The sequence below is a fragment of the Calliphora vicina genome, chromosome 4 (assembly GCF_958450345.1).
Source record: "Calliphora vicina chromosome 4, idCalVici1.1, whole genome shotgun sequence".
Classification (NCBI taxonomy): Eukaryota; Metazoa; Arthropoda; class Insecta; order Diptera; family Calliphoridae; genus Calliphora; species Calliphora vicina.
In genome coordinates, this window is record NC_088783.1 from 121,750,315 (window position 1) to 122,038,672 (window position 288,358).

General features: G+C 29.2%; 13 protein-coding genes across 16 annotated transcripts; 6 read left to right on the forward strand and 7 right to left on the reverse strand.

The window, feature by feature from the left end:
* The first annotated feature begins 7,660 nt into the window (after window positions 1–7,660).
* LOC135957819 (uncharacterized) lies at window positions 7,661–70,310 on the forward strand. Its single transcript, XM_065508623.1, is given in 9 exon segments — window positions 7,661–8,122; window positions 41,960–42,137; window positions 45,440–45,534; window positions 57,846–58,073; window positions 58,155–58,406; window positions 59,128–59,246; window positions 59,386–59,661; window positions 59,735–59,947; window positions 66,553–70,310. Coding segments are annotated over 9 exon segments (4,035 nt in total). The 5' UTR covers window positions 7,661–8,011; the 3' UTR covers window positions 69,116–70,310.
* Window positions 70,311–75,209: 4,899 nt separating this feature from the next.
* On the reverse strand, window positions 75,210–76,776 carry LOC135956315 (protein SMG9). Its single transcript, XM_065506765.1, has 2 exons — window positions 76,631–76,776; window positions 75,210–76,571 (listed from the first exon to the last, which is right to left on the reverse strand). Exons 1-2 carry the CDS (start codon window positions 76,664–76,666, stop codon window positions 75,237–75,239), a joined length of 1,371 nt encoding a protein of 456 aa, XP_065362837.1. The 5' UTR covers window positions 76,667–76,776; the 3' UTR covers window positions 75,210–75,236.
* Window positions 76,777–76,872: 96 nt separating this feature from the next.
* Window positions 76,873–78,177, forward strand: LOC135956317 (protein KTI12 homolog). Its single transcript, XM_065506769.1, has 3 exons — window positions 76,873–77,191; window positions 77,262–77,611; window positions 77,669–78,177. The coding sequence occupies exons 1-3, from the start codon at window positions 76,927–76,929 to the stop codon at window positions 77,951–77,953; spliced, it is 900 nt and encodes a 299-aa protein (XP_065362841.1). The 5' UTR covers window positions 76,873–76,926; the 3' UTR covers window positions 77,954–78,177.
* LOC135956316 (carnosine N-methyltransferase) lies at window positions 77,980–80,562 on the reverse strand. Of its 2 annotated transcripts, none has more exons than XM_065506767.1 (5): window positions 80,204–80,562; window positions 79,849–80,089; window positions 79,447–79,565; window positions 78,741–79,044; window positions 77,980–78,679 (listed from the first exon to the last, which is right to left on the reverse strand). In XM_065506767.1, the coding sequence occupies exons 1-5, from the start codon at window positions 80,389–80,391 to the stop codon at window positions 78,248–78,250; spliced, it is 1,284 nt and encodes a 427-aa protein (XP_065362839.1). In that variant the 5' UTR covers window positions 80,392–80,562; the 3' UTR covers window positions 77,980–78,247. The 2 variants fall into 2 exon arrangements, with proteins under 2 accessions (XP_065362839.1, XP_065362838.1); XM_065506766.1 differs by having other exon boundaries at window positions 79,447–79,601.
* Window positions 80,563–81,176: 614 nt separating this feature from the next.
* On the forward strand, window positions 81,177–83,268 carry pon (partner of numb). Its single transcript, XM_065509650.1, has 2 exons — window positions 81,177–81,605; window positions 81,669–83,268. Exons 1-2 carry the CDS (start codon window positions 81,177–81,179, stop codon window positions 83,049–83,051), a joined length of 1,812 nt encoding a protein of 603 aa, XP_065365722.1. The 3' UTR covers window positions 83,052–83,268.
* On the reverse strand, window positions 83,196–90,261 carry LOC135957899 (uncharacterized). Its single transcript, XM_065508733.1, has 4 exons — window positions 90,128–90,261; window positions 86,019–86,155; window positions 85,683–85,962; window positions 83,196–84,850 (listed from the first exon to the last, which is right to left on the reverse strand). The coding sequence occupies exons 1-4, from the start codon at window positions 90,152–90,154 to the stop codon at window positions 83,285–83,287; spliced, it is 2,010 nt and encodes a 669-aa protein (XP_065364805.1). The 5' UTR covers window positions 90,155–90,261; the 3' UTR covers window positions 83,196–83,284.
* Window positions 90,262–91,586: 1,325 nt separating this feature from the next.
* On the reverse strand, window positions 91,587–92,089 carry HLH4C (Helix loop helix protein 4C). The gene has a single exon (XM_065509685.1). It carries the CDS (start codon window positions 92,067–92,069, stop codon window positions 91,587–91,589), a length of 483 nt encoding a protein of 160 aa, XP_065365757.1. The 5' UTR covers window positions 92,070–92,089.
* A 1,603-nt stretch (window positions 92,090–93,692) lies between these two features.
* mRpL30 (mitochondrial ribosomal protein L30) lies at window positions 93,693–94,482 on the forward strand. Its single transcript, XM_065508061.1, has 2 exons — window positions 93,693–93,889; window positions 93,956–94,482. Exons 1-2 carry the CDS (start codon window positions 93,759–93,761, stop codon window positions 94,368–94,370), a joined length of 546 nt encoding a protein of 181 aa, XP_065364133.1. The 5' UTR covers window positions 93,693–93,758; the 3' UTR covers window positions 94,371–94,482.
* On the reverse strand, window positions 94,382–95,649 carry Torsin (torsin). Its single transcript, XM_065508060.1, has 2 exons — window positions 94,718–95,649; window positions 94,382–94,658 (listed from the first exon to the last, which is right to left on the reverse strand). The coding sequence occupies exons 1-2, from the start codon at window positions 95,632–95,634 to the stop codon at window positions 94,550–94,552; spliced, it is 1,026 nt and encodes a 341-aa protein (XP_065364132.1). The 5' UTR covers window positions 95,635–95,649; the 3' UTR covers window positions 94,382–94,549.
* A 1,158-nt stretch (window positions 95,650–96,807) lies between these two features.
* On the reverse strand, window positions 96,808–100,161 carry Smyd3 (SET and MYND domain containing, class 3). 3 transcript variants are annotated; one of them, XM_065508998.1, is made up of 8 exons: window positions 100,024–100,161; window positions 99,724–99,924; window positions 99,417–99,658; window positions 99,221–99,351; window positions 97,785–97,961; window positions 97,440–97,725; window positions 97,204–97,366; window positions 96,808–97,135 (listed from the first exon to the last, which is right to left on the reverse strand). In XM_065508998.1, exons 2-8 carry the CDS (start codon window positions 99,840–99,842, stop codon window positions 96,925–96,927), a joined length of 1,329 nt encoding a protein of 442 aa, XP_065365070.1. In that variant the 5' UTR covers window positions 99,843–99,924; window positions 100,024–100,161; the 3' UTR covers window positions 96,808–96,924. The 3 variants fall into 3 exon arrangements, with proteins under 3 accessions (XP_065365070.1, XP_065365069.1, XP_065365067.1); XM_065508997.1 differs by having other exon boundaries at window positions 99,724–99,866; window positions 100,024–100,157; XM_065508995.1 differs by lacking the exon at window positions 100,024–100,161 and having other exon boundaries at window positions 99,724–99,999.
* An 849-nt stretch (window positions 100,162–101,010) lies between these two features.
* Window positions 101,011–199,620, forward strand: LOC135958926 (two pore potassium channel protein sup-9-like). The gene is made up of 6 exons (XM_065509878.1): window positions 101,011–102,590; window positions 146,729–147,319; window positions 148,409–148,565; window positions 169,052–169,148; window positions 169,526–169,652; window positions 198,890–199,620. Exons 2-6 carry the CDS (start codon window positions 147,094–147,096, stop codon window positions 199,618–199,620), a joined length of 1,338 nt encoding a protein of 445 aa, XP_065365950.1. The 5' UTR covers window positions 101,011–102,590; window positions 146,729–147,093.
* A 51-nt stretch (window positions 199,621–199,671) lies between these two features.
* On the forward strand, window positions 199,672–200,432 carry LOC135958928 (uncharacterized). The gene has a single exon (XM_065509879.1). The coding sequence runs from the start codon at window positions 199,672–199,674 to the stop codon at window positions 200,182–200,184; it is 513 nt and encodes a 170-aa protein (XP_065365951.1). The 3' UTR covers window positions 200,185–200,432.
* Window positions 200,433–273,455: 73,023 nt separating this feature from the next.
* Window positions 273,456–274,292, reverse strand: LOC135958756 (A-kinase anchor protein 14). Its single transcript, XM_065509651.1, is given in 2 exon segments — window positions 273,456–273,579; window positions 273,581–274,292. Coding segments are annotated over 2 exon segments (825 nt in total). The 5' UTR covers window positions 274,282–274,292.
* Between the last annotated feature and the right edge of the window lie 14,066 nt (window positions 274,293–288,358).

A 288,358-nucleotide genomic window follows, 5' to 3' on the forward strand; every position in this document is an offset into this window, starting at 1 on the left:
AAAAACGCCTATTTCAGGTGTAAACAGAGTGGCATTCCACTTTTATGCGAATTCGCCCCGTTTAGTGTTGCATTAACTTGATGCCAAGGCGAATTCATATAAGGTGTCCTCATTAGCCCAGCTGATCATCAGCTGTTTTATCCGAACTGTCAAAATTTATGTTTGTGTTGGTGCGCGCCATATATATGTGTGTGTTTGTATGTGTGTGTTTTTAATGCGTCCACTTTTTTCTGTTGTTTTTGAATTGAAAATTGAATATATTTCTTCTGTTTCTCCACGCGTTTGAACTCATCATCGAACATTTTAACATCCTCCACATGAAATGAAGCAATAAAAATATATATTACACTAGTTTTTTGTTAAATTCCACTTTAATATTGAATTCGCCTTACTTGTGTTTTTTGACAGATTGGGTAAAAAGCAAAAACAAAATGTATGTTGTTTTTGTATTGTTGTACTTGTTGTAGGGATGCATACACCTTATATGAATTCGCCTTGCTTGATGCCTTTGTTACTAAATCAGTATCACAGCAACTGTCGCCGCGGACGCACGAATAACGGGAAACGATTAAACTGCGCTAAATTTTAAAACGAAAACAAACAAATTCAATTAAAACTACAAAAATTTAAACAAAAAGTGTTAAAGTAATAAAAGAAAACTCTAAAATTTTACAGAAATAAATGTTTAAAACATAAAAAGCAAATACGCTAAAAGAGTGGGTGTAAATGAAGAAAAAACAAGCTGTTTTTACGGCAAATTAAAGTGAAAAAAAATACAAAAAGTGAGTAAATAAAAAAGCAAATTGAAAAAAAAAGAACAAAAACAATAAAGTGATGGTAAATTTTGTGAAAAATCTTTGTTTGTATAGGTGTATCTATCTGTGAGTAATGAAGTTCTTTTTTTTTGAGTTTGTTTGGGAAGCACATAGTAGTATTGGTAATATTGTAATGTTTTCATTCAGACAATAAAAATAAAAAAACAACAACCTTTTGGTGTATAGAATACAAAAGCCAAGAAGAAGAAAAAGCAAGCAATAAAGAAAAACATGAATTTTAAGTCGGAAAAAATCAAAGAATATTGTTTATTGTATGCAAGCGCAAGCTTAATTAAAAAATAGATTCTATTCAATAAAGAAAACTTATTAAACATTAATTTCACAACCGGATGAAAGATACTTATTTAATCAAGCCGACAGGATTTGAACAACAACAACAAAAAATCCATCATTAATTGTTTAATTCTAAAAGAAGCATAAGAAGTTTGGTTTAGTGGGGAGTTTTATGGCAAAAAAGTGTTGCCAATTTCTAAGTAACAAAAAACAAAGCAAAATTTTAAAACTAAGATTTAAAATGTTGTCCAAAATTTTAATAACTGTAATTAAAATTTTTGCGAATTTGGAAACTTGAGTTGTTTATTTGTCTGTTGCTGTTTTGATTTTGGCTGGTAGTGAGTGGTTGGTCATTGCATTTAGTTTTATTTTTAATTTTGGTTTCACCTTTAGGGGTTTCATATTACCGTTTGTAGCTAAAAAAAAACAAATAAAGGTGTAAATAATTTATTTTTAATTTTTTTTGTTTTCATTTTGTTTGTTTAAGCATACCTATCAAATTACACATAATTTTTTTTTATCAGAATTGCAGTTTGCATTGAGTAATCGTCTTGTTATTTTTTTTTTATAACTTAAACTTTTTTTATTTGTTTCTCTATAAATAACCCTGTCCATAAAATAGCTTTTTTCAATTTTTTTTTATAGTTATTGCGATTTTAGTATTTTTTGTTGTCATTCTTATTACACACTCACACACATAATGAAAAACTAGTTTGAAATTCAATTATTGATATTAAAATAGTTTAGTTTTTGTACTGAACAATGGAGGTTATTAGTTTTCTTTAAGATTTTACAATATTATTGCTTAGTTAGAGGAAAAAGTTATTTTCCAATAGATTTTTCATCTGGATATTTAGTTGTTATTAGGAGAAATCATATTTAAATAGGAATGTCTTAATTCATATTCGAGTAATTTATTATTAAGTATTATGTACTGCTCAATAAAATTGTGGTTTTGTCATTATGTATTTTGCATTTTAAATTAAATCTCCTAGAATATTATTAATTTTTATAATTTTATTTAATACAGTACTCTATTTAAACATTTTAACCGCATTTTTATAGGGGAGTATATATATTTATTTTAGTCATTTTCGAACCCATAAAACATGCCAACAATCCCCATAACTTACATAAATGACTCAAACATCAATTTATCGGTTATAGTCCCAGTTAGATTGCTATATAAATCGAGAAAATCGACCCACAAATTGCTGAGATATAAGCAAAATACCACGACTACCACGATTTTTATCTATATCTGGATGCCTACCTTAATATGTACAGACAATATGGATATCTAACAAGTAAGAGAGCTATATTTTAAATATTTTTAGGTAATCAAAATTTATTTATTTTTCTAAATTTGTTTTTTTAATTTTTTGGAAAAAAAAATTTTTCCATTGTTATTTTAAATTTTAAAATATTTAAAAAATAAAATATTTTTTTTTTTATTTTTTTTTTCGATTTTGACCCATTGTAGGTCCAACTTAATATGATCTTATATACGTCGTTGCAAAGGTCTTTGAAATATCTATTAATAGATATCCATGTTGTATATATTAATGACTTAGTAATCCAGATATATGTAGTAGGGTATTCAATTAATCGGGGTTCTGGTTTAATCGGTTAATCGAGCAAATAATTAATCGGGGTTTAGATTTATTCGGTTAATAATCGGTTAATTTAAAATTATTCGATTAACCGAATAATGTCTATTTTAATTTTAAATTTAAAATAAAACCACAAATTTTGTGTACAAAAACAAACAAAACATAAAAATTCAACCAAAAAATAATAGCAAATATGGTATTTGAGATCCCTTTTGTAAACACATTTGATTTTTTTATGATTTTAGTGAGATCTTCTGAAATAATCATTTAAAAAAAGAATATAATTTATTTTTTTCTTTTTAAACGATTTTTTTCTTTAGATTTAATAAAACTACTTGGAAAAAACTCTCTCGCTGATTGTAGATGTTGGAGAAATCGAAAGCATGATAAAGAATATCCAATATCTCAGTTTTTTTAGTTTTTTCTATGATTATCAAGTCTTTCGTTATACCATTGGTGTCCTTTGGATTGTTTTAGATATTGAATACTTTTGATATTTTCGTTTAGTTTCGTTAAGTTCTGTACATGTAAATGCAAACAAAGTTTCAAATATATTCTCACTAAAATTTTTTTTTGGATGTTCGAAAAAATATAAAATTTTAATTTGAAATTTGTATTTGAATTGAAATGGAAAAATAAATCCAAAAAATATGTTAAAGTCCAAAAAAAAGGAATTTCGGTTAATCGGTTAACCGACACAAATTAATCGGTTTATTTGTTATTTGAAAATCGGCAATTTTAAATTATTCGAACAGTTAACCGTCAAAAATTAATCGGTTAACCGATTAACGGTTAATCGATTGAATACCCTAATATGTAGGTCAAAAATCGAGGTTGTCCTCATATCTCAGCCATTTGGTGACCGATTTCGCTGATTTTAAATAGGAAGATTTGGATCCCGAAGATATCTGGGGTCTTCAGAAAATTGATTTCAACAGACGGACAGAAAGACAGACAGACAGACAGGAGGACATGGCTTCTACATTGTAAATAACGCCTTAGTAATTTGGACCTACAATGGGTCAAAATGGGGAAAATTTTTTTTTAATCCGAATTTTTTATCACCAACAAAATTTTTTGTTATACAATTTTTTTTACTAATAAATTTAACAGAAAAAAATTTTAAAATTAAAAAAGAAATTTTAAAATTTTTTTGCCTAATAAATTAAAAAATTTTGAAAAAAATTTTAATTTAAAAAAAAAAAAAATTAGAAAAAAAAATTAAGAAAAAAAATTTTTTTTCCAAATTTTTAAATTTAAAATTTCATTTTATAAATTAGTAAATTGATTATGAATAATGGTATTTTTTATAATTTAAAGTACTTATCATCAGCTTAGAGTGCAAATGCTTTCAGTCACGTTATAAAAAATTTGCAAGAGGGATAAAATATATTTCACAATTTTATGTTCTCAGTAAATATTATTTAAATGACACGTTTTTCTTTATTTATTAAGGTTTTTAATAAAAAAATAATTACAATTTGTGACACATTTACTATTAATTGAATTAAATTTTATTAATATTTTAATCTTACAGTTCGGTTTAAAGTCTGTATTGTCGCAGTTTATCTCAAACATTGTATTGATATCAGTTTGCATTGCATTTATACTCCTTACACGGCCAAATAATGTCTACAGCTGTTTCAACCGAAAGTTTTTTCCCCCAGGATATAACTTTCGGCAACAGTGAAACTATTACATTTACAATAACAATATATCTGTATATATCAGTGCAAATTGAACTGGATATTTTTGTCCATAGAAAGACTGATGTTGGTTACTTGACGTTATAGATCAGAAGCTATCAAGTGAAGATCGGTGTTTTTTTTTTGATAAAATCACATATTAAAGAGTCATAACAAGACTAGATCGAAATGAAAAGAGTAACCATTATTCAACCTGAGACATTAAAGTTTTGAAAAGGTCACTCAGTTTAGTTATTCCGCCTGCTAAATAGTTCGTATATTAATACATAATGATCATAACATTAGCAGATTATTCTACTTTTTATGATATAAATACTCGAATGTTTACCAACAATCCAATGATCCTTGTTTCGAAATATCTTGTATAGGTACTCAAATAATCTTTTGTTATCAGTACTCTGCGATCGTTATAATAAATCAATATTGAATGGCTTTAACTTGAACAGTTACTGCATCTAAAAATCAAACTAAACATTTTATTTTGATATTTAAAGTGTCACCTTCGCTATAGTAATTGAGTCTGGCATAATTCAAGATCATGACACCAGCTGGTATTTAATAAATATGTTTGGTGTTTATTTCCCCCTAATTATAAGCATAAAAACGTTAAAAATTGTGTGTCTGCTCTCTCTTAGTTTAGGAGTTATAGGACTTTAAAGCCTTTATATAATAATAAATATTTCCTATTATTAATAAACTATCTGAATAATATAGTTGCTTAAAAATACCTTTCATCTAATGTGAATCAAAAAATAAATTTAGAATCTATATAACGGAACTTCAAACTATTAAAAAGTATCTATAGCATTCGATATACCCTAGAGTAGAGAGTCCCTGTACCTATATATGAAATAATATAATAAATTCGAATTAACTTGACTAATCAGTATTACAAACATGACGAAAAAATATGTCGCATGACAAATCATACTAAAGGTTCTAAAAAAAACCAATGCAAACATTTCAAAACGATAACTTTTAATTGATAGCCACATTCTATTTCCAATTAGCTTATTTTTGCTTTTTTCTAAAGGCATTCGAAAGCGAGTTCTTTTTTTGTCTCGTTCGGGATACTATGGTTATTGCTAATATATTGTAAACAACTTATCGAAAAGGACTATATTTTGCACTAAACATAATGCTACAAAAATGCTATCGAAAAATATTAATTAGATTTATTTAATTATTTCACTTCAAAGAAGTACTAATGTCGCGTTCGGGATCATGAAAATAATAATATTTGTCATTAATAAACCAAACAAATCACTGTTGTGCATTAAATGCCGAGTAGTGAAACATTTCTGCACAGGTTCTACTTATTATAATTCCATGACATCTTGAAATAACTCTAAATTTAGTTTTGCCCCCCATCAATTTAAAATACTAAACAAATTTATTCTCTTTTTTCTCTTTTACAGTAAATAATAAACAAAACCACTACTTGGCAATCCTTAATACTACAAATTCGCCTTGAACACACACATACCAACAAACAACATTATCCTTCGTTAAACGGGATATATGAGAAAGTGCTTCTAAATTCAACACAAAAAGCAAAGATACACCACAATGATTGTCAAAAAACTATGTTGAATTTCACAAAATGCTCTATCATATGCGGGCTAACTCTCTTTGCCCTCTCGCACTCTCGGTGATTCTCCATCAGCCATCATCACTGCAATGAATATTACAGTTTGAGTGAAATGTAAGCAAAACGCACGTATACGCGAAAGAAAGAACATCGTGCACGGTTAAACGCGAGTGTAGTTTGGAAGGAAATAAAAGGAAACAAATTAAAATACAAAAAAATATTGCAAAAAAAGGAAAATATTAATCAAAAGAAGAAAATAATAGAATAAAAAAAAAATCGATAAAAAATGCAATTTAATAATCATACTTTATGTATTGTACAAAAATTCACAATATAAATTAAATGATTGAAAATTAAAATCGAAATAAAAGAAAAGAAAAATTTCAACGAAATAGTGCGTGTAAAAGAGTTTTGTGTTTTTAGTTGTAAATGTGTGTATGTATGTCGGTCGGTCGGTCGCACGGTCGGTCGTTTGCTCGAGAGCTACGAGCTTAACAATAATGTATGTTGTATAAGTACATATTTTTGGGTGTGAAAACGAAAGTGAAAATCTAGCACAGCTACGAGGACCAAAAAACAACGAGGACGAAACAGTAAGAAGGCAAAAACAGGCAGTTAGTCAGTCAGGCAGGCAGTCAGGCATTCTTTGTACTACTTGCAAACAAACTACATACGATATACTGCCATATGCAAGTGTATGTTGTAGTTGTAGTGGCAGTAGTATTCATAGTTCCCTGATCTGATATCCTTTTTTTAAAATTCTCCTTACCAACACCGAAATCATCAACGCCATCGTCATCACCACCAACCCATTACACCAACATCATCTTCTTCATCTCCATCTCATACTCATCTCACACTCATCTTTAGGGTGGATTAAATGTTACATAAAAAAACAAGGTGTAAATAAAGTGTATGTGCGGCTTCGTGTATCTCTGTGTGTTGTAACAACAAAAACAAAAAATACCAACAACATGTAGAAGAAATTAAAGCATACAACCAAAAAGAAAAAAAGTGCATTATTAAAGAAAACAAAAGTGAATATTAAACAAATAAAAATAATTACAAGAAAAGCAAAAAAAACTACGAAAACATTTTGCCAGTTAATTAATATTTAATAAACGTTTGAAGAGCAAAAACTGTGTGTATACAACAGCAACAACAAATTAATGAACGAACAAAAAAAAAGAAAACATCACACAGAAGAATTTAAAAGAAAACAGCAGATAAAGGACGAACGTACGAGCAGCATATACACATGAAAAGGGAAAATAGAATAGAATAAAAAAATAAAATCAATTCTTAAAGGACATGACTGACTGGCTGGCTGGCAGCCTGGCTCTGTGTGCTGTAAATATTGTGCTCTTTTAAGTTAGTGCTAGCCTGTGTATGTGACGTCAAAAGTCGTAATTATTGTTGTTATACAAAGAGAGATATTATTAACGTTTATAAATTTATTTGTTGTTGATAATTTCGTTGCTGCTGCTCGTATCCAAACGCCACCACCTACAACGCTTTGCTATCTGTCAAACGCTCCTAAATAATCTAAGCTTCTATTTACAGTTACAACACATCCAAAACAAATGCCCGATAAACCACAGAAAAAAGGAATGAAATTAGGAAAATGCCAAGAACATAAAATAAAGAAGAAAACTTAAAATAAGAACAAAAAAATAACAAAAATAAAACAAGTGAGAGCAAGTGTGCTTGTGTATTAGATAGAGTTTTTTGAGTGAGTTTTATTTTTAATAGAAATACAAACACACACACACTTACACAAACACATACAAGTACTAGGCAAAGTACTTTTTGAAACAACCCAGCAACCAACCCCCCAACAGGAATCATACTTAACCTCTTTGTTCACCTTGTTCCAAGCCAAATAGCAACAACAACAACAACTAAAACAACTAGACAAAAATTCAAGAAGGAAAAGTGAAATAACATAAAAATAACAAAAATATTAAAGAAAAGATATAATAAAATATCATAATGGAGCAGCCCAGCATACTTGTTAGAATTTTACACTCGATACCGCATGTGAACTACACATTTCAACGGGTTAATGACACCTTCAATCCGGACAGCGATGTTTATCTAGAGGTGAGTTGTTGTTATTATTCTTTATGTTTTTTGCCATAAATTAGGACACATTTTGGAGACACCTAATTAATTTAAGCTTTTTTTTCGTTTGGCTTGGCTCCTGCAGAGTTTTGTTTGTTTAAAATTAAAGCTGATTTAGCAGAAATTTTACATTTCTTTTTTCTAAAAAAAGTTTTTATCTTGCAATTTTTTTCTTTCTTTATTTTTGTTAAACTGCATAGTGTCTGCTGTTTTTTTTTTGTTTGTCTCTCGTTTTTTTTTTTTCTTAAATATCAAACAATTGTCTACAATATTGTTTTTGTTTCTCTTGCTGTTGTGATAAGAATTTGAAAAGTTTTGCACAAAGCAGAAACTAAAGTTTTATGTATCAACATTCAAGTGTTTGGATTCACATGCCCACATCTTTCTAACAAAACTAAAATGCTACAGCAACAAAAAGTCTTGCAAAATATATGAAGGTATAACCCAGTGAATTTTGGAAGTCGGAAAATAAAAATTTGTTCAAAGTTTTAAATCGAATTGACATGAAAATGTTTATAATTTTATCTTAAACTTTCTCACTATATTGTTGTGTACTCGTCCTTCTGGAAATATAATTAAAATTTTCAGAATTTCAATGTTCAAGATCAGCTGGGAGAAAAGCTCATGGCAAATTGTAGAGGAATCCATAACATTTATCTTACATTTACCAGAGTTCCTTGAGTCATATTTATTTCTATTTGACATCCTTTCGATGAGATCAGTTGGAAGAACCTATTGCAAATTGCAGAGAAAGCAATAAAATGTATCTTAAATTAAATCAAATTTATTTCTATTTGACATACTTTCGATGAGATCAGTCAAGATCAGTTGGAAGAACCTATTGCAAAATGCAGAGAAAACAATAAAATGCAAATTTTTAAATTTCTGGAGATCCATGAATTATACTTATTTGTGATTTCTCAGTTGCTCAGACAGTCGAGATCATCTGGGAGAACTCATGGTAAATTTCATAAGAATCGATACAATTCATCTTAAATTTTGGAGATCCTGGAATCGACCTTTCTCAGATACGTTTTCACCAAACGTTGTTCAGAGAGTCAAGATCAGTTGGGAGAACCCATTGCAAAATGCAGAGGAATCAATAGAATTCCATCTTAGCGGTATCATGTATGCCGCTTGAAAAGTGGACATCCGCTTCCTTCATATTTTCAGAATCTAATGAACATTCTTTCAGAATCTAATGATATTCCATATTGAGTATCAAACATGTGTTGCCAATTCATTAAAAGTCTATGGCTATATTTGAAAGGATACAAATGGAAAATGTTCGCTATCCTTTACAAAATAGTGTCTAGGGTTAGAAGTTTAACTTACAAGATCATGCAGAATAATATGAAATAGAGTTGGAGAATAGGCGGAACCTTTGTAGATCTACAAAATAGTTTAAGATAAAGAAACCTGGTACCTTTCCAACCTTTGAATTCATCTTGAATTCGTTTGGTGAAATCGTATCTGAGAAAAGTCGATATGAATGGAGAGGTGTTATTGTTGTGTTAGGTCTGCTGTTGTCGAAAATAATTTCCGGTTTACCAGAGCTGATATATCATTAGTCCAGTGCAGACAAACCATTCCAGATCCAATAATCTATAGTAAATCTTATGATAGCGAAATTTGTGAATAAGAAGCGCAGTTTTTTATTTTCCCATGAAATATCCATTTCCCTCAAAGGGAAAATTTCTATTGTGATATTCCCCTGAACTTTTCATTCACAATAGTTAATTTAGTTCGTAACAGCTGTTTATTGTTTACAAAATTCCATCTAAAAATTTCCCAACATGGAGAATTTTTTCACGTGAATAAATTTTATGAATGAAAAATGGGAAAAGGGAACAATTTCATGTGAAATATTGTATCGAGATAAGGTTGTATATTTGAATTCATTGTGATGTATCAGTTTGTAACAAAATTTCATAAAATTATTCTGAAAGTTCTGAACAAATAGCCAGTCAATAGCTCAAACACAAATCTGTAAACAATTATTTTTTCCAAATGTTAAGCATTATCATGTTAGCGCAATTATTTGAATTTAATGTGTAAATAACAGTTTTGAATAAAATTGGAAAAAGTCCAAAAATTATTCTAAAATTTCTAAAGACATTTTACCAGATTATAGCCCATACAAACATTTATAAACAAAGATGTTTTCAAATGTTTGGCATTATTAAATTTTATGCAATTACTTCAAATATTTGGCTATTTTTCTTAAACAAAAAACAAAAAAGGTGAAAGTTTAGACACTTTTCTAGCTGTAAATAGCATATAGCGTGTTAAATGTTAACAAACATTGTTATCTGGGCTATTTATAAGTAATGACCCGACATTCAGTAAAAAAAACAAAATGTTACTACAACAGATATTTTATAAGAAGAAACTATTTCTTTTGTTGACAATTTGATAAAACTTTTCAAGTATGTAGAAAGAAGATACATTTACTTTTGCAACTGTAAATAAGTATATAGTTTTATTTTTTTTTTTTTTTCAAAAAAAGTAAACATTAGCAATGATAAAATTAAAAGAAAATAATTACATTTTAGAGTAAATATTTTTTGATTTAAGTGATAGAATTTAGCCTTGAATTTTAAAGGAAAATAATTTATATTTCTAAGTAACAACCAGGGTATTTATTTGTTTTGTCTATGTATTGGATATACTTCAGTTAAGGGTTCTTATTTTCTTAACATAGAGTACTACCTGCTGTGATGATTTATGATTTATGAAGTGAAGTATTTCAAATTTATGACGTTAGGTTTATTTAGTTTATTTGTTATAGCTAATATATATTTTTCCTTGTGTCTTTAGTTTTCAAAATGACAAATTCATTTGCATTTGTTTTTATTTTTATTTTCAACACATCTTGCAACTATAAGACAAGTTGTAAAATATCCTTTAGAAGTACAGTGCACTCGCGATAATATGAACACCCCAAAATATGAACACTTTTTACTTCCATAGGGTACTCTAAAATATGAACTTAGTGAACTAAACTGTTCATATTTTAAAGCCTTTTAAATATGTCTAGATTTTTTTTAACGTATTTTATCTACACAGAGTTGAAATCTAAATCACCAAGGAAGTGGCTAAATTCTAATTCAACAGCATTTTTGGACTTCCTTAGCTTTAGATGGGAATTAGATGTCATTCGCAAAAATGAACAATCTTGCAAGAGTGAACTGGCCTGGTTTTAATTAGTTCATATTATCGAGAGTGCACTGTAAATATAAAATAGCAACAATATAACAGTTATTATTCTATAAAAAGCCACTGGATATATTTTGTATTTCCTACAAACTAGTGACAAATACAAACGTGTAAATATATGATGCTTTCTATTTCTCAAGTGCCTCTGTGACTTCCCTTTGCTATTTAGACATGTCCTCACCGGCTGAAATGCAACAACAATAATAATATCTATCTAGCTATGTGTGTGACAATTGTTTGTCATTTAAAAACAAGTCCTTGAATTGCGTTATAAATCACACCTCAATCATAAGTGACAACAAAGACAACAAAAAACACTCAAGACACTAGGTATAAAAATGCAAATAATGACAGGTACACTACTAGCTAGCAGCAGTGTTCTAGGTTAACAAGTACTTTTCTACATTATCCTTAAATTAGGTAGAAATAAATATGGCACAGATTTCTTTATTTTGATTTAAATTTATGTAAAAACATACATATTTAGTTCAATTAAAATGAATAAATTTTATTGATTGTGCAAAATTGCTTTATTTATTGTATTTACTATGAAAATACTCTTCAATTACTTAGGTCGTTAGTCATTTATGTTAGTTGTTTCCATATGCACTCAATTAGCGACACCACACCACATCATACCACGCCTTTACTTACTTTTCCTTAATTTAAGTGCAGGCCGAGTGTTATACATTTCTTTGATTGTGACGTAAAAGCCATAAATGTAGCCGTAGTAGAACTTTAGTTGTCTGAACTGCATTGAAAAGTGTAGCAAACGGAAAAAGTAAAAGCAAAAATCATACATTTTGTTTTTTTTTCTTTTTTTTATTAAAAAACGTCAGAGACATCCTTGCCATTGATTGTCCTAGTTTTTGCACTAAATTGCACGTCATTGGCTTGAATGCGAAAATGAAACTAACAGCAACAACAGAAATACTCAACAGCAACAATAACAACAACCAAAAAACACAAAAATATTTCAACATTTCCATTATTGCCGTTTTTAATCGTGTTGTTGTTGTTTTTATATTATGTATGCTGGTAATCCTGCAAAACCAAAATGAATGAACCTTGTTGTGTGTGTGTTGTACAACACTCACTCTCCCTCTCTTGGCTTTAACTGTAATATCAACAAATGACTTAAATGTAAAAAACGTCATCAAGAGTTGTAGCTGTATGTATGTAGTTGTAGTACGAGTAGTTTTTAGAAGGATAAATGAGTAACAAAAGAAAACAAGTAATAACAACAACAAAACAAATATATAAACTGTAATACATACATATTTATTACATTCTCTACAATAATTTTTGTTGTTGACCAAAGTGATGAGTGTTCACACAACAACATGTACTTACGTACGTACGTACGTACTAGCAACAACATTACAAAATTGATAACTTTTCCATGATGACGAGGATGCTGATGTGTAATGAACATATACAGATACTGTATACATGTATGTATGTATGTGTTTTTTTTAGTAAGCCAAGGCTTTTAAAGTTATATAGTCAATATTCAATAAACTACTTTTTTAGTATACTAAATATATATTTGAGCTATTAAAGAGGACACAAACGTATGGTTAGTTTTTCAGGTCATTTGTAACAATTTGTAAAATTATCCTACCAACAATTGCTCGTATCTTAAATATTTTTGATTCGCTTAAACTGGTTTTCAGTAAGGATTTACTTTAGACTATGAGAAGCATAAAGTTAAAAAATTACAGGAGTAAATTTGATTTAAACATTCTCCCAATAAGCATTTTAACAGGAATTCAAGTTGAAAGCAAGTGTAATTCAAGCCTTGAATTATAGTGAATCAATTGAATTACAGTCGCATTACACTTTATTTCAATAGCATTATACAGTAAAAAGGAAACATAAATTCAAGCCATATGTTTTTGTGTGGGAAATTTTAATTTTTTGAAATTCAAGTCAAATTCCAACAAAAGGTTGAAGTGCTTGAATTTTTGGGGCTTCGGTCTTAAAGCCGAAAATCGTTTGTATGGGAGAAACCTACCAATAAAGAATATAACCAATTTATGATTTTATGTTTTTTTATACATATATGTATATCATGTCATTCATGTAACACATCCTCTCAATCTAATGTTGCAAGACCTTGATGATAGTTTTTGTCTTCATCTCACAAATGTCCGGTATAATAGTAGCCTTAAGGTTGCGGATTATTACTAAATTATCCGCATACCTTCGAGTCACAAAATATAGGCCACAGCTACAACATACTCCTCGTAGAAAGACGAGGTATACCGAAGATTAGATGTTGTACACTAGCAAGCCAGTCTTAAGAATTTTGTGCACAAACTATACTCTAGATGGCTCAAAAATACAGACCTTACTTTGGAAATATGTCCACAATAGTTCTCTAGGGCCTTCAAGTATAAATATTTTTCATGAGAGGTAGCACATTGTCAAAATACCACATGGTTCGAATGATAACTATATATAAAACATCTTGAGTTTTATATTTTTAATGATATTGATGTAATTATTAAATAAATTTAACAACCTGTTCCTATTCTACGTTATTGTGACACTCCTTAAATTTTCAAAATCATTTTGGAAACTCAAAAATTCATCTGAGAAACTATAATTGAAATTCCTAATTAAGACTAATATAAATTGTTTCTCCAAGATTTAGTAAATTGTTTCCATTGAAAATCACTAGAGAATTTTATGCAATAATGCAGCTTCAAATTATTAAGAATACCAAGCAAAAAAGTGTACTACAGCTGAATGCCATCAAATTTGCAACTTATGTATGTAGTTCACTTAAAGTAACAAACTTCTTTGTTGATTACGTTGACAATGTTGCTGATGCTGTTTGTGCTCTTGCAATTCACTAGTTTCTTTTTTTTTTGCTGCTTCTTCGCCGCATACTCTTCACACAATGCCAGTTGTACATATTTGCGGCTTTTTTTTGTTGCTAACATGTGTCCTCTGGAGACCATCCAATTTAAACCACCACCCATTTCCCTCTCAGCGCATTTCAGCATCTCAATCATTATGATTTTGTGTACTAGAAACTATAGATAAATACAGTATTTACGTATGTAGGTATGCATGTATGTGTGAGTTAGTGCATCTTTATATTTGTGTATGTATGTTTGTGTTTGTTTGTATGTATTGTAGATGGTTGACCTAGTTGCATGACCTGAATGTTTATATAAAATATGCGAAAATCTTTTCAATATGCCAGTTTTTTTTGTATTTCTTCTTCTATTATGTCAATTTACATAATTTGAACTAAGGGATTTACAAATAACTACAAATATGTTATATTTATGTTTATTAATGTATTTTTACAATACATTACATTACATACAACATACAACCATTTATCGAACTGAACTACATAAAACATATTCAGAAATACATCAATACCATAATCGGATTTTACACAAATTAATTCATGGAAAATATTGCTCTGGCATTAGTTATTATTGTTTATTGGAGAAAAAAAAACTAGGCGTTTTTATTTATTACATGAGTTTAATGGAAATGTAGTTACATCTTTAGAATAATTTTTGAATAAGACTTCTTTTAGTATTGGCAAACTTAAAGCTGTTTTGTTGCATTTAATGAGGCCACTTAATTTTGAAATACATTCTCCGCCATATTTTTTTTTTGTTAACATAAAAATGATATATCTTAGATTTTAAATATTTGTTTATATTTGCTTTTTAATTTAAAAAAATTTAAATTTTTTCAATTTCTCTTTCTCAAATTTGCAAAATGTAAAACTTAACAAAATTGACTTCCCCGCCAATTTTGGTTTTTGCAAAATTTAAAAATCCTTATTTTGGTTTCTAAATACATTTTTTTAAAATTTCCTTTTGATTATGAATCATAGAAATTACTACTATAATTTTATAAATAAATTTTAATTGAAAATGCATATTGTAAAAATAGCCAAAAATGACTTCCCCGCCAATTTCGTTTTTTTGAAAATTGAACAATCCATATTTTGATTTTTAAATAAAAGCTTTTTAAATTTCTTTTTAATTATGAATCATATAAAATACTTCTTTAATTTTATAAGCAAATTTTAATTAAAAAAAAAAATAATTCAAAAAAGTAAATTTTAAAATTTATATTTTTTTTAGGTAAATTTAAATAAATTTTATTATAATTTTTTTATTATAATTAAGTATTTTAAAATGAAAACAACTACAATTTTTTTTTTTTCAAAAATTAAATAAGCCCTCAGGTGTCAAAATATTTTGTTAATAAACAGTCTTACTTTGCCAACTGCCAGAAAATATGAAGAGGAGTGTTTGACTTAAGTAGGTGGTGCATATTGTTGTGATTAATTAATAATTTATATGCATGTTATTGTTAAAAATTATACTTATTAATGTTCAATTTTATCACAAACATCCCAAGAGTAAAAGAATAAACTTTCACTTTTATGAAAATTATAAATTCGAAATTTTCTTTAAAGTTTTTCATATCAATTTTTCATACACCCACTTATGTTTTGAAGTGGTTACAAACCAATCAAACAACATATTGTTAATAGCAAAACCGGTATTTTACAATTGGATTGGGTTGGTTTTTTGAGAGCTCTTTGAATGAATACAAACAGTTTTGTCATGGAATTTGTTTGCAGTTCCTTCAGAAATTTATATGCAAGTATTAAGAAAATATGGTTAGATAACAACGCCTTACATATGCATTTATGTATCTCAAATGTTTTTCATTTATTAATTCATATTTTTGTTGCTTTAACTGGGGTTTTGTCTTGATGTTTTGTGTTTTTTATAAATGCCGCCACCGCCCTATATTAAGATACACTATGGACTCGTTTAAACTTTCGTTAATGGAGAACAAAACAACAACAAAAAACATAAGAAATAAAAAATAATAATTTTTCAATTCTTTGTATTCTTTTATATAAATAACAAACAAATATTAAACCACACTAAATGGAATGAGTAAGGAATGTATAAAGAATGACTGATATGCTGGTTAGATAAAGTATCTATATGTATGCTTACTACAAATACACAAACATAACATAAATAAATACATACATATGTACAAATATTGTATGTATATTTGTTTAATATTTTGTATTGAATTCCTTTTTCATATATTTATGATTATTTTCTTTGTTTGAACTTATTTTGTCTTGTATTTTTGCCTCTCTGTTTCTGTTTAAAGTTCTAAATCTTATAACCATCATCATCCTCACAATTGTGCTGCACTGTACTGCACTCTGGTGAGAATGTTTAAGTTGTAATCACTCAAAAGAAAACATATGCACTTCCCTGACACATTGTTTTTCATATTTATTGTACGTAATTTACTGATAAATACACTTAAACGATAGTGACATTATTTTTTATCACTTTTAGGTACATTTAATTTCTGTTCTGTTTTTTTTTTTTTTGTTCGTCAGTTGTCATATTTAACGAATTACATGCCGATAATGGAAAGTGCATGTATGTTTGTATGTAAGCGAAGAGTGATTTGTTTCTAATGGTTATTTTTGATATTAATTTTTAAATAGATATTAAGTGCTGGCAGATTGTTAAAGAATGAATTCACCGTTTTCACAGGAATAATTAACATTTAGAAGTTCTTTGATAAAGCAAAAAAGCTTATTTCAACAATAAGCTTTTCAAAGAAAGCTTTTCCCCCAAAAAAAAGTATTTTACTAAAAAAACCTTTTTTTACTGAAAAGCTTAGCTATTACAGCCCCCTAAAACTTAATATCACCAAAAAGCTTTTCCAAATAAAGATTTTTTTTTACCAAAAAGCTTTTTAAATTTTCTTACAAAATCTTTATTATACTATTTATACTGTAAAAAAGGTCCCATGAAAAGCTTTTTTTTTAGAAAGCTAATTTCACTAAAAAGCTTTTTATGAAGAGCCTATATCATCTTTTTTCTCAAAAAAGATTATTTTACTAAAAAAAGCTTTCCAACATTTCATTCTTATTTCACTATTTATACTCTCACTAAAAAGCTTCTTTGTTAAAAAGCATATTTTATTAAAAAAAGCTTTTTAGTATTTTTAACAAAAAATCAAAGTTTATATACCACCATAAATAGCTTAAATCATGAAAAAGCTTTTTTTCAAAAAGCATATTTACAAAAAGCTTTAAATTTTTTTTTAGAAAAAAATTTATTTACCAAATAGCTTGTTTTTAATTTCACAAAAAGCTTTGTTGACAAATAAAACTTATTTTACTAAAAAAAACATTTTCAATTTTATTTTTAGAAAAAAGTATTTATGTAATTTGAAAATGCCCCCCCACTGACTAGTATTAAGTGTTGTTGTCTATCAATGTGGGTGTTACAGGTTGAGTTTCTCTCTGAGATTCAAGTTCGTTTTCCAAACAAGAGATATGTATGGGACTTCTTTACAAGTGGGAATATAATTTGTAATTGTATTACAATATTAAAATAACTACAAAGGGAAAAAACCTTTAAATAAAATTACTCAGCATTTAAAGACACACACACACATTTTAAAACCATCTTGAGCATCTGCGCCGGCGCACAAAAATAACACTGCAATGCAATGCAGACAACAGCTGAATTTGCTCAACTAAGAGATTAGAGTGTGGATGAGATGAAGCGTAAAATTAACAGCAATTAAGACAAAAGGAATGTTGAAAACATTTTATTTTTAGACCGACGCACAGTGACTCATATAGACATGACAATAAGGATCATTTGAGTTGGTCGTTCAGGCTTGAAACAGTGACATTTAGTCACATTTGCTGGTTTCCCATTAAAAATATTTTAGGAAATGAGAGTATACACAAAATCGTAGCCAAAAGAAGGGAAATGAGTAACTATAGGTAGAATAATACAGAGAACTCGAAAACATGTAACGAGTACAATGGATAATATCAGGAATTGTTCAAAGTAGCAATACGATTCTCATTATAGAGAAATACACATAGAAAAAAACTGAAAAGAACTGAAAAGAATTGCTCAAAAAAGTTTTTGACAACTGAGTTAGGTTTTTGATAGGAGAATTTCCGATGTAAAAGAATTACTCAAAAAAAGTTGTTGACAACTGAGTTAGGTTTTTGACAGGAGAATTTCCGATGTATGTGTATTCTATGATTATCGTTATTAAATTGTCGTTGATAATTTACTCTTTCTTGATAAACTAATCATAGCCCTTTAATTACATTTATTTTATTTTAGAACTTATTTTATTGAAATATTTAAATCCTTAAAAACATATTTTCTGACCTATTGTTAAATTTCATGGAACAAATATGTTTGTATCTAATTATTGCTTAGTATTTTCTGCATTTTAAACTAAATCTAGTTTATTCAATGAACATTTATGACCATTTGCCAGCAAATTACTAACACTAAATGCATGACTCAGGGAAACCCCAAAAGTGTCGAAACACACTTATCATTTGTTTCAAATAGTTGGTTACAAATCGTCTAATCGGCTTATTTTTATTTGCCATACAATGAGAGGGAGGTGTGAAATTTAAAACTTTATTTTGTGTTTTGTTTTGCAGCCAAATTGCATAAAAATTTTATATCCACTAAATCTAAGCCAAATAAGCCCTCAACAAATGAGTGCATAGCAATATATTGTACATTTAAACATGAAACAAATAAAAAAAAATAAATTGGGGTTTGCAAATGTGTGTAAATAACTGAAATTGACACTTGAAATCTGTATTTATGTTGAAAATTTCACTAATTAAAAGCATGTCTGTTAGGATCAAGTTTTTTTCGTAATACTGGTCACACTGCAATGTAGCACACGATTTTATGAAATTTGAAAGGCTGACTAAAACACGCACATGTTTTAAGGCGAAACTTAAGCTTTTTAATAGACAAATTAAAAATAGTTTAATAAAAAAAATGCTTTAATCAGATAAGAAATAATTACAGGCAAATAATACGAGTTTAAGCTGTTTAATTTTACAATTTTTTTAAGTAAAAATTTAGTAATAAAATTATAAAATGTCATAGAATTTAAAACTAAAGTACATATAAAAGTACATAAAAAAAATATATGTTTTTCTTTAAACTGGAGAATTTTGTTTTAATAAGTATTTTCTTTTGCTTATTAAGACATTTAGAGTAATAATGTGTGCTTAGATATTGCTTTAATCAAATTAACCCCTACAATGCACTTCATTCAATATGCTGTCCTAATCACCAGCATGTTTTGAAAACAATAGAGGACTTTGGTCATGTTATATCTTGCATAAATGAACCAATAGTCTTTGTACCCTACACCACATATATGGATATATTTTATGCTCGAATCTTTAGAAAAATGCTTTTCAAATGAGGGTGGTTTAAGTGTCATACAATAAACCCCTAGCGATTAGTCATGAAAGTGAATACCTACATTTAAGATTTTGGTATAATCACTGAATGCCAAAGTCTTAAATCTATTGAGAATTAATCAAATGTTGGACAGTTGTAAAGTCACTCTTAGTGAAAAATTATCACAGCCTTAAAAGAAAAACAAATTTGGCTTCAATCGTAGGTCTTTAAATTGTAGATCTTTATACATTGCAAGCTTAATAGAATATCTTTATACATTTCAAGCTTCAATAGAAGATCTTTATATAGTCCAAACTTTAATTGAAGATCTTTATATAATCAAAGCTTTAATTGAAGATCTTCAGAGTAGCTTCCATTGAAAATCTTCACATAGTCCAAGTTTCAATCGTAGATCTTTATATAGTCAAAGCTTCAATTGAAGATCTTCAGAGTAGGACTTTATATAGTTCAAGCTTCAGTCGTAGATCTTTATATATTTCATACTTCAATCATAGGTCTTTATTTAGTCCAAGCTTTAATCGTTGGTCTTTTTATAGTCCAACCTTCAATCATAGTTCTTAATATGACTTCAATCATAGGTATTTATGTAATGCAAGCTTCTGTAGTAGATCTCTGTGTAGTCCACACTTTAATCGTAGGTATTTATATAGTCCAAGATTCAATCGTAGATCTTTACATAATACAATCTTTAATCGTAAGTCTTTATATAGTCCAAGATTCAATCCAAGCTTCAAAAGTATTTTTTTACTTCAAAATTTTGTGAAAAGTCAAGTGGTCCTATAAGTTTCGGCTATGCCTGAATATAGCTCTCGAGTTTGGAAGTGGTACAGTTTTTAAGTTATTTTTTATTTTGCAAAACAATAAAATCTTATTCCTAGAATTTTTTTTGGAGTTTTTTCGCTGTTTTTTGAAAAGAGTTTTTCCGTTATTTTTTATTTTGTAAAACACAAAAATCTTATTCCTAGAATTTAAAAATTTAATAATACAAAAAAACTCGCAGCAATCACAGCTTCATTGAGTCCTAAAATCATATACCATTAACTCGTTGTATATTTACTCATTGTCATATACTGTCTCTCATTCTCATACTCTGTTGTTTTGTTCTGTCGTTGGTTGTTGTTATTGGTGCTCATTCTCACTCATTCTTTTTGCAAATAAATACTCAACGATCAGAAGTGTTGTGCAGCTCTTTAGTATAGAATGAGAGACAATGAGTAAATGAGATTTCAGGTCTCAATAAAGCTGTGATTGCGAGTTTTTTTTTGTATTATTAAATGATCGTGAGTATGAAAGTTTCTAAATTCTAGGAATAAGATTTTTGTGTTCTACAAAATAAAAAATAACGGAAAAACTCTTCCACTTTCAAAAAAACTAAAAAAAAAATTCTAGGAATAAGATTTTATTGTTTTGCAAAATAAAAAATTACGTAAAAACTGTACCGCTTCCAAAATCGAGAGCTATACTCAGGCATAGCCGAAACTAATAGGGCCACTTGACTTTTAAAATTTTTTTTTTGTAGTAAAAAAATCATTTTGAAGCTTGGATTGAATCTTGGACTATATAAAGACCTACGATTAAAGTGTGGACTATAAAAAGACCAACGATTGAAGCTTGGACTAAATAAAGACCTATAATTGAAGTATGAAATATATAAAGATCTTCAATTAAAGCTTTGATTATATAAAGATCTACGATTAAATCCACTCAAAGCACTCGTTCGCTATTGACAAGCAGCATATACATAAATGTTCGTGAGTATGGGAGTTTCTAAATTCTAGGAATAAGATTTTATTGTTTTATAAAATAAAAAATAACGTAAAAACTGTAGCAATTACAAAAACCCGGCAAAGAAACCAAAAAAAAATTCTAGGAATAAGAAAAAACACAAGAATTCATTCCTGGAAACAAAAATAATTCGAATGATTCGAATAATTCTTAAAACGGTGCATAGAAACGTTGTATCATATCATTGACAGTGCAAAAACATTCGTTTTATTTTTGTTGCGCACAATACTCATTACTTCTCAATGTGTATATGATCCCAGCAGTTCTAGGAGACAGTCCCGAACTAGTGATTTTACCCATAATTTAGGGTGGCAACTAGTTACTTCAATAGGTACGTGACTAGATTTTTTACCCTTTTTTATTACAATGAGACTTTCCAAAGTAGTCAGCGCCTTGGATTCACATACCGGTTACATAGCGTCAGTTACTTTACTTGATACCTAACTGGTTACTTGATCACCTACATATCTAAATATTTTAACATGTACGGGTGCTAATTGACAACAAATATTCAGTTAAAAACACAACTCATAGACAGTCCAATGAATGATTGTAAATAAACCTTCTCTGACAATTCTCCAATAAACAAACCTTCCTCCGCCAACTCTCCAATAGATTGCTTTTGGTGGCTAAAATAACTACTTTCTGAAGTGCAGTATAAAATAAACCTTTAAAGTGACTACATTATAGGCTACTAAGGGACACTAAAGTGACTATTGACTTTACGCTATGTTTAAGCAAAAATAAAAATAAACTATGAGAATTATATCAACACAATATGTATAAAACCAGTTTGTACGAATTACTCACAAAACGTTAAAAGTAACTACACTCTAGATTACTTAGAGACACATTAGTGGCAATTGTCTTCACGCTAGATTACCTGGGATGTGTAAAGTAACCAATTGTCTTCTGTCTGCACTACAAAGAGCACATACGTGTCAAAGAACCCAAAATATATATTGGAGTTAGCCAAGTGATAAGCCAAGTGATAGTGATAATTACTGTCACTAGGAATACATTGACTACTTGCTTAACTGCTGGCATGTGATTCAGTGAAGACAACAAAATGAATGTGCTTGTGCAGCCCCCTACTGTAGGTATTCTCCACATTATAAAACTGACAAATAGCTGGAAATCTAATTTAATTTGATTTAATAAATATAGTAAACGAATAGAGCCTCGTTAAATATAAATGAACTAAATTGAATTAAATTTTTGATTTCATAAAAATAGAAATCTACATGACACTACTACGACTACTACTGACTGACATCATGTACATGTGGCGAACGTCGCAAGAGACTAGACTGCATGCAAAGTTTTTCTTAAATATATTGTTCTTACATACATATATATTTTTAAATTGATTAATAATGTTTAGGAAAAAAAACATAATAAAATATAGAATTTATGGTGTTATTGCCATTTAAGACTGTAGTTTTAAATTTAATGGAGACGACCAGACCAATATTCTAGTTTCTTTCTTATTTTTTTTCCTGAAAAACAACTAAAGCCACTTTTTGTATATAAAGATGTTGTTAAACAATTTACTATGTAGGTGAGAGATAGACAGGCCAGACATGTTTTCATGAGTCAAGACAAAAAATTTATATGAAAAAGGAAAACATTTTATACTTTTTTTTTTTGGTATAGATTTTAACGCCCACCTTGTCCAGCATAGAACTATTTTACTAAAAGTATTTATAACAATTTGAAAATGTTTTTGAACTTGAACTTTTTTATTTTCAACAATAGCATAGAGAGAGAGTGTGCCAGTGTTTGTTGAAATTCTTAAGTTTTTGTATAAGAAATTTTTTTAAAAAAAGAAAGCAACTTGTCAAAGATTAATGGCTTAATTTTTATTAAATCAATGATAAATTAATGGTTTAGTTATCAAGGCTTTTAAAATATATATTTCAAATTAAACTAAAGGTTATTGGAAGCCATAAAGTATTCAGTCATTCACATTACAAACTTAATTTTATGAGCTATAATAAATGTTGTTGAATTATTTTAAAATGAAAATCGAATAAAATTTCAAATAGTTTATTTTTGTTATACCCAAAGGCTTTGCCTTAACTATCACACAATGCAACTTGCCATAATAATGTTTTCCACAACTGTCAGCTATAATTTTATTACATTGCTATGAACATACATATGTAAGAGGTGTATAGAGAGTTTGTAAAAATTCTGCCCTTATCACTATGTAAATGTATACTTTTATAGCTTTTTTTTTTGGGTTTGGTTTGTAAAATGTCAATATCAGCTGTTCATTGACATTTTATAATGTCAAAAGTGTCATTGATATTAGATAGAAAAACCCAAAACCAAAATACCCCAAAAATCTAAAAATACACACACTCAAAATAAAATAAAACAAATAATTACTCAATCTCTATGTAAAACAAACACACTACAAAACATCTGCTGTTGTAATCAAACTCTCAAATGTATTTGAGAAATTTTGTTGTTTTTGTTAATTTGAAAACTACCTAAAACCAGCAAAATTATTTAGGCACTTACTTTGTTAAATAAATATTTGCATTTATGTACATATGCATTATATGCATTTTAAAATAATTTATATGCCTACATTTCCGTTTTATATAAAATCTTTGTTTTAATCAATTTCCTTTTGATGTTATTTGTGCCTTGTATTCGTGCTATTTTAACTGCATTTATCCAAACGTCCGTCTCTCCCTCCGTCCGTCCGTCCATACGACTCTATGTCATTCAGTATATTTTATAGTTACTGGTGTCTAAATACAACTTGCAACTTCAAGAGTGCGTATAAAATTATTGAAATGATATTTTATTTTATTTATTGTAGACATAATAAGGAATGTAGACAGAAGACTTTATATTGTATATGCATTAAAACAGATAGATAAATAAATAATAATTTTCCATATTTAATTATGGCATTCAACACTTTGCTATTTATATTGTATGCACCAACTGGAGTCATACACTCATAAGCTATTGGATGAGGGTGAAAAGAAATTTCGAATTTAATTTAACAAAATTGTGTGTGCAAAAAACTGTAACTAGATGAATAGTAAATAAAAACTCACAGCAAAATCTTGGCATTACTGATTTATATACCTTTTAATGGTTATTACATGTCATATGGATTACTTGGAAGTAGTTTAGTAATGACTGGTTTATAATTGAATATATATAAGTGCTTAGTTATTAGAGATCTTCATGCACACATGAATAATTGTAACGTTTTATACAAAGAGTCCAAACAATCAAAGAACAAATTTTTGTTTTAAGATAAACAAATTTTAAAATTCCGGCTAAAACTAAGTTTTTTTTAGTCCAGTCAACTGTAATAAAAAAGCTCCCTAAAGTATGCAGTACATATTTTGATATTTTATTTGCAAATAAATAAGAACAGGCAGGTGTATGTGGGTTGGAGAAACTTGAAGAACTAACATTAGTAAATGCTACCGGGCGAAGCCGGGCGGGTCAACTAGTAACTCATATAATTCAAGGCCGTCTTAACTCAAAATTTAGATATTATCGATGTGTCTACTAAAATTTAATATTCCTACTCAATACTTTTGCTTATATGTATTGCATTCTTTGTTAAAGTTCGAGTGTTCTTCTCCCCATAGATCGAAAAGGGATTATATTCAATTCGTTCGCGAGTTTCCTTTCGTTCAGAATGTTTTCGATAATGTAATTATTACCCAGTAAACTTTGGAGTTGAATTTTTGTTTCGACAGCATTATATTGGTACACAATTTGTTGGAGAGTCGTTATATTGTAATTACTGCAATGTAGTGGTATAGAATATTGGTAAGAATCGAAATTACTGCCTTCGCATTTAGTATTTTTAATGTTGTGGCAGTCTTGCACTAAATTAGCTTTAAATATACATTCATTCAACAGTTTTGCTTGCTGTAAAATCGTCAATAAGTATTTATGTGCAATTATTATTGCCATTAAATGCAAACGTTTGTGCATAAATAACAACAACACAAAAAAGAGAATTATTAAACATTTACCAATATTCTGTCAAAATAAGCTAAATGATAAATAAATATGTATGTACTTGCATCCATTCATACATATTTATGAATGTGCCCAGCAGTTAAGCTAGTAGTCAATGTATCCCTTATAGACTGAAATTGTCACTAATGTCTTACCGCTTGGCTGACTCCAATTTATATATTTTGGGTCATTTGATACATATGTGCTTTTTGTAGTGCAGAGAGAAGTCAATTGGTTACCTTATTTGTCCCAGGTAATCTACCGTGAAGTCAATTGTCACTTAAGTGTATCTAAGTAATCTAGAGTGTAGTCACTCTAAACGATAGTTAAAATCACTAGTTCGGGACAGTCTCCTAGAACTGCTAGGTACTATGTGAATGTATGAAGGAATGCTTGCTTATACACAATTTTTATTATTTATATTATTTTCTGCCATAAGTGTATAATCAACAAAAAAAAACAAACGCTTGAGCGAGTGAACGTATAAATGAAACGATCTTAAATTGGTATATGCACAAAAAAAAAACAAACAAACGAAAAAAAAAATTCCAAAATAAAAAGTATTATATAAACTACCATGAATGTAAATATTTTTCAATTTCGTACTTCTCTCTCAATTTCCAATTGTGATTCAATTTTTTTTTTGGTTTATGGTTTTTTATGTTTTATTTCAGCAACGTGATTTGCATGTAAAAATTTATGTATATATGGATTTTAGTTATTCTTTTGTACGCGTGACTCTCTGTATGACTAAAGTAATGAAATTTGTTCTTTTTTTTTTGTAAAGGAAAAGCTTAACACAAAGATTGTAAGTTACAAAATAACAGACATTTATGTAAGAAACATACATATTTCTGAATACTTTTAATAAAGAAAGATTTGTGAACAAATAAAACCGTTTACATATTGTTATGACAGCTATGTATGTGTTATAAGTTTTCATTTCCGTTTCTGTTTCTTTGCATTTATTCTTGGGCTATTGTTCAAAATGACCTAACGTTCAAATGCATTCTTGTAGGTAGTTTGTCATTTAGTAGAAAACACTTACATTTTTAAGTACTTAAATGTATCTAAGAAAATTTTAAGTATCCGGGATTTTTTTGCTGTCTCTTGATGTTTTTTTGTTACTTAAATGCCAAGAATTCAAATTGGCAAAATTTACCTTTTTTTGTTTGTTTATTTTTAATAGAACTTCTGTCTTGATGAACATGATAATGATGATCGTTATGGTTTGCATTGTTTAGTGTCATTTTTAGTTTATTATATGGTTTTTAGGTAGTTTATCTACAACACGTGCTTGCCATATGGGAATTTTATCAATTCATAAGGGATATTTTTTAAACACTAAATAGCGTATTCTATTCGCTAACAACTCCTCCCCATCATATACTTATATTTGGGAATTTATTTTCAAATTTCCATTACCAGTCTAAAATACTTTTGCTGTGTGTGTGTGCAATAAATAATATTTAATATTTGCATTTTTTCTTTAAAAATTTTGGTTTTAGAATTCATAATAAATATGGGATTTAAAAAAAACAAATCGTTACCAAAACAGTAATAAATAAATCAAATAATTCCGTATTGCTTTTACATTTTCGAAGTACATACTATTTACTTTTCACATATACATTTCGTTTGTTATGCATCTGCTTTAATGGCGAATCGGCTGGTATTGAAACATAAAAGATAAACAAACAAGTTAGAAAGCTATACACGGCTGTAGCGAATCTTTAATTGCCCTGCAGCTAAAACTATTTTCATAATTTGATAGAGACAATGTAGACAATTATTTGCTTTAATGACTAATTACATATATTTGTGGCTTATTTGAGAGAGAAAGCTTTATTCTACTTTATATATCTTAGGTAATCTATCATAAAGTCAATTGTCACTTTAGTGTTCCTTAGTAATCAATAGTGTAGTTAGTGTGGGCAGTTACTCAGACACTTTTATTGAATAAATTGCAAAACTATCAAAACTACAGAATGCTTGCTTTACATACTTATTAAAATCATACACACATTATTACAACAACAAGCCTTGCTACAGTAATTTTTGGTAAAAATAATTTTCCTTGAAAAAAGTGTTTGAGATGGTCTCACATTTTGTTTCATAACTTTGGTTCCATTAAAGCAATTTTGCTGATTTTCAATAGCAAACTGCTTAGGACAATAATAAAGATTTTACTTGAAGTTCATTACTCTCGGTTACAAATTTAAAACATGAGAGTGATTTACACTAACGGTAAAGGCTGAAATGACCTGTTAAATATTAAACAAACAACCTATATCAGCCCTTATTCACTGCTAAATCTGTAGGTGTAGGGCATAACAAATAAAACCCGCAATACAGCAAAAGGTATGTAAGTTTGTCTCATATTTTCTTATAGAACTTTAGTTCCACTAAAGCAATTTATCTGATATTCAATAGCAAATTTCCTAGGACAATGGCGAACTTTATACATGAATCATAATAATTTCTGTTTTATACTTAAAACGAGAGAGTGTTTTACACTAACGACAAGGACTAAAATTATTTGTTACACAAGAAACGTTCCATTTTTAGCCGCCAAATAAATCAAATAAATTTTTTTTCATAACTTTGGTTCCAATGAAGCAATTTAGCTGATTTTCAATAGCAAACTTCCTAGGACAATGACGAACTATCTACCAGAATCTCATTAATTTAGGTTCCATATTTAAAACGAGAGAGTGATTTACACTAACGCCAAGGAATAAAATGTCTTGTTACGCCCTTATTCAAGCTGGTGGTGTAGGGCTTAACAAATAAAACCCGCAAAACAGCATAAAGGTTTTGAGATGGTCTCACATTTTGTTTCATAACTTTGGTTCCATTAAAGCAATCTAGCTGATTTTCAATAGCAAACTGCTTAGGACAATGATAAACATTTTAAATTGCAATTCATTACTCTAGGTTTAAAATTTCAAACCTGAGAGTGTTTTACACACACTAAAAAAGTTAATTTAAGAAAAACTACCAGCTTATATCTAGTGGTGTAGGGCATAACAAATAAAATCCGCAATACAGCTAAACAAATAAACAAACACAGAAACGTTAAAAGGAAATCCCTTTAAAACAAAAGTGAAAAAATCCATTACTCCCAGCGAACTTTGCATACATTTCGTTAGTTACTGCCTTATGGGGGATTTGTGATCACACAACAAAAACAACAAAAACTTTACCACAACAATATGGAAAATGGAAAAAATAAACAAAGTGGACAAAAAAAAAAAAACATCTACCCAATGAATAGAAATAATATGCAACAATACCAGTTGGACTTGCCGACCAAGCGACCGTCTGCTACTGCTGCATGCTGCGGGCATTGCTTGCTAGTGATGTCTATCTGCATATGCACACATAAACAGGGAACAGATGTGTCGGCGTTTTTAGGACCTTTTTTTTACAAAAAAAAATACAAAAAAAAAAACGGAAAAAACAAAAGTATTTTGTTCCATTTATTTCTTTGTTTTGTGAGTCATTTTGTAAACAGAATTTCAATTCATTGGTATTTTTTTTTTTGTCTTTCTGTGGCCATGCAGTCGTAAATTCCTACTGCTATTGCAGTTTTGTTTTTAGTATGTACTATTTTGACAGCAAGATTTTTCAGAAGATAATAAAAGAAAATCCAATATTAAATGGTTTCGAAAAAATTGCATTTAATCTTCGTAAGCAAATTAAATGGTTTTAGTAATTTGCAAAAGGGAATAATTGAATTTCAGTAAAAGGATTTAAAACATATTTTAAATTAAAACAGATTTTAATAGTTTAAAGGAAGTTAAGATAAAAACAAATGATATTTGAATAAGGAAAATTAGAAAAAGTCAGCTCTATTCCTCAAAACCAATTAAGTTAGTCTTTGCAAATTTTGTTCCTGATCATTTCAGAAAGTACTTAAAAGCCTTAAAGTTTAATAACTAAATTTCAAAAGAAACTAGCTGCCGTTAAACAACTAAGATTAATAGTTTTTCCATTTTTTTTTAAAAATCACTTGTGATTTATTAATTAAAATTATATGAATTTAAGATAGGAATAAAATGCTAGCAATAAATTAATACCAACTTAATTTTAAAAACAACTACTCTAAAACATAATTAATCATCTTTGTGTGGTGTCTCGTAAAATATTAAATTTATCTGCCTCATTCCTGTTATAAACAATGTGTGGGTATCCACTGCTCATAAGTGTGAGTAACTAATAGTAACAAACAAAAAACCTGAAACTGTTTTTTTTCATCCAACTCTTTACTTGAGTTTTCTTTCTCCAAAGACATTTGATCTCAAGTTAAGAAGCAATGTACCAAATACCAACCAACCAGGCCATCACCACCAACCACCACACGCTCTCTGTGGGACACATAAACACCGAAAACTGAACTAGCAATTGTAAAGAAAAAAAAAACTCTTGCAGCATTTGAAGTTTTGTTTTGTTTGTTTATGTTTTTATACGCTTTAAAAGCCAAGAAACTAACACAAAAACAAAATCCGTAAAAAAGAAAGCATACAAAACCTTAAAATCCAAAATAATATAAAACAAAACAAGAACTTGTCCAGCCAGTCTTTGCTAACAACTAACTATTTTCTGGTAAATAAACAAAAATATTTGGAAAAAAAGTTAAATTTTTGTTGCTGTTGTTGTTATTTTGTTTACATTTTAAGCTTAATTTAGCTAAAACTTTAAAAAAATGTACAGAAAAGTTTTGTTTACTGCTGCTGCTGCAAATAAAGCCATAATAAAGTCAACAAATTACAGTTAAATTTTTTATACCTAGTTCAACTGTTTTTTTTTTGTATGATTTAAATTACAGTAATTTTTTTTATATTTTTAAACTTTTATATCATTTCTTAATGACAGTTTGTGTCATTTCAGTTCATTTGAATTTGAAAAGTAAAACAGAAATTCAAAGCCTTCAATTTGAGACAGAAAACAGTTATTTGCATACTTTAATGGCAGAAACAAACAGTGGAGTGGGAATAAAACGAGATTGGCTATACAGTCCCGGTTAAATACTTTGAAATATTTATTTAGATTTCCTTGTTTATTAAGGAATTCTAATTCAATAGGGCCATGGCCTTTTGTATGTGTGTGTAAAACACTCTCAGATCCAAAATACAAAACCAAAATTAATAAGATTTGTCCATAATGTTTATTAGTGTTATAGAAGAGCTGCTATTGAAAATCATTTAAATCGCTTCAGTTGAACCCTAGCTATGAACCAAAATGTAAGACAACTTCGTAATTTTTATTTTTCTTTCAAAGAAAACAACTTTTTGTGATTAATAATATTTACAGCTTGTTGTTGTAATGTGTATATGAATGAAATGTGGAAAAGCGAGTATGTTGTTGTAGTTTTTATGGTTATCGTCCATTGGCCGATGTCCTTTTGTATGTGTGTGTAAAACACAATCATATCCAAAATACGAAACCAAAACTATTAATATTCTCCCAGAATGTTTATCAATGTTCTAGGAAATTTCCTATTGAAAATCAGCTACATCACAGTAGTAGATCCCAAGTTGTAAACAAAAAACTGAGGCAACCTCGGAAAAATGTTTAAATGTAAATTCAACATTAGTAATATTTACAACTTGTTGTTGTAATGTGTATATGAATGTAATGTGTATAAGACAATATGTTGTTGTAGTTATCGTTGTTTTCAATTAGCCGGTGTCCTTTTGCCTGTGTGTGTAAAACACAATCATATCCAAAATACGAAACCGAAACTATTGATATTCGCCCAGAATGTTTATTAATGTTCTAGGAAGTTTGCTATTGAAAACCAACTAAATCATTTAAGTAGAACCCAAGTCAAAGTTGACTTTAATCTTTATTTATTTGAAAAATTCAGTTGATTACATTTTAAACTTAACTATAGCCTTTAGCTTTAATTTATAATCTTCCTGATATTTTAACTACATATTTCCTAAAAGTTTCCTCAAAGAAATTCTCTTGTCAATTTATATTTCCAAAACTATAAAATTAATAATTCTGATCACGCAAATTTCCGCCAAAGCAAAACTTTGTAAATTGTTATTATAGCATTAAAACGCTTGAGTAAAAACTAGTTTAATTTTTGGAACACTTGACTTTTATGATTTTTTCATATGAAGTTTACAAATCTAAAGAATAATTTTATTCTTAGTTTGGCCTGATTACTTGCATAAACATTTATATTATATATATATTTAGCTTTTATATTCAAAGCGACCTAATTGTAACATCATTTGGGTGTATGTTCATTCAGTTTTGAAAGCGATTACTAGGAATGTGTTTAAAAGTATTAAATGTTAAATGTCTTTCAATATTTTTTAAACAGTTTGTTAAATTTCAAAGCTATCTTGCAATTCATTAAATTACTGTTCTTACTTTTAAGCAAGATTGGCTATTTTAAAGCCTTGTAAGTAGTTTAGGGGGTAACCTTTTCCATCCTAGTTCTTAATTATAAAAGAAAAATTTATTTTAATTTTCTTGTCTTTAAAATATTGCAAAGAATCCAGTCCTTGAACTAAGTGCATAACAGTATGCGTTTATTAAACATTTCTTTTTTGCTTATTTTTCATATTGCAAATTTTCATACACATTTTTTTTCCCAACATACAAACATATTTCTAACCAAACTTTACGTTCTTTTAATCCAAACTAAATTGCTTACAGAAGCAAAGAGAATGTTTAAATAAGACTAAAGCTAAATTGAAGATTCAGCACTTTTAAACTACTAACACTACTAACTACTCGTATGCAAAATGCATGGAAAAATCTAGCAAAAATTAAACAAATATTGAGATTAATTTTTTTTTATGATTTTTAGTAACTGGAATTAATAAATTCCATAGAATAGCAGAGGGGCAAAAAAAAGCCAGCAACAACCAACAACTTATAGTTTCCAATTAGATTTATTTAACTAGAGAATTTTTACTGTGGTTTTCAAGTGGCAATTAAAAAAAAAAAAGAAAGTGGTAGTGGCCAGTATGAACGAGTACTTAAGAGTTGGCTTAATATGAATGATAACAAAAATTCTATTGCTTTATTGTATATTTACATTAAGAGGGGTGAATGTATAATTAGATGAGTTATTTGCAAGCCGCATAAAGAATCAATTAATTAATAAAATGTAGGAATAAATTATAATGAATTATGTAGCTTTGTAGATTAAATTAAAAGTTAAATCAAGCTTAAATATTAACAATGCTGTTGCAAACTATGTTTACATTACGAACAATGCCATTAGTTAAGATAGAATAAACACAACTTACGCTACTCTTTTGACACCTTCAACCAGTGTTAGGCATAAAGAGAGCATGGATTATAGTAACATGTTATGAAGAATCATTGTTAGTTGATTTCAAGCCAGCAATTAATTGTGATTTTTGCTTCTTTTTTTTGTAAATTTTTTGTGAACTTCCCAGGGAAAAAAACGCCCCTGATGTTCATGATTGCCGAACACTGTTTTAAACAAGCTTGCGACACTTTCAACCTGGTTGTGCTATTAGAGTATAAACAACTTACGCTACTCGTTAATACTTTTAATTATGATTGAATTAGCCTTTGATCATTCCAACAGTGGTGTGAATGGAAATATTAGAGAATGAATAACTTACGCTACTCTTGAATACATTTGAATTGACTTAGCAGCCGCTAAGCAACCCACAGTAGTGTGAACGGTTCTGTTAGAGTATGAATCAGTTACGCTGTTCTTTCATGCATTTAGCGGGAGTATGAATGGAGCTGTTAAATAATAAAACACTTACGTTACTTTTTACTACAATTAAATTTCACTAAATCAGCCTTTAACCAACCCCAAAGTAGTGTGAACGGTGCTGTTAGATTATGAAAAACTTGCATCACTACTCCAATATTAGTTTTATGAATGAGCTACTTACGCTACTAATTAAGACTTTTAAATTTCATTAAATCAGCTGTTGATCATTCCAACAGTGGTGTGAACGGAAATATTAGAGAATGAACAACTTACGCTACTCTTGAATACATTTGAAATAACTTAGCAGCCTCTAAGCAACCCAACAGTAGTGTGAACGGTTCTGTTAGAATATGAATCAATTACTCGGCTCTTTCATACATTTAGCAACAGTGTGAACTTTGCTGTTAATTAATAAAACACTTACGTTACTCTTTACTACAATTAAATACCACTAAATCAGAATTTAACCTAACCCAAAGTAGTGTGAACGGTTTTGTTTACAAATTTACTTAAACACATATAGTTTTCATAGTGTGAACCTAGTATAAACAGTTAAAAATACAATTTAAATCTGCAAATCAAATATAATTAAAAACAAAACGTAATATTTGTTTTCAAAATTATAAAAAAAGAGTGAGTGGGTGGGCGTTAAAAAGCTGGTTTTAATAGGAATTTTATAAAAATCAAAACATGTCCAGTCCAGCATGTACAAATTTTTTAATCTGGGTATAAAAAAACCACCATTTATATTATATTTAGTATAAAATATTTTATTACAAATACCATGAATAAAAGTATAGAAATTATTATAAATCTGTACTGAAAAAAAAAATCACATACTAAGCCGCAAAAACGGCTAAATATATATTTACTACATACATTATTAAAATAAAAGAAGAGAAAAAACAAAATAAAACAAAAATGGTTTTAGTCATATTAAAGCCTTAAATTGACACATTGTACATGCAAAGGCCATGTAGAAAAACATATGTATAAATAATTATGTAAAAACATATGTATGTATTCAATTCTATATTATTCAGTGCCATTGCAAATGAACATAATTTTTATTTATGTTGGTGTTTCTATACAAACCGCCCCTCCCTTGCCCCTTCAATTTAAACATGCTTGAACATGGTTTTGTGTGTACACATTTAGTGTATTTACTTGAATCCGTTTAATATTTTAGTTAGACAAACTATTTTCCATATGCTGTGGAAGCTCAACAATTGTATACTGTATAAATTTAACAAATAGAAGTCGTTGCTGTAATAAAAAAACAAAACAATATCAAAAAACTTCATCTTTTATAGAAGACTATAAACTCCTAAAATACGAAGAAAAAATCATAAAAAAAATCGCAGTCAGATGGTCTATTAGATTGTCAAGCACATGTGGAGAATGAATGCCTTCAATTTAAATATATATAAAAAGCTATGATTAAATAAGTAGCAGAACTTCAGATTATAGTTAGTTATCTCATAAATGTTTGAAAACAATTGAAATAAATAGAAAGTTGTTAAATTAAAAATAATTTCATTTTGAAAAAAACACTTGAGTAAATAATTAAATTTTATCAATTAAATTTATTTAATTAAAAATTAAATTAGAGTGGCCATTGCAGCCTTGAACCAACACAGAACTAGTTACGTGACTGGTTACTTGGACACACATAAGTATCAATTATAGCTCTAATAATTAATATAAAACAAACATGAATCGAGTGAATTCTCTTTGTGCCCACCACTGCTTCAGCTACATTTCATGTTTTTTGTTGCTTCTATACAAACATTTAAAGTACGAGTTTATCTAAATCTGGAATTATATACATATTTACAAATGAGTGAGAAACTTAATTACTCATAAAATCAAATGTAATTAGTGACAATGTCAAAACAGCGAAACAAATTAAAATACATACATACATATTTTCTATGAATTTTAACATTAAAACAATACACTTTGAGAAAAACAAACTATTTATAGAAAAAGAGTTAATATATTATTTGCCTTTTCAAAAACATGTCCTTAGTTATGACCAGTTCTTTTTTTTGTTTCTCTAGAAAAACAATTTTTATTCAACTCAAGTTATTGTATTTATAAATGCAATTTTATATTAAAGATTCTATTAAATATAACAATTGCAGCCTTGTCAAATTGTTGACAGTATTATTGACACATTGAAAAGTTATTGTAAACATTTTTGACATGTGATAAATTGCTGCAAAAGTTTAGGCTGCACATTATTTATTTAAGGAAAGTACGAGTACTTGCATTCAGAATATAGACAGATATTTGTGTGTGGCATAAACACATTTTTCAATTGGTTTCATGTTTTTTTTTTTTGTTCATTTTAATTAAAATTCAATTAAAACTGAAATTTCATAAAAAAAAAACTTTGAAGTTTTTATAAAACAGGCATAACGTTACATGAAATGTAAAAGGCTGTAACTAATATTTAAACAAATTTAAAGGAAAAGAAAAAATATTGTTCAAATAAAAATGGCAACTATTAATCCACAATTAAGTAGTTTATTTAAGTCTATATTATAATTTTGATTTCATTATTTTTTTAAATAAATTTCCGCTGACGCTATCCAAATATCTATTATGTTTTTTTTTAAAGAAATCTTGAAATATTACAAGTGTTTTATAGTTTTTTACTTTATACCAACAAAAAAATATGTTGCTTTTTTTTAGCATATCTCAGGTTAAAAGTGGTTGTTTGTTGCAACATGCTACAATTTACAAGAATCATGATTTATTTGAGTGAAAAAGAAAGGAACACCAACAACAACAAAAAAATGTATTGTAAATCCCCATTGAAAGCTGGAAAATAAATTGCAATTGTTTTGTGTTCCAAAAAAAAAAGAATAAAAAAGGAAAACAGCACAAATAAAAAGTAAAACAAAATGAATACACAGTACAAAGTACTCGTCTATAAGTGTTCAATAGTGGTTCGAGTGTCCGCAACAACAGGGCTGCCATAACGATTTATGAAACTCAAAAAACAGGGATAAAATAGAAATTTTTAAAAAATTTAAATGTTTTTTGTTTGGTTATATTGATTGAAAATCCTTTGTAGATTATGTTAAACTCTTAGTATAATTTTAAATTGCTTAAAATTGATTCTCTTTAGTTTTGGAGAGTATTGGGGAACTAGTTACTTGACTAGTGAAAAAGATTAAGCTATTGTTACTATCCTATGCAAACATTTCTAACATTGCTTACTTGACTAGCTATTACAATACAATATTTCCAATTTCATTTGGAATATTCTCAATTTAAAATGGAATTTCTCAATTTCATTTGGAATTTTCTCAATTTAAAATGGAAATTCCCGATTTCATTTGGAATTTTCTTAATTTAAAATGGAAATTCTCAATTTCATGTGGAATTTTCCCAATTTCAAATGGAAATTCTCAATTTGATTTGGAATTTTCTCAATTTAAAATGGAAATTTTCAATTTGATTTGGAATTTTTTTCAATTTCAATGAAAAATGGTGTAGTTACTTGACTAGTCAAAAAGGCCTGGTTATTTGATGAGATTACTCACAGTATAAAAAGGCTGTCTATGGAGGTGATAATTGATCCCAACTTAGATAACATAGGGACAGCGATCTCACCAGTCTGAAGTAGTCAATTTACCTCTATGTTTTTGGGACTTCTCAATTGATTCTAAACTAGATGAGTTTTGGTAGGTTTTTTGTGAAAATTTGTGGCAAGAAGTGGTAGCAAACGATGTCAGTCCATCTGTTTGTCCATGTATACCTTGTTTGCAAAATACTGATCGTAGTTCTGAAAATATTTCGTTAAAATTAGGCAAGAACAAAAGCTTATTGAAACTGGTTGAAATCGGGCTTGACCGACTATACTTTCTTACTTGTTTCTAGCTACCTTAGATACCTTTTATTACATAAATTATGGTTGTATCTGGTTGATCCCTTAAATCTATGGTTTTAACTATATGAACTCGTGATCTTTCCAGGAATTATAGCATTAAAAATACGTTATTATGTGTTTTAAAACCTGCAGCTACACGACCACTGTTGCCGCTGTAGCCAACTTAAGCTAATTTCTATTTTCGTAGACGACAATGAAAAATATGTATCGAAACGTCAAACGTTTAATGTAATGGTTACGATGTTGCTGTCGTTTTCATAATAAATAAGTAGCGGACTACAAAGCGACGATTGCTGTCCTCGGAATTTGTAGTTGTTTAGCTTGTAGCTTGCTGTTGTCAATGTGTTTAAAGCATTCAGTTAAGTTATGTTTTCGTAGGCGACAATGAAGAATATCTATAAAAACGTCAATGTCAGCTGGTTACGATGGTGATGTTGTTTTTATTATAATTAAGTAGCTGACTGCAGGACAAAGATTGCTGCCAACGGCATTTGTAGTCGTGTAGCGTGCTATAGTTTATAGGTTTAAAGCATTATTTGAATTAAATTTTCTCTTTTTGTTTTTTTTAATGCTAAATTTATATGTGATTCCATTCTAAATATGAGAACTTTGGGTTTTAGAAATAATTTATATATTAAACGAAATGATTTAAATAAAACTTAGAAACGTAAAAGTACAGCTTGATCTGTTAAAAGGTAGAGTTAACAGCTTAATTACTTTGGAATAATAGCAACAAAATATAGATGACCTTTGACCTGCATGTTTAATCTTTAAAGATTTTAAAAATTCCCTTCTGCAGCTTTTATTTGATTAAGTTTAGCATTCCTTTTTACATGGAATTTGGATCAAAATATGGCAATCTTTTTTTTTTAAAAAAAAACAAAGCAATGTTGGCAACAGAAATATTAAAATAATAAAAAAAACCTATGTTCACACAAATAAACTCCACTATAAAAAGTGGAGTATACACATGTCTGAACACATAGTATACAATACTCTCACTAGCAAAAAAAATCAATGTTAAATGTTGGGGCAGAAGTTCAGGCAGCAAAAAAAATATGCCATAAGTAAATTAAGAACCATATGTGTAACAAATGACTGACAGACTGCATTTTTTCCAGCACAGAAAAATACAAAGCCATCATATATAGAAAATGTTCTAGAAATCATAAAATTTAAACCAAAAAAAAAACTGTAGCAAACAATATTTTTGTTAATTTCGGTTTTCATAATGAAAACAAAAAAAAAAGAACACAAATCTTGCTAAACACTTTTCTAAGAATTTCATTTTGAACAAGTTAAAAATAATTATTTTCTTTGGTATAATTATGCAGGCAGCAGTCGTTGAATATTGAGAATAGTTCATGTATGCATGAATTCAAATCACGTCAGTTTATTTTATTTCCGTTCTAAAGCAAACTTTTGTGCCTGCAGAGCCCGCTGCCCTGCTGTATGCATACAATATAATAATGTCAATACGGTAGTTTATGCATTTCCTCTTTTATGTTCTCGGTTAAAATTTAAATTAAAATTGTAAAACATGTAACTTGTGTATTTATAGTTTATTTTCTTTCTTTCTTTGCTGCTGCCTTTCATTTTAATATTTCCATATAAGAGCAAGTTGTTTGTTTGTATAGTTGGGTTTTGAATAGCAGACACCCACCACTGCTCATTCACTTGAGTCAATTTCATTCACTACAAAATGCAATACATTGCAATTCACTTCACTTTCACACCATCATAGAAAGTGTAGAGTATAATGGAGTCGGAGTATTGTGTTCGGTTTTGTTTGCTCAAACACACACAGAATAATTTGAAATATAAAAAGGAAAATCGCAAACAATTGAACTTTTATTCGTGTTAAGTAAATACAAGTATGAAGTTGTAGTTTCAGTTTTAGTTTTCCAACAAGACTACAAATGATGAAGGGACGGACAGACTAGATGCATAGATGAAAGTACGAGTACTTTATACCAGCATTCCTAGCAAATATTAGGTTAACAAGAAAGTTTATTCATAATTTGTTGGCATAATTATATTTTAGCATGAAATGCGGTGTAAATTAAAACAAAAGTCATTGAAAGTCAACATTTAAGTGATGTGAAGTCAGCAGTCTTCTTTTATAGGGACCGAACACGATCACTATTTATGCGTACCCAACATGAATGTCAATGAAACCCATAGAAATGAGAATAAGAAAAACTTAATTTTTCATTGAAAAGCTTGTTAGCTTTTCTTCCCGAGTTGATCTTAGCTATATAGCTAAAGGCTATATTTTCAGTAGTTCTGAGAACTATTAGCGGACTAGTCTGGTTACTGTATAGTCAAATTTATACGAAACAATCCTAGGTTTTGGAATTTGACCCTTAATTGGGTAATATAAAGAACTAAAGGGTTACAGTTATCCTCTTATAGAAGCACATAATAAGGTTGTAGATGTTTGTCGATCACTGATCTTATTGAGTTCAATGCACACTATAACATTTATATTTATAATGGAAATTTCGACTAACGAAACTACTGAAGGTCACCTTAAATCCCAGATTATCCCATATGGGTAATATAAAGAACTAAAGGGTTACAGTTATCACCTTATAGAAGCACATAATAAGGTTGTGGGTGTTTGTCGATCACTGATCTTATTGAATTATATAACATTTATATTTATAAAGGAAATTTCGACTAACGAAACTACTGTAGGTCAGCTTAAATCCCAGTTACAGTTTTCCCCTTATAGAAGCACAGACTAAGGTTGTGGGTGTTTGTCGATCACTGATCATATTGAGTTCAATGCACACTATAACATTTATATTTATAATGGAAATTTCGACTAACGAAACTACTGAAGGTCAGCTTAAATCCCAGATTATCCCATATGGGTAATATAAAGAACTAAGGGGTTACAGTTTTCTCCTTAAGAAGCACAGACTAAGGTTGTGGGTGCTTGTCGATCACTGATCTTATTGAGTTCTATAACATTTATATCTATAAAGAAAATTTCGACTAAAGAAACTACTGAAGGTTAAGCTTAAATCTCAGATTAGTTGTGAGTGTAACAGGTCTTGTAAACCATAACTTCTAAAGAATTACACTTTTTTGCCACTCCAATAAATTTTTGCATTTAAACTTTTGCACTCTACACGTTACACTCTCATAAGTTGTTTTTACACATATACAACGTTTTTGTTGTTGTTTTCCTTCGTACGTGATTTAGTTGTAAAAATCCTAAGCTGTGATGCATGGACAACTACGAGGTACATATGTAAAACCAACAACATACCAGTCTAAAGAAACAGTTCAGGTTTATTTTCATATACATGTTTTCTTGACATTCTACTTCTAAACAATCATCATCATCATCTACATCTATATATTTATCTGTGTACACTCAACTATCATTGTAAGTAGCTACTCCATGACATTATGATAATTCTATTTACAATCATTTTTCCACATTATATTTATAATAAACATTTATAATGTGTAGTAGGAATGTCTGTTTGTCTAGATAGCTAGATACTTTTATAAACGAGTGAGCACTACTAGTAAATAAGTACGAGTATAATGTACATAATAGAAATGTAGATATTTACTTGTTTAGTAGTTATTGTATTTATTGCTAAAAAGATGTGTTGAACTTTTGTATTGTCCTCATCCTCCTCCGGCACACCAACTCTATCAAAACTCATCCCAGCAGTTAAGCTAGTACTCAATGAATGCCTTATAGTAATTTTCACTAATGTCTGATCACTTGACAGACTCCAATTTATATACTCTGCTCTTTGTAGAGCAGAGAGAAGTCAATTGGTTACTTTATACATCCCATGTAATCTATGCTGAAGTCAATTGCCACTTTAGTGGCTCTAAGTAATCTAGAGTGTAGTCACTTTAAACGTTTATTTTGTACTGCACTTTAGAAAGTAGTTATTTTACCTGCCAGAAAAAAACTATTGTGGAGTTGTGGGATAAAAGTTTGTTGACAAGCAATCAATCGGTTATTGGACTGTCTAGGAGATCTTTTTAACTGTCTACTTGTGGTCAATTAGTACCCGTAGATGTTAAAATAACTAATTATGAAGCTGCTCAAGTAATCAGTTATGTAGCTAGTAAAGTAACTGACTCTAAATAACCAGTATGTACATAAATCCAATGCGTTGACTACTTTAGACCGGCTATCTGACAGTCTCTTTGTAATCAAAAAGGATCAATTGACCTCCTGCTTAGGACATGCACGTAACTAGTTGTCACTCTAAGTGATAGGTAAAATCACTAGTTCTGGACAGTCCCCAAAAACTGCTGGGATGTTATTGCTTCATTTAATATAAAATAAAATTCGAAATCCATAAAAAAATCCAAACGACTTTAAATTCGTAAATTACATTACAAATCTTGCGACTCTCTTTATGAGGGTAAAGCGAGTTTACAAAACAAAAATTTAATAGCATTAACTAAAAACATTGTGTTTCCGGTTTGAAATTGTGAAAAAAATTTTGTGTGTTTGACATTTACTATTGTGTCAAAAACAGCGGTAGGAGGCCAAATGCGATTAAACATGTGTCTGTTTAAATTGCAACTCATTACGCAAGGGTAATTTTCAAATTAAATCAAACTTAATGAAAGCCATGTGTGGGTTGTTTATTGCTGGCTATTGCAAGTACAATACTGGTAGTAAGTGACGCATCTAGTTTTGGAGGACTTAAAAGAAAATTAAATAAATTTAAAATGATTTGTTTTAAAGACATTAAAGATCTTAATTTTATCGATGTTTTCTTCTTATTTTCAATTAATTTTAAACATTTGTTTTATGTATTTTTACACATTTGCATATTTTAACTTGTTTTCTTGCTTTCTTTTACTTTTTTTAATTACAGAGTCTGGGCATTTTGGCTTCAATTCCCGCCGGTTTATTAATATTATCACTCTTTGGATTACTATTGTATCTGCTCACACGCTGTTGTGACCGTAAGCAACGAAAACCCAGCGCACAAAGATGTCAGAGTTGTTCTTTGGTGATTATTACATTGATGACATGTGCTGCCATAGGTTTGGGTAAGTACACAAAAAAAAACAAACCAGCCAGCCAGAGTAACGAATGCAAAGATTTATAATTGAAAATAAAATGAGAAACAAAAAATTCACATTCACAGTTTTTTTTTATACAAAGTAAATAAAAGACTTGTATGGACATAAAGATTAAAGAGAAATAACACAGATTTATTTTAAACCTTTAAGGGGCGGTATGAAAGCTCACTGAACTGAAACTGATTAGTTGCCTAATAATGTGATCATAATTGATCTAATGGCTACATTTCCTGTAGATCACATTAACATGTGACTGTTCTGGGAGTTGACAATAGATTCTTAGTTGATTAACAGAGTGACAGCTATTTGGATATATAGCCATTTCAATCTGTCCGATTGATATCCACTATATTCCTAGTTCGGCCGCTATATAAATTCGGGAAAATCGGGCACGACTATCTCGATGTTTGATCTATTTTTATCTATATAGGCATTACTAAGTCATAAACATAAACGGATATCTAATGGTAGAAATTTCAAAGACATTTCCAAAACGTATATAACGTTAGAAAAATTCAGACCGGCAATGTCCAAAAATCGGCAAAAATATTTTTTAACTCTATTTTTTTTAACAAATTTTTTTTTAGCCTGATTTTTTTATACCCTTCACCTTCGTGAGAAGGGTATACATATATAAGTTTGTCATTCCGTTTGTAATTTCCACAATACAATTTTCCGACCCTATAAAGTATATATATTCTGGATTCTTATAGATAGCGGAGTCGATGAAGCCATGTCCCTCTGTCTGTCTGTTGAAATCAACTTTCATACATCAATATCTCCGGAATTTTTCCGGCTCGGTTGCTATTTAAAACCGAGAAAATCGGTCCACAAATGGCTGAGATATAAGAAAAAAACCAGGACCACCACGATTTTTGACCTATATCTGGATTACTAAGTCATTAATATAGACAATATGAAAATCTAATGATAGATTTTTCAAAGACCTTTGAAACCGTAGTAAGTTGGACCTTCAATGGGTCAAAAACGGAAAAAATATTTTTTAACCCGAATTTTTTTTCACCAAAAGTTTTTTTTTCGCTAAATATTAAAAAAAAATTAAAAAAACAAAAAAAAAATTTTTTAAATTTTAAAAAAAATTAAATTTATAAAAAAAATGTTTGTACAAAATTCGAAAAAAAAAATTCAAGAAATGAAAAAAAACAACTTTGGAAAAAAAATAAATTATTTTTAAGTATAATTTTGTGAAGCGTAAATAAGATTCGGCACAGCCGAATATAGCTCTCTTACTTGTTTTACAATAAAATAGTTTCAAATTAAATTTAAAAAAAATTTAAAAATTTCCAAACAAAATTTTTTTTTACAAAAAATATATTTCAACCAAAATTTTTAAAATCTAATTTTTTTAACCAAATAATTCGAAAAAAAAAGCTTTTTACTTTATCATAAAGTTTACTCTCGAGAAGGTTATATAAGATTTGTTGTTGTTGAATTGATTTTGGTGTCATTCACTTAACATAAATATCGAACTAGCGATTTTATTGGTCCCTGGTAATGCAGTGGCACATTAAACAAATTACTAATAGCAACCATTATAAGTTTGACCTTAAACCTCTCTACATAGTGTAATCTTAATTGCAGTCATAACTCCGCTACGAAAGGGTTAAGATTTGTTCTTTGCAGACAATGAATGAATGAGTGCATTTCGCTTATGCCACCAATAAATAACATTTTAATTTAAGGTATGGGAGAGTGTACAGTGCACACAAGTCACAAGGAAGTTGGAGGAGTAGGCGACTTATTGTCATATCTACCGTGTAAACATTATGGACTACGAATGTTGTCCTGTCACTGACTTATTATAATCAGTACTGTATGCTACAATTGCTCCATTTCTTTCTGTTTTTTTTTTTTGCAGTTGCTCTCTCTCACTGCCCCCCATTTCTTTGTCTGTTTTCATTTCATTTTGTCAACTGTTCCAAATGTTGTTAAAAAAAAAATAATAATAATAATTTTTTATCTTCTTGTTAGTGTCGTCTTCTTGTGTTATTATTTCATTTTTATTTTTTGAGAATGGTTTGTTGTATGTGTTTTATTGTAAAATACAATTATTTTAAGGATTAAGGGCTTAAGTGACATACAAAAAAAAACAAATCAAAAAAAAAGGATGCCAACAGAATACGCCTGGTTGGGCTCATAGGATGCAGGCAAACAAGCAAAGCAGCCAGGCTAGAGTGGTTGGGTGCTGATGGCTGGGTTTGGCTGCTTGACTGAGTGACTGGTTGGTTGTTTGGTTGTATGTTTTGTTTGGACTGACTTCACTATGCGGGAAAATAATTCAATTTCCGACCCTATTTCTCTAAAAGTTGTGTGTTTTTTTTCGCGTCTTGTAGTATTTGCGGTATAATTTTACTAAAACTACTACAAGTCTGCTGATGATGTTGATGACTAGTACCCAGCCAACCTTCATACTTTGACTAAGTAGAAATACAAACAAATAAATGAATGAATGAATACAATGTAAGTTTGTTTTCTAATTGTTGTAATACAATCTGGTAAAATGTTTGATTGTAAAGAATTTAAGCGCATAATTTGCTCATTTCCAAGACACTGACTCACAATATATATAAACAAATTCATAAGGAACCAACCACCAACAGCCCAGCTAGTCAGCCAGCCACAACCAGCAACTAGAAAATGAAAACCAACAAATACATCCCACATTATAGATTTAAATGTCTCTGTATAGCAATTATTTTTAATAATATAAATGGAAAATACATAATAAATACTCGTATATTGCAAATTCTTACAATGTATCGTATCGTATCGCCCGGTGTCTGGTCTGAGGCAAAGGAATTTTATGATAATTGACTGTATAGAGAAAAAGGGCCACTATTTTTTTTCTCTCTTCTTTTCTACTTTGATCTGTATTGTGGGCATAGGGTTTCAAATGAATTGGCTGATTGCTTCGTTGGCTGAATGAATGAATGAATGAATAAATGGATAGATGGATGGATGGATGGATTGTACTATTTTTTCAGCTGCATATAATTTCAATTATAATATTGATTGCATTGGTGTAGTCGAGATCATTGACTTCACACAACAAATTCAATTAATAAAAGGGTCAATTGATGTTTCATTGGCGGTATTAAAGCCAGCTTTTTTTCTCTCTCATTTTTTATTTTTTTTGCAATTATTATTTTCTTTTTAACTACTACGAAAAAAAAATTGGAAAATATTTAATTTTTTTTACAATATTTTAATATTTATATATGAAAATATTTTGTTCTTTATATTTACAGGTCTCTATGGCAACGATGATTTCCATAATGGTTTATTACAAGCATTCAGTTCCGGCAAACAAGTGGAAGGACTTGTATTGAGCTTAAAACGACAGGTATGTACAAAAAAAAAAGTATGGGGGAAAAAAGTAATAATAATATACAAAAATCAATAAATTTTTTATGTATCAGTATGAGAGTATAACAAATAAGTATGACCACTAGCTTTATTTTATGAAATATTTTTATAGTAAATTCTGTATTAAATTCTTTTATTTTTTTATATTGCAACGGCTTTGCAATACTGACAGTTTTTGTATTGTAATTTATCTACCACTGGCATATTTATTTAAATGTCTCTTAATAGCTGGAAAATATGAAAATCTTATTATGCTGGTATAGAGGTGAAAGCATTGTTTAATGGCAGGTACAGAATTTGTAATTGAAGCCTTTATTTTTTTGCCTTTAAAGTTAAAAAACATAGGCAAAGATTAAATTCCTGTTAAATTTCTTGTTAAAAATTTTGTCTCTTGTTTTTAAAACTATAAACTATGTATGTTTAAAACATTGGTTTATTTAAATTTCTATAAGGAAATAAAACTCTCCTAGAGATGTCAAAGCTAAAATAATCCTTTTATTTCCCATAAATACACTCTCATAAGAAACCTAAAGTAATCTAATATCTAAAAGTGACAACATTTTATAATATTTGTTACTATTTTGCTATAAAGATGTAGTCATAGTGCATACCCTGCAGGTCTGGGAACTAGTTCTTCATTAGGGAATATGTTGGCTACATATTTATAACTACCATTGATTATTCAACAACCTAATTGCAAGGCTTTTATGTGGTAAATTTCATAACTGCGCACTCTTTTTATAATTGTAGCAGGAGATTTTAACACTTCGACTTTTGCATTTGTGTTATTTTTAGCTTGCCTCGAACTCACGATCATAATCTTACCCGAATTTTTGATTTGATAATGAACTAGCGAATATGTTATTGACAATTTGGGTCTCAATTGACACACTCTGTAATTACAAGAACTTTCTGTTTGTTATTTTCTTAATTTTAAATTGAAATGACGGATTTATTGCTGACAATTGACACTCTCTATTGTTACAAGATCAATGTGTTTTGTTTATTTTTTTAATTTGAAATCGAACTAGCGAATTTGTTGCTAAATAGATACCCTATTTAATTCCATCATTAGTTGCTATAGATGCAATAGCTTTCAAATTTAAGGTATGTTTTGCATAACTTTACATTAAAAAAGTAATTATTGTTACTAATTTTTATTAAGTTCCACATGAAGTTCTGGCTAAGTAGCAATATTGGTGTAGCAAAGTTGACAATTGTCACATTTAATACTGCAGGGTACAGACAGCTTTTATTAGACGCAGTAATACAAGTACTTGTTTCTAAAGCAAGCAAGTAAGAGTTTTAGTAATCGGTTGTGACGAATCTTATATGCACTTCATCTGAACAAATTTAAACAAAATCTAAAAAAAAAGTTTTTAAAGAAAAAGCCTTTTATTAAAGAAAAGCTTAGAAAAAGCTTGAACAAAATCTTGATTTGTAAAAAAGTATTTTTTTATCACTTATTTATTTTAAACATTATTTTGTTGGTAAAAAATCGTATTCTAGTTATGGGAAAAAAGCTTTTTATAGATATATGTCAAAATATTTTTGTGAAAAAGTTTTGTTTTCTAAAAATAGCTTTACAACAGCTTTTTGTGTAAAAGATAAAATATTCTGGAATCAAATTTATTGAAAAAACCTTAAAAGCTTATTTTTTTAAAAAAGCTTTTTTTGTGAAAAATAAATCTGGAGAAAAAAACAAAAAAAAAATATTAAAAAAAAAAGAAATCTGGAGAAAAACTGATTTTTTTTTGGTGTAACCCATTTTCCTTGTCAATATCGCCTATTTCTCAACATATACCTATGTATAATGTATAATATCACTTAATTATATGAAAGCTTCTAAACTTATATTTTTGTGAAAAGCTTTCATTAAAAAAAGCTTTTTATATTAGATTTATCCTTTTTAGTGAAAAAGCTTTATTTTGTAGAAAAGCTTTTTTTGCTAAAAAAAAAAAAATTTCAGTCAGTAATGAAACACTTTTAATAAATTTTTATATGAAAATTGTCTAAAGTGTATTTGACTTATTGATGCAACATAATATTGTGAGAACGGGAACGGCATAACAAGCTTATATTTATATAACATTATGAGCATGGAGAACGATATACAAATCGTAAAACAAGGATACAAGTTTAAGCCAGCAGTAACATATTTATAAAAAGCAAGTGGGCAGTTTTAGAAGGACTTAAAAAAAGATTACTTTAAGAACAAAATTTTACTAACTTTCTGTTTTATACATTTTTGAATATAAAATTTTTTATTGCTTAAAACAATTCGTGCATGCCCTAAACTATGCAATGTTAGTATACCAATATAATATATTGGTATATGTTTGTGTATTTGAGTACTCTATATGGTTTTTTTATTAGGAAAGCTGGGTAAAATATTGAAATGATTTCCTTTATTCAGACATGCATGTGTGCATGCATTTATTTACTATTACCAAAGGTACACAATACTTTAAAAGAAATTCATGAGAAAATAACAGAAACAAAAAAATGAAAAATCTCTCTCACACGAACATAAAACCGGCATGTTAAAACAGACTCTGTATAGAATGTAAGAATTCTATAAAGTCCTTGCAATGCAGGCGACATATTCATTGAGGCCATCAAGCCTTATACACATACATATGCAAGAACTTCTTTGCCTTCTGGGCTTCTTTCATTCATTCATTCCTCTCGCCTTTTCACTCCTTTTCACTAAACAAACTTCTGTGTGAGTTTATTAAAAAAATAAAAAATCTTCATATAAAAAGCAAGAGAAAAGCTACAGAAATAAAAACGCAGGATATTTGTGCCAACGACCAGTAGTAACACGAAAAATGCAATAAATGTAAATATTAAAATAATAATAAAAAAAGAAAAGAAATAACTAGGAAGTTTAATTTTAACAAAAATGCATTACAAACTTCTTAAACGAAGTGGTAAAAAGGTAAATAATAAAAAACGAGATAACTTAAAAAGAAGTGCTATTAAATAAAAAATGTCAAAGAGAAACACACAAAAAAAAATGAAGCAAAATCTTTGAATTTAAATCAAGTAAAGAAAAGTATATGAGTTGGCAAAGATAAGAGCCATAGAGAAATATAATAAAAATTAAATGATTTTCTAGGAAATTTGCAAATTTTAAATTTAATTTTATTTTTTATGAATAACAAAATCTACTTAAAACTTAGTTTTGTTTAAAGCTTATATGCATAACATTTTGTTTTATTATTTACCATACAAACGAAACATGACGAAAAAGTTTCTATTTAAGGTATTCTTTATGCATATAAACATATACATACAAATTAAACACATGTACAGAGCTGCAAACACACCTTTATAAAAAAAAATAAAAATAAAAAAATTTTTATAAAAAAAATATTTAAAAGATTTTAGTATTGTTTGAATGTGTTTGCATTTTTCTGGATTTATTCATATTTGGCACACATACTCTTTTATACACGTTACACTTACTCTCACATACTCTTACTTCACATAGCAAAGTTGAGTTTTTTTGCACGCTCTTAGCATACTTTTGGGCCGGCATAATATGTCACACTTTTCTGTGTATAACAATAGTTATGAAAAAGATTTCTTTTTCATAGTTTTTTTTAGCACAAAAGTATATTTACTTACACAGACTTAGCTGTAAATTAAGCTTACTCCTTTAGGAGGTCACTCTTTTTTTACCATTTAGCATTAAAAAATAATAATTAGATTCGAAGGACCAAATTGAAATTTTTTGTGAAATTAATTTAATTACTTTGATTTAAAGTTTTAAGCTGAAACTTTATGATAATGAAGTATCCAATAGCATTCTATATAAGTGTCTATGAAGGTAATCAATGTTTTGTCTCAATTCTGTCTTAACGATTCGTAGGACCAAAGTTTTCCGAAGAACTTAAATTCAGGAACTAGATTATATTTAAGTTTGAGCTAAGATTTTATATAACTCTGAAGAGAGTAATCACTCTTTTGCTCTAATTATATAATTGAAACATTGTGAGGAAAATGTCGGATTTGAAGGACCAAATATAGAGATTTGGAAAAGACTTATAATTTATTTTATATAAAGTTTGAAAAGTACGTTGTTTTTTAAGTCTCAAAGCAACAACATCAATCATTTGTTACTATTTTCTAAAAATATACTACCAATTCAAAGAATCGATTCGAAGGACCAAGTTTTATTTGGACCATTTAATTGTCAGGTGAGAAGAATTCTTTAGGAGCTAATGCATCCGATTCGAAGGATCAAAGCGAAAGATTTTTAAAAAGCTTATAAGTTTCAAATAAGATTAGTCTGAAGTAAGAAAATCAATATATTGCTCTAATTATGTGAATAATATTCTATCAATTTATAGGACAAAATCTGTACAGAGACTTTGAAGTTAATTTTAAAATTTTTTTTATTTTATAAAAACATTTGATTCAAAGCACCAAGGCTTAAGTTTTAAAAAAGATAATATATAAGTCTGAAGTAAGGAAATTAAACCCTTACGCTCATTCTTAAATAAATATGTTTCCGATTCGAAGGACCAATTGTTTTTGAAAAGCTTTTGAGTATACTGTCATAAGCTAAAGCCAAAAGCTATAGTCTAGTGCGCTTTCGAATAATATCTGACATTAGTTTTGAGAATGGAAGCAAATTTACCAACTTGTTTGAAATTATGTGGTTCGTAGGACCAATTTTCCAATTTGAAGAATCAACAGTTTTCGAATAGTATTTAAGTACAAAGCCTGAGGAGGCTGCATTTTAAGGCATCTTCAAAAAATATCCATCAATGGTTTGCAGGAAGTAACCAAATTTACTTAAATTTAAGCAAACTTTGCGGTTCGAAGGACCAATTCCAACAGTTTTGCAAAGTGATGTTAATAACTGTACCCAAACTCAAATAATCTTACAATTAAACATATTAAACCTTCTTTTTATTAGTTTTATTTGATTTTGCTTTTAACTTTTCCAACAACTTTCAAATAAATACTTCCTGGCTTGAGCTAGAAACTTAAAGAATAACGAACACCTTTAATAACTATTAACTCAAAATACTTAAGACAATTGAATTAAATGCTTTAATGCACATAACTTCAGTGAATTTTTAAGAGCTATAACGAGCACATATCCAAATTTGTATATCCTCTGCTTGACAGCAAGTGGGGAAAACATTTAAAATTTATTAAACTTCTTTATAATATAAAACATATTTACAAAAAAAAAGAAGAGAAAAAAAAACAATGACAACAACAATGAAAAGAAAGCAAAAATAGAAGGAAACCTTTAGCATACATCCGTTTCTTTAGTTTTTAAAGTACGACAACATTATAAGGATTTTCCTTTTCATATTGTTTAAAAAGGGAGAAACTACTACTAATACTAACTCTACTAGTGGTAGTACTTTTGCTACTGCTACTACTACTGCAACAACTAACTATTATTATTGTATTACATGAAGAGAGTGCATGTGTTTACTTATACATATGTATGTATAGATAGGTTTTCATCTTCTACTAGTTTTTGCAGATATACATACATATGTACAATATACATATATGTATTTCTAAAGGTGGTATGTACAGATGTGTGTTTAAATGAACATTTGTCTGTTTTAGTAAATTGGCTTCTGATGAATTCAAAAGAGCTGTTTTAGTTGGGTTGCTTCTTCAGTTCTTATAGGACTCTTAGGAGTAATGTTTGTTTTCTTTAATTTTGTTGAATGATGAAAATCTTTACAAATTTTACTTTCCTTTTAAAAAGAGAACAAAATACCAACATATATGTATGTATGTATGTATGTGTACCTGAAAGTGTATATTTTTAGTTTAGCTGCAACAAAATTAGTACAACGTACTGTCAATACACAAACTTTAGAAAGTTTTGCATACATATCACTCATTAAATTCGAAAAGAAACAGAAACTAAAAAAAAACCAAAATATTTTAGTTTAAGGAAATCTTTTGCAATGAGTTTAGTAAGTAGGTCTCTTTCATTTATTTCAAATATTGTTAAGGTTTTGCAATTAGATTTCTTAATAACATGTGACATTAGAATTCTAAGCTGTAGTATTTAATTGAAAAGAAGATTTATTAAAATGTCTTCATGAAGTTTTACATTTATTTCAAATTAATTACTTCCTTTAATTTGTATGTAATTTATAGATTATAGAGATTGTACAGATATAAGGAGAAGAACACAACAAGCAGGTTTTCTAAACCTCTTAATCCTTTAAAATTCCGAAATCATTCAAAATTATTTTTCATTCACTATAGTCTTGGTTTACGGGTGGTATGAGTGATTTTTAATTATAAATTCATTCACAGTTTTTGCGTGAAAATTATCAGATGTGATAAAAGGCTTGAATTTAGAAAGAAAGGAGTTTAGTAAGTTGGTCTCTTTTATTTATTTCAAATATTGTTGAGGTTTTGCAATTAGATTTCTTAATAACATGTGGCATTAATTACTTCCTTTGATTTTTATGTAATTTACTGATTATGGAGATTGTAAAGACAAAATGATACATTTTAAACCTTTAAAATGTCGAAAATTAATAAAAAATATAAGTATATGTATATCATTCACAATAGTTTGTCGTTCACAATAGTCCCCAATACTCATACCTGCTGAGTCATGACTTATTTTTTTGATTTATTTTAATATTTAACTAAATTCTACTTAGACTTGTCGCTTGGAAAATCAAAGGACTTTTGGTCAAAGAAAATGTTTTCTTTAAATTTTATTCTATCATAGAATTATGACGATATATTCATAACTCTATATACTAAACCCTTTGTTGTTAATGCTAAAAACAGTTGCATATTAATTTAGTTTCAATTGTTTTATTTTTTGCACTAAACTACAAACTACATGTAAGAAAGGCGGACATTGAAAAAGAAATATGTGTGTATAAATTTTAGTTTGAAAACAATTTTGTCCAAAAAGTTTGCAAAACACAAATAGTGGCAAAGTAAAGTTTTGCTGCTTAAAAGTCATGACAGACTTGCATTGAATTGAAACAGACCACCTTCAAATTCATACAAAATAAATTGGAATTATATATATAAGAAAACATATATTTCCTATAACCAAAATGGTTTAAATGTTTTTTTTTTTTAAAAAACAAGAATTCTAATAAAATTTCAAAGACAGAAAGAGTTAGAGAAAAAGTTATTATGAAAAGTAATATAAACTAAAAGTTTGCAAACAATAGCATAAACTTTTATTGACGATAGAAGTAATTAGCAAGGAGCGTACTTGCCTTAACAAAGTTTTTCCTCTTTTTTTTTGTTTGAATCATGTCTAAACATTGCTATAATCTGAGTTGTAGCATAAAAGTAATGTCACATTTTTAAAACTTTTGCCTTATTACTTTGTTGTTTTTGTTTTAATTTTATTTTTCAATGTGTTAAATGTGACGCTTGTTCCTTACCTCGTTTAGTATTTTATTTAACTTTTCTTGAGAGGATTTAATTGTGACCGTTGTTAGTTGGGATTCTAACTGTTGGCAATGTTTTATCCCTATTTCAGTTACTTCTTTTTTTTTTTTTTGTTAATTCACTTCCTTTTAAATCATTGTATGTGTACAGAGCACTAAAGGCACCCTCTCGATATAGTTTTACCCTATACAAATGTGATACAGGGTGATGGAAAAATATACAACAAATTTCATTTTATAGCTATAATGATCTAGTTCAGTGGTCGTCACTTATAGCCATCAGGGGCCGAACATTTTCGTTTATTTACCTTTAAATGTCATCGAAATTCATACAAATTACAAAAATAAGAATCACAATCAATAGCTGGTCAGATTACAATAGAAGAAGAGAGAAAATATCAGCTTGTTATTATAATCCATACTCCAAGTTCTCTTTATGACGATCACTGATCTAATTCCTTTAGAGAAAAGGAAAGTCAGTTGATTATTGCATCTCGAACAAATCAGAACGATCTGCAAAAGATTCGCTCAGAGGTATCTTGAGCAGTGATCGGTACTCAAAGCACCCAGGGCCGAACACGATCGGCTACTTACCTGTAAGCAACACGAATGTCAACAAAGTTCATTAAATATATGAAATAGAGAACAAAGATCGCAATTAATAGCGAGTAAGAGTACAACAGAAAATGAGAGTGAATAATATATTACTAGGATCGCCTGGTGCCGAAATTCGACCACTTTTAAAATGTTTTTTTACCACTTTTATGGAAAGAATTTTTAAATATTTTTTTTTATATTGTGCACATCTAGAGAAAAAACCTTTTAAACCATATATGTATGTTTCATCAATATTGGTGGACAATAACATACTTAAAAGTGTACCACAAAAAAACGTGTGGCCTATTTATATATAAAATTATAATCTATATTCCACGTTCTCTTTATGCCGACCACTGATCTAGATGCTAAGGAAAATGTATTTCTACCAAACTCCGTCTAATGATGTCTATATAACCTGGGACTGAGCACCTAAAATAATGATAACAAACGATTGATCCATAATTATCATAATGATTGGCATCTATAACTCATGTTTCAAAACAATTATCAGTTACGATAATGTTGAAAAAAAGAGATTGAAATTTAGACAATATAACAATTCTATTCCTATTTTGAATGCACCCTGTTTTATTCTTGCCACGTTTGATTGTAGTTTGCACAATATAGTTTTGGCAATTGATAACTTTTTTTGTTTAACTGATGGCAGTAACATTCGCTTCCCATGGTATTGACTTGTTTGCAATGAGAACGAAAAAAAGTTGAAGCTGAAAATAAAACGAAAACGTATAGTTTTTTTTTTAAAAGTCAATGTCCTAAATGCTGTAAAAGTAGTGGGTGTCATATATTTTTTTGGGGGGGTGGGGGAAGTAACTAAACGAAAAACTGTATTACATTCAAACTTAAAAGAGTTAATTCAATTAATAAGAGAATAGAAGAGAGTTAATTTGCTAAAACTGAAAACTTTATTAATTTAGTTTGATATTTTAAACACTTTTTAAAACAATTACGAATTGCATTTTGTCATAATTCAACGAGAAGTTTAACAACGACAAAATAGCGACACATGTAAGCCTATTTCAAGATTCGTACCTTTAACCTAGACAACTAATTAAGTCAGTGTCAAAAATTTGAACATGGTAGTACCTCAATTTGTTGCATTATAGGTATAAAATTAAAGAATTTATACCTTTTAATTTGTCTAATAAGGAATGAGATCGAAAAATTCTTAACATACATATATGTTTATAAAAAAGAAACCACTAAACTTACAGCTTTAATTTTTTTTTTATTTGATTGAAATTATTATTACAATTTACAAAAAAAATTATTTTTATAGTTTTAATCACTAGTGATGAAATTTTGAACCTTTTTCGGAAACCCTTCCATTAACGTTTTTATAGTGCTTTCTGTCACTTTGCTCGAACATGTAGTCCATCTCCGTTTAAAATCTACCACACTTTTGGACACCTTTTTTGTACTCTTCAATTCTCTTTTAACAAGAGCCCAATATCTCTCCACTGGCCTTAGCTCCGGGCAGTTTGGAGGATTTGCCTCTCTTGGTACAAATACCACATTATTGTTCTTGTACCACTCAAGGGCTTGTTTGCCATAGTGACAGGATGCCAAGTCAGGCCAAAAATAAGTGGACACATTATGAAGTCTTATGAATGGAAGCAGCCTTTTTTGTAAACATTCCTTGATGTAAATTTCGGTATTTATAGAGCCCGTTGTAACAAATGAGTGGCTTCTTTTGCCGCAACTGCATATTGCTTGCCATACCAAGAACTTTCTGGGAAATTTTGTCTGCTTTTGGGTCCTAAACTTTTCTTCAACATTCCCTCGAGCATCAGCAACATAAAATTTTTGACCTGGAAGTTGCGAAAAATCTGCCAGAACATACGTTTCGTCATCCATTATGCAGCAAGAATATTTTTTTATAAAACTTGACTTCAATTTCCGTGCTCTGTTTTTGGCCTCTAAATTTTTAGTAGCGTTCCTGTCAGGAACTTTTTAAGCCTTGTATGTTTTTAAACCTGCATTAGCTTTAACTTTTCGTACCAAATAGTCCGAGCACTGAGCTAACCGGGCTGCTTTCCTACCGGATGAGTTGGGAGCTCTTTTGAAAATGCGTTCTATTTTTTTGGCTTTAGAAACATCATGTGGACCATTCCTTCTACCTGAACCAGGTTTTCTATCAACTGACAAGTTCTCCCGGTACTGTTTAATAACATTGGAAACAGTTTGACGGCAGACCTTTGTATGCTTGGCCAACTTTTTGTAAGACCAAGTTGGGTTTTGTTGAAAATATTTAATAATTTCAGTACGCACTTTTTTCTGGTCACTCATTTTAATCAGATTAACAAAAAAATTAATATAATTAAAACGTGTGTTAAGAATTTTTCGATCTCACTCCTTATGTACCAATAAAACACATACTCTCATGCACATGAAATGTGAACATATCGCCATATAAAATGCAAACTAACGTAACAACAAAACAACCAAAATCGAATTTTTGATTGAATAACTTAAAATTCAAGTTTATATAGACAGTTTTGTAATGGTTTTTTGGTTTTTTGTCCATCACTTTAAAAATTATTGAAATGATGTTACGTTGTTTTGCATTTTAAGTGACGATATATGTATATGGCTGTATGTATTTTCGAAACAACAAGTTTAAAATTCTAATTTGTATTGGCTACATTGTTAAACGGCTGCTGGTTGAGTGTGCTTTGGCCGTATGGACACTTTAGATGTATCTCTGTAAAATGGCAGCAGTTGTTTCGATGTATCTATGAGATACACAACAATTTTACTGATAAGTTCTAATTAGAACATCAATTGAGATAGCACCAGAAACCGCTAGTTGTGTTGGATTGTGTTTTTTTCTTTCGGAAAAAGTACATTTTAATGCAATTATCGGCTAAATGAAAATGCTGTTAAAGTGCTGCACTATAATTTAAGTTTAAAAATAATTTGCAAAACTTTTTCTTCTTTCCTACACGTGCCATAACTCCTTTCTTTTTTATTTGGTTTGGTTAACTGTTCATTAAAGTTTATTGCTTTACCTTAATAGCTTTTCAGTTTTGGATTTTTTCGCTATTTTCCTTTTACAAATCATCTGTTAACTTTAGTCTATAATTATTACAACGGAAAATTTAATATGACAGCCCGTTCTGTTAGATGTATTAAAACGTACAGTTAGTGATGCAAATTAACATACAGCGTAACAAAATTGCAAGCAACATTGATAGAATCATTAAGTATAAGAGATTAATAATTCAAAAATATTGTTACGAAATTGTATTTCAATTCAAATACAACGGTTACAACTAATAGTGGACAATGTTGTTTACCGGATGATTAACAGCAGTTGACATAACTGTGGATATTATTAACATAGCTGTGGAACATACAACATTGAATAAACGCTTTGAGTTGATCTCTGTAGAAATAGAACTTTCATGAAGCATCGAGAGAAGGTGCTGGAAACATCTGGATGGTAATGCATAATATAAGGTGGCCGTAAAACATATTATTGTAAATACACCTCTCATAATATTAAAATATATGGGAAAAACCGACAATTTGCATATCATTGCATATTTGCTACATCAACTTACTTTTAACTGCAACTGTATGTAATCTATACATACATGAAGTGTATATGAAAAATGAAAGAACAAAATTATGAACATGAACTTAATAACAGCTTAAATGCATCGTTATTAAAAACTTTATACCTACAAGTTACAAACACTCATACAGTAGTCGTTGAAGTCTGAAGTCTTTGAACAACATAAAAGTTCTGAAGCTGACAGGTAAAGTTAACATAGACAGTTTTACCAACACAACTACATGCATACACACACACATCCTCACACACACCAGCGAATAACTCATAAACTAACGGTTTGATTAAGACTAAGACAGTGAGGGAGAAGAGAGAGAGAGGAAATGATAGATTGGGAAGAATTTAATATTTACCACGGTTTTAACAAAATTTCAAGATAATTTTAATGATTTAGTAAATTTAATTATGTCTTAATTCCTGTCTATACACATGTTTGCATATTATTTATGTATGTAGTAGGTAAATACCTCAATAACAAAAATTGAATTAATGGAAATCTGTAACAAAACACTCAGCTAAAGCAGCATAAGTTAGTTTTGTAAATAAGTTATAATTACTAGAGACAGGGGAATTACAAACATATTTGTTTAATTTATTTAATTATCTTTAAGAGTTAAACTTCTTCAAACAGCTTAATAAATACTTTAATATATTTAATCTACATTGCAGACTGAAGCCATAAAACATGATCTCGAAACTAAAATGAATCAACATAGACTCGAAGCACAAATAGAAAAAGTACAATATAATCAAACTGCTGTAATGTTGTTAATTGAAACGTGCGGTCTAGTAAGAGAGAATACCTCACGTGCTGTTACCAGTCTCGATAACATGGTGCTATATTTTATGAAAACCAAAGACAGTGAAAATGATACCTCCCTAATGGGTTTATTACATGTAAGTTAAATATTAAATAAGCATTTCATTTTATGCGTAGCTATCTGTACATTAAAATGTAAATTCCTTTATCTCTTGCAGTTGGGTGAACTTTATGAATCGATACGATGGCCGGCAACTTTAGGTTTCCTGACACTGCTGCTACTGTTGTGCACAGTATTGGTAATAGGCGTGGCACGACGTTCCCGCTGTGCCTTGATATTCTTTAGTGTGGCTGGTCTATTTTGCATAATTATATGCTGGCTATTGGCGGGCGTTTATCTGGCATCGGCTGTGGCGGCTGGTGACTTTTGTATGCGTCCGCATGAGTACATGTGTCGTCAGGTGGGAATGGTAAGTGAATAATTAATCGTTTCTTCAGGTTTATGAAACTTTGTCTTGTTGTAAACAATTGCCGGTGACAACTTACTAACTGTTTTATATAAATATCTGTCAACAAATTGTATTAAATTTTTTTTTCTTCTATTTTCTAACTTGAGAAAAATTAGATTTAGTGCAGTTTTTGTTTGTTTCTTGGCAGTACTCGTTTGTACAACATAAAATGAGTAAAAAATACCACACATAGACCAACCGAAAGACAGACAGACAGACTTGGCGAAAAGCCAATAAATTAAACCACCATATTGCAAACGGAACAAATGTCGTTTAAAACTTTTGTAGTTTTATTTGATTTTCTAAACTACGAACAAAACAAAGTTTGGTGTTCTCTTTTTTTTTGGGGGGGGGGGGTTTTGTTGGCTACTAGTCGATACGCGGCGTCCACTATTCAGGACAAAACAGGCCACTTGATGTGGCTGATAATATTCATTGTCAAATTGCATTTTCTTGTTAAGCCATTAGATTGCAACGAACTGACAGAAAATGATAATATATTGCTCTCCTCCCTTCTCTATTCCTAAAAGTATGCTATGTCAAAATAAAAGAAACAGCAAACAGTCTTTTTTACGCCCATTTTTTGTTCTTTTGTATTTAGTAATTTCAATTTAAAATATCTATCTCTGCTGCTCACAATTATGCTAAATTTAAATTGTTTTTTCATTTTGTTCCTTTACAGCGGAGTCCTTATGTTTACTTCCTTAACTGTGGCACCTTACGCAATCGCTTCATTTTACGCCTGAACGAATCACGTGATCTGGTGGAACGTGCTCGTGAATCAGTTTATTTAATACAAAGGTAAGTATTAAATGCCAAGCATTTGCTAAAACACACACACACACAAACTATTTATGCATACTAAGCGTGTTAATGCACATGTTCCTTCCTACTCGTATGTAAATGTAAAATTTCTCTCAACATCTTTACCATTTATTAGAATGAGCCAAGAAACGTATCCACGCATAGATGTGCACAAAACTTTAGAGTCCATGGATAACGATTTAGAGGAAACGAAACGTAATCTCACCGTGTTGTCAGCCACTTTGGATAGACGGGCTATAGATCGCCATTATTCAGAGGCCTTAAAGGGTCTGTGTGGTGGCGGTCTTTTGGGCTTGAGTTTGATGATGGTGGCCGGGCTGTTGACGTCTTTTCTATTCACTATACTCGTGTATGCGGATTCCCATGCCTGGATATACTTAAGCAAACGAAGGTAGATGGTTTGGTCTCTTAAAAAATGTCTTGCATTTCATTCATCATTGATTTTATTCTTATGATAATTATAGACCCTCTGTGGATGCCGACAAATCCGAAACAGCACCTTTATTCCCCTCTAATGCACCAAGTGCAAATATATCACCCACAGCACCAGTCCATCATACGGGCACTATAAATCGTACCCTGTTACATCATCAGCAGACCCATGGCGTGGCTGTGGGCCATAGTGGCACCTTGGGTAGCACACGCAGCAATGGTGCCGCCAATGGATTGAGAACAGGGTTGGCATCATACAACAATCATCATAAAACTAACACACTACATAGTGGTGGTGGTGCGGCTGCTAGTGGCAAATTATCACCCTCACCACCACCAGGTTATGATGTTGTGGTGCATGGCACAAGGCATGGCTTTTATTAATTTTTTTTTTTAATTTTAATTTATTCAATTTTTATATTTAAACTTTTTTTTCACTTTTTTTCTCTTCACGCATATTTTTTTGGATTTTTTTTTATACAAACACTAGCAAGGTTGATGTGTTTTGAATGGGGCCTATGAGCCATTAGAAATACATCTATGAGGAATTTTTATATTTCTTTAAAGAAACTTTGTGGCACTCTCTTTGGCCAATCTAATTTAAATACCTAGGCTAATGACATAATTGTCATTGGAATTTGAAATTATGACTGCTATTAAGAGTAATTTATGGCGACTATTAAGTTTAAGAAACTCATAAAATCAATGATTTTTTTATTTCTTTATTCAAGTTAAATTTTATTAAATAAAAGCAGCTTTAATATTTTTTCACACTTTGGAAAAAAAAACCCCTTCACCACAAGTGCCTTAAAACATTAAATACTAAACATTAATTCATATATGTACATTAGAGTGACAATTAGTTGTGCCGGCCGGAATATTGTGACACTAGGTCTAAAAGCTAAGTGCTGAAAATTTGACTCAAATCGGTCAACGATTACGGGACACGAATCGAGGTCAAAGGTCAGATATATGCAAAATTTTACTATTTATATGAAATAAATTTGTGAAATTCCTTAACTACTGCTTTATTTTAAAATTTTTTTTTGACCTCGATTCGCGTTCCAAAATCTTTGACCGATTTGGGTCAAATTTTCAGCCCTCAACTTTTAGACCTAGTGTCACAATATTCCGACCGGCACCCTTCAAAATTCGAACAACAATTTCATTCTATACAACTAATTGTCACTCTAATGTACATATATACATATTTTTACTCATAATTGCATAATTGTTAAAATATGATTTTAAAACAATGTTGATTTCTTTTTTATTAAATACGCTCAATTAATTTTTGTATTTATATGAAAATATTTGCATGTATTTAAAGTTGATAAATTTATATTTGTTTAACATCAATTGTAGACATATACTCCCAGTTATGGGGGAGTGATATAAGGATTATGCACATACAAATGTCACTAGGAATATTTTGCACTCATAATCACACCTACCAGCACAAATAAAACAGATTTTGCACTATTAATACATTACATGCATACATATACATACACTAGGGTGGTCCTTAAATTGGAGCCTTTTGATTTTCCTTACTCCCAAGGTTAAAATTTGCTAAAGTGCTCAGGCTCGTTAGCAGCTTTAGACCTTCAGAGCAGCGAAAATCGGAAAATTTTATTTTAAGGACACCCTAATAAGTGTAGATATGGCAGAAAAAAATGTAGTTTTAAAAAGGGAATTTAAAACAAACTGGCAAATATGTATGTATTATTTAACAAATGCTAACTTATATATTTTCATAAACAATATGAACTTTAATATTATAACCTCCCCAAAAAAGATGGAGCTGTTTCCCTCTAACATGATAGTGGATCAGGGAACAAAAAGTTGTTTAAGTTTATGTGACAATTCTTATAATATTTGCTCCAAAGAAATACTATGCAATAATCTAAAGAAGCATCAAATAGTATAAAGTAATAATGAACTTTTGATACAAAATCCCTATTTCATATGAAACCCTTGAATAGAGCCGAAACTCCCTGTCAAAAACCTAAGTTAGTTGTCAAAAATCTAAGTGCTGAGAATGTATTAGTGTGTGATTATATTGAGTAATTTTTTTTTTGGAGTTTTTTTCTGAAACATAGAGAAACAACAAGAGCGTAAACTAAAAAAAAAAACTCAAACCTAAATTTTACTCAAAATAATCACACATTTTCACAGAGTTTTCATTACTAATACATTCTCACCACTTAGGTTTTTGACAATTGAGTTAGGTCTTCGACAGGAGAGTTTACGCTCTATGTATATTTCTTTATGGTATGAAACATTTAAGGAAAAAATTAAAGCAAACATTTTAGTAATCGATTTTAAAGAGAAATAAAAACTGCACTTACTTGTATATCATTTCACTTTCCGTTCAAGTTCCTAAGTTGGAGATTTTCACACATTTTTTCTCTTTATTTTTGGAACACATTTTATATTATTATGCATATGTATATACATACATATCTGCATATTACCACAAAAATAAGCTTTTTTGATTTTTTTTTTTAATTCACATTTTTAAATTTACTATATTGCTTTTAAGCTTAAAAAACTCTTTTTAGATTTTATATACATATAGAAACACAAGCATGCGGATTTTAATGCGTATTCCGCTTCTCAGAGAAAACGCAAATTAAATGAAGCGGTGCCGATTTTATTGACATTTGTGATACTATTATATATTCTAAACTTTAGAATCTAAAGTATTATAGTACTCCCGCGACAATTTTGATACTTTCAAATAGTTACTAATATACACTTTCCTCAGTATGATTTGATGTTCAATATAAACATGTTCATTCATGTCGTATTCATTTTTTTCTCTTCCTCTTTCGTTTTCGTTAACTTTCACCATATTGAAAAGAAGGTATTCATGTAAATTCAATAAATATTATTTAGGGAAGTTCAGTATTAAGTGGGAATATTTTAAAATGCAAAAAAAAATAATTTGTTTAGGTACAAATTTTTCTAAAAACATTTTTCTGTATAAGTTTTTTCTATAGAAAATTAATTTCTATAGATGACTTGTATCACAGACCTACGCTGTTGTGAAAATAATAATAATAATAATTGTCTAAGATTTAACAAAATTATAAACTTTAAAAGAATTTCAGATTTTTCTATTTACAAAAATTAGATCGAAAGTGTATAGAAGTGTTATAAACATTTATTTAAAAATCCTATTGTTTTGTTTTTGTTAAAAATAAAACAAAGTATTCTTTCAATGTTTATGTTTTTAATAATATGTAGGTATATAGGTACTTAACATATACAAACTTTTCTAAACTTATTTTGTAATTGTAATATTCTAACCCATTAAATTGTTTTTATGTTTACCCTATTCATTCATACACAAATGTCAGGTATAGTCCCCATTTATTAATATTATTGATTCGGTATGACAAAATTCTTAGTGCCTTTGCTCAGACAACTTTGTCTGAACAACAAACGTCATCATAGTTGTGATAAATATTTGTCAAGTATAGACAGAGAGTAATATTTATTTGTTAATGCCAAGGAAGAAGAAGTGAAAATTACACTTGAAATAGAAACAATATACAAATAACAATAACAAAAACAGCACTGCCTCATTTGCTTGTGCTTGTGTTGTTTCTACACACATAGATTTTTTCTCCCAATAACATTCGCTCACACTTTGTAAAAAAAAACAAACAAAAAACACACAACTAAACTTTACATGTACATATGTGTTTGCCGGCCTCTGTTGCATTAACAACTTTACACACTTTTTTCTGATATTTAATAAAACTTGTTTAACAAATATTAAGCAACAACACTTTAATAATATATTTAATTATATTTTTATGCAAAAATATTTAACTTTTCTTTATTATTTCTGTAAAGAAATAGCAATTTTCTCAGACATTACCACTTGTCAACCGAACCGTATGAAAATTGCGCTTAAACTGATTTTTGTACTAAAAATTAAAGTCAACTGCAAGTTGTTCTAAAAAACAACAATCATATAACAGTAGAATGAGAGTTAAAACGTAAGAATGTCCGTTAATAATGGAATTTATTACGGTTTTGTTTGAAAGTTTAGTGATTGATAAATTAAACATGATTTAGGTATATAGGTTCATTTTTAAATCCGAAATTCTATTTTTTTCCTCATTTATATTTGAATACCTATAGTATGTATTGCATATTGCAAAATTGTAATAATTTGAAAAGTGACCAAATATTATTTTGCTATGTAAAACCACTTTATGGAGTTTAAATAAGAACGAAATTATTATAGCACATAAATACATATAAATGTTGATTAATTCTAAAGACCACAATTAATAATAGTAAAGCATCCTTACCACTTTGCAGAAACGGTCTAATAGGTATTAAGGATTTTAAGTAAAAATATTAATTTGTTGCTCACTCTTATATAGAGATCCTACTGTTTTGTTCTTATTTTTGTAAAAAATAAATTATTCTTTTACCATAGGTATTTATAATCAATTATTAAATTAAGAAAAGGTTTATAAAAAATTAGACAATTTTTAAAATTTATTATGAATAAGGCCTTTATGTTTATGTTTTTAGTAATACATACATACTTCAATTCATAATTACTTTTTTATAATTGTTATACCTAATCAACAAAATAATAATGTTTTTATGTTTACCCTATGCTTTAGTATCCATTTATTAGTATTACTACTTCGTTATGACAAAATTGTTTATGCTTTTTCTCAGACAACTTCGTCTGGACAACAAAACAAACGTCATCAATAGTTATGATAAATTTTTATCAAGTATAGACAGAGAGTAACATTTATTTGTTAATGCCAAGGAAGAAGAAGTGAAAATTACACTTGAAATAGAAATAGAAACAACAATAACAATATACAAATAACAATAACAAAATCAGCACTGCTTCATTTGCTTGTGCTTGTGTTGTTTCCACACACAGTGATTTTTTCTCCCTCGCTCACACTTTGTAACAAACAAAAAAAAAAACACACAACTAAACTTTACATGTACATTTGTGTTTGCCGGTCTCTGTTGCATTAACAACTTTACACACTTTTTTTTGATATTTAATAAAACTTTTTTAACAAATATTAAGCAACAACACTTTAATAATATATTTAATTATATGTTTATGCAAAAATATTTAACTTTTCTTTATTATTTCTGTAAAGAAATAGCAATTTTCTAAGACATTACCACTTGTCAACCGAACCGTATGAAAATCGCGCTTTAACTGATTTTTGTACTAAAAATTAAAGTCAACTGCAAGTTGTTCTAAAAAACAACAATCATATAACAGAATGAAAGAGAGACTTAAAACGTAAGAATGTCCGTTAATAATGGAATTTATTACTGTTTTGTTTGAAAGTTTAGTTATTGATCAATTTTACATGATTGATATAGGTAGGTCCATTTTTAAATCCGTAATTCTTTTTTTTATCTCATTTATATTTGAATATAGTATTGCATATTGCAAAATTGTCACAATTTTAAAGATGACCAAATATTATTTTGCTAAGTAAAACCTCTTTATGGTGTATGCAAAACACTATTTGAATCCCTATTAAATCCTTATATACCCAATGGCAAATTTTCATTGTTAGTTTCTAGAAAAACTCCCAATCTGATAAATCTTATATATAAATACGCCAGACGTTTTTTTTTTTTTGTGGTACACTTTCCATAAAAATGGTAAGAAGCGTTTGAAAAGTAGTCGATTTTTAAATACACAAACATAAATTCTTTGTTTTTATACATAAAATTGTAAGTTTTTTTAAGCACGATTCAAATTATGGCGCTGCCGATTTGTTGAAATCAAAATTTGGCGATAACATGATTTCAAGAAACGGATCTGTCAATTGGCCTTTTTGTGTTATTTTTTAAATTTTCAAGTTCTATCAGACTTAAAAAAACCCCTTTCGTATACATTTGTGTAGTTATTGATGCTGTTGAAAGATATTGTTCTATTTTTTCTTATTGATGCTAACATAGTTGCCTTATTTTGTTAAAAACCTTTAATCTAGTTCATACAGTTTTTTTACAACTCCTAGAAAGTTATAAAGTTTTAGTTTGATTATCGGAAAAATTGAAATGTTCCAGGTTTTAAAACCGTAAACAGTTTATTGAATAAATGTGCAATAAACAGGTCATGCTATAGATAAACACTGAAGTTCAAAATTGTAGCACATTGAATGTTATACATAACATATTCCATCACATAAATACATACACAAAATATTAAACTTAAAACAACAATATCACATACCTTGCATTAGTTAAAAGTATTTCCAAAAAAAAAATCTTTAAAATAAGTCCTTGTCTCTCTCTCTCTCTGTAACGACCTATAAATTTACTCTGCACTATTTGTACTTATACATACTTCCACTGGAAAACATATAAAAATTGTTTTTCAACACATTTAACTATCACTTTCAATAAACCATATACCCTACCTACATAAATATTATGAGCTCACTAAGAAAACTTACCGATATTCATTCAATAAAAACAAAATTAAAACAAAAACCATAAAAACATTTTGTACTTCATTTCACATTAGGAGCACCTTATTTCCCACAATAAAGGTATTGAAAAAAAGCTAGTTTATTTTCAAAATATATGTGGCCTACATTGGGAAACACAAGCGGGTTTATTTGTTTGTTTGTTAAATAAGGTTTATTTCTGTTTGAATTTAGTTTTTTGTTTTTTAAATTTGTTTCACATTTACCTAAATATATGCACATATGTACTTAAAAATATAAATAAATCTTGTATTTACTTAAACATTTTCATATACTATTTAACTGTAATGCAGCTAGATTATGAGTTTTAATTTGTAACGTCTTTTTCTGCCTCTTAGATCATCATCGGGTCACCATACATTAGGTCGACTGCCCTCACATCAGCAACCGAGCTATATGCCTGGTCCAAATAACGGCAAATATGCCACACTTAGCAAACAATGTAAGACTTTGGAAGCCAACGACTTTTACTGAGATTCGCTTGCCTGCAGCTCCAATGCAGGCAATAGCAGTATTCGACTTAATAGCATTACCGCCTCCAATGGTATTGGAAGAAATTCAATTAAAAGTATGTTTACCTCAGCCACTCTACCACGTTCAGCTGGTTCTTCGCTTCGTTCTGTGTTGTCCGCCCAAACCTCAAACACGGTCTGCAGATCAACTGGCAATGGCTTGGATCTGGATGATGACAAGGATCCGCGTGATGTTACAAACAATAGCTTTAATCGTTTCGATCCCAAATACATTAGCATAGGTCCGAAAGCGGTGCGAGGCAATAACAATTTGAGTGTGCTAGCTGCTGCTACAGCCAACAAGTGTGCTACTTTAGGGCGACCACATGGTGGTCGTTATGGAGGATCATTGAAGGGTACTAGTCCTTCTCCTAATTTGCGTAGTGCCAAGACTCCTTCGATTTCTACAGTATCCAAAGACTATTGTCCTCAGCCGGATTGTATACCACAGACGTATGTGGCCAATACAACTGAAATGCTTGTGCCTCAGGCAGCTCAGCCACCGCCTCCACCTTTGCCGCCGCCAAAGCCCAAGAATACATTTACTGAAATACCGGGCACTACGGGTGTAGGCAGTTCGTATGCCAAAGAACTACAAATGCAATTACAAATCCAGCAGCAGCAACAACAGCCTCAACAATATCAATTGCAAGAGATACAACCTGTAAGTGTAACACCAACCGTGCAGCGTCCATTGCCAGTTCAGCATCATCCACCGACAACACACATTCTGCCTCCATCAGCGGTCTACAGTATCGAAAGCTCCAGTTATAATCAACAACAACAACAACAGCAGCAGCAACAACAACAACTATTGCAGCAACAAATACAACAGCAGCAGCAGAATGAACCTCCTCCACCACTTCCACCACCACAAATCATACCCTCCGTTGCATCCCGACCTCTACCTCCACAACCAGTAGCTGCACCAGCGCCACCTCCACAACTACCCCGCTCATTAAATCCGAATTCAATTGTTAATCAACCTTTGCCTGAAATACCCACTCACCAGAGTCAGCCACAGCCCGCACCTCCCCCCATTCAGCAATCCAAAATATCACCACAACCTCTGTGCGCGGCCAACCTAAACCAGTATCGTTCTCTACAAAGACCACAGCAACAGAAACTGCAACTACCAGCACAAACGCAAACAACGTCTCAGCAGCAACTGAATCAATTGAACCAAACTCAGCCTCAAATCCAATTGCAACCACCTAGTCTACCACCTAAAAATCGTCACAAATCTCGAGAGCACAACTCAAATATCCAACAAATGCAGACTCTACCTCCCAAATCGAATAGTTTACGCCACCAACAGGTGGCCACAAACAATTACGAACAGGAAAGAGATCGCGAGCGTGACAGAGAACGGCAGAGAGAACGGGATCGTGATCGCGAAAAACACGAACGATCGCGGCGTTCCGAGACCTTGGATAATGCTCGCTCGAATGCCGCCTACATGGATCAACATTCCATTTCAGTGAAGAAACAACATTCTTATGAAACCTCACAGCCAGCAAGCTATCATCAACGCCATCCTGCAGCGACAACGCCAAATAATAACTACCATTCAACCATCTTAACGAAGCAACAACATCAGCAACAGTTGCTGGTTGAAGCCCACCAGCAACAGATGTACTATCGCTCGCTGAAACGTGGCGGATCTCAAGCCAATAATGACATGTATTCGGTGACCGAGTTGTAGGAATGCGCCTGCTGTGGCGGTGGTGTCGATGTCGTGAGACGCTCAAAGTGTACCACAACATCGAATGCCTCTGCTGCAGCAATGGGCAATAGTTCATGTGTAGCACCCATACCTCTGCCGCCCAAGAAACACCAACGTTCCTCTTCGAGCGGCCGAGAACCTCGAGAATCGGCGGTATCCGCCTCATATAATGCTAACAAATGTGAAGACCACGAATACGATGAATATTGTCCGGGGGCATACGAGTCCCAAACGCCTCACCATCAGGGCTCCCGGCAATCTCACCTCTCCACCGGCATCTCCTCATCATCAACGAAACATCAACAGAGATCAGCCACATTTGATGTGGCCGACGCTCGTGACTACGAGCTTAAACGTTTGGGCAACCGGAGATCCCAATCGCAAAATGCCACCAACCTAAAGCAAGCACGCAATGGTGGCCTTATCGTCAGCGGCGATCATCATCGCGGAGAGCGCACTCATGATCGTGAGCGTAGTCGCAGCGATCATCGCATTGCCAGCTATGCCTGCGATGACAGCTCCTTGGCCATGAGCCATGCCTTTAGTGGGAATGTGGGAAATGGTGGCATACCGCATCATCACAACCATCACCAGCAACAGATGCAGCAGCAGCAACAACAACATCGGCAACAACAACGCCGTGAAAAAACATTTAAAGTATGATTTTTAGAGACGTCATAAAAATTTAGCCCCACTACCGAGGGGTCACCCACACCCAAGCGGGTGCAAACCATCTACGTGGCAACCTGGTAAACACCTTAACAGCTGGCAATCGAATGACATTCATTCGATTGATCAATGATATTGGCCCACAGGATGGTGGTGGTGACTGGTAAAAGGTAACCAAAGTGGTGGCGGCAAAAGGAGCGGATTTGTAATAATAATGATAAATTTAAGGAGACCAGCTGTGGATTTGTTGCTTTATTTAATTGTAACTAATTATGTTGGCATAATTGGCACTCTTCTTAGTACGCCTAGTAGTTTAATGTTACTTATACTAAAATTAATTAATTAATTATGTAATTGCTCTAAAGCTGTGAAACAAAATATTTGTATTTTAGAGTACTTTTTTTAATTTATTACTATTATTACTTAAACATTTTTGATTATTAATGCGTTTAGGTTTTATTATTATTAATTGTAAAGAAAAATACAAAAACCCAAATCAGTTGTAGTAGAAACAGTGGAGTTTAAATTGTGACTCTCATCACACACTTTCACTTCACTTTAAAAACAAACAAAAAAAACGAAAAACTTACTCACTGCTCAATTGTTTCATTACAACACAAAACCACTCTTCAAACTACATACAAGAGATACAAAGGACCCATATAATTGAAAAAAAGTAATAATAAAAAACCGAACAAAGAGAAAATTAAAACCATTGGATTTTCAGTAGGTTTTTTCCCCCCACTTTCTATCATTTAAGCTGTAACATTCTACAACAATTCTAGCAATTATTCTGTTGCATAATACTCGAATACAATTTATTGATTTCTTCCCCAAATATTGATACATACCTTGGACTTGATTATTGTCTACTAAGTCCGATATTGCAATTTGCTAAATCTCAAACAAAAAGAAAATAATAATTTTTTATTATTTCTTTAACTGATGTATTCCTTTTTTTAGTTTTAATTATTATTTTATTATTATATAAGAAAATTAGCAAAAAAAAAAATGAAAAAGAATCAAAAAAATCAAAAAACGAAAAGGAAATTCAAAGCGTTTAAATTAACAAGTAATTATTATTATGAATACCGTTGCGAAATGTCAAAATAAAACAAATTTTTGTGACGTCTATAAACCAACAACAACATCAAAAGAAGAAAGTTAGCAAATATTTAATCAATCAAAACAACAATTACAAATACAACATACATTAACAAATACGTATTATAAACAATTTACAAAATACATAACATACTCTCTAACATATACTACTTCTACTACATATACATACATACATATTTATTATATACATACATACAATTGCTTACATACATATTTATAATCAAATCCTTAAACACTCAAACACATCCTTCTTACACACACACAAACACTAAAGAACACTTTTAAACATGCTTAAACATGTTTAGAACTAACATAACATTTTTGTACGTATTACAACAAGTAAACAAGTAAAATTTAAAGAAGAAAGTAAGAAGTCTAAGCAATAATTCAGGTCTTTTTTAAAAATGCATTTATAATATAATTGTTAAACAACAACTTACTCCTCCTACAAATAGCAAGCAGCTCACCCCTAAAACTACGAAAGCCGCAAATATGTGGCCTTTTTTTTTTTAGACTTAAGGTCTTTAGTATGGGTATGGGTGTAGCTATTGTTGTTGTTGTTCTTACATAAAACAAAATTATTGTAACCGGTCTGAATCTTTAAACCATAAATATTCCTTTCATCATAGTTTTTTAACCGGTTTTTTGTAAATAATTTAAAAACTTTTTTATTTTTTTGAAACATTTAATTTAACGGAAAAAAGCACAAACGTTTATATAAAAAAATACTGTTATTCCCTTTACGGTAATCTAAAAACAATTTAATACTTTCCTTCCCCAACTCCCTAACTCTCTCTCTCTCTCTTAAACTAACACTCGTATTAAAAATAAACTCTTGTACTCTCTTGATCCTTAAACAAATATATATTTAATATAAAAACAAAACATGCATACATACATAAAAACATTATTACTCTAACTCCTTCTATCTCTATTTCTGTCTGTCTCAAAATCTCATTCTACACTTGAAGATAAAAGTCACAATTATGTAGTTTATTAGATAATAATCCACTGCGTTAACATTTTATATATACATAGAGATATATATAGAGATTAAATCTAATATTTATATACATTATAGTATGTACTACGTATGTATTGTATATAAATATTTACATATGTGTAAACAAAAAAAAAAATAATGAACTAAAAACGTAAAACATTGTAATATTTGTTAGTAATAAATATTTTCTGCTGTGCAGATGCAAATAATTATGTAAACGTAGACAAAACTTAAAACTGAAAATTAATAGAGTATTAGTTAAAAGATTTCAAGATTTGTGTAGCCAAAACGTACGTAACGATGGTCTGGTTAACGAGAGATGAGACAAAATTATTTGAAAATAACGACAGGACATAAATTAAGGGATATATTTTGAATTTTTCGAATTTTCCTGATTTTGAAACACGGGCGGAAAACATTTTTCAAAAATTATTTGAAAACTGAGTGATTTTCTAACAAAAATTGGAAAATGGTTTTCCGGTCGTGTTTCCGAATCAAGGCCCTTAATTGCACGTATAAATATTGAATTACAAAGTAAAAATACTGATAAGTGTTAAAAATGTTCGAAGAGTAAGAAATTATACAACGCTTTAAGTTAATGTCGAACATTTCGAACTGCATACGAATTCAAAACGAATCGGAACTTGCTATTTTAGCTTTAAAAATATTCAATATTTAATTTAATCCCGACGGAAAAAATTTCAAAAATTTATTTTTGATTTATAGTTGTTAACCTTTTTTGATATGTTATTTTCCAAAAGAAACTATTCTTGACTTACACAACTAGGAAAAACTAGTTTCACAACATTGCTTAAACCAATCCTTATAACTTCCCCAGATTTCCTTGTCAATGTCAGCTACAAAAAATTATAGTGCTGAAATGTTGTAGCAAACATATCAAGTAACATTTTCAGTACTATGGACAACCTAGTGACTTTACCCTGCCAACATTTGACAAAAATAATGAACAATTCAGGGATATCAGTTATAAAGTGTTTTTAATAAGGGTCTGGAATTTCCAATAGGGGGTTTGAATACCCACAATTTCGATTTTTGTTAAGTTTCTTGTTAGACAGACTATTGAAATTATACAAACAAGAACATATAATTTGATTTTTTTTTTTTTTTTAAATACGCTTTAAAATAGACTTGAATGTTTTTATAATTATTTCATAAACTTAAAAACTAACAAAAAATAAACGATTTCTTTTATATAATTTCAAAAAAGGCAACGAATATTACATTTTAAAAAAATAACCAGCCAAGGACATAGATTTAAATGGAAAAACAAACATTCCATCAAATATCTAAACAATCAAATTTATGTATTTGAAATTGGTTATTGGCAAACATCACAAAGAATTTATTTTGATTTTTTCATTAATTTGAGTTAAAAATTTCCTGCGTGTATTCATTTTTATTATACATACATATTTATAAACAAACTATTTCCTATTTTTGCTAAAGCATTTGAATTATTATTTTTGTATTATATTTTAGTTTTTAAACAAACTTGTACATAATTATTCTTAAAAATTGCTTTAATTTAAGAAAAATGAAAAAACACAAACAAAAAATAGTCACAAATTGAGTTTTTCTTATTTAAAAGAAAATTTCTTATTAAATATAAAATGAATTATCATAACATATAGACAATGATAACTGAACCTGATATCAAAAGGTTTTTCATACATCTTACATCTAATATACAGACATAAAATACATAAAATTTTAGCCTTAAGTCGAATTTAAGCCCGAAACATGTATTTTTAAGACAACCCTCCTCAAATAACAAAATGAAATTTAAAATACTATATAAAAATAAAAGAAGGTAACCAAATAATTAAATAAATTTAATTTAAAATAAATAAATAAACACACACACACTTAATATATAAAACAAACAAACAGAAAATAGTAGGTATATTAGTTGTTAAATTAAATTAAAAGTGAATAACAAACATTCGAAGATTAACATTTTAGATCAAAATAATTATAAACAACAACAACAAAAAAACGAAAGACAAATGAAAATTTTAGTAAAACAAACTCATATAAATAAAATAAAATTCTGTAGCTGATTGAGTATAGCCATTAAAAAATGTTTATAAAACTCCCATTCTTGTTAGTGATTCAATTTAATTATAAAAGAAAATTTCACAAAATAAAAATTAAACAAAAAAATAAAAGACAAAAAAAATATATAAAAAAAAACTTTTTAAACAGAAACGTGAATTATTACTTTACAAAACTTTTTCAAAATAATTTCATATACAAACCAACCGAAAACACACACACATACATTTATAGTTAATAGTTAAAGAAAAATATATTAAAAATAAAACCACAACAAATATTAAACAATTTTAACAAACAAAAAAACAAAATCTAGTTAAACTATTCAAATTCTCATATATGTATTCCAAACAAAACTTAAAACAAAATACCTATCTACATCTATACATACATATATTTAAAGAAAAATTATTCAAATTTATGTTTTTGTATCTATTTGTAAATTTGTTAAACAATGAACAAAACAAAAAACTCTTTTACTCTAACTATAAAACCTGGATCCCCATTTCCTTTTCCTCAAGTTACAAAAAACATAGTTTCAGATGCACAATTTCCAAGCATAAAACAAACAAGAAACAGTAAGAAAATTTAAAAAAAAAAATAAAAAATAAAAACTGTAGTTAAATATTTACACATTCATATTCAATACAGCATACAACAATTATTTAATGATTGTAACTGTGTGTGTGTGAAATATATTGAATGATTGAAAAGAAATAAATTGCATTTTAATGAAAACGATGGCATTAAGCTGTATTTAGTTATTAAGTTTAAACGCAACGGCGAAATTATTTTTCATTTACAATTACATAAAATACAACCAACCAAACAACCGACATAAAAACAAAAAACAAACATACATACAGATCTATGTATAACGATAAAATTTAAAATGAATTATAAAATAAATATGTTAAAATAATATTAATAAAATAACGATGAACTGGAAGACGAACAAACCTAAAAATAAACAAAAATCTAATTTAAAAAAAATCATAAAAATCAATGCAGTTTTATTTTAACATAAATACTTACTATGTTTTTAGATATCTCGCGCAGGCTCCTTATATGTAGCGACCTATTTGTTGCATCGTTTTTTAAATGGTTGAGATATGAGCGAAAATTAGCCTATTTGCACCCTAATCTTCCTCACAAATTCACTTTTACTATGTGATATTCAGAGATAATTTTGCACACAATTGTCAGATATAACTTCTACACCATTTCCAATAGTATTTCAGAAAATTACAATTGAATTTCTGAATTTCCATTTTCTAATTGTACTTCAAACCAGTTTTCAAAATAGTTTTTACCATGTTTTTTTTTTCAAAAATTAGTTTTCACTCAAAAAATTTTTAAAATTTAATTTTTGTTTTCACAAAAATATTTTTTCACCACAAAAATCGAAAAAAATATTTTTTCAAAAATTTATTTTCACAAAAATATTTTTCACTCAAAAAATTTTTAAAATTAATTTTTGTTTTCTCTAAAATATTTTTACCCCAAAATTCTTTTTTCATCAAAAAATTGTCTTCACTAAAATATTATTTTCAATTATTTTTTCACCCAAAATTTGTTTTCAATCATTATCTTTATACTTTAGTGAAGCGTCGCGTAAAATGCAAAACAACGTAACAACAAAAATTCAAAAATCGAATGTTTGAGAGATAATGATGAATAACAAAAATATCAGAAATACTTTTCATACTTTAAATATTTTTGAAATTATGTTACGTTATTTTGCATTTAAGGTGACGATATGTATATGATATTGTTAGTATTCAAATTTCAATCCAAATCTTTTTCAAAATCGATTTCCATCACATACCTGAATGTTGTTTAAATTGTGTTCAATGCAATGGTGTAAAAGTAAAATAAACATAGTTTTTATTTTCAAGTAAACATACATATTTATTCTCTCCAATTTTCCACCATATCCTTAGAATTACTTGAGCCCGAATTCATGCCGGAGCCACCAGACTTTTCATTAACGCCCACGTCCAAATGTTTCCGCTGTATATCTTCGTAGGTGTTGAAGAAAAAGTTATGATTATCCTGGGAAACTTTGGTCAGCAAATCGAACCACATGTCCTCAGTTAATTCCGAAGCTCCCGAGTACATGGGATTACGTGGTGTCATAAATACTAAACTACGGAACTGTTGTATAACATCGTCCAAAGAATCATGATATGTGGTGGCTAGAGGACTTTTAACTTCTGGCATTATAAAGCTATTTATAGAGGTTTCAACTTCCACAATACGATTCCTTTTGCGATTTTGCATTTGCAACAGCTGTTGCTGCATAACATGGTTCTCGGTGGTTTGGCCTTTATAGATGCGCATTTGAGAGTCCTTGAAAAAAGCTTTATACATTTGATCTTGACCGGCCCTGGACGCCGGTGTAAAGTCTAAACGCTTGGCTCTATTCTTAACAAACAATATATTGGGAAAATAATCGTGTACAAAAGGTTTAACATCTTGTGGCGGTTTCATTAGTTCGGCGAAGCGCAGCAAATTTAGAAAATTCAAATTGAAATAATCATCCTGGACCACCAGCAGCAAATGACACACGGACATTAAACAAATAATACTGCCCAAATCCTCCAATTCATTGTTGGTCATGTCTTTTTTGTAGGCATTCGAAAGTACCGGTGGAGTATCTAAAAGTATCATGCGATCGGAGGTAATGAACATGTGAGTCGATTCGGTGCGCGAACGAGCCGAACATTTATTAAGCTTTAGTTTGGTGGGGAATATGGAATCTTCTTCTACAAATATTTTATCGTAGTAATTGTATTCGATTTGTTCATTAGCCAACAAATTAAGTATAGTCGATTTGCCCACTCCCTGTGTACCTACCACACCAATAACTAGAAAATCAGTATTGGATTTCATCAACAGCTTTTTGGCCCCACCATTTATTGAGCCGGTGGATGAAATCACAGTTGCCGGTCTTGTCATTTGATATACTGGCTCAACTATATTGGGAGGAATGATAATATCATTGGTAGCCCCTGAAGTTTCACGCGTTGTATTGGGACTGGATGCAGGGCTTTGGCCACCTTTTTGAAAAATTATAGTTTTCTGGGGCATTTGTACAGAAGCATGTTGTTCGGCATGAGCATAGCTGGAAGTAGATGCTATTTCGGTGTCTACTCTAGGTTCCGTTTTTGTTTTTAACAAAATTTTTGGTTGTACCTCCAATTCCCTAAATTGTGAGCTCAAACCCATTGAACGTTTGTCGTCCTGAAATAAAGTTTAAATTAAACTACACTCAGCATACAAGAAAAATGAAATAAAACTACCTTTGGTTTCCGATATCGCCTTCTTCTATCAGACATAATTAATCCTGACCAGCTTTGGTTTTATTTAGGTGGAATTTTTGTACCACAACAAAATCGGAACAAATTTAATTTATCAAATCAAATTTTTTGTTTATTTTTTTGTACTAAAACAAACAGCACTTTGAGTAGAGAGTACTAAAAGACAGCTGTAGCTGTCAGTTTGACAGTTCTATATAAACAATCGAAAAAAAGCAAAAAACACATTTTTACACGCACAAATTGTTTCCAAAAAAAAATACAAAAATATTTAAATAAAAATGCCTTTAATTGTGATATCTGGTTATCCATCAAGTGGTAAAACCAAAAGAGCTCTGGAATTGCAGAAATTCTTTGAAGAAAAAGGCAAACGGGTGCACCACATTTCAGAAAATAAAGCCATTCCCAAGGCCGGTTTTCACAAAAACGTATATTTCGCTGATTCCCAAAAGGAAAAGGTGGTTAGAAGTGATTTGAAATCCGAGGCTTTAAGGTTCCTAGACAAAGAAAGTGTAGTAATATTGGATGGAGGCAATTATATTAAAGGTAAGTAGTCGACGTTGCTATGTACACGCATTCGCATGACTTACTGAGTTTCTTATTGTTTATTGAACAGGTTATCGTTATGAATTGTTCTGTGCCACAAAATCGGCCAAAAGTAATCAATGCACATTATTTTGTGGCATACAAAAAGACCGCGCTTGGGAGTTTAATCAACAAAGGTGTGATGAAGAAGTTTCAGACTTGAGCAAAGTGGAGGATGTTTCTAAGTTGGACAATTCGAATATTCCCTATAGCCGGGAGATATTTGATGGCTTGTGTATGCGTTTTGAGGAGCCTCATGGCAATTGCAGATGGGATAGTCCCTTATTTGTGGCTTTCCCAGATGATACTTTAGAATTCGAGGCAATATTTAGTGCGCTCTTTGAATCTAAACCTTTGCCTCCTAATATGTCAACACAAAATGTAAGTTTTTATTCGTCTTACTAATTTTTGAAAAACTAATTTATTGTTATACTGTAGCCTCCTTTAAGTTCCACCAACTATGTGTTTGAACTAGACCGTTTAACACATGATATTGTGGCCAATGTGTTGGCAGCTCGAAAAATTGGTGTCATGGGACCCGTACCCGTTAAAAATAGTGAAATCAAGGTACAAGTACCGGCGAACATGAATGCCATACAATTAAATAGACTGAGAAGGCAGTTTCTCAACTATAGCAAACTGCATCATGCTACCTCTAGTACTTTGGACAAGGTGCCACAATTATTTGTGCAATTTCTGAACTCCAATTGTGGTGGCGATTAGTACAAATGGAAAAGAAAACAAGTGAATATTATTAATGTGCAGTTTTTTTAATATAAAGTCTTTATTTATATAATTTTTATTACTTATTCTAGTTTGACCTAAAAATAAAAATTCATTTGTCTTATAAACATAATTTCCAAATAAAATGCTTGGAAGTCGTTAAAAATCGTGTTAACATTAAAAATAAAAAAATAAAAAAAGAAAAGAAAAAATTAAAATATAAATTTACACTAACATACATGATCAAATGAAAAGTAATTCACAAACTGAAGTCCGCTTTGAAAAATATTGATATTACTTCAAGGGAAAGGATCCCGTAAAGCCACCAGAATAGCTATAACCATTTTCATCATCATCTTCATTAACATTATCATCATCATTACAGGGGCTTTGCAGAGGCTTGCGACATATCCAAAATAAACTTTCATATTCGCTTTTCAACATGGATTGAGGATTCTGTGCATATTTTGTGCGCACACCAGTTTTCGAGCTTAAAACCTCAAAACCCACACCAGTTATAACCAGCATTATGTCTTCGAATGTGGGCTCAATACTTTCCTCATTTTGAATGTCGCTAAAGTGGTATAGTAAAGGTCCTAAATTAATCCAAATACCGCCAGGAACCAAGATATGATAAATAGTTTCTATGAAGTCTACCACATTATTAGCGCAGTCAATAAAGAAACATGTAGCCACACAATTATATGTATCAGGGTTTTTATAAACCTAAAACAAGCAAGATATTAAGAAAACACAATTCGTGGAAAAACAATTTTAGGAAATTTACCTCCAAAAAGTCTCCTGCTACCACAGATAATATACCTGTTGGTCTGTTCTTTAAAGGACAAACATCGGGAAAACGTACAGCAGCCACCTGATCGGCTCGGCGTAAATTGTTATCATGTTGATGTACCCAAGGATGCAAAGTGTACATATTCTCTCGAGAGCAATTGTTTAATACAAAGTTGGATGCTATTAGCATGAAGTAGGAAAACTCATTGGCCTCACACTCGTAACCGCGACAAGCCAGCTCATAGGATAATCTACCCAAACCACAGCCAGGCACTAAAATTTTCACTTCATCTACATTGCTGCAGATCCAAGATGAAAGTAAAATTTATTGACATTAATGGAATGCAAATATTCAGGTATGTGATGAAAAACGATAAAGCAAGGGCAATTCATACAAGTGGTGGTGACACAAAGTACTCTGTGGTGGTGGTGATGTGTTTGTCTAAATCGTTTTGTCATATTAGTTTCAAATTGCAATTTATTTCAAAGGGAAAATATCGAAATTAAATGTTCACTTTAATTAAGGTACACAAGTGCAGAGTTGCTTATTTTGTTATTTTTTGCTATAAAATAATTCGGAATGAAACAAAAATGGAATATGAAATCAATCGAAATTCATCACACCTAAATCGTTTTTAAGATTGATTTCAGTTTTGAAAACGATCGTTTTTCATCACATTAGAAATGCTTTTGTTACTTACCAATCCTTAGGGTCAAAGTATTGTTCAATGGCGTCGATGATGGGTTGGTACGATTGTTTGCGCTCCTCTGCTCCCTCCTCACTCCAGTCCCGAGCAATGGCTTTCAGTGTGGATTGGGCCTTTAAAATGTGAAAATGTTCAACATTCTCATCAGACTGTGTCAGAAGCACAAATTCAATGTAGGGAAATCAAATCATCAAAGATTCGTTTCCCAACACACAGAGGAAAGAAACAAAAATGTTTCAACAATAAGTTTCAAATAAACTACAAACGTTTACACACACACACACACACACAAACAAACATTCAAATGCAATTGATTGCACTTGTTCAACTTGGACAAAAGGGACACTTCCGACAGACCAAAGCATTTTCAATAAATAGAAAAGAAGTCTAACTTACGTTTTCCATATCAATGTGTCGTATTTTTGCTGCATGTTCGTCCGATTTTCTATTGTGGGCCATTGATGCATCTCTCAATGGGTTCTCGCTCAACATTTCATTTAAGACTTCTTGATTTTTGTCTATACAATCCCTGAGTGTGCTCAAATGCTGGCGATACTTTGTCAGCATTTTCTGGTGCCTCTTGGGCAATTGATTTAAATTCCATTCCGTTTTATTTACTCTTGAAAGTGAAAATTTCCTACAATTGTAAACACAAATAAAAATCGTTATCTATGTACTACATATATAAGTATGGACATATGTGGGTGTATGTACATACATGCTGCTGGTATTATATGATTAGTTGGCTTACCGATATAACCTTAGAGCCGATACAATCTTTTCTAAGTGCTTTTTCTCTGTTTCCTCCTCTTCGGGTGTCAGCATTGGTGGTTCCGTAGCAATGTTGCTCAACGAAAACAAGGACGTTGAGGAGTGTTTACGATCCATATTGTTTGCTGAAGTACTTGATGTTATTAAAGGAGTTGGTATTGCGGTCATGCCCTAACACGTTGTTTAATTGTTAAGACAATTTTCAATGTCAATGTTTTCTTCTATTCTCTTTTATGATGCTTTTTATCACACAAAGTCTTACACAAGTTGGATGTTAAGTGCAGTTATACACGTTTGCTAACATATGTAGCTCCAACTATGCTTTATTTGTTATAAAAGTGTGGCTAGGGCATTCCAAAACATAATATTCTAATTAGATGCCAGCTTTTTGAAGTTCTTCCAGATTTAAAACATAATTTTTATAATTATTTATGTTAAAATAACAAGAATTTAAACAAAAAAAAATTCCTTACAACAAAGCTGCGAAAAATTAAAGAGAACTGTGACAGAAAAAAGAGTTTCCTTTGTGTCTCTATTTCCCACAGAACTGTGTTTAGTAAGTAAAAAACAAAACAGATACTAATTAATCAACTCTGGTTTTAGTACATAAGTACAAGGTTGTAGTGGCAACACAGCGGCTCATATGAGCGGCTGACATGAGCAAACCCATTTTTATAAATTGAGTTTTTACGAGCTAGATTTGGGGGTCTATGAGCCAATCAATCCCGATAAGAAATACACATGCGTGAGCATGTGAGCCGCTCACGTTGAGCCGGAGTGTTTCTACTACTCTTATTTGCAACTGTTAGCAGAAAAAACGTCCATTTTTAAAATAGTTTGTTTATAATAAGGGTTGAATGAGTTCTTTTAATTGCCAGTACTAGTAGTGAAGAAAATTATAAATTATTGTGGAATAAAGTGTTAAATAAAAGTAATTAATAAAACATTAAATTATGGCTACATTAGACACCTTGAATACATCATCGGAATTTAATCTGACACCTTCACGCAAGCGTAAAAGGCAATTTGATAAATTTCAACAACAGGATCAACAAAATGCCACAACAACGACAGCTGCAACTACTTCCTGTTTTACAAATGCAGCATTTAGTTCAACACCTAAGAAAATTTTGGGTAAACGGCGTCTCCAATTGAAAACAAACAAAGAAAATGCTCTAATATTTCCAAGTGTTGGTTTGGAAGTAAAATCTATTGCAGATTTAGCAAAACAACATGAGGAAACTAACAATATACCACAAAATCCTTACGAGGTGCTGCGTAAGCCGCCAAAAAAGAAAAAGCGTCATACTGAAGAAACGGCCTGTTTCGAAAATCCTGCCTTGAATTTGGAATTGCCTGAAAAACAGTTCAATCCGTACGAGGTACAATTTAAATTAATTTCCACTATTATTCATTACTAATTTCTAAACACTATATTTCAAAAGGTTGTACGTGAGATCACTCCAAATAAAACATCCAATTGCTTTTCCAATCCAGCCTTGAATCTAAAAATTCAAGATGAGTCTGCAATACGCAATCCTTTTGAGGTCCATCGAGAGTTACCCAGCCAAGATGCAAAAACTGAACTGAATCCCGTTTTATTAAACCCATTTGAAATACCTACAGAAGTGGTTACTCAACAAGGCTTATCAACTCCTAAGCCTTGTAAATTAAAACTTGGCTTGCCTTTTGTACCCACAGTGGGCTGTCGCATAGATTTCAAGGATATGTCCATGTCTCAACTAACACCTAGCAAAATGTTGGCTGAGAAATTGGTGTTTTCACCAGTACCAAAAGCCAAAGTGTCATTAGGCTCCATTGGGGAAGAGACCACTATGGATATAGGCAAGGAATTAGATCGCTATCAATTGGAATTGGAAAACAGTATCAACGAAGCAAAATTACGTAAAAATGGTGCAGGTGAAGATGACATTTTGCTTTCACCGCCAGATACAAATTATCAAATTCAAATAGTTGATACCGAAAAAAAATCGAAATTCACACAAAAACTTTGTGGTATAACTGAAGATGGTGAAAACGAGGAAATAATTGAAGAAACCACCACCAAAACAGAGCACCACATTGAAGTACTTGTGCAAAAAGAACAAACTATACAGAATGTAAAGGAAATATTAGCAGACACTAATCCATTTCGCTATGATTTAAATACACAATATCAAAGGACTGAAACAGCTGAAGTAATTGAAATAGAAAATCTTGATGAACTATATGGTTGTTCCGCAGATGAACAAGACTATGAAGAGGATTCTTTTGATTTTAAAACTCCAGCGCCATTTATAAGAGCTTATACCAAGCCGGAAGAGCCCCCGACTAAACTAACGGTAAGTAGAGAATCTTTGGAATCTAATAAATCAGATAAATCCAACAAAGCCGAGGAAAATTCAAAAAAATCAATGAATGTTAAGAATATCATACGTAAATCTATACGTAAACTTATGCATCCTCATCAACATGACCAGCAACAAGCAGATGCTAAGGATGATTTAGCAGAAAATCCTGAACATGAAAAACACCATGGTTTTATGAATGCCATACGTCAGAGTTTACGACGAAAGCCGGCTAAGAATGTTGTGGACGAAGAGCCCGCAACGAAGGAGTGCGAAATTTCTATTATAGACAGTACAGAAAGAACCATGAAACTTAAATCGAATGCCTCAGAAACCGAATTTGTAAAAATAGAAGATTTGACAAATGAAAAGAAACATAATCTTAGAAACAGCATAAGGAAATCTACTCGTGAAGTACGCAATCACTTTATGAAATCAGTTTTTCATAAAAAACACGAGGAATATGATTTTAGAAAGTGATGATTATTTGTTAATAACATTGCTTTTACTATTTTTATTGGCTCCTCTCTTTCAACGGAAATATATTGAGTTTCATATTAAGTTTTATGTTTTTATGCACCCAAAGATCTAAATTGCAATTATTGCACTTTATTATTTTTATTAAGTTTACAAATATGCTAAATTTAATATACATACATATGTATTTTAATTATTAAAAATTATATTTGCACTTTTTCTTAAACGTAGTTGTTTTATTTGTAAACTGTTTGTAACAAAGTTTTCCTACGGCATTCCATAGGCTTATAAGCATGCTGGTAGACGCTAGCTAAACGCCAATGTTCGGGATAACCACCTTCTCCTGCACCTCCAGCGTGACTTCGAAATGGTGGCACTAGTGTATCAATGTCATAGTTTCGTTTTGAGTAGGGGTTACGGGGCCTTGGTACCACTAAAACTCTTTGCGAATGAGTACTGCCCATGCTACAACCACTGTCTGAACTAATAAAATTACCGGCGGCATTATATCTGGGCACTCCTGCACGAAATGCTGTCTTACAGGCCATTCTGTTGGGAGAACAGGTACGCGAAAAGCAATTTGTTTCAGGCGCTATTTTATGACACATTCGCGAACGAGCTTTTCTTAAGAAACCCGATCTTTTGCAGCCAGTTTCCACTGACGAGTTTGGATATGCACAATCTGCTCCCAAGTATTTCTCTCTTAATGCTTTGTATTCATGATCGGCCATCATATCTGGCGTTGATTTGTATTGTTTAGAAAAACGAGTTTTCGGCAATCTATGACAGGCACTGCTGTCCCTGGAGACACTGTGAGCTCGTGGAAATGTAGGACAAACATCAATATCTGCCGAAAAATCATCGGTAGCTATTTTTCTACCCGCAAAATCAGTCTTACGTCTTAATATGTCCTTGTCAAAGAAGCCAGTTTCTCCCAGTGTATTAGTAAAGACCCCGGCAGAACGTCCAGTATTGGATATAGCATCATCACGAGGAGTTTTAACATAAGTAAACACTGCTGGCCCAGCAGAGTCATTTGAGCCATCTATGTGCTTAGGTCTGGCTGGCTCATAGGGAGGTTTATAATCCCAGCATATGGCCAAATCCATAGCACCCATTTTCTTATCTCCGGGTGTGGCAGAGTAAGATCTAGTGTTATTGCCATTATAAGCTCTGGGCACTACTCCACTCGTTTTGGGGCGATAAACTTTCATTTTAGTACAATGTGTGGGGCCAGCATTATGAGTCTTCACCCCCACGCCAGTAGCGATGGGTTCTATGTCCAAAGCCAAACCGGGATTAGCACCAGTAATTTGTAGCCGACGAAATGCCAAATCAGCCACACAGTCCGGCAAAGGTTGATGATCTAGATTATTTGAGTGCATACGTTTGGCCAACTCAAAGTTGGCATATGCTGGCACCACAGGCGAAGGACAACGCTCATTTGGCTTCTCGGTAATCGAATGAGAACCAAACATTTTAGTTGTTTCCTTGTTGCCTAAGTAATCCTCGTGTGTATCGATATTGTATTTATCGGATAAATCTAAATCTCTTAACTTAGGTGATAAATCTGATGTCATCAAGGCTGAAGAAGTAGGTGGCAGTAAAGGTGTTAGTTTTATAGGTGGTGGTTCGCATTCTCCCAGTTTACACTCATGATCACCTAAATAGTTTTTATTCAATATCAAATCTGGTTCTATATTACGATCTCGTTTATATTTATCCTCCAATAGGAAATCTCGTGTGGGATGTTGATTTTTAAATTGTGTAAAATCTCCAGGTGTGTACTCCAAATCTAAAGACTAAAATAGAATTATAATAGTTAAAATAAAAACATATAAGCGAGCTAGATATATTCGGCTGTGCCGAATCTTAACCAAAGTATACTTTAAATTGAATATGGAAAACAATTTTTATGTAAAAAAAATTAGTATGTGAAAAAGTTATTTTAAAAACAAATTGTTGGTGAAAAAAATTCGAGTTAAAAAATATTTTTTCTGATTTTGACCCATTGATGGTCCGAACTTCTATCCCGTTATATACGTCGTTGGAAATCCATATTGTCTATGGTGATAACTTAGTAATTCAGATATAGGTCAGAATCGAGGTAATCGTGGCTGTTTGTTTACATCTCAACTATTTGTTTGCCGATTTCCTAAATTTAAATGGTAACCGAACCAGGACTATAGCGGATATATGCAAATTATTTGGGGGCGTCGGTTCAACAATTGATGCAGCATGTTGATTTTCTGATCAATTCAACTCAGCCGGTATAGAAGTAGTTGTAGTTGTGTTAAATATTAGAAATATTAAAGATTTTACAAAATATAAAAATTTTACTAGTGTGATTTTTACGATCTCTTCAAATCTTTTGTAAGGTGCATTATAATTTATATGTATGTTTATAAAATTATTTAAAAACTTTGGTGCAAAATTGAAGTTATTTTCCAGCAATGTTTACAGGTGCAATCAAATTTTAATGTGATGTCTTTAATCTCTTGATAATTAGTTCAATATATTTCACAGCGACTTCAAACTCTCCCGACAGGGCTTGCAGGTGCAATAGAACTTTGGTTTCTTAAACAAATTTATAAATTTTATTTACTATTTTTTAATAGTGCTTTTATTACTTACATCTTTCTTGTCATATGAATTCAAGCCTTTATTACGATTTGGATCAAAATTTAAAATTTGTTCGGTTGTTTCGCATTTTGTGGGATATGACAAACCTTTGCCAGAAATGCCCAAGTCATCATCATTGTTATCAATATCACAGGTACTTGTGTTTTGTGGAAAACTTGAATATTTATCTTTCTTGAGTAAACATTTATTATATTTATCCACAAAATTTTTATTTATTTTATCGGGCAATTGGTAAGTGTTGCGAAAATTTCCCCAAGGATTTTGATCGGTTCTAAATAAATTAAATTTTTTAAGTAAATATATATACATGTCTTTAAAACTACATACTTTTTTGCACAATCCAGTAAGTGACCTCTATCATTGGCTATTACTTTAGTGGAACCTTTGCGTTGTCGTGGCCTGGGCGGATACCATTTGGGTAATTCCCAATTATTTAAACCTTTGGGTTTATAGACTGAATCAAACTGTTTAAAAATAACAATAGAAATAAAACGGAAATGTATTACAACCTGTTTCTTAATACCATAATTTATATCATTATAAGCCTTCTGTACAAACAAATTGTTAAAAAAACAAATAAACGTATTTTTGTTGCTGTTGTGCAAATAAAACAAAACACCCCTTGTCTGAACACAAGGCAATTGATATTGTTTGTGGATGAGTGAACATCCCTATTGCATTGTCCTTGTCTGTCTGTGCATTAGACAATTACATGCTGTAATTCTCGGTGTATTTGTCTCGTTTTTTAAGGACATGTGTAAAAAACTATTTGAATTAATACCATTTAAGCTTTGTTTACTTTTCAAAAATGAACAATTGCATATTTTTTATTCAATTTAGCATTTATATTTGTATCTATTTTGATCTTATAATCCTCCCTACTATCATTTATCACTTGAAAAGTCAACATGATTTTGATATAACACAGTAGAGCCTTGCCAAAAAGCTTAGTTTTACATCTGTTGTAGTTTTCCAGAAACATGTGTAATATTTTAAAAATTAACTAAACCTTTTTCTATTTAAAAAGAGAATTTTCCAAAGAACAAATAAAAATCAGATTTTTCATTTAAATTTGAGAAAAAGAACACTTGTGAAAGAAGGATCGAAAAAAAACTTTTAGTTAATGAAATCGCTTTAATTTAAAAATAGAATGAAATTTAAAACATTATTCAGAAAAAAACAATTGATAGTGAGATTATTCCTTTCAAATTCCGAAAAGATCAATTGAAAATGAGATTTTCTATTTGAAATTTCAAAAAACATGTTAAACTATACATATTCAAATTTTACAGGTATTTTAAACATTAATCTAGAAAAAAAAAATTTTAAAATGAGGTTTTGCTCATTTCCAATTGAGAAAATTCCAATTGAAATTTATGGTTTCTATTTGAAATTTCAGTAAATTACAGTAGAAGTTATCGAAAATTTGATTTAAATATATTAATTTTTTTATCAATACTGTGGTATCATCTGGTATGAAAAGAATTGTTATAGTCTTTAAAAAAAATTAAAATTTCTTGTAATGACCAAAAACCAAAAAAATGTTCCCACTATTTACATATTTTTTGTTGTTTTCTATTAACTTTTTAATTTTCCTATGCAAATTATAAGAAATATGATATTCGATCATTTGTGGGCAAACGTTACATAATTTCTTATTGTTATTTCCATCAACACTTCTGGAATTGATGACATTTTCACAACAAATTTGATTGAATACAATGTGTAAAACCACACTGACACGCGTTCGAACACGAGTCAACCATATCCCAACAGAAAAAAAAACTCCAACCACCCTTGCCCAAAAAACAGAAAAACCAGCAACAAATACAAAGCATTTAAATTCACACATTTTCTAATAGGAAATAATTAAATTTACACGGCAATTACACAAGCCTTATCTCTTTATCTAAGGATGTGTAGATTTGGCGGCTATAGAAAACAATGGTTACATAACCATTATATCCGTTTCCGCTTAAAAATAATATATGATTATACAACAAGTGTGTATTTTAAATTGATTTTAAACTCAATTAGCAAATTTGAGCTGGAATTTTATTCCTATACTTGTTATTTGATTGAACTAAACTATAAAAATGTATCTATTTTATGAGGTCTCTGTAATGTCCCTTTGTCAATGATTATAATGTCAAATCTCTGGGGTAACATTTATCAACAACATTCAAATGGAGGATTAAACACATGTACCAGTCAAACAAATTCAGTGCTACCTTCTGCAGACTGCTATAACAAGGATTAAATTTTCACACAGCGACACACACCCTTTACACATCCCAAACACCCCTTGTTTGGTAAGGCGGTTTAAGAGTATAAGATAAATTCAATTGTATTAACACGTGTATCCTTAGAATCATCTTCAACATAATACTAAAAACACTTGTAACAATCAAATAATCCTAGTTTTATAACACTTGGAAACAAAGTAATTTAACGCTTCTCTTACACTGGACAATGCACTGCATCAAATACATTTCACCGTTAAAAACAGATGTCAATTCAATTGTTTTGAAATTAACTTAATGTTTTTTTGGCTATTAATTGCCAATAGGTTTGATTGGCGAAAGATGTGTTGTTATCCTTTTACCGGTATTTTTCTTACTAAATGTTTTGTCATTACATAGTAGTAATTTTCTACAATATAAATGTGGCTGTAAATATTTGACCCATTTATATTTGAATATTTTGACAACTAATATATGTAGTACCAGCACAATATTATATCAATTCGTATTCATATGTTTGTGCAAGTATGCATGTGTATTTAAGGTATTCGAAAAACAAAAGTTTATATCCTGACTATAAGGAATTTTGATGTGCGTGGGTCTCCATAATGTTTTGTTGACGTTGCCATGCAATTTTTTTTATTTACTTTGATTGTTTATTTATATTAAAAATATTTTTTATGAGGAGTTCAAAAGAAGTATGCATATTTAGTTTAACAATTCGTTTTAATTCTTAAAGTATTAGCTAATTCTAAGGGCTTTAATATGTGTTAGTTTATCGAGATACATTGCGATGGTCAAAGTTCATACAAATCTTCATTCCGAGATTCAGTAATATTTTTGTACCTATTTGGAGGACAGTCCGTGACTTTTTGAATTAAATACAGGTTTTTGGTACAACATAGCTCTATACACTTTGTACAACATTTCTCCAATTTTTTTTTTATCCCGTTCAATAAATAAGATTTGTCTAGGTCATCAAAATTGGTATTTGTTTGTGAGATAATTTCATCGTTGGAGTCAAATCTCTTTCCGCAGAGCAATTTCTTCAGGTTTAAAAACAAGAAATAGTCACTCGGGGCTAAATCCGGAGATGAGGGAGCAATTCGTATCCTCATTCATGGATTTTGCCATGAAAACTGCAACACGTGAGCACCCTTGCATTGTCCAGGTGAAAAAAATTCTTGTCCAAATCTGGTCTGGACTAAATACAGATTTTTACAGAAGATTTCGTCATAGCCTGATTTTTTTTTCGAAAGCAAGTTTTTGATATACATATTCATAAAACTCCTTTATTCTTTTATGATGGTTTCATAATTTTACACAAATATAAGCTACCACTTTTTATATGTAGGGTATTGCCAAAATTACTTTTCTATAAAAAGGCAAAAATATGATAAAAGAATATTTATTTGTAACTATTTAAGGAAAGTTCAAAGTTTACAGAACTAAAACAGAAACTACAAAAATGGCAATGTAACATACTGCAGACATAACAAGTAAGAATTTTATATTCGGCTATGTTTTAATTGTCTTTAAAAGTAGGACGGGCGGACATAGCTAGATCTTAGCATTTGGAAAGGACCCATGTTCTATATACTTTTGTGGGTCTACGGCCAATATTTCAATATTTTACAAACGGAATGACAAAATTGATATACCTTCCATCCTTTTGGTGGTGGTAGGTATAAAAATATTGATTGCAAGCTACATCAGACAGAATGGAATTATAATTTGTTTAATGACATTACTCCGCAATCAAAGATGTTTATATTTATAATCCATCCAAATATTTATTAAACGATTTTAATATTTGTCATGACAAGCGTTTTCACGTTTTAGGATTCCATTAAAAAATTTTGTATATTGATGGTTTAATGTAAAAAGGACCTATCTGCCTTTTCTCTGATTTCTCTAAAATAACCATTTTAAAAAGGGCCGCATGATGTTTTACATACGAATTCCCTTAGTGTTTATTACACAAATGTAAAAATCGAGATATGTCCTTTCTGTATTTAACCAAATATGTACATATACATACAATGAATATGTATGTAGTCCTTATGTTTATATAAATCCTTTATGTACTTTTTTATATAATTTATTTATATATTTGCATTTATTAAAACAGGGTTCTGAATAAAATTTCACTGTATTATTTTTACAAAGCTTTTGGCAAATAATAATATGTACCTGATTTGCACTAAAATGATAAGCCATCAATGAAATTGCCAGTTAATATTCAATAATTTTTGTATTATAATAATTTAGTTCAACTACTTTTTTTTTGTATTTTTTAAACACACTGAAAATTTTCCATAAAAATCTATGTACACTAGAATAAAAACCGAACTTAATAACACAACCACTCTTTAGTTAATATGAAGCCAAACTTTTTTAAAGTTTTAAAGGAATTTCTGGCAAATGTTGCCCAAGGTTACCAATTAATAAAACAAATGTTGTGTTTATTGGAATTCTGGAAACAAATAACTGCAAACAAACTGAAATTACCTTGGTTATATAAACAAAATTCAAATATTAAGATAAAATTTAATTTAATACCCTGTATTAGTGGGAGTTTACAAAGCTACGAATTGCTTGCATTGCGCATGTTTTAAACAGCATCCATTATTTTGTTAGGACACATGTGGTAAATAATCTTGCTTAAACTTTTTATTATGAAAAAACCTAAAAGCCAACTGAGACCTTTGAAAAATAAAAAAAGCTGGTTAAATTTGGTTTGGTTTCCTTTATTAATATTAAATTTACAAATATATTATACACATATCACATAGAGTTAAAATAATTTATAAATAATACATGATGTAAATGCAACTTTGATTTCATTTATATGTTAACAATAAAATCTCTTAAAAGTTAAGTTATTAAATAATTTTAAATACCTTTTCTACTTAATGAAAATTATACTTTGCTCAGATTTCTAAAATAACACAAATAATATAATTTAGTTGTATTTGCAAATCAGTAAATGATTTAAAAATTTTTCATTATTGACTCAAAAAATATGCAAAATTTAATTGATTCGAAATTGAGAAAATCAAATAAATATTGAGAAAATACAAATTGAAATCAAGAAATCTTAATTAATGTTGAGAACCAATTGAAATTCAGAAAAGCAAATTAATACTGAGAAAAATCCAATAAAAATTCAGAAATCCAAATAAATATTTAGAAAATGAAAATTGAAAAACAAATTTAAATCAAGAAATCCAAATTAATGTTGGGAAATAACAAATTGAAATTCAGAAAAATCGTTTTTCGATTCGCAGTCTCAATTGGTTTTTACTCAATATTAATTGTTATTCCTAGGGCCTTATTTTCTAAATCCCGACGCCAAGGATTTAGAAAAAAAATGCTCTTAATTTCAATTTCTATTTTCTCAATATGTATAAGTTTGGATTTCTCAATTTCAATTCGAAAAATTATGATTCGGTGCAAAATTCTTGTTGAGTATTAAATGATTTAATATTCACCATTAAGTACCAAATAAACTAACTAAATATTTGACTTAATTATCATTTGATAAGGAAAAATCTCATTTTATTTTAACTCCAGAAAAACTATTCTTGTTAACATCACTACAATTCGACTTTTAGTTTTGTTTTATAGCTTCCACTGTTAGGCAAACTTATTATGGAGTTTCCAGAACATGATTTAAATAGGCTATATAACATATAGCTAATTTTAAAATCTCGATTTTCGACAATTTCTTATCTGGCGGCAAAGTTGGCAACAACTTACGTAGCTCCGCAAAGGAAACATTAAAAGCTTCCACACGTATACGTTCCCTAGTAGCATGAGCGGTGCGATACTTTAAGGTGGCACGTCTTCGACGACGTCGTTCTTCTCGGGAAAGACCCACAAGTTCTGAGGGATCTAAATGAGCTATCGGGGTGGTGCGACGTCTAGGTGCTGGTGTGGGTGGTGGTATTGGTATACTGCCGCTGCTGGACTGGGGACTAATGGGTGTTTCACATCCCATACGTGCTTGATATCTTTTATCGAAATCGAAGGCATCGTAATTTTCATTCTCTACATTATTCAAATCTTGCAAATAGTAACGGCCCACAGCTATATTTTGCGACGGCACCATATGCGTCATGTCGTACACCATGTCTTTGCTGTATTATTATAATTTCTGAAAAGGAAGGGTGTTAAAATTATATTAAAAAAACTGTTTGTTTAGTTGGCTTTTGTATTTATGTTTATTTTAATTCAGTATCCCCTTAAACGCCCACTTAATTTGCGGTTAAATCTTACAAAGATTTTAATACTCATGTGGGAAAACTTATTCCGAGGCGGGAATGTTATTTTTATTTTTCCAACATATGCCCATGGCATAAATATGTATTATTCTTGTGTTTATTGTTATTATTTATACACTTAAGGGGTTATTTACTGTTCGAATTGTATTTATTGTATTGTAATGTTTGTCTAAATATTATTACAACCCTTTATTTGGATTTGGTTGTGCACTTTAACACCTTTAACAAAAATAAAACCAATATTTCTGTGAATCACGTTTTTAAATTTGCAATAAAAATTTCATATTCCTTTAATTAGAAACCTCAAAATCTGGACATCTGTGCTAAATTCTTTATTAACAACATATTTAAATGCAACTGAATATAAATTTTGTCTTCGCGGTGTTCTACTGAGATTACTGATATACTACAGCCAAAAAAAGTCTCACATTCATAAAAAATATTAAAAAAAGTTACAATAACTAACACTTTTGTTATTTAACTTTTTGTATAGCTATATTTTTTTTAAAATTTTTCATATTTCAAATACTTAATTGACCAAAAATATAAATTTTTACCTTTTCGACTGCCGCTGCTAATAATATTAATCCATAAAAATAGTTACAGTGGAAATGATTAGTTTATTGTAAACAAGAGATATGCACGGCACAAGTTCTAATAAGAAACTGTTATCTTCTAACTGTTTAACAGCATCCTTTTATACACAACTAATAGAAAGGACACACCACCATGTAAATTCAAAAAGAAAAATTAACCAATAGCGTGCAAGGGACAAAACATCATACATTTGTGCATTAAAAAAATGGCGACTAAACTCCTCCCCCTTACTATCCTTAAACTATTGATTTTTAAACTCAATTGAAAAATATTGCGAACTTATTTTGTATTATTAATTTTTATTGAGCCTTATTTTTTAATAAAACTATAATTATAAATCATGTTCTTTATTACAAATAAAATTACATTTATACAAAATAAAAAATATGTATCTACCTTGGAATATATATTGTAAAAGCCTCCGAATTCAATTAAATTGATCGTGAATTTTCCAAGCTCCATATAAACATATGTATATCTTATGGGTTTGTAGACCCCCCATTTTTTCTAATTACGAAAAACCAAATTTAAAAAATTCAAAATTTCTAGTACTAAAATGTATCTACCTTGGAATATATATTGTAAAAGCCTCCGAATTCAATTAAAATTATCGTGACTTTTCCAAGCTACACATAAACATATGTACATCTTATGGGTTTGTAGAACCCCCCGCCCCCCATTTTTTATAATTATTACGAAAAACCAAATTTAAAAAAAATCAAAATTTCTAGTACTAAAATGTAATTAGTAGTATAGTACTAAAAATTCAATACCTTTTGAGCAACCCTGTCATGTCTAGTTATGCTCACTAAACATGTCTTTCATTCAAACAGCTGTTTTTTTCTAGTTAATTTTTTATTCGCTTTCATAACCTTTTTCTCGTATGGATTTTGTTAAATTGTATTTATAGTTTTGAAATTATAGTCTTGTTAATTAAAGTCATGTCACTTAAAGTTTTATTATCCACCACGGATAATTTGTGTGTGCAGGCTTTGCGCCACTATGGTAAACACAACAAAAAGTTTCTTTACAAAGATGGCAAAAAATATGGAAATATCATCTACTATCCCAGGTAAATAATTCCACACATGGATGTCTATAAAGTTTTGTATGAAATCTTTTATTTTTTTTTTTACAGAGATCCCAACCAGCAAGACCCACCCATGGAGCCTGCAAAATTATTCAGAGTACAACGTGTTAAGCCAGTTAAAGGAAATCCCTACTGGGAGAAACATTTACTAAAAGAATTTGGCTTGGATGGTAAACAAGGTGATTTCACTGTTGTAAAGAATATCCCGGAAATAAATGCCCGCCTATGGAAAATCAAACATCTTATTAAAGTAACGCCCATTACATTTCCCCATGGAGAGCCCTCGGAAAATGACATTAAACATACTATGCTTAAAGCTAATGGAGAATGTATAGTCACTAAAGAAATTGGTCCCGTTGAACAAAGGGTAGAAGCTTTGGAAACATTTGAAAACGATCCAAAGCGTCTGGATACAGAGTTGTTGAAGCGGGATTCGCGTCTTAAGTGGCTAAATCCCTGGTAAAAGGAAAACCATTTGTTTTGTAATCTTCTTTACTTTAATTATTATGCTTAGTAAACCGCTAAATATCTACATATAAAAGTATAAAAAATTGTAGAAATTGTTAAGATACAAATGCGTTTTCTTTCCAACATAAGTACTATTAGCTGTTTACAACAAAATGTTGTTATCGTTTTTCTTTCTCATCCTGACATAACTTCCACAGCCACCTTCTTATCTAGTTTCTTGCAGCCAGAAGTGGCAAATATGCCATTGGTACGATCATAGGTAATAGAATCATTTATAATATTTCTGCAAAAAATTAATTTTGTTTTAATTAAAAAATAGTTAGATATTTATGAAAAACATACTCTATGGCTCCTTCCTTAGGCCTGGCATTCCAACGTTTATACTCTTGTTCTATGCATTTATACACGTGTGATTTCTCTAAAGGCAGGAAAGGTATAAAGTGATCTATCACATGGGCTTCTATAAGGCTGGTCTTCTTTAGTCCACCTTCCAAATTGTAGGCAGCTTTTTCCAAAATCTGCTCAAAGTGACCCAAATTAGTGTCTTCTCTTAATGTGCCACTCTTGATAAGTTGGCCCAACTTATCGGATATGTAAACACCGGCAGTGTTTGAAAGAAATATGAAAATAGCCTGAGTGGTATCTTGACCATCCACAAATGCATTGTAATCCACTAGCGAAGTCAGTGATTCAAAAACACCGGCCGGCATTTTGTCCACCTCATCGAATATGAATAAAGAGCGAGGGCAAGCCCTAATACCCTCACGTACCTCGCGATTAATGCGTTCAGTGTACAATTTAGCATCCTGTGCAACTGGAAAATCTGATCGACCCATATATTTATGCACAAACTTACTTTCCAAGCCTTTTGCATATAGCTTATTGGCGATTTGATCTGCCACAAAATTTTTGCCTGTACCGGGGGTACCATGAAAACTTATAACCAGTGGTTTGCGGGAGTTGCGTCTACCACTAAAATGGGCCTCCAGGGCCGGTATTAATTTCTGTTGTACAATATGTTGACCAAATAGTGTATTGGAAAGCTCTCGTTTTAGTCCCATAATATCAGCTGGTATACTACGTTCATTGCAACATTCCGCCATACGACAGTAGGTTTGATCTTTAAGAAATTCAAATTTAAATGCTCCTAATCCTACACCTGCTGCTACACCTAACGAAACTGGATCGAATAAACCTGTCACATTATGTAGAATGGCTAAAATAGTTGTTAAAAACAGTAATTTTAAATTGTAAAACATTTGTCGTGTTAAAATTCAGGAATGCAATAAAATTATAAAGAAATGTGCAGAAATCGCAAAAACAATAAATGTCATTTTTGCCAAAACATATGAACAAACAACTCTGTTTTTGTAAAAAACAAACAGTGGAACAGCATTGCCAACTATCAAAAACAATGACACATTTTAAAGTACCGTTAGTATTTACATATTGTGAAATTATTGGCAAGAAAATAGTGTAATAAAATCTTTATAAATTAATAAAGTAAATAGTAAAAATTAATAAAGTAAACAGTTAAAAAAGTAAAGAAAATAATGTAATAAAATCTTTATAATTTAATAAAGTAAATAGTAAAAATTAATAAAGTAAATAGGTAAACAATTACTTAAGTACCAAAATATACTTTAAGATAATTAAAAACTATTTTGCTAGAAAAAATGTATTGGTAAAAAGTTGAAGAACAAATCGGTGGTGTCGAAAATTAATATATACAAACTTGTATATATGTATAGTATACTTATCACTCATGTTGAATGCTATTTTGCTGAAAACAAATGACAAATTAGCCACAGACCGATTAGGCATAGCAGACAGTTTATTTATAATGAATTTTTATCTGTCAATAAATAATTTGAAAATCAACTCTGAAAAGTGTAGCCAACAATATTAAAAAAAATCAACTCTGATGTATATGTCGACATTTCTATTTAAGTGTTTCCCTCCAATTATAAAAAGAAGAAAAGTATGTGGAATTAATTAATTTTAAATTTTTCGCGTACAAAACGTTTATTTACAAATTTACTTATACACAAGAGATGTTGTTTAAAGACTTAGCAAGTCTTTGATTGGTCATTAACGTGTGTTTATAAATAAATACGGCTGTAAATATCTTAAATCGTAAGTACTGCAATTTTAATAAAATATGTGAAGTCATGATTTGATTTTTAGTATTAAAAACCCAATAACTGTGTAAATGTTCCGAATGAGCTAAATCTGATGTTATTTTAGGCTCAAATATATTATTTTTGGGTTTTTAGCATATGGAGTTATATTTCTATAAATTTCAACTAATATACGTTTCACATGGCTTAATAAACGTCGTTTTTAGAACTATGGGTACTTTCTGTCATTTCGACGTTTTGGATCTATATAGAAATCTTTAACCATTACTTGGCACTAATCATTCTGAGCACTTGTTTTTTTTTATTAAAATTAAAAATTTATTGAACAAATTGAATAAATTATGTACATGTATCTATAACTACAGCTTATAATTAAAAAACATAAGTTAATACTATGTTTAATGCAAATTAATCTGAACTTTCAGCCATGGCTTGCAACATCAAAGGCTTTAATTGTGTTTGTATTAACGAATGATCACGGCCATGGGTAACTTCAAGAATTTTGCGAGCTTCTTGAAAATTTTCTAATGCTTCTTTAAGCCAAGATTCGTGCAATTGTATTTTTGCCAACTTTAGATAGAGTAAACCCAATAAAGGATTCCAATTACCATAATATTTGCTATGAATTGGATATGAAAATTATTAGTAACATAGTTGTTTTAATAAAAAGTATAATTGAACATTTACCGAAAACCTGGCAACAACTTTTTGCCGTATTCCAAAGCTTCTGACCATTTGCCTACATCTATAGCTGCTTCAAAGGCAGCATCCAATGTTTTTATATGCCAGACATTTAAAGGATGAATAATTTCCTGCTGCTTTTTCAATAAAACCTTGCAAACATCTAAATCTAGAGTAAAATTTCATTTGAAAAATTAACATGTATGTAATTTGAAAATACATAAATTGTGGACACAACGTACAGGCAACATCTTTCATGGTTTCTAACTGATGCTTAGTTAAGGCCATGACTTCCTTAAAAGCATTACGGTGGGGAGGGATTATACCAGTGCCACACTGTGGACAGTTATTCAAGGAAATATCTACAGCAGCATTACACTTTCGATTTATACAACAACCCGATTCCATTTCCACTGTTTCTTGCTCATCTATACATTTGCTACAAATGCACAAGAAATAATAATTGTCCTTCAAATCTCTACGTCTATGCTCTGGCGTATTTAGCAAATCAATATAGCTGATATTAATCTAAAAATAAAATATAAATTTGATGTGTGTTATGATAGAAAACTAAAAATAAATAATACTTTTGACCAATCCAAACATTCCATTTCTTGAGTGGCATGTATATGCAATGTTGTACCCTCAAATGTAGCCACTGCATTTGGTTTGCAGCTGTGATCGGTAACAGAAACCCCCAAGAAGATGGCAGTGGCAATTGAATTCATTTCTGCATCGAGTATATTGAAACCATTTGTAACAAGCTAAAAACAATTACAAAATAATACAAATTAAAACAAACTGCAACAAATTGAAAAATATTAGGAAAAACTGCATGTTGACAACATGCTGTAATTAGCGCCGCGTCACTATGCAAAGTGTCAGCAAGGGGCTTGGCCTTTAACCACTCTATTTTCAAACATACTATGTACAAAAATAAACAAAACGAAAGTGAAATCAAAAAGTCTATATTTTGAGGAAAGAAGTAAAACAAATTTGGCCAATGGCCAACTTGTTATAAAAAAACAAAACACAATGCGTAATATGCTTGTAGTATTTATGTATTAATATAAATAAAACCATTTATATTATTCTAGAATCAGATCAACAAGATCGTTTATGACAAATGTTCATTCACCCTTTCATTGTTAATAAATCTTAACTTTAATAATGTAATTATTTTTGTTTTTAATTTCAAGTACATAGTATAAATGTGTTTTAAAAATGTATTTCACATTATTTGCAATGAAACGTATATTGTTGTTGGTTTCACATAGACTTTAAATTTTTTTGAAATTTGATTTAGGTTCTGGTTCTATAATTGAAACAAAAATTATTTTTTTTTCGAATTTTAAATTTTTCCATATTTTTGAATAGTCGACTTTTGGTATATATGTATGAAAAGTCGAACTATTCCACTATTTTCATCATATCTTAATATTAATAAGAAAATATGTGGTTGCTAGATTTATTGATGATAAAATTAAATTTTATAAAATTTCAATTAAAAATAAAAAAGGACTTTGTCGTCGACTATTGGATAAACTTTTAGACTTTTTTCAGCAAAATCGATTGTTTGACTTATGCCCGTAACTTCAACAAATAGATATCTACGTTGTAAAATACCCAGCAGATATATTTACCTAAAAGGTAACTTGACATTAATTTCAAATCAATATCTACGGGTAAAAATTACCAAATATTTTTACTCCATAAGTAACTAAGCCCTGATAGATATCTATTTGTTGAAATTACGGGCATTATAGATCGTCCCTAAGGCTAGAATTATATAGAAGACGATAGAGAGGAATCTTGAAAAAATCAAACATTAAAATGTTGATTTCATACAATTATTTTTCTTTCTACTTAAGTTTTTCGGCAATAGTCTTCCTCGTCTTCCTCTATGGCAATAATCCACATAGTTCAAATGATCTAATATACTTGCCAATATTGTGTAGGGTACTTATCATTAGTTTATACAAAACAAACAAATGAACATTCTAGATGTGAATTTAATAATTACCCGTCCATAAATAGTCAATAACTCCATTTGATTTGGCACAATAACACTGTCCTGCATCATTTCACACAGTATAGCATACAATGATTCCAAGTGTTCCATGCGTTTGGCATCATTTTTGATTTCTTGATAGTCTAAGTTAAAAATAAAACAATTTAATAATTTTGGTAAATCAAAAACTTGCTAAAAATATACTTACGCGACATTAAATCTCTAAATTTTCTAAAACAGGTTTCGGTATAATAGCCTTTCTCCATATCTCCACCATTATTCAATTTGATGATCAACTTGCAAAGCATACGAGCAGCATCTGGTACGGCACGGGGATAAATGCGTTTAAGGAATGGACATTCGATTTTATGTAAAGGCCAGGCCTCCATTTGGCAGGCACGATTGCAATAGTAAACATAATGGCAGTTGGAACATTTCATAACTTTGGTACTATTTTCAAGCAGTAAGTATTTATTATAACATTGTAATATGCTTTTAATTTTAATTTAACAAACCTGCTTAGACAGTTATCACATCGCTCTTTGCGATATTTTGATTTAAGCACAAACGCAAAAGGTTTTTCCGTCAAAATTCGATCTCCGCGCTTAATAGTTTTAGGCGTTTGCGGTTTCATTTTCGACACATTATTATTATAAGCCTTAAATGGTTTGAAGTTTAAGGATTCGTAGGATTGTATTAAAGATTTTGAAAATATTCTGTGGGAAGGCATTTTTAGTTATGTATTTGCTCTTGCACAAAAAGCACTTGTTTTCCTGGCAACAAATCAAATCAAACTAGCATTCTATCATATTTACCTGTGATGTGATGCGCACGTACCTCATAAAACACTTGGCGCTGCCATTCTCTCGTTCGTTTTTATGCTAATGTGCTAAATTTATAAATAACAAACACAAATGCTTTTTTTCTGCAAAAAATATATACAAAATCTTATTTATAGCTAAATGTAAACAAAACAAATGTGTGACAAAAGTTAGCGACAGCTGTTTGGCATTTTATAAACAGATGTCAAAAGCAAAAAGAATAACAAAAGAAAAGAAACGTCACTTTTGAAAGAGGGGTGCCATATTAATGTTACCCAAAAAACTATTATAATTTAGCATTTTAATAAAGAAATAACGATTTTAATTAATATTTTTATAAATATAGCCCTATATATATAAAGTATTTGAATTATTTATGTTTTTGTTATAAAATTCTTGAATTTATGGTGTTTCTTTAGCAATGCAAGTGTTATATACAAAAGCTGATTACTATGTAAATCTTTTGTTATTAGGTATTCGTGTGTGTAGACTAGGGGTTTTAGTTGAACTATTTGAAACAAAAAGTCGACTTTTCGACCTTTTGACTTTTTTGGATTTATAAAAAGTTCTGTTTTCCTGGAATATGTTTCTATGTATCACAAATGGCTATTAGATATGGGTTTTTCGTAGTGAGAAAAAGGGTGGACTTCAAAACCATCAGTCCCATAAGAAATGTACGGTGTGTGTGTATTGTGTTTGACGTGAGCTAGAGGACCCAGAGTATGAAGTTGAACAATTTGTTTATTTGTTTTTGTGTTAACTATATATTCATGATGCATTTTGGAGCCAAAATTTGAAACAAAAATTCGTCTTTTCTATCATTCGTTTTTTGATATTTAAAAAATCGACTTTTCGAACTTTAAACTTTTTAAAATTTTTGAATAGTTGACTTTTGGACTTTTGGCAATTTATTTATTCGAGCAGTCGAACAATCGACTTACAGAACCCTAGTGTAGACTGGATGATAAGACCGTTATTTGATGAATTTTCTCTTGTGTTTCATTTTACTTCAACTTCAAAAGTGTCTTGACAAGTCTACACAGCAGTGCTCTATTTTTTGTCGAATGTATTGTAAAACACATACATGCCGACTCTACGCTGTTAACATGCTTTGCATTCAAATGTCGTTTATTTAGTCGTATACTTTCATTCAACTTTGCTGGACCAACAAACGAACGGAAACTGAGTGTATGTGTCAAAAAGTCATTAATTGCAATTTTATATGCTCCATTACTATCTCAAGCCACTTGTAATGGATAAAACATCTTAAGGATTAATAAAATACTAACAATTTGGATGTATACCTACACATAATTTTTATGTTTGTTTATTATTAATTTAAATAATTTAAAATCGATTGATAGGTTATTTAGTTTGTTGGTAAAACGCCTAATCAAATGGAGATGATGTTGTATCGGTATTTCGAGGAATTTCATGTGTGTCTGTGCGTATTGTAAAGTAAATGTGAGTGAGTGGCTTTTGTGTGACACCACCCCAAAGGAAAAACCAGATACAAACAAAATTGATTTCAATTATGAGACAATCGAGAAATTAAACAAATACTAAATGAATAGAAATGTTTAGTAAAATAATAAAATGATTATAAAATGTTTAAACAAAATTAAAGTGAATAAAACATAAAGAAAGATCAATAAAAAATCAAACAAGAAAAATTGTCTAATGAAAATTACAAATGATTAAGAAAATTTTACGCTTTAAAGCTCAGCATCAAATCACAGAGTGTTGAAAAAAAAAAAACAAAAGAAAAATTTGAGAAAAGGACTTTTCTTTTCGTTCGTGGCATGAATAGACAAAAATGTTCTTCATGTACAGAGTGTTTGTGTAAATTTTGTTTTTTTTTTTTCATGTAAAAGTCAATGGAATGTTACATGTATAAATGTGTATGTGAGAATTTAAAAAGAGAACAAGAACAAGCAACAAAATCAGAAAAAAAAATTATTTTAACAACATCAACAACACCATAAATCAACAACATAAGTAAAAGAAGAGCTAAACAAGCAAAAAAAAAATAAAGAAAAAACAAAAAAGAAAAGCAGAAATAACAACAATATTTAAATAAATTATAACACAAAAACAAAAAACAGAGAAAAGTGTAAGAGAAAAACAACAAAAGTTAATTATGTTTCTTGGGCCATGGTTTTACTACGGACTGTCTGTTATCAACGCATACCATTTACCATTATCATTGCTGTCACTGCTTCCTAACCCAGCATCCTATAATAAATTCATTTAGTCTACATACTTGTGCATACAAAAATACACGCACAGGTGGAGAGTGTTTAAGCCTGTAGTTATAGTAGACTAAGAACAACAACAATAATTAAGCAAAACAAAAAGTTTAAGAAAGCCAGCAAAAAAAAAGAGTAAAAGAAACACACGAAAAATATGTATGTGTGAAAATTGTGTTCGTTTATAATTCCACATCTTCAGCATTCATTCGTATTACTCACACAATCTAAATGTTGTTGGCACTGCCACGGCTGCTGCTACTTTTGTTTTCGTAGATTTTGCGATTTGTGTCACCGCCATTAATTTTGTAGGTAAGTACATGCCACTTCTCTCTACAATCAGTAGAAGTTTTGTTGTTTTTTAATTTTATTTTTGTTCTGTTTTGTTTGGTATGTGTGAAGATTTATTAGATCCTTTACACACCCACCTTATTTAATTGAGGTTTCGTTTTTCTTAATTATCCTTTATTTTTGAGTTTCACAGTTTTGGATTTAAAGACGAGAGTTGTTGTTTTGGTTTGGTTTGGTTTTCCTTTCAATTTATAAAGTTGTTGTTTTGTTTTTGTTTTATCCATCTTCTGTTTATGTTTTATGGTCAGCGTGTTAGTGTTAGTTAATTCTATCATTTATCATGGTGTAGAGTGCATTTAATGACTTTGGTTTCGAATGAAATATTTTTCATAATAATTTATCTTTAAATAAAGTTTTAATTGAGTTCTGCCAGGAAAGTAGTTAATTATAAAATCTAAGGAAACCCAAAGGAAGTGGGGAGAGCAAAGTTAAACAGAGAGTTGTGCAGCATTTTTTTTTGTTTAAATACAGGCTTTGATATAAAAATATGTAGTTTTTTTTTTTGGATATTTAAGAAGTTTCTGGAAGAAGAAATAAAAAAAACTTTTTATTTTAGTCTGTCTATACATTTTGTGTTTTCAATTGTGATTTATAAAAAATATTATTTGCAGGAAAATCTGGAAAACTTTTAAAATTATATAGTTTTTTTTTGATATTTTTAATTAGTTCTGTTTAATTGCCTTAATTAATGCTAATTTTTGCTGCAAATAATATTAATTTTACTTTGAATTATAATGCAGTAGTGTGAATTCCCACTCTGCATAATTACCACTGTTGTGTGGTGTAACATTTGCATTAGTAACACTTGGCGTATGATTAATATAAAATCATATGAAACATATAAATATTAGGTATACGTTGTGTAGTACATATGAGGGTTTTGAACTGAAAAACTTGTTCGTTTCATAGCCAGCAAGCAACAAGATAAAACAATGTATAATCCCTTCTTAAATACGAACATTGTGTGAACATTTTGTATGTATCTTTTTCGTCAAACATTTCAAACATGTGATAATATCATACCTAACACATTTCTGCTAATGTTTGAAACAAAATTTTTTTAATTTAATTTATAATACAATTATTATTTATGTATATTATGGACGTATTTAATTACGAGTGCATATTAATACGTAAATAATCATGTTTTCATATATTCAAAGTAGTCAATGTTAAAGAACTTATATACATTTTCCCAGAATTCAAGTATTTTTCTGTGAAAATTGGAAATTATTGTTATATACAAAATTTACCTTAGTGTACGGTTAAATAACCTTCCTCTCATGTATGAGATTTTGTGGGTTACTTTGTGTTCAATTTCTCCTAATTTGGCTTACTTTATTTAGTTCCAAGAAGCTGTTTATATTCTACTTAAAATTCTCTTAACTAGAAAAATTATAAAGTTAGTATGTAGTTTATTAGGTTATTTTAATATAAGTGAATCATAAAGTTATGTATGTATATTAGGATGGCAACAAATAAAGTTTTTTTTTTTTTTTAAATTTTATGAAAAATTTAAAATTTTGTTTAAATAATCAGATTAGTTTGAACACCAAGGTTGGGTAATGTTTTGTTTAGCTTTGCTATTGTTATCCTTAAAATACTCTTTCTGTGGGATAACTGTAATTACCGTAATCGCAAATATATCGTTACCGAAATAATCGAATATTAATCATTATAAAATGATGAAATATTCAATAATATTATAGTCATTGTAATTATTAATATAGTAACGGTAACAATAAGACTAACATTTCATAACACGAAATAATATCGGGTATATCATAATATTGTTAAATCAGATAGAATCGAAAATGATTGCTGTGATCGTGAACAACAATATTTTCGTTTGTTTTTCATTTGTTAGAAATCACCACTTATAAAAACTATATTTTTAAAAACAACTGTTAGATAATGACAAACCAATCCACATGAGTTTGAGCTTTACACATTTTTGATTGTTTTTATACCCTTCACCTTCGTGAGAAGGGTATATACATATAAGTTTGTCATTCCATTTGTAATTTCCGACCCTATAAAGTATATTCTGGATCCTTATAGATAGCGGAGTCGATTAAGCCATGTCCGTCTGTCTGTCCGTCCGTCTGTCTGTTGAAATCAATTTTCTGAAGACCCCTGATATCTTCGGGATCCAAATCTTCTGTCAGACATGCTTTCGAGAAGTTTGCTATTTAAAATCAGCAAAATCGGTCCACAAATAGCTGAGATATGAGGAAAAAACCAGGACAACCTCGATCTTTTACCTATATCTGGATTATTAAGTCATTAATATAGACAATATGGATATCTAATGATAGATATTTCAAAGATCTTTGCAACGACGTATATAAGACCATAGTAAGTTGGACCTACAATGGGTCAATATCGGAAAAAATATTTTTTAACTCGATTTTTTTTTTCACCAAAAAAGAAATTTTTTAAATTTAAAAAAAAAAAATTTAAATTTAAAAAAAAACAATTCAAAAATTTTTTTTTCTAAAAAATTAAAAAAAAAATTTGTTCTCCTAAAAATATTTAAATTTTTTATTTTGAAGTATAATTTGGTGAATGGTATATAAGATTCGGCACAGCCGAATATAGCTTTCTTACTTGTTTTTTATGTTTTTGTTTTATATTTTCTGTGATCTTTAGTTTTTATGCGATTTGTACAATCCATCATATGTAAACTTCCCACAAAGTACAATAAAATTATAAACAGACCTTCTTTTTACATAAAATAAACACCTATTGTTGATATTTATTTTATTTTAGTGTTGTGTTCATATCAACTTCTTACCAACCAAATTCTCATATAAATTTTACTACTAATAAATTAATTTTAAAAGATAAATTGTAGTTAACATTTTGAAAATAAGTGGACCCATTATTTTCGATGTCTGATACAAACACATGTTTGATTGTTAAAATAGCAAATTCGAACACACAATTCTGTCATTCCCACGACAGCCGGTTCTACGCACCGGAATGACCCGATTTTACTCGGCCAAGGGCTGTCAGGGCTACAACAACAACAACACAAATCTGTAGGAATGATTCATTTTTCGAAATGTATATTTGACTTGGTTTGATTTAAGATGGCGTATATTGTAAAATCATTAACAAAGAAAACGGCTACGGCCCAATTATTTGTTAATGATTTTAAACAACGTAATAAATTTTCAAAATTCCTTTTTAAGAATATCACAAAATGTTTATTGAGTCCCAATTCTGAATAATTATGAATAACATACTTACCTTCGGTTCTAAAATATGTAGTTAAACAAAACTGTCTTCAGTGGGAATTGAACCACTCGTGCTCAATTGCTTTCTGTGTTTGAAAGTCGAGTTATTTTATCGTACGTTAAATATGGTTTTAATATAAAAATATAAATTACTATAATATGAACAAAAATTAAATGTTTTACAGTCAGACACACTAAAAAGTTTAATAAAAACCATTTCAACTTTTTTTTACAAGTTTTAGAACAATATAGTCACAGTAATTATTTATATGACTGTGGTAACCATAATATGGTAAAGTTAAGATTCACATGATTGTCGCAATCATATATATGATTGTAACAAAATATAAGAACTGTTTTTAAAGTACTTTTTTATATTAATTTATTGACACAGGGAAACCGTAAATACCAAGTTTCATACAAGAATATATTTACTACACATGCGTGTCTTTATATTCATCATCATGTAATATTTTTCACCTATTCCTGCAAACATTTTTTGTATTGTGTTGCTTGAAGCTGGATTTGCAGCTTTGAACATACGATTAAAAAGTTCCTTCTTTAATTGCTTTATCTCCTCGAGAGCCAGGCATTATCCTTGAAATCACTTACTGCTGTAGAAAATGTTTCTTCATACATTTTAAAAACATAAGTCACACGATTTTGTCACATACAAGGATTTTTGTTTTGACAGAGTGAGTGAAACATACACGAAATTTGTGAATTAGAATAACTTTTATCGAACCCAATTTTTTTTATACTAATTAAGTTTTTTTTTTTTAAATTACATGTCGATAAATGTACTTGTAGGTTATATTTTGCTAGCACGATTAAAAAACAAGTAAAGTTATTTATTTGCAAGCAATTTATTTCATATTCATACTTTATACGAAGGCAATGTAGGATATTTATTTGAAATTGTGTGTAAAGTATGTACATACTTCAAAATTAAATTGTATAAGACCAAGAAGTTAAATGAAATACACACATGTAGAAAAATTGCCTCCGGTTATGAGAGTAATCAATTTTATGAGGGAACCAAACAAAAAAAAATATATTAAAAAAAATTGTATCCATTAACATTTTCAATATCCGTTATACTTTATTTAAACTTTTTCATATAGTCCCAGGCATTTATTAACAAAATCCTGCAACACATACACAGATACAAATACACACATAGTATACAACTTACACACTAATACATACTACATGCATGCCTAATATAATAATTTTCAAATTATTTATTCTTCATAAATTTGGTGAGCTTAACAAGACTGTAAAGATTCTAACTAACTAACTAACAAACCAGATAAAGGGTGGTGGGTGTTTGAGTCAGTAGCTGTCAGAGAGACAGAAGGTGTAGGTAACTTAATTGGATTGAAAACTACAAAATCTCACAAGTTTCTTAAACAAATATATTGCAGACTTTATGACTTTTTTTGGGAAGCATACAGTTCATATATATGCACAAAAATACACATTTGTATAGGAATATTAGAGTGTTCCAAAATTGTATGCAATTTCAAATTTTTAAAAATTTAGTTTCACAAATTTTAGAATTTTTAGAACAGCTCAATTTCATTACTGTTATGAATTTTAAATAAAGCCTTTTCAGAATATTATTGTCCATATAATTTGAAATATAACGGAAAATCGGACAATGTTAATCCTTAAATCCTTAAATCGTGCAGGTCAAAGGTCAAATTATGCTATATTGTTGATTTTTAATTGAAACATCTAATAGAAACATGAGAAAAATAAGTTTAACATTTACAATAACAGTGGAAATCGAAATTTAACCTCTAAAAGATGTTGGCGACAAAATTACCCCATAGTTTTAAAATTCACAATTTAATTTTTTTGGAGCACTCTAATATTCCTACTACATACATACAGACAGACATACGCATACATGTATAAACTCACACAATTTTGGCAAATTCAATTCTTAACACATACTTCCTGCTTTCAATTGCATATTTGCCACAAAACGTTGTAAATTAAACTTTTGACATTTGATGTTCCACTTTACTCGCACATGTAATATTGTCTATGCATGTGTTTGTGTTGGCCATATAACCGCATTACTTTTATATGTTAGAATTCTCTTCTCCTCTGCGCTATTTTCAGTTTATTTCAACATACACACATCCACATATACCAGAATTAGAACTTCTCCATTACATATGAACTCTTGCACACAAACATTTACCCATCCGTGTGTGTGTGTACAAATTTAGCCTACTTTTAGGCTCCCCTTCGAACCTCACCATGTTAGAAATCAGTTTGGTGTTCAATGTAAAAATGATGGCGCTCAAAGGAATTGAAATATTGTCTGTGTATATTTTTTTATGCGATTTTTTTTTCGAGTGTTTACGAGTATGAGCACAAATATAAACTTTTTCCTAAGGAGTGAGATCGAAAAATTCTTAACACACGTTTTTCATTACATTTTTTAACCCAAGTATTATTTGAATTTTTTTTTGATCAAGTTACCTTTGAAAAACATGTCAGTTATTATGTGTAATGTCAATTATATTAATTTTTTTGTTAATCTGATTAAAATGAGTGACCAGAAAAAAGTGCGTACTGAAATTATTAAATATTTTCAACAAAACCCAACTTGGTCTTACAAAAAGTTGGCCAAGCATACAAAGGTCTGCCGTCAAACTGTTTCCAATGTTATTAAACAGTACCGGGAGAACTTGTCAGTTGATAGAAAACCTGGTTCAGGTAGAAGGAATGGTCCACATGATGTTTCTAAAGCCAAAAAAATAGAACGCATTTTCAAAAGAGCTCCCAACACATCCGGTAGGAAAGCAGCCCGGTTAGCTCAGTGCTCGGACTATTTGGTACGAAAAGTTAAAGCTAATGCAGGTTTAAAAACATACAAGGCTCAAAAAGTTCCTGACAGGAACGCTACTAAAAATTTAGAGGCCAAAAACAGAGCACGGAAATTGAAGTCAAGTTTTATAAAAAAATATTCTTGCTGCATAATGGATGACGAAACGTATGTTCTGGCAGATTTTTCGCAACTTCCAGGTCAAAAATTTTATGTTGCTGATGCTCGAGGGAATGTTGAAGAAAAGTTTAGGACCCAAAAGCAGACAAAATTTCCCAGAAAGTTCTTGGTATGGCAAGCAATATGCAGTTGCGGCAAAAGAAGCCACTCATTTGTTACAACGGGCTCTATAAATACCGAAATTTACATCAAGGAATGTTTACAAAAAAGGCTGCTTCCATTCATAAGACTTCATAATGTGTCCACTTATTTTTGGCCTGACTTGGCATCCTGTCACTATGGCAAACAAGCCCTTGAGTGGTACAAGAACAATAATGTGGTATTTGTACCAAGAGAGGCAAATCCTCCAAACTGCCCGGAGCTAAGGCCAGTGGAGAGATATTGGGCTCTTGTTAAAAGAGAATTGAAGAGTACAAAAAAGGTGTCCAAAAGTGTGGTAGATTTTAAACGGAGATGGACTACATGTTCGAGCAAAGTGACAGAAAGCACTATAAAAACGTTAATGGAAGGGTTTCCGAAAAAGGTTCAAAATTTCATCACTAGTGATTAAAACTATAAAAATAATTTTTTTTGTAAATTGTAATAATAATTTCAATCAAATAAAAAAAAAATTAAAGCTGTAAGTTTAGTGGTTTCTTTTTTATAAACATATATGTATGTTAAGAATTTTTCGATCTCACTCCTTATAAAATATATGAAATAAAATTAAATGCAAATTACGAAACTGGCAGATGAAAAAAAAAACAAAAAAAAAAACGTCAAAATATAGACATACAACCAAAATTTATGGCATAAAACCTGTTTAGTCATATGACTAGGATTATCTGTCAACAGACGTGTAGCAGAAAAAGCAGACACCCGCACTCTTTTCAAAAACAGCTTTGTTCTATGGTTGTCAAAAACGAGGGAAAACAGAAAAGTATTTGTAAGAACTGGAATATGAAATATCATGAAATATAACAGAGAGATGAGGTGTAAAATCTAACTCATTTAGAGACTATATTCAGCATTGAGTAAAAACAAAACTAAATTGAAGTGCTGTTGGCTTCATTGAATACTGCTGGACTGTGGTTTGGGCTGTATTTTACCACCATTTTGAACACTTTTCGGTCAATGTTCAAATTAGTTGCATTCCGTACAGGTTCCGTGTGATGGTCTGGTCAGATTTCATCAGCTCATAATAGATAGGACCATTTAGCTCCCGCATATACTGACCATTTCCTTAGCCCCATGGATATTTGACTTTGGTGTCGATTCGGCTGGTTAGCCGGGCTTCACATACGATCTCTTACGCTTCGTGTTATCGTAATTGATCCATTTTTCATCGCAAGTAATGATTCGGTGCAAAAATTATTTTCTTTTATAACGTTCAAGCAGCATTTCAGACAAACAAAATCGTCTGTCAAGGTCTCTCGGCTTCAATTCGTGTGATAGCCAATTTCGCTGCATTTGGATGAATCCTGCTGCTCGCAAACGTTTTGAAATTGCTAGTTGAGTAGCTCAGTCTTCATGGAGTAATTAATGCCTTCAATTCGTGGGCTTCAAATTGTTTTTCGTGTCAAAATCACAGCTTCTGAACCGCACAAACCATCTCTCGCACGTTGAAACCGATAGAACACATTCTCCATAAGCTATGGTGAGCAAGTTTTACACTATAATGTTCAATAACTATGTGAGAATAAATGACAGATATGTACCCTTCAAAATGACATATAAGTTATTAAAAACAAAAACGGCTTTCAAAAGATATGCCATCTATTGTAAATCCCTCTTTTTTAAGACACTAAAACAAAATAAATAGAAAAGAGCTAGATGCTTTTTTTCCGTACTAAATGTGACTAAGTAAAAATATGTGAAAATTAAACAACTTTTCTGCCTGCCCTCGTTTTATGTACATATATACATGAATAGTATATGTGTAGGCAGCATTAATAGTGATTGCTTGGCTTTGTTGAAGTATATGTATAGGTTACAGTCATGGTTTTGGTGTTCATGTATGATTGAAATTAGGAAAAAAAATTGAAAATAATACAAAACGAAACAAGACCAAAAACAAAGCAAAAAAATACCTAAAAACTGCTGAACTAAGCTGAGCAAGTGTAGGCAGGATAACAAACATGTAACAATAACTTTGGCAATAAAAACAACCTTTTTCGAATATTTGAAAATTTTCAAATTTGAATTTTAAACAGTTTTCACAATGACAGCCTTGTAACAAATACAAACAACCATAACAAAATTACCTTTTTTTACAACAATAAGAAGAAAAAAAAAGCAAAATCATAGGAAACCCATCTAAAAATCGTCATCATTTCCTAAAGGACAAATAGAAAAAAAAAAACTGGAAGAGACCAAACTAAGACTAAGTTTGGAAAGTTGATAAAAAATACATACATACTTCGGAACATTGTTAGGATTGTAGCTAGTGTAAACGTGTGTATATACAACACATAGATATAAGTATGTTTTATCGTTTGGTTTTACATTTACTGCTATTTTAGCATTTTAAACCCTCACAAATGATTATATGTGTATGTATCCATGTTAATACACTACTGAGGTTGGTGTAGTGTGTGTGTTTGTGTGTTAGTTTCAACTCCTAATTTTAACCTCAAATGTGTACGTGTAAGAATCAAAATGTTTATGGTACTTTAAGTAAATCTTATGGGACATCATTTACTAGTTGGTTTTAATGTTATAAAAAGAGTTCAGACTTTGGGGTTTTTGCTTTGCTTTGTTTTTTTTTATTCATATTTCTACTATATACACTAGAGTGCTCCAAGATTGTATGGACGAAAAAAACTTTCTAGGTACAGGCCGTCCCCCCCTCTAGAATTGTTCTATGTATTGTAGAAACACGTTGTGTAAAATATTAGGATGATAGGATAACGTTAACTGGTGGCGCAACGACGCTGAAGTTTTGAGATGCATTTATAAGGGGAAAATATGCAATTTTTTCAGTTTTTGTAAAAATGTTGCCATTAAATAATGACTTTTACAATTTAATTTAAAAGAATCGAAATGTGTACGTAATTGTCGTTATAATAAGATATAAAAGACAAAAATTGGTGAAAAAATGTTAAAGTTATTAAAAAATCGCCAGGCCATTAACATGTCTCAGGCCACTAGAACAAGAAATTTATGAACAAAATTAACATATTTTGATAAATATTAAAATAAAAGCTTATTTTTACTTAAAATGTATCCATATTTACTTGTATATGAGTTTTTGTCCTCGTAGGATACCGTTAACCTATTCGCAGGTATGACCAAAAAAAAATAATTTTTTAACGGCAGTTTCAAAACTCCAATTTCAAATTTTTAAAAATTTTGTTAAACAAATTTCAGAATTTTTTGATCATCACATGGGGATTTATTGACAACATAATAGGGAATAAAAATGTGAAAAAAGTATGTCAATACCTCCTATAGTTTTTCCGTACCTGCGATATAAATTTTGCAATTTTCGAGAAAAACTAATTTTTTGGCCATATTTTGGGGAATGACCAGAATTTCCTTACTGTAATGATTTTTAAGTAAAAGCTATTCAGAATAATATAGTCCAGGTAATTTTAAATATAGTCTGAAAGTTTTACTAAAATCGGAAAACTTTAACCCTTAAATCGTGAAGGTCAAAGGTTAATTTTTTCAATATTTGGAATTTCTCACGGAAAGATAGCGAAATATTATATATTTTTGGGCCGATTTTGATGAAACTTACGAAAAATATAAAATGAAGTCTAGTATTCACAATAACAGTACAAAAATGGAAATTAACCCTTAAGAGTACTTGGGGTTAAAATTAATGTGTTTTTCGTGATTTTAAAAGTTGAGGGTCATTTGGACCCCAAGTGCTATTAAGGGTTAATTTCCATTTTTGTACTGTTATTGTAAATACTAGACTTCATTTTATATTTTTCTTAAGTTTCATCAAAATCGGCCAAAAAATATATAAATTTCGCTATCTTTCCATGAGAAATTCCAAATATTGAAAAAATTGACCTTTGACCTTCACGATTTAAGGGTTAAAGTTTTCCGATTTTAGTAAAACTTTCAGACTATATTTAAAATTACCTGGACTATATTATTCTGAATAGCTTTTACTTAAAAATCATTACAGTAAGGAAATTCTGGTCATTCCCCAAAATATGACCAAAAAATTAGTTTTTCTCGAAAATCGCAAAATTTATATCGCAGGTACGGAAAAACTATAGGAGGTATTGACATACTTTTTTCACATTTTTATTCCCTATTATGTTGTCAATAAATCCCCATGTAATGATCAAAAAATTCTGAAATTTGTTTAACAAAATTTTTAAAAATTTGAAATTGGAGTTTTGAAACTGCCGTTAAAAAAATTAAATTTTTTTGGTCATACCTGCGAATAGGTTAACGGTATCCTACGAGGACAAAAACTCATATACAAGTAAATATGGATATATTTTAAGTAAAAATGAGCTTTTATTTTAATATTTCTCAAAATATGTTAATTTTGTTCATAAATTTCTTGTTCTAGTGGCCTGAGACACGTTAATGGCCTGGCGATTTTTTAATAACTTTAACATTTTTTCACCAATTTTTGTCTTTTATATCTTATTATAACGACAATTACGTACACATTTCGATTCTTTTAAATTAAATTGTAAAAGTCATTATTTAATGGCAAAATTTTTACAAAAACTGAAAAAATTGCATATTTTCCCCTTGTAAATGCACCTCAAAACTTCAGCGTCGTTGCGCCACCAGTTAACGTTATCCTATCATCCTAATATTTTACACAATGTGTTTCTACAATACATAGAACAATTCTAGAGGGGGGGACGGTCAAAATTCGCAATTTTATTTTTTTGGAGCACTCTAATATACACATACATATGTATATACACTTAGGCTTAAGCCTTAAGGTCCTGCAGTAGTGCTAAATGTAATAAATTTTTATTTTCCTTCCTATATTAAGCTGGCAAATGGCAAGTTTTCTGTTTTTTTTTTTCTGCTCTGAAATCTTGTTATATTGTCCATATACACGTATTCAAACACACATATGAGTAGTAATAGTCCATGGCTGGCTGGTTGGTTGGGCTGGCTGGCTACCTTTTCAATGTTTCTCCTGTCAATGGGGCTAATTTAATAGCAGCTCATTATGAAGATATCAACACAAAACCACAGCTGAATTGGAAGTTGTTTGCTAGTAAAGCAACGAAAGGCAAACGAACAAAAAAAAGAAACCAGAATAGTAACCTGCACAGGCAAACTCACAGGCAATAAGTATGTATTGTATTCAGTGAGCTCGTTAAGATGTAAATTTATGCGTGTGCCTGACGTTGAAAGTTTTGTCAATAAAATTAAAATTTATTAATTTTTTGAACAATATCGTAAATCTTAATGCTGAAAAACTCTTGCCTATCACTCAACGTTAGTTAATCAAGCCATTTTATGTTAGATTTTTATTACATTTTTTTCCCTTTAACAATTTGATTTTTCAAATAGGTAGACATAAATAGATTCACATAAATATGAATGTATGTTTGTGTATTTACTAAACTAATTTAGAAACTTTATAATTTGATGGGAAAATATGAAAATAAAAATGTAAATTATGGTAAATCTATTTCATTATTAGTTGCTTTAGCTTTATTACAGGTCACATTTATTATTTGGGGTTTTGGTTTTTATGTTTAATTCGTTTGAGTGTTAATTTGTTGATAACAAACTCTATAATACATAGAGAACTATATATAGAGACGATTCACTCTGTTTTGTTAAACAAAAATACAACAAATCTTCTGTCTGATACAATAACATAATACATTGACTAACATGTATTTTGTTATTGGAAGAGTTAGGTTCTTGACAATTGCCTCTCGTCTCTATGATAACTCAAACAAAAAAAGAGTGTTGTTTTTATGTTTTCACATAGTTATTTTTAATAATACATTCTCACCACTTAGGATTTTGACAACTGAGTTAGGTCATTGAAAGGAGAGTTTCCCATCTATGTGTATTTATCTATGCCCTATGCTCTAATAATTTTTCAGTTATATTAGGTAACTTTTTTTACTTTTACTGCTTTTAGTGTAAAAATGCATATTCGAAAATTCGAACTTAAATTCGAAATATTGAAGGAGTTCTAAAAAGAAGAAAACATAAAAGCTTGTGACGACAAGCTCCTATCATTAGGGACATATCGTGACAAGCTTTTATTCATATAAATTATTGGTGTATGACTTAAAAGTGCAGGATTTACAATAGATGGCATATCTTTTGAACGCGGTTTTTGTTTTTAATAACTTATATTGTCATTTATTCTCACTTAGTTTTTAAACATTATAGTGTAAACAACAAACTTTTTTTTTGCATCGAAAATGTCGAATTTTTTTCCAACAAAGCGTCATATGCGGGAAGTTTTGCTTTACTTAATTAATTTGAAAAAAAGTATCGCTGAAGCACACCGATTGCTCACCAAAGTTTATGGTGAATGTGTGCTATCGGTTTCAAGGTGCGAGAGATGATTTGGTTTTGATACGAAAGATAAAGATCGCCCATGCCAGCCAAAAAAGTTTGAATACCAAGAATTTAAGGCATTATTCCATAAAGATTGTTGTTAAACTTGCAAAATCATTGGGAGCTATTCAATCAGCAATTTAAAAATGTTTGCGATCAGCAGGATTCATCCAAAAGCAGGGAAATTGGATGCAATTCGAATTGAAGCTGAGAGACCTTGAAAGTCGATTTTGCATGTCCGAAATGATGCTTGAACGCTATAAATGAAAATTATTTTTGCAACGGATTCATTACTATAATCCGAAGAGTAAGAGATCGTATGTGAAGCCCAACCAGCCGAATCGTCACCAAAGTCAAATATTCATGGCGCTAAGGTAATTATCTGTATTTGGTGGTAGCAAAAGGGTTCTATATTTTATGAGCTGCTAAAAATTGACCAGACCATCACAGGGAATCTGTACCGAATGCAATTATTTCGTTTGAAGAGAATATGCGGTCAGACATGAAACATTATGCAATAACTGTTAAAAACTATTTAGAATGCAGTGGTTGGGAAGTTTTGCCTCACCAGCTTTATAGTCCAGATCTTGCCCCATCCGAATACTATTTGTTTCGAGATAGAGAACGCTCTCTGGGATACGCTTCACTTTGGAACATAGTATCCGATATTGGCTTGATTCGTTCTTGACCTCTAAAGATGAGCAGTACTTATGGTTCGGAATCCATATGTTCCCAGAAAGATAGGAAAAAGGTCATAGCTAACAGTGGTTAGCTATATTTTTTCTCTGAGTGCAGAACTATAGATGAACGGATATAACTAAATTCACTTTAATTAGGATTAAGAATATATAGGTTGTTGGTGGGATAGAAAAAAGATCCTTCATTAGTTCAAGAATAGCTGCTACACATTTTTAAAAGTTGTTACTAAGCAGTGCCATTCAATGTTGAGTTTGCTTGTAGTTTTCTCGAATAAAATTGTTTAATAACATTTAGTGAATTGTAACATTATGTACTTTAAACTCCTAAAACTTGAACTTTATTTAATAATTTCTAATGAATACTTATGTGCATGTATTTTTGTTTGCCACAAAACCATTCAAACACGTGTTATCAAATGTATCCCTTAAAGGCTTTTAAGGACATTATTTGTGGCTTAAATTTGTACATAAAATTACACTAAAATTGTATAACAACAATTTAATTGTGGTATATTTGTTGGGCATAAAGCTATTTTTAAATTTCTATTTCTGGAATGTTTATGAAATTATGAAAATGTCTTAAATTGAAACATATCATGTAATATAGGCAAAATGATGAACTTGCTCTTACCCAATTCCGTCTTGATAGGAAAACACAGCTGGTTAATTAATGCAAATAAAGCGTATCATTGAAAAAAAATTAAGTTGATAAAACATATTTTTCTTTCTAGCTTTTAATAATGTAAAAAAAGGTTTTCTTTTTTTTAGAAATTTTTCCTAGAATTCATCAAACACACTTTTGCATTTGTGGGCTTATTTCTTGTCAACAAATGTTGTATTTTTAAACATTTTTGTGTCTTAAACTTAATTAAATTCTTCTCAGCATTAAGTATTCTTGCTGGTTTTTTTTTTGTTTGGTACATCTTTATGCTCGCATTTAATTAAATCATTTTATTTAATATTCAGCTGTTTGACAAAATTGTGACATGACTAAATGCTGTTGGCCAAAGTGACAATAAATGTAGATGGATGGAAGGGTGGGTGGCTTGAAGGGAGGTGGTGTTAGATAGTGGATGTGCACTTGACATTGTCAAGAATAATTATAGCCAACCTTGATGTAAGTGCTAAAAAAATAACAACAATAATAATAAAATGTTGTCATAAATTTAGAAAAAAAAAACGTAAAAAAGTAATTGTGCAGGGGGCATTTTTAATGCAGAAGAAATCTTTCATAATATTCTTAAGAACATGGCAAATTTATTTAGTTAAATATTAAATTGTTAAAGTTAAAACTTTTACATTAATGTAATGTACCTATAGTTATTAAATCTCTTTTAGCTTAATTACCACTCTATCAAAAATTAATTTTACTGTAAAAGTCTGCAACACAAAGTTCTAGTTAATGCCACTTAATGTGGCATTATCTCTAATTGATTAACCCATACATACTTAATCACAAAGCAACTTTATGAATTAATTAACATCTTTTGTCTTTGGTCAAAATAATTCCATAATTTCACAATATTAGTTGCTTAGATGTGCAAACAAATAGCTACAGTGGGGGTAAAAACAATTGATAAACCTATTTTGCTGTATTTTCTTTATAATATTTTAGTTTCAATTTTGTGTTCAATAATTTGTTTAACACTGTATATATATTTAGATACATAGTTATACTCGTGTGCCTCGCTCTCTATATATATGTATATGTATCTATAAATGTATCTACAGATTACTACAATGTGCATTATAGTAATTGTTTTCTGCCCCATTGAGACCTGCTGCACAGTGCTGCTCCTGTTAAACAGCTGCCATCACTATATGAATTTTATTTTGCTGCTGTTTTTTTTTTGTCCTGCTCTCATACACTTTCCCTTTTGTGCTGTAATTTAAACTACATAAATGTGTGTATTTAGTGACAGCCTCATAAATAGAAAACATTTATTACAATAGAATGCAATTAGTTTAACTTATTATCATCATCATCATCAGCATCAGCATCATTATCATGTAATGCTGGCCATTATAGTGTCCATTGGTGAATGGACACAATCTAGTGTTAACTAGGGTAAAGGGACATTGAAATTTACCATAATATTCTACAATATATTAATTTATACCTGGTTTAAATGAATGTATTTTAAATTAATAAATACTTGTGGCCCATTATTGTTGTAGTCTTCAAAAATTTAAAACGCTTTGGCATTTTAACTGTATTAGTACTTACATGTGTATCTAAAATCTCATTGTCATTAGTTGGCTTGTTTTTAATAGTAGTACTTATTAATAATTATTTTAAATTGAAAATTTTAATTAAGTAATGTTTTGTTGTTGTTGTATGTATAAGATTGTTATTGCGTCTTTTTATGCATTAAAAAGAAAAGAAACGAAAGAAGAAATGAAAAGAAATATAAATAATACCAACCAAATCAACATCATCATTATTATTGACATCAATTTGTATGTTATTCAAGTGAAATTGAAAAGATGGTACACGAATGAAGTTTTAACAATTTTAACGTCGCAATCCAATCGTAGTAAAATAAAAAAATGTGAAAAGATTTTATAAAAAACAAGTAAGAGAGCTAATTCGGCTGTGCCGAATCTTATACTTCAAAATAAAAATTTTAAATATTTTTAGGTAAACAAAATTAATTTTTTTTTCAAAGTTGTTTTTTTCATTTTTTGGAAAAAAAAATTTTCGAATTGTTTTTTAAATTATAAAATTTTTTTTTTTAAATTTTAAAAAAGGTTTTTTTTTTTAAATTTTAAAAACGTTTTTTTTTTGTTTTTTAAATTTTGACCCACTGCATATTGTCTATATCAATGACATAGTAATTCAGATATAGGTCAAAAATCGAGGTTGTCCTAGTTTTTTCCTTATATCTCAGCCATTTGAGGACCGATTTTCTCGATTTTAAATAGCATCCGAACCGGAAGAATTCCGTAGATATTGATGTATGAATGTATGTAAGTAATTTGGGGGATTCGGAAAGTTGATTTCAACAGACTCCGCTATCTATAACGATCCAGAATATATATATATGTACTTTATATATTATATTGTGGAAATTACAAACGGAATGACAAACTTATATACGAAAGTGAAGGGTATAAAAATATGAAAGGATTTATTATAAAAAATTAAATGAATATAATTAATACCGGAATTTTTTGTTAGATTTTAATTGCATACCATGCTTTTGCCATTGAAAGTATAAAAAATTCTTTGCAATTATAGATCTCAAGATATTTAGAAATATATATTTTCTTTGAGGTGACTCACCCCCTGTTTCGATCCTTCCCATTTTTGGTTAAACTTCATGCCTTGTTTTGGAATTGATTCATGTATTAGACATTCACAATTATTAGTACTCCAGGTATTCGAAAATAACTATTTACTTTAAATAATAGATGCCACGCCCACTAATCCAATCCCTCCCATTTGCAGCCAAACTCCATACAGTGATAAGAAATTGATTGATATTAAGTTGTAATATTATAGTTCATTAGATAATCGAAAATAACTATTTACTTTGTATGGGTGGTGCCACGCCCATTTATCCAATCAACCAAGCTGTGCAAAATGGTACCGGAATAAATTCCACAAAGTTTTAGGCTTTCACAAATATAGTTAACCAGATATTCCATAATAACTAGTTACTTTGTATGGGAGGTGCCACGCCCACTTGAAATTTCAAAATAAAAGCTACACTATTGCTCCTTTCAGATATTCAATAGTTTAGTTTTAGTATCGAAAAAATCTGTGGATATAATCGAATCACTGATCACTGTGCAGAAACAATCCCGAGAATTTCCGGAAAATTTTATTTGAGTAGGAACCTAGTCTTAACTGAAAATAGTGAAGAACATTAATGTCAAAATCGAGTGAATTTGAACTACAGTGAGCCTTAAAATGAAAATCCTAAAATCTATCCATCGATTAAAATTTAAAAGTTTCGGTTTGTTGGAGATTGGGTTGAATAATATATTCTATTCTGACTTCCCTCAGCAAAGGATTTTCGTCAACAGCGGATTGTTGCAACAACAATTAAGTGGAGCTGAACTAAAATAGAGAACTGAACAGTTCTTCTTTAAAAATTCTGGAGAATCCTTACAATTTAGCTGTAATATTGTACAAATTTGTGGTAAAAACTTTTTCATGACTTCTCTTTGGTGACTGTAACTACTTATGACAGACGGTCTGTCTATCTGTCTATCTGTCGTTTGGTTGGTTGCTGGCTTCGTTGGTTGAATGTTCGTTTCGGTGGGTTCATGGATCATTAACATTGTAATAATGCATTATAACATAAAGACACAAACACAACAACACAGAAGACAGATAGAGAAAGAAAAGTAAAGAAAGGAAAAAGCAAAATAAGAATGAATGAATGAATAAGAAAACAATAATAAATACAAGTGAAATTTGTTTTCCTTGTTTTATATTTTATGGCTTTTGTGGGAAAGAGAATGAGCGAATGAGTGAGTGAGTGTATATTGTTGTTGTTGTTGATTTTTATGTTTCCTTTCCCATTTTTATGTATTTTTATCATTTCAATTTCCAATTGAACAAATTTCTTGCAACGAGTGTACGACAATCTTTTAATTTACATGCCACAGATTCAGATTCAATAATGTTAAGTGTAGTAGTTATCATTCTAGTCAAGTAAATTTTGTAGGCTTATTTATGCTTTACAGTCATGACAATGTCTTATATATTATATGTTCTATATTTAAAAATACTGTTAAAAGTGAAGCAAACAAAAATTTAAATAATTAAAAACTTCAATTTATGCGTTTAAAAATAAATATTATTTAATTGAATTGAAATTTACAATTCATTGGTTAAATTTACTTAGTACAGCAATATTTATTTATGCTCAATATTTTCTGTTGGTTTTTTTTTGTTATTTTTAATTAATAAACTTTTCATATATTACATACATATACTTCTTTTAGTTAATATCCATTATTTGTAGGTATAGAGTATCAATATAGATTATTTTTCTTGTAATTCTTATCTTTTCTTGTTATTTCTATAAGGTCAATATGAAATTCAATCAATATAAAGAAAATTGCTTTTTTCAATTGATATCCCATAGAAAACAGTATTCTCTTGTCTCTAGCATAAAGTCTTTGCACCTTCTAGCTTGACTAAACTAATTTACAAATAAGAAAACAATTTGAGTTTGGGTGAAAAATTACACTCAAAGAAAATCAAAGTTAAGTCAACAACAATACTTCAAAATAGCAATACAATTAAAGGAATAAAATCTAGTAAAAATATTTCTACAAACAATAGTTAAAATAAAAAGCAAGAACACTTTTGACTGATGAAATTTTGGTTGTGTAGCCCAAAGTCTTTGTTATCTATGGGATGGCAATTACTGTCAATGTTGTCGTAGTCTTTTGTTTCTTTATTTTTTACATTTTCTATTCTATTCTATTGTTAGTGTTTTGTGGCTAACCTTTTGTAGTTTGTCTATCCCGTATAATTTTCTAGTTTTCCTTGAATGTGCGTGTGTGTCTTTGTAATATTTTTGCTGTTATTAAAGACAGTTTGTTGTTTAATCTTGTAGATCTTGAAGTTCTATCAAAAAATATAACATTGACATGCCTTTGTGTTAAAAGATTTTAGACACTGGTTATTATGTAAAGAAATGACAAAAACTTAATATGACCAACTAACTAACTAATCCTGGGAACAAATTGGGAAATGAATTCAATGAATCCTTCACTATGTGTGGCAATTTTTCATTTGCAAGCTCATAAAGTAAAGTCTGTCCGCCTATCTATTGAAATTAACTTTCCGAAGCCCCCAAATAACTTACATACAAGTCTGATACATCAATATATCCACTATAGTATAACTTAGGTTGCTATTTAACTCTTTCAGCCACGCTTTGTTGTGTATAAGTTTAAAATCAAAACAATTGCATTTTTACTTTAATCAAGGTTAGTTTATTATAAAAAGTAAGAAAAATTACATCGAAACATGAAAAAACCACCCCATTCCAAGGTTTTTTTCTCGAGTGAAGTGGTTAGTTTACTAACCACTGCAAAAAATCATAAACGATGACTTCAAAAAATATAATTGTTTAGCCAAATGGCAATAGATGCCAATAAACTATGTTTTAATTGCTATAGAAAATGTGGTTAGTAAACTAACCACCCAACCGCAAAGAGTTAAAGTCAAGAAAATCGGCCCACAAATGGCTGAGATATGAGCAAAGTACCGATTCCCTGCACAACCAATCTAAGAATGACAAACTTTCTTTCTTAATTACAGAAATAATAGGGGATGATGATGTGCTGCAGTGAAGCATGATCTGCTTTCTAGTCATTTGATTATTTCGCTATAGAGAAATCCTTATCATTTTTTCTTATCATACTTAGAAATTTAAAATTCTGTGTAAAATTCTCATTTCAATTTGCTTTTAATCAAGTTACTGCTAAAATAAGCAATAACATTTTGCCTTTATGCTGATTTTCTACAGTCGTCAGTAGTCTTTCTTTCACTAAAAATTTATTTTTTTTTCTCTCTAAATACATTTTTATGCACAATCTATTTGTTAAACCATTCTAGCAACAATTACTTTTCTACTCCACCGAATTAGATTTTATGTCTTACTTTTGAATGTTTAATTTATCTAAAGGCATTGAATGCATAGTTGTTCTTTTCTTTTTTTTTGCTGTAGACTGATGTATTTTTGATTTGCCTGAAGCAATTATGTTCAAACTATTGCCAAGATTTGTTATTTTTTACTTGCTTTTTTTTTATATATTTTATATATTTGAAAACGGTTTGTCATTCAGTGATTTTTATACGGCTGTAAAATCTGTAATAATACAGCAGTAATGATGTAGTTTTAACAGAAATTATCTGCATTATTTAGGCTACTCATAGTTTGTGGTTAGTAATATTACTTTTGCTGCTTTTTGTTCTGGTTACTTTGCTGACTCTAACTTATCAATTATCCCTTGTAGTATAAAGCGAAGACAATTGACTACTTTATACGTCCCAGGGGATCAGTCGTAAAGTCATTTGTCTCTTTATCACCCGTAAGTAATCTATTGTGTAGTCAGTTTAAAGATTACTTACCAAAAGCTAGTTTTGACAGTGGCAATATGCTGCCTTTTTTGTAATTTCTGATAAGAAATTGATTCATATTAAGTTGTAATATTATAAGGAGTGAGATCGAAAAATTCTTAACATACATATATGTTTATAAAAAAGAAACCACTAAACTTACAGCTTTAATTTTTTTTTTATTTGATTGAAATTATTATTACAATTTACAAAAAAAATTATTTTTATAGTTTTAATCACTAGTGATGAAATTTTGAACCTTTTTCGGAAACCCTTCCATTAACGTTTTTATAGTGCTTTCTGTCACTTTGCTCGAACATGTAGTCCATCTCCGTTTAAAATCTACCACACTTTTGGACACCTTTTTTGTACTCTTCAATTCTCTTTTAACAAGAGCCCAATATCTCTCCACTGGCCTTAGCTCCGGGCAGTTTGGAGGATTTGCCTCTCTTGGTACAAATACCACATTATTGTTCTTGTACCACTCAAGGGCTTGTTTGCCATAGTGACAGGATGCCAAGTCAGGCCAAAAATAAGTGGACACATTATGAAGTCTTATGAATGGAAGCAGCCTTTTTTGTAAACATTCCTTGATGTAAATTTCGGTATTTATAGAGCCCGTTGTAACAAATGAGTGGCTTCTTTTGCCGCAACTGCATATTGCTTGCCATACCAAGAACTTTCTGGGAAATTTTGTCTGCTTTTGGGTCCTAAACTTTTCTTCAACATTCCCTCGAGCATCAGCAACATAAAATTTTTGACCTGGAAGTTGCGAAAAATCTGCCAGAACATACGTTTCGTCATCCATTATGCAGCAAGAATATTTTTTTATAAAACTTGACTTCAATTTCCGTGCTCTGTTTTTGGCCTCTAAATTTTTAGTAGCGTTCCTGTCAGGAACTTTTTGAGCCTTGTATGTTTTTAAACCTGCATTAGCTTTAACTTTTCGTACCAAATAGTCCGAGCACTGAGCTAACCGGGCTGCTTTCCTACCGGATGTGTTGGGAGCTCTTTTGAAAATGCGTTCTATTTTTTTGGCTTTAGAAACATCATGTGGACCATTCCTTCTACCTGAACCAGGTTTTCTATCAACTGACAAGTTCTCCCGGTACTGTTTAATAACATTGGAAACAGTTTGACGGCAGACCTTTGTATGCTTGGCCAACTTTTTGTAAGACCAAGTTGGGTTTTGTTGAAAATATTTAATAATTTCAGTACGCACTTTTTTCTGGTCACTCATTTTAATCAGATTAACAAAAAAATTAATATAATTGACATTACACATAATAACTGACATGTTTTTCAAAGGTAACTTGATCAAAAAAAAATTCAAATAATACTTGGGTTAAAAAATGTAATGAAAAACGTGTGTTAAGAATTTTTCGATCTCACTCCTTAGTTCTTTAGATAATCGAAAATAACTATTTACTTTGTATGGGTGGTGCCACGCCCATTTATCCAATCAGCCAAGCTGTGCAAAATGGTACCGGAATAAATCCCACAAATATCTGGTTAACAAATATAGTTAACCAGATATTCCATAATAACTAGTTACTTTGTATGGGAGGTGCCACGCCCACTTGAAATTTAAAAATAAAAGGTACACAATTGCTCCTTTCAGATATTCAATAGTTTAGTTTTAGTATCGAAAAAATCTGTGGATATAATCGAATTACTCGATTGGCAACAAATCACAACGAATCAGTTATATCTGTGCAGAAACAATACTGTGACTTTAAAAAAATAATTCGAAATTCCCGAGAATTTCCGGAAAATTTTATCCGAGTAGGAACCTAATCTTAACTGAAAATAGTGAAGAACATTAATGTTAAAATCGAGTGAATTGGAACCACAGTGAGCCTCAAAAGTGAGTAAAAATCAAAAATTATTTGATTTTTTTTCCATATAATGAAAATCCTAAAATCTATCCATCGATTAAAATCTAAAAGTTTCGGTTTGTTGGAGATTGGGTTGAATAATAGATTCTATTCTGAAAAAAAAAAGATTTAAGTCGTACTATAATGATTTTTATGATCTTAAAAAACTCAAAAAATTCACTGGTGTTTACTCACTTCTGAGGCTGTGTGTATATCTATTTGGACTTCCTGTTATCAAATGGCCAAGGATTAACAATCTTGACTTCCCTCAGCAAAGCTAGTTTTGACAGTGACAATATGCTGTCTTTTTTGTAATTTCTGGTTACTTTGCCGACACTAACTTAATAAGTTTTAGGTATTTTGATTGCCTTGTGTAATATAAAGCGAAACCATCTGACTACTTTATACATTACAGATGGTCAAGCGTAGAACCATTTGCCACTTTATAGCCCGTAAGTATTCTATTGTATAGTCAGTTTCAAGATTGCTTACCACAAGTAATTAATTGTCGAGTGAATAGTTAGTTGTTGTGCCTTACTAAAACATAGCGTATGATGTTTATGATGATTAGCGACTAAGTAGACCGTAGTGCATTCAGTATGCCATTTGTCATGCAATTGGCCACTTTACTCTCCTTTAGTTGCTAATTTGACTTAAGTGACCGGTTACTTTACTCATCACAAGTAATCTACAGGGTGATCTATAGCTTTTTTTCCACTCAAACATTCATTTAGATTAAATTTACTCTGACGTTAAAAAAACAAATGAAACAATTACTTTATAACTATTTTTCTATTGCAGCAATTTTTTAGATTTTCAATAACAAACTGCTTAGGACAATGTTAAATATTCCAGGTTAAGCTCACTAGTTTCAGTTTTAGATTTTAGACGTTACAATGTTTTACACACACAGCAGAAATATGAACTTTTTTCAAACAAATTGTTTCTTAATTAATTATTATTTGTCTTCATTCGCTTTTCTTCTATATTGCTCTCTTTGTGTGGTGCAATAATGCTTGCATTTAAGGTTCATTCGTGTAACTTGGGTCACTAAGGATTAAACAAAAATTTAAATTGAGTGTTTCTGCTATTTTCTACGGTTTCTTCTTTAATGCTGACCGGTTGACCGGTATTTGCCACACTTTGGCGCAGTATTGTATTTACATACATTAAATTTTTGTACGTTATGCTAATATTTATAACACTGCACTACGAATTATAAGGAACTCAAATACAACTACCAAATTTTTTCTCTTTATAACTTGAGGCTGACTTCAAATGTAATATTTATTATTTTATTCAAAACTTTTGTGCATTCTTGTTTTGTCTTAAGTTATGACATTTATACGAGTTTTTGTGAGTACCTCTATATTTACAGTTTTGTTGATTATGAACATAGTTGTAGGACTGCAAAAGTTCTAGTGCAGCCAGCAGTGTATGTTGTATGTCTATCATGAGTAAGTAGTACATACTTCAAATTACATCTTAAACATACATACATACATTTGTATTTGTTTTGCTTTTCATATATTTACACATATACTAAATGACATTGTTTAGTTAAAAGGATATGAAAAGGACTACAAAGACGTTACTTGCTTGTTCTAACAGTGGATTTTTGCTGTTGTTGCTGTTGTTATCTTGTTGCTGTTATGCTGCAGTATACATATAATTGTTGTTATAAATAGAAATGGTTGGTCGAGTTGCTGTTGTTGTCATTATACTGTTATTTATGTCTGCGCGTGCATGAGCATGCTGGTGTTTGTTATCTAGGTGTCATCATTCTCATTACTGTTATGTTTTGACGACTTTCAAGTATATATTTATTTATTTTTGTGTTTGTGCAAAAGTGTTTTGTGTTGTTTTTGAAAAGACACGAACATGAACGACTCGTCTTTACTGTTTTATTATTATTATTATTTTTATTTTCTTCTTTATACAAAGTGTGCTGTAAATTCTATAGTTGCAATACCTAACCAAGTAACCCAGTTTGTTGTGTGTGATTCCATTGTAGTTTCTTTTATTATATTCCCCCCTTTATTTCTATTTTTTGCGACCACAGCTTCTCATACTTGTGGCAATGCCACAACAATATTTTGTGTTGCTTTGAGTTTATTTCACGTACATACATACTTCTTTTGGTTATGTTGTGTGTGTTTTAGTGCGTTTGTTGCAAACATGAAAGAAAGGAAAGAAACTAATGAAAAGTTATCGTGCGAAATAATAATAATAATAACAAGAACTGTGCGGCAAAGCCTGAGTTGAGTGTAAAAAATTGTAATAATAAAATATACAACTTTGGTCAAAGGAAACAATAATAAACATAAAATGTAAAAGAAATTATTAAGAATAACAGCGAAATGCCTTGCACTGCATTTGCATTATCAGTTTTAAGTTTTCTTTACCTGGAAGCTGTTGAAAGTCTTGGTGAAAAAGTATGGAGTGCAATGCTTGTTCCCAGGGATTTTTCAAATTAATTTCTTATTTAATCTGTTGTCATGTTAATGTGTTTCTTGTTGTAAATTCATCAACTTTATCTTGTTAATCAGCATAAAGAGGAACTGTTTTTAATTGTTTCTTTTAAGAGCTGGAAAGAGAGAGAGACTACGAATTCGGTTGCCATAACAAAGATTTAAAATGTCTTAAATTTAAGTTAGTGAACAATGTACAAAGAGATTTCATTCAGCATTACTCGATAATGAGTGCACTATTGCAATATTTACATGTTCAGCATGTTTAGCTGGACTATCAGTCTAAGGGTTTCGGGTTCGATTCCCGCCAAAGACTCTGGCTGTTTCTTCAGACAATCCAAAAAGCTTCGGCGACGATGCATTGAACCAATAAAAGCGTCAATCGTCTTCTTTGAAATATTATGCCATTCCTTTATAATCACATCTGAAAATGTCGGTATTTTGCGATCTACAATTTACTTTAAGTTATCTTAGGGATGGAGATCTGGCCATTCGGCTTGAATCTCCAAACTAGGAACATTATTTCCTCAATTTTATACATAACAACGTTTAGTTTTCAGTCAATGATATCTTTTATGATAAGAATTGAACTCAAGGGCAAGGTCTAAACAGTCCTACATCATAATATTGCCACCACAAATCTTGGCTGACTTATTTGTGTTCAAATGTTCTATATCACTGCCTCTTAGATTGTATTTTAGTTCTGTCTCGGCCAGTTTAAATGTTCTTTGGCAAATTGTAAGGATTTTTTAGAAATAAGATTTTTTTCCCGGGGCAATAGTAACCAAACCCTGCGGGTAACAGTTCAAGAACTGACTTATAATTTTAGGTTTTTTGATAACCTCCCGCGGAGTAATTTTTTTAATGCTCTTGCTATTAAATTATCTCGTCATGGAGTAGTTTTGTTAATTGGGTTTTTACAAAACCTGTCTGATATTTTGTTTCACAATTAATGACCTACTGAACCGATTCCGCTGATTTTCAATACCAGACTGTTTAGGACAATGTTAAACATTCTACATGTTTCTCATTAATTTTGTTAGTGTATTATGGCTATGAGCGTGTTTTACACACACATGTAAGCAGAAATAGCTTAAGCTTTATAAATATTTGTCTTCTTACTGACATCAACCTTACTACAAACAATTTATCGTTGTTTAATTTTGAAAAATGCGACTATATTTTATCCATTTACAACCAGAAATAACTTACACAATATTTTCTAGTTACCAGCTGTGTAAAACAACAGCAAACAAAACTAATTCTTGGTAATTGTTTTACTTTAAGCTACTAAAAGTGTGGAATAGGAATTTTGCTTTACTTTATCTGTTGTGAAAAATATTGTATAATTTAATACCCGTGATTACTAATTAAATTATTAATAGAATTGAGAAGAATATAATTTTAATTAACTGGGATTTATTTGCTGATTAGATTAAACTCAAAGTTGCTACTTTACTTTTGTTGTTTTGTTCATATTTAAACAAAAGTTTTAAGCACTTTTGTGCAAATATTTTAAACTTTATTGAATTTAAAAATAATACTGCTGCTTTGTAAATTATTTAAACATTTAATATTAAAGTTTCCATGGAAAATCTCAGTGAAATTATTTATTATCTATAAACCCGGCAGCTATAAGACATCAGCACTGCTTTTTGATATATTTTGTTTTTTGTTTTTGCCAAGATTATCCACAAATTCTGTAGCTGTTAACTTTTCTTAAACAATACTCTTTCATTTTCACATAAATACTTATACATACATATATAAATGTATTAGTATTTTTTTGTTTGTATTAAAATATTTGTATTTATTTTCAGTACTTAAATATAACTACAGGCACTTTATAAAACATTAGAATCTGGTGTTTAATAAAAGCTAAAATGTTTTTTATAAAAATTGTGCTTTGTAGCGAGTATTTACTGTTTAAAAGCTTTGGCATACAATTTCAAAGAAATTGTATTTTAATATTGTTGCTTTGTTTAAGCATCGATAGTTTGTGAAAATTTTACTTAAATATTTCCATTATCAGTTATTTCATAAGCTTTGTTACTACCCTTCCCTCTATCACTTTTTTTTTAAAAAACATTTTGCTCCCTGGTGTCTTGTCTTGTGTTGTGTTGTATTGAAATGTTAATTTCCTACCAACAACATAAAAGTTTTTGACGCTTATTTTAGCGTTAATAATTGCCAAAGTTCAGCAAAGTCTTAACAATTTTCTCCATTTGCAGTATATGATTTTGTTATTTAGCAGGGAAAGATTGAAAGTATTACATGTATTTATAAAACAATATAAAATGTTTTTTATTAAATTAGTTAAAGTTAGAACATAAAACTGTAATATAGACATACAACAAGTAAGAAAGTTTGTTTGCTTGCTTGCTTGTTTCTTTGGTAACAATTAGAATTTTGGTTATTTTACCTTTATAAGTGTTTTATTTACTACAAAATTATTTTGTATAATTTGCTGCTGTGCTAAAAAATATGTGACTGTTAAACAATTTTAGAAAATCTTACAAAAGGGTTATTTCTTTAATTAATTTAATAAAGTGTGTACTCGGGCGTATGATTAATATTAATTTTAAATATTTATTATATTTTGCTTTTAATTAAGATTATTTTTGATGTTTTCTTTGGAATACAAGACAACATTTAGTGTATTAATAAATAAATTTAAAAAAATCGCATTAAATATTTAAAGTTTTAAATTTTCTTCAAAAAAAATTTTTTGCAACTTTATTTTTTTGCAAGAAATCCATTTATACACTAAATCAATTTCCTGGCAAGTGATTTAAACATAAAGCCATTAATACACTAAATTATACAAATTGATTTTTTAAATAAACAATAAATACCAGGATTTATATATATTTATACTTAAGTATTTAGAATAATTAATATAAATCACATATTGCAAGCAGTTTTTGCTTTATTAAATTATTATTATAAAAAGCTACAAATTATCACACATTTATTAAATTGTTGAAAAAAAGCAAGGTTATCAAGCTTTTACCATTTACGTATACTTAACAAAAAAATAATAATAATTAAATATTAATCATACGCCTTTTTGTAGTTTGAAGGGTTTTGCAAACATACTTAAATGTTCAGAGTGTTTAAGTGTATAGAGGTTTAATTACACAAATTAAAAAATATTTATTTATACACATACAATATGTTTCCTGTATTTAATTCGTTTTTTCTTTTACTTATTATTCCTTTACATGGCTCTTCTCAAGACTAAGCAGTTTTCTTGTTTTGCCAACATTTGCAAGATAAATAATTAAAATATAATTACCAAGACATTCACGCCTCATTCCATTGTTTTATTTACAACAAAAGCTCTAAACAAAAAATAAAAAAAAAAATAATGAAAACTGGGAAAAACCAAGTGGTAATTAGTCAAAACCAAACAAAACAAAAAAAAAAATAAAATACAAACGCAAAGCAGGAAATGAAAAAAGTATTTATGTGTTTAAAAAAAAGCCAAGAGTTACAAGTAATTGTATCTAGTTATTTGTTAATAAGGAAAGAATAAAACAACTGTTAAATAAATACACAGAAAATAAAAATAAATAAATGAAGCTGGAAAATAACTGGTTATATTTAACTATTAACACCGTAGTTAAGGATACAAATACAGAAAAGAGTTAAACGAAACTTTATAACGAACCCAAACAAAAAAAAACAAACAGTTTTTTTCAATTAATAAAAAAAAGTAAAGAATTTTAATGCTATTTAAGCAAAAATGTTTTATTAATTATTAAAATAAAAAAAAACAAACTCATTAGAAACTAGGGGTTTAATCTTTTAGAAGTTATTTAAAATATTGAAATTAAAAGTTGGTTTTTAAGAAGACTCTTTTTAAATTCCTTATTTTACAGGGCTAAAGCGAAACCAGCTAAGCATACAAAACTGAAAACAATAAACAAAAAGGGATTTAGTGAAGCCAAAAAATGCTTATTTACATTTATTTATTCATTTGTATGCTTAGTTTGTTTCGTTCTAAAATTCCCCAAATTTATTATCAAATAAACCAGCACTAATTAGATTTTCACTGATTTCCACCACAAAATCTAATGTAGTTTATGAATATACTAAAAGTTCATACATTTATTCATTCATTCATAGCGTCATGTATTTTGTATGAACAAACTATGTATATGTTTAGTAAAAATGTATTAATTAGTTGTTGAAATTTGAAAATAATTATGGTGTGTTATTGTCAAACTGATGTTTGTTCATAATGACGACGATAATGATGTTGATGTTGATTTTGATTTTACTGGCACAAAACTATCAATTTCCATGTTGACCATTATATAAGCGAGCACTTGTACAATACAATACAATTATATAATTAAATTAATCATTTATTATTATTGTTATGTTTTAATGTATGCCAGCGAATTGCTATAAGCAGAGGAGATTATATTGAAATTTAAAGTAGCAAACATCTAAATTAAAACAAAAGCCCGGCAAACATATTCACATAAAATAAAACAAATGTACGAATGAATGTACGAGTATGTAGGTAATTTATGATTTTTATCATTGACAAAAATGATTTTCATTTTAATGTTTATATAAAATGATTTTCAATATGCTAAATAAATATGTTTGCATAAATATAAGTATCTGTGTATAAATGAATGCATGCTTGATGACGATGATGATGTTGATGATTTTTTTTTGTGAATTTTAATCCTATAAATCTGAAAAATATATTATGTTAAATAATGATTCTTCATGATTATAATGAAATTAAATGATAATCTTTAACCATAAATGTTGTTGTTGCTGCTGCTGCTGTTGTTGTTTATGGTGTTTTATATTTATGCATACATTCATATTTATGTTTTGGAAGCATATTTAAACATGCATAACTACCCAGCTGGAAATTTAGTTTTAAAATCTGTTTCACTGCCATAGTTTATTTGTACGTCATATAAATAATTATAGTGACCATTATATTGTTACATAACTTGTAAAAGTACTGTAACCAGTAAACATGTACAAATATATATTTTTCTAATTTTAGCTTCATCCATAGTACCCTATATATTTCAATTTTAGCTCCAATCGTGGCTCCATTTTTAGTCCAATTTGAGCTTCAATCGTGGCTCTATTTAAAGTTCAATTTAAGCTTCACTCGTGATTCTATTTGTAGTCCAATTTTAGCATCAATAGTGGCTCTATTTATAGTCCAATTTTAGCTTCAATCGTGGATCTATTTATTGTCCAATTTTAGCTCCAATCGTGGCTCCATTTTTAGTCCAATTTTAGCTTAAATCGTGGCCCTATTTGAAGTTCAATTTAAGCTTCACTCGTGATTCTATTTGTAGTCCAATTTTAGCATTAACAGTGGGTCTATTTATAGTCCAATTTTGGCTTCAATCGTGGCTCTATTTATAGTCCCATTTTATGTTTAATCGTGGCTCTATTTATAGTCCAATTTTAGCATCAATCATGGCTCTATTTATATTCCCATTTTAGCTTCAATCATGGCTCTATCTATAGTCCCATTTTAGGTTTAATCGTTGCTCTATTTATAGTATAACTAGCTGACCCGACAGACGTTGTCCTGTCCAAATTAAAAAAATGCTGGTGTTCGATTTGTGAGACTTGAGAGAAGCGGTTTGAAATGTTGAATGATAATTTTTATACATATAGGTTTGCGTTATGTTTGATGTACAATGAAGCTTATGGTCATAGAATAAAATATACATAGAAGCGTTACTGAGAGACAAATAACCTAAGTCAGTTGTCAAAAACCTAAGTCAGAAATATGAGTTATCACAGATCGAGCTCCTTTTCTTGAGATGAGTGATCACAAATCGAGCTCCTTTTCATGATTAAACGCTTATTGGCCAAGTTATTACCGATTTTAGATATTTTGAATTTTTATATAAAAAAATCGATTTTTGTTCAGAAATATGAGTGATCACAGATCAAGCTCCTTTTCTTGATTAAACGCGTATTGGCCAAGTTATTAGCAAATTTATATATTTTCAGTTTTTATTTAAAAAAATCGATTTTTTGTCAGAAATATGAGAGATCACAGATCGAGCTCCTTTTCATTTTATATAAATTGGAAAAAGTGGGCGTGGTCAATTTTTCCTTCAATATAAAATAGCCTAATATAGGTGCAGCCGTTTTCCGATTTTAGATAAATCGAAAAAAGTGGGTATAAAATTGGGCGTGGTCAATTTTTCATTCCGTAAAAATCTAAGTTGAACTATGACCAACATTTAAAAAAAATATTTTCTAAATCGGTCCGGCCGTTCTCAACTAATGCAATTACCAACGAACGAATTTGATTTTTATTTATATAGAAGATAGATTTTAGCATCAATCATGACTCTAGTTATAGTCCAATTGTAGCTTCAATGGTGGTTCTATTTATATTCCAATTTTAGCTTCAATCAAGGCTCTATTTGTGGTTCAATTTTAGCTTCATTGTATTTATAGTCCAATTTTTAAAAGATTTAAGGCATAAATGATAGCATTATCAGCCCTTACTAAACTACTTCTAAGTAATGCAAATGTATGTAGTAGCGCTTGAAAAACATGCATAACATTATCGATAAATAATTATGATTTTCTCATCACTTAGCTTTGATTTCCAACTGGTCAAACTTTAACTTGTATATGTAATTCTTTTTACTTGCATAGATGTTACATTGAGTATTTATTTATGTACATATATGTACATAAAATATAGTAAATGCGCATATATTTAAATAAACATAATTGTTTTAAAATTTATTTGTTTTTATTTTATTAATTGACATAACCTTAAAACCATCTATACAATAAATAAGACAACCAAATAAAAATTGTTGTTAAATTATTCCAATTTTAAAAACTATTTGCATTATTCATTCATATTGACGCATTTATTTATTTAGTTGGTTGTTGTTGTTGTTTTTTTATATTAGTTTTATTACCAAAATTGTATTATAAATTCATATGCTAAAGTTCAGTTACCAATGTTTATTTGTTATTGTTGTTGCTGTTTTATTTATTTTTTAATCAAGCTGTCAATCTATCATTTACGTTTGATTTAACTTTTGTATAGAAAAATAACATTGAAAAAAAAGATCTAAAAAAAAACTTGAAAAAACAAAATATAAAAGAAGAGCCAAGTATTTCAATTCTATAGGAGTATAATAAACTAAAACTACATAAAACTTTTAAATAATACTTTACCAAAAAAAAAAAAAAATATTAAAAAAACGTACTTATGCATTAAGCCACACAAACGCATATAAATAGCATACACACAGAATAACGTTGAAACTAATACCTAAACTTCTAACTACTCGCACATACTTTCATTTATTGAAATATACTTATTATAAAAAAAAATAAAATAAACTTATTTTGAAGATAAAAATGAATAAACTTGTTTTCCTTTTTTTTTGTTGTTGTGGCTCTTTGTTGTTGTTTTCTTGTTAATAAATATAAAATAAAATTCAAACCACATTTTCAATATTATTTTTCTAAATATTTCCTTTTTTTCCATTCATTTTATTGGATATTTCATGTTTAAAGCAATTGTACCTCATCTACAGTTTAGTACAACTCTCTCGCTCTCTCTGTCTCTTTCAAACACATGTTTGCATATCTATGTATTGTATGTATGTATGTCTATATTTTCATGCATATGTATGTATTTATGTCTAAGTAAGTGTATATGTTGTTTCTTCCAAAAAAAAAAAAAATATCTTCTATTTTGTTAATGTTGGAAAAATGTGAAAAAAAGTTGTATGAAAAAAAAAAAACTTAAGTTCAAGTACAGTCAAGAAAAAGTGATTGAATTTTGTATGCACGACGTGTTTTGGCCTTTATAATTCTACATAATATTAAAACCATATCACTCGTACCATTGTGCACTGCTGATGCTGTTGCCACACGATTCATACCTTCTTAATAGCATACATCATTTCGTTTTTTATTCTTTTTTTTATCCCATTTTACTTCAATTTCGGTTTTATTTTTTATTTTTATTTTTCTTTTGGATTTTGGTTTTTTGTATGGCTAAATGCATGAGTGTTGTGTAAGCTAAAACCTAGTAAACATTTAAATATTTGCTGAAGCATAATAAAAAGAGAATAGTAACAATTGTCAGTTATTTTCTATAGAATTTCAAAATTGTGTTTAGGAAATATTTGAGCTTATATAGTGAGTGTAACTAGTAAGGGGGGGTCTGAGAATAACTATTTTAAACTTAATATGAGTCTAACATTAACATCTTTTCCAGATTATATTTAATTATTGAAAATATCACTTTGGAAATAATATTACCAAGTGGTCCCAATATATAGACTCTGCAGTACTTACATATGGGCAATTCCACGAGAATCGCTACCACGACTGAAAACACAAAAACCCTTGAAACTTTTTTTCCAGATGAGTTGAATAAATAGTTTAAAATGATTATATTTAATTTTTTAATGTTTTAGGTATGTTTTAGGCTAAAATTGCGACGAAAACTAGGCTCCCAATTAGCTTGTAGCATGAAATGAATTTGACTCTGATTGTTTTTTTGCTATTGTCAAATTGTTTATTGAAACCGAATGTATATTTTTTATTCATTTTTTTAATTTTTGTATACCTATATTTACAGAATATATATTGTTTTATTATAAGAGAAAAATCTGTCACGTACGGTATGTCACGTACGATATTAAATTTTATTTATTATAAAATCATCCAAAGATTGTTTTTATTTAAATATGAAGGATTGTAAAGGAACAATATTTCGTTTAGTGTAAGAAATTAAAAGAAAACATAACGCCTCTCACGATTCGAATATTTTCGCATATTTCTACATGTATCTCAAAATGAGTTCCGTTTTATGTCACGTACGATATACCCTTATTTCGCTCAATATTTTGGACAACAATATTTCGAAAGAACTTTTTATTATTTTAAAATATAGTACCCTCTGAATGGAACATAAAGACCAAATTATTTTTCAGATACGCTTATTTTTGCAAAATTTATTCCACTCTATAGGCGTACAAATGTCACGTACGATGATATGGAATTGCCCATATATATTGTTGCCTCGAAGGCAACTTGGCAGAATCAATCATGTTCCCTTTAGTTTATAGTGGGTGTTGTGTATAGTTGCTTTAGCTTATAATCGCTATATATTAAAGGCGCTCTAGTTCATACTCGCTACAGTTTAAAGTCGATGTATTATATAGTCGCCATAAGTTAGAGTGGCAATAGTTTATAGTTGCTCTAGTCCTGTCGCTGTAGTTTATTTCCACAAAATTGTAACCTCATTAAAGCCAATAGTATCCTATAACTACAATAGAAATTTGTGCCACTAAAGGCAAAGTATTTGTGTCATTTTAAATAAATTTTTGTTGCAAATTCCATTAAATATTTAGTTTTATTTCAATTGATAGTGTTTACTTTAACAAAACATTCGTAAGAGTAATTAACGTCTCTTAAAACTAGTGGTTACACTTTTTATACCCTTCACCTTCGTGAGAAGGGTATATATAAGTTTGTAATTCCGTTTGTAATTTTCACAATATAATTTTCCGACTCTATAAAGTGTATATATTCTGGATCCTTATAGATAGCGGAGTTGATTAAGCCATGCCCGTCTGTCTTTCGGTCTGTCTGTTGAAATCAATTTTCTAAAGACCCCAGATATCTTCGGGATCCAAATCTTCAATAATTCTATCAGACATGCTTTCGAGAAGTTTCCTATTTAAAATCAGCAAAATGGCTGAGATATGAGGAAACAGGACAACCTCGATTTTTTACCTATTTTTGACTTATATCTGGATTACTAAGTCATTAATATAGACAATATGGATATCTAATGATAGATATTTCAAAGACCTTTGTAACGACATATATAAGACTATAGTAAGTTGGACCTACAATGGGTCAAAGTCGGGAAAAAAATGTTAACCCAAATTTTTTTTCACCAAAAAATTAAAAACAAAAAATAAGATTCGGCACAGCCGAATATAGCTCTTTTACTTGTTTGAGTGAAGATTTGTTATGTTTGACCATGCCTTCATAAAGCCAGCCATTACTTAACTCGTTCCAAGTAATGCAGACGGTGTCTAATAGTAATTTCAAAGTACGATAAAATCAATAATGACTTTACATTATCAAATGTTTGTTTTATTATTATTTGCAAAAAACTTTCTGAAAACTGACTTTACAGCAGCCATTGCCAAATTCGGCATCCTTGTTTTTTTGCTCCAACTAATTCTAAGTAATAGAGACGAAGTGTGGTAGTCCTTTCCTATTATGTTAAATAGTAATGCCATGACATTACCAAAATACTCAGTTTCAGTTTGCAAAAACATTCTGAAAACTGTCTTTAGAAAATAATTTTCCGGGTACTTTTTGAGTTCTAACTCTAACTCTAACTGCTGCACTGTAATAAAGTTTATGTGTGTAGCAATCACGCTCACTTCCAAAGTACTTCACTGAAATAAAATACTTTTATTCCAGAATGTTTGTCATTCTTTTAAGTAGTTTGGTATTGAAAATCAGCAAAATCGCATTAGTAGAAAAAAGTTATAAACCAAAATATGAGACGACCATAACAATTTTCAACGTTAATAGTGTTAACTGCTTAAATTGTTGTTAGAATGTGTATTTGATTTTAAGTATGGAAGCAATCATGTTCTTGTTGTTTGGATTGTTTTCGTATATTTTTAAAACCCATATTCATAATAAATTTTTTAAATTTATAAAAGGTTTATAAACTTTTGATAAATTTTAATTATGAATAAGGCATCAATGTTGAGGTGGAAGCAATTTCTGTAATTTCATTGTAGCTTATCTTTTTTTGTTGTATTTTATGGGTATTTATTACATTTATCTACTTTAAATTAAGTATTTCACCATTATGTTTGAATTTAGTTGACGTTTATTTATTTCTTATCTGTCATTGTTGACAAGTTTTATATTATTTACCACAGTTGTATTTAACTTATGGACATTTTGTCAAATAAATGCTTAAAATTCTAGGAAAATACAATGAAATATTACAAAAATTATTGCGTTCATGTTTGAATTAGTTTTCTTTGAGAAAGTATTTTGCTAAATATTGATTTATAACGAAATTCTTTTGGTAAACTTATAAAAATGTTGTACTTTTCAAGTAAATATGTATATATATATGGAGAAACTAATTTCCATAAAGAGTTTGATTGTTTAAGAAGAAATCTTGACATTTAACTAAACATTGCTTTAAAAGTAAATAAAACATTGTTGAGAACTATTTGAGTTATGTTTTATTCAATATTCTGACCTATTCTAGAAAATATATAAAGCGTTATTATATTAAAACCATAAATCTTTTAATAGTTTTTCAAAACAATATGTAAATATAAAGAATTTGCAAGCCTAATAGTATCTTATTAAGTGTATTAATATATTCCCATAAGGTAAAAGTGTTTATTTAACTTTAAATGTTTACTGGGCATAAACGTTTCCAACATAAACACCCACCTATCCACACTTAAACCCAAAATCAACATATTAAATATTGACCAGAAATGTTAACTTTTTGTGTTTCTTGTTTCTTGCTTCTTTTCCTTTCAGTTTTAACTTAAAAATACCGTTTGCCTGGTTTTTATACAACAAACTCATGCATGCATACGCAAACTCTTAGATACTTTTCAGTGAATGTATCTTGAACATACATACATATGTATCATATATGTACAGAATTAAATATGAATTCTTAAGAATTTTTTACATGCTCAACTAAAAAACGAACATTTTATGAAAACAACAGAAAATTTATAAGATACGAAAACATAAAATTTTATCTGATTAGATACATATCTTGAGGTCAAGTTTTTTTTTTTTGTGAAAAACACGTGCGTACCACACAGTTCAAAACTAAAGAAAGTATGGAAACTTTATTTTTCTTTGGTATTTGTATAATGACTTTGTAGAAAAAAAAAAAGAAAATTTGAAGGAGAACCAGCAAGATCTGAAATCCTGCACACAATCAACTATTTATCAACTGCAGCTTAGTATTATTAAATCCTTTACACTTACGAGCTAGAAAATCTTTTAATGCTGGGTAGCCTTTCAGCAGAGGGGTTTTTATTTCTTAAAAATGTATCTGCTTACACCTCTACTACAAACCTTTGGAAATAGCTATCTATCTATGTATATATGTGGATAAAATGTGAAAGTTTTCTTTGAAATTTTAGTCAATATTAAGCAGATGTAGATATAATTTTTGCTAATGCTTGCTGCTGTTGTTTGTTTGTTTGTTGTTTTATCTAAACTAAAGTGTGATTAAGTGTTTAAAGAAAGAAACCAGCAGCTGAAGAGGGTGCTATTAAGATTATATTCAGCTGATAGTTGTTGTTAGAGCTTGATGAAGGTCTGATAAATCTTTGAAATAAATAATGTGTGTTTGTAGGGTATATAAAAACTACTTATACTTACAATATGTATACTACAATTACAAACACTTGCTTGCATCAACAACACAATATTTATCGGTTTAGTTTTTACATGCAAGCCAAAACAAAACGAATGAAAAACAAAAAAAAAAACACCAAAATTAAAAATGTATATAAAAACATACTTTTATGCATGAATGTATGTTTGGGACAGAAAAATCTTAATTAAAAGAAGAGAAACAAAACATAAAAAATTGTTAAATATTTTCTCATTTTTTATTAATATGTACTTGCAAACAGTTGGTGGCAAAAGTCTTAGTACACTAGAGTAATAATTAAGTTAAAAAACTGCATGTTTGTTCCTCAAGGTCGAGAGAAAAACAAGTAAGAGAGCTATATTTGGCTGTACGAAATCTTATATACCCTTCACCAAATTATACTTCAAAATACAAATTTTAAATATTTTTAAGTAAAAAAAATTAATGTTTTTTTTACAAAATTGTTTTTGAAATTTTTTTTTTTTGAAAAAATAAATTAAGTTTAAAAAATATTTTTTCCGATTTTGACCCATTGTAGGTCCAACTTACTATGGTCTTATATACGTCGTTGCAAAGGTCTTTGAAATATCTATCATTAGATATCCATATTGTCTATGTTAATGACTTTGTAATCCAGATATAGGTCAAAAATCGAGGTTGTCCTAGTTTTTTTCCTCATATCTCAGCCATTTGTGGACAGATTTTGCTGATTTTAAATAGGAAACTTCTCGAAAACATGTCTGACAGAATTATTGAAGATTTGGATCCCGAAGATATCTGTGGTCTTCAGAAAATCGATTTCAACAGACGGACAGACAGACATATCCTCATATCTCAGCCATTTGTGGACCGATTTTGCTGATTTTAAATAGGAAACTTATCGAAAGCATGTCTGACAGAATTATTGAAGATTTGGATCTTCAGAAAATTGATTTTGACAGACAGACAGACGGACATGGCTTAATCGACTCCGATATCTATAAGGATCCAGAATATATATACTTTATATGGTATAAAAATCCAATTAAAACATTTTGATACCATTCATAATGAGTGGCAAGGGTACATATAAGAGTGCCATTCCATTAGTAATTTTTTCATTTTTCGTTTACGACCCCATAAGAATGTAGCCATGTAGCCATTAATATATCAGCTATTTTCCAACTTAGATTGTTATTTAAAATCAACAAAATTGGCCAACAAATAGCTGAGATACAAGCAAAAAACCACGACTACCACGGCTTTTTCAATCACATTTGAAACTACTTTTATTTTGGCTTACAACTTCTTTTCTACTGAACCGATTGTGCTACTTTTCAATACCAAACTCTTTAGGAAATTGACAAATATTCTGGAAAAGAATAGGAATTTTTAAGTATCATACTTTGGACATGAACATGTTTTACACACACACAGAAAGAATTATTGCAAAAATATTTTCTAATAATCGCCTGTCTGAAACTAATTTTATTTTCTATAAATATTTTTATAGATTCTATTAATGTTTTTGTTTGAATTTTATTTTAATACAACACTTGGGATAAGACAACAACACAAGCAAGTAAATAGGTGTGTTTGTTGTTATCATGTGCATCTTACTCACATTTGGTAATTTCGTTTGCATGCGTGTTTTTAACATGAGTTGATATACATAATTCTCACTTGGTTAAAAATATTTTTTAAATAAGTAGTTTTGTTTTTGTCAAAGACTTTACAAAAATTGTATGATGTATGATAAACATCTAAAAACATTAAATACTGTTTTAGATGTTTATTTATTATTGTTTTCTTTACTTAGCTTTTTCTTTCTTAATTTTCATATTTGTAATTTTTTTTCTCTATTTTCCTATTTTTATTTTCTTTTTTTTCTGATATTATTATTTTTTAAGAAAACATTTGATTGGTTCTATACCAATTTAGCTTAAAAATTATTTTTTGGACCAGACAAAAATTTTACTATTTTAAAAAAATTTTTGTTTGAAATTGTGTTGTAAATTCAAACAACTTTTTTATTAAATATGATACTTTTGTTAATTGAAAAAATATTGATTTCTTTTCAATTAAATTTTTGCAAAATTTCTTGTTTGAATTTACAAATTTTGTGATAGGTCCTAATTCAAACAATATTTTGTCTGATTGAGCAAATTTCTTGATTGAATCAGAAATTTAATTCTTTCTGTGCACGCATATCAGAGCGGGAAATAGCTTTAATAATAATTCACAGTTTATTGGATCTCAGATGGATATTTTATTTTATATTTCATTTTATTTGCAATTTGGTTTATAACACCTTTTATTTGGGCTTACAACTCCTTTGCTACTGAACAGATTTTTCTAATTTTCAATACCAAACTGCTTAGTAGATTGGCAAACATTCTGGAAAAGAAACATTTTTTGTCAGCATCATACTTTGGCCATGAGCATGTTTTACACACACAGATTAAAAAAAACGGGAAATATATACATAAGTATAGATTTTAGACTATCAGCCCAATTATGAATAAAAATTCCGCGGGAGTTTTTTCCCTTTTCTCATTTTTCCTATTCAATTTCAATGAGAAAAAACTCCCGGGGAACAAACTCCCGCGGAATTTTTTATTCATAATTGGGCTGTATACCTAAATTATTGAGTCTCCGATGAATAATACGACTATTGTTTTGTCTTATTTGTATTTTGGTTTATATCTCCTTTTATTTTGGTTTATAACTTCTTTGCTACTGAACCGATTTTGCTAATTTTCCACAACAAATTGCTTAGAAGAATGACAAACATTTTGGAAAAGTATAGTTTTTTCGGTATCTAATTTTGGTTAGGAGCATGTTTTCCACACACATAGACAGAAGAGCGGGAATTAGCTACATCCATATCACATAAGAGCTGCTTTATTTTATTTTGTTACTGTTGTTGCCCTAATTCATGCCGCCACTGTAAATTGTGGTGAATGTTACTGTATTCTTCTTGTCATTTACTTTTTACAATTTCATATAGAAACACAAAAAAAAATAAAAAAAACAAAAAACGTAGAGAGGAAAATAGTATTTATAACATCCATCCAACTGCTACATATCACGTTCTGAACATAACGTGTGATGTGTGGCTACAAAAGTATTTTTCTTTCCCTAGAAAAAAATCTTGATACATTTTTTTTCAAGCAGTTGCTTGCAGTTTTTAGCACAGACATGTTGTTTAAACTATTTTTGCAGTATAACATTTTTGAAATGTAAAGATTACATCTTCGTTTTTTTTCACTCATCAGAAGTTCTTAAGCGGTGTTGAAAATAAAAAATTTAAATAAACTAAATGTTTTCAAAATTATGAATTTTGTTGCTTTTTGCCAAAAATTATGCTGGGTTATGGTTTTTTTTGTTTTCTTTGTTATCAGTGGAAAACTTTGAGAAAAAATCACCTTTAAACGAAACAGCCTTAGGTGTTTGTGTTACCTGTGTGCTGTGTTTTCTTTGTGGTCCTTTAAATCAAAAGCTTGAGAATCTGTGGTAAACAATTGAAATGTTTACAGTTACTTTACTGCGTATTCCTTTGCCAGAGATAGATTTTTTTCTACCCATTGTGGGTGCTTGATAAAAAATAAACTTTTTTGTTTTTATTTTTTGGGTTTCCTTTTTATATTTATCTTATTTTTTTTCCTATGATTTTTTTTGTTGCTGTTTAATTTTTAAACAACATTCAATTTGTTGTTTTGTGGGGTGTTTATGCCTGAGTTTGAGCTGCACGAAAAACCGTGGTCTTGATTTTAATTTATTTTTCATGAAAAACTTTAACAAAACATTTTGATTTCTCTGTATTGCAAAAGGTATTTTTTTGAATTTTTTTTGTTTGAGAGGCAACAAATAATAAATGCTTTCCATATTCTGTAATTATTTTTGCTGTTAAATAAAAGTTAAAGCAATTTAAATATTAAAATTTGCACTACAGGTGGTATGAGTAATATTTTTTTGAAAAAAAAATAATTGTCGTTTTTCGAGGTTGTGTTATTTATTGTGTGATAAATTTTTTAGGGCAACAACAATGTTACTGATTTTTAATAGCAAAGTGCTTAGTATAGTAGTAAACATTTTGCTTTGATCTCACAAGTTTTGGTTTACAATTTTGGGCGAGAGCGTGTTTTACACAAACACATAAAGATATATAGTTAAACGGGATCTTTAATCAATATTTCTAAATGCTACATATGAAACTGCAAACCACATGATGGGTAAGGCAATAAATTAATCTAATTTTCTTTAAGAATATTTTGAATTTCGCTAAAAGTTTAACATTTTCGGTATATGTTATAAACTATATATAGTTTAGGATATTAATCCATTTAATATGGCAAATAAAGCTTAAGTAATAAATATTAAACAAATAAATATTTTAGCAGCAATTAGAAACCACAGCCAACACCTTTAGCTTAATACTTGAAAAAGCCTCAGTTTTCTTAAGTGTTAACATTTAGTCTAAAAAGGTCTTTGTAATAACATTCAGATAGGAAAAATATTTATATCAATTAACAAAAGCAGTTAACTACGCAGTATTTAATACACTAAATTCTATAGAAAAATCTTTATCCCTTCTCACAAAAGCCTATTTCTAATTACAATCAACCATTGTGCTGATGGGCACACATAACATTTATTATTTAAAACTCACATTTCCATTACGTTTGCAGTCAAATTGTGGGGCTAGTGAATAAAATTAACTACAACACAAACATACTCTAACTCTCCATTGTACAAAACATTTAGCAATTTTCCTCAAGATTGTTTGTTTATGGCAAATCCTTACTGCCCCAACTCTTTTTTTCTCCCCTCCCCTCTAACCCCTGCAGTTCAGTGAAAAACTTTTGGCCAACAGGTAATCGACAGCAGTCTGAGTAAATAAAGGTTAGTGGGGATTTTGTGTCATTGAAATACATATTGGTGGCAGATACAACAACATACTACTGTATGGTCGTTGTAACCAGTTTGTTTTTGTTGTTTTAGCACTCAAGTGACATGTGACGTTTTATTGACATGTCGAGTAAACAGTGGGAAATGAGACAAGTGAACATTGTATGAAAAACCAAAACTGAAAACGCACAAAAACTTGTAACAAATTTATACACAATCTAGGTTAGGTGGGTTTAACTGGAGGCAGGCATGGAAAAATGCTTGCAAACACTTTTCTATGGAGTACTTTTGGAAAATTGAACAATTTAAGAAGTTGACAATATTTGTTAAGCTACTTTTTTTCAACATTATACTTTACTTTAGTATTCAACATAATAGTAAAGTTGAAGGGGGCTTATGTACCCCAGTGGCTCATAGTCCCCTTTTATCAGCTTCAGTTATAATCTTTAGATACACGTTTTATGATAAATTTTTAAAATATTAATTAATCTGAATTAGGGGTGGAGAATGTACCCCAGTGGTTATTGATACCCCTTAAGAGTATGTCAAATAAGCTCTATTGGTGTATGATCCCCCGTTAGCGGATGACAAATGAGCCTCAGTGCTGCCTGAGAACCCTGATATCATGTAGAGGTGGCGATTGTACCCCAGTGATTATGGATCCCCCTTGAGGGTATGTTAAATAAGCTCTAGTTGTATATGATCCCCCTTGAAGGGGTCACAAATGAGCCCCTGCTATCACGTAGAGTTACAGTGTAATATTACTTAGGAGATGATTCGGCAGAAATTATTTTATTTTCGCACCCCGCGAAAATATTGCAAATTTCGAAATTTTAAATAAAATATGAAATCTCTAAACGTTTGCACTAATTTTCACTCTCGCGTTCAAAAACGTAATCCGATATAAATGAGATCAACCTAAAATGTTTATAACTGTTCTAAATAGTTTGTTATTGAAAATCAGGAATATAATTCAGGTAGAAGAAAAGCTATGAACAAAAATGTGAGGCAACCTTGAACAAATTTTAAGTTTGCAGAAATTTTCAAAACTGTTACTGTTGCTTTGCATAATGTTGTAATTAATTTGTTGTTTTAATTTTAGTTATTTTTGTTGTAGTTTTTACACTGTTTAAGGAAAATCAACATTAAATATGCTTGAGTGGGTGTGTGTGAATGGTCATCAAAGTTGCAACGAGTGTAATTTGTATAATTCTAGTTTTGAATAAAGTTTATTAAAGATTCAAATCTAACGAATATAGCTTGCTAACAGTTTTTTATTTAAATAAACAACACGGGAACATGTTTTAAGTAAAAATGTCGGAATATATTTGTAAAATCTATTGATTTTTACATCTCTGAACTGTAAAGTGTAACAATGTGTGTTTTTGTGTGTGAGTGTAAGAGAGCGGCGGCACTCTAGTGTGATTATTACAATGGTCACATTTTAGCACTCACACACATTTAAATTTGAAATGCCAGGAAAATGTATAAATTTCTACGATTTGTTTGAATGACTGACATACGCTCAAAGCACAGCTACTATTAAACCGCAAACACTAATACAAAAACACATAAATACATTGCTATATACATATGTATGTATATGGCAAGGATTATGTATATGTATTTGCTAGGATTGTGTGTGTTTTACCACAGACTATAGTGTGTGTGTGTGTTTAATAATATTTTGAATTTACAATACATTTACATATTGTTTAACATTATTTGTTCTCCTCCATTTTTTTTTTTTTTGCAACATTCCTTTCACTTCCTTTTTCTGTTTATGTTGGCTATTACACTTTATACTTTATTTTTATTTTATAACAATTTGTTATTATTGTTTATTTTCAGCTTCCGGTTTGCAAAGGAAATTGCTCTAAGGGAATTTTGCTGCTTTATACCAAATGAAATAAATTGGCTACCAAAATTTTAACAATTTACAAACATATAAATTCTAATTTATTTAAACATTAAACCATAAGCCACAAACAAAGTCGCCTTAATCATACAGCGAGCTTAACATTTTTTTTTGCCCCATCATGATAAATTGCAGGGGAGAGTTAATAATTTAAACAATACAAAAAAAAATATAAAAACATCATTACGCATTACATCAATCATACATTTATATACATAAATAAAATACCAACAAAGTGTGCGCCCTTTCGCCAAAATTAACCTCAGCTAAATTTTGTTAGCATTTCGAAACGGTGATTATGAATAAAAAACCACCCTTGCCAATAACGGCATTTATTGGCGGTCCACAAACAAATGCTGGCTCCATAGCAGCAAATAATGGCAACAGTGCGACAAACTCATCGATGTGTTTCTCGACGCCGGCGAAAAGTGAAAAACAGCGTGATCATCATCAGGCAAATACGGGCAGCACTGGTCTTTGTGGCTGCCACAAGGCACCCAAATCACATTGCATATCGGCCACAGGTATGTATTTAGTTAGTTATACAGTTAATTACAAATAGAAAGTACATTATTTACACTTACTATAAGAGTATGTAAGTAGTGTATGGTTACAACTAGAATGCAAAATGCTTAACTAACATATCAATCATATCAAAATAATGAGGCAAAAATAAAGTTATATTTGAATTAACTAAACATTTTACAAGGATTGTTAAAAGATTTGTCAAATGAATTCATCAAAAATTGTGGCGAATTTTAGAAATATTTTGGATTACTGGTATGTCTGTCTGTCTATTTGTTTGTATAAATCACTCTTACTTCTAAAATATCACATCGAAATAAATGAAATTCAGTAAAAATATTCATCATTGTTCTAAGTAGTTTGTTATTGAAAATCAGCAATATAGGTGTAGTAGAAGAAAAGCTATGAAGTTGATTTTGCATTGTCCATTTGTCTGTCCATTTTTGTGTTTGTGTAAATCACTCTCACGCCCAAAATACCAAACCAAAATTAATAAGATTAATCTAAAATGTTTATAATTGTTGTAGGTAGTTTGTTATTAAAAGTCATTAAAATAGCTGTAGTAAAAGAAAAGTTATGAACCAAAAATATGAGATAACCTCAAAACAAATTTATGTTTAAAACAATATTCAACATTGCAACAATGCTGTATTGAGTTTATGTGTGTAATGTTTATTAGTAAGCAGGTTGTTGTTGTTTTATTTTTTACATTATTTAAGTTAAAAAACAACAACATACTTGGAATGTAAAAACCTCGTATGGTTATGTAAGAATGCTGAATGTTGAAATCTCTATAATTAGGTTTCAAATTCACCAACTCTAGTTTGCTATAATTGAAGGGTATTTAAGATTCAAATCAACCGTATTTAGCTTGCTAACAGTTCTACATTTCTTTTTGTTAAATCATTGAAATGTTAGCTACAGCTTTTTGCATATTTAGTTGATATTAAGCATGTAAGAGTGTTTTTAGCTGTGTATTAATTTAAGCCATTTAAACTAAATCTTATATTTACTGACCTTTTTTTTTTCTTAATGTTTGTTATTTTTCTCTTTTTATGGTTTATTTTACGTTTGGCCTTTTTCTAAAGGAGTTTTAATATTAGTTCTTCTATATACCGCCATGGGTTCTATAATATTTGTTACGCTTGAAGGAGAACTTGATGACACTAGTTCTCTAGAGACGGCTGTAGCGGCTTCCAAACCATATCCCCGTAACGAGTTAGCCAATGCGGAAATAAGATCGAGGTAAGTACCTTTGTTTTTTTTTTCTGTTTTTTAGACTAACAAACCATACAAAACAAACAATATTTAAATTTCGTAACAGGAAAGAAAAAATTACTTACCTTTCCTCAAGTGGTTTTAGTTTTAAGGCCTTATTTACCTTACAAAAAGGCCAGTTATTAAAAATACTACAATAAGAAATCAAGTAATTGGCCAAAAAAACTTGTAAAAGAAATTTATTTAAAACCTTTAGCTAGTTGTAGTTTAAATAAAATCCCTTTTGTTTAAGTATGTTTAACCATTAGGGATTTAATATGTTTTTTTTTGTGTTTTGTTAGGTTTTCCTGGTTTAAATGGATTTTTTTTCCTTATAAATATAAATGTTTGCCATCAGTTTTTATTGGTTTTTGTCATTTTATATTGTATATTTAATTTAATAAATATGTTGTTAATAATAACTGGTGGTTAAGTACACAAAAAAAAAAAATATAAAAAATATGTCATTAAAAAGATTATTGGGTTCATTAAACAATCATAATTAATAATTAAATAAATATGTTGATTAACTATTATAGAATTTATGGCATTTTTGTGGCATGTTTAAACTAAAACTGTTATTTTTTTTATTTATCTGTTGCTATTTTATACAATACATATTACATGTTTATGGAATTTTAATAATTGTTAAATGTTTATCTCATATTAATCTAATTGCTTTAAATGAGCTACACTTGCAGTAAACATTTGCAGTTAATAATTAACAGTTTTGGCAACAGAATTTGTTTGTTTTAGAATCAACCATTTTAAGTTATAAATTGAAGCTATGTTGGGTCCCTAAGAGTTCTACTAAGAGATAGACTAAGAGACCCTCTTAACTCAACAAAACTCTCATAACTGCGACTGAGCAGACTTTTCTACATCTTGTATTACTTCTCTAAGAATCACCTTCTTTAAAACATAAATTGCAGCAATATTATGTCTTTTAACCCATTTTCCTTTACTCATGAGTTTAGAGAACCCTAATGTTTAGTTGGAGTGCAAACAAAAGCTTCGAACTCAAGGTTTTAAATGTCGAATATGGAGCATATATTTATTATTTTTAATTTAAAAAAAACCATTAAGAACATTCCTTGAATTCCTTTGTAATGAATTAGCAAACGTTTCCTCGCATTATGAATTTTCTCCTTTGTATGGCAACTTTTAACGAGAATTTTACAATATTCCTGAAATATATTGCTCTTGACATTTTAGCAATAATTAAAACATATTTATTATATTCTTCGTATTAGTTAGTTGTATGACAAATTAATACGAATATACATACATATGTGCTATTTTGGTTTCCTAATAATTCACAGTGGGAACAATAGATTTTTGAAAATCTTCTAGAACATGATGCAGTTCATAAATCACAAAAATACGATGCGAATTAGCTCAGTAGCGTCTAAACTCCCTATGCCTCCTCTACAACATCATGTGAATGGATCTAAACCTAATGGAATTCACAATATTTTCACTGCTTGCAATCAGCAGTTATCACCTACAAAGTAATCTGTCGATGTCATATAAATTTGGACGATCTTTTTAGCAGCTAAGCACACGTTACTGAAATTGAGAAAGAGGTACGAGAATCTCAAAGTACTAGCAGCAACACTTGGATTATGAATAGCGAAACCTTCGATCTGTCAAAAGAGTTGATCGGTATATAATCAAGCTGCTGCTTCGTTTAGTAAAAACTACTGGAAATATTCACAGCCTTTAGGAGTGGTACAGACCTTCAATAAGATCTAATCTACATTTAAGGGAGGAAATAAAGCTGTTACAAGATCATGTTTGACAAGATATGTCAGACAGGCTATTAATCGCACGATGTAGGATACCACAAGAATGTCATAATCAAATGCCGTCCGTCCATCCATCGGAAAACAATAACGCAGAAATATTCAAAGCTTCAAGAACCGAAACATACTTTCCAATAAGCTCTTAACACCAACTTCAGGAGGAAACAATACTTGACAATGGTTCTATCTGGAATGCCATCAGTTAGAGGCTTCCCCGAGAACCTTCGAGTATACGAGGAAATACGCTATGACCTTTTCCCATCTTTCTGGCCACATATGGATTTCGAGCAAGAATAACTGCTCATATTTTGAATCAATCCAATAGCGGATAATCTGTTCCTAAGTAAAGCCTATCCCATAGAGAGAGCGTTCTGCATCGATTGAAACAAATAGTAGTCAGACGGGTCAAGATCTGGACTATAAGGCGGGTGAGGCAAAACTTCCCAAACACTTCTTTTTAAATAGTTTTTAATAGGTATTGCAACAAGTGGCCGAGCGTTGTCATGATGAAATATTACGGTTTCATTCTGGGCATTTTTTGGCCAATGCTCCCTTCAACGAATTATTTAGTTGGGTTGCGTACAGGTTCCCTTTGATGGTCTGTTCAGATTTCAGTGGCTCATAATAGATAGAACCCTTTTGTTCCCACCAAATAAAAAGAATTACCTTAGCGCTATGGATATTTGGCTTTTTTTTTTTGGTATCGATTCGGCTGGTTGGTCGGGCTTCACATACGATCTCTTACACATCGGTTTATCGTAATGGATCCATTTTTCATCGCAAGTAATGATTCGATGCAAAAATTATTTTCTTTTATAGCGTTCATGCATCATTTCAGACATGTCTTCCGTGTCAAAATCACTACTTCTGAACCGCACAAACCATCTCTCACGCGTTGAAATCCATTGAAAACATTCACCATAAAGCAATCTTCAGCGGCACCTTTTTTCAGAAGTAAAGCAAAATTTCCTGCCTTTTTTGTTTACACTATAAAGTTCAATAAATATGCAAGAATAAATGACCTAAGTTATTCAAAAAATAACCGCGTCCAAAAGATATGTCATCTATTGTAAATCCCGCATTTTTAAGTCATACACCCAATATATTCTCGATCCTTATGGATATGTGTGTTGAAATCAACCTTCCAAAGTCCCCAATTAAGCTATAAACTTAAATGATACGTCATTACATCGGGTCTATGAACATTTACTTTCATTTATTTGAGATGTAAGAATTAATTTATAGGAACAGAAAATCAAGAAATTGTGTCTGCTTTTTGAAAATGTATAAATACGAGTATGTAACTGGTTCGGAGCAGTTTAGAATCTAAATTCCTGAAATTGTCATAAATCTATAAAATTTTATTTTTTAGTTTTCTAAAATAAATAACTATTATTTGTTACTGTTAATAAGCAAAAAATTCACTGAAGTGGATTGTTTATAAATTATTAAACAAAATTCGCGAAATTTTACAAATAGAAAAATACAAAATTTCTAAGAAATTTTACACAAATTTAAATTTCACTGCTAATAATTGGTTTTCCAAATATGTATTCATGTTTATACATTTTTTTGGAAGTGTAATAGTTGTAAATGTTTTATTTAGCCTTGTCACTAACATTTATTTGCTTAGCAAATATTTAATAATTACTATAACAATATAGTTACATGTTAGGTTTTTGTTTTTGGTTAAAACTTAAATATAGAAAATTATATTTATAACATTTTAATACAAAAAAAAACATTCAATTTACATAAATAAACACTATAGTATTTCTAATATAAATACAAGACAATAACAAAAAAAAAATAAAAAAATTAAATAGCAAATTTAATTAAATTTTATTCAAATAAATAAAAATATGCATGCACGTGCTTGTTGGATATTTGTCAACAATTGCTTAATAAATTCATTTGCTATTTAATAATTTATAAAATACTTAGTAATACTTCATTTAATGTAGAAATTTTAAGCTTTTTTTTCTAATTTTATTTTCAATTGATATTAATTAAATTATAATTACTTTAATTAAATATTAGCATGTCTTTAACTGTGCAACATAGATAAAGTTTTTCATTGTTGTTTTCCATATAAAAAATTAATTTTTGAAATAAATACTTTAAATGACTTTGATGTGAAAACTTCAACGAATGCAAGTAAATAAATGTTATAAATAAATTAAAGGTGTCAAAGCTAAACAAAATAACAAAAAATAAAAAAAATAATAATAAAAATAAACAGACTACATTAAGGTAAATATTTAACTTGACAAATATCTGTGTGTTTTTACGGAAACGAAGTTGTAATTTAGTTGGTAAATTAAAACTGGCACAGAAAAAAAAACTAGAATAACAAAAACAAGATTAAGTAAAGTAATAAAACTTTCTAAAACAAATGCCCGAATGCACTTAAGTTGTAACAGAAAATAAAATGTAGAGTAAAATGATAGCATTATGCCATGATTCTTTCAGAAAATTTTTTATGAAAATGAATTAATTTTTTCTACATTTCATTCCTCTCCCTAATCTTGCAATATACATATTCCATTTTAAATGAACTGAAAAAAGTTAAAATATCTTTGTAATTGTAATGAAATCTTATGCTCGTGTGTGTAAATCACTGCCACATCCATAATACAATAGCGAAATTTATGAGATTCGTGTAGAATGTTTATCAGTGTTCTAAGCTGTTTGCTATTGAAAATAAACAAAATCGGTGTAGCAGAAAAAAAGTCGTCAAGTTTTGACTGTTTTCACAACCGAAATGGAAGATATTCCCCTATATTGCTTATCTATGTATATAAAAATGAAATGGTCCATTTATGTAATGGAATCACATGAGAACGGCTTTTGCGATTTTGCTGAATTTTTTTTATTCGATTCGAAATTTTCCGGAAATTCAAAAATTCCGGCTAAAACTCGGAATTTATTTTTTTTGAGTCCAGTCAACTGTAATAAAAAAGCTCCCTAAGGTATGCAGTACAAATTTAGATATTTTATTTGCAAATAACTAAGAACAGGCAGGTTTATGTGGGTTGGAGAAACTTGAAGAACCAACATTAGTAAATGATACCGGGCTAAGCCGGGCGGTCAACTAGTTATTATTTTTTAAACAAACATTTAATTTCTTTCTCTATATTAGATCTTTAGTAAAATGTAAAATTTTAAATAAACTTCTGAATTCAATTTTTGTATGCCAGTTTGTGTAAATCACAGCCACGTACATAATACGTAACCGAAATTAATGAGATTCATGTGGACTGTTTATCACTGTTCTAAGCTGTTTGCTATTGAAAATAAACCAAATTGGTTTAGTAGAAAAAAAGTTATTAACCCTAGAAAGATAATCTTATTCATGAGCAAAATTTACGCATGCGTTTTGGTAAGCGAAATTTTGTCATTTTGTTGATTAATTTAAAATAAACTAATGTTGATTACTTTTTTCAATACAGTTGAATATGTTAATATATATTTGTTATCAGAAAAAACTAAAGAACAATTCAGTAATTAACAAAACTATTTTTGAAAGAGTATGCGTAAATTTTACGCAGATTATCTTTCTAGGGTTAAGCTCAATGTGAGATCATCTTGATAGAATTGCCAATATGTGGGAAAACTACTGAAAATTTGTATGTTCTTAACAAATTGATTTGTATGAATTAAATGTGTATAAACAAGCTTATTGTTGTTGTTGCCATTTTTACACTTTTTAAGAAATATGCCTGATTATTATTTAGCTTTGACTTTGTGTGTATAAAACACTCTGACGCTCAAAATACAAAAGCAAAATTAATGATATTCTCCTATAATGTTTATTATTGCCATAAATATTTTGCTATTAAAAATCAGCAAAATCCTTTAAAAAGGAAAAAAGTTATTAAGCGAAATGTGAGAGCATCTCGAAGAAAATTTTAAAATATTTTCAACATTGTTACGGTTGTTTAGCTTGTTGTTGTAATGTGTGTAAGCAGGCATGTTGTTGTACCACAACATGTAATTAATATAAGAGACGAGAGTTTAATTTCTGTAATTATAGTTTTAGATGGATGCAGCTGCTGTTCAATTCAGCTGTAACGTTCAGCTTTCATTCGGTTGTTTGTCTTTAAGTAACTGCTACAATTTTACCCACTAATCCTTTTCTATATATTACAAATGTTAAATAAAGACACAAAGTGAGCGACAGAGGAGAGAGATAAAACAAAACAAAAAAAATAATGTAAATAAAATGTTAGTTTAGAAAATTTCATACTCGCACACTTACATTTGTAACTGTGTATTTAATTTAATAAATAAAACCCCTAATAACATCAGCATAGCAGAGTTCGCAATTTGAACATAATGAAGAAGACAATGCTGCTGCTGATGATAATAATGATGACGATATACAATACAAAACTTCAAGTACATTGTATATGTAAAATATTTTGCTGGACGTTTGGTGATGAAAAAAAGCCAACAAAACAAATGAATATTGTACGAAAAATGTGTCTGCAGTATGAAATAGTACGTACTCGTACATCATTGTTAGTTGTCATAATGTTGTTTGGGTCTATCTATCTATACGTTTTATATTATTTTGCATTTTTGCACAAACAACTCTGTTAGAAAAACTAAGTGATGTGCATGATTAAAATGTCTCCAACATGGCATAAGAACAACATAAAACTAAAAATAAACTAAACTAAACTAAAATGACAATGCATGAGTACACACTTGAGTATACAACTACTACTGCTGCTACTACTTATTCGTTCATACTCGTACTCGTATTTGTAGTTATTTTTATTTATTTTTGTATTTTTCAACATACCAGCCATACTTGCAGCTAGCTCTCTCCCTTGTATAAACTTAATATCTTGTCTTTATTCTAAAACACAATTATATCCAAGTCGTTTCTTTTTTTTTCTTTCATTCTATCTGTTGTTTTGTTGTTCATCATAATATGAAATAAATTCATACATAAAATTGTTGTGTACTGGCTGTTGTTAAAATGACATCGTTTTGCCTTATTATGGGCGTTATAGGAATGCAGGAAGTATTTTTAGTTGAGCTAGTTATATGTAATAGGATTCCTCTCAGGAATTAACTTGAATAGAAAAATTCGCGTGCTATTGCATACACATGAACACACACATAAACATAACTGTCTAGATCAGTGGTCGGAACTAATAGCCACCAGGGGCCGAACACAGTCGGCTGTTTTAATGTACTCAACATAATGTCAGCAAAACTCATTCAAATTATCAAAGAGAAAGCGAAACTCATTATCAGAGGGAATGAGACTGTGAGATCAAAAGCACAATCAGAAAATTCATCTTAAGCTAAATTACAATACATTTGCCAACATGTGACATGTGTTCTGTTTGAGCCTAACACTGGCCTAGATACTTCCTTAAACATAAAACAACAACCCAAATACAATTACGTATCTGAGTTTGGAGAAAACATATTACAATTCATTCTAGACTCTAAACTATCTTGGAATTGGAATAGCCAACCTACACGCAGAGAAAAAATATAATTGGGCATGGTTACTGTAACCATTTAAATAGTGTTACAAGATGTTTAACAATATTATAGTTACAGTAACTATTTACATGATTGTGGTAACAATAATATGGTTAATTTATGATTCACATGATTGTATCAACCATATATATGGTTACAGTAAACAAATATATGTTTGTGGCAACCATATTTATGATGAATCATTTTATCATAATATGTTGTTCTCAAATTATGATAAGCCTTAAGCCGAGAGCAACATAATATGATAAGTCCTTCATCATATGAATGGTTGTCACAAACATATATTTGTTTACTGTAACCATATATATGGTTGATACAATCATGCGAATCATAAATTAACCATATTATGGTTACCACAATCATGTAAATGGTTACTGTGACTATAATATAGTTAAAAAACTTGTAACAATATTGAAATGGTTACAGTAACCATGCCCAATTATATTTTTTCTCTGCGCGTAGACGCTTTTCTGTGTCGATCAAGGTCGGGTGACCTTCTTTTAGGGATACGTTCGAATCTATACAGATGTTTCCAAGTCTGGAACCATCCAAGTCTGTGACTGGGGTGGATTTCGGAAGGGTGTTTGCTTGAACATGATCAATGTATTGTAATCCAGGCGGAGATTTTGGATTTTGTGGGAATATTCGAATTTGTACACAGAGAAAACTGATTCGTAATAGCAACCGAATTTGTTGTCAATCGAATCATTCGGTTGTACACATAGAATTTTTAGATTCTATCAACAAAAAGTCAGTCGATAAAGAAGAATTTCGGTTGAAACAAACAAACTTTTGTTACCCTTTCCAAAATTTTGTAGCCACAACTGTAAAATTCGGTCACCAAGGTAGAATCATTCGATTGGCAACAAATTCGGTTGCTAACACGAATCTTTTTTCTCTGTATACCGACAGTAAATCTGAAATGAAATTTGTTTTTGGTATTTATACGACATGGAGGGTGTCTCTTTATCGAGATGGCGAAATATTCTAAACTGTAGTTATTCTGGATACCGGGCCAGTCTGATGTGACTGGCATGTACTGATCAAAACAAAATCTCGTTTGCTAGATATCGATCATTTGGTTGGTGTGTCGCTTTCGTATTGTAAGTCACTTATACAGCGTGATCTATATGGATCTGCTCAGAGAAGATGGTCTACTCGATAATGAATCTTATATGGCCAGCATATGACTATCATAATTCGAGGTCTTTGACGGAAATCTCTCGGGATCGGCTATTGCTCTGATAACCAATCCATGGACCCTAGTGAGATGGTGCAACTGGCTACCTTGCAACAATGTATTCTGATAGCCAAGAAGATTAAATGAGGATCCACAGAACAAAGGGTACTTTTTCGAATTTTTCTACAAATTGATTTTTTTTGGTATTTTTATAATATTTCAGTTGAAATTTTTAAATTTTCAAAAAAGTACCTTTTGTTCTACGGCTCCTCAAATATACCTTATAATGACTTTCGTAGAAGTTGCAATGATGAAAACGAGTGGGACTCGTACTGCGACAAAGGGCAGTGCTTTTCTGGATGACCTTGTGGATCTATCGAGGGTTGATATTAACAGGAGGGATTCGTTTATTCAAGCATCATCGGGTTAGTTTGGCACTCAATCTCACACCGAAATCTGAAGTACCTGAGATGGTGCAACTGGCTACCTTTATAACCAAACCCATGGAATAAACGCATAGAACGGAAGGAGAGAGTGAAAAAAAATACTCTCTTTTCACACATACGTGTGATACAAAAACAAAATACATGCAATACATTCTCATGAATAAGGTTTTTGACAACATACTTAGGTTTTTGGCTCTCAGTTGTTGTCTATGACCAAACCATCATAGAGTTTCTATTGTAGCTTGACATACTGATCTTATTTCACTTCAATTACATAAAATTCCCCATAATTGTCTTTGCTGGAATATAATTTTATTCTTAACTTCCACAAAGATTCAAATTTGTTAATAATTTTCCGTAGGTGTTGTGTTGTGTTAAAATTTCATTTCATTTCATTTAATTTTATTTTTCTTTACTATTCATTAATTTCTTAATATTTTTGAGCTGCTGCAAAAAAAACAATTATTTATTCGTATATTTTGTTAAACTTGAAACATTTAGCAAATTGCATTTAAAAAGCCTGCCTAAGTAAGTCGACCACTGTTACTTCCGTTCTCCAATTTCCTTTTATATTTGATTTAATTTCATGAACATGTACAGGGAGTTTTTATTATTTCCTCTTCTCAGTTGTTGTGGCTGTTGTTGTTGCTCATGTATAAAAAGGATCTTATTTGACCTTCTGCAATGAGTACAAGTTATGCAGTTGGTACAAACTAAACCACACACACGCACATATACTATCTCTGTTAACACTAGTTTACAAGGTTTTTTCTGTTCATATATTTGAATTTCGGGAAAAATATTGAAAAAAAAATCCAGCATATCAAACTTTTGAGAGATTTATTCAAAAAGAAAATACTAGAAATAATTATAAAATTGGACTCAATGAACACAGTTAATTCTGTTTAGAAATATTTTCATTTGTTGCTCTCACGACACTCCAACTATAGTCTGCTAGCATATGCTGGACCCAAATCCGGCACAGTGCTGTCGATTTTGTTTCTCTTAAATATCTTTTGTAATATGAAATGTCAAACATTTATTCTAAAAACATTATTATACCTCTAATAAACTCCTAAATAACAAGTAAAAACTTTTTTTCCAGAATCTCAAGTAAAAAAAAATATATTTTTTTTTTTTTGTAAACTTGTGTAATTGTTGTATATATTTTTATTGTGGATTATACTCTACACATACACAAACATAAATAAATAAATAATACATGCATACTCACACACACACAAACATTCATGCATAAATGAGTGTACAAAGTATATTTTTCTTTGCACTTATTTGTTTGTATATTTGTTAATCTTGAGCTGGTACACTTTTGAAATTACTAAAGAAAATCTAAAGAAACTATAGAACAAAAAAAATCTAATAAAAAGGACAGTAGTGTAACACACAACTACTTATGTATGTATCTGCAAATATATTCTGTAATTTACGACTACTTAATAATGTGTTGTTGCAGCAGACAGTTGTTGCTTGGTTTTGTTGGATTGAATTGGATTGCTGGATAAAGAAATATTTTTCAACACAACTTCACTAACTAAGCTTTCGAAAAGCAAGTTAGTGAAGTTATTTATATAACCCTTTTTTCATTGAAATTTTTGAAAAAAAAAATTAGTTACGCCTTTTTTATATTAAGCCATCGAAATGTTTCAATTGGCTTAGATACAACTAAACCTCTAATATATATCAGATATTCAAACGTTTCGTTAAAAGAAACTAAGTACTGAAAAAAACTCTTAATACAATAAGTTAAAAATCTTGGTTAAGAGACAACTTTCGGTTACTTTTTAACATATGTATAAAAAATATAGAAAATATTGAGATAGTTTATAATGTACAAAAACAAAAAAGAAATTGTTCAAAAATGTGCACTGGACTGGACAGAATTTTAATAAGAGAGTGGCGATTAGTACCCCTTCTACATTATCTCAGATTGTGGTTTATTAATACTAATAGGAAAATTCATACCTTTTATTAAAAGGATTACTCAAAAGTGTCCTTAAACAAAAAGAAGTGTTTTTATAAAAAAAAACATAGGAAGTACAAACACTTTAATCATAAAATTGGGGCCAGTTTCCATAGCTTTGCGCTCTTTAAAAATTGTTTAAAAAAATATTAGAAAGCATCTAATATTGTTTTTATTGAAATAGCTTATTTTAAAGATAATACGAGTAAATTAAAAATTTAAAAATAAATTATTGAACAAATTGTCACGAACCTTCAAAAACAGAGTGGCGCACGATCCCCTTCTGCGATATCTCATATGCTGGTATATTTTATACAAAATAATAATTTTTTAAAGTAAAAGTAAAAAAGAATTAGTAAAAAAATCACTGGTTTAGATACAACAGAAGTTCAAAAACAGAGTGGCTCATGGTCCCCCCAATTTTTTTTCCAAACTGCATTTTTGATCATACATTTTTATTCTGAAAGAAGCAACCAAATGATAATACACATATTTCTTATTTGATCTACATAAGTTTTTCTTCTTAAGAAACATTTAAATAAATTTTTAGAAAAATATTACTCATACCAGCCGATGTCCAGCGAAAATAGCCTTAGGCCCAGTTTTTGACTTGTTATTTAAATACGTATTTAGTTAATTTTAACTTAAAATTAAGTTGTATTTAAATACAGTTTGAGTTTTTCAGTGCTACATAATTTGTCTTATTTAAATAAGATAAAAGTATGGTAGCACTACTAAATATCAAAAATTTATCGATAGTTTTGCTTAAAACAGCTGTTCAACCAAAACAAAAATTGATACATTTTGCCCAATAAGAAATAAAAGTTTATTAAACAATAAAATTATTGGTAGGAAAATGCACAAAAGAAGCTCCAATTGCCCCGCATCGGAATTGTAGTTTTTGCAAGACGCTTTTTTTAGCAAGACGCTGTTGTTTGTTTTTTTTTTTACTACAATAGAGTGAAAAAAAAAACAACAAACAACAAAAGTCAGCTGTCAAAAACATATGGTAGTTTATGAAACTTAAATAGAATTTAAATGGCCAACGTTGGCCATTTAAGTATCATTTAAAAAAGCACTGAGAAACTCATTTTCGTATTTAAATAGAACTTAAATATAATTCATATTTAAATACGAAGTCAAAAACTGGCTCTTAATAATGTTGTCTAAAATATGAAGGATATCGGTATTACAGCGAATAATACTTTTTCTAGCCGAATTTTATCTCTCTCTTTTGGAATTCATTTTTTACGAACAAATTTGATTATATCTTTAACTAATTTTAAAGAATATTTTTTTTTATTTCTCTTTTAGCATGTGTTATTTTAATCGTATCTTGCAAATTTTTTAAAGAATATTTTTTTTTAATTTTTTTTTGTTTCCGAATTTTATCTTTCTCTTTAACATTCGTTTTTTTCGCACGAATTCAATTATATATTGCAAAATTTTAAAAGAATATTTTTTTTTAAATTCGCGATTTTTTTTGTTACCTATCTAAGAATATTTTCTTTTAAATTTGCCAATTTTGTTTCAATATTCTTTAATTTGTCATTTGTTCTTTAAGAACGTGAAGGTAAGAAAAAAATTTCATGAGCTTCCAAATGTTTGTTCCCGAATTATTCTTTTTAACACTTAGCCTGTCCCCATATAAAAAAAAATTTGCCGTACGTCCAAAGTTTTATTTGTTAATTGAAAAATAATATAATTTGTGAATCATATGTGATGCACGGACGTGTGAAAGAAACTTGCATCACATATGATGCACAGGACAGGGAAAGGGTTAAGAAATCTTCCCAATAATTAAAAGAATAATTCTTTTTGCTCGCGAATTATTATTTTTAATGTTCTCAATTTTGAGATTCGTTCTTTAAAAAATACTAATGATAAATATTTCTTATAGGAAATAAAAACGGCTATAAATTTAGTTTCCTTTAATTTTAAACTTAAGAAAATAAATTGTCGAGGGCAAAAATTCCACCTACCATGTGTTTACCGCAGTTCTCAGTTGCATTAAATAATAAAATGAAAATTGTTTGGAAACTTCTTTCCAAAGAATTACTTTGATTTAGTTTCCTTAACACACCTATTTTGTTAAATTTAGCTCTGAAATATCCCTAATGTACCAAAATTTAATGTGGCAAAAGCTTAACAGCATTTTTTTTAATGGAATTTTGCACAATATAAATTGTAGGCCAGCTTTATCTACATTTTGAGCATCTCAATTTTTGGTATAACTGTATACATACACGACTAAATATAGATTTCTGTATGTCCGTCTTTGCTACCCTGTCTACCCAGGCTGTAGATGTTTAATAAAATTCTGCCTAGATTTAAATCCTCATATATAGAAACATAACTGTATGAATATAACTACGAGTATAAAATATACACTCATGTGCATAAATGTTTATATATTGAATAATGTACCACAAACCCGTACATGTATCCTTTATACACAAACATACATATAAAGTTTGTATTTATTTTAAATTTATATACATGCAACTGCCACAGATAGATAGACAGACAGACAGACAGCCGTACAGCAATACAGCCAGACATATGGAGAGTTACAAACATTTTTCTGTTTTATCCTCCAACTTATTTTTCGTTCAGTTTTATGAACATTCACTTGTACATTTCGTTGTTCATAGTCTGTGCAGTGTTTTTTTCTTGTATTTTATTTTATTTGTAAAATTTACATTTTTTTTTATATTTTGATTCTTTTCTTTTTGTTAAAAAAAAATATTAAAAAAAATCCGTACATATTTGTGGCTGTATGTTTGCATTTTGTGTGCGTTCCTCTTTATATTTTTTTTTTGCAGCTTTTGTGTTGACAAATGCAGTTGCTGCCACAATATATGCATATAATACAATTGTGCTCGTATGCACAAGAAATTTTGTTTATAGATTTGTCCTTTTACTTACACAGTATTGTTGCTAAATGTCATTTTCATTTAAATTCATTGCAGTACTACTCTCAATACAATTCTTTCAATTTTAATGGTTTTCTTCTCCTTTTTACTCAACAAGAAAAAAAAAAAAAACGTTAAAAGCAAACCTAAAATAATCTAAAACATATTGTATGCATCTTGTGTAGCAAAAAAATGTATTATTATTTTCGTTTAAATTACATGTATAAAGTCAATAGCAATATATTTTATACAACTTGGTTGTTACGATTATTTGAATAAAATAAACATCTTTGGAGATTGTAAAATGAAGAATAATTTTAAGTATAGTACTACTGCTAAACAATTGCAAAAAGTTTATATTTATTTTAAAATAAGGTTAATGTTTAGTTTCGTAAATTTATATTAAATAGAAAAAATAGTTTTCAAACTTTAGTGTCCCTGTAGGCATAAACGATTAATCTATTTTTGTTTGGTAAACCTGTAAAAACATGTTAGAGTGAAAGTGGCGCATGGTCCCCCTACTTATGCTTGTCTGTGTCAATTGGTTAAATGTTGAGACGTGTATAATTGTGGTTTTAGGTATGGAAATACAACATGGAACCTATTGAAACACTAGAGCATACTTGCACATATTCAAATGCACATATTCAAAGCGGGACCATTCGCCACTTTTCTTGATACGATATTTTTTAAGAACCCCAAAAGATATTCTTAAAATTGCACTTGTTTTAAATACTTAGATATGTAGGCTATAGTTTTACTTATTCAATGTAGGTTAGAAGGGGACCAATCACCACTTTTCTTGATATGATATTTTTTAAGAACCCCAAAAGATATTCTTAAAATTACAATTGTTTTAAATACTTAAATATGTAGTCTATAGTTTTACTTATTGCAAACTTGTGTATCTCTTATTATACTTTTTTTTTAATTTTTAAAGTGACCAAAATGTAGATACCCCATCAATGGGGCAGAATTGTAGGATGTAAAATTAAACAAACATATTTTATTGCTTTTATACTTTAATTCATTGAACAAACAAAAGATAATGAATTCATTTCAATTCCACATAACTAAACAAAAATAATAAACAAAATAGTTCAAAAGGTGAGAGTCATTAAATGATTTGTTTAATTTGTTCCTTAATTTACTTTACATTAAACCAGTATCTTGTAGCTGACGTTCTAAAAGGATGAGGATAGTTTCGGCCACCATATGACGAAATTATCCCATCAAGCATGTGGCGAATGAGCCACAGGAAGAGTTTTGTGCATTAATATAATATATATATATCTCGTCCCCCTTCTACCCTATGTTAAAACATTAATCAAAACTTAATCAATCAACATATTTGCTTAAATACCTTGAACTCTGATACACATTAAAACAAGTAACGAAATCTTCATTCTGTTGCGTTCCCACAACAAATGGATCTACGCTCCGGAACGACCCGATTCCCATTCGGTCAAAGATTGCCAACTCAGCAAAACCTGTATCAACCGGAAGTTTTTTTCACCAGGAAATAACTACCAATAACTGCGGAAGTGATACAACAACAACGTATTGTTGCGAAATTGCATTATCAATTTGAATTTAACGGTCTGTAAAGGCTTGCAACATTAATCATGTTTATAAACATTTCCATCAGTAGATACTTCTATTTATCAACAATGTTGATAACATGCTGTTATTAACATTATTTATAAGTATGACAACATTAACTGCAAAACAATTTAAACAGCTCTAGGTGATCATAGTGGAAATATAACATTCTAGTAATTCCGTTAGATTATTCATGGGACTTCTAGAATATACCGTTGTGTATTTAAATAGTGACAGCGAGTTGTGAGTGAGTCCGAATATCATAGTTGCTGTTAGAATTAACATCAACTGTATTATCAGTGTATTCTGTACCCCGTTTCTGTAACTTTTGAAGTTTTCGCATCAAAAAAAATTTAAAAATTCTAGTAGTCATTCAGTTTTTAACAGGACGACTTAGGTAATGTTTAAACTGAATACATTAAAAGTACAGACACAGTAAACGATTTACTAATACTCGCCCTGTGTTTAACAAGAAGTTTATAAATGTTTCGAATGAAAAGTTTCTCACATACAATACAGAAACGAGGTACTGGTAAATTATAAAGTTTGTTTTCAAATTGTGTGTATTAAAAAGAGATTGTCTATTTAAATTTTTAATATGAATAAATAATGAGTTGTTACAAGTTTTATTAAAAGAATATCGTTTATTTAAAGGAAATAAACCACCATTTTTAAAAGGTAAAATGTAATAATATCTTTTAAATAGCTTTTGAGATTGTCTTTTATTTTGGTTCATAATTTTTTTTTCACGTAACTGAATTTGCTAATTTTTAATAACAGACTACTTAGGAAAATCATAAACATTTTGAAAGAATCTCATTAACTTCTGTTTTGTAGTTTAGTCGACATTGTGATTTACACATACAGTTTTAAAGCGAATAAGAATTTCACAATGATCAAGTATTAAAATAAGTGTGTACTAATTACAACAACAAGTTAATCGGTGTTAGCAGATGTGCCACTATGGCAATTGGTCCTCCTTCTACCCTATGTTAGAACATCTATCAAAACTAAATCACGAAAATAATTTCCGAGGTTGTCTTTTATTTTGGTTCATAACTTTTTTTCCACTGAACTGAATTTGCTAATTTTCAATAAGAAACTACTTAGGAAAATCTAAAATATTCTAAAGGAATCTCATTAATTTCAGTTTTTTTATTTTAGATGATATTGTGATTTACACACACAGTTTTACAAAGCTAAAGCGAATTTCACAAGGATCAAGTTTTAAAATAAGTGTTTAATTATTACAACAACAAGTTAAATAATGAAATTTATGTTAAACTTTTGTTCCGGATTGTCCTTTATTTTGGTTCATAACTTTTTTTTCCACTGAAAATCAACAATATTCTGAAGGAATCTCATTAATTTCAGTTATCTATTTTAAAATTTATAGTGATTTACACAAACGGGTTTACTAAATCGCATTAGAATTTCACAAGCATCAAATATATAAATAATTGTATACAGCTTGTTTGCTAAAGAGGTTCATAAAACACCCCCACCACCCCCTAGTTAGATTTTTTTCCCTCAGCTTACAGATTTCCTTAAAGCTCCACAAAATTTAGCTTCAATCTATTAAACAGGAATCACGTTAAATCATTTTGCTTGATTGTGTAAATAGTAATTGAAAACTTAAATGCTTAAGTCCTTTATATAGACTTCAGTCTATTATACTATTTCTCTTATATTGCTGTTACCTTAACTCTATTTAAGACCTGCCTATAAGACATTTCATCATGTTGTGTAAACACTTTTTTTGTGCTTGCTTCAAAAATTTCTACATTTCTTTTTGTTGTTCGTAATGAAGTAACATTTGAAGAAGATTTATTTCATTTTTGTACATTTGCTTTCAACATTGACTTGTGTAGTTTTTGTTTTCTTGACGTTTTTTTCGTTTTTTTGCTAGAGAAATTATTTTGTATTCCTTTTTATATTGTTATTTGCATTAGTGATGCTGTTGTATACGAATATTTGTTTAATAAAACAAGAGAAAACAACAATGATAACAATAACAACATCAACAAAATGTGCAATAAATTTGCATTACTAAACAATATAAACATTTAAGTTAAATACGAGTACATTTAAATTCATATGGCACAACTATTTGCATACTCACACACTAGCTCATTGTTATATGTATGTATGTATATGTATTTAAAACACAAACAAACTCTACATATACTTTGATTACACACATTCAGAAACAATTGAAAAATTTTCCATATAAATAAATACAAATACATATTATGAAACTTAATCATTGAATTGTAAGTACCCTACAGCAAACCCCACATTCAAACTGTTAGCACTTTATTTTTGAGATCTATCTCCCTTACTTGTAACCTGGCTGTCATAGAATTTGTGATGCCAAGTTCATTGCTTGTTTTTTTCTAACATTTTTGTTAACTTTTTAAAGCTGCAGTCTAAAAAGTTTTTATTTCTGTTATTTATAGCCCTTTTTCATAATTTAATGAAGAGTTTGAAAATTTGTAATTTACTTTTTGCTTTCACGTCTCTTTGGTAGGGTATTTAAATACTTATAAATCTATATAGAAATTTTAAAAACCAACAACATTGACTAAATGTTGTTGGAATATTGACCATGTTCTGTTAACTATTTGCATAATGCCATTACTTTCCCACACACAAATTGCAAATTTTTATTTTTATATTTTAGTAAACTTTACCGCAATATTCAAATTGGGTTTTCTATACGTAACAACATGAGTAGGTGGGGTTTCTAATATAAGTTTGTCATTGTGTAAGTAACAGCTGGAAATATTTAAAATAATCAAGTCAATCTAATTATGTCTCTATGGCTGTTAGTGTAAAACACGCTCATATCTAAAGTTGAACTCTGAAATAAATGATTTTTTTTCCAGAATGTTTGTCATTTCTGTAGTTATATTGGTATTAAAAATGGAGAAAACCGGTTTAATAGAAAATAAGTTATAAACCAAAATGTAAGATAACCTCGAAACTTTTACTACATGTTTCAATATTAATAATGTTTACTGCTTAGCTGGTTGTTGTTGTAATGTGTATAATGTGCAAACATAATGATGTTGTTGTAACATCCAAAACTATACAATTTTCCAATCTGGGGTTTCTGAATCTAGGTTCAGGTGAAAGAGTTGTGCTACTTTTGTTGGGTAAGTCCATAAATCGATTGGACGAAGTGAAGTACACCCAGAGAAAAAATGTAGTTGTACATGCTTACCATAACCATTTCAAAATTGTTAAAAGTTTTTTTAACAATATTATGATCACTGTAATTAGGTATATGATTGCGGTAACCATAATATGTTTAAGTTTAACATATACATGATTGTAACAATTAATTATGAGTTTGTGAATTGTTGTATGATTATGGTTATCATACTCTGAGAACAACATATGATTCATCATGAACATGATTGTCATAAACATATACGTAATTACTACAATCATATGAATGGTTACTTAAACATATTATGGTTACCCCAATCATATACATAATTACAGTGACCACAATATTGTTAAAAAAAACTTGGAAACATGTTGAAATGGAAGGGGGTATCATTGAGATCCTGGGCATACATTTGGGACGGCACAGAATATGCGGGGCCAGTAGGCATTAAGTCTGTTGCTTAATCAGTAAATAAAGGCTTTTTATATAAGTATTTGATATTGTTGAAAACATTATGACTTGTGAATTGATATTTTAGTAAAATTAAATAATTTTATAAAATTTTGGGACTTCATTTACCTTAAAAACTAAAAAAAAATTCATATGGTGATTTTCCACGAATAAAAATATAAAATTTGAATTAATGTAAAAATTTAACAATTAAAGATAACATAACAAAATTTGGAACCAATATAGACTCAAATGTCCTTAAATCAATGGCATTACAATTTTTGAAATTTTTTATTTTCAAATACTGAAATTCCTAAAACGGGGAAAATGTGTTCCAAAACTGGGTTTCTTTTTAGAAAAGTGCCTACTGTTAAGTTATTTACTGTATGATAGTAAAAATACTTAGTAGGTATTTAAGAAACATATGGGGTTATACAAATATGAAGCTTTTTCGTTGATGGGTGCTTTGCCTTTTTAGACTTTTTTACTCAAACCGAAATTTTTCTTTTAATAAATTTGAGACCCGAGGTGACCAACTTTGAGGGGCTACGCACTGGTCCCCATTGGCGCAAGGAAGCTGAACAAACGTAAATCAACTCGAAAACACCTCAGCTCATACCATGTGAAATTTCGTAACAATATCTCCAATAGTTTCCAAGATACCGAATTATTTCCAACAAAAAAAGTTTCTAAACCACTGTGTGTTGGAGTAAATGATCATCAATGTTGCGACGAGTGTAATGTGTAATATTAGTTATAAATGTAGGGATATTTAGGTTTCATATACCTCTACTTTTTTCCACTTTTGGCTTGATAAATTTTCCAATCACATCTAGTCAGTATGATGACTTTTAGTTAAAATGTTTGTGTATATAATATTTAAAAGAAGGTGTACACCAGTAAAAGCCAACAATCATGATGATTAAATATTTATACTAAATAACTTTTAATTTGTTATGTAAATTTTTTTTTCTTTGTAATTCAAAGATAAATTTAACTAATATTTACAGAATTATTTACCTTAAACACAAATTTAAAAGTCAATTTGTTTTTTTTTTATAAAATGTGCAAATTTGATTGGTTAAAGTAAATGCATATTTGTTTTAGAATTTAATAGATTTCAAGGAAAGGGAAAAGCTGAATTATTGTTTTATATTATTGTATTTGTATTTGAGTTTACGTTTGATTGCATGTAAATTTGAATTTAAATTTATTTATATCTTTCTTACGTTTATATTTATATATAGCAAACAATAGCAGGCAAATAATACAACAAAAACTAAAGCCACAATTTGTGTATCTGTGTTGTATATCTATCTGTACACAAGTATCTATAAATGCATTATTGTATAAATCTTTTTTCATTTTTCATTTTTTTTTTGTATTTTTAGAACGGTTGATCGTTTGTGGTCGATTACTGAAGATTTGAATATATTATACAAAGAGAATTGGACACGTTTGGCTGCTCAGGAAGTGCAACATTTTCAGGTTAGTTTTAGTTTTATTTAAAACTCATGCACAAATACTCTCATATATATGTATATGCACTAACTTACTCATTCATTCATTCGACTGCATATTCATATACAACCACAATCACCAATTCACCATCTCATGCACTTTCATCACATTTATACATATACGTATCTAGATACATACACATGTATCTATCCATCTATCTATATATCTTTATTCAAACCTACATTTATACAGTACGTGATATTGATGATTTTTATTTCCGTTTTCGATGCATTTAAAATTGAATTTATATTCTGTTTGTTGTGCTGCTGCTCATACTGATTTGCTTTATCTTTTTGTTGTTTCTATTTCTATTTATTTTTTTTTTTGTTATTGCTGTTGTTTAGGATACTTTATTACGTTCAGTGCGTCAATCAAAAATTCATCAGCCCGGGGTACAAATGAATCCGCCCACTCATAAATGGACTTATGCTTCAGCATTTTTATATTCACTGACTTTAATAACAACGATAGGTAAGTTCTCTTTTACTTTACTTTTTCTCCAACATTATATTTAGTATTTAGTTTGCTCTCTTTTTAAATCATGTATGAAATTGATTTCATAGATTATGCCAACTCAGGTGGCTGGTGGTGGCTACACAAAATCATAAAAACTCACAAAACTTTTAAATTTATTTCCATTAATAATAATTTTTACATTACCTCTACTCGTATTACAAAAATGTCAAATTATTTAATGATAGCTATCAATAAATCTTTTGTCTACAATTTTAGTTTAATCAAAAAAAAAAAACAAAAAAAGTACACATTTTACCTTAGACTTGTGTACTGTGTTTAAACGAACGTGGTTGGCTTACAAATCTTTAGTCTTTATAGTTTAAGCTTGTTTCTCTTGGCTTCATTTTTGGCCATACAATCATATATTTTGGGTTTTATTTTTTGTTATTATTTATTGAATTTTTGAAAATATTTTCTCGTTGTATTTTAAAAACGTGACAGATTAACAAATAATTTTCTTGTGAGCCAAAAATAAAAAAAAATATATGAAATTCCACTACAAATCAACATTAACAAGCCATAAATAAAAATATTTTTGCCAAGTTAGACAGATTTTAGTTGGAATTTATAAAATTGTTTATAATTTAGCTTGCTTCACGTCAATCAGGAAATATTTTAACGATTTCGTTTGTAATAGTATTTATGATAAGAAAATATGCTTTTAAACGAATATTTAGAGTTTCCATTGATTTACTGTAACACGTAACTGCTAATTTAGAGCATTCGTTTTCGTTTCGTGTAATACTTAGAAATTTGCCGTCTATATGTGTGTGTAAATCAGGCTTACATCAAAACTACAAAACCAAAATTATTAAGTTTCACCTGGAATGTTTATCATTGTCCTAAGTAGTAGGTTATTGAAAGTCAGCAAATTCTTTTTACTATAACAAAAGTTATAATTAAAAATGTAAGACAATCTCAAGTGTGTTTTTTTGACGAAAACAAATTTCAACATTGTTACTTAAACGGCAAAGGCATTCTAACTCGTTTATAATTAAATTAGGAAATACTTTGAATTGCTAAAACGACTACAATATCAAGGGCACTTATTCGAATACATAGTTCCATCATTGTTCCTCTCGTATGCCAGCTGTTCTGGATGACTGTCGCGAGTTAGTGATTTTAGCTATCATTTAAGATCACCTCTGGTTACATAATTAGTTAATTGATGAGTTATTTTGAACATGTACGTTAGAGTGGCCCTTAGAATTAAATTTTTTGAAATGTTGACAAGGTACCCCCTGAAAATTTTCGTAATGACCTAAAATACCACCAGCTTGTGCTAAGAAGGGCAACCCCTTTGGTTTTTTCAGTTTTTGTAAAAATTTTGCCATTAAATAATTACTTTTGCAAAAAAATTTCAAAGAATCGAATTATGTACGTAATTATCGTTCTAATGAGATATAAAACACAAAAATTGGTTAAAAAATGTTAAAGTTATTAAAAAATCGCCAGGCCATTAACGCGTCTCAGGCCACTAGAACAAGAAATGTAGCTATAAAATTAACATATCTTGAGAAATATTAAAACAAAAGTTTATTGTTACTTAAAATATATCGATATTTACTTGTATATGAGTTTTTAGCTTCATAGGATACAGTTAACCTATTCGCAGTTTCAAAACTCCAATTTCAAATTTTTAAAAATTTTATTAAACAAATTTCAGAATTTTTTGATCATCACATGGGGATTTATTTACAACATAATAGGGAATAAAAATATGAAAAAAGTATGACAATACCTCCTATAGTTTTTCCGTACCTGCGATATAAATTTAGCGTTTTTCGAGAAAAACTAATTTTTTGGCCATGTTTTGGCGAATGAGCCCAATTTCCTTACTGTTATTAATTTTAAATAAAATCTGTTCAAAATATTATAGTCCAGGTTATTCTAAATATACTTTGAAAGTTTTCCTAAAATCGGAAAACGTTAACCCTTAAATCGTGAAGGTCAAAGGTAAAATTTTTCAATATTTGGAATTTCTAATGGAAAGATAGCGAAATGTTATATATTTGTTGGCCGATTTTGATGAAACTTAAGAAAAATATAACATGAAGTCTAGTATTTGCAATAACAGTACAAAAATGGAAATTAACCCTTAAGAGTACTTGGGGTCAAAATGACTGTGTTTTTCGTAAGTTTAAAAGTTCAGGGTCATTTTGACCCCAAGTGCTCTTAAGGGTTAATTTCCATTTTTGTAATGTTATTGCAAATACTAGACTTCATGTTATATTTTTCTTAAGTTTCATCAAAATCGGCCAACAAATATATGTATAACATTTCGCTAAACTAAGCTCCGGATTACAGGGACAATTGACTCTACAATAAATTACTTCTGGTGTGTAGAATATTTACTTTCTAAAGTGCAGTGCAAAAAAATCAAAGTGACTGCACTTTAGATTACTTAGAGATACTAAAGTAACTATTGACTTCTCACAAGATTACCTGGGATGTATAAAGTAACCAATGAAACTTGTCTTGACCATAAATGATCCAAAATTACAGAAATTGTTGTCATCCAAGTTGTTTGACATTGGTGAAAATTATTGCTGGGTTACAAGCTTTGCTCTAACTACTTTAACGACTATGAATTGATTCTCTAAATTCCCCAATAAACTACATTTCATGTTTAAGTATGAGCCTTAAATCCTGAAAATCTTTCAACAAGTATGAAATGCATCTGACTAAGATGTACTTTATGAGCTATAAAAACCCGAATTACGTTTAAATTAATGTCTTTTCAAGACACAATTCCTACATAAGAAATGCATTTTTGACTATAAAGTTTTAAATGTTTCTTTTAGCACCTTTGCTTAATCGACTGTTGAAAATATCTGCATGTATAACAAATGCCACAATTATAACATTTGCAACTAGTTCATGCAACATTTACACACATAAACTTACTCCCAAAAAAAAAAGCACTTAATGTATATTCAATAAATTATCATTTCATGTATTATAGCTATAGATAGATAGAAGTAGTGAATAGAGTGAGTGGTGGTGAGTGGTGGTTGGTGTAAGGAGTGTTATTAGTGGTTGTGTGGTGGTGGGTACAGCTAACAGACTGTGTGGTAGTTGTTTGGGTGGCATCATGGTGTGCTGGTTTTAGTTCTCTTGATAATGTGGTAATAAATTATAACTATGAATATTCCTCTATATTTTTTTTTTCAACTAGTTTTGGAAAATTGCTATTACTAATGTAGGAATTTAAATTTTTTTTATTGGTAACTGACATTTACCAAGATTGGAAATCAAATAATAATAACAAATCGTTTTACACTCTCTAGAGGTCATTTCTAAAGCACCAAAAAAAAAATTGAAAAAATAATAAGTGAACTTCTGATACTGTCAATAGCAATGACAAAAAAAAATCCTTCAATTTAATTGTAATAAATGATAATTACAGCTCTTCAAAAGAAATGATTATAATTACTATTATATGTATTATAATTTTTTTTAAATGGACTAAAAATATTTTTTGATTTTTTTCACATAAATATCTTTTGCTATTTAGTACTGCTATTAGCTTTATTGTTATAATGTGGGCGTCTGTGGCAACCAGAAATTATTTTTAGATTTGTTGCCTTAAAATCCATATGTATTTGACAGCATTGTCTATAGCTGAGCTACTGGAAAATACTCAACGTCGTCCTCATACTTAATACTTCATATTCCAATTCTGGGTTTTTATTTTTTGTTAATCTTTGCAACCAACCAACTAAAGATAGATGGATGACTTGGCTTGGCGGCCTGACATGACTGACTAGTGCGGTAGGGGATATTGGAATTAGGTTAAGAATGATAATGATGTTTATTTGTTTGAGCTGTTAAACTCAATCAATTACAAAGCAATTTGTACAAAAGATGACGTTGAAAATGATAGAAATCATGTTGTTGTGTGCTGTTTCTTTGTGAGTGAATGAAATCCACACTGGCCCAATATGAAACTTACGCACCGCACCGATTTCTGTTCTTATGTATTTGTTTTTATGGAAATTCTTGACAGCTTGCTATGAAATGGAAAAATAAAAATCTCAGGTCATCTGTAATCTACAGAAAACTTAAGCAAAAATATATTTAACAAAGGCAAGAAACAAAAGAAAAAAAATAAGAAAAACAAATATTAACATGGCAGCCAGAAATCGTATTAGCAACAGTCTTATAATCATATCCAACCAGCTACCGACAGCCTTAAACATCATCATACTCCTAGCCGGTATTGATAAAACATTCTACTCAAGAAATATAAAATACTAACACACGCTGACACATAAATACACAGCCCAACATAATAATTTTATAAATCAGGAAAGAAAAAATAACGAAGGAAAATAACCTGACAGCCAACATATCTTCTAGGTGGAGTAGGCTGTTGGGGAAGTGTTTGAACAAGTTAATACTTCTTTAAAGCACACTGAGAAATGTAAGAGTTTTAACACGTTTCTAGGTGTTTTAATATAGCAGAATGGAAAAAGTACCATTAAAAGCAATAAAAAGTACCAAACCATTCTAATAAGTTTGCTATTTTCTACGTCTAGTTTTTGTATTACGATATCCCCGTTATGCAAATTATTAAGAGCTCGTAATAAGAAATTGATATAAAAGTACCACAAATCATATAACGTTTACCTCTTAGAAGGTGAAATTACCAAAAAGTACCAAATAAGTGTTTTATATCTTTTGATATGAGAAGAAGGAATACATATAAACATTTTATTCCTTGTAACCAAAGTACTGTTTCACCCCCTATAACAGCAGAACATCTAGAAAAGTACCAAGCACCTGTGAGGTCTTTTTTTGGTTTCGATGAATTAAATAGTACTTCCGTCTTAAAACATTATTTCTTAAAGTATAAAGGATCCTGAAGGAGGATACTGCTGTCATCAGACTTTAGAATTATAATTTCCTTTAATTTGAAGAAAGTCCCTTCTTAAAGGATCTAGTATCCTGCAAGAGTTTTCTATTGTCGTCGGATTTAAGATTTTTGTATTTTTTTTTTTAAATATAATTTTAGATTTTTACCAACAATTTTCTAAACAACCCTCTGACAGCTTATTGTCTTAACTGTATATAATGTTTTTCCTTTAAGTGTATTTTTGTATTTCGTTACACTCAGATAGATTTGATTTGTCTGTGCGTGCATGTGCGTGTATATGCATGTCTATTTGCTATAATATAAAATAAAAGTTACTAATCTTTAAATGAAATGATAAATGTTCCATACACTTTAACTCTGCGTAAAGACAACATCATACAAGAAGATACAATATAAAAAAGGAAATGTTTGAATTGTCTGTGACATGTTAAAGATAATTTTTGTGGGATTTTTTACGATTAGTTTTTTTTTTTGCTCTCTTTCTCTTTCTCTTGTCATTTTCATTTTTATTACACCATAAGAGGTTTTTAACATTTGCACAGAAATCCTATTGTTTTTCTTATTTCATTTTCTTTTTTGCCAAGATATAAAAATAAATGTCAATTTCTTAACAACCAAAAACAATTTAATTTAATTAGTTTTATTTTCTTGCCACATTTTTTTTGATTTGAGATGATAGCAAGACAAAAGAAAAAAAATTAATTACTTTATTTTTTATCTTAAAAAGGAAGAAAAAAAATTAAATGATTTTATTAATTCTTGATCTAACAAATGATTTTTTTATTTTGCTATACTTTACATTACAAAGTATCATTAAAGTATTTTGTCAACATATTTACTACATATTAACAAGATATTGTTCAAGAAACGTAATGGCAAAATATGTTATAAATTAATCACTTTTTGTTATAAATTATTATAGTCATATAAATTATCATGGCGTTTCCTTATATCAACATAAAAGGAAATAATTAATATTACTCATACGCAGTGTTGTTCAACTACTACCGACATTTCAGTCAGCCATTCATTCATTCACTCATTCATTCACACAATAAATTTATTTATAGACAGACTGTTGAGAAATATGAGTGAGATAGTGAGAGAGAGAGAAAAAAGCCTGAAATAAAAACAACTGTCATGAATATAAATCTTTAGATGAGTGGTTTATTGAATAGACTGTGTCTGTAACAGATTAATTAAAGGAAACTTTATTATGTCTTTATGGGAAAGGGAAAATTTATCCAATACCCAGGGCATGTTTAAATAAATATAGTTAGTTAAGCACATTTGTAGCTGTCATATTTAGTTGGTAAACTGTATTAAAGACAATTAATAAATAATTGTTCAGCAAATATTTGCTATGTAGCTAAGAAAAATTTAAAAATTTTAATTTTATCTTTCTTATTTTACTCAACGTTTCATTTTATATTATTTTATTTAGACATTATTAGTTTTATACTCGTAATAAAATATTTAAAAATATGAATAGCTTTTAGAATATCTTTGAAAAGGTCCCAGACACACTCATACAAACATATAAATTTATATTAAAACCTATCAAGTGTCTAAAACATTTTTAGATATTTTGTTTTCATATCCATAAATTGAAAGATATTTTTGTACATAATCTAGTCAAAGTAAGATTTATAACAAAAACCAATCAGTTGGATTAAAAAAAAAACAAACAAATCTAGTAAATACTGTTGTAAAATATCAAGTCTTTTAAATAAAATTTAGGTGAATGAATATCTGTTGCATTTTTCATATTAGTTTATGTTAGTTTAGTTATTAATAAATAAAAGAATTTTGTATTGTATGAAGAACAACATACAAATCATAGTTATTAGCAAGAAAACCGGAAATGTAAAGTAAAATTCAAATATATTCCCTTAAATTTCAAATAAAGGGTGTTTTTTTAAGCCCAATAGAATTTACGAAAGGGTTAACTGTCAAACTAGCTGTCATACCGACATTTACGATCGATATAATCTGGCAAATCTTCATGAATAACTGACGATTGAACAATGCTACCAAATTATTTAAACTTACTTTGAAAATCTGTCATCGATTCGCTTAACTTATAGACGATTGTTTTATCGAAAAATTGTGTTAAGCGCTTATTTTTGGCTTAACACGGACCTTATTTCTTCAAAAATAAAGCCACAGCTCGCGTTACGGTCAATGGAGATCATTACCGGAGCAGGATCAATGATTTTTTATATGAAAATATGTATGACATTGATTCGAACGAGATGTGGTTGCGACTAGATAGCCTTTAGTACCATACGATTGGCGATAGCTTGATTTCGAGAAATGGACCTGTCAAATTGGCCTTCAACATCATGCGATTTGGCACCTCTCCATTATTTCCTATGAAGTCACTGGTTTATGCTGATAAACTAGCAGCAATTGACCCCTTGGAGGCTGTCATTGTTCCAGTTATTAGTGACATATGGCCAAGAATTGGTCGCTCAGAATGCGATTCGTCAAGAACAGCCGCTTTGGCCACATGACCGAAATAATTTTCAAATGTCTTTCGAAAATAAAAAACATTTTTTTGAATAACATTTTCTTTTTTGTGTTACTTTTTACAATTTCAAGTTCTATCGGACTTAAAAAACACCCTTTATATTGATTTAAAAGATTTAAAAGTAGCCAAATATAATCTTTTTAAATTTCTTTATACACAAAATGTTTTAAGTGCAGTTTCTATTTAACATACAATTTCTATGTTAAAGCATGTCTTCTTCACAGTAGATATTTGGATTTTCTTTTTCTAATTTGTTCCACAGGAACTTTCCAATGTTTTGGTATCATATTTTGGAACAATTTTGTCTTTAATTTATTTTTATACTTTTGTCTCTTTGTCACTTTGTCTCTCTTACGGTGCGTTAGTTGAAATCAACTTTCCGAAGGCCCCAGATAACAGATGGACTTAAGTCTTGTATCATTATATCAGATATACTTTTAAGAATTTTGGTATTGAAAATCAGCAAAATCGGTTTATACATAGCTGAGATATGATCGTTTTTGTTTGAATTTTTTTTTTAAATTTTTATATTTAATTTTTTTTTTCGTTTTTGTACACACCAACTAAAAATATTGATTTTGTCATTCCATTTGTCGCAGGTTACCTGGGTCCTTATAAGATTCTAAGACAATCTAGCCATGTCCGTCCGTCCGTCTGTCTGTTGAAAACACGATAGGGCCCAAATGAAAGGAGCTAGTTGGCTGCAATACTCTCTGTCAAATTATATTAAGGTAATGGCAATGAAGCTTCCATTTGAAGTTCTTTGTCAAGTCTTTCCCCAATATAAATAAAAAGTATCAATTAGTTGTAATTAAATAGACGGGATAAATTAATGTCTCTTTCCTATAGAACAAAGACAAAAGAAGGCATTTTGCCTAAGCTTACCTTTTTAATGACTCTGAAAGAAACTTTTCATTAAGAAGAGTGATTAAACAAACTAACAAAACAATAATTGAGCAAATTCATTGTAAATCAAACAACTTTAACAAATTACAATGCTCTAAACAATTCAATTGTTGTCTCAACTAAAATTTGCTATTTTTTTATTTTATTTACACTTCTTTGTGTTTGAACAAAAGGCTAACAAATCCATTTAATTCCCAATCCCTTAAAAAAAAACATACATTTTAAATCAATAAAATATATAAAAAAAGAAGAAATATTTCATGTAATAAACCAGCCCAGCCTCCCTAGACGTATGAGTAATTTTTTTCGTAACAACATTTAAATGACACTCATATGTCTGCTGGTAAAATAAATTCATTAGAAAAAAGTCTCTAAATGTTTTTTAAACAATATTTATTGTTTCTTTAACAACAACACAAATGCTTATATAAAGAGAATCTCAAAAATTTTATGTGATTTTAACAAAGATAAAAAACAATTCTAAAGTCATTTTCGTAAATAAAATAAAAAAATAAAAAAAAATAATGAAAACATTGAAGCAATAATTTACACTTTCAATTTACAAAAAAAAAAAAAAAACAAACAAATACCCTGACACATATAAACAAACAAATACTGAAATGTAAATACATATGTATGTAAGTGAAAAGAAGAGACACTAGACTTTTCGAATACATTTATTGATATTTAGTACAATATTTATGACAATTGAAAAGCCATATAATGGTTGGTGAAGGTTAAAAGTTTATCACAGCCAAATTCACATACATAAATACAAATGTATTTGAACATATACAAAGTCATTTAGATATTTGAAGACTGCATGACTGTAAACATTACAATTGTATTTAAATTATGGTATTGTTTTTAACGATTTCTTGTTGTTGTTTTTTTATACACCAACAACAACAATAACATCTTTATTTTCTTTTCAATGGGTATGTTTATCAAAACGGATTTTCCCGTCATTAATGCCTACACATACATTTACACTTAAATTCTACACTCATATACATACACACATAAGTATATGTACAATAGGCCGGCCCTTATTTTGCTGTTTTTGGATTGTTTTATGCTCCCAAGGTCTAAAGTTGTTCTTTGTCATCTCAAAACCCAATGCTGAAAAATTGAGTAAAATCGGATAAATTTTAAAAAAAAATTTCATATATCAAAAATTCCAAATTTTACTTTTTCAAAAAATTTTTAAACGAAATTTTCATGAATTAAAAAACAAAAATTCGATTCTAATAGCCACTAAATGAAGATTAAAAATGCTAATTTTATCAGCGTGGGGACCGATTTCAAATTGTCGAAGGAAATTAAAGTTTTAGTCACAAATTTATTACAATATAAGACTCACCCTAATAAGCATTTATATATGCCTGCATACGTATTTATTTAGAAAAAATAAACAATCTTAGATATTTTTCCTCTTCAGCAGTAATAACAGCAAACAAATATTTGTTTAAATGAAAAAGTCTAAAGTTGTAGCATTTTGTGCATGTTGGAAAAAGGAAATCGTTGACTGTTTTTATTATTTTTCATTTGCGCTGTTAAAATGTAAATTAACAAATGTATAAAAGTATGTGTGCTTATATACTTTAACAAATAAGTGCTGCTACAATGTGTCTAGGACAGGGTTGGAAAAATCTAGTTTAAAAATTGTACAGTAAAAACTATAAAGCCACTGGAGCTTACTACAAAATTATTTCAAGGATCTTTCATATGATTTGTACATTTGTAACAAATAAAAGTGTATCCTTATTTGTAGTATGAAGCAAAGATCATTTTGATTAATCTTTGTTAAAATCCAGCTAGATATGGTATCTTAAAATTCTATGTTGGACTATATGTGTGTGTAAAACACTCTCACGTCTGAAATACAAATCATTAATTAATTATATTGTTCGAGAATGCTTATCATTGTCTTAGGCTGTTTGGTATTGAAAATCAGCTAAATTGTTTAAGTAGTAAAAAAGTTACAAACCAATGAATAACAAAACAAATTAAAAAAAAATTTTTTTTTTAAAAATAAGAGAATTTTGGGTGAACAAAAATTGTAGGTAAAGCTATTTTAGGTGGAAAAAAAGTGTTGGTGAAAAAATATCCATATTGTTTATGTTATTAACTTAGTAATAAAAAATATGTAATAAAAATCGAGATATTCGTGGTTTTTTGCTTATATCTCTACCATTTCTGTGACGATTCGGGATTTTAGCGGATATACTAATGTAGCAATCATGTATGTAATTTATTTTGGGGTTTCGGAAGGTTGATTTTAACAGACAGATGGATATCACTATTTCCAGCTAGAAATAGTATGTTACAATTCTATATTGACCTATATGTGTGTGTAAAACACTCTCACATCTGAAATACAAATCCCTAATTAATTGTATTGCTCGAGAATGTTTGTCATTGTCTTAGGCAGTTTGGTATTGAAAATCAGCTAAATTGTTTAAGTAGTAAAAAAGTTACCAACCCAAAATTTAAAAAAAAAAATAAAAAAATTAGTTTGGTGAAAAATATATTTTTTGCTTATAACTCAGCCATGATTTTTCCGAATTTAAATAGCAACCGAACTGGGACTATAGCGGATATATTGAACAAGTATGTAAATAATTTGGGGGTTACGAAAGGTTAATTTTAACAGACGGTCTGGTATGGCTATAGAGAATTTTAAATCTAAAAAACTACAAAACTAACCATCCCTGTGCTCTATGAATTAAAAAACAATACACTCTACTGGCACACATACCAAACAACTGGCACACCGTCATACAAGTGTTGATAATGGTAAACAACAATGAAAATAACACATTACAATATTGTCATTTGTGTATGTAATTTCCCAAAAAATGTTGCTGCTACAACTTAACACTGATTTTGCACAAGCACGCAGCACACACACACTCCCACACACACACATGTATAATAAAACTGATAATACATACATGTACACAATAATCACACCGGATGTCAAGTGTGTAATTGTGTGCGTGTATAAATATGTGATAAAATTTTCTTGTTTTTCGGTTTCTCAACATAAAAGTCTTCATAAATTTCTTGTTGTGCTGCTGTTGTGATTATTACCAAATGCTAATAGTCAACAAACGAATGTCAGTGGTAGAGTGGCAGCAATACAACTGTACTACATTCATTCTATGTACAACAGCGTCATTATAATTGTGATTGTGATTGCCATTGTCTTTATTGAAGATCATCATCTTCATCATCATCATTTATTATTATTATTTCTTTTACATATTATTATTATTATACTACATAATAATAATCCAATCTTATCTTAAGTAATGGCATTGTTTCATTAATGCATTGCTGAGTAAAATAGTTGTAAATTTAAATTTACATGTAACTGTATGTAAATACCAACCAAGTCTTTTTGTTTTTGTGTGTATGGTGGATGTATTGAAAGGAATGTATTCAAATAATTATGTAGATACATATGTATGTATGTATAGATTTGTGTCTGTACTCTCATTTTGTGGAAAATCACAAATAACAATAACAATCATAATAGAAATGTATGTGTGTTGTGTGATTTTCCAAATTAACATACAAACTTATGCAGAAATACCTACAGATACATATTTGGATTAATACGTGGGTTGTTTGTTAAATACTTAACTCAGACATATATTGTTAACTGAAATCTCTGTAAGAAATGTACTAAACAAATATTGATCTGTGTTAATATTTGAACTTATTTGGCAATTGTTTAGAGTTCATTACAAAGTCCTGATCACACCTCCCTTGTACACTTAGTACATGCTGAATAATTATACTTTTTATAAATTTATATTGAGCCATCCGTACTTAGTGTTAAGGTTGCAAACACGAGTGGTATTTTTTTTGTAAATGTTGGTGTTGACGTACATTGTACACAGGTCTTGACTGCTATGTACTATATTAGAGTGCTACAAGATTATGTGGTCGAAAAAAAATAGCAAGCTATAGGTGGTCTCCCACGCTATACTTGTTTTATGGATTGTAGAAACTTGTTCTGGAAAATATTAGGATGATAAGATGTCGTTAACTGGTGGCACAATGACTCCCTTTATAAGGGGAATTTTTTTTTTAGTTTTTGCGAAAATGTTGCCTTTAAACAATTAAGGAATGAGATCAAAAAAATCTTAACAAATCTTAAACCTACAGTTTTGATTTTTTTATTTGATTGAAATTATTATTACAACTTTCAAAAAAGATTATTTTTATAGTTCTAATCAATAGTGATGAATTTATGAAAATGTTTGGGAAAATTTTCTGCTTTTTGGTCCTAAACTTTTCTACAAAATTGCTTCGACATAAAAATATTGACCCGGAAGCTGCGAAAAATTGTCCAGAACATACGTTTCGTCATCCATTATGTAGCAGGTATATTTTTTGTATAAAATTTGAGTTCAATTTCCGTGCTCTGTCTTTGCCCTCTTAATTTTTAGCAGAGATCCTGTCAGGAACTTTTTGAGTCTTGTATGTTTTTAAACCTGCGTTGGCTTTAGTTTTTTATACCAAATAGTCCGAGTACTGAGCTAACCAGACTGCTTTCCTACCGGAAGTGTTGAGAGCTCTATTGAAAATGATTTCTATTTATTTGTTTTATAAACATCATATGGATCATTCCTTCTAACTGAACCAGGTTTTCTATCAACGGACAAGTTCTCTTGCTACTGTTTAATTACATTGGTATCAGTTTGACTTTGGGTTTTGTTGAAAACATTTAATAATTTTAGTACGCATTTTTTTCTGGTCACTCATTTTAATCAGATTAACAACAAATGAACGTAATAAAACATCAATGGCATTAAACGTCCAAAAAAATCAAATAATACTTGGGTTAATATTTTAATGAAAAACGTGTGTTCAAAATTTTTCGATCTCAGTCCTTATTCAGAAAATTTAAGATTTACATAAAACTAATTTTATAAAAATCGGCCGAAATATAAGTACATTTTTACTAAATGTTTATTTGCACTCTAAATTTTATATGTGTTGTTAACCACACAATGTCCTATAAATGGATTCACCATTTAACTTTTTTGGAGCATTCTAATATTCATATATATATACAGTACAGTTTAGTCTATATATTATACAAAATTGTCGGCTATTTTCCTTTACAACACTTTGTGCTCGTATCTTCATCTAAATCTAAATATGCATATTATACCTATGTACCTACAACATGTTTGTATGTATGTATGTATCTAGATAATGTTTAAGCTTTGGCATTAGTGTTTGCATGTATTGCAAAATATTTTGTTAACTATGTTTGTTGCTAGCTAATGCTTATTAAACATTGTTAATGTGTTTATAGGATGCTTTTAATGTTTGAGAGCAAAACCCCAGCAGGATATAGGCAATTTCCATGTTAAATTTATCAATATACCAATATATACCAAAACTAAATATGTATTTATACATATTGCTTAATTTCTAAATAAGTATTTGTTATATGCAAATTATATTGATACACAAAACACAAACCACTACTTACAATAAATACAATTATAACAATCTTATTTGTAATTTCAAACACAAAAAATATGTAAAAACTAATTTTTAAATAAGAAAATTATAAACGACAACATGTTAAACAAATTGTAGCAAATTATAACAAATTTAAATAAACATTTGTTTAGCAAGATTACCTAAAAGTTTTCTGCAGTCTAGGTGTAATTATAGGAGTTTTGTTTAGAGAAATATTTAAAAACCTCAAATTATTAAAAATCCTATATAAAATACCAGGTGACTTATGATTAATATTTATTCTTTTCTATGAATTAAATAATAAGTATACGTTCCCTGGTCATATGACAAAATAAATGTTGAGAAGCTCATAACTTCTAAACTTTTATTCTGAAAGCACTGAAATTTAATAACTAGGTAGACAAGGAGTTGAGCTTACAAAAAATTAATGAGATTTACCCAGAATGTGTATCATTGTCCAGGCAGTTTTTTATTGAAAATCAGCAAAATCAATTAAGTATAAATTGTCAAAAACCTAAATCGAGCAACAGCAAAGTACATGTTAGTCAATGTATTTATTTATTCAGACATATGATTGTTGTTATTTTTATTTGAAAATACAAAGTATCTCGTCTCTATGTATAATTCTCTATGACTTTAATGTGCCAAAGACTAAAATTTGTGAATATTTGTTATTCGAAATTGTTTTTCAAACTCAATCATATATAGTAAGGAAATATATATGTTATTTTATTTATTCGTGTCTATCATTTAGAAATATTCATTAAAAACTCCACAAATTGTTATTATGTAATTCTAAGTCGCTTTAGATATAACTTCAATGGAGTTTACGTCTAAATTACAAAAACGAAATTAATAAGATTATACAAAATGCTTATCATAATCTTAAGTAGATAGCTATTGAATTTCAGCAAAATCTCTTCAGTGGAAAAAAAGTTATAAAACAAAATGTCATACAACCTCTTTTAAATATTAACACTGCTGCTAGTTGTTGTAATAAGTATATGAGTTTAAAATGGATAAGCAAGTATGTTGTTGTATTTTTTATATTTTTTCCAGTTACAAAAGCACAAGCAATATTGATGCAATTTATTTAAAATTCGTTTCAACTGCATACATCATTCTAATTTGTTGTTTGCCTAATAATTTATTTAAAATTCCTTTAATGATTGAAATTTAATGACCTAATTCTATTATTATTTATTTATTTTTTTATAATTGTCGACCTAATGTGAACATTTCCCCATAAACTTTTATAGTTTTTTATTATCCTTGTTTTAAAATAAAGCAAAATTAATTTAACAATTTAATCCCTTGCCACAGTTTGTTGTTTTAACATATTGTTGTTGTAACACATATATGTATGTTGTTGTTGCTGTTAATGTTGTAACAATTATTGTAATTTATTTACTAAATTACTTTTGTACATTATTTAGGCAAGTTTGTCACCACATAATTGTTAAAGTTTTTCTGCTGTTTTTATTTTTAATTTATCTAAATTTAATTTAAAATAATGGGCAATTTGTTAACGATTTTAACAAAATAATTTACAAATTTCATTTAATTATTATTTGCTATTTGTTTGTTGGTATTTGTTGGCTAAACCAAACAAACAGTTGCAGTTGTTTAAATAATTTACAGGCTCAGGCTTATTAATATTTATTTATTTTACTTAGTTTGTGAAGTTTTATTAAAGCAAATAATTTATTGAATATAATATTGTTTTATATTAATTAAAAATTGTTAATGCTGCTGGTATCAAATGCATAACACAATAAATAAATAACGTGTCTTCTTAATAATGAAATTTATTTAAAAAATCTCTATATAAAAATACGTAGTATTAAATTGCATTTAATTGAATTTAACTGTTTTAATATGCCTTACGTGACAGTAAAGTAATAAAAATTATTTTCATTTTATTTCTTTTTTTATCTAAAAATTTATGATCATTTAAATTATTTGTTTTATTTTCATTTCCCCTTGTTTTATGTTTTTATTTATTTATTTATAAATATTCAAGGCTGTATGTATTTTAAAGTTTATTTTAGCTTTGCAGATATTCCACTCACAAATATTGTTTCTACATTTATTTTGCTATCGATTTAGCTGTTTATTTAATGGTTTATTATTTGTTATTTTAATAAACATTTGCTGTTGAATATTTCGTTCAAGTTGAGTTTCTGTTTTTTTTTTATTTTGTAGATTTTTAAGGCTTTAAGGCAAACGGGCCATTTATTTAGTCAGTGTTATAAACTTTGTCTCGTCGCCGGGCTTATTGACCTAAAAAATAAGCGTTAAGAAAACAAATTTATTTGATTTTTCTTTTCGTTTTTGTATCAAATTGTACATATAGTATATAAAACCAAAGACATGCTTTCGTTTTTATAACAAAAAAATGTTTTTTTTTATTTTTAATAAACATACATTGACATATAACAATGTGACATTGATGCCTGTGAAACAGGAGAACAATTGTGGTGGTACAAGTAGCAATTGTAGCACCACAGACAGATTTAAATAAATAAAACTGTCAATAAACTCCCAACAAAACAAGATAAGAATATTTAAAAACATTTCTTTAATATAATTACATTTTGAACAATAATTTACAAAACAAGTAAGGGAGCTACAATCGGCTGCACTTAAAGAAAAATGTTGGTGAAAATTTAATATTTTGGCGAAGGAACAATGTTGTTATGAAAACCCGGACAAACTAGAATGTATTTCGGAAAGAAATTACTTGTTATAACCATTATATAAATAATGTAAATGAAAAATTTCGATAGAAAATACAAGATACCGATAAAAGTTTTTAAAAAAAATTTAAGTTTTGTTGAATAGATATAGAATTTTAAAATTATCCATAACTTGTCAATAGAAAACTAAAGTTATCGAAACTGTTCCTTAAAAAATTTAGGTTTCGATAACTTTTCTATAGAAAATTAAAGTTATCGATAACTTTTCTATAGAAAATTAAAGTTATCGATAACTTTTCTATAGAAAATTAAAGTTATCGATAACTTTTCTATAGAAAATTAAAGTTATCGATAACTTTTCTATAGAAAATTAAAGTTATCGATAACTTTTCTATAGAAAATTAAAGTTATCGATAACTTTTCTATAGAAAATTAAATTTATCGATAACTTTTCTATAGAAAATTAAAGTTATCGATAACTTTTCTAAAGAAAATTAAAGTTACCGATAACTTTTCTATATAAAATTATATAGAAAATTGCTTTTAGAACATTTGTTTAGAAGTTATGAGCTTCTAAACATTTATTTTTTCTTATGACCAGGGAACGTATACTTATTATTTAATTCATAGAAATTAATAAATATCAATCATACGACACCTTATATTTTCTATACGAATTTTTAATAATTTAAGGGTTTTAAAAGTAGAATATCAAATTTGTCGCAAGGTTTTCTTTGTTATTATTTTTTTAAACGAAACCCGAATTAAATTTGTCGCAAGGTTTTCTTTATTATTATTTTTTTTGAAAGAAACCCGAATTATATTTATGTATAAGTTTATGGTTTTCACAATATTAACTTGAAATTTTGAAAATTGATATCCACTTTACAATGGCTCCAAGATAGCTATCGTATCTAAGTCTTGTCTCAATATATCCGATATACGTTCGAGAATTATGTAATTGGAAATCAGGAAAATCGGTCAATAAATCGCTGGGATATGATAAAACCAACTACGACTTACTATTCTTTGAAATATTTTTGTATTATCTCGTATACAAAAGGCCTAATTTTCTAAATCCCGCGCCAAGTTACTGTTTATGTGGAAAACAAAATCGAAAATTTCTGAATTTTAGTTTTATACAAATTTTATTATTTTTTGAAAGGCAACAAAGCAACACTTACCATGTCCGGCGTTGATTTAATTTTTTTATTTATATTGAAAACAAAAACAAATGTTTGAAATATTTGATATTTTGTTTTTCATGTAAACTATCACTTGATGCCGAGATTTAGGCAATACGGCCGTAAGTCATAGATAATTACAAATAGATCGGAGACTCTCATGTCTTAGTTGAAAAAAACCTATGTGGTCAGAAATTATTACACACACTATTAAAAATAAACTATTTAAAACCAAAACGCTATTGTTGAGATCTATGCTCTAGAAAGTAATATAAAGCACTCCTTTAGTTTTCTCATTCTAAAATTCATATTCTTTCTTTTCTTTTCCATTTTGTCCACTGTAAAATTTATGTTTTTTCATAATTTTTTGCTAGCATATAGCAAAAACCAATTTTTTGTCCAAACAAGGGCAAAAACTTGGCTACAAAATAAATTAGCTTAACTGGAATATAACACTTTTACTTGCTTATCATACATATTGAGTTTTTCTCCACTTTATGTTTTGTTTTTCTTTTTTTGTGTAAAGTTTCTAAAATGTAGTAAACAATTTTTTTGTTATGTGTGTATGGGTTGTTGCAGCATGTGTTTCGGATTTATTATTTAAAAAGTTGACAAGTTTTTCTTGTTATTTTTTTTTGTTTGTTCAATTCTCATTTTTCTTACCAATCATGGTGATTTGCCCCACATCGACACTCTGAAAAATATATAAAGAGGGTGACAAAAGAACAAAAAAAAAAACAAAGGCCTGGTTTCAAATTTTTTTCTTCTCTACATACATACATACACAAATACATTGTCAACATCTGTTGTTTATTTACACTTCCTTTTCCTTTCTGCCACTTTGTATTTTTTATTATTTTTTTTTTATTATTTTATTTAAAGCCAAAATAGTAGAGATAATGTATGGTTATGCAAGTGTGAGTGAATGGGAGTGAGTGTGTGCTCAATCTATAGCATATTATAGTGACCGTATTCATTGATTTTTATATAAATTCTGACTAAATGACCACTGTCATCATAAATATGCACAGCATGTGTGTGAACCAATGACAAATACTTTATAGTATCTTTATATGTGTTCACATATAAGTATGTTTGAAATATAATATCAGTTCACACTTTAGGTTGATATATATTTTACTCTAAACCATATATACCCTCAAACAAACACATGCGTCTAGTTGGCTGCGTTTGTGAGCAAGAGGGTCTGTGAATGTGTTTATAAAGAGGTATGAATAGACTTATAAATTTCTGGCCATAAATGTCTCCCTTTCTTTTACTCATCCATATTTGTCTTTAGAGTAGTGTGTGCATGTGCTTGTGCCTGTTTATATTTGGCATAAACAAGTGACACTGTCAAGTTTTGTAAGGAAAAAAAATAAAAACGAGCGAAAATATGTATAATCATGTTAGTTAGTAAAGTTTGTACACTCTGGAAAAAAGTTTTGTGATGTAAAAAATGTTTTCGGTTAAACAAATATTTGAATATTATATGACAAAAACTAGCAATTTAAAGGTATTTCATTTTAAGTTTTTTAGATGAAGTTGCTGGCATCTCGTAACTGACAATTTTTTATTCAACTTGAAATAATGACGTCAAATAACTTTGTTTTACATCATTGTTGCATGTAAAAGTTTGTAACTCCATGAACTTTAATGTAGATTACTAGTACTAGAGGCCTAAATTAATTTGAAATACCAGGAATATTTGATTGTAATTTCAACAAATAGATATCTACAGAGTAAAATAAGTGGTACATATTTTAATTTAAGAGTTAAATTGACATTAGTTTCAAGTAAATATTTGAGGTTAATAATTACCAACATTTACATAATAGGTTACTTACTACGCACTGATATTTATCAAGTTGTTATTACAACTTACAGAAAATATTATTTTTAAAAGTACTAATCAATAGTGATGAATTTATGAATCTTTTCGGGAAACCCTTTCATTAAGTTTTTTATAGTGCTTTCTATCACTTTGTTCGTTTAAAATCTACCCCACTTTTGGACACCTTTTTTGTGCTTTTCAATTCTCTTTTAACAAGAGCCCAATATCTCTCCACTGGCCTTAGCTCTAGGCAGTTGGGGAATTTGCCTCTCTTGCTACAAATATCACATTATTGTTCTTTTACCACTCAAGACCCAGCTTACCATATTCCAAATCAGGCCACAAATAAGTGGACACATTAAGAAGTGAATTATCCTCTTTTGTAAACATTCCTTGATGTAAATTTCGGTATTTATAGTGCCTTTTGTAACAAATGTTTGTCGTCTTTTGCAGCAACTGCATATTGCTTGCCATACCAAGAACTTTTTGGAAAAATTTTCTGCTTTTGGGTCCTAAACTTTTCTTCAACATTCCTTCAACCATCAGCAACATAAAAATATTGACCCGGAAGCATACGTTTCGTCATCCATTATGCAGCAGGTATATTTTGTTTGTATAAAATTTTACTTCAATTTCCGTGCTGTCTTTGGCCTCTACATTTTTAGCAGAGTACATGTCAGGAACTTTTTGAGCCTTGTATGTTTTTAAAACTGCATTTGCTTTAACTTTTCGTACCAAATAGTCCGAGTACTGAGCTAACTTGACTGCTATTTCTACCGGATGTGTTGGGAGCTCTTAAGTTCTCCCGATATTGTTTAATAACATTGGAAACAGTTTGACGGCAGACCTTTGATTGTTTGGCCAACTTTTTGTAGGACCAACTTGGGTTTTTTTCGTAACTCATTTTAAACAGATGAACAACAAATGAACATAATTGACATTAAACATAATAACTGTCATACTTTTCAAAGGTAAAGTGATCCAAAAAAAAAAATAATACTTGGGTTAAAAGTTTTAAGGAAAAACGTGTGTTAAGATTTTTTCTGTCTCACTCCTTATATCCAAATATTAGTATAGAAATATTTCTTCAGAATAAATCGTTAAATTATTGAAAAAATAAATATTAGTTTATGAATTGCATGGTTTACTACAATTTGTACTTAATATTGACATGATGGTCTGCTTGATGTTAGTGTAAATCATGCTCACGTCCAAAATACTCCATCAATTTTAATGAGACTTACTGTAAAATATTAAGCATTGTCCTAAGCAGTTTGGTATTGAAAATAAGCAAAATCGGTTCAGTTGTTATGGAGCGATATGTGAGACAAACTGAAAAAAAAATTATGAATTTTCGTACAAAAATTTTACATTTTTATAAAAAGGCAAGGTTTATGAGTCTCCTGATAAGCATTATGTATAAATAATTACTATTATTGAACAATTTAGAACTTGAGAATAGAGTATACTTTGGTAAAGGGCATATAAGATTCGGCTATAATCCGAATATAGCACTCTTTCTTGCTTTTTGTAGTTATGTAGGCGAAAGCGATCAGCTTTTAGGAGCTCATCCATTCTAACTACGAACCCATGTAAATACAAATCAACTCAGAGACACACACCTCAGCTGAGTCCAGCTACCAAAATAAATCCTAAATAATGAATGAAAGAAATTTTTTAAAAAAATATATCTGTGACTTAATTTTTTTTTATTTAAAATTTAATTTTTTCTCTAATAAATATAACTCTTAATTCCCTGAAAGATTTTTACTTAATATTTTTCGATTTGAATCCTCTAACCTAACTAAAATCTCATGAATATGTAGTAAATATCTGCATTTGATCAAATATTCTGTGTAAATTTGAATTCAGTCACATTTTATATCTTTCATATTCATCAAAAGTAATTTTGTCCAAAGTGTATGCAGAGTGAATGGCTGAGAGTGCTAAGGATAACAATACAGCAACAACAACAAAAAATTGTATTGGAAAAAAATTGAATGTCATTTATCTTTGTATCTGTTGGGTACATGGGAACATTGAAAATAACAATTGTGTTCATGCTTTTTTTTTATATTGATGATATAAATGAGTAAAAGGCAATTTGAGGCAGTGTGTTTGTTAACGCATTTTATTACTTTGTGTGAGTGTTTGTATATTGTGAACATGTACATGAATTTGAAGCCTTATATAGCCTTCAATTTTAATATTTATATGTTTGTGTGATGTAAACATTTTTCATCATATTTGACAATTGTCTTTGGTTATATTTTATTTACGAGAACATGCATAAATATCTAGGAATATATGTGTGTGTGTAGATGGGGTACATTGTCTTTATAAGTGTGCCTGTATGTGTTTGCATAAATTTATAAGTATGTATGCATGACGAGTGAAATATGATTACTTGCAGATGTACTAGTATGTATAATGTAGATTAGGTTGGACCCCAAAAAAAGTGGCGGATGTTCTTCACTAAAATAAAAGTTTAATTCATTCTAAGATACAGTTTCTCACAATTTTTGTTCTGACGTCAATATTTGCCGAGCTGGATTCAAGGATAAAAAGGTCCTTTTTTAAGGTTTTTATGATTTTTTTTCATATTTCTCGCAAAGCAAACATATGAAATATTGGTATCTTATGAAAGGTATTTGCAGGGAGCTTTCAATGCCATTTCTGGAATTATCGAGCAAGTCGAAAAATATTAGAAATTTGATATTTTTTTGAAAAAATTTTAGTTTTTTAAATTTTTACACATTATAAACCTCACATAATTTCACCGAAACGGATTTTTCCGTTTTTCGAAATTCAATGTAGTTCGAGTTTTATTTGAAATTTTCGAAACCTATTTTCTTTCCGATTTTAGTTTCAAGACTAAAATTATTAATAATAACCAAATTTGTTCATTTATTGCATAAAATAAACAAAATCACAAAAAAGGACTATTTTGTCCTTTGAACCAGCTCACCAAATACTCAATGCTGAATACAAATTTTGAGAAATGGACTCCTTTATTTTAGTTGGGAGCATAGACACCTTAGTTTTTCCTTTATATTAATCGGGGTCAGCCTAATGTAGATACATATTTGATTGAGTATGTATGTATACATATGCATGCTTGAGCGTGTCTATTATTACAGTCAATATCAATTTTTAATAATGTCATAAAAAGTCAAGTAAAGTATTGGTCGGGGTATTGTTCGTTATATATAATTTTTTTCCCTCCATTTGTTGTTGTTGCTGTTGTTTTTATTAAATGTTACTCGTCAACCAGCAACAATTTGTGTCTTGTTGTTAATGGCACTCGTCGCACAATTTTGTGATTTTTTTATTTATTTTTATTGACCTTTTTTACGCATATTTGTATTTTGATTTGTGGTTTTCTTTTTGTTGTCATTTTTGTTTTAATATTGCTGTTAATAATATGTTTCTTTGTGTTTGTTGCTGTTGTTGTTACAGTTTATTTGGTTGATCTTTTTCCTGAATTAAACTGTTAATTTCCTCATTTAATATTCATTGTTTTTTTTTTTGTTTGTTTGTGTGTGTATATTCATAAATATACGTATACATATATTTTTTTGTTTGCTGTTAATTTTATTTTGTTGTGGTAAATGTTTGTTGCATAAATATGTACTCATTATATAAATAAATATAAATGCGTTGCATTATAAGTGTTTTGTTGTAAAAGCAATTATTTTTCATTTTTATTTTTTTAATTAATTTTTTTTTTTATTTAATTTTTATCTTTTTTTTCTTCCACTCGCTATTTATCGATAATATATATTTTTAACGGCTGGAAAATGTGCTGAAAACCATTTGGTATTTTAACCATTTATTGTTAATAATATATGTAAATTAATAGAAATAATTTTTGTGCTTTATAGGCCTATAACACTGTGCTTAATGTTGTTGATTTTTTGGCATATAATTTAGATTTATATATTTAATGCTGAAAATTGCCCGTTTTTAATGAGCCATATAAATTTTTTGTTAAAGTACATTAACTTCAAAATCAAATGTTTTAATTAAATTTGTTTTTATTTTATGACACTTTTTCATGGAAATTTCAAAACGTAGTTGCAAGCATTTAAAATAAATTGCGTTGTAAATTTTGCAACAAAAATTTGTCATAATTACAATGAAAATGGTTTAAACGAAAGTTGATTTTAAATCAAAATTTAAAGAATTTTATTATTGTCTCATGTTGTTATAGAGAAATACTTGAAGGTGTGTTGTTTAGCTTTAAAATATATAAAAAAACCTTTGAGGAAAAAAACGAAACAATACTTCTATGAATTTTTAAGGCCGTATTCATACACATTTTAAATTTAAACAACATTTTAAAATCAAATTTTGTATGGAAATTTTGCTTTAAAACATTGCACAGTTGAGCACGTAGAACAAGTGAGGTAGCAAAAATCAAAATTTCATGTGCCCCTTAAAATATTGAATAAACCTCTTTTACAGTAAATTGTCCAACGATTTAAAAATGCTACTCTTATTACAATCAGATTTTTTGTTCAGAAGATATAGCCCTTCAAACTTGACTGATTTTGGTAATTTGGTCCGATTTCAGTTACAATATATTGAAAACTATGTAACTGATCGTCATTATTTTTGATTCTTTTGATAGATATATTTATTAAGAAAAGAATAAACAAAAATTGTACTGTTTGCTTTGTCCAGGTAAATCGATATTTACCAACTATCAATTTTTTCAATATTTCTCAACTTTGAAGGAAAATAACAAAAAAACTATCAATTTCTACATTTGCCATATTTTCAAAATAAGTTCTTTGATTACTCCTTTACCTAATGCAAAAAAAAAAACATGGTTCCAAACGATATTTACCAACTATCCATTTTTGCAATATTTCTCAACTTTGATGGAAAATAAAAAAACTATCAATTTTTATATTTGCAATATTTTCAAAGTAAGTTCTTTGAAAAAATTTCCAGCTGCCCGTTCTTGCCCCATTTTTTGCTAGAGGTAAAATTTTGAAAATAGTCATGGTTTCAAAAATGACCCATGACAGTAAAAAACCAACCAATTTTTTTTTTTTTAAAAAAAATTGTTTATCTTTTCTGGATTAATTTTAAGCCTTTAAAAAGAAACATAAAAAATTTAAAAAATATTTTATTTTACTGCCCATAAAATTGATTTTTCCACAAATTTGAACTTTGCTAACCCATAAGTAGGCACCTGAACCACTTAGAACCATTTTCAAACACTCATTTCATAGGCTGATCAATTATCTATCATATGCCTTTTAAATTTTTTAATTATCTCATTTGGTTATGATTTATGCAACGAAATAACTCAAATGGCGCCACTGTGCATTGTTTAAATTTAAAACTTTTTATGAATACTGGGGTTAATGTTTGGAATATATTAAACAAGCCAAATATTTCATTCAGTGGCAATGAAAAAATAACAATACACACGCTTAGCATGTGCATTCGTCGCTGTCTCAGAGACGACTAAACAAAAGTAAAATTTAAAGCACTGTGAAATGGGCACCAATGATGTAAATAGCCGAAAATCTTCGTTACTGGAGTAATACGATGGCGCGACACAGCTCTAAAGTGTATGCGTTTACTCAATATTATTAAAATCGTAAGACCCAATGTCAATTTGTTTGTAATGTTTTATGGAATTTATGATATAAAGATTTCTCTCAGTGATTTATGGCCATAAAAGTGATTTAATTTGATGATAAATTATATACTAAAACCATCTGGAAATAAATGAGCCACTTATTTCAGGTCTGATTAGTAGTTTCCCAAAGACATCGGTGCTTGTCCGTGTTGAGTCCTTATTTCTTATTTTCAAGTTCTTCAAAGTGTAAAATTTATGCGCTGAAATGTATAAATAGAAAATATCCATTTCAATCCATTATTTGAATAGTTGTTGATCTAAATTTACCCATTGCTTGTTAGGGAAAGTTTCTGCCGCAATGGAATATCGAAATTATTAAGTAAAATTATATTTATGCTACTTTTGTTGCCATCATTCAACACATTATAGAAAGTTTCATTCATTTGTATGATTTCGTTTTTATTACTTAATTAAAAATGCCACACACTTGTTTGCCCAACTGTGCATAAATATTTTGTTGACTTTGTAAAATTGCAGTCATTGCAAAAAGCACAATAATGATGTTGCAAACATACATACATATTTGCATATTCTTATACTTAAATGTTGGTAAATATAGTAGATACTTTTGTTTCTAACCAATATTAAATACCTTGAGGATGTTACTTTTTGACCTTTATCTTCTTGATGGCATTTTTTTTCTGTTTAACTGTGTTTGCATTGAGTGGGTGTGTGCGTGTTTGTTCCTTTTACTGTTTTATATAATTATTTATAAGTAACATGTTGTAAATTAAATGTTATATTACACTTCATTAAATTTACTCATGACAGCAACAACACAAAAACATCGTTGTTACCCATTTGTTGTATATTTGTAGTTACAATGTACGTACGTGTGTACGTGTGATCTTGTACTGAGTACCAAGCAAAAGGTCAAGTTAATTTTATAAATTCATTTTACGTTGAACCAATACAGAATGTTTAATTTGCATTTTATAACACAAAATATTTTACATACTCATTAGGGTGGCACTAAAATAGCTTTTGCTATTTTATTTGAAATCTGGGAGCATCAAAAATCTTAAATGTAAAAAATAAGGTCCAACCTAATTTTGTACTTTTACTTATACTTCTGCATATCTCCTACCTTTTACGTTAGCATAAGTGTGAGTTTGAGTATTTAAATAAAACAAAAATAATTTAAACATTCATTCTTATTTAAGGAAGTGAAAAGTTAGTATTTACTTTTTTAAAGATGTACTCTCACACACATACATTGCATACATCACATACATACATACATTTTATACATTGCTATAAAATTACAGTTAAATCTTTAACTGTAAATTTTTATACTTCTTTTCCTCCATTTTTATTTTTTGGACAAAAAACCACAATCATATGGATATGTGTGTGTGTGTGGGGAGAGTAATAAAGACTTTTATACAGTTTAACTGGTTTGGACGTCTATATGGCTAAAGTAGAGAGTGAGAAACCAGGGTAGAGAGAGAGCAAGAGAGTTAAACATTCATTTTGGTAGTTTTATTTGAAGTCGTTGTAAAATTTTACAATTTTTACTCAATTATAAAAGTTTCCACATTAAAAGTTTACACCGCCCGCTACTATTGAGGACCGGAAAAAAACTGTCGTAACTTTTTGTGGTCTGCTTACAAAAAAAATGTATAAAAAGTAAAACGTAACGCAATGAAATTACTTAAAGCAAAGAAACGAGTAAAAGAGTTGGTAAATTGTCAGCATAGAAAACCTAAGCGTTCCTGCTGTTATACAGTTCTCATACATTTAATATCAATGTTTATATGTATATGCTGTCCTAGACTGCTTATGGCGGCAAATTCGTTTATTGTCCCCTCTTACTTTCCCTTTCAAGTTTCCACCATCATCATCATCATCGTCATGCATTTATTTGATTGGTATAGTGTTTCGTTTCGTTTCATTTTATTTTTATATGTTTTTTATTAGCATCCCATTAAAGGCTATTAGACTGTAAATGCCTCAAGTACAAAACTTTTAATTTCACAATTCTCAACACTTGCTAAACACAGCTAGCTAGAGCTACTACGTGTACAGATGTCAGTGTCTACATGTCTAAGAGTCTCCCATAAATAGTCATGGTTAAAGGGGAGGGAAGTAATTTTATTACTTAACCCTTGTTGCAACAACAGTGTAATAAAATAATAATAAAATAATAATAAAATAATAAATAAAATAACGTTTAATTTTAAATAAAACAAAATTGAAAAATTTATTTATAGGGACAAAACAAAAATTAATTTTACAAAATCTTAAATTTATTATTCTTGTTCCTTTGGAAAAGGGTTTTTAATGATATATTGAGAACATAGAAGTCCCTAAGGTTTATTTAAGTCTAAGTTAGTTGTACGATTATACAACTAAACGCAAATAAAAAACATGTTTGTGGTGACCATAATCGAATAGCGTCATATTATATTATGATTTGTATATAACCATAATGTTTTCAATGTGTAATTATAAAATATCATAATATGATCCTATCTAACCTTGTTTATTCGTAAGAATCATATGTAATAGTAGCACAACCATAATATGATTGTATCCAGCCATGTTATTATTCCACCTCAAACCTCAAATTGTCATTTCACCTCGACCATAATATTGTTAGGTAAAAACATGATATGACCATATTATGGTTGCAGCAAGAATCATAAGTAATAGTAGCATAACCATAATACGATTGTATCCAACCATGTTATTATTCCACTTCAAACCTCTAATTGTGATTTCACCCCGACCATAATATTGTTAGGTAAAAACATGATGTGACCATATTATGGTTGCAGCACATGATTTTATTCTGGAGTATTTGTGATCATGTTATAATTATTAATAAAACAATGTTTTTTTTTTTAATTTCTCATAATTGTTGTTGTAGTTAGGTATTTCACAAACATAAATAAGATCTTTTAAATTTAATCATATTACCAACCATATACCTATATAACTATTGTATAACCATAAGAAGCTGTATAAGAAGTTTTTTTTTTTTTTTGCAAATTTGGAACACTTAATACCCGATGCATGTTTTCACCCTATATTTATTAAGAAATAGTTAAATTTGTAGCTGGTTTTTTGGGAAACTAGAAATTAATTGATTTCACAAAGGGTTAAAGCAAACCGCCCGATTGGTTAACTAGTTGTCTGATGGTGTTAATGTTGTAAAATATATTCCATGTAGCAACACTCACTGCGAATTAAGCTTAAATTGACCACAGGCTTAAGGCCATTGAAACAGCCAACCAACCAGCCACTAACAAACAAAACAAAACTGTCTACAATCATATCGCCACACTAACACACCCATAGACACGTACACATCCTTAATTTACATACACACATTATTACGCAAATGTACTGCATACATTTAGGGATACATGTGTAACATACTCGAATAATATAAAATAATATTGTGCTTATGAGTGAAGGATACTAAATGAATAAATGTGCAAAAGTGTAAGTAAATACATACATACATATGTGTGTATTTGTATCTGTGTGTGTGTGTATGTTCTTGATGACACTAGACATTAACACATGGCTGTAACCACAAATTACAAGACTAACATTTAAGCCATTGTTGTGGTTCGAGTAATTTGCGTATAGAAGTGTGGCAATGAATGAATTTTACAAAAGATGTTTCAACACACACACACACACCATCACGTTTACTTTCATGACATTGATTTCAAGAATCAAATTTGAGTACCCACCAACAACTAACAACTAGCAACCAACAAGCAACAACATGACGACAAAAGATGATGAAAGGAAATTAGAAACAACACATAAAGCACACAAAGACACTTGCCACACATACATTACACACATACATACATTACACTCTTTCTACTTACATACTTAATTAGTATTTGATTTTCAATCAACATTAATTCTTGATGAAGCGTAAATTTAAAGCTTTGTGTTCTAAATATATCTTTGTTCTCTCTCTCTCTTTCTTTTTGCTCTTTTGCTTTTTTGTGGTGTTTTTAGGTTATGGTGGCATTTCACCCAGAACCCAGTGGGGCCGTATTGCAGCTTTAATTTATGCTCTATTTGGTATACCCATCGTCCTGCTGTATCTCTCGGCCATGGGAGAGGGTTTATCGGCCGGTATGCGCTGTTTATTTCGTAAGGCTCGCTCGAAAAGCGCCATTAGCAGTGGGAGTAGTGGCGGTGGTGGCGGAGGTGGCATTAGTGGAGGCAATTCGAATACAGCTATTTCATCAGGTGGTGGTGGTGGTTCGAACAAGAAACATGCGAACGACATTAAAAGTCACAACAATCCCAGTAATAAACATTATGCCAGTGGCAAAATGTTGGCCACCCATCAATATGGCTCATTAAGCAAACATCAGTATCAGGCATCCGGTTCACCCAGTGTGCCCATTTCCATATGTGTCATGGTTTTGATATGTTATATAACATCAGGAGCATTGCTCTTTCATAAAATGCAGAATTGGACGGTTTTGGAAGCCCTGTACTTTTGCTTCACCTCTTTGGGTACCATTGGCTTTGGAGAGCTCACACCTGCTGGCAACCTAACGTTATATTTGGCCTCTGCCTATATACTGATTGGCATGGCGGTGGTGGCCATGTGCTTTAGTTTAATACAAACCGAACTGGTCATGTGGTTAAGACGTTTTAGTGTACAGGATCATGTTATGCCCCAGACAGACGATGTCTCACTGGTTTCGGTGTCAGTTACACCAAAGTCCTCCTGACAACGACCTACAGCTGACCTGCTAGCAGGCAGCTTAGCTGGCAACAATGGCATGGGCCAGCATCAGACCATGTTCTTTGGACCAGCCCACAGTTTCTCCCAGTACAACTCCTTGCCAAGACGAGGCATGAATTCAAATTTCCAACGCAACACCCCCATCAGAAGATCAACGGGCATACCCGAACATCATATTGAGTATTTTGTGCCACGCAGCATAAGTGAGTTTAATCTGTCGGGTGTGGGCGATTTGGCTTTGCCTCCACCCAGAAGATGTTCGCCTACCATACAGAATGCGGGCATGCAACTGCCACATGGCCTGCAATTGGGGCCACCCCAGACTTTACTATGCGGTCCACCACCACCTCAACAAGTACAGATCATCATGAAACCGCGCGAGAAAATGGTTACATTTGAGGATGAATCAAAAGGCATGATACAACAGCCGCCCACCTCCAACAGTGGCGCCACAACGGTGGGCGCCACCTGTCCCCATGGTGTGCCAACAACACCGCGCAAGTCTTCCACGGGCATTGGTGTGGGTGGTGGGGGTGATGTTTTTATGTGACGTGAATCATTGAGATGACCAACATTGAGTGGTTTGCTAAGCGATACAACCAGTGAGGATGTCTTTGCCCTCACCAGTTTAACGCAAAATAACGACGATCACGATGTGGCCGCTGGTTCAGGCAGTGAACGCACTTCTTTGGATGGCAGTCTAAGTGATCTGAAGTCAAAATCCACACCGGGTGATGTGATACGAGTGTAAATTATAATAATTATAAAACTAAACAACTTCCTTGATATTACAAAACAAACCAACCAACCAACCAACAATTCTTAAAACTGAAATTTAGTGTTAGTGTTACAATTTTACAGAACATTTGTATGTAAGTGTAAAAACAAATTTAATCAAATAACTTTATTAACTATAATTATACAAAATACTAACAGATTAAGACATTTTGTTAAGAAAAATGTAGACGTTTAAGAAAGGGTTAAATATATTTATCAACAGTTAAAGGAAACAGTGGAAACGATTATTAGAAAAGAATTATCGTGATTTTTTTCGGCTTAATGTTAACTTATACAAATATATTCCTGATTGTAATGATATTCCTGCATGTGTGTGTAAATTCCACTGACGTCTTTATTTTAAGACGTAATTTAATGAAATTTAATCAAAATGATTACAACTGTCTTAAGCAGTTTGGTATTCAAAATCATTTAAATCTGATCAGTATAACAAAAGTTTTGAAACAAATGAACAACCTAAACAATTTAAGATTTTAGTGTACATTTTAGCCTTATAAAACGTTTTTTTAGGGAATTTGTTTTTGGTATTCTAATTTGATTTGTGTGTGTAAAACATTCTGACGTCTATAATTTAAGACTTAATTTAATGAAATTCAATCAGACTGATTATAACTGTCGTAAACAGTTTCGTATTGTAAATAATAGAAATCTGATCATTAGAACAAAAGTTATGAAACAAATGAAAAACTACAAAAAAGTTCAGGTTTAGATATGAACTATAAACTGTTTTAGGACATTTTTATTCTAATATTATTCTAATTCTTATTGATATTTTTGGTTAATTTTATTTAAATATGTGTGTGTAAAACACTCTGCCAACCAAAATATAATTCGTAATTTAATGAAATTCAAGTAAAATTATAACAACTGAACTAAGCAGTTGGGTATTGAAAATCAGTAAAATTCAATCATTAGAACAAAAGTTATGAAACAAATGAGTAAGCACGAAAAATGTCTCGTTTTATAACCGGTTTTTCTAAAAATATCGATACATTTTGAAAGTTTCACACTGCCTTTTTTAACTGTTGAAAAATATATTTGTTAAATATAGAAATAACGTGTAAATATTTAAATACTAATTAATGTAAATTTACTTAAAATAACACATAATGTCAATTTTCATTTTCATGTTTTAAATTTAAATTTTTATTTTTTTTTAATTTTTAATTTCAGAAACTTTAACACGCTTTGATTTTATGTTGCTCATGAGATTTCATTTTAATTTCATTTATAATTTCTAATTGGTCAATTGCAAAACACGAAATAGCAATTCTTTAAAAAGAAAAACGAAAATAAAACTAAAATTAAAAGAAACTACATTGTCTTAAAAACAAAACGATGCATTTGAGTGCAATTTGAAGAAAGGAAAGTTGGCGGAAAAACGCAACTAAAACCACACAACAGCGACGCTGTCAACGACAACGACAACAGTTTATTGTCTTAGCGACCTTAATTGGCGCAACAATAAAAAAACAATTGGTAAGAAAACAAACTTCTCTTATGACTAAAATCATTTCACTAATTGCCAACATTTTATTGTCACACTTCTAAACAATGTATGACAATTCAGATAAACATTGTCTCAACTGTTACTAACACTTTTTTTTAGCCCAGCTAAATTGTTTGAGTAAATATTTTACTAACTAATGTCAAAAAATTCACCATAACTTTTTGAAAATCTTTGCTGGGTTTTGTTGCAGCAACATTTTTACTCGTGCTAGTTTCTGTACTTTAAAAACAAACAACAAAAAATTTAGTAAAGAAAAGTTTATTTATATAAAAAAAAATATCCAATTTTCTCTTGCAACAGTATGTGCAAGTTGTAGCTGCTGCACACATATAAATTTCTTTAACGCAGTCTAGCAGCACCAAAAAAAAAAACAAAATATTACCGCAAGTGAATTGTGGTTTAAAGTGTTCCAATTTTATTTTATGTATGAGTATGTTGCAGCATAAGCATCCAAGAGTTTGTGTATCTGTTCTAAAAAAAAAAATGAGAAAATAAAAACAAAAAATAATGACAATATGAAAGTGAGATGTTTGCTACAATACCAACCAAGTCATAACAACTTTTGTTTTATTTTATAGTTTTTTTTTTGTTGTTTGTTTTCATTTTCATGTAGTGGCATTTTTGCAACATCAACAGTAAAAGGAAAACAATACAGTGTAACTTGCTTAAAATGAAAACTACTTGGCAATTTCTAAGGTCCCTAAAGGTTTCTTTTTTTAGAATTTTTGTTTTTTTTAGTGAATTTTTTCTTCAATTGTTTTATAATGTGCTGAAAAACAGACTCAAAAATAATTCGTTGGTTTTTAGCTGTTAACAGTTGAACAATTTTTTTATGGTCAGCATAACAGATGGCTTAATGATATGTCAGAATCTGGAAAGAATTGTTCTCATGCTAATGGAAGTGCTGGAAATTCCATGTCTTTTAATTTAGCGATAATAGATCCAATAGAATCAGCCTAACTAGAAAGGACGAACAATTGATTTTAAGTCCATAAAGTCGTTTATTATTTTAAATGTTTTAAAAATAAAGTCTTTTGTGTTTAGGCTGAATGGATAGGAGAGAGCAGAGACCCGAGATGCCAGTACATAGTCACAAACAGTATTTGACATCGAATTAAAACTCGCTAAATTAACGAATTAATTTACAATCTCCCTTTATATGAACTGTAGTATATTAAAGTAACGATTCACATGATTGCAGCAATCATATATATGATTGCAGTAACTTAGTATATGATTGTGGCACTACTTAAGTATTATTGCAAAAATAAATTTAAATATTGAAAATTTGAAATTCTCAGTTTTTCTCTATATATTTTTTTCCTTTTCTCTCTCTCAAAGATTCATGTTTAATCCTGTTTAAGTCCATCATAATCTGGTTGTACTGTATCTCCAAGTATTTAGTATCTGATGCATGTTGTTTATATTTTTTTTGCCTGTTTCGAACATAAAAATATATACATATGTAGTATTTGTTTCTATGTCTGTATGCTGGTGACTTATGGTGCATACGAATGAATTGCGTATGATTGAAACTCAAAAGAAGTAGAAAAAAAAGAACATTAAGCAAAATAGGAAGAAAAACAGGAGTAGGATATAAATGTTTTCTAAGTGACAAGTGAGCTATAATGTGTTTTCTCCCAAGAATTAATGTTTGTTTTCTAGCACGAATTAAACTTAAATATGTGAAGCGTGCTACGATTTGTCAATACACAGGCAATAAATATTTATAACGCACATACTAACACACAGTTTAGACACATGACTGTGACACACACACACATGTGAAAAATAGTTCTTTTAAATATAGATTTTCTTTTAAAGGAATAAAAAAAACAATTTTGCCAGTAAACAAATTTGAAATTATTTTCTGTCAATTTATAAAAACTCTATTTATAGACACACGTCAATATGGCCACCTACCTATAAAGCCAAAGAAATAAATCTTTAAAATGATTTTAATTAATTTATTATTTCCCACAATTTATAAAATTCATTTGTAAAATACATAAACTTTACAGCATTTATTATACAAATTACTCTTACACACAGGCAATTTATACATAATATACATGTAAATCAAATACACACACACACACACTCACTCACTCACACACAAAACATACATTTTATGCATAAATTTTGTAAAATTAGTCAAGTGAATAAATGAATTCCTTAAAAACAGAAAATAATAAAATGTAATAAAAGTAAAATTTTGCCACAATTTCAAAAAGAAAATAAAAAATACATAACATACAATGAAAATAAATTCCAAATAAAGAAAAAAAATCGAATAACATAAAAACCTACAACAATATAGTTAAAAAAAATAATAAATAATAAAGTAAAAATCATCATAATAATAATAATGAAATATGTATGTAATTAAAATACATAAGAGAACAAAACTTTTTAGCCAAATCTCTTTAAGGACAACTAAGCAAAATATGCTTAAACATAAATAAATATAATTGTATAAAAAAACACACACAATATCACAAACAACAACTACAACAAAATAAAAACACACAATTTTATCATAAGATATTTAAATATCTTAACTGAACAAAACCAAACCAAACCAAAAAATAAAATTAGCATAAATTACAAAAAACCAAAAAAATTAAAATAATAATCTAATTGTAATTTTTAATTACTTCAATAAATCTTAAATCATAAGTAGGTATGTTGCCATAGAAAAATATAATACTAATAAAAAAAAATGACAAACAAGTCAAAGAAGGAAACAAAGAATAACAAACAGCCAGACCAAAAAAAAAAATGAAAACAAACAAAATATTTAAAATGACACCAACAAAAACTGAATATAAATAAAGTAAAAACCCAAAAACAATTTAACACAAAATTATTGAATATACTGAAATACAACAACATAACTAAATTACATTAATGTATTTGTAAAGTTTTGAAAAAGAAAATAAAAATTTTTTGGTAAAAAATCACAAATTCAACACAATTGGCAACGTTGAGAGTTAAACAAAAATTGACTTACTACAGCAACTGAAACACAAGAACTTATTAATAAGAAAACTGGAAAAAAAGACAAGAAAAAAAATGAAAATAAAATTAAATTTTAAATTAAAAAAAAAATATATAAAATCAAATGTTTTTATTTAAAAATAAATTAAAAGTAGCCAATGAAACTAAACTGAACTGAACAGAACAACTTTTTTTTAGTAAGGCATTCAATTGTCTTACTTAACTCTGTTTTAAAATAGCCCCTAAAGTATGCAGTGATAATTGAGGTAATTTATGTATAAGTACATGAGAACACATATATGTTTGTGTTTATATCCTACACCACCATAGTGGGGAGAGTATAATGCGTTTGTGCAGATGTTTGTAACGCCCAAACACCCACCTTAAAGTATACCGTCCGACTTTGAATCAGTTTCTGAGTCGATGTCCTTCCGTCCGTCTGGATGGTCGGCTGGCTGGCTGGTACATGTAAACCTTGTGCGCAAAGTACAAAACGCAATTTTGAAGATATTTCGATAAAATTTGATACATATAATTTTTTCGGTCCAAGAACCAAGCCTTTTGAAACTGGCTGAAATCAGTCCATTATTTCACCTAGCCCCCATACAAATGTCTTTCCGAAATCGGACTTTATCGGTCATAAATTTTGTTACGATCGGTCCATAATTAGTCATAGCTCCCATATAGACCCGCTTCCGAAAATCACTTTAACGTGCATAAATCGCTTAAAAATATTGGTATACACACAAAATTCCACATGAATAACTTTCATATAGACATAAATCACGTGACCTAATTTCATTGTGATCGGTCCATAATTAGTCATAGCTGCCATATAAGACCCGCTTCCAAAAATCACTCTAACGTGCATAAATCTCTTAAAAATGATGGTATACACACAAAATTCAACATAAATAATTCATGGTGTTCGGTCCATAATTGGTCATATCTCCCATATAAGGCCCACTTCCAAAAATCACTCAAAAATATAAATGATTGAATTTTTAAAAGAAAAATATTTTTGCTCTTTTACTTAGTGTAGGTTAGTATATGGTCGGGCTTGACCGACTATACTTTCTTACTTGTTTTAACTTTAATGTTACTCAAATTCCAGATTTTTTTATTTTTTGCATTTTTCTCTTAAATTTGCCGTCCGATTTGGCTGGAATCCAAAAATTGACACCAAATTTTGAACTGACAAACTTTTTTTCAAAAAATTTTAAGTCCTGTCAAGTGTGATATATTAGCTCCTAAAGAATACAGTATAAATTTTGACATTTTATATAATCTCAAGATTTTATTAAGTTTTTTACATTTTTCTCCTAAATTTGCCTTTCGATTTGGCTGGAAATCCTAACCCACCGTAACTGCATACGTTGAATCCGAAAATCGACAATTGTGTCAGTACCATCAATGAACTTATTACAAATAATCCCAATTTTCTTGGGGCTGAAATTAGAGTAATTATTTGTAGCAAACATAAGTTGAATGAATTTATTACTACCACGCTTATTTATTACACAAAATAAATAAAATATTTTAGCAGGGAAAAGGGATGAAGCATTATAAATTATTGTCCTGAAATATAATAAAAAGTTTAATGGCACAAAAAATGCTAGAAAACAATCTAGACGACTGGAGCATTGAAAACTTTAAAAGACTTAATTAATAACTTTCTATAATTTTGTTTGAATTTTAATTATTTTTTTGGAAGTTGCTGCAAAAGAAGGTAGAGGTTCAGACTATGGTATGTGTTTATTACAAACTTGTTTTTTGTTTTTATTTTCTTATTGCTAATACTTATTTAGTCTACCTGGAAGTTTAATAAGGTACTATTTTCAAATAAATTTATAATAATTTTCCAAAAAGTACTTTCTTTGAAATACATTTTACGGAGGATTATTAGAGAAAAATGAATTTTTTTTGAAGCAAAAAATTCTTTTTTTATAATGACACTTAAAAAATATATTTTTTTTTGTGCTTTTCAAATGATATTGTTTTAAAAAAGTACCATTTTGAAGATAGTTAGGCATTTATATTTAAATAGTAAGTAAAAGATTTAAATTTTATATATTAAAAATATTTTTGTTAACATTTTTCAGCACATTCAAATACATATCTACAAAACGTTAATCTACAACAGTTGCATAACCAGCGGATTTTATTGAAAGCAAAAAAAAAATAATCTCCAAAATATCAAACTTTCGATGTAACGATTAAACTCATTATGGCTGCATTTTCACACCCTAAAGATATTTAACAACCCAGTTACTCGTACATATATGCATTCCCATTTAAGGTAAGTACAATTGAATTGCTTATTTATTCAACACTCATTTTAAAACTGTCACTTCATTAAGTTAAAATCTTAATTATCTATTAACGTTGAAACAAGTAGATAATGACGAAATTTCCATTTTATGCAATAGAGTTTTTTTTTTGTTTGTGAATATATTTATTGGTTACATTTTGTCATTTGTTTTTCAATTTATAGTGAAATCGAAATTGCTGCTGTTGTGAAACAAATATACTCATGCATAGATAAATACCCAGTGAGGAATTTAGTTTCTTAATTAAAAGGTTCTGCTGTGAAGAGTAAATTTTTTGTAAACATAGCTAAAAAACATCATGTTATAGTCACCAATTGATCATTATTACTGACATACTTATGTCGCCCTTATATTGTACATACTTTTAGTGAAATGTCAGCAAGACAAAAAAAACAGGTTGTCTATAGTGCTGAAAACGTACTGACTTTGTCTTGCTGGCATTTGATAAACAGTATGAGACAGTTAAGAAGCTGCAGAAATTTTCAGTTGGGTTTCCCTTCATTAATAGATTCTGGAATTTCCTACTGGGTTGCCGTAAACTGATAAATTTATTCTAAATAATCACTTCCGAATTTGTGTCCTCAGGACTCCATTTCCAGTTGGGTAGTTTATTTATTTTTTTTTTCTGCTTAGCAAAGGAAATTTATTAGCTTTTGTATTAACGAAAAACAGCAACTACTAGAACTACAAAACTCTGGTATAAAGGTTTAGCATAGTTTCACGACAAGTTTGAATTTATGTACGATAGAGTAACTGTTACAGTGTGAGTGCGTAATAAAAATGAATTGAAAGGAAATCGATTGTCGTTTTTGTTGAAATAAACCATAAATACTTAACTCATTGCTCAATGATGATGACAACGATGATATTGACAACTCTAGCGACGAAAGAGTACAAACAAGCAATGGAAAGACATTGGCTGCGACGACAGCAATCATGATGATGATAATAATAATGCTGATAATGATTATTGCCAATAAATGATGGAAACGGAAATTAAACACAGCTAGAGAGATAGACAAACTTACAACACGCACATAGCGTGTTAAAGAAGGAGCAGCCAGACTCTAAGCCACTACTATATGAAAAACTCACTATAAATATTTATAAATATTTGCTGTGTGAGTATAAAATATTTATGTGTGTGCTAAGTTTCCATGTGGTTATAATAGAAACCATAAATAACTTAAAATGAAAAGTGTTAAATTTGTATGTCATTTCATTGCTTATTGCTGCTGCTGCTTGGATTTTTCAGTGTTTCTTTTTTTCTTTGTCCCTTTTGCTTTTACGTTTTAATGAAAAATCTTTTATAATTTAAGAAATTGCTAAGCGTGACATTCCTTTGTACTTCAAACTAGATAATATATCATCTTGTTAACGAAAAGCGAAAGTGAAAGAAAGCATTTCAACAAAAATTATGAAAAACTTTTTTTTCTCTATTATTTTTTGAATCCACTTAAATGTGTCGAAATTCAAGTTTATAAATAAAAAAAGGTCAAATGAAAGTTTTTTTTTTGTAACGCATGGGTTCGTTCGTAACTATTTGTCGATTTACAATGGAAATAAAAAAATCAAGCAAAAGAGTGTATGGCAGAAGTAAAAGCAAATGTCGCATAAACAATTTCTTGTGTTGAATTTGAAATTATTTTAATATTATACGAAAAAAATTTAAAAAAAAAAACAAAAATATAACAAGAACAACAAAATAAATTTATTTATTTTCTACATGTTTGCTAAAATATAAATATAAACGAGCACACAAACACACATAACAATGACTTTACCACATAACTACAGTACAGTAGGTTGTAATGTCTCTATATTTATTTGTAAACGGCGAGGCACAAGGGTGACCCATAAAGTTATATTATTATAAATAAATTCAGAATTTAACTATGTATGTTTAAATCATGTTTACGTTCAAACTAAAAATTTAAAATTAATTATATTCACTTAAAATGTTTATTAGAGTTCTAGGTTGTTTGGTATTGAAAATTAGGAAAATCTGTTTGGTAGAAAAAAAGTTATGAAGCAAAATATAAAACTAACTCGAAAAATTCCATTTTTTTCCGAAACGAATTTTAACAATGCCTGTAGCTGTTATAGAGTTCGATCGAGTATATTCTTTCGGATTTAGTAAAAGCCTGCTTCTAATTTCCTGTTTACCACAGATTACAATGCCTATATAATTATTTGTAAATGGCGAGTTGTAAGGTTGACCCTCGTCACAAATATTAATAAAAATTCATATTATTGGTTCATATGAAATTCTTGGAAATCTGTTAGTCTGTATGTTTAAATCAGTTTTACTTTCAAAATACAAAAGGTATGTTCAAGATATTTATACAAAATCTTTATCATTAAACTATATAGTTTTCTATTGAAATTCAGCATAATCGGTTTAGTAGAAAAAAAGTTATTAACCAAAATTATTATTCTTTTAAATAAAACATTTAAAATAGAATTTGATTTCGGAATCTTTGTTGTAAGAAAATTTCGTTCAAATGATGGCCGCGACTCCAATTTTTCATCACACTTTCCAGCATTGCGACCCGAGTAATGTTGGTCTTCCCAAACTCCCCTACACCCAAATCATCATTCTCCCCTCTACGAGATGGAAGTAGTCTATTATGTCGCATATAATCCAATAACTTACAATCAGAATCAAATTTGCGGATGGTTTTGGCAATAGTGAGCTCGGAAATGCACGAAAAATATTTATGTTGCGGTGCGAGTCTCTCCATGATGAATTACCAAGCAATACTAAAGAAAACTAGGCTGACAGTATCAAACGAATCATCCTATATAAGCAGTAGAATTCAACCAAATACTCGGTTTCGGATTAAGTCAAAAACCTGCTTCGTCCTGTATTTAGTACTGTGGTTTGGTTGGTCTCTTATAAGTAGATTTGTTGTCGTATTATTTGCTGCACTGCTTTTTTAGTCTTATTTGATTTTTAGTTATTATTTGAGAAAAATTGGTTGTTTGTTTTTAAACTCCCTTGAAATCCTTTTTTGATCAAAAGATTTTCTAAAAAGTTTTATTCAACTAGGGACACCCTTAGCTTACATTCGCTGTACATAAACTGTTAGAGTATATTTTGTATTGGTGGTAAAAATGAATAGAAGACAAATGTAGAGATTCGCTATAAATCTTTAGCAGTTTTACACGCCTCTTGTACATAAATATGCTACATAAAAATACAGTTGTTTGTTTAGGAGTTAATGCAGCAACACAATACAAACGAAACGAAACCAAACCAAAACTAAACTACAGCTACAATATGGCGACATTTTTACTACTAAAACAACAATACAGCCACACAAGACAATCTTTACTACAGCGACTACTACTACAACTGAAACGATTACAGCCACCACCAAACCAATGTCAGTGCTGACAAAATATTACAACCAACTTGTATTTTATATATATAACCAAGTATAACTAACTCTTACTACCACTATTTCTATGACTTAGACTGGCACTATTTTTAAAAAATTCAGTTTTATTTCTTTATTTTTATTTTTTGTACTTCAAGGACACTTAGCGTAAAACATAATGCAAAGTATCACAGTTATTTGTATATGTACATATATTTTTTGTTGTTTTTATAAAAATATATGCATGACACACTCACACAAAACTACCTACTTAGATTTTTTTTAGCACATTTCTTATAAATATCTCACATGCTGAAGGTTTATGTATTAAAACTGCAAAACAAAATCGCTAGTAAAACTAAGTGTTTGTTTTAAAGAAAATTAAAAAAAAGAAAAGAAAACTATGTATGTAGGTAGGTATATTATAAGCAAATAACTCAACATAAATATAAACAAATATTATATCTTTGCTACGCACACTTTCTATTACACATAAAACATACATACATCTAATAGATTGTTAGCTTTATGTATAGCCTTAAATTGTATTAACTCTATGGTTGCTGGCAAACAAAAACGAAAAAGAACTACTACTGCTATGTACTGCAATATTTGAGTACTTCTAATACATATAAAGCCTTGTTTGGCTTGCTACCTACAATTCTTAAGTGTTGCCATCATATAAAATTCCATAAAACCTTTGATAGAATATAAGAAACACTTTCAAGCACTTGTTTGTTTATTTCATTCCTTCTTTATTAATGTTTTATTTTAATAATTTTCACTTTCATTAAAGCAAGGTCGCTATCTAAACTAATAAAAAAACAAAACATATCATATCCCCCCCTAACGTATGATTAATATTATTTATAATACATATTAAATAACACTCATACGTAATATATTATTGTTACTCGTGCATATAGTTAATTAGTTTTTCCTTATAAATTGTGTTAAACAAACAAAAATATATAGTTTTTTCCGCAGTTTCAAATTACAAATTAATAAATAAACTATTGGTAATATACATTAATAGCAATTAATGTCCGAAATATGTTCGCTGTTAAGTAACTAGTATATGATAGCTTTAAAAATAATTATCTATAGGTTTAAATTATCCAGAATTTTCTATTAAATACATTACCTGGCAACTCTTATAACTTCATACATAAATACACTTGGATCGGAAAGACCTAACCATAGAGAATATACATAGAGCGGAAACTCTCATGTCAAAGACCTAACTCAGTTGTCAAAAACCTGTGAGTGGTGAGAATGTATTAGTAAAAAAAACTAGGTGGAAACAAAAACAACACTCGTATGTGTAACTTTTTTGAGTAATTTATTTGTTTGAGTTTTTTTCTAGATTCCGCTCTATGTATATTTTCTCTATGGACCTAACTCAGTTGTAAAAAACCTAAGTGGTGAGAATGTATTATGTGAAAACAAAAACCACACTCATATGGGCAATTCCACGAGAATCGCTAACACGACTGAAAACACAAAAACCTCCCTAACTCCTCTCACGATTCGAATATTTTCGCATATTTCTACATGTACCTCAAAATGAGTTCCGTTTTATGTCACGTACGATATACCCTTATTTCGCTCAATATTTTGGACAAAAATATTTCGAAAGAACTTTTTATTATTTTAAAATATAGTACCCTCTGAATGGAACATAAAGACCAAATTATTTATCAGATACTTTTATTTTTGCAAAATTTATTCCACTCTATAGGCGTACAAATGTCACGTACGATGATATGGAATTGCCCATATGTGTAATTATTTTGAGTAATTTTTTTCATTAAGTTCCTTTTTCTAGTTTCCGCTCTATGTGTTTTTCTCTATGTATGAGTTTTTAATCAGTTTAATATATATATTTTTTTTGTTTGCATTAGTTTTTTAGCCCAAAACAGAAACTTATTTACTAATAAATATCAAGCATTATGTCAACACAATAGAAAATTGGATTTATGTTTGTAGTAAATTTTTGTAAACGTAATAAATCTACAGCTTTAATATAATTTGGTTTATCAAAGAAAATGTTTTACTTAAATTTGTTTATTTGTATGTAACATATACAATGTATATTATACATAAGCATAGGTAGAAATAATTTTGAGTTAAAACTAAAGGGTCTTCCAATAGGGACTTTCGAACTTTGATTAATGAAAATGGGAGTTATGTTCGGGTAAAGTTCTGCGCTCTTCGCCCATTTGGCGGTGAGGCCCATTTCTGGCTAAAATTATAGAATCCACCTGAGTTCCAAGAGCAGCATATGCTTTCCGAAAAACTCATAGTTTTGTGAGGAATTAGAGCTGGCGTCATCGGTCCATATTTCTTTGAGATCAACGTTGGCCAGGTCATTACCTTTAACACCGATCTCTAAAGGTCGATGATTACCAACTTCTTTTGGCCTGAATTGGATGATATGGACACGAGGTTTCCACAGGATGGCGCTATGAGCCACATAGCTCATGCCACATTGGACATACTGCACTAGGGATTTGAGGGCCTAGTAATGTTACGTGGAAGTGAAGCCAACATAACTTCATTTAAATATATTAATTATTTATAATTTTATGAAAAATAAATGTAATTTCAAAATAATTTTTAGGTTAGGTTATCAAACCTAATTGAAAAACCAACATACGTATGATTAATATTATTTATAATACATATTAAATAACACTCATACGTTAATGCGTGTGCACAAAGTTAATTAGTTTTCCCCCTATTTTGAAAAGAAAATAAAACTACTTGTTCTGTATTATATGACAAATAAACGTGACTCAAACATATACCAGCTGGATTAATCGTTATTATTTAATGCCGTAGTAGATGTCATACAGCACGTGATTGATTCGTCACCTATACTCTCTATCACGGCTGGTCGATTTTTTCAAGGATTTTGCTTCAAATATGGCCAAAATGTCTTCATCTGTTGGCTCAAGTACTTATTTTTCAGCCATAAAGCGTAAGCTTATAATCTTGTTATAAAGCGTAATTTTTGTCTATCGAGAGATGGTTTTGCTTTGCTGTTTGCAAGATTTATCCTTTGTTTTATTCCATGCCTGGTGTTATTTGCCTTGGTTATGGTGTATCCGAGGCATGTCTAATAACTCGAATTTGAAATTGCCTCCTGCTTTTACTTTAACGCCAGGTGAACGTAGTAGTGCGATGTGAGCTAACCATCAAGTAGAGTTGAAATGACCTCGTTTTGACTTTTTATATTAATAATTGACTTTCTGTTTATAACTTTGGCCCAATGTAGCACTAACTGTGCTTAAAACTTATTAAGAAATCTAGCCAGTCGTTTAGAAATTTGATATTTAAAATTTTGCGATTTTTTTATTATAAACGTTATTCGAGGTTATTTTACATTTTGATTCATAAATTTTTTTTTACTAAACCGATTTTACAGCTTAGGAAAATAATGAACATTTTAGATAAATCATATTAGATTTAGTTTCTTGTTATAAAACGTGAGCGTGATTTACACAAACAGTCAAATGACATTTTTTAAGCAAAAAAAATTTCATTAATAACCGATATTTCATCAAAAATCCTTTTATGTCATTTTATAACGCTCAAGTTTACCTTAATTTATTTTAGTTTCATTTAGAGCTAATAAACTTCGTCTTAGCCAGTCAAAAAATACTTTATTATTTTTATATAAAAAAAAATAAAACAAAGCAAATATAAATAATAATAAAAAAGACAATATAATATCTCTCTACATGAAGCCTTAAAAAACAATGTACGAATATAAAAAAAGTCATATTCATGCAGTTATTTTTAGCACAAAACAGAAAATACCCCCTCCAAAATATCAACCCACATACAGTTAAACATAATTATATATGTTAGAGTACAGTTTTGTTAGCAAGTCTATATTTATGATTAAACAAGAGAAACTGAGCCTATTGACATGTCAATTTGTTGACATATACACATAAATTTATGCACACGCACACACACACACACAATCATGTTAGCCTACATGTATATTTTTTGATTGATTGCCAAACCATTTCATTAAAGTGTACAAGAACAACAAAAACAAATAACTATAACAAAAAAGAAATCTCTCTATTTCACTAAAAACATTGTTCATTTACTAATACATTTTCAGACCGTATTAAAAACAAAGTAGTGAGACTCGTGGTAAACAAGATTTCATTTACAGCAGCCTACATTTTCTAGGCCCTTGAACAAACCAAATATGCACATTAGGGTGGCACTTGTTTTGCCCATTTTGGTTCTTTAATGCTCTATAAAGGTTTAAAATTTACCAATTTAGGAAAATTTCGGGAGAAAATTAAAAAGGCTTCAACACATATTTAGAGTTAGGTGCTGCTATCAAAGAGTCGGAATATTTGTATATACTTTGTTTGCTACTTGTAACTTTAAATAAAATGTGCAACCTCTAAATGTTAATCAATTACGGTAAAATTACGACGTGGGTAAAATTCTAGACCTGGGGAGAAACAAAAAATCAAAAAATTCCAATATTAAGGCCACCCTTATGTAAAATAGAACATGCAAACTTTTCCCAAGTTAAACAGAAATTTGAATTTTTGTTTTCAACAAATATGCTTTAACTGTCAAATTACATTTTCTACACTCGCTGTGCGTTTTAGATGAAATTAACATGATGGCACACAGTAAATTGTTGACTAACGACTTTTCAATGATAAACAAACAAATGAACAATGACAACATAAAAATCCGCCAAAAACAAAATCAAAAAGGCGAAAATTTTGCGTCTATTTCATTTTGCTAACGCTCAGTATGCCGCTTAAAAAATGTTTAAAGGATAAAGAGGCAAGAATTTTGTTTGTTATTTTGTGTAGCTCAAATATCCTTTAACAATCATTTCCCATTTTGATAGTCCTACAAGGATTCATAAAATGTCAAGAGTCTGTTACGTCTAGTGAGTGCTGTTTGTTTGTTTGTTTGGATGAGTCTCTCAGTTTTAAGCGCTTAAAACAACGGTATACAAAATCCCCTAGATTGTAGGAAAAACCCTAGGAAGAAAAATCTTAGAAATCTAGTGTTTGTATTAACTGATATTTTTCCCCCCAAAAAAAAACGAAGAAATAAGAAAAAATTTCATATGTTGAGATGCTTAACTATACAACCGTTAAAATGAGTTAATAAAATATTTAAATATACCCCCTACACATACACATTTACCATAATGTGTGTGTGTGTGTATGTTCACATAACATGTAACAACATCCACTCAAATTTCCATATGTGTTTTAGAAGAGACATAATGAAATTATGTCAAGTGTCATGACATTAGTATGTTGTTGTTGCTGTTGTTAGCTTGGCTTGACTCGTTTCGTTTCGTCTGTTATTTGTGTAGTAAGATAGATAGATACATCTACTACATGCACAGAAAGGAAAGATGGGTTAGTAGGTGGTTTTGGTAGGCTGACTGGAAGACTGGTTGACTGGTTTGATGGTCGGTCGGTCGGTCTGTTGTTTGGTTGGTTTGCTTGTTTGTTAGGTAAGTAGTTAGATATACATATATTTTCATAGATAACTCAGGCTGTTTGGATACTGCCAAAGAATAACCGACATCATAATACATACTATGATATTTTATTACCCGTTTCTGCTTAAAATACACTCATACATACATACATACATACCAAAAGTTCGAAAGAATTAATTCTTTATTCCATTTTCAATATCAAAATAAAGTTTAAACTCTTAAACATTCCATTAAAGAATTCATTGATTAAGTCAATTAAGTCCTTAAGTGATTAAGTCCTTTGTACTTCAGATGTATTGAATTTATTCCTTATTGAATAATTCAAATTTTGTTCAACTGAAATCCATTACAAAATATGTAGCATTAAAAATGTATGGTGTAGCGTAAAAAAAATTACGTATTACGATATAATTTAATCTGTAAAACAAGTAAGAGAGCTATATTCGGCTGTGCCGAATATTATATACCCTTCACCAAATTATACTTCACAATAAAAATTTTAAATATTTTTAGGTAAACTAAATTTACTTTTTATTTCCAAAGTTATTTTTTTCATGTTTTGTAAAATTTTTTTTTTTAATTTTTTTTTAATATTTAGCGAAAAAAAAAATTCGGGTTAAAATTTTTTTCCGATTTTGACCCATGTAGGTTTTAATTTTTAATTGTAATTTAATTTTTTTTTTAAATTTAAAATTTTTTTTTTGTTTTTTAATTTTGTTTTAATATTTATCGAAAAAAACTTTTGGTTAAAAAATAATTCGGATTAAAATTTATAGTAAAAACGTTTATAGTAAAAAAAACAATAATAATATTAGTTAAAAGCAAAATAGATTGACATATTCGGTGAGGGAGATGCTTAAATACCCTACTCTTGTTTCAACATTGCTGACCATTTAGCATAATTATATTCATTAAAATCTACAATATGCTTCCTTATTCTTAAATCTTGACTTGTCTAACAAATTTTTAATAGTAATTGCTAAAATTTTATAAATTCTGTAATTTGAAAATTGTAGTAGATCTACTACTTTTAAAAAGTTTGAGCAAAATTGGTAAATTTTTGTAAATCTAATTTATTCAAGCTTAATTCTATTATTCAATAAAAAAATTCCTTAAATTTTTTAAATTTACTACTATTTAAAAAAATTCTACTACTATTTTAAAAGCTTGACAAAACTAAAATATCATTATTTGGAGATTAATTAAACTTATTTAAGCTATTTATTGGTGAAATTGTATAACTTCCTTTATTTGAAAAAGGTAGTAGATCTACTACTTTTCAAAAATGTTTGGAAATTAAAAAATTTGTTTGTAATTCAATGCTTATTTCTGTTATTTAATGACAAATTTTAAAAAATCCTTTAATTTTTATAATAGTAGTAAATCTACTACTATTTTAAAAGTTAGCCAAAGTTGAAAAACTTTATATTTTTAGTTTATTAAAGCTTATTTTAGCTGTTTTTAGTTACATATTAATAAATTCCTTTATTCAAAAATGGAGTAATTATACTACTTTTTAAAACTATAAAGAAAAATATGCAATTTGCGTAAATATTTCCAAAAAATATTTACGCAAATTGCATATTTATAGGGTCGGAAAATTATATTGTGGGAATTACAAACGGAATGACAAACTTATATCTACCCTTCTTACGAAGGTGAAGGGTATAAAAATGTAACCATTCAAAGGCTGAATGAATTCTGTTATGACTTAATTCCATTTTGAATTAATTCAACGATGACTGAATTCTATTTGCATGAAGCTAAAGATTTAGATGTTGCGCGTTTATAAAATGAATAGCTTATATTTCTGAATTCCAAATTAAGATTTTAGTGAATTTAAGCTGAAATTGAATTAATTAATTTGAAGCTCTGATACATATGTTCATACAATCATACATTCTCATCCACAAACTTACACAGTTGAATACTCAGTAGCAACGGCAGCAGTCATTCAGTCAATGCTTAAAACAGTTACAAAAATGTCTTTAATGTTAATGATGAGTATGTGTATGATGTTGATGATGTTAAAAATATTTTAAATGTCGATGTGTTATATTTGTATGTGTGTGTGTGTTTTTGTGCATATGAATTTCACAAAAATTTTACATAGTTGGTTTCACAATTATTGAGCCTTAAGGAAATGTTTGTTGAGCTCAGTCTCAATCAATCGTTATTAATTAATTGACAGCAAAAATTAAAGTTGTATATTATCACAGTTGCTATTGGTGATTGCCTTCTTAATAAATAGACGAGATTTGGTTAAAAATCTCTAAAAAATAAATATGCAATATCAGCTGTATGATCGTATCCCCGTTTAATGTACAACACTTAGAAATATTCATATATGACCTAGAAAATTTTATATTTTGAGTCCTTATATAACTCTTAATCTATCTAGGGTTCTATGTCGACACTTTTTCGACTTTTTAATTCGATTTTTTAATAGTCGACTTTTCGACTTTTTGAAAAGTCAACATTTAGACTTTTGCTAATTAATGAAAATCGCACTTTTTCCGACAATTGTCGACTTTTATTCTTATATTAATATAAAAATTGTTCGAAAATACTGAAAAATACGGAACCAAATATTCTATCAATAAATCAGATATACTTTCGAGAATTTTGGTATTAAAATTTAGCAAAGCTGAGATCTGAGCGAAAAACCATGACTGCCGATTTTTGATATTTGATATTTTAGGTTATATGTCAGATATTATTGAAGTCTAGGCAACATTTATCAAACAGCCCTTTTACGTTTTTAAAAATTTACTTATATTTCATTTATTTTTTCCTTAAATACAAACATACAGACATACTATATATGCATGTATATACAGTGGTGGCCAGGAATTTAAGACAAAAATTGTTTGCTAAATTCCACGTGATTGTCAATTATTTTTTCAAATATTTCCACAAATATGTATGCATGAGGACTGTTTTAACACACAAGTGTGTTTTATTCGCCTGTGACAATTCATACATATTCACCACGAACACATAAAATTTTTCTACAACTTGACCAAAAAATTTTTTTTTTAAATAAACATATTTTCTCACATTTATATCATTATATTTTTATTATTATAAAATATTCGGACCAAATTTCGTATTTTTAGTTCCATTAGTTTCGGTCATATCATGTTATTAACAGCGGATGTTCGCTGAGGTGGGTCATCGTATTTCCACATATCTTTGTCCTCATATGTTTTACCGATTTTTCCAAACATTTTTCAGAAACTAGAAACATTAATAATAAATTTCATACCCTTAGAGGCCCTTTTATTTTGGCTCTATCGCACTTAAAATTCAGTTGATGAAAAAATGCAAGTATTTGTCTTAAATTGGTGGCCACCACTGTATGTATATGAAATATGTTTGTATATGTGAGCCAGTGCCAATGTGTGTGTATTTTTGGAAACGAGTACGCGTCAAGTTGAAATTTAAGTTTAATGACTTAACGAAGCATTTAACCAAATCTGTTTAACTCTAACCATATATTTTACTCTTTTTTCTCTTCATTACTTTCTCAGACATTTGCTGCGAATTAGTTTAAGTTGTTTTTTCTTTTGCTTTTACAATTTGTGAGCGACTGGATAAGAGTATAAATTTGTATTTGATGATTTGAAATGTTAGATAAGGCCTGTTTCTAAAGCATACAACAAGACTGTTTGTTAGGTTTGGTTAAAGAGATTAAATGAATTTTAGATTTTAAGCAACAAAAGTTTATAAGACAATTTAGATGTGCTACTTAAAAGAAATTAAATTTAGGAAAATTTAAGTTTAAATTTAGATGTTGTAGCCAATTTGTTACAGCATTTGTTATGTTTATTAAAATTAAAACAATTTATGGCCTTAAACAAACCCCTTTTTTTCATTTGACAACATTTATATAAATAAATTAACATAAACAATTTGTTAACGTCTAACATACACATGTGGCGTATGAGTTATATGTATGCAATTGTTTGATACGAATTTGCTGAGTTTGATTATGACATCTAAAGGGGGATTTAACAAAACAAAAAAAAAATTCACATAATACCACAATTGCTTTCTCTTGTTACAAATATATAGAGAAAAAACCACGTAATCTATATATATATTTTCAGTTTTTTTTTGGTTTACATTAAAACACACCAAAAGCAAAAGGTGCTACATAAAATCTTCTGCTAGTAAAACTTTATGCATTATTCATGACAAAAAGTGTGGTGAACGAAAAAAAAAATATATAATGGTATGGAATAGAATAGAATTGATATGGAATAAAATTCAATATGTAAAAAACACAGCAACAGGAGTAACTGCCAGACTTTACGTATTTCCAGAATAAATATGTATTTTTTGTTTTTTGTATATAAATTTCTGCTGTTGTTTGTGTCTTTTTGATATTTGCAGCAGAAAGCCATAACTATGCATTAGGGTTTGATGTAACTGGGTACGTTTGTACTAAAAAACAATAATAATATTAGTTAAAAAAAATAGATTGGTAAAGTCGCAGAAGCTTAAATACCCTACTCTTGTTTCAACATTGCATTTCAGCATAATTATATTCAATAAAATCTAGAATATGCTTCCTTAACCTTAAATCTTGACTTGTTTAACAAATTTTTGATAGTAATTGCTAAAATTTTATAAATTCTGTAATTTGAAAATTGTAGTAGATCTACTACTTTTAGAAGTGTTAGCAAAATGGGCCAATTTTTATAAATCTAAGTTATTCAAGCTTATTTCTATTATTTAATAAAAAAATTCAAAATTCCTTAAATTTTTTAAATTTACTACTATTTACAAAAATTCTACTACTATTTTAAAAGCTTGACAAAACTAAAAAAATCATTATTTGAGGATTACTTAAACTTATTTATTCTATTTATTGCTAAAGTTTTATAACTTCTTTTATTTGAAAAAGGTAGTAGATCTACTACTTTTCAAAAATGTTTGAAAATTAAGCAATTTTTTGTAATTCAAAGCTTATTTCTGTTATTTAATGACAAATTTTAAAAAATTCCTTTAATTTTTATAATAGTTGTAAATCTACTACTATTTTAAAAGTTAGCCAATGTTGAAAATGTTAATATTTTTTAGTTTATTCAAGTTTATTTTGTTACATGTTAATAAATTCCTTTTTTAAAACTATAAACAAAAATTCGCAGTTTGCATACATATTTTCAAGAAATGTTAGGCTAATATTTATTGTTAATATTTAAAATAATTTCCTTTTCTTAAAAAAGTAGCAAATCTACTACTATTCAAAAAGCTAAACAAAGCTGAAAAATTGCATATTTGTTTATTATACAAACTTATTTGTGATATTTATTGCTTAAATTTTAAAGTTTCTTTTATTTGAAAAAGGTAGTATTTCTACTACTTTTTAAAAAAGTTACTAAAATTAGCAAATTTTGGTGTTTCTAAGTAACTCAGGTTTATTGCTATTATTTATTGCTAAAATTTCAAAAATTCCTTGGATTTTTTAAAAAAGTAGTAAATCTACTACTATTTCAAAAGTTGACCAAAGTGAAAAAGTTTATATTTTTAGTTAATTCAATCTTGTTTGTAGCTACAATTTAATAAGTATTTTTAAATAAAAAAGTAGTAGAATATACTACTTTTTTAAAAATATTGGGCAAAATACCGAATTTCTATATTTTCAAAACCTTTTTTTGCTGTATTTGTAGCTGAAATTTAATAAATATTTTTTAATAAAAAAAGTATTAGAATATACTACTTTTTAAAAATGTTAGCCAAAATACCGATTTTCTATATTTTCAATATATTTTAAGTTAATTGCTGTTATTTATAGCTAAAATTAAAACAAAAATTTGCTAATCTTTAATGAATCTTAGACGAATATTTCCAAGTGTTGCACACAGAACGACAAAATACCCATTAACTGCAGGGGTGACGGTTACAAAAAAATTTACTAGCATAGCAAAAACAAAACTCCTAAACTGAATTTAACATTATTCAAACAAATACGCCATTAAAATGACACAAATTGAAATTGTAATTGAAAGAAACAAAATAAAAACAAATAAACTTTTCTGTTATAAACATTAATACTATTTAGAACTTGAATCAACAACAACTATTTAACATAAACCAGACTTAAATACAATAATTGAATAATTTCAGTTGTCTGTTTATAAATTTTTTAAATGTATTTTTTTTAAAGAAACAAATTAGCAAGTAAACTAAAGTTTTATTACAAAAAAAAATCTTCTTAACAGAATAATGATGACCAAGTGTATTTTTTTTGCTTTCAGTATTTTCATTATGTTGAAATTAATTTAAAAAATATTCAGTGCTCGCATTTTTTTTATTTTGTAATTTTCACGTTGGTCAAGTATGACAACAAAAAATGCAATTTAAGCTTTTTTCTCTCTCTCTTCATCTTGAGCATGAAAATGACAAGTTGTGTGTACAACACACTCGTCATTGGTTGAAATAATATGAAAAAAATATTAACTTTTTCATATGAATTGCGGTACAAAGAGAATATGAAATATACTCCATCAGCGCTTCATTAAGTAGGTAATTTTTTTTTTCCTTTTTCGCTACTTAAGTATATGTCATATTAAAAGTACTGACATATACGAATATTTGAATGGAAAATGTTTTAAAAGTTTTACAAAATTACATATTTTAAAAGTCACAGTGGGAAAGTTGTGTAAGAAAAAGTAATGTGAAAGTGATATTTTAAATGAAGTACATATGTAGGCTATTGAATTGTTAGTAAACAAATATTTATAAAAAATATCTACATACGTGATAGCAATTTTAAAACAACAAAGATGGATATTGCTAAATACACTGTGGCAAGTAGCCATTTATCGGATCATGTAGAAAACCTAACACACCTTTTATAGGGTGTAAAACTAATAAATGAGCAGGTTTTTTTTACCCCCCCAAACAACATAAGAAGGTAGTTAGAGTTATGAAAACAACACAGGAGAACATACAGAAATGATGAATTTTTTAAATGAATCCGCTTAAAAATAAACAAACGCATACCAACGATGCCACATTGTGGTAACTATGTTACTGACGCAGTGGGAATCTGTTGCTGATACAGCAAATAAAAGGATTTTCAATCATAATAAACCACCACTACAAACTGAAATGTATACAGACACATGCAACACAATGCTAGAGAAGAAAGGTAACTAAGGCAACATTATTTTAGAGAAAATGATAAGGTATTATTATATTACCACTACTTCCACTACTACTACCGCAACAACTAAGACTATAAAATGGCTAAAAGAAATTGGTTTGTTATATTATTGTTTTTATCACCCTGTTGTGCGTGTCAGAGAGATAGAGAGAGTCCTTTGCCTCCTCAAAACTAAGCAGCTGAACATTGAGTTAAGTAATGAGACTACTAGAAAACCCGCAGAAACAATTGCTTTATTTTTAATTCATCCCATAGAAACATTAAATAAAACCAACAACAATCAAACCGCCACAGATAAAACCACTAAGAAGTAAATAAATTGTATATAGATGAAAGTGGAAGAAACTAAAGTAAATACACATTAGTTGGCAGGAATCCAAAGCAAAACAAACAAAAAAAAAAAAAGCAAGATCAAGGAACCATTATCTGTTCAAGCCATCATCTATCAAAATAAAACATACCCTAACATACACAGCAACATGCATAGTGATTGTTAAAGCAAATACTAGAAACCGGAAGTGGTGGAATTTATCGTTGGCAAACAATAAGGTAAACAGCAACAAAGAAAAACAAAAGAAAATAAATAAATAATAACATTAAAATAAAAATAAAAACAACAACAGCAGCAACGTCCTCAACAACATACTGCAGCTCGTCATCACCAGCTGAAGCATTATAAACAGCAACAGCGACAAAAACTGTACATTTCTTATAAATAAAGTATTAAAATAAAAACTAAAACATATAAAAGGTTGCCATGTTAGAGCTGTGTACTAGAGTTTGAAATTGTTTCTAGATATATGTATGTAAAGGGTTTTCCAATAGAGACTTGCGAACTTTGACAGTTGACAGCGACCATATGTTGAAGCTACAGCTGTCAATTCTTTAGTTTATTTTGCCAAATCACAATGGAAGGATATAGCGTTCAACAACAATACGTGCAAATAATAAAATTGTGGTTGTTCAGAGACCCATTTCGGGATGAATTGGTACAAAGCACATGAGATCCAAGAACATTCAAAAACATCCGGATAAAGTCACTTTTGGTACGGATTTTGGGCTGGCATTGTCTGTCATCGATCATCTCACATGGAGGTGATGTGATCTGGCCACCAAGATCATGCGATTTAACCTCGTTAGACTTTTTCTTGTGGGTTTTTCTAATGGTCGTAGGTCTAAATGAATAACTAGCCCTCAAAGCCAAAATAACCCATGTCATCAGTCAAATTCAGATTTATAAATGCCCCAGAGTCATAGAAAACTAGACATTTCGGAGGTTATATTCCATACATTATGGCATCGATAGGCCTTTCAAATGAATAAAAATTTAAATGATAACTCACACAGGAAACGCTTAATGAAAAACCCTTTATATGTACTTTTATAAACTAACAACGTTGGCACATTTTGTTTTTGTTTTTATTTTCTTGGATTTTCTTTATTTCTTGCTTTAAGTGTGGGCATTCTAAAGCCAGAGGGAATTTCGCAAAGACTTTAAAGATTCATATTTTTTTAAGTTTCTTTACTTATGAATCAACAGAACCAACAACAAAAATGCATGGAAAAAAATCGGAAAAAGCCAAAGCAAGAAACCAATGCAATACAATTGCAATCACAAAAGAAAACAATAACATGCTCTAGCACACACACATACACAAACAACGACAAGCACACGCATGCAGAATTTTTATCAAATACAACAAAGCTGTGTTGAATAAAAAAATGGAAAATTTGTTTAATTCTCAGACAGGAAGTGTGCAAGTATAAAAAAAAATGTTAAAATTTATATGCATTGTTTTGAATTTGTAGCAAAAAAAAAAAAAATTTTAAAAAAAGAAGAAAAGCAAACAAAATTTATGTAGACAGCAGATGCGTAGTGGGGACAGTTTTTTATACTAATAAAAAAAACTAGATTTTAATTTAAAATAAAAATTTATTATTCCGTTTTTTTTTTGGTGCAAAAATAAAACAACCTTGTCAAAAAGCATTGAGCAACAAAAACATTGTTTGAATAATGGTGACAATTTCAACACATTGTGTTCTTTGTTTTAATAAAACAGTTGACAAATTTTTAAATATAAGAAGATTTTAATTAATTTTTAAATACAACTTAAAATGTGTTAAATTTATCGCATCTCAGCATGTGTTGCTTTAATGTGAAATTAATATTACTCATACGCAGTGTAAGACAACATTAAATATTTAATTAAAATATTATTTATAATGATTTTAATGTGTTTTTTTTTTTTTGTTTACAAATGTTTTAATTTTTTTATAATTTAACAAGAATTTTAAAGAGTTATTTAAGTCGCTTTCAGTTGGGTAAAGACTTATAAAAATACCTAAAATTTTTATAATTTATAATAGGAAAGAGGTCATGCAAAATATATTTTTATACCCTACACCACCATAGTGGGGAGGGTATAATGCGTTTGTGCAGATGTTTTTAACGCCCAAAAAAATTGGTCTTACTTAGAATCACTTTCTGAGTCGATTAAACGATGTCCGTCTGGCTGGTTGGCTGGCTGTCCATGTAAACCTTGCGCGCAGAGTACAGGTCGCAATTTTGAAGATATTTCAATAAAATTTGGTACATATAATTTTTTCGGCTCAAGGACCATGCCTATTGGAACTGGCTGAAATCGGTCCATTATTTCACTTAGCCCCCATACAAATGTCCTCTCGAAATTGGATTTTATCGGTCATAAATGTTTAATTTATATATGTATCTCCACAAATTCCGCTCCAAATAAGTTTTATATATACAAAATTCATTTCACCAAATTTTGTTACGATCGGCCCATAATAAGTCATAGCTCCCATATAGACCCGCTTCCGAAAATCACTTTAACGTGCATAAATCTCTTAGAAATATTGGTATATACACAAAATTCAACATAAATAACTTTCATATAGACATAAATGACACGACCTAATTTCATGGTGATCGGTCCATAATTGGTCATAGCTCCCATATAAGGCCCACTTCCGAATATCACTCACGAATATAAATTATTGATATTTTAAAAGAAAAATGTTTTTGCTCATTTACTTGGTGTAGGGTATTATATGGTGGGCTTGACCGACCATACTTTCTTACTTGTTTTTATTTAAAGATGTTACTTTTTAGGCAATTATTGTTTATATTTGCAGTTTAAAATTTATTTTGCACAAACAATTTTCTAAATTTTCCATATTTAAATAAATAAATTGTAAATCTTTGCTATTAAATAGTTTAGACTACACTTTGTTCAAAATATTTATTTATTTCAAACTTTTTGAGAAATTTTGGGCTGAAAATACATTTTAGGAAAAAAATTTGATATTTTCTATGGCCTTTGAAATATATCTCATTAGATATTCATATTGTTTAGGACTTAGTTATCCAGATATTTATAAAAAATTGCTTATATCTCAGCCATTTGTAGGTAGGTTTTACCGAATTTAAAAAGCAACTGAACCAGGATTATATAATAAATATTTTAAAGATTTATTCAACATATTTATTTTGTGACTTAACCAGTTTATGCCTTATTGTGCAGTTAAAAAAAATTTGATTTGATTTATTTGATAAAAGTTCATCTTAAATTCCGTCTCTGTTGACAAGAACTTTATGTTGATTTAGTATGCTTGCCTCTGGTAACATTTTAATACATCTATGCCAGCAAACAAACAAACAAAAAAGTATAGTATAGAATAGAATGGAATTGTTTTACAGAAATAATAACAATAATAGTTATGTACGAATGTTTGCAAGTAAATATTATAAAAAAAGAATAACAAAATGAAAAGTTTTTTTTTTAGTTTTAGCAACACACAGGTTCCTTTGTGTATTTCAATTTGGGCACTTAAAGTCTTTATACACTCTCTGTTTCTCTATCTTGTTACACGTATATGAAAATGTATAAGAGTGGAACTAAAACAATATAAAATGGCAACAAGTCGTTTTGAAATATGTACAAAGTCTTTAGAGTTTTATTTAAATTTTCGATTAAAATACAGCGTTTTTCTTTCTTTTGATGAAAGTGCAGGAAATGGTTTCATTTCAAAAATGTCAAAGTTGTATTATAAATTTAAAGTTATAAACAAATATGATTTTAATGATCGAATTTTTCAGAAATATTTTTGGGAAACAAGTGTTAGTTTTCTGGATTTTATCTAGGTTTGTGAATTATGCAAGTTTAATTTTGGTAGAATAATAGCACTGTGCGTAACCACTTTTTTTTAACACAAATTTGTTTGACGTATTTAGTCTTACAAGTGTTTTGTAAGATCAAACAGCATCAAATAAAATAAAACTAAATTTTTTGTTTTGAATCAACCAAAGTAAAATAAGTTTTTCAAATAAATAAAAGAATTAAAATGTATATTATTTAGTGGTTACGTCTTTTTCGTCAAATATTTGTCATGTGTGGCCCTATCTTTAGAAATATTTAGGGTTAAGCAGAACAATATCTTTCATATTTGAGTAACGGACCTTATTTTACGCAACTAAATTGCAATAATAATTCGAATGACGACCCTATTCTTATTACAGGTCACTTTTGTCAATGTATTTGAGGATCTGAGTTTAGTTCTACATAAAGTAATTTACCACTAAAGTTTTTCAAAATAATTTATTTAAAGGGTTTATATAGCAATATAAAATTTAATGTTCAATAGTTTTCTTTGCTTCATTTTCAAAATTAAATAAATTTCTCTTTCTTATTTAATACCATTTTATTACTGTTGTTTTTATGGCAATTTGTTAAATGTTTATTGCCATTTAATTTCTTTATTAATATTAATTTACCAAAAATGAAAAAAATAAATAAACAGAAATGAAATGAAAAAAATAATAACGTTAAAAATTTCGTCAACTGTTATGTGTATGTGTGCACGATGTATGGTGGAAATTTTACACATGGACTTGACCACATGGCCGTGTTCATTTCCACGTACACTTCGGTTGCTGCAAGGAGTTTTGTTGTTTTTCATTGACTGCCACACGTTCACTGTATCATCGTTCCCGTAGTTTGCATATCAAATGCGTGGTTTTTGAAACAAATTAAGGTCATTTAGCGCTCAATATGCGGTATACAACACACATTCACACACATACTCTGGCAGACCTTTACACTCAATACGGTCAGCAATGTTAATTTTTTAGTATTTCGCAAATATAAAAATATAAACAAAACAAAACATTTAAAATACACACACAATTACTTACTTACAAACAAACAAACATACAATCAGGCATACAGTCGCATCATCAATATTATTAAAAATAAGCACAAAAGATTCGATTCAAAATGAATCGAATCGAAACCAATACCAAAACATCTACAGAACGATGTATAAAATTGCTTGCTTGAGTGTGTGTATTAGGCTAGTCCATGTTTTGCACTTTTAGGATTTTCGATGATCCCAAATTCAAAAATTTTTCTTCGTCAACTAAAATACAAATGCAATCAAAAATTGTTCAAAAATCTTTAAACGTTTAGAGTTTGCACATATTATTTGAAGTTATAATCATATATTTGATTGCTACAATCAGTTGCAACTTTATTTTAACATATTATGGTTACCGCAATCATATAAATAATTAAAGTGACCATAATATTGTTAAAAAACTTGTAAAAATTTTGAAATGGTTACATTAAACATGTACAACTAAGGACTGAGATCGAAACATTTTTAACATACATATATGTTAATAAAAATGAAACCACTAAACTTTCAGTTTTCAATCTTTTTTTGTTTTATAGAAACTATTGTTAGAATTTAAAAAAAAAATATTTTTATAAATCTAATCACTAATGATGACATTTTTAACCTTTTTCGAAAACCCTTCCATTATGGTTTTTATAGTGCTTTAAGTTTAAAATCTACCACACCTTTTTTGTGCTCTTCAATTTTCTTTTAACAAGAGCCCAATATCTCCCCACTGGCCTCAGCTCCAGGCAGTTTGGTGGAATTGCCCCTCTTGGTACAAGTACCAGTCAAGACCTTTCTTACCATAGTGACAGGATGCCTAATCAGGCCAATAATAAGTGGACACATTAAGAAGTCTTATGAATGGAAACATCATTTTTGTAAACATTCCTTGATGTAAATTTCGGTATTTATAGAACCTTTTGTAACAAATGTTTGTCTTCTTTTGCAGCAACTGCATATTGCTTGCCATACCAAGAACTTTTTTGGAAATTTTGTCTGCTTTTGAGCCCTAAAGTTTGAATCCTCCAAATGTTTTAAGGAAAAATTTCCATACAAAATTTGATTTTAAAACGTTGTTTAAAATTTGTTTATGAATACGGATGAGGATTAAAAATGCCAATTTTAACAGCTATAGCTATTTTGGGTTAGTTTGGAGACCGTTTTGAAATTGGGAGATTTGAAGATTTTTTTTTATTTCCAGATTTGGTTTTTAGATGAACGGAGACCTTTGAGACCATCAAAAATATGGACCATCCTAGTGTGTATATATGTATGTCCAATGTTAACTCTTTTTTACAACTACAGACAGAAAATAAAAAGAACAATCGTAAATTGTATGTGTGTAATCCAGTTTGGGTTGAACAGTTTTTCTCTCACTCATTGTATTATTATACAGAGTGTGTAAGTGAGCATATTTAGTAGACTAAGTGTGTGTGAGAATGAATGAATGTATGTATGAATGTGTATGATTGTTTGTATAACTGTATATTAGATGTGTGTGTTTTATTACATCTTGTGTGAGTGTGATTGTGTATCTGTGCTGTGCAGTATTTGCAAAGAAATTCATGTTTATATTATTTTGTTCGTTGCTTTTTTACATGAAATATATGCGTGTTAAATCCCCTTTTGTTTGACCATGCCCTCACTGTTTACTGCTGTAGTATTCTGTAAAATACTCCAAAAATGAAATTGTTTATGGACTCTGGCTCATTCATACAATGTGGCAGTTATTCTTTTCTGTGAATTTTCCTCAATTTTCTGTCGGTTTTCTTTTTTTTTTTTTGATTGTTATAAAACATTGATGATGTATGGAATTGATTCAATATGAGTACAATGAAATCATACAATGAACAACTCAACCAAGTTGTATGTTTATATACATATATGAGTATTTTCATACAGTTTTAATGCTATTACAATCTTATATTTTTTTTTTTCTTTTTTTTTTTGTTATAAAATACTCACGACAGAACTGACTATATAACTGACTGAATGACTGGCTGGCAATTTTCGGTTTTTTTCCTCTGTGGGTCCTTATTTGTGTGTGAGAGTATGGATTTGTAATCATTATGTTCAATTTGTTGCTATAGACGTTTGTATGTATGCATGTACCCTGTACTACATTCATTTACCAAAAACCACTCTGACCAAAAGCAAAAAAAAAATATAAAAATAAAATGAAATGAAATAATAATAAAAAAAATATATAGTATACTGGTATATATTCGATCGAAATCTAACCAAAACATAATGTAGGCGATCAAAACTTAACCAAATTGATATGTGTATTGATGAATGTATAAAAAATAAAACGAAATGAATGAAAGCAATCATCATTTTGGTTTAACCCCAAAAATTATTTTTGTTGTAGAAACGAATTAATTTTTATTTTAAATACAGAGTAGAGATTTATTTACACAGGTGTATGTATGTATTTTTAATGACCGTTACAAAGAGGTGTGGAAATATGATATAAAAAGTAAAATACTAATTTAAGGGCTTGATATATTAGGTAATGAAAAGGTCATTGATTATTTTTAAAAAATGTGTTAGTAGGTTTCTTAATATGAAAAATATTAAAGAGGACTTTTAGAAGAAAATATACAAAACATAATAATGATGAGTTTACGATACAGACAAACTCTAAATCAAGGGCTAATTGTAATTTTTCCCGACTAGCTACAAATAATATTCTTTTGTAGTTTCTGTATTATTACAATGTTCGAATCTTTAGCACTTGTGTAGCTACAATAATCCTAAATGCTTGATGAATGCCTCTTACTATGTAGTTGTTGTGTTCCTGTGTATGAAATTCTGTTTTTGTATGTGTTGTTGTACCCATCTCATTTTTGCTGTTATCTCTTGTGCAAGCTCTAAAGTATAAAGTTTTCCATTTGATGACTCATCTATGTTGGCTATTGATGTTCCCAGCGCCTACCCCTAATTATAAAACTCTCGTCAGAAATTTACTCCGAGCTCCTATCTAAAACTCCTCTGCTCTGCTCTGATGGCCTCTCTTTGCTGTTGAAGCTCCCAGCCAATATCAATTCCACCACCTAACTCTTATTATAAAACTCTTGTCAGAAATTTACTCCATCGAGCTCCTATCTAAAATGAATTAAGCTAAATTTACTTCCAATGGATGAATGTAATTCATCTTGTGTAAACCAAACTTCGTATGGATTCGTCATATCCTTAAAATAAGTTTTGTACACTTTTTTAATAATATAATTATGGTATTTAAGAATTAAAGCGGACTTAAAATTTCCAGAATTTATGTAGCTGCTCACACTGCATATAATACCATTCTATAAATACATTCATATTTTAAACACATTTAATTCTTAAGGAAACATATTATGCCATGTTACATCATGTTAAGCCAAACCACACTGCGTATGATTATTTCTTAATTATTCCCTTTGAAAGCAAAAATATCACTCATACGCCTGCAATTTGTAATGTATGCTAATTTTGATTTCATTAACAAAGTTTTTTTTTTAAATTTCTTTAAAACGTATTTAAAATCTATTTATGTTAAACTTATGTAACAGAATCTGCTTATGTTTGTTAGCGAAATAAATCTGGCTCATCTTTTGCGAAAAAAAATGTTTTTTTTTTCTGTAATCTTCTTTTTGTTATTAAATTTGTCATTTTATATTAATATTTGAAAAATTATGATATTTTCCACGTCAACTAAGTGACATTAACAGCCATATTAAAAAAAAGCCGCCTTAAGGCAAAATTGATTAACAATAAGAAATGCTACAGTTTTTAGGCAAAATACAAATATTTTACCAGACTTGCCAAGAAAGCAATAAAAATAATTGACCAAACTAACAACACAAACCAAAAAAAAAAAGGAATGGAATTGAAATGTTGTACATAAGGATTAACGCAGTGGCTGGCCAAAAGACAGCTAGGCAGTAGAAGAAAAAAAAAAGTGAAAAAATAAGAGGCTTTTAAGACACTGGTAAGTATGAGTTTATAAAGGCTATTAAGTGCTTAATTCATGTTTTCCGTTTTTTTTTGTTTGTTGCTTTTACACACAGTACATACAGGATGAATTTTTGACTTAAAATCTAAGAATCAGTACAAGAGATTGCTATTAAGTTTCCTAGATACATATGTATCTACATATGTTTTTACATACATAAATATGTATATAATTTTGCAAAGAGCACTAATGCCTAAGTGTCAGTGTGTGTATGTGTGTGTTGGCCATCTATCCATAACTATTACTGTCTGTATATTGATCGTTTGGTTTCTTATTGCACTTCATCATTGCTGTCTTCAACATGTTGGCAAGTCATTCAATTTTCTGTTCTTTTTTTTTCTTCTTCTCCGTTTTGCCTGCTTTGTGTCTAGTTTCGTCTGCTGCTGCTCTTGTGTGTATTAGGTTTTATTTATATAGATTGCAACAAATTTCTTTCTTTTTTTTCTAATTTTCCTTAAGCATATCTTTTTTGAGTTTCCGTTTTGTACAACGTTTGCTTCATTTTGTTTTATCTTCAATTGAGTAGCAATTTCATCATCATCAACATCATTGCCATCTTCATGTTGTAAATGCAATTGATTTTAAGATTTTCCAAGTTGTTGTTTTTATTTGTTACTCTTTATTTTACTACTACTACTAATATACAAACATACATACATTGAAAGCCAAGTCATCATGACATTACCCTCATTTATACAGCTGCATACAAATATTTTGTAAATTAATTTTCTTTCTCATTTCCTTTAGCAGGTTGCTGTTGCTGTTGCTGAAAAAAAAAACAAAAACTGAAACATTATTGAACTTATCAAGCTGTGTAAAGGGACTAAATTCCAAATAAATTACTTAATTCTCAAAAGGTAAGACAATTTTTAAGTTTACGTATTTTATGAAATCAATCAATCATTTTTTATTTTCTCTTAAAAACATTTAATTGATTTATGAGAGCTTGCCAAATGATTTGTTAAAAAACATTTTAAACTTTTTTCGTTCTGTGTGTTTTCTTGTTTGTTTGTTTTTTTCTGTTAATGTAATTACATTACATATGTTTCGAACATTATTTACAGACTCATTAAAAGATTTGACGTGTTTAGCATGTTTTGTTAATAATTACAAAAGGCAGCAACAGCAAAAAAAAAACCTTCTAATGCTTTTTTAATATTGTTGTCATATTGAGCTTATCTGTGTTTGTATGTGTGTGTGTTTTTATTTCTTTTTTTATATTTTTTCTTCACTTGTTGTTTCTATTTAAAATTTTACACACGATTTGTAAGATTCTTTTGCCGCAACGTGTGTCATTTACTTGATTTCAAAAAAAAAATAAAATAAAAACTCAACAGGAAGTGGAGGTTTAAGTGAAGTCGGGAATTTCTGATGAGCTAAATAGAGAGATTTTGTATTTCATATAAGGATTTTAAGGAAATTTCAAATTGCAATTAAAACAACTTAAATTGTATTATTCTGATTCTTTGCTAGTCTCCAAATAAAACTAGAATTATTATACAAGTTGAACTCATCCCAACAAATTTTTTTACACTCAATACATTGTCAGTTTAAATCAAACCCTCTTCAAAATTAATAAGTGTCATATTTTGTAATCTGAAAAGCAGGTGTTAATAAGATAAAGGTTAAATTAAAACAATAGATATTAAATTCCAGTAAAAAAATTATCAATAATCAGACTTCTAAATTATAGAGACGAGACATAATTGTCAAAAACCTAACTCTTGCAACTACAAAATATGATATATGATTTTTTCTATTTTTGTTTGACAAATCGGAATGGCTCTTCTCTATGTATAATTCTTTATGCTCTTCACCATGAGTGACAAGGGTATATACATATAAGTTTGCAATTTCTACATTTTCAATTCAAGATCCCATAAAGTATATATACTCTGGATTCTTTATAGATAGCATGGACAGCATCACAGGACAGACAATCAGGTCAATCTGTATGTTAAAATCAACTTTCCGAACTTTCCAAATAAATAACATACATGATTGATACATCAATATATCTAGATTGCTATTTAAAATCTAGCAAATCGGCGAAAAAACTAAAAGATTTTTCTTTCACCAACAATTTTTTTTTACTAAAAAAATATTAATTTTGCCATAACTTTTTTGTTCAACATTTTTTTTATCAAAACATTTTTTCACCAGAAATTATTTTTAAAATTTGTTAAAGTGAAGGGTATATAATATATTCAATATTGATTAAAAATCTTTAATTTGTATCCAAATTTATTTGAAATTTAAAGCTTTTATAACTTAAACACCAATATCTTTTCAAAACGCGAAAAATTTTAGCTTCAAAAGATTTTGAAAATCTATTTAAGCTCTCACAAAACTTATAACAAATAATCTAACAATTCTAGCATAATTTTAGGAGGTTGATTTTAAAGTTCCAAACAAATATGATTGTTGTGTGAGTGAGTGTTTATGAGCTTTGTTAAAAAGGAACTTAAGATTAAAAGACTTAATTAAACTTAAAAGTCTTTTTCATTACATTGCTTTTCCTCTTGATTTTTGGTTGTGTTGTTATTCCTTATCATATGGTTGGTTTGCTGACTGCCACTGATACCAGCACTGTCATTTACACGTGCTCAGACTTGTGATTATTTCTACAGTTTCTTGTTTTTTTTCATTTTTCTACGAAAATATTAAACAAGAAAATACCAACAGAAATCGATTTTTGTTAATGGCCACCAAGTGATACTAATACTAAAATCAGCAGCTACTTAAAAAATTGGTTTTCAACTTTAATTTAAAAAAAAAAAAAATATAAAAGAAAAAAACCAAAAGTCTGCATGTATATAATGATGCTTGGCATATCACATCATAAATGTTGCAGTTACATTGTTATTTCTTTTTCTTTTTTCTCACCAACAACTTGGAATTTTTGTTAGAAGGGAAACATTATAAAGTAGGAAAAAACGAATGTAATCATGTATTTTACTACCTCACAATACTTTATTTATACCTTCTTTAACATTTAAAAGAAAATATGAAAATAAAAAAGCGGACGGATATAAATTGGCACGTAAAAATATACTTAAACAGACACACGCACTTATATTTCTAAATGTATGTAGTACTTGTGTGTCTGTGTGTGAAAACATACACAGTTGCTAGAGTATGATGCAGCATTTATGGTTAATAATTCCAGGCAGCACTTCATACATTTACTGGTTGAGCGACAACGTTAACAGCTTGCTATCAGCTCTCCTGCAGTCAGGCAAACCATCCTGCCAGCCAATCAGCCAGTCAGACTTCATCAATACTTCTTATATGTATATACACACACACCTACATTGTAGCTTTTATTCTACACACAAGTGAATCAGTGAGTATCAGTTTGTCTAAAAAAAAAAATAAAAAAATAGTGAAAAACTGAAAATAGTGTAACACTGTAGTCCTTAATATTGGTAACCATATCACAGTTTAAACATCAAAGACTACAAAAATGTTTTCAAAAAAACTAAAAAAGAAAACTGCAAGACAGACGGAAATTCATAGCAACGTTTTTTTTCCTTCTTTCTTTTTTTGCTACAATTTGAGCTTTTGTTGTTACCATGTAGGATATTTATTTCTACAGATTTTTTTTTACATATTTTTTTAAGCAGTTAAATATGGCATTGTTGTGGTTACACTCGTTGCATATAGAAAACATAAAATTGATTTGAAGCTTTCAAATAACATTCTAAATTTTGTTTTTTTTTGTTATTTTCTTGTTTTTTTGCCGTTTAACAAAAGATAACACACATGAAAATCATAAAAAATTCTTATAAGAAAAGCAGCCAGAACGAAGAGATAAAAAAGCAAATAAAAAAAAAACATACAAAAAACGGAAGAAGGACACTTAAAAAGGGGAATATATTGATTGATTTTGAATAACAATGACACGAACAAAAAAAAAAAAAATTCTGAAATAAAACACTCACATGGTCTGTAAAAATATTCAACAAAAAAAACATCACACTTTTATGTACCTTGAAATCAGAGTAAGATGTTTTTTTTTGTTAACATTTAAGTGCCAAATTGCTTTTTTTGGTGTCTTACTCTTTTTTTTTTTGCCTTAAAAAAGTTATTTTGCTTAAATTGTAAAATTTATTTTTAGATTTTACTTTTTCTATCATGTTATTTATCTGTATGTTTAGAATTGCTAAAAGAGATTTAAGAAAAAATACTTGAGAGTCTCGTCTTTTTATGTTGTTTTTCAAGTCAACAAAATTTAGCAAATTTTTCAATCAAATAGAAATTGTTTTAGTCATAAACAAAAAAGAAAATAACTAAATAGAAACGTTTTCGTAGGAAAGAGTAATTAAGATAAAGGCAAATTAAGATTTACTAAACATATAAAAACCTATTTCCTAAACAGTTTCAATTCAAATATCTCATATTGAACTGATTTTAGTATTCATGTGCTCAAAAACAAAATTTTCTAATATTTCCTACTGAATTTTAAGTAATTGAAATCACATTTTAATTTTGCTTTGTGTTTTCAATTACGAAAAATGTATTTTCAATAACTTTTTTGATTAAAGTTCAACCAATAACGAAAATTGTATATTAAATTATTCATGTGACTTATTTTATATCAGTTCCCCACTTTGTCTCGCTTTCTACTTTAATATGCTGTTAATAAAATCCTCTTATCAAATAGAATTCCCTTTGAACTGGCAACTCTGTTTGCCAAGTATTTTAGTTCTTACATGGTCGCCTCTAAAATTGTTTGCTTTAAATTCGCCGTCATGTTGTCCGTCATAAAATATAGTGTAAGAGTGCATTTTATAAAATTACTAAAATATCTAAAGTCTTAATGAAATTTAAAAAAATAGCTTTCACAAATTATAAGAAATCATTGTGAAAATAAAGTATTTATTAAAATATAAATAAGTGGAAAAAAACAAAATTAGCAATTACATTGTGCATGCAATAATCTCATTGTTGTTGTTGTGTTTAACAGTTGTTTAGTTTAGTTGTTGTTCAAACATGACTTTGCGTGTATGTCGCGTGATGCGTACATTCAATTGTGTTGTTGTTGTTTATAATTGTTTTTAAATATTGAAAAAGAAGGAATGAGAAAATGAGAGTAAAATGTAAATAGTAAAAGAGAGCTAGAAAAAAAGTGTACTGTAATTGGTAAATTAAGTGTTTATATTTTTAACATAAACAAAATCATTTTTTTTAAATTAAATAAGGAATTAAACTAGAGTTAACAATTAACTCTAGGTAGTGTAACTAAAACGAAAATCGGTACGGGTATTAAATTTTATGATAATAATGCAATAAATAACAAGAAATGTAAATCATATGTCAAGTGAGTTTATTATTTAGAATTTATAATTTTTATGTATTTATTATTTAAATTTGAACAAGTGATTTTTATATACAATGCAAACATATAAACCACCTTATTGAGGGCTGTCATTTGAATAAAAATTAATCGAATACTTGAATAAATTTATTTTCAAGCTAAAATTTAAAAAAAAAAAAAATAATAATATAGATTAAAATATTGAAGAAAAAATCTCAAACAAAATTTATAATGTGAAACATTTTAAGATTTATTAGAAACGAATTTCTAGATTTATTTTTCATCGATTTTGGATTCAGATCTCAAGATCTTTTTACTTTTGAGTAAACAAACATATGTTTTCATGTACAAAATCGTGCCATATCCAGAACATAATCAGGCACATCACACATTTCGTTCGGAATGGTTACAAATAAAATTTATAATGGCAAACAAAGATGTTAATCATTGGAAGTTTTATTAGAAACGAATTTCTAGATTTATATTTCATCGATTTTGGATTCAGATCTCAAGATCTTTTTACTTTTGAGTAAGCAAACATATGTTTTCATGTGCAAAATCGTGTCATTTCCAGAACATAATCAGGCCTGTCATTCATTTCGTTCGGAATGTTAAATTCTCAAAAGAATTAATAATTATGTATTTCCGAATTTAATGTGGCAATGTTTTGAATATATAAAAACAAAAGTCAAGGTATTGATTTAAAAATTTGGGAAAAACAAATAACAATTCCACTTAAAAATCTGAAAGTGATTTAATTCCGAAACAAATTTTTCGTTTTTGAAATCAATCGATTTACAGAACATGGACGATTACTTGTCCAACTTATATGAGAAATAGTTAAAATTTTGCTTAGATTCTAGTTACATACACACAGTTACTAAAGTATACGTACGATTGACATTTTGGGTCTTTTTTTAAAAAATATATATATTTAAGGCCTGTCTTAGTCATTCACTCTCTCACTCATGACTGATGAGTCATTGAATGAGTGAGTAAGTGAATGAATAAGTCAGGCCTAGTATTTTTATTAAATATATAGATTTTTTAAAAAAGGCCCAAAAAGTCAATCGTACGTATACTTTAGTAACTGTGTGTATGTGTGGGAATACAATTAATTATAATGAAATATTGCAATAGCTGATGTAGTAGAACATAGTCGGGCAGTGAGTTCATATTATTTTGATTAATTTTGTATTTTTTTATTTTCATTATGACTTTAAGGCCTAACTTAAAGCCATGGGTTTTTTGTACTGGTAAATTGTGACGACGAATAAAAAGGTACGAATTCTGTTTTTCATAGTTATTCGGTTTTGAGCTCTTTTGTTATTGGTTTGATGGTGAAAAAGGCAAACATGCATTGTTGACAAAAAAAGGCATCGTATAAATGCAAGGGGATTTTCGTAGGGGTTTTAAAGAGATACAAAAAAAAAGTCATGACTTTAAATCAAAATGTAAATGTCGCCCAACAAATTATTATAAATTTTCTGGGTTTAAATAACAAATATTGTGACAAAAAAGATTTGGTAAAAAAAAAATAATTTCAGCCATTTGTGGAGCGATCTATTCGATTTTAAATAGTAAGAGAGTTATTTGGGGGCTTCGGAAAATTTATTTCAATGGAGAAATGGTCATGGCTATAACGACTCCGCAAGCTATAACGATACTGATGTCGCAAATTAATAATATTCCTCTGGGATTATTATGTTTCCTAAAAAATTATAAACAAAAATATAACATTTGAAATTTTTTTCTTTTTTTACACAATTTTCAACATTTATAGTATTTAATTTCCTTTATAGCTACAACTGTTAAAATTTGCATTTTTGATCCTCTTTTAGTATTTATTAGAATTTAAAGCAATTTTTTTAATTTTCTGAAATTTCGCTTAAACAAAATTTTGAAAAGTGAAAATTTGTAATTTGAGATACGCATGAATTTTTATGATGTTTTCAAATCAAATTATAATGAGTTATTGGGATCAGAAAATTTTTTATATTTTTATAACATCTATGGTTAAAATGTAATAACAAAACTATTTTCAACTGATTTTTTTTTTCAAAATTTATTATTATTTTTAACTTTGACCCAAACATTAAATATCAAATAAATTGTGCAAACTTGAAAAGTTATCCGATTTTGTTAAAATGTTTAGTATTTGATTTTGAGAAGACGATAAAGAATTTGAGACCTTGGGATTATATTAAATTCATCTGCTTAAGACAGTTTTAATTTGAAGAAACTAATTTGAAAACCAACTCTAGTATTATTATTTTTAATTAAAAATTACATCAACAATTTGATTTTTTTTTAGCAATTTGTACAAATTACAGAAATTTCTTGAAAACTTTTCCACTGCCTTATGCATAAATAATTTAAAAGCTAAATTTATGCAACAACATAGAGTTTTCCCTTTATTTTGTGTGGCTTTCTAAGCTGTCTTAAAGCTAAAAATCTCTTAGAGTGTTTAGACATTTGTTAGTTGTTAGCATGTGTGTGTGAAATAAAGGCTTGTTTTGTGAAGCGGCTGCATTGAAAATTATCCATGTTTGTAGTTACACATGACAGTGTATGAACTCCTTGCTGTCGTACGTTCTTTTGAAGGTAAAACTTTTGATTTTATGCTGCAATAAGTTAAATTTCGAACGAACAGCAGGCAAAAAACAGAAACGGATAACAAAAAAAAAATGCTAAATGCAAAAAAGCAAATAGAATGAAAGAACGAACGAACGCCTACTGTGCCATAAAACCTTTAGCTTTACAAATAAAAGTGTTTTATTGAAATGAAACTAAGGAAAAGGCTGAAGAAAAGAAATAGAACTGAACTAAACTAAACTAAAACATGAATAAATGTCGTATACTTTGTAACACACAACTACCACAACTCAAACACATGCATACATGCACACATGTGACATAAAGAACTCTTGTCTTTAGACTCTTAAATGTTAAAAACTTCAAGTAGCAAAAGAGAAATAAAAAAAAGAAAAATATAATTCTATAATAGTACGAGTCGAAAGAATCAAGAAGAAAATTGTAAGTTAAGCCAAGGTGCGACTTGAATAGTAATCATTATGCGACTTTGAACTTATTTTCTTTAATTTTTGTTTTTAGTTGTTTTCTCTCTCTCTCTTCACAGTTGTTGTAGTTGCTATTGATGCTTTTCAGTTGAAGCCTTTTCATTACTAACCTCATACACCTCATATGTGTGTGTGTGTTCATACTAATACCTTCAAGTGTTTGAGGGTGAATTTAGTTTTTGTAGGTTTCTTGTGCTGTTTTATGTTTTTTTTTCACCCTTTAGAGTAGGAAATCTTGATGTTGCCATAGAATATTTTGAGATAAAGTAACAAGAGCTCATATATGCAGGGCTTTAGATAGATATACAATTTATTTTATAGACTTCTATGTGAGTGTGTGTTTTTTGAATCAAAATAAATATGACCAACTAAAAATGCTTCAATTTGAATATTTTTCAATAATATAAAATGGTCTCAAATTTTGTCAAGTAGACCTTTTATTACAAAAGATAAGTGAAAAGATTAACGAGATAGAATGACGGCTTCATCATCAACCAGTCCATACTACCAAATGGTATAAACAAGTTTAGGATTCAAAGGTTTTTCTACCGATTGCTGATATTTTTCATTTTCAGACACCAAAGAAATACAAGGTCTCCGTTTCAACGATTCTCCAATTTTTTTGATTTCCCTCGTAATGCCATATCCTTTCTTTTCCAAAAATTTCAAATTTAGTAATTCACTTAAACTCCTCCTCTAATGTGACCCATTTAAGTTGGTCACGTTTGTTAAAACAGTGAATTTATCTAGTTAGTTGAAGATCTATAAATGTGAATACATACATATGTATGTGTAATTGTTTAAATATGTATGTTTTTTTTTTGTTTTTTGTAAGTGTATGTGAGTGTGTGCTTGTTTGCTTGAATATAAGTAGAAGCGACATCATTTTTTATGACCTCAATATTGCAACATTTTAAGTTTGCAACTACACTAATACAACAAAAACAAACACCAAGATAATTTCTAACTAATATACATAGATACACATACAGAGATAAAAAGATACATAGATAGATCTACATATTTATAAATTGTGGAAAAATAAACAGTGAGATTGAAAACTAGGAGCATTAAAATGATGGATGAAATTATTGAAGATGTGAAAGTTAAGTTTTAAATATTGTTTAAATAATTTTGATCTATTCCGCAAAATCTGATTCATAAATTGCAACAAATGCTGTGCATTGTTCACAAAAAATGGTTTTATATAGAATCACTTTCTGAGTCGATTAAACGATGTCCATCCGTCCGTCTGGCAAGCTGGCTGTCCATGTAAACCTTGTGCGATCAAATTTGGTACATGCAATTTTTTCGGCCCAAAGACGAAGTCTATTGAAACTAGTTGAAATAGGTCCATTATTTCACCTAGCCCCCATACAAATGTCCTCCCGAAATTGGAATTTAACGCTCATAAATGTTTAATTTATATAGGTATCTACACAAATTTCACTTCAAAGATGTTTAATATATACGGAATTCATGTCACGTAATTTTATGCTGATCGGTCCATAATTACTCATAGATCCCATATAAGGCCCGCTTCCGAAAATCACTTTATCGAGCATAAATCTCTTAAAAATGTTGGTATACACATTAAATTCAACAGAAAAATGTTTCATATAGACGTAAATCATACGACCTAAAATTAAAAAAAATATAAGCATATTTTTTGTAGACCTTCTCAAGGACTATCTATATTTGTAAATTTTAGCTATTCGGATCATAAATGAATTTTGGCGATTTTTTTTTTTTTTTTGTTAATCTGAGACTTTGAGGGTCCACCCACTGATTACCATTCCGCCTACGAAGCTGAACAACTGCAAATCCACTCGAAAACACCTCAGCCGAGTAAATAATACAGCACAACATAGAAGTGTGGACTTGATAATACTATTTTAACAACAAATCTTTGTTTTAGCGTCAAAAAATAGTAAAAACGAAAATTAGTTTTTTGCACATAACTTCGACATTTATGAATATTTTTTAAAAAAAATGTTAACAAACAGGAAAAACTGGAAAAAATGTTAACAAAATTAGTTTTGCCTTAGCTATATTATTGCCATATAAAGTTAAGCGGTATCACCAAGTCTGAATTAGCTGTTGGCCAAAAACTGATGGCACCATTTTTTGAGGGCCCACTGTTTTACAGAATCTTTGGGGGCCTATAAAAAAATTTGGTCACTAAAATGGACAAACTGAGTATAGGATTTTACTACCCTTTGGTTTTTGCACTGTTGCTCCCTTACAAGGCCGTCTTCAAATTTTAAAAGAAAAATGTTTTTGATCATTTACTTAGGGTATTATATGGCTTGACCGACCATACCTTCTTTTCAGCTTTTCAACAGGAAAATACCTTCGTTCTAAAACAAAATTTTTTTTTTTATTTTTTTACATTTTTAACATTTTTTCGCAAAGTTTTAATCAATAAACTATTTTTTTCATAAGAAATATATATAAAAAAGTTGTTTCAATGCATAAAGCTTTCATAGTAATACTTCTTAAATATTTATGAATTTTATTTTATCAATACACAGAAAAACTAGTAAGATTCATAAGAAAACACTTAAATAGCTTTCTAATGAAAAAATGTCTTCTCATTTTGAACAAAATAAAGTTTTATCAACTAAAAAATAAATCTTTCTTTATAGAATGCTTTTTTTTAAATATATAATTTTATAAATAATGAAACAACTATAACAACTATTTAAGAAGCCAGTTTTCAGGAAGAAAAATATTTTTTACTAAACATTTTTTTAAATAAACCCCAAAAAGTTTTTTTTTCTTGTTTTTTCTAAACTTAACTATTTTATTAACATGCTGAACTTTTGCTCGCCACTGTTTAGTTACATATACTATTTATGTTAAATAGTTACTCTCTATATTATGTTAACATTAAACACGTAGTTGTTGTAGCTTATATTGTTGTTGTATTCCTAGAGAATTTTTGTTGTGTGTGTGTGTGAAACTCATGTAAACCGTGTAACCTTTTAACAAACTCATTTACAAATGCTTTTTCTGGTTTACAATACTCATCAATTGTATTTAAAGGGCATGAAAGTATTTTCATTTTCATTTATTCTTTGCTGTAGTGGTGGTAGTGGCTGTTACAACAGTCAAGTATGGCTGTTGTAAGTGTGAGAGTTTGTTATTTTATTTTTATTGTTAGTATTATTTCGTGTCTGAATTTAAATTGTTTTCGTTAATTTTCAATTATGTGTACAGCAAAAAAAAAAAAAAAAAAAGAATGAACGAAACGTAACGAACAAGAAGAAACTTTAGAAAACAGTAAATATAAATTTAGGTTATATAAACTTGGCTAAAATCAAAAAATAAACAACGTTTGCCAAGAGGAATAAAACCAAAGATAAACTTTGTTTAAGTACAATGTTAACAACTATTAAAAACAAATTTGTTAAAAGGTCAACCGGCGTTCACTTTACTTACTGACGACTGCCTTAAATATTTGATACTTTATGAGCTATATATTAAATATTAATCATACGTATTTACATGTTTAGTTTTATTTTAAACCAAATTTTATTGTTATTGTGAGAATGAGCAGAGCAGCAAGCACAGTATTTGCAAAATTATAGCTTTAACTATAAACATTTAATTTAAATTTATTATAATTTTATAGGTCTTGGTGAAAGAGTGGTGTGTGCGTGCTGCGAAATTTTGCTTAGTTTTGACTTTGAAAAATTATTACTTTTACTCTTTACAAGAATTTGGGTTAAATACTAAACATTCTTTGGGAATGAAACAAAAAAAGAAAAACATAAACAAGCATTACTACTGTTTAGTGCTCTTGATATTACTAGCGTACAATGTTAAATGGTTTTGGTTGGTAAGAAACAGCAACTAAAACAGTTTTTATCTCTATCAGATGCTATTAAAGCCAAAACAGAAATAGAAAAAAATTCATAAAAGAAAATATCATACATAGATAGAAGAAAAAAAAACTGTAGCAGCACTTTAGTTGGTCTGTGTGCTAAGAAGACCTTTCTGTACAAACACACCCTGTGTAAACATTAAACTGAAACTATTTTCTGTTGTTTGTTAATGTTTTCGTTTCTAGCATTTCATAAACTAAATGAAACTGAAAACACACCATTCATGTAATGGGCTTTAGTTTAAGTCTACACTCAAAGGCAATGTAAATTTTCAAATTCTAAATACAAAATATTTAACACATATACCACACACAGACACATACATACAGCCACACCGATACATACATACTTACATTAAAGATACTTAGAATAAAAGTAAAATGCATCAAAAAGTTTTTATTTTTTGTCTATTTAAGTTTGTTTTCTTTTTTCTGTGTTAAAAATAAAAAAAAAATTATAAAGGGTTAAGTTTACGTTTATCGTTAACCTCGACATATTTAATATTGTTAATGTTGTTGGTAATTTTGTTTGTATTGAAACTCATATACATACAAACATTTACCTTTTTTGTTTTAGTAACAATAAATAAAATACAAAGAATTTCATTCATTCATTGATTCATTTACTCATACATTTACAACGAATTGTGGGTGTTAAATAGAGAGAGAGAATTGAAACCAAAAAAAAAACTACAACAACCTTAATAATGATCAATTTTTGTTGGCTACATACACAAACAAACACATGCTTATAATTGAAATCATGCATAAATAAGCACCATCTGTGTAATAAAATTGTGTAAGAGGAGTTTCTCTTTTTGGTTACTGCAAGCTTTACATGCATTTGAATTTGTTGGTGTGGACAGCACAAAAAAAAAATTCACACAAAAAACCTGTGTTTAATGAAAAATGTTGATAAATAATTAATTGCATCCCTATGTAATTTATATATTTATATATGCATATAAAATGCAGTAGTTTTTAATTTTCATTTTATAATAAATTTGAAATAGCTGTTTTAACATTGAACCAAATTTATAACAGCAACATATTTAAATTGACGTAAACTAACAAAACACAAAAAAAAAAAAAAACTGAGTTAAAACTGTTTACAATAAATTTTTTTGGTAATTTATTTAAAACTGTTACAAACAATATGACAGGGATATAAAACGTTTGAGGCTAAAGTTTGTATTGTTTTAAGCTATAAAAATGTTCATAATTTTAGTAATTTCAGTCTAATTTTCATTTGGCCTATAATAAATTAAAAACACTAAATTTTCATTTATTTAATTCGTTTTAAGTAAATCTAATCATATTTAAATTACAAACATTTGCTGGCATAAGCATATAACAGCATCAAGCTAAGCTCCAATAAAAAAAAATTGTTAGAGGTTGTTTCCAATTTAGGTTTATAACTTATTTAATACTAAACAGATTTGGCTAAGTTTCAATACTGAAGTACTCTAGACAATCACAAACATTCTACATGAGTTTCACTACGGAAGATTTAGAATGTTGTACGTGAGTGTGTTTTACACATACAGGTTGACGGAAGGACAGCTAGACGGACAAAGTAAAATATTATTTAAAGCTTGAATTTTGATTTCAATATCTTTGGTCACTACAACAACATCATTTTTTATACACATTAAACTTAGATATCCAAATTGTCAAAATATGTCAAAAATAAGTAAAAAATTAAAAAAATTGTAATCGTGGTGCTTTGCTTATATCAAAGCCATTTGTGGACCGATTTTTCCGAATTTATAAAGCAACCTAAACGTGACTATAGCGAATATATTGATGCATCAATCATGTCTGAAAGTTATTTGGGTGCTTCGGAAAGTTTATTTAGAATACACCTATATATACTTAATGGTCACGCAAATGACAAACGGAATGACAACCTTTTTTGTTTGCATAGCACCATTTAGAAGTGATATGCCTACTTTGGACAGAAAACTAGACTAGAAATTTAACTTTTTTACGCAACACCATACAATTAGGGCCCTGTCTACTACACATAACATATTCATTGCAGGTCTCACTTTTATATTTAAAAGAAAAAAAACTAAGTTTTCCAGCAATTTACTTATTTAATAAATTAAAATCTTTGCAGTGATTTTAAATTCCTTTTCTAATTTTTGTCACTTATTTACTTTGTTTTGCCATTTTCTTGGTCATAGTTACTTACTGCTCTCAGTCTCCTTCTCACTTGCAAATGTATAAAAAGTTTGCCAAAGTATGAATTAAATATTTCATTAGATGCCACATAATTTTAAGTGTTGCTACGTAGAAATTCACTTCACTCTAACCGACTGACACTAAACTCTTGATGCACGACATTATTAACTCGGCTGAAAATGTAAAACACTACAAAAATAGCAGCAAACGAAGGAAGAATGAAAAAAAAAAAACTAAAAACTAATGCAAAAATAAAGCAACTACTAACAAAGTGCGTAAAAGTATTTAAATATTCAAAAGAAAAACGGAAAATGTTGAAAGTTTTAGTGCTTCCCATTTACTCTTTTAAAGAAAAAAAATCTAAAAATTGTTATAATTTAAATAACTATTATATTGTTTATAACTATTTAACAATGGTGATACAATTATAATACATTCAGTAGCCTTGAATGATTTAAGTTATGCAATTAGTCAATGCTAGATATGTCGTTCATTTAGCTAATAAACTGTGGTTTCTAGAATTTTATTGCTGCTAACGTTTTAGTTTGTCTCTCTATCCGCCTCTCTGGTTTTTTGTTTTTATTACATTTTACAGGAAAATAACATGATTTTTCAATTTCATCTTGGCAATTTGCTGTAATTTTATGGTGTCAGGGGTATAATTTGCAGTGCCACATAAATTCTATAATATTCATAATCTTTATCAGGAGTAGAATATCTTTTATTATGCTTAACCAACAACAAAATAAAATAACAACAACAAAAAACGTAGCATCACACACAGATACAATTTACACTATACTGGGAATAAAAACAAACCAAAAAAAAGAAAACAAAACCCAGCAGCAGACCAAAAATGAGATGAAGAAACAAGTAGCTAAATAAAATAAAATAAAATGAAATAAAACTAACAAACAACATGGCAAGTTGACTGGTGTTTAAAACAAACAATAGGGAGTAGAAATTTTAAAGACATAAACTTGAGTTTAACGCTTCTCACGGTAAATTTTGTTTTATAATGTGTCTGCAAAACCAGTATGCAGATACATAAATTTTTGTTGTACTTTTATCCAAAAAAAAGTCGGCCTCTTGTGTGTAAGTGTGCACGCGTTTTCTTAGTTTTGATAAAAATCTAAAAATGTCTGAAAATTCACAAGATTTCTTTTGTAAATTTAAACCGGCATTCTCACACACAAACTCACTTATAATCCAACATATACCAACATACTTACATTTGTTCATAACTTAAAATAATACCTAAAATATTTTCTTCATAAATTTAAATACACTCACACATACTTGAGCCCTCATCAGCCAGCCACACTCACACACACTCCTACCACCCAGCAGTTCTGTGTGACTATTCCAATCGAGAAATGTAGCCAATGATTTAGGGCCACCACTAGTTACTTAATTAGCTATGGCAGGTGGTCAATTGAACCTTTTGGAAAATAAAAATAAACTCTATGATAATTATAGCAAAAAATAAAATAAACGTTTGAAGTGTTTACACTCTAGATTACTTAGGGCCACCTAAGTGACTATTGTCTTCACGCTAGATTCCTTTTAGACAGTCGTTTTCACTAATGTGCCAAAGGTCACAAGAAAGCAAATAAAAAAAACCAGGAAATTAATAAAAACAATGAGTCCCATATTGATAGTGATGATAGTGATAAAGACAGCGTACAATCACACATATCTCTAGAATCAGAAACTTCTCAAAAAGTTGTTTTGAAGGTATGCAACAAAATATATTTATTAAGCAGTTTGGATTCTGATGATTTGGAAATAGTAGAAGTAATAGCTGAAGATAAAAGTAATACATTGGATAATGAATCAAATATAAATGAGATGTATAAAGTAATCAATCGACTTCTCTCTGCACTATAAAGTGCACGTACATGTCAAATGACTCAAAATATATAAATTGGAGTCAGCCAAGTGATCAGACATTAGTGAAAACGACTGTCTAAAAGGAATACATTGGCTACTTTTAAAACTGCTGGGCAACCACACAACTGAACTGTAAATGGCCAACAGTTTCAGTTAAACTTTATGTTGCTGCGGCTGTTGTTGTTGTTGCTGTTCCTCTTCTTCTTAAGTAGCATGTCAGGAGAATTGACTGCTAAGAGTTATATGAGGAGTTTCGTATTACAAAAACAGATTTCCCTTAAATCTTTTAAGTTCAAACTGTATAAACTTACAGTCTAAACTTGAGTGTTGCGAAAATAAAGTTTTTGGTATGAATACCCCATAATCTCTGACTATTTATAACAGCCTAAAATTTGGCAACAGATATTTTTCATTGTTATACCCTTCACCAGAAATGGTAGGGATAAATGGATGTATATAAGTTCGTCAGTCCATTTAGCTATTCTCGTTTGCCTGTTGAAATCAACATCTCAGGGCTTCCAAATAACTTAGAGACCTATCAGATACATCAATATATCGGCTGATTTGTAACAATCTCTTTAATACTAGTATTTTCTCTAATCATTCTCAAACCTGAAAATATTTGAATTTAATAGCGTTTTCTCAACTTGATATTAAATATTGTTTACAAAATCATTCTCAAACATTATCAGGAATACACATTTAAACCAGCTTTGAGAATTTGTTGAGCTCAATTTGAATATAAATTTCCCTTTATTGTTAAGAACTCTAATATTCTCAAATGTTTATCAAGTCTTATTCAAACGTTTGACATTTGAGAAAGATTATGAATTCCAATTATTCTCAATTTAATATCAAGCCTAAATATTCCCTTTTATTATTGAGAACTATATTATTCTCAAATGTTTATCAAGTCATACTCAAACGTTTGACATTTGAGAAAAATAATGATTTCAAATTATTCTCAATTTAATATCAAACCTAAATATTGCTCTAATATTGTTTTTTGTGTTAAGAATTTATCAAAAACTTGAGAATTTTCCTTTTGTATAGCTTTACATATCCTTAAGGGTGAAGGGTATTTAAGATTCGTGGCAGCTTTTTAAAGCCTTCTAACTGGTAGTTTGTTTATCTTGTCTTGTTTTGGTAAAATAATAAAATTCGATTATATTTTCTGTTGCTGTTGGTTTTGTTTATACACTTATTTTTTTTTCTTCTTCTTTATTATCAGTTTTAAATTAAATTTATCTTAACCTTATACACAAAGTTGTGTTTGTTTTTCAGATTAGTGTTGTACAGCCAATAAGATTGTTGATTTACATACAAACAAACAGAAAAATCTAAATTTGTGGAAATATTTACTTTTCCCAACAATGACAGTTTTAGTTAGAAATTTCCATTGAGAATTTGGCTAATTATGTATATAAAGTGATGTATGATTTAATATCTAGATATAAATTTAAATTACATTGGTCAAACATGTTAAGTTTTGAAATTTTAGTTTTCTTACTTAAATTGTTTGATTCTTAACTTTAATTTATTTTTTTTTTGGTTAATTCCTTTAAAGAATGTTTAAGATTATAAAACATTCTAATAATAATTCATGCAATTGCATTTGATTAATCTCTCCCTTAGGGCAAATATATCAATACTATCAATAGCAAACAAAATTTAATTAACACACAATTTTAATTAAATTTCTAAAAGTCATATTTTAAAACAATTTAAGTCATTTGTATGTTAACAATAATTAAAATATTACATGTCTATAATATGTAGTTTAAAATTTTCGAAAAATGTTGCAGTTGCTGTCTTGAGTTTAACTTAAATCTCAATTATATTTCTGGTCAGCCATGCATTCAACCAAAACTCATATAATTATGTGAAATAATTATAAAATTTTATATAAATACATACATATGTATGTACTACAAAATGTACATATTGAAGTGTATATACTAAATAGTATATAGATTCGTATATATAAATATTTTATCAGACAAACAACATAAGGATGATAGTGATATTTGGAGCAACTAAATAAAAATAAAAGATACAATTTACTGTAATAAATGAACGTACTAGAGGCAACGTACGTGGGAGACAGTTTATACTTACGATATAAACAACACTCAATCGAAATCCGTTTGACAAATATTGTGCGAGAACGTGTAAATATTTGTAACAATCTGATACTAACTTTAAAAAAATACAAAACACATACACTTATCCAAACACACACATTTCTACATGATGCTTTCTGTATGTATGTAAACGTATTTAAAGAGACAGCAATAAAGCAATTTTTCATATTTACTCATTCATATGAATATACAAATATGTATGTATGTACGACTACCAACAACAACGAGACAAAACTACATGATTGTGTGCAAGTGTAAATCGTATCTAAGAATGAATGAATGAATGAATGTATCTGTATCTATTTACACATAAACAAACCATAACATATGGAAAACTATTTTAGAAAAGGCAAACAAAAAAAAAAAAAATCTAGAAAGCAAAAGGATGTGTATCTTCTACACTACCCTTAGTATCTAAAAATCATTTTTGAAGTTTAGGGAAATGATTGTACGTACGAGAATACTTTGGCTATGAATTCGATCATAGAGAGAAAAACATTTATAGAACATTAGTAAGTGTATGTTCACACACTTACATTGGCAGACGACATCTACCCACCCACATTTATACACATACTCAGACAAATACTCATATACATGCATGCATGTATTTATAGATTTGTACATATGTTAGTTAGGAAAAAATAGCAAAAATAGCAAATCTATTGAATCATGTTTTTAAAAGCCCTGCTTGTAGTAGCTAACAGTCCAAGTGACAAAATTTCTGTTATACATTTTAGTAAGTAAAATTTATGACTCCCTTTTTGTATTTAAAACTACTCAATGTTTTGTCTACTCCCACTTACAAATGAATAATGGATGGTCTGTATAAATGTTTACATGCTGCAAATAGTACGTGTTCCGCTTTTTAGTTGTAATCGAGCAGCATTATCAATTGTAGGGGTTTGTTAAATTCTGCGAGTTTTTTTTCTTTCACCACTTCTTCAAGATTTATTGATAGATTTACATTTATGGAAATGTTCAAAAGTTGTAGCTGTAAATTTTGTATGGACTTAGGGAAAGTTAATAATGGAGGCTTTTATCTAAAAGATAAATTTAATGTTGTATTAATGTTATAGTGAAATGTAATTTTACTCATTATGCATTTAAATGAGAGGCTGTAAAAGTACACACTCTCTATGTGATTACTAAGAATCTGTGATGCAACTATTTATGATCGTAATGCCTAAAAATAACAAATAATTATGAATATTTGTTTCAAATGTAATATTCAGAAGAAAATTTGCAAACTACATTTTCCAAATTTATTGATAGATTTACATTTATGGAAATGTTCAAAAGTTGTAGCTGTAAATTTTATATGGACTTGGGGAAAGTTAATAATGGAGGCTTTTTATGTAAAAGATAAATTTAATGTTGTATTAATGTCATAGCGAAAAGTAATTTTACTCATTATGCATTTAAATGAGAGGCTGTAAAAGTACACACTCTCTATGTGATTACTAAGAATCTGTGATGCAACTATTTATGATCGTAATGCCTAAAAATAACAAATAATTATGAATATTTGTTTCAAATGTAATATTCAGAAGAAAATTTGGAAACTACATTTTGTTAATTAGTCGCAACCATGACTAGTCTAAATGAATCTAATCAATATAAAATTGAATATCTGCCGTCCTCCAGTTTTGCATCAGCTCTGATGTTAACCACTTTTCCTATATAATTTATGAAAAATACTCTAGGGAATTGTTTAAGGAAATAAGAAAAAACTCAAACAAAAAAATTACTCAAAATAATTGTTGTTTTTGTTTCCAAATAGAATTTATTACTAATACATTCTCACCACTTAGATTTTTTTACAACTGAGTTAGGTCTTTGACAGCAGAGTTTCCGCTCTATGTATATTTCTCTATGGCTTTTGTTTTCATATAGGTTTTTTTTTACTATCAGCCCAATTATGAATAAAGAATTCCCCGGGAGTTTTTTCCCATTGAATTTGAATAGGAAAAATGGGAAAAGGGAAAAAACTCCCGGGGGAATTTTTATTCATAATTGGGCTGTATTTCATTCTCAGCATTTAGATTTATGACAACTTAGTTAGGTTTTTGACAGGAGAGTTTCCGCTCACTACATTTTACAATTTTTAATTTTGTTCACCAAAATGTTTTGTGGGTATTTTTTTTTACTAAGATAATATTTTTATAATATTTTGTCAAACATATTTTTGAAAAATTAAAAATTTGTTTAAAACGTTTTGTTAAAAATCTTGTTTTCAAAGTAAATTTATTTGCAATAATTCAAAGAATATATTTGTGATGAAGTTTTTGTTTCCATCCGAGGTATGCTTAGTCTGTCCAGGACCATTAAATGTCTGCGTCTGTCTTGTATCTTTGGGATATGTTTGTTAGTGGGCGAAGCTTATTATAGAGGATTCGTTGAGATAAACATTAGGTAATGAGTTCGATCCTACGAGATAAATACTTCGGCTTATGGATACAATCCGTGGAGATAAACTATTCAGCTCTCATCGACTAACTACAACTTATTGGCAATGACTAACTAATGAGTATAATCCGACGATTTGAATGCTTCGGCTCTCGGTCAGCTAACGACTAATTATTGGTAAATATAATTTATGGATGCAATCCGAGGAGATAAATTCTTCCGCTCTCATCGGCCAACTTCAAGTAATTGGCTATGGCTAGCTAATGAGTACAATCCGAAGAGATAAATGCTTCGGCTCTCGGTCGGCTAACTACGGTATTAGTACGAAGTAAAAACTGTGACCTTCTTCTTATATTAAAATTCACATAAACTCTTTGGCAATTATTAAGAATATAATAATATTGTATTAATATTAATTATGTTATGTTGATGGATTGACTTTTATAACTGCACGTTACATATTGTAAAAGTAATTTAGACATGTAGAAGACTGAAGTAAATTTTCTACACCAATATGGGAGTGCTCTTGCAGCCTTCAGTTGTCCAACATAAGTAAATGAGTTTCATTTAACTCGATACATTTAATTCAATCCCAAATTCAACTTCTCCACAATAATGCATTAAAGAGATCTTGCACAGCTAAATTACTGATGATGAAAATTCATTTCAAATATAAACAAATGATTAAAATTTATTACAATTTTACAAAATCAAGCAAATCTGTTGAAAATCTCTTACATTTTTAGAAAATTTACTACCATAATCCTTAACATGCTAAAACAAAAAAACCCATTGAAATAATCGAGTTGCAAGCGTTCTGTTTCTCTTAGCTTTACTTTTGCCCTTGACAACACTTTTACACACATCACAGTTACATTGTGGTGACCATATAATGAAAGAGTCCTTGGCACTTTATATGTTTTGAGTATGCATACAACACACTAACATTGCATACATACATACATATGTATATATATAAAACTGACAAATGACTAACAAATAAATAAGAGTGAACAGCAGAATAAAACTCACACAGAAAAAAAGAATAAAATTGAAAGTTTTTTGTTTTATATTGTATGAATAGTTGCACAAAAAAAGCTTTTAAAATTAAAAAAAAGGAAAAGAAAAAAAAAGAATGTATTCAAGTGTCACGCTGCTGACATTGTGCTGTTGTATAAGGCAACAAAAGCAAACATTAATACAATTTGCATCAAAAAACATTAGCTTAAACTACAAACAACATTTACAACATCTAACTGTTACAATTGTTTGTCTGTTTGTTTGAATTTAAATTTGAAAATCCCTGACAGCCCCAGAACAAACATAGAGCCCAGCACCAGAGAGCAGCTACGGCTTTATTAGAAGTAAATTTTTGTAGACAAATTTTTAACGAACTTAAAAGGAATTTTACTTGTTTTTTTGTTCTCTAAACTAAGACAAACAACATTGAGCAACAAAGTAACTTTAGTTTTTAGATTTGTTTTATATTTCTGCTTCATTTTCCCTTACAAAACTAAAAAAAAAAAACTTTATTTTTATTTTTTTTATAGTTGGAATGTTTTTTGTAAGCTTTATATTTTTTTTTTTGCTCGATAAAGAAGAATGTTAAAAATTTATGTTTTTTTCTTTGTTAAAACAAAAGGCAATAAAACTCACACTGAGTTGTTTGCAAAATATTCATATAAAAATATTCATATAAATGTACATATGTATGGCTGTATGTCTGTATGTTTGAAAAAGAAAAAATAAAATAGCGAAAAAAAAATGTGTGCAGTCATACAAAAATTGTGCTGTTTATTGCAATTTTTTTAAATGTAGTCATTGTAGTCATTGCGTGTAAAAAATTTATTCATACAAATAGAAATACAAAGAATATTTTAATGAGTTAACAGCGAATATGTAATATACTGTACAAAGAATACATTTGGTCAATTCACAAGGTCACTTATCATGTCATAAGTTATTGTATTATCGTAACCTGCCAGCAGAGACCTGCGCCGAATGCCTAAGTGTCGGTTAAGCCGAGCTGCCGAGTCGAGATATATTAGGACATTATGACAATATGACTGATATGAGACCTTATGAATTGACCAATTATGAATTAAGGAATATTGTTAACTATTTTTAACACTCTTCTGTATGAACACTTTTTTTATAAACTTCACCAGAAGTAATAAGTTTATAAGTAAGTTCACCTTTCCATTTGTAATTTCTCTATATTAAACTACTATATTCTGGATCCTAATATTTCTGTATGTCCTTGTGTTGGTTGAATTTTCGTAACCAGTTAAATTTGTAAAAGTAGTTTTCTGTTTTGCATTTCTGCTGGCTGTAGTGTATCAAAAGATAACAAAATATAAACATAAAAGTAAATATAGACAAAGTAAAAAATATTATATTTGAATATAAACAAACATACTGAAGCACACCAAATATTTTAGTTTTCTGTTTTTTTCTTTATCAAGCTACTCATCACTTTAAAATGTTTGGTGTTTGTTTTTTTGGCTCCATCTTCCCTGCTTTCTGCAACAGATTATACAAAAATAGAACAAACACACGTTTCGACACATATTTTATCTAACAAATATTAAACATAAAATAAAAGGGCAAAGACCCTAAGATCAGATTTACACGCGGAAAAATATTAAACTGTTGACTGTTGTGGAAAGTATTGAGTTGAATACAAAGAAAGACTAAATGAAAAAGTTTGATTATGAAAATAAATAACGTAACAAAAATTATTTATGCCAATTACTTTAAAATTTAAAATTCTTTAATAATACTTTAATCGAATACACAATTTCCTAATTTCCTCAATTAATTTTACCTACTCTGAAAATAATGAGTCATCATACGTATACGTAATATGCACATATATGTTAATTATGAATAAATATTAATCATACGTGTAGGTGTTCAGTAATTTAAACACATTTAAGGCTTTTTCAAACTACTTTTGCATACATTTGCACAGTAATTTTAATTAAAGTTTTGTTTAAAACTAAATCATTTATATATTATAGTTATTAAACTTGCTCGTACATGTTGCAATACAGTTGTACATACATATACAGAGGCATTAACGACGACGGCACATTCCTTTAAGTGTAAATATCAAATACATAAATATGATGCTACTTAAACATGTCCTGAAGCTGTTAAAGCACTTTGAGTTTTAATTCACTTAAAAGATTTGTTTGTTTGCTTGTTTGTTTTTTTTTTGTCTTTTCTTTTTTCTCCATTTGCTCTTTTATATGGCAGCAAAAAGTAAACGTATGTATGTATTTAGGTATTTCATACATACATATATACATAAGTATATATTTGAGTGTATAATGCCATCATGCATTTGGATTATATTCAACCTATTACATATGTATATTTACATTTGGGTGGCCCATATTTTCCACATTTTCGATTTTCGATGCACCCAAGGTTCTCCTTCATCTAAAAACTAAATCTTTTATACACTTCACTAAAGTATACTTAAAATTAAATATTTAATAGAAAAAAAAATTGGTGAAAAAGAAATTTAAAAAATTAAAGGAAAAAAATGTCCACAAATCTTTTATATCGATGGCTTAACTAGAAAGGTCGTATCTCATTTTTTTACAAAATCGGGTTTTTTACATATTCTGGTAGACAAAACTCAAAGAGACCTCCCTTAAAAAATTCAGTTTCCTATGTTGACGAATAACAGATTTACAGTAATTATAAAAAAGCCCTAACTCATTTAAAAAATCGTTTAAAATAAATACCCCTAACTCATTTAAAGTTGAATGCATATTTTTTTGGTTTATATTAAAACAAACTACTTTTCTAAAAATATTTTTTGATATATTACAAATTTTTAGTGGTTTTATTTCAATTTCACTTTCTGATATTATTGAGTTTTTTTCCTTCTCCTGTAAAGTAACTAAAAGTTGAGATACGACCTTTCTATATTAAGCCAACGATATATAATTAACTGACAGTATTTAGTATTTACCAAAAAATATTCACAAAATTTAGCTTAGATGCATATTTCACTTAAATTTGAAGAGTTGCATCAAATTTTCTTTATTTTTATGAAAAACGTTACATTTTCTTAATGTCTTCTAGAGTTTTAATAAATATCATTCACTTTTTTTATAATCGCCTCTAAAGGCAGGTAATGCAATTAGTTCTTTGATTTTATTTAAATTGATTTTATTCATAAATTTATTGAAATTATTTCTTGAGAAAGCGTTGCGTAGCCTATTTTTTAATATTTAATTTCAGATTGTTTCTCTGGGTTGCCTATGACATTGTTAAACCTTCCATATCTGGCCTCAAAACTGTCCAGAAACGGTAAAAGAGAGCAAAATGGATGGTTGAGTAACTAGGGAGCTTTCGTTTCTTTTAAGTATTCATATAAATTATAATGAATTGTTTTGATTAGCAGTTCTAGAATTTATCAAAATATAACGATTTGTAAGGAAAATTTTGTAGGTCAATGTCTAGTGCTGCATTTTGTCTAGCAGATAAATTGTAAAAATATCTAAATTGTTTGAAGAATTTTTAATCTCAGTGCAAATAAATGTAAAACATTTATTAAAATATTTTTATTCCAAAAAAAATGCTTAATTTATAGGCTTTAAAATGGTATATGGTTTGTTAAAATCGGCTTAGTGCTTAAAAGGTTATGTGATTTTATGTGAACTGCTATTCTGTAATTCATGTTCCACTGCTAAACAATATACTTTGCTTATAAATTTCCAAAAATTTATTTTAACAAAGCCACCCGGATTTATTTATTCAAATTGAAAAAATCAAAACAAAGTCAGCAAACATTTTCAATATTTTTTAGCCCTGAAAGGAAGTAAACTCTGACGAATTAGAAAAAATTAAAAAATATTTTCTATGAAAAATATGAATTTTCATACAGATAAAATTCATAAAATTCATATAAAATAAAAGCGGGAAAGAAAATTGTTCGCGGTTTGTATAAAGTTTCAATGGTGAAAAGTGTAAATTGATGGTTTTTATCCCGCCGCCAGGGTAAAAAAGCGTGGAGAATGCCGGAGACTCCATTGAGAAAAAATTGTGTTTGCAAAGAAATGACATATTATTTACAAAGGATTTTCTGTACCTATGGGAAGAACAAAGACTGGATGACGTTGGAGCATTTTTCCACTAGCTGGACCACTTAAGAATTTAGAAATCTTTGACGTACATTAATGGGGACTCCCGGAATTGATTGAAAAAACCAAGATTTTTCTGAAGTTTCGCAAAAAATGTAATATAATTTTAGTTATTATAATAAACACAATAGTATTGCTTTATATCTGAATATTTTTATATCTGAATTCCATTATTTGGTCCAGTTTATCAGTCAGAAATCTTTTAATTTAATTGAGACTTCCTGGAAATATAAAAAACAAGATTTTCTCTGGCTAACATTTAAAATGTCATTATTCTTTAGGGAATTGTGATAAATTACCTAGTATTGGTGTTAATATTTGATTATTTTGAGGTCCGGCTCATGATTTGATACTAATTTGGTGGTTTAAACAAATTGGGACTCCCGATAAGATAAAATTTTTTTGATGGCTTATTTATTTTTGTGTCTACGTTTAATTATTTTCCAAATTTTTTTTTTTTAAATTTTTTCCATCGTATGTTTTTTAATTTTCCCAAAAAAATTTGTTGTGTCACTTGTGTAAAAAAAAAAATAATTGAACAATTTGTATCAAAAGCTACAGATTAGAGGGAATTATGATTATTTGAGGTCCGGCTCATGATTTGATATTAATTTGGTGGTTTATACAAATTGAGAATCCCGAAGAGAAACATTTTTTGTCAATTCGTTTTTTTATTTTCCAAAATTTTTTTTTGGAATATTTGAGGGAATGATGGTAAATAAATATTATTGGTGTTAATCAGGTATGTTCTGCAAATCACATTTTATAAAAGTGGTTTGAAATCACATAAAAGGTGTTCTGAGCACATAATTTTGTGATTTTAAAACGTTCAACAAAGTCACTAATGTTTTCAAATCACTTGGTTATTTCTGCGGCTATTGCATGGAAAATATTAAAATAAATTATTTAAATAAATTAAACAATATGTCCTTTATTAATTTTCTCATAGAATTACTTGTTTTATTAAAAAAACACTTAAAATTTAATAAAAATCTAGAGACACCTTTTCTGCTGTAAAAAGTTTATTTGCTTTTGTGATTTCTTTTGTGATTTCAGGTTTGTTTTCAGTTGTCAGCTGTTTATGATTTTCGAAAATACATGGAAGCTTGCCAGACTAAAATGTTTTAATGTTTGTCTAAAATATGTTCAATATCTTTAAATTAATTATAGAATTCGTCATAAAATTTATAATATTTGTTAGATTATATTATAAGTTATCAATATGCGTTAAGTTTTTTGCGCTAATTGGAAAAAAAATGCAACAAAGTTGAAGCAAGTGGTAACCAAAAGCAATTGTGTACTGTGGCAGCTTTGCTGTTTTGTTTTCTTTTTGACATAGTGGTTGAGCTTGCGCCATAGTTTTTGCAAAATTTTTATTAAATGTAATTCCATTCTTTTTAATTCAATTAAAGATATAACGGAAGCTCCAGGCATTTTTTTATTTTAATTTTAATATTTCTACAAAATTATTTGCAAAACAAAACATTTAAAATAAACGAATCAGCTGTTTTCTTGTGCTTTCGAAAATTTAAAATCACACCGAAAAATACAATAACAGTGTGATTTACAGAACAGGCACAAATCACACGTGTGATTTTAAAACGGTATGTGATTTGAAATCACGTGGATTACAGAACATACCTGAATATTTGATTATTTTGAGGTCCGACTCATGATTTGATACTAATTTGGTGGTCTACACAATTTTCGAATCCCAAAAAGAAAATTTTTTTTCGTCAATTCGTTTTTTTATTTTCCAATTTTTTTTTTAAAGATTAGAGCAATAATGGTAAATTACATAGTATTGGTGTTAATATTTGATTATTTTGAGGTCCGGCTCATGATTTGATGCCAATTTGTCGGTTTAATTTTTTATTTTTTCAACAATGTTTTTCCTTGGCATCTTTTTTATGTCAAAACTTTGTGAAAAGCTACAGATTACAGGAAGTTTAATTTAGAGGAAGAATTTGTATTGAGTGAATTTTTATAACATTATCATTTTAAAAAAGAATTTTATTTGTTTCCAACCAATAGGAAAACTCAAGAGTCTCTAATGAAACCTGATTTCAATCAATTTCAATTTGATGTTGTTGGTAGATGAAATAGCATAAAAACGCTTTTTAAAATTGCAATTTAACTCTTGGGGTCGAGTTGCAAGATCAAGAGTCCGGAAAAGAATGGCGATTTTAAAGAATATTTTTGGGGTTTAGAAAAACTAAAGATCGAGTCGAATTTAAGTTATGGAATACACAAGAATATGATGCAAATAAGCTAAATTAACATTTGTTTGTCTGAAACCTCAAGTATCGCTAATTTTAAAGTTTTTAATGATTGAAATAATTTAAAGGATTGTAATTACTGAGCCAATTGTAACAAGGTTAGTGCATAAATATCAATTAATGAAATACTAAAGCTAATTTTATTAGGAATTTTTTACAACCTTTAATTTGTTTTAAAATATTGCTGATTTGAATCAAAACTGTAAAATTCAAATAAAATGTGCAACATCCAAACGTTATCCGATTTTCCTTTTAGAGCTTGGGAGTATTTAAAATCCAAAACGTTCAAAATAAGAGTCTCCCTAATGAAATATGCATGTATGTATGTATTTTTATATGTAAACTTTAATACTTTTCTTGTTAAAACTCTCTTTGCAAAGTTAAGATGTTGGAAGGAATAAAATAAAAGCAAATATTATTATGTATTAATATATTTAAAGAAATCAAATGAATCTGGTTTATTTTTGCCTTTGGACTTAAGTTTTTTATATTAAAATTCTCTAAAAAAAAAATAAAAAATATTTAAATCTAAAAAACAGCTGCGTGTGTAAATAAAAAAAAACAATAGCTACATTAAGCGGAAAAAATTGATAAGTTAACACTGTTGCATGGTTGAATATTTTATAATTGGGTGAATCTGTATGTGTGTGTATGTATATATCTATGTGTGTGGGTGTTGGTTTTTTTAATTGGTTTAGTATGCAAGGATAAGCTTTAGGTGTCACTGTTTTGATGTGATACTTTGTACAGGACGACTGAGTACATAAAATGTGTATTCTTCAGGCTCTTGTTCTGTGTGTAGGAGTAGTGGCTTTTTTTTGGTGAAAGAAAAAATGTAATGGATTTTGGTAATACCTACAAGTATCATATGCTAGGTGTTAATTTATCACTGTCGTTACTCTAGCAAACAACGACTCGTATTCTTGGCACTATGAAAATACTGTTGAATATGATGACGAGCATGTTGGAGGCGATGTTTTCTCATGTATATATTGCAACCACGAAAAATATGCATTCTCATCATCATCATCATCGCTACCATTACACAACTCAATGTCTTTTACAGTAAATGAAGGCAGCCGGAAAATCACTTTAGCCTTTTGCATAAATGCATTAGCCACACACTTGCTCAACACCCACGCACACACACTTTTCCTGCTTTCTCTCTCACCAAAGACACCAAAAACATTGTCAAAGTGTAAAAAGCCAAATGCCAAAAAACAAACACAACCACACACACACACTCACACTCACTCACGAACACACAGGAAAAAGTGAAAGAGCCAATGGCTGTCTTACGGATGTTGTAAATGTGTATCAAGTGATTTATAGATAAAGGACATTCGCGTTATTGCATGTTAACTTGGGTTATATGGCCATATGTTTGATGTATTATAAATACAAAAAGACTACAACACATGCATACAGGCAAACATGCACCATTTGTAACACACACACACATACATCCATGCATGCATACATATACACGGAAATAGGAAACTGTTGCAAGTTGCTCTATAACCAGCACAAAGTTTGTTCGGTTCTTTTTTTTTTGTTTATTTTTTTTTCTTATATTCATTAGCAGACACAGTAAACCGCTTAAAACTTTTGCCCAACGCAACGAATATTTTATTTCCGTAAATTTTTAGCGGAAATGCAAATGGGAAACAAGCAGGATGGGAGTTGGAAATTGTGCACTCGTCTAAAGATCAACATCCTTTAAACAAAAACAACAGCAACTAAGAGAGAAAAAAAACAAACCGGCAATACAAGAGAGGCCTACATATGCAAACAAACAAATATACAAACAAAAAAAATAATAACAATAACATTAACCCTTCCCCTGTAATTGTTGACTCACTTAATATGTTTGTTTATACATGTGAACGTATGAATATTAGGATGGCCCTTATTTGGATTTTTTTACACTCTAAAAACCAAATGCTGGGAAATTTAACAAAATCGGATAAAGTTTCTAAACATTTTATTAGAATTTTTGGATCAAAGTAGCAATGTTTTCAAAAAAAAAAAAATTTAAATAGGTAAAAAAAATCGATCTGGTCGCTGTTTTTTGCTTATATCTCAGCCATTTGTAGGCAGGTTTTCTCGATTTTAACAGCAACTTAGCGAATATATTGATCTATGAAACATTAATGAAAATTTACCGATAGATGTTTAAATATAAAATATCGGGATTTCCACCGAAAAATTCACCAGACCGAAAAATTAAACGTTTATCAATTCAAATTTCGCTCCAAATAAGTTTTATATATACGTGTCAAGTAATTTTATGATGATCGGTACATAATTAGTCATAGCTCCCATATAAGTCCCGCTTCCGAAAATCATTAAAAATGTTGGTATCCACATAAAATTCAACAGAAATAAGTTTCATATAGACATAAATTACGCGACCAAATTTCATGGTGATCGGTCCATAATTGGTCATAGCTCCCACACAAATTATTGAAATTAAAAAAAAAGTTTTCTCAGTGTAGGGTATTATATGGTCATGCTTGACCCGACCATACTTTCTTACTTGTTTTCTTTTTCTCATTTCTTGTATTTGGTTTTTAGATGTCGGAGAACAATTTCAGACCTTGGGGCCCCCAACAAAATACAATATAAGGGCCGCCCTAGTACATAGATATGTATGTATGAATGTTTATGTGTAAATGTATGTGAGTATTTATATAACTCCAACAGTCTAGCAGCTGCTATTTTTCAAACATAAAACAACAACATCAAAAATAATAATAAAACTCCCATACAGCCATTAACACACTCTCATATACATACACACACACCATACTCTTGCAGCTAAACATTTTGTATAGGTGTTTGTGTGTGTTCATGTATGTGTTTATTAAAAACAAAAAACTCAACCAAGTTGAAGAGTATTTCTGTGTTTTGCTTTGAAAAATGAGAGTGAGTGAGTGAATGTATGTGTGTGTGTTCCCAGTATGTTTATGGCAGCCTCATGATTAAAACTAACAATTTTTCCTAATGAATATCGTCACACAAGAAAAACAAAAGAAGAAAGTAGCGCCACACATGATATTTTTCACAGCCGAAACACAGGCCAGGCCGTGTTGCATGTTTTTGTGGATGAAACAAACATCAAAAGACTAAATATTCTTTTCGATAATAAAATTCATGCATAAATACATTTTTCCGTGGTAAAAACTATTGTAGGCTGTCAGTAGTTTTGAAACTGATTAATCGAATAAAACGTGTGCGAAAATAGTTTTGCTTAAACAGAAATTTGTGCAAATAGTTAGTTAGCAGGCTTCCAAGTGTATTTAATTAACGTTATTATAGGTAGCTAGCTCTTCGTTATAAATCCATGGACAAATTTAATTAACTATACATACTCACAAAAACCATTTTTCATTTCTATGGAAATCGTATACAAACATTAAAAAACGTATCTTTAGTTTCTATAAAAAACCAGTAAAATTTTTACTAAACTAAATGCTGTTATAATGAAAATTGGTTGAACTTTTTATGCCTATTTTCTTTCGTTTTCAAAATACTATTTCGGCTGATTTGCACCCACATTTTTTAGACGAGTTTTTCTTTCGTTTTTAAAATAGTAATTTTGAAGTTCTTTTAAAGTAAAACGAACGAAAAAATATAAAATCGTCTCACTTGTTTAACATGTGATGGTTTTGTTTTTTGAGACTAACTAAAGCAGTTGTCAGCACCCATTGCCGCCCAGGTGTCGAACTTGATCGATTGTTTAATTGTAAACAACACGAATGCCAATGAAGTTCATAAAAATTATCAAAAACTAAATAAGAATCACAACCAATAGCTGGAAAACTACAGTAAAAGAAAACAAGTCTTTCAAAATGTTTAATCCAGGACTTGAACCAATGAAAATAAAAGGTACGGAATAAAATATTAGTTATTTAGTAAAAAATAAGTAAGAGAGCTATATTCGGCTGTGCCGAATCTTATATACCCTTCAAAAAAAAAATTTTAAATATTTTTAGGTGAACAAAATTTATTTATTTTTTTTTCAGTTTTTTAATTTTTTGAAAAAAAAATTTTCGAATTGTTTTCTTTAAATTTTTTTTTTAAATTTTTTTTTTTGGTGAAAAAAATTCGGATTAAAAAATATTTTTTCCGATTTGGACCCATTGTAGGTCCAACTTACTATGGTCTTATATACGTCGTTGCAAAGGTCTTTGTCTATATTAATGACTGAGTAATCCAGATATAAGTCAAAAATCGAGGTTGTCCAGGTTTTTTCCTCATATCTCAGCCATTTGTGGGCCGATTTTGCTGATTTTAAATAGCAAACTTCTCGAAAGCATGTCTGACAGAATTATTGAAGATTTGGATGCCGAAGATATCAGGGGTCTTCAGAAAATTGATTTCAACAGACAGACGGACATGGCTTAATCGACTCCGCTATCTATAAGGATCCAGAATATATGCACTTTATAGGGTCGGAAATGAAAAATGTAGAAATTACAAACGGAATGACAAACTTATATATACCCTTCTCACGAAGGTGAAGGGTATAAAAATGTTATTATAATCCGTGATCCATATTATCCATATGCCGACCACTATCGATGATGAATGCTTTTTGTGTCTATAAAATTTTGCGAAATATAATTTGTTTTGTTATTCCCAAATTCAAAAAGATAAAGGAGTTTTATTTTACTGTAGGCAATTTACTTTAAACTGTTACCGATCTACAAAATAACGTTATTTAAGTTAGGTTCCTGACTCAAGTTCTAAAGGCTCAACTGAGAGCAAAAAAAATAAAGTTTACTCTCTCCCAACAAAATATATTAATTTGCATGTACGAGTATTAGACCATAGATAAATACACTGATTCTGTATGGTACCAGCTTGAATGAAAATGTTTGCATAAATTTCACAGCAATTTCATTGATAGTTGTTTTTTATGGATTTTGACGTATTTTTTAATGTGAAATCGAACAGAATACCAAGCTTTATGGATAAACATTTATGATAAAAATCACAGCTTCCCAGATTAGGATAAATGCTTGCAATCAAAGTATTCTCGGTAATAATGAACTTGAAACTTTTGTTTCTAATCATGTAGTCAGAAATTTTAATTATTTTTCAACTCGTAACAGCACATTACTGTTGGTGGTGTTTTCGACTAACAAGGAAACCCAAAAACGTGACATTCAGCTGTTCTTCACACACAAACACACACACACATGCATAAAATATGAAAGTGTTAGTGCGTTAATGAAGGCATATGTGAGCGTGTAAGTGAAAGTGTAATAATAATACTGTATCAACGTATTTTTCTACTTTAACACTTCGCTGATGCGTTAACATTTACTGTACGAGTACTTACTTTAAGTATGTATGTATGTTCATTAGGATGAACCCCTTAAAAAAGTTGTAGATATTCTCATCTAAAATAAATGTTTAATTCATTCTAAGAAATTGTTTCTTCTTAAAAATATTGTTCTGGGTTCAGTATTAGGTGAGCTGGATCTAAGAATAAAAATTTAATTTTTTTGGGGTTTTTGTGATTCATATTTCTCGAAAAGGAAATATTGGTATCATGTGATAGAAGGCGATTTCAATCCCAAATCTGAAATTATCCTGCACTCAATCAAGATTTACAATAAACTACTTGGTTGTTGCTCCAGCTACCAATATTTATACAACAGCTATCTTCTAGTAGTTTCAAGAATTGTCTAACGAAAAAACTCGAATGTTCTACTTTAGGTGATCAAGTTTTTAAAAATGTTTCACATTTAATGTTGTCTTACTTATTTATAAGCAATACGTTATTTATAATAATGTTGATAACAGCGTCTTATCAACATTGTTTATAAATAGAAGTTTCTATTGATGGTGATGTTTATAAACACTATGAATGTTGCAAGCAGCTGTTACTGACCGTTAAATTCGGAGAAATTTGAAAAAAATCATAAAAATCTTTAAAAATATCCTTTTTTCCTTTGATTCAGCTCACTTAATCCTGACGCACGGACAAGCATTTTGAGAAATGGTCTACTAAAACAAGCTAAACTTAAATTTTAGTTGGGAACATCGACACCCTATTTTCCCTATATACAAACGGTGCCATCCTAATGTTCATATGTAGGTACTTACTGACTTTCATATACACATACTGTACACTGTGTTCGGTCTTGATTTCGGATTTTGAGTAGCTGTAGTTGTGGTTGTTTTTGAGCCTTTTTGTATTTACCAAACGTCTTTGATGTTCAATGCTCATCATGAATACAAATTGTTAAATTATTTAACTGTGGCACTGAAATCCTAATACAAAAACACACTAACAAAAAATATGGTTGTATTAAAAAGAAAGCGGAAAAATATTGAAACGTAGATACAAAAAGTGTTGTTGATTGCACTTTGGCAAAAGAAATAATTTGTTTACTTGTTAACAAAGGATACGCTGGTGCTGCTTCTATGCGGCATGGCTTCTGTAGCTTTCTTTATTTGCTTCACTCAACTTTTTAGAAAATTAAAATGTGTGTTTGTTTTTGTGCAAAAAAAAAGGCTTGACTGTGAATGTTTTTCGATTACTATTTTGTTTTGAGGCTTTATATTTGGCTGTTTTTTTTTTCTATTTTGTCTATTTTTGAGTGAAGATTTAAAGGTTAAGGCCACAGCATACAAAAATACACAATTTTTATTTACTCTCTAAAAGCGAATTTAAATAAAGAGGTTAATGGGATTGTTTTATTAAAAATATTTAATAACAGATGTTATTATAATTTCCAAGGTTTTAAAAATACTTTATGTTTAATCGATTTGAAAACACTTGTGTCTTTTATACAGTTTTATAGGTCACTAACACAACTTGAACTGAATAATTATGTCAAAGCCACAACCACTTTTCCATTTAATTAAATATTAGTGTTTAGTTGTTTTTGCCTACACATTCGCCTTTTCTTTATAGATTATAACATTTAACTCATTATTTCCATTTCTTAATTATATTTAAACCTTTTTTTTATTTGCTGGCAATGTGCTGCCTGCCGGCCACGTTTATCTTTCTCTGGCAGCAGCTGTTAATGAAAAATATTCACAGTAAAGAATGTAGCTACTTTTTTGTCTTATAAATACTTTCTGTAAAGGGAACATAGGAATTCGTCACAAAATTAAAAAGAAAATGTAATAGGCGGCAATAATGCAAGGCGAAATGCCCTACTTATAGCCATCATGGATGTTCTATGGATTGTCCAAGTCATCTTCTCTTATTAAATATTCACTGCATTTAAACAAAAAATTGATTATTGTTTAAAGCATTATTTTCATTTCGTGTTTCATAACGAAAAATAACTGAAAATGAACTGAATTATTCCACGAAAATTGCAAAAAAATCACCATAAGATGGGGTTATATGATATTTCATCACCCTTTCATTAGAGACTTTTGAGTTTTCTAACAATTTAAAGACTTTTGAAATGCTAAGTTTGTAAAATCAATCTAAATTCTTGCTCTAAATTAATGTCCCTCTAATCTGTAGCTTTTCATAAAAATAAAAAAACGTTTTGACACAAAAAAAAACATGGAATGGAAAAAAATTCTTTTCGGGAGTCTCAATTTGTGTAAACGACCAAATTAGTATCAAATCATGAGCCGGACATCAAAATAATTAAATACTAACACCGATACTAGGTAATTTACCATAATTTGCTCTAACCTTTCAAAAAAAAAAATTGGAAAATAAAAAAACGAATTAACAAAAAAATTTTGCTTTTCGGGAGTCTCAATTTGTATAAACCACCAAATTAATAACAAATCATGAGCCGGACCTCAAATTAATCAAATATTAACACCAAAACTAGGTAATTTATCACAATTCCCTAAAGAATAATGACATTTTAAATGTTAGCCAGAGAAAATCTTGTTTTTTATATTTCCAGGAAGTCTCAATTAAATTCAAAGATTTCTGACTGATAAACTGGACCAAATAATGGAATTCAGATATAAAAATATTCAGCTATAAAGCAAGACTATCGTGTTTATTCATCGAAATAAAATTATATTACATTATTCCATCTAATCTACCAAAAAAAAATTTTGGAAAATAAAAAAACGAATTGACAAAAAACAATTTCTTTTCGGGAGCCTCAGTTTGTGTAAACCACCAAATAAGTATCAAATCATGAGCCGGACCTCAAAATAATCAAGTATTAACACCAATACTAGGTAATAATTCCCTCTATCTTCCAAAAAAAAAATTTGGAAAATAAAAAAACGATTTGACAAGAAAAATTCTTTTCGGGATTCTCAATTTGTATAAACCACCAAATTAATATCAAATCATGAGCCAGACTTCAAAATAATCAAATATTAACACCAATACTATCATAATTCTAATCTGTAGCTTTTCATACAAATATTTGTTAAATTTATTTTTTTAACCAAGTGACAACAAATTTTTTTGGGAAAATTAAAAAACACGATGGAAAAAAATAGTTAAAAAAAATTTTTGGAAAATAAAAAAACGTAGACACAAAAATAAATAAGCCATCAAAAAAATTTTATCTTATCGGGAGTCCCAATTTGTTTAAACCACCAAATTAGTATCTAATCATGAGCCCGACCTCAAAATCAAATATTAACACCAATACTAGGTAATTTATCATAATTCCCTAAAGAATAATGACATTTTAAATGTTAGCCAGAGAAAATTCTTGTTTTTTTATATTTTCAGGAAGTCTGTCTCACTTAAAGTCAAAGATTTCTGACTGATAAACTGGACCAAATAATGGAATTCAGATATAATCATATTCAGATTTATTCATGTTTATTCATCCAAATAAAATGATATTGCATTTTTTGCGAAACGATAGATAAATCTTGCCATTTCTAGTTCTTATGTATATTCCGGGAGTCTCCCTTTAATTCGAAGATTTCAGAGTTATTGAATGGTCCAGATAGCTAAAAAATGCCTCAACGTCTTTCTTTATTTGTTCTTTCTGTAAGTACACAAAATCTTTTGTAAAGAATATGAAATTTCTTGAATATACAAAATTTTTTCCCAATGAAGTCTCCCGCATTCTCCACGCTTTTTTACACTGCCGGCTGGATAAAATCCATCAATTTACACGTTTCACTATTAATACTATATAGAAATCGCGAACAATTTTCTTTCCCGCTTTTATTTTATATGAATTTTATGAATTTATTTGAAGCCTCTATAAAAAAATTCATATTTTTCATAGAAAATATTTTGTAAATTTTTTTTGTTTTTAAATTCAGTGTCAAGGCGTATTAATACACCTTGTTCAGTGTTTACTTCCTTTCAGGAATACAAATTTTTGAAAATTTTCTAGTTTTGATTTTTTCAATTTGAATAAACAAATCCGGGTGGCTTTGTTAAAATATTTTTTTTTTAAATTTATAAGCAAAGTATATTGTTTAGTAGTGGAAAAATCATTAGCGAAGATAAGTTTACATAAAATCACATAACTTGGTAAGCACTAAGCCGATTTTAACATACCATATACCATTTTAAAGCCTATAAATTAAGGTTTTTTATGGAATACAAATATTTTTAAAAATATTTTTCATTTAATGATTAATAGATGCATTTGAAATTTATACAACTTTTATATAAAATTCTTAAAATAAGAATTCTTTAAACAGTTTAGATATTTTTACAATTTATCTGCTGGTCAAAATACTACAGCACTAGACATTGACATACAAAATGTTCCTTATAAAGCGTTCTATGTTGATAAATTCTAGAACTGTTAATCAAAACAATTCATTATAATTTATATGAATACTTAAAAGAAACGGAAGCTCCCTACACACCCAAGCAGCCATTTTGCTCCGTTTTACCTTTGCTGGATATTTTTGAAGCCAGATATGGAAGGTCTAACAATGTCATAGTCATTTTAAAATAAAAACTCATAAACTAGCAACAATCTGAAATTAAATATTAGAAAATAGGCTACGAAACGCTTTCTTAAGAAATAATTTGATTAAATTTGTGAATAAAAACAAAATTTTCTTGTTGATATTATGTTCTTGTTTATCATTATTGGCTGTCGCAAACACATCAAAGAACTAATTGCATTATCTACTTTTAGAGGCGATTATAAAAAAAGTGAATGATATTAATTAAAACTCAAGAAGACATTAAGGAAATGTAACGTTTTTCATATAAATAAAAAAAATTATATTCAATTAGTTACATTTAAACCTAATTTTAATAGCAACTCATGAAAGTGTTAAGCGAAACATACAAATGAATCCATTTATCTTTGTGTATTCAAATTTAAGTCAAATGTGCATCTAAACTAATTGAGAATGTACATTTTGGGCATTTTGTGAATATGTAGAGAAAAATACTTAATACTGTCAGTATTTTGAATAAAATTTGTTAGCATAGTGAACATGAACAAATAATGTGAGTAGGTATTTGAAATTTAATCCTTAAACTTTTTCACCACAATTGATATATTGACTTGATTATTTTGTAATTAACTGTAATTTAGCATTAAATAAAATATTAAAACTAAAGAGTCAATTAAATTTATTCGAATATTTGGGAGAATAGATAGTAATGTTGTGTTTACTTACAATTGTATATGTGTATTAGGCTGGTACTTATTTTTTACTTTTTATACCCTTCGTGAGAACAATATCATTCCGTTTGTAATTTCTACATTTTTCATTTCCGACCCTATAAAGTATACATATATATTCTGGATCCTTATAGATAGCGGAGTCGATTAAGCCATGTCCGTCTGTCTGCTTGTCTATCTGTCTATATGTCTGTCTGTTGAAATCAATTTTTTGAAGACCCCAGATATCTTCGGGATACAAATCTTCAATAATTCTGCTTTCGAGAAGTTTGCTATTTAAAATCAGCAAAATTGGTCCACAAATGGCTGAGATATGAGGAAAAAACCAGGACAACCTCGATTTTTGACCTATATCTGGATTACTCAGTCATTAATATAGCCAATATGGATATCTAATAATAGATATTTCAAAGACCTTTGCAATGACGTATACAAAACCATACAATGGATCAAAATCGGAAAAATTTTAAATTTAAAAAAACAATTCGAAAAGTTTTTTTTTCCAAAAAATGAAAAAACTGAAAAAAAAATAAATTTTGTTTACCTAAAAATATTTAAAATTTTTATTTTGAAGTATAATTTGGTGAAGGGTTTTTAAGATTCGGCACAGACGAATATAGCTCTCTTACTTGTTGAATTTTCGATGTTCCCAAGATCCAAAATTGTTCTCTGTCACCTAAAACTTTTTTCGGTATCAAATTATAACGGGTTGCTGGTTTCAGAAAATTGTTATATTTTAACAAATTTGAGAATTTGAAATATGCAAATATGAAATTTATGATTTTTTTGGTATCAAATTATATTCGGTTATTGATTTCAGAAAATTGTTATATTTTAACCTCTAAACGTTATCCGATTTTACTGAAATTGTCAGCATTTGCTGTTTAGATGTTGGACAACAATTTTAGACCCTGCTGGCATCGAAAATAGCAAAAGTGCAAAATAAGGGCCAACCTAGTGTGCATGTCTGTTTATATCCTTTATTACCGTATATGTTGATGTTAGTCATGTTATGTGATTTGATTTGCTCATCCTTGTATTTGTATGTTGATGTGTTACTGTCTGTCTGTCTGCCTGTGTGTGTGTGAACTCATTGTAAGTATGTATGTAAATATATGTATGTATATGCTGTTTGTTTGTATATTCATGTAGTTTTAAGTCAATAACAATCATGTACCAAAATGTCCAATTAAAAAGCTCTCTCGGGCACTAAAAACATAACGGTGACATTTTGTAAATGCATAAATACACACAAACACACACACACTCAGCTCCAAAGACACTCACTCACACCCATAAATACGTGCATTTCAACACGTTCACACCCACACCAAATATATGTATGTGCATATATACAAGTGCACAACGTATGCATACACCAGCTAGACAATAATCTCGTTATAATATAAACGTTTATACATAAAATTTTTTTGTTGTTCTCGCTATTTTGTGTGTGTGTGTTTTTTTTTGTGTCTTCTGTGTGTAACACTTTACATAGTTGACAACTGTTGGAGGAGGGGGAGGGAGTAACAGATTTTTTTTTGATTTTTTTGTGTGTTGAAAATGTGTTTTCGAACTCATTGTTTTTGTTTTGCCAACATATTGTGTCTAAGGACAGGCATACATCCAAACACACAGTGTACCACATCAATGTCAAATACTGAGGTTCGTTAGTATATTTGTTTATAGGTATGGAAGTACACACATCTGTATGTAGTATGTATTTCTTACTGACGCTGTGTGGATTTCAACATTCATTCAGCGTATATCAATGTATTGATTGTAAAACAAAACAAAAAACAAACAAAAAATATACGTAAAAATTTATAACAAAAAAAAAGCAGTTACATGAAAATTTGCTGTTTGCTGTAAAAAAAGAAAAAAATGAATTTATTTGTTTCAATTAAAAAGTGAATGGTTCTTTTTACAATGTTCTCAAACAACTAACAAAAATTATCAAAATATTTCAAGATCAAATACTCTTCAGTCTGTCTAATTTACCACTCTTTTTGCGCTTCTCCAAAGGTTTCAAGGGATTGCGACACTCGCATAATTCTGCATAAAATGACAATTTCATATGCAATATGGCATCAATAACGTTGAAATTTATTTGAGCTCATTTTATGTTCACCCATGGCATAAAACTGGCTTTTATAGCCCTCAAATTTGTAGGTAACATTCACCGGATAATCATTGGGCAGCAGCTGACTTACATTTATTTGAAAATAAACCTTTGCCACAGCCAAGGGGTTTGGGCATTTGGGTGTGGGCTTGGAAAAATGTACCTCTACAAAATATCTTTTACCCAATTGGGGTATAATCTCGATTTTATCCAAAGCTATAACCACAAATTTTGTTGCCGGACTCAACTCCCACAACTGTATGAATTCATTTATTTGTCTGACTATTGCAGGAAATTCAAAGTCCTCAATTAACAACCAAGGTTCCACTTTTATTTTCATCTCCTCACTGGTAGTCGAAGATGTAGCTGCTGCAAAGGATATAGAACTGCTACTGGAACTATCACTTTCTTTTGACATTTTCTGTTTAGGTTTTACATTGGCTGCAATTTTCTGACAGAATTTATTAACATCGTAATATAGTTTCTTTTGCTTCCAACCATTGGGATTTTTATACAGAAACTCTTTTCTTGTATCTGAATTTATTAAATTAGCTGCTTCTTGGGCTAGTTCTTCCAAATATTGTGCCAAAGCTTCTGTGTCAATAGCAAGGACAGGCGGTTTTTCTATACGTTTAGAATGTTTAACAAGATCCAATGGATCTAATGCAGAATCCATTTTTATTTATGTTTTAATTTTTGTTTTGGTTTAGCAACAAAATATATTTTCAACACTATTCGATTAATTTATGTCAGCTATAAATATTCATGTTAATATCGAATTGAATGTACTCTACAGATTTTAAGTTAAATTAATTTTGACTGCTTTGAATATTTCTCATTGGTAGGCAACAAACCGATGACATCGTTGGTAAATGATCAACCTGACCGCATAGGTTATCAACATTGTGTCCTGTGCTGTGATGTAAATAGTATTCAGTTAAACAGAGGTGGCACAGAATCTCACGTGAGGAACTCATTGCTTGACTCTACTGGGGTTTGAGATTCACGAAGGACTGCAGCCTCTCAGAAAATTTATCATCCACTTCTTCGTGATTTTGGGCATGGAAGGTGATGTACCTCGTATTTTGAGGTAGTAACTTTTTTTTTTGCTTTATAAAAAGGCAACGAAATACAATCGAGCATCATTCAAAGTTGGAAATGGTGGAATGCCCAAATTTTATCGGTATCCTGTTATCCATTTCGTCGGGTTGGATCTGCAGACCAACTGAGACGTTGGTAGATCCAGACGAACGAGCTCTGACCCTAGAAACTAACAAACTACTGTTCACTAAGCTGCCTAACAGAGCTAATGGTGCACTAGAACCTAACGTTTATCGCCGTCAAAAAGGCTGCTGATCTCTGCGCCGTAGACTGTCGTGCAGTTGACTTCGTTTTCCCTGATCTGTCCGTAATATATTGAGTCTGAAATTATTCAATGAAAGTGATCAATACTGAACTGAGTTCTGTTACTGTTAGGTTTTAGCAAGAGTTAGGTTTTTTGACAATTACATCTCGTTTCCATGTTACCCTATGATTGTTGTTTTTAATAAGGAATATCTGTCTTTTATAAGTAAAATAATGGTCTGTATTTGGCGGTCACTCAAACATATTTTTATTTCATCACTAACCTAATTTGATGTTTTATAATATTCTATTACATCAAGTGCTTAAAACTTAATTAAAATAATTAAATTTTATTGGTCACATTTATTTTTCCATTTCATTTGTAAATTGCTTGCAATTATTATTTTTTTTTGTAGTGGCCATGTTTGAATTTTGCATAAACAGCAATGGCAAACATATGTAGTTGCATTAAAAATAGAGTAAACGAAAAAGATGCAGCATTTTAATATTAAAAATCCGTTAAATTACAATATTTTTTGATTACTTTTTCGAATTAGAAAACCATAAGAATCTTGATAAGATAAAAACAAATATAAACAAATTTAACAGTTTTTGCTGGAATTAGTAATATAGTTTATAGTAGTTGTATAACCAACTAAGTTAAGATACAGTTTCTGATTATATATAGAGAAACCTTAAGTTTTTGTGGTAGAATAATTTATTACAAAGCTTAACTTTTTTTGTTGGGGGTTTTTGTGAATTGTTGTATACACTACCTATGAGCAACACCTCTAGAAGGTTAACGTACTCTCTAGTGTAATGGTTTTTGTATATTTAAAAGTTTAAATTTTTTTTGTTCTGTTTAATTCATTTGTATATTGAAACCATTTTGAACATATGGCACTCTACTCCCCTTAAACTTTTATGCGAGAGAAATAAAACCAGGGATCCAATACCGAGCGATATACAACATTACCTGTATTAACGCATACTACAAGCCAACCAACACATTGATATAGATATTCATTTATTGTAAAATAACAATTATTTTACTTTTTTTCTTTGCTTTGTTGCTGTTGTCGTAATTTTAAAAGCAATAATACCCTTAACAAATAACAATGGTGGAAGTAGTTGTTGGTTTTTGCTGTTGCTTTAATGCGTGCTAACATTTTCCTACAACATACATCCTTACTTACACATACATACGCACATTGTTTTACAAAATATAAGTTTTCTACAAATGTGTACATATATATTTATTTACAAACACACTTTCATATTCTATACATATTTATACAAAAAAAAAGGAGCACAACATTTTCGTTGTATATGAAGCACATTTTGGTAATAAAAATTCTTGTTTGCAGTTAAGCACAACCAACAAAAACAAAAAAATATAAACAATACAAAAAAAAATTAAACATATTTAACAAAATGTTTTACCTTCTCTTCAAAAAATGTAAAAGAAAGAAAGAAAAAAACAGCAGCGAAAAAAGTACAACGAAGTAACCTCCTACCACCAGTCTCATGACAATTGTTTGCCACTGCTCAACACAAAACAAAAAAAGAACAAGAAGAAACCTGAACGTTTTTCCATTAGGGAAAATAACAGCATCAAATTTGTGGCAAACGCATCTGATTGTAATCAACAAAATTGTGCAGAATTTTATGTGTTAAACGTGCATTTGTTATTGGGTAGATTAACAATTTAAGTCACATTTTTTTTTCTTTTTTTATAAATTGTTCAAGTGGTAATATAATGATAAGTTAATAGCGTAATCAATTTAAAAGTAATATTTTGTTTCACTTTTTGCCCCTAAAAAATATTTCATAACTCCATAATTTATAAATACCTCTAATAGCTATACTGTTTTTAAGATATTGCCAACATTCATACATTTTTAATCATTGGACCTTAGAAAACATTATGTAGTTTTTGTGTTGTTAGTGTGAAATATATGAAAAATATTAAAAACCGATAAGTTTGCTATTTTCCTTTTTTTTTTTGAGAGACAGAAAATATAACTTACACCCCCGGTTTTGTTATACTTAAAACCATAGATAGGAAACTCTCCTGTCAAAGACCAAACTCAGTTTCCAAGAACCATAACAAAACTAAATGAAACTATGTGGAAATTAAAACAACACTCGTATGTGTGATTATTTTGAGTAATTTGTTTGAGTTTTTTTTTCTAGTTTCGGCTCCATGTGTATTTCTCTATGCTTAAAACATTTATACACATGTATAAAGTTGTAATGGCTATATTTATTTTGTTCTTTATTCCATTACTGATTAAATTTTAAACAAACAACACCAACAGCTACCAAAAATTCTCCATGTCCTTATAGTTGTCCTGTGTGCGTGCTTTATTAAATGTCGTTGAGGTTTTTGTTTTTTCAGTTGTTCCTTTCTTTGTAGGCGTATTTAATGTTTGCTGTGATTAAACAGGTTTTTTGTTGTTGTTGTTTTTCTTGTTAAAAATGTGATAATTTTTTCCATGGCATTTTGGTCACCGTTGTGTTGTTTAAATATAAGTCAATGTCAAAGTTAAATTTTAGACATTGAACACCTTCACTCCCCACCCCATTCTTAAACTCTCATGTATGTTTGCTTGTGTTCCATGAAAGGGCAAGCCAAAGATTTAGTGTCATGCTGACAGTATGAGACTATAACTCACAAATCTAAACACCGTTTTTTAGGTTTCTTGTTTTTTTTTTTAAATTTTAATAAACATAAAAACAACTTGCCCTGTAGTTGGTCAAACTTTGTTTTAATTAAAGCTATATTTAAGTATAGATTTTGAGTTGTTATTTGTGACCTTTAAGGTAATCCGGTTTTGGAAAAAAGTCCAAGAGTTTAAAAAGGTTGTAATAGCTGCAGGCTGGTTTTAACATTTGCTGAAATAAAAATCTGTGCATAATTATGTGCTAGTTTCTTTCACAAGACAAGAGCAATATATAAATACCTTTCATTTTGAGGTTTATTCAAAAAAATAAAAACTTTTAATATAAACGAACTTGATAAACGTTCATTACCACTTGTTTTCAGTCTTTATAAGTGTAATTGGTTAAAATGGTATGCAGCCAATAACCTCAGCTTTTAGCCTATAGGCATAACTGATTTAATGAGATATTTTTACGAAAACATAGGGAAATAGCAATTTTAAATGGCCCGCATGAGAGTTTTAAACAGAGCAACTTTATAACCCACTTTTCAGGTTTTTGTGATTTTTTCACATTTGATCCAAAGTGAAAAAATTTGGTCTCCAATGTAATTCATTAAAAAGCGTGTCGAATAACATTAAGCAATCGATGCCACGATAATTGTCTTAACGCTCCATAATAATCTGAGTCTCACTCGGCCAAATATTATAACCAATGGGGGGTATATTGATTTTGCCATCCTGTTTGGAACACATAGAAATATTCATCGCAGACCCTAAAAAGTGGGTCCTTTTAAAATTCTAAGACGATCTAGCTATGTTTCTTAAAAACGCGATTGGGCCCAAACTTAGGAATTTGATAAGGTTTGTTTGTTTGTATTGAAAATGGGCAATATTGGTGCCTGATATCACCTAGCCCCCATAAATAAAAGTTCGGTGATTACTGGCTCGGAAATGTCGCTTTTTAATGATAAGAAAATTGTAAGAAAACCCCGATAATTTAACTATTTTTAAATAATCCAGCTACCAAACACTAAACATAGAATAACGATTTAAAGAAATGTTATTTTAAAATTAAAAAAAAAAACTTTTTTTGGAAAACATGACAACTTTTTTGAGGGTAACATTTTCCCAACAAGAATGTAAAATTTGAGTAAATCTTACTTTGGAATTATGCTTTCCTTAAATGCCACAATTTTAACAAATAAGTATAAGTACGTATGTATTACTACAACTTTGTATATAGTTTCAGTTACGAAAATTTCGAAATTTATTAAGTTTCTCTGCTCTCAACTGTAGAGCATTTTATATTGCATGGCAAAACTATATGTTGAACATTTTTATTACACCTGAAGCAGCCAGTCAACTACCTCCAGCCAGTCAGCCACAAAAAGTATGCAAATATTTTTCACAGATTGCTGTAGTTACAAACATTTTCATTTTAATAAACAACATTGCCAGCATTATGATGGGAAATATTCCATCATATTAACATACGAAAGAGCAACAACTTATTTTTAGTAAGTTGTCTCCACTTTTCTTTCTTTGTTGTTGGTCGTTTGGTTGGTTGTCAGGTTGGTTGCTTGTTTCTAAGTAAATGTGGCTCGGTAATGGGCTTATATTTCAAGTCATTTGCTGTTATTTTTACATTTTTTGCCGCTCTAGCTTTTACTGCTGTTTTCAGTTGTACTTTTGTTTTTTTTTGTAGTTGCTGCTGTTGTTGTGTTAAAATTTAATTAATATTTGTTGTGCCGCCCCCAAACACACACACATACTCATACAGGTACACAATGAAAAAATGTATAGCATACATTTGGTATTTAAACCTAAGAGCTCCATGTTACCAAAAAAAAAAAGATACAAAACACAAACAACAACAGCAACAATGACAAAACTGTGTTTTGTTGTAACAAAACAAAAAAACACGAGGCAAAGTATGTTTATTATGTGCTCTTTAGTAATTGTAACTTCCTGTTTTAATGGAACCCAACTTAACTGTATGCAAAATATACGTGAAAGTGTCTGTGTGTGTGTAAAGAGAGAGCGAGTGAGTGTGCTCATGTTTTATGGTACAAAGAGTATGAGAATGTGTTAAACTAAATGTGGTTATTATGGAAGGTACAAACCAACTTCATGATATAATTTTGTTACATTTTTTGTAGTTAATGTTGCTGTTGTTGTTGCTGCTGCTACTGATGTTTTATATTCCTGTTGTAGTGTTAAGTAAAGTAAAGTATGGAGACAACATATTTTATTACATTTTCTTTAATTTTTTTTTGTTATTCTACGTTGAGTATTTTTTAGTTGTCCTTTTCAAAATTTGTTACTTTCAATGTACCCAAATATATAAAACGGAAACGAAAACAATAACAACAACAATGACAATGACATAAAAAAAAGAGTAAGTGTCATCCAGGTTAAGATTAAATAATACTGCATACAAGAGACATTTGTTAAATTATTGTTTTACGTAGATTATTTAGAAAATTAATTTAAATAACACAACATTAAAATGTTGTATGTACAAGAACATAAAATACATTTAAACCCAAATAAAATAAGGGGGACAGACAATATTACAAATCTCTCTCTTAGACACACAAACAAACACAGCCATACAAAATCGTAAATATTAAAAGGTGTTGTTATTTGTGTACAATATTGAAGTAAATTATTAGTACACAATAGAAATATTATTAAAAAATATAGAAAATTTAGCAAAAGAGGTTTGAAATAGATTTATGGACAGCAATATTGGTGCAATTTATTAAAATATATAGGGAAAATGTTAATTTTGTTATAGAGTTTCTAAAATACTTTCCCAATTATTATAAATTAATAAAATTTTGATCCAAAATAATAACAGAATGTCTCATTTTCACAATTTAAAAAAATATATATGTATTTTTCCGCAAACTTTTTAATATATTTATATTAAGCGTCCTTTTAACAAAAGCATCAACTGTAAACTCATGTAACGCTTGCTGTAGGCTTTCAAAGTTTGGCACTTTATTTTTTGCAATTTCTGTTGAATTAAACGTACAATATTCTCTATATTTTAGAGGTTACTTTTATACCACCTCATGACATCTAAACGCATTTGTTAAATGTATTGCCAAACATATTCTTTTGCTGGCCCGAATCAAGCAACATTTCAAACGATCACTCGTTTTTTTGTTTTTGTTGCAACTACAAACATGTTGCTGTAAAAGTTTTATTACTTGGAATTGACGAGGCATGTCCATGTACTCTTTACAACATACCCAGATAAATACGTTCATACATAGTATGTATGTAGTAATAGTTGTAGTAATGGTGGCAGTGGTAAGTAGTACTCAAATACTATGTTGCAGGTCCCTTAAGGGAGTTACTACTATAAACAAAAAAATAAAAAATAAACCAAACGACAGCAAATGTTTGATGAGTAAATGAGAGACTGTTTGTAAGTGTAGGTGTACAAACATACATACGTACATACATATATTTATAAGTGTTTCAAAATGTGTGTATGTGTGTAAATATTACTTAACTTTACTAACAATTTGTACAAATAAAAAGTATTATTGTAGATGTCAGTTTTTGTGGTCCTTTTTTTATTTTTTTATGGCAGAAAATCTTAAATAAAATTTTTTTTTTTTTTCTTACTCCATTCATTCATACATATAAAATAAAAAAGACGACAGTTTTACGGCTAAACAACATGCTGTACAATTACTTATAGCTACAATACATATGCACATACACTTACTTACATAGAAATCTGTAAGTATATCTGCTCTTTCATATGAATTGTATAAAAACCCATTTTTTTTTAGACAAAATTGAAAAAAAAAATTGAAAAATTGCCTTTTTCAATTGCCTTTTTTTATGTATTAAAAACCAATAATTTTTAATAATAAACTTGCTGTCTTTCTTACTTTCTTTTCAAACATTTAAGTTTAAATGTTCATGTGTGTGTGTGTATGTGCACGTTTTTCATACATAAATAGACGTTGTCATGTGTCTATATGTCTTCTGCTAAAAGATTTTTGAAATTCTTAGTAACTGATTGTTAAGGGATCATTTCGAGCACATTAGAAATATACAAATATTTGAGCAGGAGTTGGAGTACGAATGTGTGTGTTAATATACACATATACTGATATTTATATACATACATGACAAACAAATCTGGTTATTAAATATTTTATGTTAAAATATTTCATTTTATAAACATAGTTGTATGGGGTTTTCTTTTGTTCTTAGGAAAATTATAGAAATAGCAAATATTGGTGGGAAAAAAAGTCTAAAATTAGTAAATAAAAGGGAACTACTTATATTATGATAAAAGAAAAAGAACAAATTATCAAGTTGTATAAAAATATTTGAGCTATACAATTATATCGGGGTTACAAAACTTTTGTTGGGAAAAATTGTACCAAATCTTATGATCGGAAACATAAATAGCTTACAAAATAAACTAAAATTTATTAAAGCTATTTACAATCTTTTTGCAATTTAAAATTTTTAACCCAATCGATTCATCAAAGTCAATTTGTTACTGAACAGATCAAAAATAAACATATGCAAATATTATCAAATGTTTGTCATTTATCGAATTTCCAATTCGTTTGTATTCGATTTGTTCTTCAGAATTTTTTGAATTCAATTTCTGGAATTTTTTTTTACAATTTCTGATAATTCGTAATAAACCAATAATAAATAGTATATGAAATTGTTTGTTACTTATAAATACCAAATTTGTTTCGAATTATTTTTTATTTCATTCGTTAGTTCAGAATTTCATTAGAAAACAAGGCTGTTAATTTGTCGCAACAACTTAGAGTACAAAAACTAGAATTTTACCATTACACTCGTTTCAGTAATAAAATCCATTCACAAACAACAGCCTATATATTGAGTTTGTTGCACTTTAAACATAACATTCAAAACTTCAAAAACAACAGCAAAATTATTTTTGATAAAAATTTCAAGATGTCCAAATTAGGCAATCTGTAGCTCTTAATTTGTACTATCACGTTGGTTACAATTTAAATTTTCGGACTGCCTATAACCTCCTCAACAATTTTCTTATAAGAAATTTTTCAATCGGTTCAGTACTTTAGAAGTTATACATACGTTTATTTATTGCTATTTTTTAATATCGGTTGCACTATGTTGCGTATGATTAATATTTAATTCATTATGTAATTTAATAATCATACGCATTAATTTTACTAATATATTTTCTATTCTTCATTAACATGAAAATAAATGGATTAAATTAAAAAAATTAAAAAGCCTTTTCGTGATGGCCTCATAACTTTTTTTCTGTTTAACCCATTATGCTGATTTTCACCGCTAAATTGCTGAGGACAATAATAAATAAATACTATTAATTTCAGTTTTACAAAATTTAAAAATTGTATTCTTAATCATTTTGAAATTTGGGTATTCAAAAACTATTTGACGTAATCTACTTTTTTAGGGATTTATTTATTTGATGGAAACATGGGCCCAATTTAGCTCTACGAAGCCTTGTTTCAGTTTGAGTTCTAGTAAGTTATCTTGCAAGTGGGTTCGGATAGTGTAGCAATTTCGAGATGCAGCTCTCTAAATACGTCTTTTTCCAATGGCTCTCATTTTTTTATATACCTTGGTGCTGTCATTCCCCATAAATGACTTTCGTATGTTTCGATTGGTGGTTGATTAGGTCAGATTAGAAGCATTTAGTTTTAAATGAAGCCTCTTGTCTTCTATGCGGCGATGCCAAATATGACATCCATCCAAGAGAATGACATGATCAGACTATGGGATATTCACGTTGTTAAGTAAAATAAAGTCTTTGTTATTATAAAAAACAATAAAAAGTATTTTTTTGTAGAGGACTAAACATTTACAAATAAAAGAACTAATCATTTACCCTTCATCAATATTTTTCATTTGCATAAACATCCCAGTTCCATTTATATGTATGTAAGTAGTTAAAAAGTCTTATGATTTTGGTTTTTGTTTTTGTTAAGCAAAATCTTAACTTGATTATCTTAAGGTGCAATCACAATTACACATACATACTTCTATACAAATGAAAGCATATACAAAGAAAATATAACAACAATGCCGCGCCATAAACATTAAATTTGACCTGATTTGTACAGAATTCAATGATATTTAGAGAATGCATGAAAATAAAAGCAGACATTAACAAGTAAAAGTGTTATATTCGACTGTGCCGAATCTTATATAACCAACACCAATATACAATACTGACATAGATTTTTGTAAATTTTGCTTAAAATCATTTATTTTTATTAGATTTTGTATGGATACCTCTATTCTATAGATATTTATGTTTGAGCTTTGAACCCTATTCTGGGATGATATTTGTATGGGATTTAGGAGAAATCATGGACCGATTCTCACAATTTTCAACACAAACTGTTATTTTATAATACCAATAATGTGTGCAAAACTTCAATGTATTATTTGCAATATTTTTAAAGAAAATTGCAAAAAAAAGTTTTAAAAAATATCAACTGTTTTGGAGATTATCTCTTATTTTGGTTCATAACTCCTGTTCTACTTTACGGATTTTACCAATTTTCAATACCAAATATCCCTCTAAGTCCTTTCCTGTAGGCCCTATCGTTCCTTCAACATCGTACGGACATATCAAGATCGTCTTACAATGTACATATATACTTTCGTGGATCTACAATTTCAATGAGTCACAAACGGAATGACAAAATCAATGTATCCTCATCCTTTTTGGTGATGGGTATAAAAACTAAATACCTGTACTCACACATACAAACACATTAACCTATACAACAGCAATGTTTTTTTTATTTGATTTCAATACAATGCAATTTTTAAGCTCGCATACAAACACACATTCGCCTAAACACTTGCACTTATGTACTCGTAAAATGAAGTTCAATTTGAAAAGAGAGCAAAACAAGTAGTTGGAGTGAATGAGTACACAGCATTAACCAGTTGGCCAAGTCTCCAAGTCATCCTCAATGATTGATATATAAGCGAAAGCCAGACTAAATCGTCAACTACTTATTGGAATAAAATAGAAACACTGGCGCTCAGTTTGTCGTTCACACCATATCAATGAAAATTTCGGCTATAAGTTGACACAACATCACATTCAAGATAATGTTCTTCTTGTTGTCCACAAAGTTCTTGTCATTAATTGTGTCTGATAGAAATCATGTCTTACATAAATCGTCATGTTGTTATCTGCAACGATTTGGCCAACTGGGTAAGAGCTAAATGTCTATGTATAAGTGAGAATGTACGTGTGCGTGTCTATGTTGTTGCATGTGTTTCGAAGCTTATTTGAACGTTATTTTCTGTAAAGTGAGCGGAAATGATTTATTTCACCACAAATTAAACAACTAAGCAATGTACTTATAATAATTATATTTAGCAAATAATAAAAATTTGTTGGTGTGCATATAAATAGATGTATGGATGGGAGTGTGTGTGTGTAGTATACGTGTGAGTGAAAGTTTGTGTGTGTGTGTGTGTGTGTGTATGTGTTTGTTTATACCAATAACAATAACTACAATAGCAGCAGTAAAATTTTACCCGCAAACTTTCATTGAAATATTTAAATATGGGGAAACACAGTTGTGCGAATACGCTGTTGTTGTGGCTGTTTTTTTTTTTTTAAAACATACTCCATGGCTTTCATACATACAACGCGACTATAAACAAATAGGGTTTCAACTTGGCCAAAGAAAAAGAAAATTTCATATGATGAAATAAAAACTGAAAGGAGAATGAGAATGAGTGTGAGAAAGGAAATTTTAATAATCAAATTAACATGCATATTAACGTTAAATAAACAACAGCACAAAAAAATAATAATAAATAAATAAAATATTAGCATAACAACTACCTATGTATGTATGGATATATGTATATAAAAGAAAAGAGAGAAAGAGAAAGCGAAAAAAAATAAGATTCATAATAATGTGTGGTTAAAGGACCTGAAAGCGAGGAAGAGAATTAGAGTATAATTAAAAACTAAATCATAATGGCAATAATAAATAACAACAGCAATTAAGGTGCTCACAGTTTTATTTAATTAAACCAAACATTATTACTAAATATACCTAAGGGAACAAGCTAATCCCTTAAAAAGCCTTCATAATTAATAATTACAAAACACAAAAACAAAATAATTAGCTTACTTAAGGGTATAACTAGCTTTAATAAAAAGCTTGTGTTAATAATAACAACTAAAACTGTGAAATCGTTAAATATTTTATAGCATTTAAATCAATTTAATAATTATATTTTTATATACATAAACAAGCATTTATATTATTTTTTTTTTTGATAAATTCTCTTGTTCTTTCTGCGGAAATTATGGTCAATTTCCTTTCAGTATGTTGTTTCCGTTATCTGTATTGAAAACGTGTTTGGCCTTAACAATTTTCTACATATATTGTCATAGACATTTGTTTATCAATTTATAATTATATAGGTTTACCAAAGTTAAAAGTATCCTTTTTTGTTTATTATTTTTTATATTGTAGTCACCAACACCCTCCCTTCTTAGCCACCTTAAATGATTAACAATTTTTTAATCTTATTAAATATCAATGTTGTTTTTTTGGTTTTGCTGTAAAATTTGTCCCTTGGGCCTGTTTGTTGCGGTTAAGTTTTCGTTGTACGTTGTTAGATGAACTTTTGTTGTCATTTATGTGTTTGGAATTTTGATTTGACTTTTATGAGCAAAAATTCTCAAAATAATGTTTGGAAAGTTTTTAGCAGTTAGCAGTACCACACAATGATAAAATTTCTATAAAAAAACAAGATAAATTTATGTTTCAGGTCAGAGACGATCATAGGATACTCTATATTTCAAGAAATTTTTAAAATGTTTGGCAGGAATATAATCTCTAAACTGTGGTCATTTTATTAGAAATATATTTGCTTGGAAAAATGGTTTGTTGGGGTAATAGTAAAATGGTTTAGATCCTATTTCAACACATGTCCAGACAGACATTGTTATAAAAATTTCCCGATCTATAAAATGCCAGCTTAAGCTGGGTTTCCGCATACACCGTAATCGGCGCCGTCTCGTTTCTGAATTGTTTTCGTTTCAGTTTGGTGCGTTGCGGCATAAAACAGAAACGAAATTATTTTCTAATTTTGGATGTCGCACATTAAATAGAATTTTATTATTTTTGACAAAATCTATTATTTTTTCCTCTTCCAATAAAGAAAATTTATTATACCCTTCACCTTCGTGAGAAGGGTATATATAAGTTTGTCATTCCGTTTGTAATTTCTACATTTTTCATTTCCGACCCTATAAAGTATATATATTCTGGATCCTTATAGATAGCGGAGTCGATTAAGCCATGTCCGTCTGTCTGTCTGTTGAAATCAATTTTCTGAAGACCCCAGATATCTTCGGGATCCAAATCTTCAATAATTCTGTCAGACATTCTTTCGAGAAGTTTGCTATTTAAAATCAGCAAAATCGGTCCACAAATGGCTGAGATATGAGGAAAAAACCAGGACAACCTCGATTTTTAACCTATTTTTTACCTATATCTGAATTACTAAGACATTAACATAGACAATATGGATATCTAATGATAGATACTTCGAAGACATTTGCAACGACGTATATAAGACCATAGTAAGATGGACCTACAATGGGTCAAAATCGGAAAAAAATTTTTAACCCGAATTTTGTTTTCACCAAAAAAAATTTAAAAAACAAAAAAAAAATTTAAATTAAAAAAAAAATTTTTAAAATAAAATTAGAAATTTTTTTTCCAAAAAATGAAAAAACAATTTTGGAAAAAAATAAATTTTGTTTACCTAAAAACATTTAAAATTTTTATTTTGAAGTATAATTTGGTGAAGGATATATAAGATTCGGCACAGCCGAATATAGCAGTCTTACTTGTTTTTTTATTCATTTTGATTTTCTTTAAATTTGAAATAAAAAATAATCAAAATAATTTCCTTCCTACAGCACCGAAAACAACTACTTGAAGTTGTTTTCGTTCCGGCCCCAAATGACAGGTTTTTCGTTACTGATCGGTGCAGTTTCGTTCCCAATTTTCGTTGCCGATTTCTGAAACGAACTTTTTTTCGGTGCAAATGTATGGAATTTCGTTTTCGGTGCCGATTACGGTGTATGCAGACACGTATGCAGACAAGTGTTAAGTCCCTTTTCACAAATCACTCCAAAAATTAATTTCAAAATAAAAATTATTTTTGCTCATATACTCAGTGTAAAGTATTGTATCATAGTAGAAAAATAGAAGGTAGTTTCATTCTCTCTTTATTTTTTAAAATTCTACGTCTGACATGCTTAAGGATTTTGACGTTTTCGTTAAAATAGTAATGCCATATCAATTTAAAATTTTCCCTTTGGGAATACATAATTTTCATTAATTTGAAAATTATTAAAAAAATAGAAAAACAACAACAACAACAGTTTATGGATATATGTAAAGCTTGCGAAGAAGATTTGCCAAAACAGCCAATGGTGTGCTCCGACCATTTAGTTAAAAGTAATATTTCAGTTAAAACAAAGCGTGTGAGATTGGATATGAATGCTGTCCCAATGAACACAAGGTAACTTCAAAATACTATTTATTATGTAAACATATTTTGGGATATATATCACCGATTATTACCGATCATAATCCATTAACTATGCACACTGGAGTAGAATCGAAATTATTTGAAAATAAATCTCGTATTTCTAAACGGCGTACCCAA

Bases quoted from the DNA above. Each gene is read 5' to 3' on its own strand.
- Smyd3 (XM_065508995.1), bottom strand. From the start codon at position 99,938: ATGCCTTCCCACAGAATATTTTCAAAATCTTTAATACAATCCTACGAA. The intron at 99,352-99,416 runs GTAAGTATATTT...TTTTTAACTTAG, and splicing joins ATTTAGAGATTTAATGTCGC to ACTATCAAGAAATCAAAAAT. The intron at 97,367-97,439 runs GTACGTTGTGTC...ATTTTACTCTAG, and splicing joins AACCATGAAAGATGTTGCCT to ATTTAGATGTTTGCAAGGTT.
- pon (XM_065509650.1), top strand. From the start codon at position 81,177: ATGGCTACATTAGACACCTTGAATACATCATCGGAATTTAATCTGACA. The intron at 81,606-81,668 runs GTACAATTTAAA...ATATTTCAAAAG, and splicing joins AACAGTTCAATCCGTACGAG to GTTGTACGTGAGATCACTCC.
- LOC135956317 (XM_065506769.1), top strand. From the start codon at position 76,927: ATGCCTTTAATTGTGATATCTGGTTATCCATCAAGTGGTAAAACCAAA. The intron at 77,192-77,261 runs GTAAGTAGTCGA...TTTATTGAACAG, and splicing joins TGGAGGCAATTATATTAAAG to GTTATCGTTATGAATTGTTC. The intron at 77,612-77,668 runs GTAAGTTTTTAT...GTTATACTGTAG, and splicing joins CTAATATGTCAACACAAAAT to CCTCCTTTAAGTTCCACCAA.
- LOC135956315 (XM_065506765.1), bottom strand. From the start codon at position 76,666: ATGTCTGATAGAAGAAGGCGATATCGGAAACCAAAG. The intron at 76,572-76,630 runs GTAGTTTTATTT...ACTTTATTTCAG, and splicing joins GGCGATATCGGAAACCAAAG to GACGACAAACGTTCAATGGG.
- LOC135957899 (XM_065508733.1), bottom strand. From the start codon at position 90,154: ATGGCTTATCATTTTAGTGCAAATCAG. The intron at 85,963-86,018 runs GTATGTAGTTTT...TAATTTATTTAG, and splicing joins TTACTGGATTGTGCAAAAAA to AACCGATCAAAATCCTTGGG. The intron at 84,851-85,682 runs GTAAGTAATAAA...ATTCTATTTTAG, and splicing joins ATTCATATGACAAGAAAGAT to TCTTTAGATTTGGAGTACAC.
- LOC135956316 (XM_065506766.1), bottom strand. From the start codon at position 80,391: ATGACCGCAATACCAACTCCTTTAATAACATCAAGTACTTCAGCAAAC. The intron at 79,045-79,446 runs GTAAGTAACAAA...TTGGATCTGCAG, and splicing joins TACTTTGACCCTAAGGATTG to CAATGTAGATGAAGTGAAAA. The intron at 78,680-78,740 runs GTAAATTTCCTA...TGCTTGTTTTAG, and splicing joins TAGCAGGAGACTTTTTGGAG to GTTTATAAAAACCCTGATAC.
- mRpL30 (XM_065508061.1), top strand. From the start codon at position 93,759: ATGTCACTTAAAGTTTTATTATCCACCACGGATAATTTGTGTGTGCAG. The intron at 93,890-93,955 runs GTAAATAATTCC...TTTTTTTTACAG, and splicing joins AATATCATCTACTATCCCAG to AGATCCCAACCAGCAAGACC.
- HLH4C (XM_065509685.1), bottom strand. From the start codon at position 92,069: ATGGTGTACGACATGACGCATATGGTGCCGTCGCAAAATATAGCTGTG.
- Torsin (XM_065508060.1), bottom strand. From the start codon at position 95,634: ATGTTTTACAATTTAAAATTACTGTTTTTAACAACTATTTTAGCCATT. The intron at 94,659-94,717 runs GTATGTTTTTCA...AATTTTTTGCAG, and splicing joins CCTAAGGAAGGAGCCATAGA to AAATATTATAAATGATTCTA.
- LOC135958928 (XM_065509879.1), top strand. From the start codon at position 199,672: ATGGGCCAGCATCAGACCATGTTCTTTGGACCAGCCCACAGTTTCTCC.
- LOC135958926 (XM_065509878.1), top strand. From the start codon at position 147,094: ATGAATAAAAAACCACCCTTGCCAATAACGGCATTTATTGGCGGTCCA. The intron at 147,320-148,408 runs GTATGTATTTAG...CTTTTTCTAAAG, and splicing joins ACATTGCATATCGGCCACAG to GAGTTTTAATATTAGTTCTT. The intron at 148,566-169,051 runs GTAAGTACCTTT...TTGTATTTTTAG, and splicing joins AATGCGGAAATAAGATCGAG to AACGGTTGATCGTTTGTGGT.